The 230,833-nt window shown below is 52.4% G+C and overlaps 3 protein-coding genes and 2 long non-coding RNA genes across 7 annotated transcripts; 3 read left to right on the top strand and 2 right to left on the bottom strand.

Annotated features, from left to right (window-relative positions):
- Positions 1–5,781: 5,781 nt before the first annotated feature.
- Positions 5,782–10,599, bottom strand: LOC125150534 (uncharacterized). Its single transcript, XR_007146369.1, has 2 exons — positions 10,469–10,599; positions 5,782–7,994 (listed from the first exon to the last, which is right to left on the bottom strand). It is a non-coding gene; the product is annotated as an uncharacterized LOC125150534 (long non-coding RNA).
- Positions 10,600–39,892: 29,293 nt separating this feature from the next.
- FIBCD1 (fibrinogen C domain containing 1) lies at positions 39,893–70,688 on the top strand. Of its 2 annotated transcripts, XM_047830529.1 has the most exons (8): positions 39,893–39,965; positions 46,957–47,031; positions 47,603–48,082; positions 52,206–52,365; positions 52,739–52,875; positions 64,604–64,700; positions 69,707–69,886; positions 70,429–70,688. In XM_047830529.1, exons 1-8 carry the CDS (start codon positions 39,894–39,896, stop codon positions 70,686–70,688), a joined length of 1,461 nt encoding a protein of 486 aa, XP_047686485.1. In that variant the 5' UTR covers position 39,893. The 2 variants fall into 2 exon arrangements, with proteins under 2 accessions (XP_047686485.1, XP_047686486.1); XM_047830530.1 differs by lacking the exon at positions 46,957–47,031 and having other exon boundaries at positions 39,894–39,965.
- A 9,235-nt stretch (positions 70,689–79,923) lies between these two features.
- QRFP (pyroglutamylated RFamide peptide) lies at positions 79,924–80,522 on the top strand. The gene has a single exon (XM_047829836.1). It carries the CDS (start codon positions 79,924–79,926, stop codon positions 80,317–80,319), a length of 396 nt encoding a protein of 131 aa, XP_047685792.1. The 3' UTR covers positions 80,320–80,522.
- A 5,242-nt stretch (positions 80,523–85,764) lies between these two features.
- Positions 85,765–228,955, bottom strand: ABL1 (ABL proto-oncogene 1, non-receptor tyrosine kinase). Of its 2 annotated transcripts, none has more exons than XM_047829834.1 (11): positions 227,370–228,955; positions 115,478–115,651; positions 114,618–114,913; positions 106,396–106,668; positions 98,888–98,972; positions 97,889–98,066; positions 95,959–96,143; positions 93,464–93,616; positions 92,162–92,251; positions 91,640–91,804; positions 85,765–89,336 (listed from the first exon to the last, which is right to left on the bottom strand). In XM_047829834.1, exons 1-11 carry the CDS (start codon positions 227,503–227,505, stop codon positions 87,619–87,621), a joined length of 3,453 nt encoding a protein of 1,150 aa, XP_047685790.1. In that variant the 5' UTR covers positions 227,506–228,955; the 3' UTR covers positions 85,765–87,618. The 2 variants fall into 2 exon arrangements, with proteins under 2 accessions (XP_047685790.1, XP_047685791.1); XM_047829835.1 differs by lacking the exon at positions 227,370–228,955 and adding an exon at positions 130,826–130,976.
- LOC125150240 (uncharacterized) lies at positions 104,127–108,356 on the top strand. The gene is made up of 3 exons (XR_007146285.1): positions 104,127–104,298; positions 105,408–105,501; positions 107,903–108,356. It is a non-coding gene; the product is annotated as an uncharacterized LOC125150240 (long non-coding RNA).
- Positions 228,956–230,833: the final 1,878 nt, after the last annotated feature.

Here is a 230,833-nt window from a genome sequence, read left to right as displayed (position 1 = left end):
AAGTAGGGAGACTCTACCTGCTCAGCGGATAGGCAGACAAGGCGTGACATCAGGCTTGGGGATCTGCTCGGGGAATTTAGTGACTGGCTACAGCTGGCCCCCGGGCCCGTGCTGCCAGGCCCAAGCCCGTCTGTCTGCACCGCGACCACCCTCCTGGGGCACCATCCCGTATCTCTCAGCAAGGACAAGGTGGCCACCACAGAGGCTTCCTGGGGGTCGGGCCTGGGCTGAGTGCATCACATGCCCAGGTAAGCGTAAACAGGGAAACTGAGGCTCAGCCAGAGGCAGTCCCTTGCCCAAGTCAGTGACAGAGCCTGGATTCGAACCCCGATGTCCCAGGCTCCAGAACCTATGTTCTTTTCTCCTTGACTCTTGTTTCATTCATTAATTCATTCCTTCAGGGAGCAGCTGTGCTGGGCGCTGGGGTTGCCACGGTGCAGGCAGTGGGTGCTCCATGAACTCAGGGGGCTTCCTGCGGGATTAGGGGGGGAGACAGTGACCCAGGAAACAAACTGATGAATCAGGTGGTGACAGGTCACGGTAAGAGCCACAGAGGAAATAGAAGAGGGGATGGGATGAACTCCAAAAGGGGATGAGTTTTAGTTTGGGCAATCAGGGGAGGCTTCTCGAAGGAGGCGACAGATCGGCAGAGACCTGCAAGATGGGATGGGGGCAGGGTGGCAAGGGAGGGCTCCCACTGATGGGAGCTGACAGGGGGCCCCTCAGCTGTCAACCTCATGGAGCATCCTTTCCCTGGAGTTAACAAGTTCAGACAGGCCGAGGGACATGGCTGGCCTCGGGTATGGCACCACTGAGTCCCCCCACTGCTGCTGTGCCCAGCCGGAGCAGGCCTGAACCCAGAATGAGTCAGCCCTGGGAAGCCCTTCAAAGGGAGGGGGCCCAGAAGGACAAAGAATGCCCCTCTTCTGGGTTGTTTGGGGACCAGAGTCTGGGCTACAGGGGAGGCTCCCTGGACAGACATTTACTGTGTCCATGTGCCAAGCCCTGGGGACGGAATGATGGCAAAACTGTCCTTGCACTTGGGGGACCCAGATGATAAACCGGTAATTATAACCCAGAGCAGTCAGGTAAGCCCTGGGGCGGTGAGCACCCAGTCTAGAAAGGCCAGGGAAGTCTTTCTGGAGGAGGTGGGGTCAGCGGAGAGCTGGAGAGGAGATGGTCAGGAAAAAGGGACAGGGATGGGCATTCCGGGAGAGGGAACAGAAGGTGAAAGGCTCAGAGGCAGAACTGTGCAGGACTTAAGGAAGCTGTGTGGCCGGAGGTGTGAGTTTGAGAAGAGGCAAGGTGGCGTGACAGAGGTGGGAGCCGGGGGGTGGGGGTGGGGGGCGCAGCATGACACGTCGTGCTGAAGAGCCCACACTTCACCTGGGGGCAGCCGGCGACTGTGGGAAGGTTTCAACAGAGATGAGACGGAGCAGGTTTTGTCCTGGAAAGCCCTCCCTGACGGCTGCAGGGAGAAGAGAGTGGGCTGCAAGGGTGGGCGCCAGCTGTCTGGAAGCTTCTGTAGGAGCCAGGGAGAGAGGGTGGTGGCCCGGATAGGAGCAGGGGCTGGGCAAGCTCTGGAGGTCCCGGAGAGGAAAACCACCAGTTGGACCGGAAGGAGGTCTCTGTCTGGGCCACCTGGGGAGGGGTGCTGTCCTGAACTGGGGCACAGGCTGAGAAGCAGGTCCGGGGAGATGGGGAGGTCACTTTTAAGTACTGACAGCATCTGTCCTGGAGATCATCCAAGAGAGGTCTCCAAGAGGCCAGACTCTTCTCCCTGCTTGGCCCCTCCCTTGCTGTGTGTCCTTGGGCAAGTCCCTTCCCCTCTCTGGGCCTCAGAATTCCCACCTGTACGCCAGAAGGTGGCACAGAATGGCCACTGAGGCCTGTCTGGAGTGGCTTCCCCTCCCTAAACCTCTCCCGGGGGTCCAGGCTGCCCCCTCGCCGGCAAGAGCCTCCTCCGCTAGACCCAGCCTCTGGCCCCTGCTAGTCTGGCTCCTACTTCCTCTGGGCACACAGGGTCTAGGACAGCAACCCGTGGCCCTGGGACTCCTTGAGGAAATGCCCGTGGCCAGGTCCACGCAGGCTGGCCCTGCCACGCCCAGACCTTGCCCACACACAGCTAAAGTGTGTGAGTTGCTGTTCATGGATGGGCCCAGCCAGGGCTCCCGGGGCCGTGGAACCCACCCCGTGGGTAAACATCCAAGCTGCCCCCAGTGTCTAATCCCAGCCCGGACTAGGGATCCCTTGAGGGTATCCCTGACTCACCCCCTGGGCAGGTGGCAGACTGGGTGCTCACGCGGTGTGAATGAACGGATGAGGAATGAATGGTGAATACATAAATAGTACGTGAAGAAAGGGCCCACACGCCCGCCGTCCTCTCCCGCTGGCCACGCTTCCCGGCCACGCCGGCCTCCTCCCCCAAACAGAGCGCATTCCTACCACGGGGCTTTTGCACATGCTGTGCTTACGCCTGGAGCCCTGTTCCCGGAGATCTCGGCAGCCCTCCCTGCCCCAAGGTCCCTGTATGAAGAGGCCGTCGTCCCAGAGCTCCTGACCGTCCCCTGTGCGTCCTACCGAGGCACGCTGCGTTGTTTTGCTCCCTAACCTTCGCCACGCCGGGGGCGCCAAATCTGCACTCGCTAGTTTTCCTCTGGTCTGTCTCCTCCATCAGACTGTGAGCTCCCTGAGGGGGTGGGCTGTGCTGCCCTCCCCACCCCTGCTCAGGGCCCAGCAGGTGCCCGTGTGGGATGAACCAATGGAGACGTAGTATCCATCGGGCGCAAAGCAGCAGGAGCAGGGGTGCAGAGTGACCGGCTCCTTGCAGACGCTGGTCCTCACCAGGGGTTCCCCCTGCAGGGAAAACCCGGCCGTCAGACATAATTTCATTTCAGAGTTTTTTGTGCTGAGGACAAGGAAACAGCAATTATAAGTCAGCAGCAGAACCCAGCAAGGAAGGGGAGGGCATGGGAAAGCAATACTGCCCTCCAGCTGCCCTTGGGATTCTGAATCGGTGCTGTGAACACCTCTGGGACCATGTTGGGACCCCCAGGCCTGAGTTGGACCCCGGCTGTCCCTAGGGCCTGGCACCACCCTGCAGGGGCTCCCATGGCCTTTGGGTAAAGGCAGCCCCTCAGACTTTACCTCCTCAAATCCCAGAACTCCTGCCTCATTTGGCCAGCCTCTTCCAGACACTCAGACATACTAGGTCCCCTCCTACCCCAGGACCCTTGCACCTACCAGTCTCTCCATCTGAAATGCTCTCTCCCTGATTCTTGTTCCTCCTCTTGGCCTCAGGCTCAGGATAATGTCGCTTCCTGAGGAAGCCCTCCCCGGTAACCTGCTCCTGATTTCACGTCGCCTCTAATGGTCATTATCAGTCCCATGTTCTTTGTTCCCACTAGACTGCCACGCCCGGAGGGCAAGAATCGTGCAGTCTCCTGCTCTGTTCCTGACACACACCCCAGGCAGGATTCACACGAGGTGGTCAAACGCAGGTGAGCGAGCGAGCGAGCGAGGGAAGGAAATCGGGTGCAAGGAAGGAGGGAGGATGGACAGAAAGCGGGCAGGAAGTAAGGAGAAAGCCGTCTGGCTGTGAGGCCCAGGCCGTGGTTGGGCTCCTCTCCCAGCGTGCGGGCCCTTTAAGGGGGTGAAGGCCAAGGGCAGGGAAGAAGCTGGCAGGCCCAGGACGGGGAAGTGATCTACTCCTGCGCCTCTGCCTTCACGTGGCTTTATTTTGAAAACGTGAACTTTACAAATGTCAGGGAAAGGTGGGATTCTCAGCCGGGGACCGGGAGAAGCCGATTAGCATTCCCCGTGCCAGCGCTAATGGGGCCGTGCATAGGCTGCGGGAAATTTATGCCGCCTGCTGGGGCCGATGCTGAGGCCAAGGCAGGAGAGTCTAACACATAAAACGGCAAGGCTGTCAAATCTATGCGTCCCCCAGGAGGACACGGGGCCACCGTGGGGACGCCCGGAGGACGGGAGGCGGGCGGAGTAACCCCCGCAGGTGGTGGAGGCCACGGGGGGGGGGGGCCGGCGGGGTGAGGGGACCCCCCTGTTTGCTGCACCCCGGGAGGGGTGACCCCTCATCCTCCCTCCATCAGGCCGGGCCCTATCCCTGCCCACCGGGCGACCAAATCGTGCTGATTCCTCCTCATGGGGCCCTGCTGGGGAGGGGCATGCTTCCGATGAAGAGACAGACGGTCAGGGAAGCAAAGTCACTCAGCTGGGCGGGTCAGGCTGGCGGCCTCCTTGCCCTGCCCTCCCCCACCTTCCCCAGTTTCCAAGACAAACCTCGTTTAGGACGGTCCCCACCATCAGCGCCCAATTAGAGTCCCCTCCGAGCGCGTGTAGGGAGTTCTGCATGCACCTCGGAGCGCTAAACATACCCTTCCCTCTGCTGGAACACCCTTCCCCACCACACCTGCTCTACGGTTTACTGCTGTCTGTGCCCACCCCGCGGCAGGGGAATTTGGGTCTTCAGCGAAGAGAATTCTTTGCAAATCACCTTTCGGGCACTGTGGGGTCTTGGGGATGTGTTGGGAGCTGTCAGGGTTCCATCTGGATCTCTGTGTGTGTGTGTGTGTGTGTGTGTGTGTGTGTGTGTGTGTAGGAGGAGGGACAGTGCCCGGATCTGATAGGGGAGGGAGGCCCCGGGAGCCCCGGGCCACGGCAGGGCTGTCACAGGCCCCACAGCCTGGCTGGGCTGGGGCCAAGCAGGCCTCAGAGCCCACTCTGGGACCGGGAGACACAGATGGTGAGGGCAATTGAGGGGTTGGCAGGTTCGGGGCCTCTGGCCCCTCGGGGACAGTCCCTGAGGGGCTCAGGAAGATGCTTTACAGATCACTCCAATCATGGGTGCAGGAGTCCGTATGAGACGAAGGCCCCAGAGCAGCCAGGGAGGGGAGACTTGAGGCTGGTCCCCAAGGCTGTCCAGCTGTGTCCTCCCACGGGCCGCGTCCTGTCCCTCAGAAGAGGCGGGGGCCTGGGACAGTGCCGGGGACCAGTGATGACCCCGGGCCCCAGCCACTGAGTCCTTCTGTCACCCCCAGAACGGGGCCTTGCTGAGGGCAGGGACGCGGTCTGCCAGTTCCCGAGACTCGTCACACCCTAAGTGCCGGGTCACTGCTGCGTATGGAGTGCATGCCCAGCCCTGTGCCCTGAGCCGTGCGCAGGGTCTCCTCCATGTTCGAAGCCACCCCTGCTCTCAGATGAGGCGGCCAGGCTCGGGGACAGGGGACCTGCCCGGGCTCCCAGGGCTCAGAGGTGTGAGCGCTTCGTTCTGAAGACGTGGTTGGACTCCAGAGCGGAAGCACGGCTCGGCCGCTGGCTTGGGGTTCCCGTGGGAGGGCCAGGCAGGGGCACATGTCACGAGTCGGCCGTGTTCTCCACACTCAGAAGAGCTAGCGGGGACCGGGCCTCTGGAGTCCCTGCAAGCCAGCGGCCAGAGGCTCGGGCTTGGGTCCTGAGTGGGGACTCCATGGCCTGGTGACAGACAGAGGCCAGGCAGGGAAGCCTGCCAGCGGAGGCCCCTAAATAACAGGGAGTGACCAGCATGTCTGTTCCCTGTCCCAGTCGGGGGACAGGCTCTGCCTTCATAACGCGTGATCGATGGGCCTAATATGGGACTGGAGACGGCGGGCTGGCAGCCCCGGCCCGGCCCGCCGGCTGCCATTTGCCCATATATTTATTTATTTATGCATTCTCCTCCGTGGCAAAAGCCCAAAGACAATAAAAGAAATTGAATTGCATATCAGATGGGACATCAGAGGGAGATACGGCCATAAATCGCGTCATATTTATTCCATAAATATCAGCGCCTCCCGAATAGCCAGTGCCCGTTATGAAGTTATAATCAGGAATCTGGTCCCACGACGCTCACCACGGGCTCCTCCCCCACTAGACAAACAGGCTGGGTCCCCAAAATAAATAACGGCTTCCTCCGGCCACCTGCCCCCCACCGAGGCAGGCATCTGTGTGCCCGGACGCTGCCTCCGCCCCAGGCAAGGAGCAGAGTCTACAGGAAAGGGCAGGAGGAGCCTGGCTCTGCAGTGTGCCCAGGCCCCGGGGGGTGGGAGGGGGAGAGTTAGCTTCTCCAGGCCCTCTCCCCCCCCTCCCCCTGCCCACCTGCCCCGCTAACCCCTGGTCGGAGCCATCACTCCCTCCTCTCTCTCTCTATGCCGGTTTTCTGCCAAGGTATCCTTTCCATTCAGTAAAATGCACACGGTAAGCGTGCGGCTTGATGAATCCACGCACGCCTTCCTTAGTGCTACGTCCCCGTCGCGGGCACCCCTGCAACGGAAGCTGCACTTCTGTCCCCTCGGGTCATCTCGCAGGTTCTAGAATTTCGGCAACCTGCAGTCACGTCGCTTGTGTTCTCCCGTGTGTGTTTTCTCGTGGGTCCTGTGTCAACTCCACCTCCATCCTGGGACCTAGATCGGTGCCTGGCATAGGACAGAGGCTCAGCCAGCGTGGGTGGGACAACGGAAAGGAGTCAGCGGCGGGTAACGTGGCATTTTGACCTGATTCTTTTTAAAGTGGAGGTGAAATTGACACAGCACAAAATGAACCATTTTAAAGTGCGCAACCTGGCGGGGTGTGGAGCATCCACGCTGCTGAGCTCCCCGGCTCGTTCCAAACGACAGCCTTTCGGACGTGGCCTCATCAGCCTGTGACGCGGCCTCACTTTCTCTCTTTAGCAACCGATGTGTCTCTGAGGTCCTTTCCGGCTCCCTCCCAGCCCCGGGTCTTCGTGTGCCCTTGAACTTCTCTTCTCCGGTGTTTACGGATGGTGAAATGTCCCACCTTGAAGGTTGGCAGATGTGCCCGGCACCCTTCCCGGGGAGGGAAGCGTCTGGTGGGGCTCCCCCTCCCCGCCCCCTGCTGGCCGCTCTGCCTGGGTCCTCAGGTCCCCTGGGCAAACTTTGGCTCCGCCCCGTCTCCCCCGTGCCCCTGGCCTCCCTCATCAGCCTGCAAGAATCTTTCCTTTCCTTCCCTTTGGCTAATAACTGGGGCAGGGGAGGAGGACCCAATTTATTCGGCAGCAAATAAAGAACTGCCATGATAAAGTTGGGGGGAGAAAGTTTAAAGGAGGAAAAATACCTTGGGTAATGCCATCTCCTGCGTCTTTATATTCGGAAACGGATCGTTCTGGACGCGGGCAGAAGGCCTGATTTAATATCCTCATGGAAAATACTGCACCTGATCCAATTACCACGGGAATTTTGATACAGTCAGCAGTCAAGATGAAACGTTCAGAGGCGCTCGCGGCAGGAGTAAACACAGAGACCGAATTACCCCGACTCCTCTGGGGGCATATAAGCGGTTCGGGTCACGGTAAGGGCACCTCGGGCCAGGCTGGGGGGCTCGACTGAGGCCAGCGTGCTGCCGTCGGCCCCCGTGGCCACGCTGGTCAGTCCCTTGGCAATCCGTCACGTTGCCTTCTAGCCAGTGGGAGCCCTCGGGTTGGAATCCCGGCGTGGCAGGCGAGGGTCCACGCGGAGAGGTGTCCCCACGCACCCTTGCCAAACCCTGACCAGGCTGCTGCCTGAAAAACCCTCCGTGTGTCCTCCTGGCCCAGTCTCCAGGCCACCAGGCTGGCTCTGGCTCAGCCACCAGTCAGTTCTCCCTATTACGTGCACTCCGAGCCCTTGCCCTGTGCCGCACAACATTGGCCGTGACTACAATCCAGAAACATCCGAGCTCTGCCTACTGAACATCCGTCTCCCCCGCTGGATTTGGGCTGCGCAAACGTACAGGTGCCAGAGGCTGCTGTGTCTGTCCTGTGCTGGCCACGCAGCCTTGGGGAAGGTTCTAGACTCCCTGAGCCTCAGTGGACTGACCTGCACACATCCCGGAGGGGGCAGGAGGATCCGGCAAGATGCTGACGAGGAGGAATGTGATAAGGAGCGAAGGTTCTGCAGCCAGGTTCTTCGGGGGGCCATGACCCTGCTGTGGCACTCACCAGCTCCACGACTCGGTTGCCTCATCTGTGAAATGGGTCATCATGGCAATTACACCAGTTAATATCTATCTAATGAGCTCCGTAGCAGGGTTACCATGTTGAGCTCCCCACCCCTTCCTGGAGTTTGGTGGAGCTCCATGTATCTTTCGCCCCCTTGAAGGGGGCGGCAACTAAAAGCCTCGGGGTGTCCCCACCATCGCAGAGCTGTGGGGCAAGGCTTGGATCAAGGCACCAAGTGTTTCCCACCAGAGTCAGACATCAGCCCATTCACCACTAACCCGTGATTACAGCCAGGTCTGTTACCTCTGGAACCCACCTCTTAGGAAGGGACACGGCAGACCAGGTACACAGGAGGACGTGCTTGTTTGTTTATTTATTTAAAGCTTAGTTATCTTGAGAGAGAGAAAGAGAGAGCACGCACAAGCTGGGGAGGGGCAGAGAAGAGAGAGAATCCCAAGCAGGCTCCACACCGTCAGTGCAGAGCCCGATGTGGGGCTCGAACCCACAAACTGTGAGATGATGACCTGAGCCGAGATCAAGAGTCGGACGCCTAAGTGACTGTGCCACCCAGGCGCCCCTATTTTTTTTTTAATGTTTATTTATTTTGGGGGGGGGGCTGTGGAGGAACAGAGAGAGACAGTTTACGTACTGAACTGTGAGACGCTGACCTGAATCTACGTAGGATGCTTAACCGACTGAGCCACCCAGGCGCCCGAGGAGGAACGTAACCTCCTGAGTGAATCAACAACCTGGGTGGGCTTTTGTGCACCGAAAAGATTACCCAGACAATGACTTTGATTTTAAACATTAACATGTGGTTCATGAACGTTACACATTCAAAAATGCACCTCTTTCTTGAGCTTTTAAGCTCACTTTCCATACTTACTATTCTATTTCTATTTACATATTTATAAACTTAGCACATTTGAACAATCCTTTGTAAGGGCCCTTTGATTACTGTTTGGTCCCATTTATAAAACTAGTTAATCAAGCGCCTTTAAACATTTTAAGCTGCATGAAGAAATTGAACGTGTTCCATTTCTTTTCTGGTATATTCAGTGGTCTGAGAACCCAGCCTCTCTGCAGACGGAAGCATATGGTTCATACACTGCATTTATAAACGCTGTTAACATCGAGCACTGTTTCTGAACTTCCCCAGAGCGCAACGTAAAACCCCAATTCGATTTATCTTTTATCTTTTTTAATGTTTGTTTTTGAAGGAGAGAGAGAGAGAGAGAGAGACAGAGTGTGAGCGGGGGAGGGGCAGAAAAGAGAGGGAGACACAGAATCCGAAGCAGGCTCCAGGCTCTGAGCGGTCAGCACAGAGCCCAACGTGGGGCTCGAACTCACGAGCCGCGAGATCACGACCTGAGCCGAAGTCAGACGCTTAACTGAGCCACCCAGGTGCCCCTAAGACCCCACTTCTAAATCAAGCGCTCACTTCCATATTTTAAATTTAAATCACAAGGCTGGGCTGGTATCTTAATCAGCAAGATAGTCTTGAACCTTAGAAACGCTCACACCTGTGCACCCTCAAGATGAAGATATTATCGTTATCGTTTTGATTCTCTTAAATGTGTCTATTCTTTTTTTTTTTTAACCTTATTTACTTATTTTGAGAGAGAGAGAGAGAGAGAGAGAGAGAGAGCATGAGCAGGGGAGGGGCAGAGACAGGGAGAGAGAGAATCCCAAGCAGGCTTCATGCTTTCAGCGCGGAACCCAACGCGGGGCTTGAACCCACAAACCGCAAGATCACGACCCAAGCCGAAATCAAGAGTCGGACGCTTAACCGGCTGAGCCACCCAGGCGCCCCTTAAATGTGTCTATTCTTGATTCTAAGCCTTCTTGAGGTTGAACGATGCTAGCCTGGCACGGGCACGATTTTGCTGCACCTAGAGATTTGAGGATTGCGTTCTCGGCTGGCTGAGTGTTTTACGGACCCGCCGGGCTGGCTGGGGCGCCCACCCGCCCAGCCTCCACCCCCCGGGGCCTGGGCCCAGTGCTGGCCTCCCGGGGGCCCCTGGCTGGCCAGGATGAGCCCCTCAGCCCTCATTCTTCTCTCTGCTCACGGCCCCCACGCCCCAGTTGATTGGATTCCGCTAATCGGTTTACTGATTCATTCTCCCCTGAACACTTCATATTCCTCCTCTCAGTTAGGACCTCCGCCATGGAGGACACTTAATGACAGATGATTGGATTCTGTGTGCCTCCCAGGGCTTTTGTCACACTTCTGAGGTCACCGCAAGGACGGGGGTGGGGTGGGGGGTGGGGGGGGAGGCTTGGCCGCTCCCCAGGAGGAAGTGGCCGCGAGGAGCTTGGCTGCAGGACCACGCGGCCACCCCAGTCTCTCCACCTTTGCCAGTCGATGCCCGCGTGTCCTGGGCCGCCAGAAGCCACAGAACACTGGGACAGCTGGAAGGAGGCTGGGGAAGGCCTGGGGCTTCGAATCACCCCAGCCTGGACTGCGGGGCAGTTGGCTGCTGGCTCTCTGCACCTCACCTGTGAAGCAAACCGCAGGCAAGTGGGTCTTAGAGCTTCCTCCTGGGCAGGGTGGCTGTGAGCACTGAGAAGGGCCTGGTAGCCAGTGAGCCCCAACTAAATGCCAGTCCCTTCCGGGCGGCAGCTGTATCCGGAGCTCCACCCAGGAGAGGCTGGGACGCGGCAGGAAACACCTGCTGGTGGGAGGGGCTGCCCGCAAGAGTGCGCTCTCCTCCTTCTCAACAACCTGGTCAGCACTGGGGCTCAGAGAGGTTAAGTAACTTGCCCACAGTCACACAGCTTAGAAAAGGTGGAGCTGGGGGTTGCCCTCAGGCCAGTCTGAACCCTCCGTCCCTTCGTCTTGGCCCCGGTGCTGTCCCCCTCCCTGTGGCTGTGGGCCCCCAAATCCCGGCTTGGGCCGGGCGAGACGGAAGCAGCAGGAGGAGGCGGCCGTGACTGAGCTGTTTACACAGCGGAGAGGATTCCCTTCCATCTCCCATCACTCCCCCTTCAATGATCTCACCACCAGGAACCCGAGAGAATCGGAGCCTCTGTGAAGGCGGCATCTCTCAGATGAAAGCTGCAGCCGGCATCCCGGCGATGGGGGCACCTGCTGGCCCCTCGGCCCCTCTCGGGGCGGCTCCCTGGGGAGGCTGGGGGCCGCGGGAAGGGCAAGGTGGATAGGGGTCTCCTTCTAGCCTCCCCTCCCTCCCCGCCAGCGCCAGCCATGGCCTGGGAAGGTTGTCTTGGTAACTCGGGCTGAATTGCTGCTTACCATCTTGCTGGGATTTCTCTCCCTGTGATGAAAGGCTCGTGGAGGGGAGGAGAGGCAGAGCCAGCCCAGCACCCTCCTTCCGGGGCGCTGCTGACTTCATAAGAGATGCCACTTTTCTGCAGGAAGCCTCAACCGCAGGCTCATGATGTGCGGGGCGGGGTGGGGGGCAGGGGCGAGGGCCTTCCTGAAGCCCGGACCCCCACGGGGAAAGTCCTCAGGTCCCAAACACCCTCCCGGGCTGGAAAACCCCAGGGCGAGCCTGTGGCTCTGGGGACAGTGGAGGCGGGAGGCTCTTAAGAGGGGGCACAGCAGCCCAGTGGTTTGCGCAGCGCTGGATGGCCTGGGGCCCCTCTGCTCACGGGCTGGATGGCCTTTCCTGCCGGGTGCCAGGGACGTGATGGCTCCCTGGGGCAGCCCCATCCACATGGGCCGGTGACACCATTGCCAGGATGCTGTGGGATGACCGTAAGCCAGCCTGACTGAGATGTCCACCCCAAGAACCATGGGAGGCAGGAAGCTGACCAGCTTCCTTCGTCTCTCTCTCTCTCTCTCTCTCTCTCTCTTTTTAACTAGCTTGCAGCATTGCAAAATCATCCGCCTTGGACTCAGAAGGAGCTCCAGACAGGGGGTGCCTGGGTGGCTCCGTTGGTCGAGCGTCCGACTTCGGCTCAGGTCATGATCTCGCGGTTCACGAGTTCGAGCCCCGCGTCGGGCTCTGCGCTGACAGCTCGGAGCCTGGAGCCTGCTTCGGACTGACGTGCCCTGCTATCAAGGAAGAGCATGCGCCACCCCCACCCCCGCCCCGATCTTTACATATGTGGCCATGCGAGCCCAGGGAGGTGACACGACTTGTCCTTGGCTGCCCAGCCACTTGGGTCTTCTCTAGCAGAGGTGGTGGCTCAGCACGGGGGTGAGAGTCTAGGTTGTCCCCACCCGTGGCTCTTTCCTCTGCCAGCTCATCAGCTCCGGCCTCTGTTCGAAGAGACCCTCACATCCCCCCATAGTGAAGACAGGCAAACATCCACACTCTAACCAGAGCCCACGTGGCCTCAGCTGCGCCTCCGGGAAGTGACCGTGTCAGAGGCCAAACACCGTCTTGTAACTGACCATCCCCTGAGACACGAACCCATGACCCGAGTGTCAAGGCGGCTGTATTATAAGCACAGAGCTGAGGATGAGAATTTCTCTGATGGGAAGGGGATGGGGGGATGGGGTCGGGGAGGGGTGGGCACTGTAGACATTTTCTAAAGCTGCTTCCTCCTTACCACGGTGCAGGAGACCGGGGATGTCCCCCAGGGCCGGGGAGGGGGGCACGGGCAATGCTTCATTCCTCAGTAACGTTGCTGACCACATTGCTATGTGTTCCCCGCTAATCAGAAGAGACTTTATCTAGTGAGCGCTTGCTGTGTACCAGGCCGTCCCTATGCTAGCTGCACGTTGTGGGGAAAGTTATGTCCATTTTACAGATGAGATAAGCGAGGCTCAGACAGGCAGAGTCACTTGCTATCTTCGGTGGTTCTTCCAAGGGCGGGCCCGTGTCGAGGATGTCAGGGCAAGTGATTTTATGAAGGAAGTGCTCCCAGGAGAAGCCAGTCAGGAATGGAGAAAGAGGACAGAGGAAGGATTAGAAGGCCAACATAGAGCTCAGCTGAGGTCCCAGGCTCAGCCTGATCCCGTGAAGCATAGATGATACCCTGGTGCTGGTCCCATCCCAAGACCGGGAGAGGAGCTTTCATACCTGCCCGCCAGCCAATGGCTGTAGATGGACAACGGGGTCCAGGAAAGGGGACTCAGGGACACCGAAGTCTCTACCCTATTTGCTCTAAGTCATGTATCTGGCAGGTGACAGAGCCAGGATTCAAACCAAGCCCTGTCCCCACCTGGGGTTCTTTTCCACCCCCCCCCTTAAGTTTATTTATTTTGAGGAGGAGAGGGGCAGAGAGAGAGCAAGACAGAATCCCAAGCAGGCTCCGTGCTGTCCGTGGGGCCGGATGCACGGCTCAATCGCGCGAACCATGAGATCATGACCCGAGCTGAAATCAAGAGCCAGATGCTTAACCAACGGGGCCATCCAGGCGCCCCCAGGTCCTGGGTTCTTAACTACTGCCCCACAGGCCTCACCTCTCCCTAAGCTGATGCTTTGGCCTCACTGGGAGGCCGGCTTCCCCTCTGCTTCCTGCTGTCTCCAGGAAGCCAAGAGGCCATGGTGCGGAAGTGACACAAGCATATAATCGCACGCTTTTATTACACCGCGTATCTACCGTCTTTATCACATGGCCTCACCACAGAAAATACGGCACAGGGTCTCGTGTATTATTTACACAAGGAGACTCTTGGTGGGAGTGCAGGGGGGGCAGCCTTGGATAATACGCAGACGGCTGGGCGCACTCGGAAAATCCCCCGTGCGCAGAGGAACAATTAGAAACTCCTGACTTAGGGCCCCTCTCCTCGCCTGGCAAAGCAAACAAGCAGACAAATGAGTTGATTTAAAGAAAATGACTCTGTAAATGAGGTTACGGTTGGTGCAGGGATATGGCAGGAGGAGGGAGGTGTGGGATAAGGTGTGTGAGCCGGGAGCACAGGGGGCGGAGCTGGGCACCGGCTCCACCCATCAGCCTCGCCATCCCCTCCCAACCCCTCCCCCCCGCCCCGGCAACGCCCACAGTGCTCTAGGGCGTGAGATCTCCGCCCCCTCCAGTGAGACATGGGCACGTGACCCTTTCTGGCCAATGAAATCCAGAGGGGCCGAATGTGGGCCCCTCCCAGGCCAGGACATTTAAGTGCGGGTGTGGGACCCTCGGGGCGGTCCCTCCAGCAGACATCGTCTGTCGGGGTGTGAGTGGTGTGAGTGAGGAACAAAGCTTGGCACTGGGGACCCACTGAGAGTCTGGGCTTGTCGCCGGCCTGTTGTGCTCATAGAGCAATTTTACAGCTAATCAAACAGCTCAAGGTCATGAGGGAACTTGCCCAAGGTCACACTGCCTGGGAGTGGGACAGCTAGGGCTGAGATCCAGTCTGCCTCCACCAGCCCTCAGTGGTTCCCTTCTGTCTCCAGGGACAACTGATTTTTTTCAAAAGACCGTTCTGTCAGTAGGTCCTGTCCAGCCACATTCCAAGCGTTTCTCAAGCCTCCATCCACTCTGCCTAGACCTCTGGGCTTTGGGGTGGCCGCCCTGGTCTTTCCCTGGGCTCCTCCTCCCCCTCCCGCCCCTTGCAAATCCGCTCTCCACTCAGGAACCAGGTCACCTCTCCAGACACGCGTCTCCTTGCGCCACGCACCGTTCAAAGCCCATCCCAGGCTCCCCGGTGCCCCAAAGACAAGGCCTGCGTGCCACAGGCCTCTGGTGACTTCCGTACCTCACTACACCACTCTCCATTTGGGCTATGCCCCAGCCACACCTGCTTCTTTCAGTCTCTCTGAACACCACACTCCTACTGCATGGGCTTCACACAGGCTGTTCCCACCACTTACAATGCTTGTCCCTGCAATCTTAGCCTGGCTCACTTCCACGAGGGAGGCTCTGGAGCCCAGGGGTGGAACCCAGAAACTGTGTGCACGCGTGTGCATGCCTATGTGTGTGTGTGTGTGTGTGTGTGCACGTGTGCCTGTGTAAGCTCCACCTTCCCTCACACCTCTGCCCAGATGCCCTCCCGCATCAGCCACGCTGTATTTGCTTGTCCACTGTCCTCCCCTACGGGGACATAGGCTCCCTACTGCTGGAGGTTTTGCCTTGTTACCGTGTCCTTTGAGTCTAGCCCAGTGCCCAGCACAAAGAAGGTGTTCAGTAAATAGTCACTGGTTGAATGAAGGAATGAATGAATGCTTTGCATTGGTGGACACCATGAGCGGCCACAAGTCTATGAAGATATATTTGATTTCTCTACCCGTCCCAGTTGGGACACAGACCCAGCCGCCCCCTGTCCTGGGGTCCGCACCCACACCCAGGCCAAGACCCACCCTCTGTGGACAAGCCACCGCCCTTGAGAGTCTAACACCGTTGTGAGCCCCTCCTTCCCACCTCCAGGCCTGGCTGCACCTGTTGTCTTGTGCTCCGGGTCTGCGCTCTTTGAGGGTCGTGTGCAGAATCCCTTGCCCCCTTCCAGGAGTCAGGCCTAGAGCCCGTGAGCCCGTGCCCCACGCTGGTTGTGGGTGGTAAAGACCTTGGGCTTCGGGGCCAGAGAGACCTGCCTGCCAGTTACTTTCTCCGGCTGTGGACCTTGGACAAGTCCCTGCACGGCTTGCTGGAGGCCCCAGCCATCCGCCCTGTAAATGGGTGTAAACAGCACCTTCTTCCAAGGCCTGTCATGGAGGTTTGGGGAGCTGACGTCCAGTTATGACCTCAGCCACCCAGTCCTGCCCTTTGGACCTGCAACCCCCCGGCAGGGGGCTGCCGACAACAAGAGATCTCACAGGGTGTGAGAGACGGGTTAGCTCTCCACAGACACCTTCTCTCCCACAGAATCAGCCAGAACCGGAGGAGCCTTGCTAATGGAGAGTTTCCTGTCTGGAAGAGACGACTCACCTGTCAGCATTCTGGAGGAGGATGTACCTGTCAAAGGTGTATCACCAGCATCACTTGAGAATGCTGTCACCCGAGGTGGCCCCACCTCGGGAGAAGTGGCTGACGTCTCACCGGGCCAGCAGCTGTCTGGAGCAGGGCTGTGGGGTATGAACGATGGCATTTGGGGTGATTACCTGAGGGGACACGGGACGAGCCTTTTCCCCGAGCCCAGGGAGCGTTTCCGGACCCTCACCGCCACTTTTTTTTTTTTTTTAACATTTATTCATTCTTGAGAGACAGAGAGCGACAGCATGAACACAGGAGGGTCAGAGAGAGGGAGGCACAGAATCTGAAACAGGCTCCAGGCTCCGAGCTGTCAGCACAGAGCCCGACACGGGGCTCGAACCCACGAACCGTGAGATCATGACCTGCGCCGAAGTCGGACGCTCCACCGACTGAGCCCCCCAGGCGCCCCTCACTGCCACTTTTTATATTAAAGTCCTTGCCACACTTCCGAACCTCTGGTTCTCTTGCCATCATCAGCTATGGATGAGCAGAAGTGCCTGGAGGTGGGACAGGAGTGAACGTGGCCATGTTTAAATGGCGCCTGAGCCTGGGGGGCTCAACCGGTTGAGTGTCTGACTCTTGGTTTTGGCTCAGGTCACGATCCCAGGTGTGTGAGTTCAAGCCCCGAGTCGGGCTCTGCGCTGACATCATGGAGCCTGCTTGGGATTCTCTCTCCCTCTCTCTCTGCCCCTCCCACTCTCTCTCTCTCTCTCAAAATAAATAAATGTAAAAAAAAAGAAAATAGGGGGCGCCGGGGTGGCGCAGTCGGTTAAGCGTCCGACTTCAGCCAGGTCACGATCTCGCGGTCTGTGAGTTCGAGCCCCACGTCGGGCTCTGGGCTGATGGCTCAGAGCCTGGAGCCTGTTTCCGATTCTGTGTCTCCCTCTCTCTCTGCCCCTCCCCCGTTCATGCTCTGTCTCTCTCTGTCCCAAAAATAAATAAACGTTGAAAAAAAATTAAAAAAAAAAAAAAAAGAAAATAGGCTACTTGGGAAATGGAGGCTGGTGGGACAGGGAGCTTGCTTGGGGGTGGGTAACTATGCTTTTGCCCACTGCCCCCATCCTGCCTTGGACCTGATGCTCTGATGCCTCAGTTTACCCCTGGGTGCCCACACGACTAGATTAGTCTTCTTCCCAGGCATGCCGTGAGGGGGTTCGGACCTGGGCGAACGGCACAGGCCCCCGGCCGTGGTTGGTGGGACCGTCCAGTCACCCTGCACACCACTTCCTCCATCAGTGACACTTCCCAGCTGGAGGGTTGGAATCGCTTTGCCCGATGCTGGCTGTCGCCGGCACAGGCGATGGCCGCCCGCAGCCTGGGAGCGGCCGGGGCTGACAGAGACCTCGGGGAGGCAGGTCTGGCATCTGCACAAATGGGGAGGGGGGGGGCAGTGGACCCGGCTGCCCCTCTGGTTGGGCCCCCAGCGGGCTGTGTGGCCTGGGCAGCCCGAGGCGCTGGCTGCCACCCCGGTCCATCTGCCGAAATTTCAAAGGCAAATGTTCTGAGAAATAATGGGGCTTAATAAGCCAGGCTGATCGATATTCCATTGAAGGGAAAGGAGAAGGAGAGGGAGAGAGGGGGAGGGGGAATGACCCAGAGAGACCTAGAGAGACCTAGAGAAACACAGAGTGTAACAGAGAGAGAGAGAGAGGGAGGGAGACTCATGCACAGAGACACAGGCAGAAATACAGAGAAAGAAGGAGGGAGAGAGGCAGGTACAGGTAGTAACTATACACACTGAACAACGCAGGGGTTCAACAGAGAGAGAGATGTGGGGCCCCCCGCACCCCCACGACGTGCACAGAAACAGAGTCACAGAGGGACCCCCGGAGGATGGCGGAGGGATGCAAGGGGTCAGGAGGAGGGCTGTGGGGGTCTGAGTTGCCTCAGGACCTCGGAGGAAGCTGGGCCCAAGGTCAGCCTGGCCGCAGGGGTCTTGTCCTTGGTCCTCAGGCCCTCGGGCAGCAAAGTGTGTGGCCACCCCCTGTCCCAGTGCTCAGGACACAGAATGACGGGCCGGCCGACAACAGTGCCTGAGGTCATGGTGACAGGGAGGGGTCCCGAGTGACAGGGCTTCCATCGGCAGCTGTGCGACCTCCCGCCCTGGGCAAGACCCCGCGTCTGGAGTTTCCTCCCCTACGTCTGCAAAATGGCAGGGGTGGGCACCAGAGTGGCTGTGAGGGTTTAAATGAGCAGCCTCTAGTCCAGCAGCAGCTACCCTTTCTGGAAACTTCCGATGTGGCAGGCCCATCGGAGGACCCAACAAGCATCCGTGAGTTAGGCACAGCAATGCCCGGTTGCAAGGGAGAGAGTGAGTTACCCGAGGTCCTGCACGGGCAGGCGATGTGAACACAACCTCTGAATGTGTTTCTACGTGGGGTCGGTGCCCCGGCAGAGGTGGGAGTAAGGCAGACCCAGCAGCCTTGTCCTTCGTTAAGGTTGGGCTAAGGGCTGGGGACGGGCAGACGTCCACCTCTGGGGGCAGAGAGCCATTCACTCACCCACCCGCTCCCTCCCTCCTCCACTCACTTCCGGCCTTACTAGATTATTGATAAATAAAAATTAAAAAAAAATTATTTTTAACACTTATTTATTTTTGAGACAGAGAGAGAGAGACAGAGCATGAACACGGGAGGGGCAGAGAGAGAGGGAGACACAGAATCTGAAACAGGCTCCAGGCTCTGAGCGGTCAGCACAGAGCCCGACGCGGGGCTCGAACTCACGGACCATGAGATCATGACCTGAGCCGAAGTCGGCCGCTTAACCGACTGAGCCACCCAGGTGCCCCGATAAATAAAAATTTTAAAACGAGCTGACTCTTGTCCTTCCCCGTGTTCTTCAGAGGCCTGTACTGAGTGTTCTCGGCCGCCTATAGAATGCGCCTTCTCCAAGCCCAGAGACCATTTGGCAACCTGTCTGTCTGTCCCACGCACACGCTCCCTGCACCGAGGTGCCCACGAGAAGTGCCCGAGGTGGGTCCGATCTGAGGTCACACAGCTTGTTCTAGGATCCCAACCCGTGCTCTCGGCTACCTTCCCATCAGTCCGGGACACCTCACCGAGCTCCACCCCGCACCCCTCGGTCCTCACTCATGGCCCTGCAGGTGCGTCTCTGGAGTTCCGTCCCGGGACCCTTCCTCTGCGTGGGGCCAAAGATCTCTACCCCTTGCGTCTATGAATCGTCCCCATACTTCAGTCGAAGCCGGGGCTCTACTCACCTGCCCTTTCTCTGCAGGGCCCTGGACTCTTAACAGCACCACCCTCCTGTCCCAGGGGACGGATTTCATACAGCCAGGGGCCACTCGGCCGACTTTCAAGCTGCCCACCGTGTCCAGTAGCCTCCAGTCTTTTCCTGCATGGCCCTGGGGCTCAAGAGAACAGAGCGTTTGAGAGAAACCGTCCCCCGTTCCACCTGCCTCTTCAAATGTATGCTCCCCGAAGTCCCCTTCCTTAAGTAGACTGTCACTTGCCCCTGGGTGTATGTCAGGGGAGTTTTCAAAAGCTGGATTCCTGCGTCTCACACAGCAGATTCCATTCCTTCCAGTCTGGAACTATGATATTTTTTTTTTTTACAGTGGTAAAATGCATATTACATAAAATTTACCATTTTAACTATTTTAAATATCAGTGGAAACAAATACAACCACGATGTTGCACAACTGTTCCTACTACCTTGGTTCCAGAACTTTTCAGCACCCCAAATGGAAACCCCATACCAATTAAGCAGTCAGCCCCCATTCCCTCCTCGCCTCCCCCCTCCTCGTCAGCCCCTGGAAACCACTAATCTGCTTTCTGCCTCCCTGGATTGGCCTGCTCTGAATATCTCGTAGATGAGGAATCATACAATACGTGGGCTGCTGGGGCTGGCTTCTTCAAGGTTCATCCTTGTGGGAGCAGGTGTCAGAACCTCATTCCTCTTTGTGGCTCACTGTTTCTCCGTCACGTGGCTCTACCAAATTTTGGTTATCCATTCATCCTTTGATGGACACTTGAGTCGCTTCCGCCTTTGGCTGTCGTGAATAACACTGCTACAGACCCGGGTGTACAAGTATCTCTTTGAGACCCTGCTCGCAATCCTTCTGGGTGTATCTCAGAAGTGGACTTGCCTGCCAGGCGATAATTCCACTTTTGATTTTTTGAGGAGCCCCCACGCCGTTCCCCACAGGGGCCGCACCATTTTGCATTCCCACCAGCAGGGCCCAAGGGCTGTAATCTCTCCACATCCTCTTCAACACCTGTTGTTTCTGTTCTGTTTTGGTTTTCACAGCGTAAGAGCCGCCCTAATGGTATGAGGCAGGATCTGGTGGTTTCGATTTTCTTTTCCCTAATGGACGCCTCTTGTTTCCTTTTCTTGCCTAACTGCTCCGGGGCAGAATTGCGGTTTTGCCGGTAGTGTTTTCTCATTCTCGGGAGCCGTTGGGGCGATTCTGCTGAGCAGCCTATGGGCGTGAGCCCCTGGCTCCCTCAGGTCTGTGTTTCCCCATCTCACGTCAGAATTCTCAAAACGGAGGCCTCAGGCCCTGTTTACATGTCACACACAGAGAAGACAGATGCCCAAAGAGGGGAGGTTCTCCAAGGCACAGGGAGGTGGGTAGCAGAGCCAGAAGGGCCCAGGCAGGGTAACGGGACCTCAGGCACTGCTTACAGTGGCACCTGTCCTGACCGGAACGGACGCCCGCAGGTTGGTGAGTGTTTTCAAGGTCTCCTGGCCCGGGTCTACCTGACTCCAAAGCCCTTCACCCCCGCCTTCCAGGCACAACCTTGTAGCCAGGGGTTGGCGAACTATGGCCCACAGGCCGAATCCAAAGTTAAGAACGGTGTTCACGTTTTTAAGGGATTGGAAAAAGAAATCCAAGTTGAATAGGCAAACCCTAAAATATTCACTGTCCGGCCCTTTGCAGGAAGAGATCGCTGACCCCAGCTTTGCTCGGACTTTAACGCTGGATCCCTCTGGCCGCCAGAGGCTTGGGGAAGATCCTCACAAGGGCAGTGCCTTCCGGCTGTGCCTTGTCAAAACCCAAGTGCTAGCCGAGGAATGAGGGACGGGCAGGCCAGGCTCCCCTCCGCTGCTGCCGCAGCCCCTGTCTGGGTCCCTGGCACCAGACTTCAGCTCTGGGCAGGCCAACCCTCCCCCGTCCCAGGAGGAGGTAAAAAATGTGACACCTCAAAGTGGGACATTAAAATTTAACGGGGCGATGCATATTTAATGGGGCTTAACAAAGCATCCTTAAAGACATCCCAGACAGCCCCCCCGGGGGCGGGCGGGGGTAGGCTGCTGAGAGCGGTCCTGCCCAAGCAGGCTTGCTCCCTCATCTGTCTGTGGTGGCATCGTTGGGACAACTTGGCATTCTACGCTCCTGCCAGAGCCAAGTGCGGGCCTGCGGGCTCCCAGGGAGCTGCCCTTTCATTATTCATACTATGAGGGTGTCTGAGGAACAGCGTGAGCAGGGACACAACTCAGGCTGCCTGGCCCCATTCCAGGAAGCACCCCCTACCTGCCCCCACGGGCAGGGTGACCCCTTCTCCCTCCGCCCTCTGATCCCGCCCTCTGATCTCTCACTCGTGGCAGGGGTCACTGCTGCGGCTGGAAGGTCAGCTGGAGACATCCCTAGGAAGGGGCGCTGGGATGGCCCCCCCCAGGGGCTTTGGCATAAGATGGGCCCCAGTCACAGACTCCGAGGCCACTGTCTGAGAATCAGAGGTCACCGAGTCTTAGAATCATGGCATCTTGGAAGGCTCTCCTGAATCTGAACGGCTCTAGCAGCCCTGACCTCGGACCAAATCCCATGAGCACTGGGCTCACTTGCTTCCACCTCACTCCCCCGCCATCCGCACCATTTGGGGGCTGCAGCCTCCTCTCAGAGCCACCTGGACATCCCCGGGGGCCCCTGGGGGCTTCTCACAAGGAGCCCGCCGGCCCTCGCCGATGTCTCACGCGGGAAGCTCCTGTCGGCCACTCTGCAGGCTCCCTGCCCAGGATGGTGACCTGGAATTCTCAGGCTGTCGCCGAAACTCACCCCTGCGTCCAGCCTCGACTCATCCTGGGACCTCTCACCCTGGGGACCGGCCACCCAGGGCCGCCGCAGCCCACACCTGGGCCCCCAACGCTGCCTTGATTTCCTCCGTGGCGTGTTTCAAGGGCCGCCCCTGGCCCAATATGTTCGGAACAGAGTTTCCGATCTTGCCCCCCAAGACTGGTCCTTGCCCGAGGTTCCTGTTGATGTGATGGGACCCCCGTCATGGAAGTGTCTGGACCGGATACCAGCATGGGGCGGGGGTGGGGGTCACTCTCGACACCCCCGTCACCGGCACCGTCTCTCCTAAGCCCCTGCTGACTGTCCTCAGTCTCTCTCCTCCTCCCCAGCCTGGTTGTAGTGTCACCTCTCTTGGCCTCTGTGCATCCCCTGGTCGCCCCCTCCATCCGTCTCCTGTCACCATCACAGTCAACTTCTCTCTGATCGCGTGGAGCCCCTGTTTAAAACTATGAGAGTCCCTGGTTCTCCACCAGGGCGTGCAGGGGACACACAGTCTCATCTCCAGCACCTCCCACCCCCCCCCCCACATCCCTTCCGTCCCCTTCCCGCCCCGCCCCTCCCTCATAGCTGCCTGTCTTCTGGTGCCCCTTGTCCCTGCTCCCCCATCTCGGGACCCCGGCTCCCTGCCTCCTCACCTGTGACCCCTGTTAGCCTTCCCACCTCAACTGCTCCTGGTCACCTCCTCGGGGGGACCCTTCCTGACCAAGTCAGACCCTTGAGAGGGTTCCTGCCCAGCCTGAGGTTTCTGTCCCTTAGGACACACATCACAGAGGCCACTTGACAGCTTTCGGGTGACCCCTCCCCAGACAGAAGCCCGGCTGACCCACTGGGCGCCCAAGGGTGCTGGCTCTGCTGTCAGTCTCCCCACACGTCTCCCTGACCCTGGGTTCAGGTGGAGGTGCCCCACTCTGCCATTTAGTCAACTTTATTGAGCACCTGCTTTGGGACAGGTGTGGTCCCCGGGCCCTAAAGCAGCACTCTGGAGGTGGTAGCCCCAAGTGTCCCAAGTCGCCCACCCTCAGAGCAGACACGCCAGCCCTCACCTCCTCTGGTCGCCTCTGCCGGCTGGCATCGGGGTCCCACTCACAGACATGAGCAGGCCGGCGGCGGGGTGGGGGGAGGGGGGCCCAGCCTCACCAGGAATCCGAGGAGCTCAGCTCATGGCCTCAGAATCCGTGACTCTCCACGTGCTGGAGTTTGGGTGTTGTGTCTACAGAGTCCCCACCCGGGCCAGGGTTAAAGACGTGCTCCCAGTCTCAGGGTCTGCGGGTGACTTTGAGGGGGACCAAAGGCTGGAGGGGCCACGGGAGGCTGCCGGGGGTGCCAGGAGGGAGCCAGGGGCCCTTAAGCACCCCATCCCCCCCACCCCCCACCCAGAACGGCTCTGATGTGACACCCAGGGGCTTCTATAAAAGATCTCGTTCAGCGTCGCGGCTGAAACCCAAGGCACCGGTCGCAGCTGAGGGCAAGGTCAGCGGGGGCCCAGCTGCAGGGACAGGAGTTCGCAGGAGAAGGGGGAGGGGGGCCTTGGCAACATCTGGAGTGTGGCCTGTCACGTCTCTGCGTTCTCGCTCGAGAGGAAGCAGGTGTCCTGGCAGCCTCTCCATGTCTCTCCAGCCCCCTCAGTGTTCCAGCCCCTACCAGACGCCCCACACCCACCCTCCAAGATGGCACAGAGGCATCAGCCGTCCTCGCATTTGGGAAGTATTTTCAAATTCCTTTGCCGTTACTTATCTCTTTAGAAAAAAAAAAAAATTCTCCCCAACATCCCGGGATGTCTCACGATTCTTAGACTCCCTGGTCTTGAGACGCCGGTCGGAAAAGTCTAGGAGTCGGAGGTTCGGCATCTGGGGGACAAGCAGCTGACCGGTCCGGGGCTCCCCAGCCACATGGGCAGCACAGCCCGCACGCAGGCCACCCGCCCTCCTCACTCCGACCTCAGCCCTTCCAGCCAGTCACATGAGCCGAGGGCGGATATTCCACGGCAAGTTCCCAGCTGTTGGCTTCTGGGAGAGGTGTTCCCTCCCCATCGACGGCACGGGGGAAGCCTGTCCACACGGGCCACCCTGCTGAGGGCAGGGTCACTCTGAGCAGTCAGAGCACAAGGCCACAGCTCCCTCCTCTCTTTTTTCTGGGGGTCTGAGGGCCCGCTATTCCCCTGAAGGCCAGGGGGGATGGCCCCTGTGCTGGCTGCAGGAGGGGACCCCAGGTCCCCACCCCGCCCAGTTGAACCCTCCGTGGGCCACCTCACCACCTCCACCTGTCCTCTAGCGTCCGGCCCTGCGACCCCTTTGCAAAGCGACCCCATCACCCTTGTCATCTTTGATCCGCACAATGCCCCGAGAGGCAGACTTGAGTAGCAGACGGGGAAACTGAGGCCAGAGAAGGGGTGTGACCTAACAAAGTTCATGGAGCCCAATTGAGGAGGTGACTGGCTAAGAAGACGGGGCGCCCGGGTACCTCACTCAGTTCAGGTTCCCCCCACTTCTCTCTCTGGGTCCATCAGACTGGTCACAGTGGGTACCCTAATGGTGATGAGGGCACTTCCCGGCTGTGCAACCTTAGGTGAGCGTCTTAACCTCTCTGAGCCTTAGTCGGGACTGGGTGCAGGCACTGGCATGTGAGGAAATTTCGGTACAAACGAGTGTAGGAGAGAGAGAGAGAGAGCCCATGCTAGACATGAGTTGTGGGGGCCCAGAGAACCTTGGGATCCAGGCAGGGGACCACCCCGGCCACCCCCTGCCCAGGACGGATGTCCCTCACTCTAGAGGAGAGGGTCCAGTGCATCCCATTGGGTTGGAATCCAAAGCCCCCATCCTGCCGGCCTCAGATGAGGACCCCCCCAGAGGTGAAGCACCTTCCTGACCATCGAATAGCTGAACCGTGGTTGTCTCGTCTCCCCGGGACCTGCCGCCACAGGGCTTTGCCTGGCTGCTCGGAGGAGGCCACACCCTGTCCCCCTCCTCGCTGTCACCATGGTGGCAAGGCCTCTCGGCAGAGGGGACCCCCCCCCCCAGGCTGGGCTGCAGCCCCCACCACAGCACCCAAGCTGTTGGAAATGGGGAAAAATTTTAAAAAACAAAACAAAACCAGATGCTCCTTTGAACATTTCTGGCATTCATAAGGCTAGGAGTTTCATCCCAAATGCCACTAACTTCCTCTCCCGTGTTGTCTCCTGCGTTCTGCTGTAAGCGTCCCCACCCTCCTGGCCAGCATCAGGATGACAGGAGGGCCGGCACCTGCCTCTCCCTTCCTCCCTCTCCCCTCCTCACCTCCTCCCGTCTCTCCAGCCACAGAGCCTTCAGTCTGACTTGGTTTCAGCCACCCCCCCCCCCCACCGTCTCCCCCCCGGGAACCACATTCTTGGCCACTCCATCTGGCCCTGTGCCCAGGATCATATCTGATGGCCCCCTCACCTGCCCCCTCCTCCCCTCCTGAGAGGCCTTGGCCTTTGCCAGCCCCCAGGGGCCTCCTACCGAGGAAATAAGGCCCCAGCTCTGCACCGGAGAAAGGTGATTCATGACAGGGGCTCGGCTGCCTCCCTCCCGCCCTCCCTCCCTGGCTCAGCAGCAGGGAAGGGGCTGGGCCTCTCAGGGGGGGGCGTCAGGTGGCTGGCAGGTTGACTGGGAGGGGAGCGCATCATCTGCCAACCGGCAGGACGAACGGACACAGACCCAGGCTCCAGGCTTCCCTGACACCGGCCCTGGGGTCTGGTCAGGGAAGGAACCCAGGGAGGTGTCTCTTCGGGGCCTCGGTTTTCTACGCGGACACTGAGGGGATGTAGGCCGGATGGCCTCTAATAGCCCCTCTGACTCTGATATTGTAGGATTCTAGAACAACCGCCCCATTTCCACTACCCTGTCTCCATCGCTAAAGGAAAATAAAAGGGAAAAAAAAAAAAATAACACCCACCCCATCTAATCCTTTCCCGGCTTATACCACGCAGCTCAGCTCTCTTGCCGGCTCCTCTGGGGGATGATGGAAATGTGAATTTAAATAGAGTTATGTCAAAAGAACATTACCCGGCACAGTCCCAGCAGGGAGAAGCCCCGCCGAGTCGCAGAGGCAGGCTGGTGGTGCACACGTTCACAGGGGAGGCCAGCACCTTCGGACAATTACAATCAGGACAGCTTGATTAGCCTTCCCCCGCCTTACCCCCTTCCCATGAATCTCCTTAATAGCTAGCTGCCTTCTTTTAGGGCGCTGGGGCCGGCCGCCGGGGACCGGCCGGGTGTGGATAATCTCCTGGTAGCACCATGATGCCATCCACAACTAATGGGGACTCCAAACCAGCTTTCCGGGTGGCTCGCTTTCCCCTCCTGGCTGGGGGCAGCCACCAGCCCGGGAGAGGATTAGCATGGTTGTCTGCTCTGAGCTGAGGGCTCAGGCGTGGGGCTCCAGGCAGAGCGGAGGCAGGAGCTGGGGCCGTCCGGGAGGCTCCGGGCTCCCCTGCACAGCCCTGAGCTGACCCTGCACAGCAACCCCCCCCCCCCCCCCCCCCCCGCCTTCCTTGCTCTCTCCCATCGCCTGGGCGCCCTGGAGGGAAGGGACAGTCTGCCTTGCTGACTGCCGGGCACAGAGTAGGGACTCAGGACAGGGCCAGCCTTCCCCTGTCCAGGGCTAGGGTCAGCTAGGAGACATGGGCAGGGCTGGCAGCATGGGCTTGTCTTAGAGGGGCCCTTGCTGGCCCTCAGACACACTCTTGTGCCCAGAGTCTCACGGTCTTGCCTGGGAATCGCTGCTGGTTCCGGGTGAGCCCAAACCATCCCATCCCACGTGGCTGCGTGCTGACTCTTCCGCGGCCCCAGGATCCCATCTGGTGCCTTTGAGTAAATTAGAAAAAGGTGCCCTTCTCAGACCCACCACCTTTCTCAGCCTTGTGCGGGGCACAGCCTGGACGACTGTTCCAGGCGACCCGACTCATTTCTCCTCCTGAACTCTTAGAGTGAAAACTCCTCCCGTGTTATCTCCAAGCAGCTGCACATCCCAGGTGGGCCCGTCCCATCGGGCTGCGAACAAAGCCACTCGGGATCTCGGTTTGGGCTCAGCTGGCCCACCTTGCGTGCACACCGTGCATAAAATGTTTATGACACTCCTTGGAGGTAGACTCAAGGGCTCCAGATGGGCCAAGATTCTCGGTGGGTGACGGCCTGGCTAAGGGGGCCACGGTGGGGAGGAAGGGGCGGGAGCAGAGGAGGCACCAAGTGGAGAAAGGAGAGATCCGTGTGGCCCGGGAACGCCCGACTGCTAAGCAGGACTTCGGGTTTTATCCTGTTGAAAATGGGGAGCCCTGACTGCCTGGGGGGGGGGGCAAGGGGGGGAAACGAGAGAGGCAGCATTTGGGGAGCCCATGCTGACGGTGCCGTTTGGGGTAGATGGGTGCTGGGGGCTGGGTAACTGTAGCAAGGCTGGGTGCTGGGTTTGGGGAATGGTGATACAACCACAGTCGCCACAGACCGAGTCTTGGCAGGTTGAGTTGGTGCCCGGGCCCGGTGCCCGTCGGACCGTCTCCATGAGCTTCAGCACCCCGTCAGGCGCCTGTGGCAGCTTTTACAAACATCGGCTCCTCTCTCGGGGCGACCTAATTCCCCGGCCCTTGCGTGTGGACGGCACGGAGGGGCTCACTTCTAACGAACGGAGTGTGTGCGAGATGGTGAGTGGGGCTTCCCAAGAGTAGGCCGTAGAAGGTATCCTGGCTTCCCTTGCTCTCTTGGGTCCCCGCCTTGGAGGGAGCCAGTGGCCATATTGTAAGGACGCTCAAGCCACCCTAGAGAGGGGGCCGAGGAACAGAGGCCTCCCGCCCAACGGCCCTGGGAGGGCGCCATCTTGGAAGTGGGCCTCCAGCCCCAATGGAACCTTCAGTTGATGCAGCCCCAGGCCCCTGTCTTGACTGCCCCCCTCTGAGGGACCCACCAGCTGAGCTGCTCCTGCAGTCCTGCCCCTCATAAACTGTGTGAGACGATAAATGTTTGTTTCGTTTGGGGGTGATTTGTAATGCAGCAATCGATAACTGCTGCAGTATTTTTGTTCCCTTTTTTGTTCAGGCTAGAAAATCGAGTTGTGAGGCATCCCGGGCAGGGGGCCTGGTTTCAGCCAAGGTGCCCGGCTGGACCACCTGTCCCAGTACAAAAAGCACCTGTCAGGGAAGGTGTGTCCGAGGGGATGGGCCCAGGGCTAGCTGTAGAGCGTTGGTTGCAGATTGAGGGGGTCGTGTCTACACGATCCCTTCCTTTCTGCCCCCAGCAAGTGGGGAGCTGCCTGGAGGCACGCGGAGCCCCTGTGGACGCCGGTGTCCAGGGGGGGGCTGCTTTACGAGGGCTCCGCACCTGGAAATCTATCCAGGTGGGCCAGGGGACTTGTTTGCTCGTTCACTCATTCATTCATTCACTCACTCATTCATTCATTCACTCACTCATTCATTCATTCACTCACTCATTCATTCATCATAGCCAAGTCCCTACTCTGTGGCAGGAGCAACCCCATTTCCTCCAGTAAGATCCCCCTCCCCCGTCCTTTCTGGAAGGAAGCTCAGACGTCCTCTGCAGGCACACAGGACAGGACCCGGGAGGTCAGGTGCAGACTCGGGCAGGTGGGGGCTGGGCAGAGAGAGGCCAAGGTGGATGTTTCCCACTGACTCCTGGCCCAAGACAGTGTGGGAAAGAGGCGAGAGAGTCCGAAAGCAAGGCCAGAGCAGGGCCCCGGGGGATGAGGAGTCTTAAAGACAGTTCTGCCCTCTGACCCCATAATTCTCTTCCTGGGAATCCACCCTAAGGAAGTAATTAGTGAGGCCCAATGGTGATGGAGGGCGAGGCTGTTTGCTGTGTGTGGTTTACAGCAACTAGAAAATAGAAATACACGTCCAAAACTAAGTGGGGGGGGGGGCTTACAAACACCATGACCCCCAACCCCGACTCTGGAGTCCGACGACCCGGGCCTAAATCTCCAGTCTATAGTTGTGTTACCACACTGTGCCTCAGTTTCCTCCTCTGTAAGCGGGGAGAGTGATAGGACACAGCTGCCAGTCCCTGTATGGGTCAGACGGTTAGCACACGCAGCATGCCAAGGTCAGCGCCTGGCACGTAGATTGCCTTCTGTACATATCACCTAAGATCATCGTTAAATACGCCTAACCGTAAAGGTGAGTTTTGAATCTTTAGGAAACGGGAAATCTTCACAGTCAGGTTGTAAAATATGCATACAGGGGCGCCCGGGGGGCCCAGTCGGGTGGGCGTCCGACTGCGGCTCAGGTCATGCGCTGGCGGAGTTCGAGCCCCACCTCGGGCCCTGTGCTGACCGCTCAGAGCCTGGAGCTTGCCTCGTATTCTGTGTCTCCCCCTCTCTCTGCCCCACCCCTGCTTGTACTCTCTCTTTCTCCCCAGAATAAATAAACATTTAAAAACAGAGAAAGAAGCGTGTACATGAAACCTCCGTCTGGTAAAACCTGACTTTAGCCCGAGGCCCTTCTCTAGGTCGAGGGCAAGCCCTGGTCACCGGGGCTCAGACGCTCCTGTCACCTCCGTCGGCGCACTTACCGTGGCCAGCGTGTGGCACGTCATAGCAGAGCTGCTACGAAACCACAGGTCACCCGAGAACCTGCCGCATGGTCGTGAGAAGAAATGGGGGACGCGTACACAGCACCTGGCCACTAACGGTGGCTCCCCAAGGAGCAGGGACGTAAACACAAGCGGCTTATCTGGCGGCGATCACCCCAGGGTGAGCTACAAGGGGCGTGAGAAGGTGACACAGGGAGGGAAGCCAGCCATCACAGAGACATTTCATCCTCTACCCTCCCAACCCCATCCTCGCTGGCCGAAGGCCGTGGGTCTGGCACCTTCTGGAACTGTGGGCGCTGAGTGCCCCTGTGGGCAGAGATCCGACGGCGCCCACGACGCGGGTTTGTGGCAAATGTTGGATACTTGCTTCTGATAGTTTCCCATTTCAACCCCCAGGGCCTGCCCACAAAAAACACCACCGGGACCCTCTCCCCACCCATGTTGCGTATCTGTACATATAAGCGGATCCCCCCCCCACCCCCGCCCCCGCAAACGTCCCTGGTCCCTCTGGCTCAATAGCGACTCAGTCTCTGGCGGCGACGTAAGATAAAGATTGGAAGGAGGCACCCCGAAGTCGTGACCAGGATTATCTCTGGGTTCGGCGGTAATAAGCGATTTTTATAATTGGGGGAAAACTATGGAAAGGGAGAAAGAAATATGAGACAGAAGCAGATGGTCGCATGAGTGGCCCTGAGGAGCCCAGAGTCGAGAAAACGCTCAGGGAGGGTCTCTGTTTTAGATGCACAATTAACAGTAGGCTAGGTAGAGTTTGCCGAGCGCCTACCCTGCACCAAGCCCTCAAGTATGCCCCCATCCTCCTTCCCACAGGGCCTGTGTATCAGGGCTCTGTGTATCAGTCAGCTACGGCTGAAATACTGCTGCGTAATACCCACTCCCGGCACTCAGGGACTTACCACGGCGGCGTGTATTTTCTGGCTCGTGGCTCTGCCAGGTTCAGGCCTCTGAACACGTCTCCCAACCTTCTGGTACCTGTCTTCTCATGGTCCCAAGAGAAGGAAGTGCAGGAAGGTGTCTCTTAAGCTCTGGGCTCAGAACGCTGGCTGTTCTGTACGTTTGCACATAGTCCAGTAGCTGAAGCAAGTCACATGGCCAAGGCCAACATCAGCGGGGTGGGAGGCACAGGAGAGTCACCAGGCAGAGGGTGTAGATATGGGTAATTCTCTAACAGGGAGGGAGGAATTGGAAGCAATAATCCCAGGTCCCCAGATCCCACCGGCCACCGGGGATTGTCTGGTCTCATGGCTCAGAGTGGACAGCTCCAGCCTGGTGAGTTCGAGCCACCTCTCCCTGGCACTCCAGACTCGGGTGTTCGATGCCCACGCCATGCCCTTCTGGGAGGCCCGGCAGGTGTCTGAAACTTAACGCGTTCAGAACAGAACTCCTGATCCCAGCCCGCACCTGCGTGCTTCTTCCCCCCGATTCCCATATCTCGGGTATTCATGCCACCCTGCTTGTGCCTCGGACCCCTGACCTTGGCATCACCCTTGCTCTCTCTTCATCTTGCTGGGCACGTCCACTCTGTCAGCCGGCCCGCGACCGTACCTCCACCACTTGTCCCGTATCTGTCCCTTCTTTCTGCCGCCAACGCCCCAGTCCGAGCTGCCTCCGGCCCTCACCAGAGGGGAGAGCAAGCAACCTTCTCACTGGCCCCTGCCGTCCCACCAGACCCTCCTGGAGCCCAACCTCGACATGGCAGCCAAAAATGAACTTGCAGAAACACCGCGCCCCCACCTACCCCCCTCTGACGGTCTCCTGTTGTGACCAGTATAAAACCCAAACCCATTCCTGGCCCCGTATCGTCCAGCCCTCCTTCCCTCTCTGACCTCATCGCTGCCCTGGGCTCCAACCACAAGGCCTGCTGTCAGGGTTTAACATGACAGTCTCATTCCTGCCTCAGGGCCTTTGCACTTGCTGTTCCCGCTCCCCAGAGAGCTCTCCCTCAGACCTTGCACGATAGGCTCCTTCAAACACCAGCTCCTCCCCAGCCACCCCAGCCACTCTATATGGCACCACCCTGTCTTATTTTCTTAGAGCACGTATCTCCATTTGAATGTATCTGGTTCGTTTGCTGGAATTAAGCTCCACGCGGCAGGTGCTCCATAAATATTTGCTGAAAGAACTCGCCTGCGGATTGGACGTGGGAGGTGAGAGCGGGAGCTCTCTCTGGTCAGGGAAGCTTTCGGGTAGGGCTCCGGAAGGGGGCACAGATTCCACAGGAACCGCAGCTCTCGAGCGTTGGGCCCACCGCGGGCGGTCAGCAACCTTCCGGGGCTTGGGGTGTGTTTTCCCAGGCAGAGTGCAGGTGGAGAGCGACCCGAGGCCTGTCTGCCTGCTGGACTGTCCCCTGCCTCCCCTGCCCCTCCAGACGAGACCTGGAGCGTGAGATGGGGCACCCGGGTCCTCACACCCCCAAGGCCTTGGGCTCCGGGGGAGCTGGAACCCAGCACAGAGCCAGCTGCACCCCCAGTGAGCCGGCAGCCTGGGCAGAAACCCACCTGCGCGTGAGGCCGATGATGAGGAGGGTGCGAGGGTGACAAGGAGACGCTTCCCCACAGGCGAATGACTCGCACCGCTAGCGGGAGCATCCGGTGACACGGCCTCGTTGGGAGCCATTTGGCTGTGTTTTCTAAGGCACCAGCCCTCCGGTCCTCGGTGCCGGGCGGCGCGGCCGGGCGGGCGGGGAGGGTGGCTGGGGAGACGGAACGGTGATCGACGCGCCCCGGCGCACGCTGACATCCTGACAAGGACACACGAGGTTTGGCCGAGACGCCAGCTTCCTCGGAGGCGCGGGTGACAGCCCAGCGGCTCTCCGGCCACAGCCTTAGGACGGGCCCTCTGGCAGGCCCGAGGGGGAAGGAGGACACCCGCCAGGCCACCGTGTGCGTCCCCAGAGCCCATGAACGACGGCGGGGGCGGGACGCACGTGCAAATGGGCACAGCAGCCCCGTGCGCAGCAGCCCGAACGTCCATCAACAGGAAGGTGGCTAAACACACCGTGGATGCCTTCGAGGCATCCCATCGAGGAAAGGCAAAACGTAGTTCCTATAGAAATCACGACTGGGGGCACCTCCGGGCGGCCGCGTGTGACCGGGAAAGGGGCCCACGGGAACTTTCTAGGGAGGTGGAAATGGTCATTTAACCCTACCTCTAAGATCTGTGCCTTTCATCACACGTATGTTAGACTTCGTCTTTTAAAAAAAAATTTTTTTTTTTAACGTTTATTTATTTCTGAGACAGAGAGAGACAGAGCATGAACGGGGGAGGGGCAGAGAGAGAGGGAGACGCAGAATCTGAAACAGGCTCCAGGCTCTGAGCGGTCAGCACAGAGCCCGACGCGGGGCTCGAACTCACGGACCGCGAGATCGTGACCTGAGCCGAAGTCGGCCGCTTAACCGACTGCGCCACCCAGGCGCCCCAGACTTTGTCTTTTTTTAAAGCTGAGAAAAGAGGGGCGCCTGGGTGGCGCTCAGTCGGTTAAGCCTCTGACTACAGCTCAGGGCATGATCTCACGGTTTGCGGGTTCGAGCCCCCCGTTGGGCTCTGTGCTGACCAGCTGGGAGCCTGGAGCCTGCAGCCTGCTTTGGATTCTGTGTCTCCCTGTCTCTCTCTCTCCCATGCTCACGCTCTGTTTCTCTCTCTCTGTCTCTCAAAAATGAATAAACATTAAAAAAACGAAAATAATAAAGTTAAGACGAGAAAAATAGGCGTGAGAGGAGAGACTTCTGTTGTCAGTGATACTAGACTAGACTCCTACCACCAAAAGCCTGCAAGTGTTGCATATGACCTAACAAACGTCCTTTTAGACGTATAGCTAAAGCAAAAAAAAAGGAAATGAACAGAGGTCAGAAGCAAAACGGGGGAGCGGGGAAGGGGCGCCCGGCTGGCTCCGTCTGGAGAACGTGCGACTCTTGATCTCGGGGTTGTGAGTTTGAGCCCCACATTGGGTGTAGAGATTACTTAAAATCTTAAAAAAAAAATTTTTTTTTTTAAAGCCAGGGCAGGGAATCTGGGTGGAGATGGGCAGACAAGGAAAAACTCCATCTGTAGCGGAAAGGGAAGTGGACAGGAAAGTTTCTGCTATAAACGAACACCCGCAGGCCCGTTCTCATGAAGACGTGGTTCGAATTTATTCTACGTGCAAGATGAGGGCTTAACGTGGCCCTGGGTTCGAAGTGGCTTCGGATGCCTCCCGGGAAGAAAAGCCAATCTGGGGAAGGACAAACTCGCGGCCCAGGACACCCCGGATTCCCACCGATAAAGCTCTGACAAAGAGGACGCACACAATCCAAAATTACAAAACACGCCGGGAAACACGGCACCGTGACTAAGCTGGCAGCAGGGACGACTATTATTACCCTGGGGTTAGCGCTCCGGGGACATCGAGGTACACGGTACCTTATAGTCACCGGCACAGGAAAGAGATAGTAAGATAAGGCACGCCATTTTCAATTTTTTTTTTTCAACGTTTATTCATTTTTGGGACAGACAGAGACAAAGCATGAACGGGCGAGGGGCAGAGACAGAGGGAGACACAGAATCAGAAACAGGCTCCAGGCTCTGAGCCATCAGCCCAGAGCCCGACGCGGGGCTCGAACTCACAGACCGCGAGATCGTGACCTGGCTGAAGTCGGACACTTAACCGACTGCGCCACCCAGGCGCCCCAAGGCACGCCATTTTCAAAAGTGAGGCCACTTGTAGCTGGGACGGGGCCACTGCTGCATCCAGACTTACAAGATCTTTGCTTTCCACACCCAGTTCCCTTCATTCGGTATAAACATTTGCCACCCGAGCGTGAGGTGCGCAGGGGTCCCCGCATTCCGCCGCCGAGGGTTCTGGAGAAGCGGGGTCAGGCGGCACAGCTCAAATTCAAGACGTGGGGTTCACGAGATGTAGAACCTTGAGCAAGGCACGCGACCTGCACGTACTCCCGTTGTTTCTGTATCTGTCCAATGCGGGCAAGAAGCAGCAGCTGCCTCTTAGGCTCTTGCGAGGAAACCCAATGAGGAAGGGTGAGCGGCCCGCACGGTGCCTGGCACGAGGTAGGCCTTCCGGAAAATGGTGGCTACTGTGAGTGCTCGAAAATGAAAACCGAAATGGCTCAAGCTCGGGTCACCTGCTGGTCGGATTTCCTCCTCGGGCTGCATTCTGGACCTCTACGGCATCCCCGCCCTCCCCTCCGACAGCCGGACCCTTCGCTCTGCCTCGCGCTGACCTTGGCACGGGATGGCAGCCATTCCTTCCGTTTCCCCCGGAACGCCCCGGACACAAGGCGGTTGAGCAGAGCCCTGAGGGTAACAGATGGGAAAGCTACTCTCAGCAAGAGCATACGCACCCCTGCGCCAGGGCTGTGCTTCCCAGGCCCCCATGTGGCCTCTCTTCCCTCTCCCCCCCTACCCCTCCCCGGCCCTTCCCTGTCCAGGTGCTTTTGCAAAACCGTGCTTCTCCTGGGTTTCTTGCTTCCCTCCTGTGTCCTGCCCTCCCCTCCCCGGCCAGCCTTGAGCCTCAGGTTTTCGCACCCAAAGAGTCTACTAGGATGTTCCCCTGCAGAAAAAAACCAGACCTCTGCTTCTGGCTTTTAAAATGACATCGTCCTTGACTGCTCTGTATTTATTGAACACTGACTGTGTGTCAGAGGACCTATGGGAAGGGCTGGGGCCACAGAGATAAATGGGCAGGTGCCGTCCTGCCCGGAATGACCAAGTTATCCTGTTCCTGGGCTCCGGTCCTAGCCCCGAGGACCTGGCTTCGGCTCGTCTTTCTCTGGTGACACCTGACGGACGCGCTGCGGGCTACCGCACGCGGCACCCCAGCGGACTCGGGGCACAGCCCCACACCGCCCCCTCCCAGCACACCACGGCAAAAACGCACACATACACACACACACACGCACACGCACACACGTCCGCTCCATGCTAATTGTCGCCTTTGATGGCAGCCTCTAGACTGTCATCACCACTCCGTGTTGACAAAGCATAAAAAATAAAAAGAAAGAAAGAAATCCACCCTGTCACTTGGACTCCCCTCCCACCCCCGCCCCCCCCCCACCCCCGCCGGGCTTGGCAGCCCCCACCCCCGCCCCCGCCTTTGTATTATAGGTTTATGTCAAGGTATGTTGGATTCTAAATTAAATGTCAGCCCACTGTACCTTTCTGGCTCCAGCCGCAGAAAATGAGGAGCCAGTGTTGGAGACCATCCAGTTGTTCAGCTCCCCGTGCCTAACCGAGAGGGGTGACAAGCCCATTGAATCACTGCACAGTAGCTTTCCATGCCACGGGAAGCCAAGATAAATTTATTTTTAATGATAAATGTGACTGTCAGAGTTAAGTTGAAACAGCTTTACGGCAAGATCCCGGTGCCCTCGGCAAGTGAGGGGCAGAGGCTGGGCAGATGAGGGCCAGGGGTCCCGACCTCCTGGCCAGGCAAGCCCCCAGGCCCCACGGAGCCAAGCCCATTTGACATTCCGCCCACGTCTGCAGAGCCGCTGCTGAGACTTCGCTGGATGTCTCAGGCCAGCTCCAGATGACGAAGAGGGCGGAAGCTAGTGACAGAGCAGGGCGGAGATCTGGGTTCCAGTTCTGGCCCCATCGGTTGCTGGGTGACCTTGACCAAGTTACTTAACCTCTCTGAGCTCCAGATGCCTCATCTGTAAAATGGGGGTGTTGGTTTTTGGTGAGGATTACATGAAATAAGGTATGCTGTTAATGACTGGGACTCATTCATTAAGCACAGGCGACACGCTTACTGAATGGCAGTTATTCATTATATCATCTTATGTAACTTCCCTGACTCGGTTTTCTCATCCATGAAATGGGGATTGCAAAAGCTCCCGTGTCTGAGAGTGGCGGTGGGTCCAGCACAGAGCCCAGTGTGGGGATGATGTTCAACGCGTTGCACCCAGTCTGAAGGCCAACACCCTGAATGCTGTCACCCAACGGTCCTGGTCACTTTCTTATCTCCTTCCTCGGTTCTCTTCCTGTCCATTCCTCCAAAGCCGGCATCATGACTCACCGCCCTGTCCCCACTCCCTGCTAAGGGAGGTGCCCTGCATCAGGTCCCCTATGCTCAATGCCCTCCATCAGATTATGGTGGGCACCTGACAGAGGGCAGCTGTTATTGGCCAGCTGGTAATCCACAGTTGACATGTCCTGGCTCCAAATGAGGAACAGGATGGATCACAGCCTTTCTCTCTGGAATTTAAACTAAAAATCCCAGGCAGGAGCTTTCTGTTCGTGGGGCCATCACATCCAGGTGGCCACGGGCAAAAAAAAAAAAAGAAGAAAAAAGTAGGACCGTGTAGAATTGGTGAGCCAGAGGGAGGAGGAGGGTAAGTGGATGCCCAAGGAGGGGGCAGGGATGCCGGGGAAGCCTTGGGTGTAAGCCAAGCACCCTGGGTTCCCAGGTTCCCGCTCTCCCGAGGTCCTGGCTGGTCCCCAGATAGCCTTGATCCCACGCCGGCCAGTTGGGAACACCTGCGATCTTCCCTGGGGCTGTGAGGACACCAGCCTTGTCAAAAGGGAAGGGTGGGGGCACTCTCCCCTCTGTGGGGCCGGCTTCGATTTTTCTTACGCGGATCTCGGGGTCAATGAACTGAGTGAGGGTGGCCCTCCCCTCTCCCCGAGACACCAAGTGTGTGAGGTGAATACAGCGTGTAAAGCACTGAGCAAATGGCTGCAGGCTCATGCCAGAGCTGCAGCAGGCCTGATTCTTCTCCTGGGGTGCCCAGGGGGTGGGTAGGCGAAGATCGACCTTGACACACGTCCTCACTGCACCCTCTCAAGGGCAGGAAAGCGAGGAGCCTGCTGTCCAGCAGGTGAGACCACCGGCAGCCAGCAGTGCCAGGAGGCGCCGCTAGGTGGCGCCCACTCACCTGTCCAACTGTCCTCCCGCGGGCCTGGGAGCGGATCTCCAGCCAGCATCCTCTGGCTTGCACCTGCCCACAGCCTATTGTCACTCTCCATTCTCTGTCTTTGCTGTAATGCCTTCTTCCCCAGCCTCCAGACATCCCGGCCTGCCAGGCCTGGCTCACGCCTCTCCTTCTTCAGGATGCATTCCCTGCCCCCTCAGAGCACGCGTTCCCAACCTCGGTTGACCCTCCGCACCGCCCTGGTCTCAGAGTCTCAGTTCAGGGTTCCCCCCTCCCCAGCAGGGTGCTCTTTTGTCTGCACGTAGACACATCTGGAGTTTACATCCTCTCCCCAAATCAGTGCCACAGACTTGCAGTCCCAGCCGTGTGCCTGCAAACTTCACAATTCCCCCACCAAGAAGGGGGAGGTCCTGATTTCTTTCCACGAGGAAACCAAGGCTACAGACGACAGGAAATCTGCCCAAGGTCGTAGCAGGAAAGTTTGAAATCTGCTCCGGTGATTCAAGGAGCCCTCTCTTAGAATTTCGCAATGAGCCCTTCCAAAGAGGGTGCTGTTAATCTTTCGGTACACATGGGGAAACTGAGGCTCAGAGAGGCGCAGTAGCTTGCCCCAGGCCACACAGCCAGGGTTCTGTGCTTTCCGCCACACCCCTCTGAGCAAGCCAGATGGCCCCCTCGTTCACCTGCCAATTCCTTTAACCCACAGGGAAGGGGGCGGAGGGGAAGAAGGGTGCAATCCGGAAAGAGCCTGGACTCCACACAGGTCCCGCGCCCCCCAGCCAGTGCTGTGGGATCCTCCCCAGCCACCCAGGCGGCCTCCCCGTGGGGGCGCAAACTGGGTGGGGCTGCAGGTGGGGCAGCCGGCAGCCCTGGGAGGCAGAGGAGGCTGCGCCAAACAGCTGGCGTGTTGCGAACCCAGCTGCTGGTGGGTGAGTGACAGTCGCTCAGACGGCATGGGGGGCACGGGGTCCCGGGGCTTCCGGGCTCAGGACGCGGCCACCGCGCGGGCTGGGCGCGGCCCCCACCCCCAGGCAGCTCGCGTTGCCTGTGCGGGGCTTGGAGAGGGGCCGGGAGAGGGACGAAGATGGGGCGACAGACTGGCAGCCGGTGGGGAAGAGACGAAGACGGTGCCAGGGAACAGCGTGGCGGGCCAAGGCTCCCCGGGAGCCGGAAAACAGCTCTGGGGAGAAGCGGGGGGCGGAAAATAGGGGTGTCTACTCTGAAGCTGGGGGAGCTGAAGGGATGGAAGAAAGGGGCGGGGGAGGGGCAGCCGGCGGGGCTCCCGCGGCGGCCTGGGGAGGGGGCGGCCCGCCGAGAACGCGGCGTCGGGCCGTGTGGGCGCCTCCCGGTCAGAAGCCACAATAGCATCTCGTTAACGGCGCAGATTAAGGACTTTGTCAATTACCTCCGAAGGCTGCGCCGGGCGGATTAAATGCTTTTAAAAGTGCTGCTGGTGGGAGGGGGCGACTGAGAAGCCCCCTCCCTGCACAAATCCCCACTCTCCGGAGCAGAGGAGGAGGCGGGGGCTGAGGCGGTGCGGGGCGCGCCTGGGAGACGCGGGCGATCCAGCGCGCTGAGCGGTTCCTACTGGGGACCGCGGCGCCGGCGGCTGTGGCGGCGCGGGGAGGCAGGATCCAGGGTCGCGGACTCTGGCCGGGGGCGCCCCCAGGCCGGCCTCTCTGGTGGGGACCCGGAGGGGAAGGTCCCAACGGCTTGTGACTCCAGGACGGGGCGCGCTTGCCGGATCGGAGTCCTCGGAGACCCGCAGGGGGCGCACTCCGGCCGGCCCCACCCCCTGCCCCGCCGGGGTCCCCGGGTGAGGCCTGCGCCCCGAGGGAGCGGGAGCAACGCGGCGCCGCGCCCGGGAGACGCCCGACGGCCCGGCGGGGACGCCCACTGGGCCCTCCCGGCGCCGCGCCCCCGGCGCACGGTGAGTTGGCGCGGGTCCCGCCGGGAGGAAGTTTGCGAGGAGGTGCCGTCGGGGTTTCCCAGGCCCCTCCCGGAGCCGGCTGGAGGCGGGCTGGAGGCGGGCTGCCCGCTGCGGTTTGCCGCCCTCCCGGCTGGCCCCAGGGGCCTGGGGCCGGTTCTGCCCCTTTATCTGGGCCTTTTCGGAGGTGGAGTTAACTATCGCAGGCCTCCGGGGTGTGTGTGTGTGTGTGTGTGTGTGTGTGTGTGTGTGTGCGCGCGCGCGTGTGTGTGTGTGTGTGTGTGTGTGTGTGACACAGAGAGGGAGGGAGGCCGGGGGAGCAATAAAAGGCAAAGAGAGTCCGAGACAAAAAAGACACGGAGATTGAGAAGGAAGGAGGGAGGAGGGAGAGGAGCGCGCAGGGGGAGGCGCGGGAGCGGAGAACGGGGACGGCGCGCAGCGCGAGCGGCGGGCGGGCGGGCTGGCGGGCGGGCTGCTCTCGCGCTCCCGCTCCCGCTGTCACCCGCGCATCCCCGCGCACCCCGTCCTCACCCGCGCACCCCCGCACACGCACCCCCGTTGGCCCGGGCCGCTTGGCGCGGGGCCCCGAGGCGGGGATCTGGCGGGCAGAACGCGCCCCGCGCCCGAGCCCGCGCCCACCTCGGCGTCTTTGCGCTCCGCAGCGGCGCGCCTCGCCGGGCGCCCCCGCCAGTCCTGCCGGAAGATGGTCAACGACCGGTGGAAGACCATGGGCGGCGCTTCCCAACTTGAGGACCGGCCGCGTGACAAGCCGCAGGTACACGCGGGCCCGGGGCGTGGGGACTTGGGGCCCGCGCGGTGGGCGAGGTGGTGGCCGCTCCGGCCGGCGGGGTGGGCGCCCAGCTCGAGGCTGGAGTTTGGGGTGCACCCCGCCGGGGTCGGGAGGCCTGGGGTGAGGCGGGCGCCCTCCTCTCCTCCTCCTCCAGAAGAGGCTTGAACTTGGGGTGCGGGGTGCGGACGGGGGCAGCACCCCCGCAGGAGCCGCGCGCTGTGGGAGAGGGCCCTCTTGCGCCGCCAACAGCCTCCCTGTGCGCGTGTGCAGAGGGGGTGAGAGACCTATAGTTCGCAGGGTGACCAGCCTTTTAGTTAACTGTGCGACCACAGACATCACACCCTCGCTGAGTGTGTTTCCACCCCTCGGCAATGGGCATCTTAATCACTTGCTAAATCTCCACCCTGGGCACCACCCTGTGCCAGGTGCCTGGCAGGGTGCCGATCCCCTGGATCTCCCCTGGACCCTTACACTTTAAACAGCTCTGTCCCCCCCCCTCCCCCATACAGTAAAGGATCGATAAATATTTGTCTTATGTGAGAAGCCTGGATATCATGATTCTCCAGTTTTAAGACAAGGAAAGCGAGGCTCAGAGAGGGTTGCTCCTGCCAGAGGCCGTGAGGCTCTGCTGAGATTTGAACCTGGGTCCGAGGTTCCACGTCTGTTCATTTGATCCTTCCTGCTGCGTCTCCAGGGGCAGTGGAGGGGGCAGGCTTGGAGGGTGCCCAGGGCTGTGCACTGGAAGGGGGTGGGGGTGAGGGCAGAGCTCCGGGGCTGGCCAGAGACGGGGCTGGAGATTCGGAGCTGAGCAGAGGGACAGCCCTGGGGCTGCCCCAGGTCGGGTTGCCAAGGGACTGGGGCAGGCAGGCAAGATGAGGGGGCCCCCCGCTCGCCAAGGAAAGGAAATAATAGGGCTGCCCATTTTAAATTTCAAATTTCTCCCAGACAGATGTCATTGGGGAAAGAGCTGTTTGTGTTCGCGATGGCAAGAAGGCGGTGGCAGGGGCGGGCCTTGCAGCCCCTCACTCTCCAGGGTTGCAGCCTGCTTGTTCTGTCCGGACTGACGGGGCCGTGGTGTGGGGGCCCAGCCCTCCACAGTTTGCAGAGCTCTTTCCCGACCAGCTGGCCAACCTCACTTCGTGCCGTAGCCTGGGGGTTAGGCAGAGATGCATATTCCCACGTCACAGGGTAACGTGGCTCAGAGAGGTCGAGGCACGGCCCAGATCACACAGCATGTTAGCAGGAGAACGAGGATTCGAACCTGGGCCTGGGTCTGACCCCAGCGCCTCCCGATGCCTTCCAGGTAGTCTGTTTCTTTGTGTCGGGCAGGTGCACCCCCGAGCCACTCTCAGGTGTCACTCTTCTGCTGAGATCTGACTTTTCACCCTCTTAGCAAGAGCAGTCTCATCTCCTAGACTCGCTCAAGGCCATCCCCAGCCTGACCCGTTCTCCTTTCCCGTTACCCCCTTACCAGGACTGACTGCTTGTCGTTGCCAAACTCCAGCCCCACACTAGGCTGAACATTTCCAAACCTTTGCAGGTCCCAGTAGCATTTAGCTTGGGGCGCTCAGCTGCCTTTGTCTCGCTGCCTTGCCCCGCCCCCCCCACCCCAGCCCCGGGTCCCTCCTCTATCAGGAGCTCCCCTTGGACGCGTGCTCCTTCCGGACCCCCGTCTCTACGTCTTCCCCTGGGCCCAGGCTCCTGCCCCTCCATGTAGCTCAGACTGGGAGCTTAGGGGTGTTGGCTGAACTGAAGTGCGTGAAGCCCTCAGCCAGGCGCTCTGGGTGAGGAGTCAGCAGGTGCCGCTGTGTCTCAAGGGGAAGGGGGGACTCCTGGGGGATCTGTTTGAAATGTGCCTTCAAGGCCTCCTCCCTCTGCTGCTGCCTGGGGGCACATATTCCAGCTGCCCCAGCCAGAGCCCCCGCCGCCGTCTGCCCCTTGGCATCAGAGGCCGCTGAGAGCTTGTGGCCCCAGGGGCCTGGGCCAACATCAAACACCGCCTCCTTTCCCCCCTCCCTTGGTGACCTGGCATGTAGACCTAAGCACAGTGACCGAGCCTGTGCGAGCCCCAGCCTCATTTGAAGCTTCAGGTAAGAGGCAAGCCCGCTTCGTTAGAGTTGTCCCTTCTCCCCCCGGAGCACGAAGGGGCTTTCCCACCCTTGGGGCGGGAGGTGACGGTGGAACATTTGCCAGAGTTTGGAGTCTGTCAGATGAAAGGATCTAGGAATAGACACGGTTCTCCTCTCCTGGAGCGTGGGGCAGGAAGTCCCCCTGTGACCTGCTCCTCCTGGGCGGGGTTGGGGCGGGGCGGTGGGGGGTGGGGGGAGCCTTGTTTCTCAGCAGCCCTGGGGTCACGCCACCCCAAACTTCTCGCAACATTGCAGAAAGAAAAAGAACTTCTCATCGGGAAGTTCTTCCCGATGTCTAACCTAAACCCTGCGGCATTTAATTCACTCCGTGGCTATTTCTGGAGTCTCCGCCTCGGCTGGGATGCACGGCTGCGAGCCGGTGCCCCCAGGAAGCTTACTTAGGGTCTCACGAGGGAAGCAAAAAAAAAAAACACACCCCAAAAAACAAACCCTCACCAGTCAGGGACTGTCACAAGGCACCATAAAGAAAAGCAACTGTCTTCTTGTTCCCTGGGGCTTGGGTAGAGGTCATGTGTTAGGCAGGGGCTGGGAGACAAGGAGGGTGACGTAAGGGAAGAAGGGGCCCACGGGGGTGACAAGCCAAGGACTCCCTTCTGTCACTTTCCGTGCCCTCCTCCGGGCCGCCCCCCGCCCCAGCCCCACAGAGCTCACCATCTAGCCCAGCGGGGTGGCTGTGACCCGAAGGCAGGGTGGGAGTGAAGAACCACCTCCCAGAGGAGGGGACAGTTAAGCTGAACGGTATTTGCCACATCCGTCCTGGAGGGAGACCAAGGTGTGTTGGGAGCCAGGAAAGGAACCAGCAGGTGCAGAGCTGGGCAGGGCAGGATGGGGGAGGGGAGCCTGCAGGTGCCCTAGGCCGGAGGGCCCAGCGGGACCTGCCCTGGGGGCCTCTATAGCTCTAGGGGGGTTCTAAGCAGGACCTTCGGGAAGGGTCCTTTGCGGCCTCGTGGGGAACGGGTTGGCAGCGCCTGGAGGCCAGCGGGGAGACCGTCACAGTGATTTCGAGGCGGATGACGGGCTTAGACCGGGGCAGGGCTGGGGGCGCAGGGACAGAGCCGGGTGGCTGCCTGGGTGGCGGTGGGGCGGAAGGGGTCCGGTGAGGCACCGGCTTTGGAGGGGTGGAGGCCGAGTTGGTGCAGGGGATCTCCAGAGGGCTCAGGTTAGGGGTGGGGACAGAACCTGGTTTGGTGTCAGTGGGCCAGGTGGGCCATCAGGAGGCCAGGGGCTGTGGGGGGTGGGGAACAGACCCTCACGGGAAGCGTATGGAGACCCCCCTCTGCCCCCCCCTCAGATGGACCCAGAGTCGAGCTCCTCTGAGGAGTAGCAAAGGTTGGGGAGCTTGGAGCCCCCAGGAGGGGTGGACTTGGGCCGCTCTCCAGGCCCTGCCCCTCTGTCCCCTTCGGCCACTCCCCCAGGACCTTGCAAATGGCCAGAGGCTTCCGATGGTCCTCAGCATGGGGTGCCTTAAAGCCGAAGAACCGGCCCCTCGTTCTAGGGGGTCTCTGGGACACCCCAACCCCATCCTGCCTTTGGCTGGGGTGCTCGTAGGAGACGGGGGGGGCTGTGCATTTGGATCCCACCTCGCCTGTCCTCCCCTGGAGGGACATTTTTCTTCTTCCCACTTTGATACTGGGAGCCCAGTCTCTGTCTACCGCGGGGGCACCGGCTCCCTGAGCAAACGAGGAAGAAGACCGGGGGGTGGGGAACGGGGAGCCGGGGGGGGGGCGGGCTGGGCACGTTGGGCTAGCAGGGCATCGAGCCAGCGCATCCCTTCCTCTTGAGCCCTCTTTTCCTCCGCCAGACCCCATGGCCGCCTCTGGAGGCTGGGGACACAGAGGAGGCAGCGGGGAAAGACGCCAGCCCTCAACTGAGGCACCTCTGGGGTTTCTTACCTCCTGCCTCCCCTCGGCCACGGGGAGCCAGCCCTGGGGGCCACGCAGGGGACGAAGCCACGTCCCTCCAGCTGGGGGCTCACGTAAGCGGTTAGTGGCAGAGTGGACCTCGAACCCGGGGCTCCTGGCACCTCTCACGCCCACCGCCTGGGATACCTTCCCAGCGTCCGCCCTCCTTGCCAGGGGAGGCGGGGGCCTGTGTGCCCGGACCCCGGGGTGTGCACCCGGCTCTGCCACGGCCGAAGGCTGATAAAGCAGCCCCGGCCCCGTGGCCTGCTCTTTGCGCCCGGAGCCCCCCTTCTTATCTCGAGCAGATTTCTTTTCGAGACACGTAAACAGCAGCCTATAAAAACGAAAAGTACTTCGTGTTTAAGGTGATCTCAGAAGACTAATTCTCCTCTGCTGAGTGGCCTGTTTCATCTCCAACTCCGTCATCCCCCTGCCCCTGGGGGGACCCCATGTGGCTTTCTCGAGCCTCTTCCTCCTCTGCACCCTCCGTCTTCCCTCCAGGGACTGGGGGCTTGGGTGGAAGCAGGTGCGAGAGACGGCGAGGGTCCCGGAGACACCGGGGTGGGTGGGGGCGGATGCGGCTGGCCACTTTGCCTTGCCGGCCGGGGACCTTAATGCCATTCAGTTGGAGGACGTCGTTCAGAGCTGCTTGGGGCAAGGTGTCTCCCGGTGGACTCCGGGAGGGACCTGATTGCTGACACAGAGCTTTGTCTCACAAACCCCACACTCCAGACTCTGGCAAGAACGTTGTGGGAAGACGTAGCCTCGGCCCGGAGGGTGTGATTCCAGTCACCGGCCCTGGGCTCAAATGCTGGCCCTCCCGCTCGCCTCCCGTGTGTCCTCAGCTCGGGCTCTTCTGCCCTCTGAGCTCTTCCCCGTGAATCCAGCCAGAGAAGGGGGCGTTAGGACGTTTCTGGGGTGGGAACACGGCTGGTGCTCGAGGCCTGGAGGTGCTAACTTGGTGCCCGCCCATCTGCAAGGCCCTGACCTACAGGTGACCGGGGGATTGGAGCAGCCTGGAGGTCGCCTTCGTTCCGTGCCCAGCCAGGAGAGGGGGCACACGGGGTCAGAGGGGGCCTTGCCCCGGGGTCTGGGGCTCAGCGTGAAGGTCATGAGCCCCGAAGCACAGTGGATCCCGGGGCCTTCACATCCTCCCCCTTTCGAGCACGGTCACCGAGAAATGGCCTGGCCCATCTGTTTTTCCTCCCATCCATGTGACAAGCGGCCGCTCTGTGCCGGGTGGGGGGAGGCGAGAGCAGGCCCGGCCCCGGGGGGGCTCTGGTGGTCCAGCCCAAGTCTCCAGGCTCCTGGGGACACCCAGTGAGTGGATGTTTGCATGAGTACACGAATGAATTCAAAGGTGATGACTGTGGGTCTTGATAAGCACCCCCCTCCCCCGGGGGGGGTGGGGGGAAGGAAGGGGCGTGGGAACACGGAGGAAGAGCATCTCCAAAACTAGATTGGGGGTGGTGGAGGGCTGGGGAAACAGTCAAGGAAGGCTTCCCGGAAGAGGTGGCCATCTAGCTGAGCCCTGAAGGAAGAGAGGGAGTTGGGTCGGCGGAAGAGGAGCAGGGGCCGTGGGCGCCTCGGGCTGAGGGACCAGCCTATGCAAAGCTGATGTAGCGGGGGTGGGAGGGGTGGGGGGGGGCTAAGGTGTTCAGGTCCGGCTGGAGCAAGCGGTCGAGATGTGTGGAGCCCAGCACGGAGGTGCCGTCCTGGGGCCCCGGGCAGATGTGGGGAGAGGAGTCCTGGGGGTGTCACCCCCGCAGGGACGGGCTAAGGAATTCTCTCCCTCACCTCGACCACAACACGGCACCCTTCCTTGGGCGGGGGGGGGGGGTCTGCCCGTCCGCCTGTGCCGCACCCCTGACCCCACCCTCCTCTGGTGCCAAGCAGCAGATCCAGGAGTCACCCGTGGCATTTGAGTGCGTGCAAAAGAAGCTCTTTGCTGGATAGTACTTTCCAGTAAAGAGCAAAGTATAAGAGGAATTGCTGCTTTAGGCGCCACCGTGGGGAGCCTTCAATTACACCTACAGGAACCCCCCCCCCGCCCCGCCCCGCCCCGCGTCGGAGGTGTGAAAATGTGCAAAAACTAGAAGGTGCACCCTAGCATCAGTGACAGAGAGAAGTAACACTTTGGGAGGAAAATAAACAACCCAACACCCCCAGATGCTCCGCGCACACCGATCGCCAGGCAATAAAAGCTGCTAATATTTATTGGACGCGCGCAACGCGCCGGGCATGGTGCCAGGGGGTTCACATACTAACTCGCTTAAAGATGCATCGCGAATACAGAAAGTTGAACGCGCGGCGGGCGGGAAACTCAGGGGTCGAAGGTGCCTGGCCCTGAGAGGAGGCAGGAGGCCGGGGGACGGGGAGGGGGGGCGGGGGGGGCGGTTCTAGCCTGAGCTTGCCTCTGAGGTGCTGTGTGACCCTCTGGGCCTCGCTTTCCCCACGTGTCACGCTCCCCGGCCGCCCCCTTTGGGGAAGTGAGGGATCTGGCCCGTGCGTCTGGGTGCGCGGTGCCTGCTTTACTGATGAGCGGCCCCTGTGTTCTAGCTTCCTTTGTCCCCAGCCCCCACGGGGTCCCGAGCCCACTTTGTACCTCCTCCGCCTTTTCCCGCTTTGGGGCACAACTGCCCCAACCCTCGCCTCCTTCAAGGGGGGGAGACGATCCCCCTCTCCAGGGTCCCCAGGGCTGTTCTGCCTGTTGGCCCGCTCTGCGGAGACTGGGGGGGGGGGGGGAGGGAGGGGAGGTGCTGGGCCGGTCACCCTGCGCCCCCGGGACTCGTGCACGGCGGCCTCGGAGGCTGGCCTGCACGGGGGACTCGGGATGTGGGTGCTCCAGGTCGAAAGGGACCTTTAGTGACGGGCACTCATTCCGCTGTGACAGTGTGACAATTCTCGTTGCTGTCACCGTTACAGCTGTCTCTTCCTGAGTCTGCACGGCAGACACCCACGTGTGGGGCAGGGCGTGTCATTATTGCCTCCACTTTACAGGTGAGGACGCGCAGACTCGGCGAGGTGAGGTCCCTCAGCCAAGGTTCCCCCCTCCCCACCCCCCACCGGAAATGGCAGCCCCGGGGGCCTGAGGCCGTGGGAGCCTTTGGCCGCAGCCCTTACCGACCCAGGAGGGCTCCAGGGGGGAGGTGGGCCTGCCCCGTGCAGGCCACGCGGAGCAGGGCAGGGGCAGCGAGGGGAAGGGTGCCTCTGTCTCCATCGGTCTCTGTGCCTCTCTGCCTCAGTTTCTCTTTTCGTCCTCTCCATCTCTGGCTCCCTGCATCTCTCACTCACTCGCTCTTGCTGTATTGTTGGTCCCTGTCTGTCTGTCTCCCCTCCGGGCTTCTGTCTGTCATCTCTGCCTTTCTCTCCCCCGTCCCCGAGAAGAAGGGGAATCCTGAGTCTCGTCCAGGCCTCGCAAAGGCCAGAGGCCCCGTCCTGAGGCTGCCCGCCCCCCCCCCCCTCACTGGGCAGAGCTGGAAGCCCAGCTCTGCCCCTGATGCCACCCCTTCTCTCTCCTGTCCGTCTGTCTGTCCGTCTCTGTGTCTGTGTGCGCGGGGCCGGCCCGCAGTGGCCAAGCTGCGGCTACGTGCTGTGCACGGTGCTGCTCTCGCTGGCGGTGCTGCTGGCCGTGGCCGTCACGGGCGCCGTGCTCTTCCTGAACCACACCCACGTGCCAGGCACGGCGCCCCCGCCCGTCGTCAGCACCGGGCCCGCAGGTGCCAACAGCGCCCTGGTCACCGTGGAGAGGGCCGACAGCTCGCGCCTCAGCATTCTCATCGACCCGCGCTGCCCCGACCTCGCCGACGGCTTCGCCCGCCTGGAGGGCGCCCAGGCCTCCCTGCTGCAGGCCCTGGCGGAGCTTCAGGCCCAGCCGAGGCTGGCGGGCGAGCGGGAGCGGGAGCTTCTGGACACGCTGGTGGACCAGCTGCCCCGGCTGCTGGCCCGGGCCTCCGAGCTGCAGGCGGAGTGTGTGGGGCTGAGGAAGGGCCTCGGCGTGCTGGGCCAGGGGCTCGGCGCCCTGCAGAGCGAGCAGGGCCGCCTCATCCAGGTAAGGGGCCGGGTCTGCACCCGGGGTCCTGGGAGGGGGCTGGGGTGGCTGCCGCTGTGTCCCCCCCCCCCCCCAGTGCCGCCGCCTGACGTCCGCGGCCTCGCTTCATCCCCAAGGGCCCCGGGAGCTGGTCCCACCTGCCGTCCAGCAAATGAGCCTCAGGGAAGGGGCTCCTTCGTCCGAGGCCACACAGCTAGAGGCACCAGGGTTCAACCCATTTCCTACGCGCTGTCCAGGTGGCCCTGGGCGTTTGTGTAGCACCCTGTGGCATGTGAGAGTCCGGTCAAGTCCAGGGCTCGGGGGGCTTCCCAGGTGCGCCGGTGCAGGTGGGGCAGGCCCTTCCCCCCAATGGGTAGTGAATGGAGGTTCAAGGTCACGTGGCTGGTCAGTGGCAAGCCCTCTGCCCAGCTGGGCCTCGTGGCCGGAGAGAGCTGTACCCCCTGCCCAGCGCCCTGTCCCCCATTCATTGCCATCTGATGCTCCCAGCTTTCCAGGGAAGGAGGGACCAGCTGCTGGAGTTCCCACCGGACCCTTAGCCTGTCCCCACCGCCCCTGCCCCTCCCCCACGTCCCCTCCACACCCGAGTCAGGTCCCAGCAAACACCCGGTAGCTCTGGGGGCAGAGTTTCCAACACTGACCGCACCTGAAGCACCGGCAAGAACTTCCCCTCCTAGATCCCCTCATAGGATCAGGGCTTAGGGCCATCTCATTGGTTTTCCACCATTTTCCAGAAAAGAAAACTAAGACCCGGAAAGGGACAGTGATTTGTCCAGGGTACAGTGGCCAAGTCAGGCCCGGCCTCTGGCCTCCTGATGCCCCGCCCACCCTCCGGCTTTGTACCCCGTCACCCCTGTGACTCAGGTCCTTAGGGACTAGGAGGCAAGCCCCACCCTGCCACGGATCCCAGCCCCTTCCCGACCCCCGGGATGCCCAGGCATTTGCTCGCCCTGCAGCTCATGAGCAATAGGTCTTTTCCCTCCTCTGAAGGCCGCAGCTGGAGGAATTATAGCCCTTGTCGTCCTGTTTGGGTGACTGATGGGAAGGCACTTCCCCCTCCCAGGGTGGGGTGGGAGGTAGGGTGTTCAGCCGCCCCCTCTATCAATCTGGGTCTCCTCAATCTGGAGAGACCTCCAGATTTTCTGGGTGATCTGCCCCCCCGCCACCTTGCTCTCCACATGATGGAGCCCCTGGCCAGCCAGGCCCTTAGGGCAGGGGGGCGGATTGGGGGGGGGGGGGAAGGGGCCTTGGGGTGTCCCACCCACCCACCTATGCAGAGGCCTAGAGCTGTTCCTGCAAGACTGATAGCTTTAGGGGGGCCCGGGAGTGTCTTGGCTCACCTGACAGATTCACTTTTCCAAAGAATGTTTAATTTGACTCATTTCCTACAGACTCAGGGTAGCTTCAGAGACCCCATGTCGCTGGGGCTCCTGGCTCCCCTCCTCCAAGCGTCCCAGACCCCTCAGGGGATTGGCCCAGACCTGGGTTTCCCCAAGCACTGCCCTCGGGCACCCTCTGTCGCAAGTGTCAAAGCAGCTTGCTAAAAGGCAGCCCTCCGGGGCGCCTGGGTGGCTCGGTGGGTTGAGCCTCCCATTCTTGATTTCAGCTCAGGCCGCCATCTCAAGGTCACGGGATGGAACCCTGGGTCGGGCTCCCTGCTAAGCATGAGAGCATTCTCTCTCTCTCCCCCTCTGCCCCACCTTCTCCCCTACTGGCCCTCTCGCTCTCAAATTAAAATAATAACAATAATAATAATAAACATATAAAAGGCACCTCTCTGAACCTCATCACAAACCCTGGGGTCCCAACAGTTAAGCATCAGGGTGGCTCTCGTGTGCACAAGCGTCTGAAACCCGCTGGCCTGGGAGCAGCAGGGCCGAGTGGTGCTGCCTGCAGGGGTGAGGCCGCGGCCCGTGCTGGGATCCAGTCCAGGCTCCACCAAGCAGCGGCTGTGGGACTTGGGCTGGTCAGTGGCCCTCCCCGGGGTGAGTCTCCTCACCTATGACACAGGGGCGAAGGTAGCCTGTTCCCAGGAGGATTGTGGGAGCTCCCGACTGGGCCAGGCTCAGCTGGCATCTGGCGCATGAGAGAGCAGCGTTTCTTTTATTATTACGGTGGAAATTATTTGTAAACTAAAGCCGCGGTCAGCGGGGGGCCACCGTTGCAAATCCCTTTTTGTGATGATCGATCGTAGTGGCAGGAACCACGGAGTGCTGGTTACTATAAGCACTTGGTTGCACATTGGCCCCAGGAGGTGGAGATCGCGGACCCATTCCACGGAGGGGCAGACTGAGGCTCAGAGAAGCAGAGGGCCTTGTTTCGGCTCAGTCACACGACAAAGTGCCCGAAGCAGCGACTCTGACTTCACCGCCCCTAAAAGCTGCCGCGTCCCCTTTAACGCATCCGTGCAGCTCAGCGAGCAGGGACGACTGACTTTCCCTATTAATTCGGAGCATGTTTATATGTACATTTTCAACTTTAATCATTTGCTGCTTTAAACTGAGGTCTTCCCTGCCCGCCAGCAAGAGCGGGCTGCGCCTGAGTTTCTCGAGCGTGTCCGCTGGTCCCAGAAGGGTGGGCAGTACCCTGGAGACTTCACCGATGAGCCTGGTGATCTCTGGTGCCCACACCCTGTCCCCTGCGCCCTGGGGGCCGTCTGCATCGTCTGGGCCGCGGGGCTCCCCTCCACCCCCCCACCCCCACCTGCCGAACCTGTCTACAGGACACTACAGTAAAAGCCCAGGGTGGGATCGGCCACCTTGCCCCAGGGTCCCCCCCCTGCCCGGCTCCGCGCCTCTCCCCCAGGCCTCAGCCCTCACTGCAGAGGAGAAGCTGGCAAGGAACGGAAAAGCTTTGTGGGAGCCCTTGCTTCTGGACGAAACGAGAGTCCTATTTTGTAAACTGCTGGCAGTGTGTGTTTCTATTTTCCTTCCTCCAACGAGCTATTATCTGGCAAGTGACAGGTTCGGGCAGGCTCCACGTGCACTTGCTGGCCGGCTGTGCCCGTGACCCCGCCTCCCCCCTCCCTGTGGTCCTGCAGCCTCCTAGAGCCAAGCCAGGGTGGGGAGGTGACAGACCGCAGACCCTTCAGCCAGCAGGCACAGCCCAGAGGTCCCCGGGGCGGGCAGGGGGAGGGGGCCTGTGCTGCGCTGACCGAGCTACGGGCCTCCAGACCCGGATCTCGGGGAGGGTGGCTGTTAGCCAGCGGTGGGAGTGACACAAGACCGGGGACTGAGCACTCGGGCCCCAAACACGTGCCCTGGCGAGCCATCCCACACACCCACCCCGGAAAACCGGGTCCCGTCACTCTGGCTCACAAAGGGGGGTTGGTTACTCTTCCAGGGTCACTTGCCCAGCGAATGGAGGAAGGTCAGAGTCAAAACCCAGGGCTCACGCCAGAGCCTGGGTCCCAACCACTGCCCCCACCGTCCTGCCCCCATCCCGGGCACCCTATGTGCCTTTCCTGCCCGTCAACCCCGGGGAAGCGGCCTGAGGTCGTTCTCCGTCAGGGACCGCTCCTCCCGGGCCTCAGTTTCCCCATTTGTAACCAGGGGACAGCAACTCGAGTCCTCCCTCCTGGCAAGGCTGTGGGGGGTGAGGTGAGGCGGTGGACATGGGAGCTGTGACCCAAGAAAGTGGAGTTTGCGTGGGGGCTGGGCGGGGCGGGTGGGGTATCCCAGGGCCCCCTCCTGTTTGCAGAACCATCACCCCTGCCTCCAGGGCCTTGCTGGGGGGACCGGGAGAGACCGGGTGAGGGTGTCTCGTAGCCTGAAAGGTGCCTTAGGAATTCGTGGAACGAGGTGGGCCAGGTCCTGCGTGCCCTGCTGTCGGCCCCGCTTCGGGGCTTCGTTAAGTCGCCCACCCACGTGTACCTGGTAAATGGGTGGGCTGGGATTTGAACCTGGTGCCAGGTGCCCACCTGGGCTTTTGCCTCCAGTCACCTCACCGGGGCTGAGGCCCAGAAATGGATGAGGACAGGGCCTGGGGCGCAGCAGGGGCACGGGTCTCTGTTGAAGCCCCTCTGTCGCTTCCCACCTGAGCCCCCAACCTGAGACCTCCTCGAATGGGGGCCAGGGCAGGGTGGGGACCTGGCGTCATACGAGGAGGGGCCCCCCGTGCTCCACAGCTTTTCTCCGAGAGTCAAGGCCACATGGCTCACCTGCTGAACTCGGTCAGTGACGTACTAGACGCCCTGCAGAGGGACCGGGGGCTGGGCCGGCCCCGCGTCAAGGCTGACCTTCAGAGGGCGCCTGCAAGGGGACTGCGGCCCCGGGGCTGCGCCAGCGGTGAGTGGGGTGCCCAGCTTTGTACCCCCGTGGTCCCTCCCCCACCCCTCTGATAAGGAAACGCCGTTCCTGTTCGCTCAGGACTTTCTGCAGCCAGGCAGCACGGAGCACCCGACCTGCACCCTTCTGTTGAGCCCTCTCCCGGCCCACTGTGCCCATTTTCCAGATGAGGAAGGCAAGGCTCAGAGAGGGAGCTCACTCACCCAAAGGCACGCAGGGAGTAGCAGAGCCAAGGTCTGCCCCCAAGGCTGGTGCCCTGGGGCCCACATGACCCCGCAGGGTAGACTGACAAATCAGGGAGACCCGGGGACGGAGGGGGGTGGGGAGGGACACGGGTGCCAGGGCACCGCCTTGACTGCATTCCCTGTCGCAGGCTCTCCGCCACGCGACTGCCTGGACGTGCTCCTGAGCGGACAGCAGGAGGATGGCATTTACTCAGTCTTCCCCACACACTACCCTGCCGGCTTCCAGGTCTACTGTGACATGCGCACGGATGGCGGCGGCTGGACGGTGAGTCTCCCGCGCTGCGCGGCCGGCTTCCTCTCGGCCCCGCAGGCGCCCAGGCAGGCCGGGGTGACCCAGGGGACTGTGCCCACGAACCTGGCTACTCTGAGTGGCCTCTCACCCAGCCTTCTGCCCTTGGCCCAGGCCTGCCTGTGTGCCCTCTGGCCCCCACAAACCTGCGTCGAATCTCACCCGGGAACGCCACACCCCCAGAAACCTGCACAGGGCAAGTGGAGGCCATGAACTGAGGCCCCGTCACCTGTCCGTGGAGCCACCTTCTGCTCCCCGATCCTCGAGGCTCTGGGAACACAGTGCTTGCCCCGGGAGTGTGGGGCAAATGGGGGATGGGCTCTGTGATGAAACGGGGCGCCTGTCGCCGATGTGAGTTCAAGGGCGTGTGTAGATGCTGTCTTCTGAGTTACCCGATACGTGATGTGTGTGCCCCCTTTTGGGGGGGGGGGCACACGGCAGAGAGCAGAGACCCCGATGACTTCCTGCCAAGGAGCTGTCGTGAGTTCCGTGACTTTCCTGCACCTTCTGGTTCCTGCCTGGGTGGGAAGTAGGAGCCATGAAAGGTCCCCACGGCCAAGGGAGGGCGGGGAGGGGTGGCCACGGGTGGCCCTGAAATCTCCCCGGAGCTGGGAGAAGGGGGCGGAGTGGCGGGAAGAGGCCCCTGGCTGGATTCTCTCAGTAACCCTTGTGGACACGGAAATGTGAACTTCATACATTTTTCGCGTACTCTCCAACTATTATTCACAAGATATTTTAAGATATTCTTCTTATGCTTTTTAAAAGCCATTTAAACATGTTCCAACCATTCTTGGCTCACGAGTCAGGTAAAAACAGGCAGCAGGCAGGTGTTGTCCTGGGGGGCCGTGGTTTGCTGACCCCCCCCCCCCCCCATTCTAGAGCTGGGATAGGAAGCGAGCTTGCTGTCTCTCTCCCACTCCGATCAGTGGCCTTCCAACCCTCTCCTGCAGCTCCGTCTTGGGGGCTGGGCTTCAACAGGGCTGCCACTGGCCATTGGGTGACTTTGTATAAATTAAAAATGCATGTCGTTTCCTTTTGGCACACTGGCACCTGGGCTTGGCAAGATGAGTAGATGTGAGCCTTGCTTCTTGGCCAGACGCCCTAGAGCAGTGAACAACCTATACCACTGTCCCTGGACATCTGCATCCACCCCGAAAGCTGCTCAGCGCCCCCGAAGTCGGCCGTGGTTGGGAGGCCCAGGGACAATGAAAGCAGGGCCAGTAAAGCCGACTTTTTAAGGATTCTCGGCCTCACATTTAATTTCAAAAATGGGCAGGTTTTGAGCACCAACTGCGTGCTGGGGGCTGGGGAAGCACAGAGATGGGGAAGGCCCTGCCGCAGCCGTCCCAGACAACTTGGCAACTGCGAGGATTTGGGGGCAAGAAGTGACGGTAAGCAGAGGTAGGGGAGGCTCTGTGCGAGCTTCCTGGCGAAGGGGGCTTTGCTGATAAGCCTTAAGAGGCCGGCGAGAACAGGAAGTGGGAAGGAAAGAGAAGGCATTCCAGGCAGAGGAAGCAACCTGACAAGGGTCTGGGACTCAGGAGGCACGCAGCCTCTCCAGGAAACAGAGTCAACTGGGGGCCGGGGCATGTGATGAGGTGAGACTGGGGCCAATAACCCAGACTGTGGGGTTTGGGCCGGGCACTGGGGAGCTATTGAGGGTGCTGGAGAGAGGAAAGATGGCATAAGAACTGTGCCTCCGGAGCAATAACCCGACTGTGCATCCTTGAGCGGGGCAGGGAGAGTGTAGAGCAGGGGGCGGTTCCCTCGTGCCCCGACAAGCCTGTAGCTGAGCCTCTGCCGGAGAGGTCGGGAGCTTGGCGGTTACGCACTTGGACTCCGGCATCCACAGACGGAGCCGGGTGTGGCTCTCGGTCCTGCTGTGTGATCTTGGGGAAGGTACTTAAGTTCTCTGAGCCTCGGCATCCTTAGCTGTAAAATGGGGATACGCACTAGCCTTACTTAGAGGTCTTAACGGCAAGCAACAGAAAATGGTTGATTTAAGCAGGAAAGGAATGTACCGGAGGGAGGCTGGGAGGCCAGAGAAACCAGCTCAGGGCCAGGCAGCCAGGAACGGAGTCCCCCAGAGCTAGCCAGGCATGAGCTGGTAGAAAACCCCCTACCCCAGTGCCGCTGGCACGGAGCCCTGGGCACAGCTACACCTGGGCACGGGCACCCCCACCAGGACGGGTCCGGGCCTGGGGTGCAGTCTGCGGTTCCTTTCAAGGAGATCCCCTGTGTCCCTGCCTCGTTGCTTCCCCAGCCGTCGAGCCAGCGGCTGCTCTGACTGGTGGGGCCGGGGCCGCGTGCCTACGACCCTCACCGCAAGGGAGGCTGAGAAAGCCAGCGGCTGGAGCCTTTAGCTGCCATGGTGGGAGTCATCCCTGCCTCCCCCCAAATCTCAGAAGATGGGGAAGGACGCAGGTTGACCGTGTGCAAGGCACTGGCGACCCAATGATGACCGAGCTATGTATGACCCCGCCTCTTACCGAGCTCTTTGCCAAGAGGGCGTCACCATAGTCCAGGGGACAGTCGTGGGGACCTGAAGCAGGGCACGGGGTCAGCCGTTTTCCAGGGGTCCCCAGATGGGCTCCCAGGTCTCTGCCTTTGGCACCTGGGGCCTCAGGGAGAAGCTGGCAGGACGCCTCCGTTTCTCACCAAGAGGCTTGGTGCCATCTCTGCTGTGCTGATGTCCAGGCAGAGGGGAGCGGGAAGCTTCTCCAGGAAATGCGTGGAGGGACCTGAAGGCGCGGCAGGCCGGACGGGGTCAGTTTTGAAAGGGGTCGGCTCTCCTGAGCTGGTGGCAACAGGGGAGGCCCGAGTGAGGCAGGTGGGCACGGGGGCCTGGCGAGTGCGTTCAAGAGGGCAGAGCCGGTGTGAGAGCAGCTGAGGGTCCCCCAAAGACCCGGGGACAGACAGACCCACAAACCCCTCTTCAAGCTCCGGAGGAGAGCACTTACGCCTCCCGGATCCGCGTCTGGGGGCTAAAAGCTCTCTTGTTTTCCTAACTCAGAACATCTGAGTTACGGCGCGTGCCTCTGGGAACCCCCTCGGCAGGCAGAGCAGCATCAATGCGACAGCCAGTGCCCAGAAATCAGAGTTAAGGGTTAGGACGGGCTTAATGAAAGACCAAGGAGGCAGCACAGGCGCTTCCTCTCGGGTGGATGTGACGCCAGTGTCCCGGAAAGTCCATCAGGATTTGGGCCGGGAGGAGGGCGACATCCAGGGCCCGGGCTGCAGGGGCCGTTACAGGGGAGTCGATGAGCAACGCCAGCCACCCGCCCCAGCCCTCCTGCTCAGACACCTGGATGAGGGGCCCCGCAAGAAAGGCCGCTCTCAGCTGAGAAGTGCTCGTGAGCCCGATAAACGTTAATATCCATTTGGACTTCCGTCAAAAGCAATCTTTGCCCAGATACCTCTGGGCATCTTTCAGGATCACCTCCCTGCCACACGGAATCTCTCGGAAACTCAATTGTTGTTTGGGAAGGAGCCGGCGGCCGTCTCTCCGAACCCGGTACAATCCATCGTCATTAGGCTCCGTGTCTAAGCTGCCAGGCCTCAAGTGCGGACACCCGAGAGCTCTCCCTTGGCGGACGGGGCACCCAGGGCCGCAGCCACAGCCTGCTTCCTGGAGAGACCAGACCTGGAAAGCGTGGGGCAAGCGTGGGGCTCGGCAGCCCCGTCCGGATTATACACTGCTGCCCTGCCTGGTACCCCGCCCACCCAGCCTCATGCGGGTCCGTGGAGCTCACTGTCACACGGTGACTGTCATTTATTCAACCACTGAGCACCAAGCACAGGCCAGAGGATTCAACGGCGAGCTCCTGGCCCGGTGGGGGGCTGGGCACAGCAGCTGACTTGTGTGAGGGCCATAGGAGTGGGGGCCGGGGGCGTGGGGGAGAGCCCCTGACCCAGCCAGGGGCAGCCAAGAGAGGCTTCTGGACGGGGAGGTCCACGTGCTGGGGGATGAGGTGAGAACGGTGTTCCAGGCAGAGCGAAGGTGCACCCGGTGTTGTGCACGGAGGTGGCAGGGCTCGGTCTGGGTCCGGGGGCGCTCTGCTCTGCTGGCCTCTGGGGCCGGAGGGGCCGGGGATAGAGGAGGGAGGTTTTGTCCCGAGGGTAGATTGGGCTCCTGTCGCCCTCAGGATTTCCCCAGGTGGGGAGTGGCCCAGAGACCTGGGGCCCCGGGCATGGCGAGGGGGGACGCGAGTTCTGTGCGCCCTGAATCGTTACTGCAGAAAGCAGGAACTGCCAGGTGGGAAAGAGGCCACATGTGGCTCCTGGGGGCGAGGAGGCCACAGAGGCAGGTGGACACATGCCACAAGGCCACCTTTGGGCTGATGCGGCCACTGGCACTGACTGATGAGCCCAAGCCTTCCCCCCACGCTCATCAAAGCCCATAGTGGCCGGGGGCACATGAGGGCATGCTGATTGTCACGGCTGCTCTTGAACTTGACGTGTGCACCCAGCCCCGCCCCCGCCCCTGCCCCTGAGAAGCAGGAGGGAAGGCGGGAGGGAGGGGCCACTTCCTGCTGACCCGTGACTCTGGGCAGGGGGCCCAGCCTGGCTGCCCACCATCCGTGTTCCCTCCCCACCGGTCACACGAGTGACCGCTCGCACCTGTGGCGGTGACGCGTCACCTCACTGAGCCTTACTTTCACGTCTGCTAGACGAGGCTAATAGAGCGCCGTTCACGGGGGGAGAGCGGCGGAGTCCTTCGCAGGCCGTGTCCCCGCGAGGGAGGAGCGGGGCGAGCAGGGGTCCGTGCCGAGCCTCGAGGATTCGTTCCCTGCGAACAGAGGAGCCGTGCTCCCTCCTGTAGGATCTTACGGTCCGCGGTGTTTACAGGGGAGGAAGAGTCACCAAAACCGGGGCCGGATGTCCCCATTTGGAAGCTGATGCATGGGACCAGGCTGGCTGTTTCCAGCTCACCTCCCCCCTGGCCGTGCGAGACTGGGAGGGTCACATCCCCTCTTGGGGCACGCCCCCTTTCTGGTCCGGCCACCAGCATAGCCCTTGTGTCTTGTGTGGCTGCTTTGCAGGGCCTGGGGAATGGGGTGGCCATGCCCAGGACGCGGGGTGGGCTTGGGGTGTCCCTGCCTCTCTGCCCTGAGGCACAGCCTTGCCCCACCGGGATCTGCCCGTGGCCGTGCTGTCCCTGGGCCTGATCGCCAGACCCTCCCTCGCCTTTGCATAGTTACCAACCGGGGGTCACCGAAATCGGGGCCAGTTAAGCCTCTCCTACCGCAGGAACCCGCAATGGGATCGATCCTGCTCTGCGTTCCCACTGGGATTCACCGCGCGGCCGGCTGCTCCCACCGCCGCGAGCTGAGTGGCCCAAACCCCGTTCTGCACGGTGACCACGCTCTCTGCCAGGCGCTTTCCCGTCGTGCGAGGTCAGCGGCTCAGATATGCCGCTAATTGGCTTTGCTGTGCGAGAAAACTCTCCCCTCCCCACCTGAGCTCCCCAGGCAGGGAGGAAAATCCTTCCCTCACTCGGAAGACATCAAAGGAGCCACCACGGACGCAGAGCCCAGCCCGGCAGTGGGATCAGGCTCAGGGAGAGATGAAAAGCTTCCAGCGTTGCTCGAGCCAGGATGCGAGGCGCGGCGCCCAGCCCGGGACCCCCGGCCGGGGCGGGGAGGGGGCTGGACAGCAGGTGTGTGGGACCCTCCGGGGGGGCACTGGCTCCTCCCCACTTGGGCTGAGGCTTCGCTAGTCCTCGTGACAGGCCGACAGGCCGTGGCGGCTGGGGGACGCCGCGTCCCCAGGCCGCAGCCAGGCTCGGCCGCGGCTCCCCGCTGCCCTGCGGGGTCCTTAGGGCCGCACACGCTAGTAAACGAGCGTGGTGGCTGGCCCCGCGTCCCCTCGAGCCATCTGCCGGGAGAAAGCCTGCCTCCCTCCAGAGCGGTTTGGGTTTGTGAAACTTTTGACGTAAAACGGGGTGCTACACGGGAAGGCTCAGTCTGGTACCTTTCTTTGCGTTTGATAAACAGCAGCTCCCGGCAGCGTTTGCCAGAAGCCGGCAGGCACCGACTGCCAAGCCCGGGAAGCATGGCAGGGCGCCGAGCCCGGGGATACCACTTGCAGTCGAAAACAAGGAGTGGGCCCGCTTCCTTCTGGGCTCGGCAGCCGGTTCGGAAGGAGAGGGAGGCGACGTCGGGCAGACCCAGCACGGGCGCCCAGTTTACGCGGTCGCTCCACGGCGTCTTCGCTGCAAGCCTGCAGGGGCCGCTGGTGGGGCCTGGTTGCAGAGGGGGAAACCGAGGCGCGGAAAAGGTCCGTGACTTGTCCGAGGTCACACGGCCGAGATTCGAACTCCGCCCAGCCCCCTGTACCTGTGTCCTTGCCAGCAAGCCCAGGGAGCACGCTGGGGGCACTGCCCAGAGGTGCCCCCCCCCCCCCCCCCCCGTGGCCGCCTCTGAAGGGCTGCGTTGCGCGTTCGAGGTCTTTGTTCTTAGAAACAAGAATCCACCTCTGCCACAGCCCCTCCCCGAATCACCTGCTCAGCAGGTCAGGGAGGCTGGAGGACCCCGAAGCCGCCCAACCCACAAGATCCTGCCTGCCACTGATTGGTTTTTTCTTTTTAAAAAAATTTGTAACGTTTATTTTCCTTTTGAGAGAGAGGGAGGGGCAGAGAGAGAGAGGGGGACAGGGGATCTGAAGCGGGCTCTGTGCTGACAGCAGAGAGCCTGATGCGGGGCTCGAACTCGAGAACCGTGGGATCATGACCCGAGCTGAAGTCGATGCTTAACCCGACCGAGCCACCCGGGCGCCCCTATAAAATGATTTCTGCGGCAGCTTCGTCAGAGTCTAGGGAAAATCCCAGGTGCTGCCTCCTGGGGACCCTTCTAAAGTGGCAGGGACAGCCCCGCCCCATCTCATAGGGTTTGGACCCACCCAGCTCCCGTCCCTGGGTCTCTCTGACCACCTGCCAAGACCCTGCTCAGTGTGCGGTTCGGCTGAGCATCTCCTACTCCGGGAAGCCCTCCTGGAACCCACCCCAGCACACGGCTCAGCCCCCTCTGAGCTCCCAGCAAGTGTAACAACTGTTACCATTATGGACTGATGTGTCTCAACCAGCACATGCAACCATCACCAAATCTTTGTGGGTAGGGGCTGCAATGACCCCCCCCGTTTTACAGATGGGGAAACTGAGGCACAGAGATGGAAGGAGCGTGCCAGGTGAGGGGCTGCCGTGCCCCGGGACTGCTGACTTACGCATCCACCTTTCCCGGGGCCGCCCGTGAGCCCAGCCACAGCACGCGGGGCCCGGGACGGCGAGGCTTTCGTTCCGCAGCACAGAGACGCCAAGACTTAGGTGGGCACACGGCTGGAGCCCCGGCGGAACTTGGTCTTCTGGATGCCAGCCCAGGGCGCTTCCTGGGGCTGGCCCAGCTTAGCCACGCCGGGTGGGCTCCCGGGCCTGGGGCACCCCCTCCGCTTTGAGGAGCCCCCACTCTGCACAGCTCACCACCTTCACCTTCTCCCCTGCCATACGGGAGCGCAAAGCCCCCCCTCCCCGGCTGAGGTGGGGACGGCTGTGGCCGTCCGTGAGGGCAGGGCTGGTGCTGGGGGGACCACGGAGCCAGGCTCGGGCGCCCAGGACAAAGGAGCCCATCTGTCTCCCGGCGGAGACAAACGCGGGACGGTCGGCCACTCCGCTCGGCCTCCACCGCCCCAAGGGCAGCGGCTCCTTCCTTTGGAACCGCCCGGTACCATCTGCGGGACCGTGTGGGCCCAGCTCTCCCTTGGCAAAGCCCCCCAAGCGGCACTTGGAAGACATGCCGGGCGGCAGGCACTGGCTTCTGAGAATCCGCTTCGAGAAAACACGCTCTGTCTGTCTGCCTCCGTGTCACCTGCTGGAGGGGCCGAGCGACGGCGAGCGTCCAGCATCGGTCACTTTGCGGCTGCAACTCAAGGGAGACGCGCCCGGGAGCCGGGCCACCGAAGATTTTAGCCTTGAGGTTACTCTGTTTCCCTACCTTTTTCCCCTTTGGTGGGGGAGCGGGTGGCAATTCACGTCCTACCGGCGGGACAGACAGGCCGGAAGCGGATACGTCCATCTTTTACGTGCTCCCTCTTTGCGTCTTCCCGTCTGGCTGATCCTTGCTCTGTACTCGAAGGCCTCCTGCCTGGTGACAGCCGTCCACCCAGCATCCCTGAAGTCCAGCTTGCGGCTCAGCCTGGGACCCCGAGTCCGAGAAAGCGTACTCCTGGGAAGTCTGGAGAGCCAGTGGTCTGGCCTGGCGCGCGCCTGGAACTCGCCGGCCCCGTGGCACTGTAGTTGGCTTGAGGGCGAGGCCGGGGGGCCGAGTCTGAGATCCTGGCCGGTGCCGTCGCTCAGTGTTTTGAGCCAAGGAGTAAGGACAGCCCGTGGCAGAGGCCGGCAACGTCCAGAGCCGTGCTTCTCAGACTGCGGGCCGTGATCTCTCGGCCGGTGGCGAGATCAATTGAACGGTTTGTGATCGATACTACTTTTTAAATCAAACAGAGTGTAATAGATTGGGACAGGATAGAAAATATTAGCGCCCATCCGTCTTACTAAGGGCAAGTATCATTCCGGGAAGGTTTGGTTTCTGATACAAACGCCTGTGGGTGTGCGCGTCATCACGTAAACCGCGCCTCCCGGGGTTGTGGCCGTGAAGTCTTTTTTTTTTTTTTTGTAATTTTTTTTTTAACGTTTATTTATTTTTGGGACAGAGAGAGACAGAGCATGAACGGGGGAGGGGCAGAGAGAGAGGGAGACACAGAATCGGAAACAGGCTCCAGGCTCTGAGCCATCAGCCCAGAGCCCGACGCGGGGCTTGAACTCCCGGACCGCGAGATCGTGACCTGGCTGAAGTCGGACGCTTAACCGACTGCGCCACCCAGGCGCCCCTACTTTGTGCTTTCAATTTCATAGGTCTCAAAAGTGTTTAACTTCCTTTCTGACTTCTCCACTGACCAATTGATTGTGTTTATTTATATTTGGGAGACAGAGCATGAGCAGGGGAGCGGCAGAGAGAGAGGGAGACACAGAGTCTGAAACAGGCTCCGGGCTCTGAGCTGTCAGCACGGAGCCCGATGCGGGGCTCGAACTCACGGACCGCGAGATCATGACCTGAGCCGAAGTCGGCCGCTTAACCGACCGAGCCACCCAGGCGCCCCAATCGTGGTCATGAAGTCTTAACCGCAGACCCTCCTCGCGGATGTGTCTGGGCCCTTCGAGGATCATGATCCATTACGCCTGCGGTTAAAGTGTTCTCATTGGCACACAATTGCTGTGGCTTCTGAGCTGGTGCAGACCCAAACCGTCCGTCGGGGACGTCTGCCACCCTTGTTTGACGGCAGTGTGGTTTCCCCGGGGGCAGGGCGGCCCGTGCTCACCCACCGATGGTGCAGCCGGGCCGAGCCCAGCAGCGCTCCGGCCTGTTACTGGCACCCGGAAAGAGAGGCTGAGAACAGGGTTTGGAGGTCCGCTCTCTAGAGGGAGACAGTTCTGGCCAGTGGCAAATAAGAGTGACGTGGGTGGGTAGGACATTGGCCCCTGGGTGTCCAGCCTGGCCTTGGGCTGGGGTGTGAGGTGTGGGTCAGACTGCCCACTCCATGCTCACGGCCGCCTGGCTCCTGTCTGCTGTAGGGACGAGGGGGTCGGGGGACAGGATTCGGTCAACAAGCATGTCCTCAGTGAGGACTCAACCCCGGCACCTGCTGTGGCGGGCGCTCGACACCAGCTCATCTTGGGCGCCCTGCCCCCCCCTCTTCGATCAGTCCTGCTTCAGGGGAGGGTGGGTGAGGGGCATGGAGGAGGGCACCTGTTGGGATGAGCACCGGGTGTTGTGTGGAAACCAATTTGACGATACATTTCATATTTAAAAGATCGGTCCTGCTTCCCACGTGGGAGGGGGTCCCCTGTGTCCCGCGGCCCTCAGGGAGATGCTCAGTGGAACATCTGAATGGATGAGGGAGGCGTGGGGGTGGGCTGCTGGACGGCCCAGGACAGACATGCGTAGGGGGCAAGTCTGGAAGGAAGAGCAGGGCATTCCTGGGGCAGGGGCTGCGGAAGAGGGGCAGAGGGAGGCCCGACAGCCAGGCCTGGGTCTCCATGCGGCCATTCTCCTGAAGCGGGCAGGCACCGAGCCCCGACCGTGTGCCAGGCCCCGAGCGTCTTCTCCGTGGACCGCCACGGTCCATGGGGGAGGTGCTGCTGTGACCCCCACTTATAGAGAAGGAAACTGAGGCTCAGAGAGGTGCAGTAATGGCCAGCACTCTAGGTGGCGGGGCCCAGGTCCCCACCATCCCGCCCCCCGCCCCCGGCCCCCCGTCTCCCCGGCCCCCGACTCCCTCCTCCCACAGAAATGGGCTCCCCCCTGCCTTCTGCCTTCTGGAGGCTTCTCAGGGGAGCGTCTGAGCTTCTGCCAGGATTAAGCCTTCAAAGGGCGCGTGCTCAGGGTCCCAATCCGGCCCGTCAATACCCGCTGCCCACCACCTCTCAGATCTCTCCGAGCCTGATCGAATTTCCTTCCCCAGCCAGTCCCTTCTGAGCATTTCCACCTGTCGGGGCCGGGCCAGGTTTGAGGTAGCGAAGCCACTCCCTGACGTCACGGCTGCCCAAACACCGTGACTGACGGGTCCCCATGGGCAGGGGCAAAGCAGGAGGCCAAGCTCACGGCAGATGATGCGCCCGGGCGGTTCCGGGCGACCGAAATCAGGCTGCTTAGTAATGAATCCGGCAGGCTGCTGGTGCCGCAGCCAAATCTCTAACACCTCGCACGCGGTACAGATGGAGGCGGGGGGGGGGGGGGCAGAGGGGGAGCGGGTGCTGCCTCGGCAAACAAGCAAGAAAAAGGCTTGTTACACAGAACGAGTTGGAAGGGGGAGGGCGGGAGGGGGCAGCCAGGAACGGGATCGTCAGCGGATCCTGGAAATACTCAAGGCAGCTCTCTGGCCTGGACCAGCGTGGTACTTATTTGAAAGCAATTTAACCGATGGGATTCCTGACTCCCAAATCAAGAAGGTTATTAAAATGGAGAACAGAGGCAGCTCGGCTGCTCATCGGTACCCTAGTCACACTCCCGTGGGCTGTGGACTGCTGTCCCCCCCCCCTCCCTAGTCACACCCCTGTGGGCTGCGGACTGCTGGCCCCAGCCCCCACCCCCCAGGAGCGGCTGGGGCTCTGGTTCCCCAAGCCCCCACGGACCCCCGGGCCCCGGGCTTCTTATTCCGGGGGGAGGGCATGCGTGGCTCTGGCAGAATCATTTTGTGACACGGAGCTCTGGAGGCTTCGGGGCATGTGTGTGGGTGTTCTCGGTTTTTACCAACTCAAGAATAGATTTTTTGCTGTTTCCTCTTGACCCCGGGGAAAGATACTAGGGCCCTTGCCCATGCCTCTTATTTGACCAGTGGGGAAACTGAGGCCCAGGCCCGGGTGAGGCCAGTCCAGGGTCGTCCAGCAAGGCAGCAGGGGTGGGCCTGGAAGCCAGGGTTTCAGCACCCGGGTCTAGCAGGATTCCTTCCTGAGGGGCCATTTTGGGGGTCTGGGGGCATTTAGTCTGTCCCTGCTCTGCTCTGGGTCCCGTGCCGGGGGCGGGGAGGGACTGGGGAGCCCGGCCCCTGCCTTCCGCAAGCAGGCAGGTGGAGGGAGTGCCTGGGGCCGGGGACACGTCGGGGTGGGCGTGGGGGGGCCCGGGGGCTGTTGGACCCAGCTCTCCATCCTTTGTAGGTGTTTCAGCGCCGGGAGGACGGCTCCGTGAACTTCTTCCGAGGCTGGGAAGCGTACCGGGACGGCTTCGGCAAGCTCACGGGGGAGCACTGGCTAGGTGAGGGCCGGGACACCTGCCTGCCGAGGGGACGCGCCCTCCCCGGGTGGCGGGAGGTCGGGGTCTCCGGGGGCCTCCACACACCCGAGCCAGCTCCCAGGTGTTGCCCGGAAAGGCGTTCCGTGCGTTCAGCGTGTCTGCGGTCGGTGACCAGGAGGCCAAAGGAAGAAGGGGCGCGGCGAGACGGGGGGTCCCTTGGAGGGGTGTGTGCGTTTCCAGGCGGGACGGCCGGTGGCCATCCTGGATCCAGAGAGCTGGGGGCAGGGGCAGGGCTCGGTTTCGGGTACGGGGAGGGCCAGACCAACCCCCAAACTGCCCTGCCCTCGGGGGTCAGCAAACGCCCGGGGTGTGCTTGGGGCATCAAGGCCATGACTCCCAAAAGAGAGGCCACAGTTCCTGGGGCCCCAGGGCACGGTGCTGGTTTCCCATCTTTGTCACACAGTCTGTGCGGAGCAGAGTAAGGGCTCAAAAAGCTCGTGTCCATATTGTGTTTAGATACTATTTATCTTTAAATTCACGCAGCATTTAAACATTGGGGTATCTTACATAATGTCATTCGGAAGCGTAACATCCATAAAAATCACAGGTCTGAGGTCTTATATATATTTGGGAGGGAGTTGGGACTCGAGGTGAGGTTTTCTTTATTATTATCTGAGAAAGAGAGAGAGAGAGAGAGAGAGAGAGAACTTGAGTGGGGAGAGAGACAATCCCAAGCAGGTTCCATGCTCAGTGGGGAGCCCGATGTGGGGCTCGATCCCACAGCCCCTGGGATCGTGACCTGAGCTGAAATCGAGTTGGATGCTCAAGTGACTGAGCCACCCAGGTGCCCCTGCTTTATGTACATATAATTCACTGTTTTAAAGTGCACAGTTCAGGGTTTGTTGTTGTTGCTGTTTTTTGAGAGAGAGAGAGAGAGAATGCAAGTGAGAGAAGGGCAGAGAGAGAGGGAGACACAGAATCGGAAGCGGGCTCCAGGCTCCGAGCTGTCAGCACAGATCCTGACGTGGGGCTCGAACTCGCGAACTGCGAGATCATGACCTGAGCCGAAGTCAGATGCTTAACCAACCGACTGAGCCAGCCAGGCACCCCCAGGGGGGTTTAATATATTCAGAGTTGTGCGACTCTCCTAATTCCAGAACGTCTTCTCCACCCCAGAAAGCTCAGAGCCCTGTGCCCCCGTTAGCAGTCACCCCCATTTATATTTTCAATATATATTAAAACCGAGGTGCCTGGCTGGCTTAGTCGGAGGAGCGTGTGACTCTTGATCGCGGGGTCATGAGTTTGAGCCCCACGTTGGGTGTAGAGGTGGCTTAAAGACATAAACTTTAAAAACAAAAACTTTAAAAAACACACAGCACGGGAAAGACACGCCATGTTTGAACGGCCTCACACACCCCAGGGCACACCGGCCCCACTCTGGCCTCCCCAGGCACGGACATCTGGGAACGTCCAGGGCTGGGGCAGCTGGGCAGGAGGGAGAGGAGGCGAGAACAAAGGCACGGGGCGTGTGGCTGGGCTCCGGGTGGGCGTCAGGAAGGTCCCAGGCCTGTAGGGCTTGCTTTCAGGGGGCCTTCTGGGGGGAAGGAGAGGGCCAGTCCCAGAGGTGGGACCGGGCACGTGCCCGCTCGCTGTGTGCGCAGAGGCACCCGGCTGGTGATCTACGCTGTCATTTGCCTTATGTCCGTCTCCCGCCTCCATGACCCTGTGATGCATGAGGCCAGGACCCTCTCTGTCCTGACCTGCCCTGTGTCCCTGTTACCAGGAAGGGGCTGGCTGCAGGAGAGGCCAGTGTGGACTTCATCACCACGGTCTCTACTTAGTGCCCAGCCCACCTTATACACTTCAGCCTTGACCCCTCACACCCACCCTCACAGCTGCACTGCTGTCCTCCCCTTTTATGGGTGAGGAACCCGAGGTCCAGAAAGAGTGGGGTGTGTGTGTGTGTGTGTGTGTGTGTGTTGGGGCGGAGGACGCCTGGGCAGGATTCACGAGCTTTAAAGTATACCCTGAACTGAGTGAATGAGAGCAGGGGCGGGATAGGGGCCGGGGGAGAGAAGCTTCTAGGTGGGAGACCCTTTCCCGGTCCCTCGGCCCCGCCCCGCCCCCAGGTGGTTGCGTAAAGACAGGGAGTAGCTGGGGGGGGGGGGGGCTGTTTCCATATCACCACCCACCCCCTTAGAGCAGCGTTGGTGACCCTGCCCTCACGGCATCTTAATTGAAATCTATCAGCAGCCACCGAAGCTTCGGGAGGAAGCATTTAAGCAGGGCCTTGATTAGCTCCTGGCAGACAGGGAGCCCTGAGGAGAATGTCAACGTAGCCCTCTACCGCCCTGGCTGTTCCCTCCCTCTGCTTTGCCACACTCCCCTGTCCCCTTTCATCCAGGGTTTTGTCTTCTCCTATTGAGTTATGGGAGCTCTTTATATATTAAGGTTATTGATTCTTTGTCAGATGCACATGATACGTATTTACTTCCAGTCATTTGTCTTTTGGCTGCTTTTTTGTTGCTGTTGTTAAATTATTGCTGATTTCCTAGATGTTTTAAATTTTTATGTAGCCAATTCTTGCCAGTTTTTTCCTTCCTATCCTCTGGGCTTGAGGCCCTGCTTTCCCCTCCCGGTTTTCTAAAAATGTCTCCTATCTTAACAAAAAAAATTTTTTTTCTTTAGTGTTTGTATTAGGTGCGGATCCGTAACCCATCTGGGAGTTTGTTCGGGGTGACGATATGAGGGTTGGAGGTCTGAGTATTTTTCCTCTCTCTTTTTTTTGTTTTTAATTTTTTTTTAACGTTTATTTATTTTTGAGACAGAGAGAGACAGAGCACGAACGGGGGAGGGTCAGAGAGGGAGACACAGAATCCGAAACAGGCTCCAGGCTCTGAGCCGTCAGCACAGAGCCCGACTCGAGGCTCGAACTCACACACCGTGAGATCGTGACCTGAGCCGAAGTCGGTCAACCGGCTGGGCCCCCCCAGGCGCCCCTTCCTCTCTCTTTTAACCCCCCAGCCGCCTCTTCCTCCAGCTTTGATGGCGATGGGGGCCCCGATCTCAGCTCACCATCCAGGGGCCCAGCGAGGCGGCCGGGGGCGGGACAGGGGGGCGGGAGTGTCCCGGCAGGTCAGGATTTCTGCAGGGGCTGCAGAAACACAGAAAGAGAGAGGGAGAGCAAGGGGGTGGAGACGGCAGAGGAACCCCGCAGCCCCCACCCGGCCCCTCCTCCAGGGCACCCTGCCCAGGGGCCCCTCACGGGCGCTGGGATGGCCCGTCCAGCTTAGCCCAGAGGAATGATGGGCCAAATGTGGGCCTTTGGGCACCAGCCACCACTCAGTGATGGGGAAAAGGGGTTCCCCAGCGTCCCTGCCAGGCTGGTCTCCCTCTTGCCCTGTCCCTGGAGCCGATGATCCGTCTCGGACAAGAACTGGGTAAGGGCAGGGCGTCTGGGCCAGTCTGCCTGGGTTCAACTCCTAGCTCTGCCACTTACCAGCTGGGTGACCTGGGCCCGCACCTTAACCTCTCTGTGCCTCATTTTTCTCACCTGTAAAATAGGGATAATGAAGCCCCTGCCTCGTTGATCATGACAGCAGGAGCAGCAGACACCCGGGTAACGTGTGCAGCGGGCCAGGCGCTGTTCTAAGAGCTGTACAGGGATTCTTTAATTAAATTGGGCTCATTCTAATTCTGCTGGATTCATTAACCCCCGAGAAGTGCTCGGAACGGTGCCCGGCATTCGTAAGTGCCGTCCAGCTGGTGGCTGTTGTCGCCCCTGCCCTTACAGCTTGCGGAACCCTCCCGGCCCTTCATCTCAGCCCCGTGAGGCCCACTCCGCAGATGTACAAGCCGGGGCCCCGAGAGAGGGACAGCGGCTTGCTCTGAAACTCCAGCCCGGGGGTGGGGGGAGCAGAGCAGAGCAGAGAGAGGCAGGGAGACGAGACCCTTCTGTTCTCAGAGCCCGGTCCTGGGCAGGTCCCGGGAGAGTAGGGCGGGCGGGGTCTGCCGTGGCTCGTGGCGACGTCACGGCGGCTTCTCCTGTGCCCCCGACCTAGACCGTGGGACCCAGGCTTCCCTCCGGCCTCGCTGGGGGAGGGTCCGCCCAGCCTTCTCGCCCCGTTAGCTTGCACACCCCGGCCCCACCGATGGGTTTGGAGCTCAGGAGGGAGAGGCTGATGAAGTGTCACTCGATGCTGATAAGTTGTAATTTTAATTAAACGCCCTGGTAATCAAGAGGTAATCAAAGTGTCAGGGAAGCACCTTGAATGTGAGTGTGTGGGAGGGAGGGAGGGCGCAGGACGATGGGGGTGTGGGGGCAGGTACAGGGCCAGGCCCTGGAGACAGCAGGAGACTCAGCCCTCCCACTTCTCCGCTCAGCCGCTAAGGCAGCATTTATTGAGCACCTATGGTGGACGGAGCCCCGCTCACATGCCGGGATTCAGCGTGAACGGGACAGTCCGTTGCTCTCCTGGAGCTTCCACGGTGGGGGGCAGGCCTCGGGGGCACAGAATGATACACACCAACGGGGGGAGCAGCTGGGTTGGCAGAGGTCCTCGACCCAGACAGGAGGCCAGGCAGCCTTCCCCGGGTGCGGCCTGAAAACGAGCAGAGCATAACGTGGGGGAGTAGGGACGAGTGTCCCAGGCAGAGGGAACAGCATGTGCAAAGTCTCAGAGGCCAGGTTCAGGGAGATACATACGAGTCCCAGATCCTTTCCCGCCGGAGCCCTGAGTGGGAGAGAGGATGAGGGGGGTCGCCACCCCCAACCCAGATTTTCCGGGTTCCTTCTGAAACCTACAGTCTTTCTACTGACCTTCCACTCAAACGTTTGGAAAGCAGAGCCCGACTTAAAGCCCGACAGAGAAAACCAAACACGAGAAATGGTCGGTCCTCGGTTTGTTGCCAAACACAGGCTGGCCCGAGCCGCGTGCCCTCGGCTCTCGGGTCGCCCCAGTTCCCTCCCGCGGGGGTCACCTTGTGAGCCCCTCCCCCCACGTCTGCCCTTCCCTCCCCGACTCCAGGGCTCAGGAGGATCCACGCTCTGACCACGCAGGCCGCCTACGAGCTCCACGTGGACCTCGAGGACTTCGAGAACGGCACGGCCTACGCCCGCTACGGGAGCTTTGGCGTGGGCTTGTTCTCCGTGGACCCGGAGGAAGACGGCTACCCGCTCACCGTGGCCGACTACTCGGGCACTGCAGGTGGGACCCCGGGGCGGCAGCAGGGAAAAGGGAGGGCAGGTGTGGGGGGACGCCCACCAGTCTCCCCACTCAGGCGGTCAAAGAAGCCCCAGGCCCAGTGCTTCTGACCTCCACCTTCAAGTCCCGCCTGGCCCCCATCCCGGCAACACAGAGCACCGGGGCCCGAACCGTTCACCCATTTGGCAGACGGGCAAAGGGAGCCTCGAGCCAGGCAGCAGGACACCCGGGGCTTGTGTTCTGCTGGGCCTCTAAAGTGTGGTGGCTGCACCTCTCTGGGCTGGGTTTCTCTTCTGAGGCGGAGGCAGGAGGGCAAGGAGAGGGAGCGCGTGAAGAAGCTGGGAGAAGGGACAGAGACGGCCAGGACCCAGGGACAGCCCGGGGACCCCCAGGGCGGCACCGTGGGCGCACGCGAGCCGCACAGGCTCCCGGGTGTGGTGGGACAGACGTGCGCGCACAGCGGGGGCACACGTGCGCCACCGCGCACGTCCAGGGGAGGCGCCCTGAGGACGCAGCGGCGTGCGTCTGTGTCTGCGCCTGCGCAGGGGACTCCCTCCTGAAGCACAGCGGCATGAGGTTCACCACCAAGGACCGCGACAGTGACCACTCGGAGAACAACTGCGCCGCCTTCTACCGCGGCGCCTGGTGGTACCGCAACTGCCACACGTCCAACCTGAACGGGCAGTACCTGCGGGGCGCGCACGCCTCCTACGCCGACGGCATCGAGTGGTCCTCCTGGACCGGCTGGCAGTACTCGCTCAAGTTCTCCGAGATGAAGATCCGGCCGGTCCGCGAGGACCGCTAGCTGGGCGCTCCCCACCCCGGCCCCCCGCCCCCACCCATCCCCGCGCCCCCCGTGGTCCCCGAGCCCAGCCCCACCCTGCATCTCCCCCCGACGCCCACCTGCCCGCACGTGGCCGGCCTGCTCACGTGTTGGGGGGGGGGGGTTGTACGTCCCCTTCACGCTGTCCTCACCCCTCAGTTCACCTCTGCTGATGTTGGGGGGGGTGACTCGACACCCCCAAATTCTGCCCGCCCGGACTTCGGCTCCTGGGCTAAGCGTCTTGACTTCCCGTGCTCAGCAGTCGGCCCGGCACCCCGGCAGACCCTCCGTTTCGCCGGTCCAGACACCCGGCGTTATGGGGGCACAGGGCAGGGGCCGGCGGCACCCCAGCAGCCTTTTCAGGAGACGGAGGGAGTGTCTGGTCTTTCTGAGTCAGGTCTGAGGCCAGCCGCCTCTGGCCTCGAAATTTCACTTCCCTGGTGCCTGAGGATCCGGCCTCTCCCCCAAGGACCAGACAAAGGCTGGACAGCCATATGCCAACCCTTCCCCCAGGCCAGGCCGGGGTGCGGCTGCCCGTGGGGACTCCTACCCCGAGGCCAGTTTCCTGGAGCTCCCCCACCCCCACCCCTGTGTTCCTGCAGGCCTGGGAGGTCCTCAGTCCCTTCGGCTGCTGCGCCCAGCCTCCTGCCTTCCTGGGGCGGCGGAGCCCCACCCCACCCTATCCTCTTTCCCGCGGGAGGCTGGGGCAGGTCCTGAATCCTCTGGGCCTGGCCGGTGAGGATCTCTCTTTTCTGGGCTGCCGTGGGGCGTGTCCCACCATTCCCAGGGACTCCGGGATCCTAGGGGCCCCCTGGCATCAGGCCTGCAGGGGGGAGGGTGGACCAGGAGGGGTTGGGTGGCCGTTAGCCCTTCAGCCCCGAGACCGCTGTCTCAAGTGGGGGCGGCTGCCCCCTGCTGGTGACTCTGGGCACTGCCAAGACTCGCTGGGCAAATGGGGGAGACTGAGGCACCACCAGACGCTCGAAACCATCTTTCATTGAATCCTCCCAATGCCCAACATACTATCACTCTACCCCTCCCCCTCCCCCTAAGAACTGGCCAAGATGAGCAGCCCTCAACCTGATATCAACCCGCTGGGACCCCAATGCCTTTGCCCTCAGAACCAAGCACCAGGCTGTTTTTCTATGTTCCTACCTGTGGGGATTTGATGGGGGCGGGGACGCTTCGAGAGGGCTGGAAGGTCACCCTGGGGGGCTGCCCGGAGGGTGGGCGGGAGGGAGGGAGGGGGGTGTTTCCTTCCTTCACTGGAAGGCAGATGAAGACAGGCACATAGGGGAGCGTGGGCTTTAGCTCTCCCTTCCCCACCCACCCAAGTTTACGGTTCAGTAATCACGTGCCACGGACCCGTGTGCAACCTGGCCGGTCCCCTGGAGCTCCACCTGGTCGCAGCCTTCAGCAGAGTTTCGCAGGACATCTGCTGTGGGCCGGGGCCTGCCTGGGCGCTGGGCAACACCGCATCCCTGCCCTGTCGGCCCCGCGGCTTGAAGCGAACATGGCCGTGAAACAGACGGCTGCAGCCCAGGGTGAGCAGGTGCTGGGGAGCAGCCCGGCTGCTGGAGGGGCCGGGGAGCCGTGTGGGGTGGGGGAGATGGGGGGAGGAGGGCTCTCCCCTGCCAGTCCCCTTTCCCGTCCTCTAGAAGAGAGCCAGCCCCCCACCCCACCCCGAGCTGCCAGGACCCGCGGCCACAGTGCAGACTCTGGCTGGGTGGGACCCCAAGTCCTCATCCCAGGGAGCCCCCTTCTCCCCCACCAGCCCCAGGCGAGAGCCGGCTTCTGCCGCCAGACTTGCAGTGCCAGCCGCCGTTTGGAAAGTGTCGAGCGCTTTCTGATCTGTCATCACACAAACTCCTGGTGAGTGTGATGTTAACGGATTCACAGATGTGCGTGCGTGTCAGGAAGCTCAGGGGCACTCCTGCCAGGGCTTGGCTGCAGAACAGACGTGTGCCGCGGCTCCGGCCTGGTGTGGGGACAGGTGCGGGTGGCCTTCAGGAGCATCCGGCCGACCTGAAGACACCCGTTCCTGCCGACCCGAGAGCGCCAGCCCCGCTCCCGGCCCAGGACTGGCACAGAGGGCTGTGGCCGGCTCAAGCACTGGCTGAATGGGCACTAAAGCCGTCACAGTGGGCCAGCGCACCCCCCTTCCTAAAGGGCACCCTTCGAAGGCTGGTGCGGAGCACAGAGGGTCCCTGAACATCCCCTCTGGGCCAGGAGGCTGTGCTGAGCAAAGCAGGCTCTGGCCCCCGGCCTCCAGGAGCCCACGGTGTGAGGTCAGCGTGGATGGCCATCGAGTGAGTGATCCCAGGAAGAAGAGGGTGTCAGGAGAGCAAGTCGCAAGACGCAGCTCCACTGAGGACGGAGGGATGTGTGCAAAAGGTCAACAGGGACCCAGGCTCATTGCACCTGAACTCCGTCTCGAGGGGCCTAAGCTGATGGTTTGACAGTGGGGGTCTGTGACCTGACCAACCCTCCCTCCCTTTCCTTCTTCCACTGATGAGGGGAACGACGAGTCAAGCAGAGGAGGGGTCTCGACACGGGGATCTCGGGGGGCAGTGCACGTGGCTCCAGAAGCTGCCGAAGGTTCCCTTCCCCCAGCACGGGTAGGTTCTGTGCAATCAGCCAGTGGCCTCACTCATTCTGCACCCCCCGCCCCAAACTTTGAGAGAGTTCAACCAGAGGCCGCCTGATGGGCCACCTGAGCTCGCTGCGTCCAGAGGGTGGATGGTTCCTGCACTTCCGCCCTCGGTGGCCTCAGCACCACCCACCAGGGGATCAGGACAGCGCCGGGAGTAGTGCCCAGATTGCATCGTCCCCCTGTGGCTGTGTGCAATTCGGCTTGAGAATGTTCGTCTTGGGGGCAGAAACGGTATCACAGGCCTGCCTCTTCCTGCCCCCCTGCTCGCCCCACCAGCCACCCTCGGTCACACGGGCCTCTGGCTGGCCGGTCTGGGGCCCGAGCCCCATCACCCAGGATTCGGAAGGTCGGTCAACAGGATCTGCCCCACGTCATGGCGACAGGGGGGGCTTCGGCTAGGCCCGTGGTCACACCTCTGTCCCGTGCAGTCTGAGGAGCAACGTGCCTGCGGGAGACGTGCTAAACCTAGAACAAAGGGCGCTAGGCTCTGGTCCATGCGGCCGGGGGCCTCCCCAGGGCCTCTGTCCTCACCTGCCTGCAGGGAGAGAGCTATCCCCAGACCCCCAAGGGGGCCAAGCGGCTGGCAGGACTCAGTAGACCCAGAGGTTTGGGGCTGGACACGGGGGGGACTGCCCGACTGTCCACACGCGGCTGGCAGGGTGTGTGTGGAGGTGCTGGAGGGCCAGCACGGCTGCCGATGGGCAGAGCGCGGTGCGGGACAGAAGCTGGTCTGGGCTGCGAACACTTGGCGTCGTGTGTCCCTGTCTCTAATAAAGTCTTGTGCTGACCCGGCTGCCTCTAACCTTGCTCGGTGCCCCACGTCAAGGCCGCCTCCTGCCCGATTTCCCCAGACTTCCTCACTGTCTTTATTTCTATTGAAGAAACGGTGTTTCCCAGGTAGCCCTGCGTCCCCAGAGGCCGCCCCAGACCCTTGAGCAGAACCAGCCGCACACCGGCCAGCAGCTGGGCCACCTCCCGGCGGGGGAGATCCTCCTGGGGCCAGGCGTCTGGGGACAGGCCCGTGCATCCCACGGGGGTCCCCAGGGTCTCTCTTGTGGCCGAGACTGGAGTCCTGAGGAGCTGAGACTTTATTAAAAACAACAGTCCCTAGTGGCTATTCATAAAAGCAGTGTGAAGCTTGAGGACAAAATCACCCCCTGAGCTGATTTAATGAAGTCCAACATCTATCGAGTGCCCGTATCAGAGACCTGGTGCGGGGCCAGAGCCGGGATGTGCTGGAGCCCTGCCTGAGGCCCCCTGTGGGGGCAGCTGGAGGGTGTTTGCCCACCGGGCCACACGGGGGACAGAGGTCTCTGTCCCGGTGGCTGGAGGCTTCTAGAACGTTCACAGAACGCCATCCCCCTTCATAACGTGTCCCCGGCCAACGGCGTGCGGTCTCGCCTTCTCAGTATCAGACCCACAGGGACCCCCTGGCTATGTGGCTCCTGGGCCAGGCCGCAGGAAGTCACTGAGCTGATCACGGCCACCTGCCTCCCCACAGGCTCACGGGGCCAACTGCCAGGCTGTCACCCCAATACAGCCCACTCTTGCAAGGTCACAGGCCTATGCAGAGAAGCAAGGCCCGGGGTGTCTTAAGGAACTGAGGCTGCTGTGAGCTTGGCCATCCTGGGACTTGGCCCTGATGTTCTAGGGAGGTTTCCCGGGGAACCTCAGTCCTGGTGGAAGAAAGCAGGACCCCCTGAAACCTCTCTCCCATTTTACCCTGACCCCGTGAAAAGCCTCTGTTCCAGGAAGCTGAACGGAGCCTACTGCTCTCTGGCTGTCAGCCTGAGCCGTCCTTGACCTTCTCACAGCCCAGAGCCTGTCCAGCTGCTGCTCTGGAGGCCCAGAGGTCATCACCTCTCCCATTGCCCATCCCCTGGAGGGAGTCCAGGAAGAGTACTTGAAAGCAATCTTTCGGGCCGGCTGTTCTCAGGGGGACACCTGGGGACCTCCTCCTACTCACCCCCAACCTCACCCCCACCCCGAGCCCCAACACTCGGGACTTCCTGTGGCCTCTTTTCAGAGCTGCGGGCACCAGCCCTGAAGGGACCTGGGTCATGGCGGGCCTCACAGCAGAACCTCTTCTTGGGAGTTCGGCCTGTCAGAGAGCCAAGTGGAGATTTTCTCCGGGCGGGAATGGGGTGGCCCTGGGGTTTGACCCCACCCCTGCCCTCCCTACACCCCCCAGCTGAGAAATTTCACAGAGCGCAGATTGGGAACCCAATCCTGTCTCTTTACACCCACGAGAACTGAGGCACAGAGGAGGCAAGCATCTGGCCCAGGCCTCACAGCATGGTAGGGACCCACCGCGGGCCGCACCCCATCACTAAGCAGCACCCAAGGTCACAACCAACCAGCACTAAGTAGGGAGATCAAATGACACCGCTCCTCTGGTCTCCCACGCACACACCAGCCCCTCAGGGGACGGAAGCCAGCTCTGCACCTGCTCCCGTCGGCGCATGAATGCACCTGCCCATGGAGAAGCCCAAAGTCAATCCACACGGCTCTTTCTTGACCCTGTTCTCTCCAGACAAGACCGGGGGGAACCAAGACTTCCCGCTGCAGATGGGGCTGCAGACAGCGGAGGATGGGGGTTGGGCCTGCTCCCTCAAGGCCAAGTGCCCTGACCCTCTGAGCCTCAGACTCCCCTCTCCCCCTGCAGAGGGGCAGTATTCCAGCCCCTTCCTCAGGTTGATGGGGGACAGGAAGTGTCCATGAGGCCGTCTCTGTTCCCCCTGTGAATGGCGGGGTGGTTCTCCACACCCCCCAGCACCCACAGGCAAAGGTGACGGAGGTCAGCGGGGGTGAGGGCCCCGGAGACTGGGGGAACGCCTCTGTGCTTGGTCCCCAGCCTCGCCGGAGCAGCCGGCTTGGGTCAACGTCAGGGCGGCCTAGCCTCACCCGGCACCTCATCGCCCTGCTCACTCTCAGTGAAGGGGAAATCTAGGCCGAGAGAGGAGTAGAGGCTGGGGGCCTGGCTGGGCCCTTCACGCCCCCTGCTGGTCTCCCCACAGGTGCTCCGAAGATACGGTGCTGGGTCACCAGGCGTGGGGACGTGGGCTCCTGGGGCTGCAGGATGCTGGACCAGAGTGCTGGCGCCCACAGGCAGGTGCTCCCCCTGTGGCGGGCGCCTGCCTCCCACCTTGGCCAATGCCCGGAGAACACTGTAGCGCTCTCTGCCCGACCGGGAACCGCATCTCGGCTTAGCCGAGCCGACCCTCGCTCCTGAAGCAGACCCCGGGGTCGCTCTGTGATCAGACGCAGCGCAGGCAGAGCGAACAGCCGTGGGGCGAGCACCCCAAGTCGTGAGCGAGGTGTCCAGTCAGTGGCCATGCCCGGACCAGAGGGATCCCGCAGAAACACGTGGCCCGCAACGCAGCCCCCCCACCCCCCGACCCCACGCTCCGCCGTGGGGACGTGCGGGTGACGACGTGGGATGCTCCCCGCACTGATCTGTGAGCCCACCTGGGGAGGAACCGCCCGGGAACCAGCGCCCGGGGAGTGACGGACGCCGTGTCCCCCACTGTGGGTGCCGGTGGTGCAGAGAGCCACTGCCATGACCTTGACGACCCTCCCCAGCCCTTGCCGAGCCCTACACTGGGCTAAGGGCCTCATCACCGAGCCCCGTCACCATGGCCATTCTCCGCTGAGGCTCAGAAAGCGAGGCCCTGCTAGCCACCCAGCGGACAGCCAGCGCGTTTTGAAAACCTTTGCCGGTGGGTCCGTCCTTCCCCGAATGGGAGTCGGGCACTGAGCTGGGCGCTGGGGTTGTGGGAAACACCGAGCTTCCTTTTTTTTTCCCTTAAGCGGGCTCCACACCAGCATGGGACCCCACGGGACCGAGATCGAGAGTCAGACGCTGAACCGGGCGGCCCCACTCAGCTTCCCTTCTCAGGAACAAATGGACTGTGGTACAGGGGACACGGGCCAGGGGGCTCCGAACCCCTTCCGCATTCCCCCTCGTAGGAAGCAGCCCTCCCTCGTGAGGCCCACGGCCACGCCACCCAACACAGCTGCCCGCCTGACCGCCCACGGGAGCGGCTGTGCGGGTCGGGCGTGGGTGGGCGAGGGGTGGACACCGCCTCCCCCGACCCTGCTTCTCCGAAGAGTGAGGCGGACGCGACAAACGCAGGACCGTGAAGGGTAAGTGTGGGTGTGCCATTCACACCTCTCCCGAGGGACTCGAGAGTCTGTGCCCGCGATGGCTGGCTAACGATGCTGGCTGCTCCGCTGGAGACCAGGCCTGGGCAAAGGGCAGCCCCCTCGGCTCCCGTCATCAGACCACATCCTGTTTGTGTTGGGTCTTTTATGGAGGCCGGCAGCACTGCCCTCTCCTTCGCCACCAGCGTCCCCAATGGAATCCCAGGGTCAGGAATGTGCGGCAATCAGACCACAGGGCGGCAAATCTACCCGGGGGCCTATATAAAGCAGGAGAAGCCCGGAGCCGCACCTCCCAGACAGGAGCCCGGAGGCGCCCTGCCCAGCAGCCCTCCTGGGGAGCAGGCCCGCAGCACGGTGAGTACAGCCACGCCATCCCTAGAGGGAACCCTGCTCGCTGGACCCCTCCTCCAGGTCAGGGAGGTGGCGACCAAACACCTACTCTCGCGGCCCAGAGATTGGCACGGCTGCCCTCCGGGTTCAGCCTCCGTCTCCCCCGGGTGCTTTTTCTGTCTCGTCCTCAACGTCGGGGACTGAAGTCCCGGCTCGAGCTGGGGCCCATTTTCGGTGGCGGATGTCCCAACTTCCACCACTCCTGTTCTCGAAGGGGTCCATGACCCCCCCCCGCCCCGACGAGGGGAGAGAAGCCACTTCCTTCTAGGCATCGATGCACCCTTTCTCGAGACCCAGAGGCCATCTCCCGGCAGAGTCGTCCCCCAGATGGGATCCTGCCCGGCCCACAGGGCTGCCGGCTGCCTTGTGGAAAGCCCCCCGCTCCGCCCAGGCCCTGATGGAGAGGCTTTCCCGAAGCAGGCGAGACTTGACTTCAGCTCTGGGGGAGGAGATGATAGAAGTTAGGAGGGCTGGATTTGGGTAGAGAGGAGGCTGCTTTTATGACTTTTTCAAAGCTTTCTGGCTGAGTTCCCTTTGAAATGTCTTCAAGGGAGCCATTTCTGGAAAGAGCTCTGGGGAGCCCGTGCCTCCTCTCCAGAACCGGCTCTTTTTACCAGCCTCAGCTCTCCTCAGAGGACCAGCCAGCTCCGACTCACCATGGTCATTACCAGAAAGGCTTCCTTTAGGAGGGAATGAGCAATTGCTGTCGAAGCAGGGGCATTTTGGGAAGCTCTATTTCTGTTTCAAATCCCCCCATGGACTGCCATCCATGGGGTAGAGTAGTGGCTCTGAGTCACTTAGACCTGGGCTTGAATCCCGGCTCTGTCACTCATAAAGCCGTGACGTCTTGGGCACGTCACCTGCTTGGGCACGGCCCCCTCTGTCAAAGGGAGTGAGACCCTCCTGCGGGAGGGACGTGAGGGCGGCACCGGATGGACAGGGCCACAAAGCACTGCCCGCACACCCGGTGCGCCAAGCTGTCCGGCCATTAGAATCATGAATCTCAGGGCCTCCGCTTTCTAGTTGTGGTCCAGTCTCTTAGCCTTCTTGACAGTCTTCTCGGCTGAAAACATGCTTACTGTGAGGACAGTCTGCCGAGGTCACACGGACGGGGCTCACAGGTTTTAGCTCAGGGCCTGGCACGTGGGTGGTGCTCTGTAGGGATCACTGACAGCCCGGCCACGTCCACATGCTTCTCCCCAGGTGGGCGCGTTAGGCCAGGAACATCAAATCCATTCCAGCTTCCGGGAGCAATTCGTTTCCGTGGTAAAGAGAGAGACATTAGGTGTCCCAGCTACGCGGCTTAGCTACGCCCGTTTAACATCGAGTTGAAGACTAAGACCGATCGATGCTATTCATTCCCTACCTCGTGGCTCTGAGATGATGTGGCCCAAGAGTCAGCAATTATTCGGGGCTCCTGGGTGGCTCAGTCGGTTGAGCGTCCGACTTCAGCTCAGGTCATGATCTTGCAGCTTGTGAGTTCGAGCCCCGTGTCGGGCTAAGCGCTGACAGCTCAGAGCCTGGAGCCTGTTTCAGATTCCGTGTCCCCCTTTCTCTCTCTGCCCCTTCCCCGCTCACACTCTGTCTCTCAAAAATGAACAAATGTTAAAAAAAAAAATTTTTTTTTTTTAAATTGTGATAAAAGGAGACCGAGCCCAAGTCTGTGCAGCACTCGGGGGCTACGGGCACCCCCGCCTCCGCCCGGCTGTATGCCGTCCCAGCAGTGGGGGGGGGGGGTTATCCGAATGCTAAGCTGCCAAGGCCGTCAGATCCAGGGGGCCACGGGAGAGGAGACTCAGCCTAATTGGTACAATCAGCTCCTGAGCCTGCTAAGAAAATAAAGACCTGCTCCCCCAGCATAGTGACACTTCCTCAAGCTGCCTGCAAGTCGGGCTCAGCTGATCTCCCAGCCTTTGATGGCTGCCCGGGCCCTGGGAAGCACTTGACAGGTTGTCATGCAAGGCCCACGCGTGCAGCCTGTAACTCGTTCCTCTCTTTCCTCCGGGCCAGATGATAAGCCCTTACTGCCTGCTCCTCCTGCCGCTGGGCGCCTGCTTTCCTCTGCTGGGCACAGAAGAGGCCGCCGCGGGTGGCGTCAGAGGCGAAATGGGCTGGGCCCACCTGCCCGGGGGACACCGAGTCTCCCTCCCACGGGGCTCCCCCCGGCGGCCGAGAGCTCCGCACCCACTGGGCCCGCTTGTCACGGCCAAGGAGCTGCAGACGTCCGGCAGGCAGCGTGCTGGCTTCAGGGTCCGGTTTGGGAGGCGGGATGACGGCAGCGAGGCGACCGGCTTCCTCCTGGCGGATGGCGACAAGGCTAGCGGCCCGCTGGGGACCCTGGCTGAGGAGCTCAGCGGTTACAGCAGGAAGAAAGGCGGCTTCAGCTTCCGCTTTGGCCGGCGGTGAAGGGGCCAGGGCATCCTGGAAGGGGCTTCTCCGTGGACCCTCCCCGCTGCTGCTTCCAACCCCCCTGCCCTGTCTTCTCCTCGAGCCCGAAAGACCAGAATACTAAGAAGGCATGAGGAATATTCTAATGAGTTCTTAGCAGTAGGATGGCTTAGGTGGGTGCTTCCTTTTGATTTCCAACTTGGCTGAGGCCAAAACCTGGACGGGATCCAAAAAAGGAAGCAAGCCGCATCCCAGCAAGCACCGCCCTGATGTAGCTCACAGACCACCGTCTGTTCCAGCCCCCTTCCCGGGGGGTCGGGTCTCAGCAGTCCCCTGGCCCGGCGGCCCAGAGGCTGGGCGGTGTCAGCTGTGCAGCGGACGCGGCTGGGCCATGAATATGAATAAGCAAAGCTGGCTAAGCCGAAGGCAGGTGGGCTGATGCTGACAGCGGGGTAGTCAAAGTTTTGACAGTCTCCACAGGGACGTCTGGAGCTGACATCCATCCATAGTGGGCCGTGACAGCGTGTTCCATCGGGTGTAGCGTGCGGTTCTGGAAGTTAAAAAACAGAAACAGAAACAATCTTGCTCTCCGTCCCATTAACACACGGGCCCCTCTGGCAAGAAAACCCTGCTTGTGGTGTCGAGATGTCGTTCGGACCCGGCTGCCTGTTCCCTTCTGATACCTGTGCTCGGCGGTGTACCCGTCTGGTGGGAGATGAACAGGGCAAGAATACATTTTTGCTCTGGCGAGGCTGCCCCTCGAGTGTTCAGGATATGAATGTGCCGTGTGTGTCTTTTGAAATAAAACTTGTAACTGCAAAACCGTAATGGGAAGCTAGCTCACCCGATTCTTGCCTACAGGTCCTCTGTGCCCCCAGGAATCTGGGTTTTTCCTGAGCTGCAAGTGCCTGAACTCTGGGGAGATGGAAATCGTGTTGCCGGCACCCGCACCTGTCCCAGCATCCCCTTAATTGGCAGCTGGTAATACCAGTGGTCAAAGGCGGAGGGAAACGCGGCACAAGGTGTATTTTCCTGCTGCACTCGACTGCTCCTTCCGAGGCTTTCTCAAAGCAAAGAGCATTCTGAGAACAACTTCTCTACCCCAGGGGAAGCCAGAGCTCAGCCTGGAGTGGCCACAGGCCCGGGGCAAGGCAGAGCAGCTCTTTCAAACGCTGCTCTGCCGTGTCCTGCAACCCCATCCCCTGTCAGATACGGCCGCGTGATCCTGCTCCCTCCCAGGCTGGCTTCGACCGCCGAGATGAGAGCCTGGATTGATGTTACTATGGCAACATCTCCCCTCCTCCTTTCGAGCTGCAGCTTGGCCCTGTTCACAATTGAATAATTTTCCATTGAGCTGTCACAATTAATTGGTGGATTTTTATTAGCCTTTTAGAACCACACTGGGTTGGGCCCAGCTTGGCACCTCGGAGCATTTCACAGTGTTTTCCATTCTATTAGTGACTTAGATTCCCCAGCAGCAGCTCTCAATCCTCGGCAGCCAGAAAGCCACTTCATTAGGGGGTGACAGATCTGAGCCACAAAGGAGCCAAGCTGACTGGGGCGCGGAAATTGGGTGGCAGGGTGGGACAGGAACACAGGAATCCAAACATCACCTTGGGTTAAAGGGAGCTGCCTTCCCCTGGAGCTCCTCGCGGCTTCTCCCCTCCGCGTGCCCCGCCGGGACAGGCGCCAGATAGCGACACGGAGTCTGGGAGGCACATCGTACTCCCTTTGGCTTCTACCGCTGTCCAGGGAAGGGATGATCCGGGATGCGTCCTGCTAATGTGACAGACTGGTGGGGATGGAACACATCCCGGGGTCTTCGTCTGTTGGTAAAGAGAGGCAAACACTCAGCCCTCAAGCCACAGAGGGTAAACCTCAAGAAAATGAGTCCCAGCGTGTCCAACAAGGACAGTTCCGGAGCTGAGAATAGACATCGCAGGGTGGCCACGTGAAGGAAGTGAAATCCCAGCCCAGGCTCTCGCCCCAGTCTTGGCTCACTTCCACTTCGTTGGGGCGGGGGCGGGCAGTAAGCTGGATCCCTCCTCCCTTCACTCACTGACACATGCAGGGAAGCCAGAGGACATGCTTGTGAGAAGACCAGGTGAGACAGGACAGATCGAAGGCCAAGGGCAGAGGACCACCCTGCAGCCAGGTGCCCTGGTGACCCTCGCTTGGCCAATTTCTCCTCTTAGAATGAAAGGAGCCACCTCCACGGTCACTAACTGCGGGAACCTGGAGGTCACCGAGGCTGAGCTACTCCCGCATGTGTTTACCACGCAGCTTGGGAACATACTGGCTGGTTTCTAATTTAGTAGGATGAGATTAACCTCAGAGAAATCGGAGATAAAGAGGGGGAAGGGGAGGGCCTTCAGAGGGGTGGATATCCCGTCATCACTTTCACCCTTCAACAACCATCAGCAACAAAGGTATTCTTTCCAGTTGCTTGTACATTCGAGCGCAATAACCCCGAACATCTAAACGATCAAACCGTTAAGGGCATTGGTGTGTTCAGTCCACTCCTGTGCTGTATCTGGCGATATCACCTCTTCAGTTCCCCGCCCCTCGCTCTACCCCCTGGGGCTTGGTCGAGGTTTGGGGGCCTTTCACGCCACCCCCCGCGCCCTCCTTGGCGGGGACGATCACTCTCCAGATTAGTGACGGTGAGGTTCTGTGGAAAACATTGACTTTGCAAGCAGAGATTAAGCTCCCTGTCTGGGTTTGCTCTAGCTGGTGTGATGGGATGGTCTCCTCCAGCCCAGGCACCTGTCTGCATCCTTTCGGCGTGTTGGTGCAAGACGCACACACAAGAGCCTTCATCTTGGGCGTCTAGCTAAACACTGGATGGGGAGTATTTTTGTATTTTCCCCTATGTTTCAAACATTAATAAACACATTTTAAGAAAAAAGGAGGCTCACGGGGCAGGCAGCGGGCCATCCAGCAGCTGCTGAAGTAAATAAGGAGCCACCTTGTCCTTAACTTTGCCCCAGGACCAGAGACGCTGCAGGACAGAGTCCCTTGAAGACCCCAAGTCAGGAAAGGTGTTTTACCCTCTGAGCAGGGAGCTGGGGCCCTGCCCACGATGTTGGGTCGCCATCAGGGAGGTGGGTAGGCATGACAGGGACACCGTGGCCGGTCAGTCTTGTCCCACCTGACGCCTTCCGTGCCAAGGCAACATTTACAAACTGATTCCCCAGGACACTCCATTTGGGAATGCCTCCCGTAAAACATCCTGACACCTGAGAAGCTGGGTTGGCTGCAATCCTGGACTTCTTTTCTTCCATGACAGAGGGAGGAGCCCGACTGGAGCCCAGACCTCTTCTGCTGGCCACGCTGGGGCCACCTACCACCATCAACGAGTTAGTCCAGCACAGTATGGCAGCACATGCTGTGTGACCCGGGGCAAGCTGCTCCACGTCTCTGAGTCTCAACTTCCTCACACATCAAATGCCGAACAGCAACAGAACCTCCCTCGTTAGAAAAAAAAAAGGGAGAGGCTGTCACGTGGTAACGCGCGGCGCATCTGTAGTGGCTGAGAACGCCCACGTGTGGGCTGTGATTTTAAGAAAACTCCCACTGGAATATGACACACATGGAGAACGGGCTCCCACTCTGCGCACAGTTCCATTTTCGCCAATTGACAGACCCGCTGGCCGGCACGACCCAGACTGAGAAACACGGTGTCACCTGCCCCCCAAGAGCTCCCCTGCACCCCAACCAGGCGCGGCCTTCCGTCCTGACTTCTAACACGACGCCACAGGCTAGCCGTGTTGCCGTTAAATAAACAGAAGTTTCTGGCATCGCTACTGCGTGTCTGGCTGCTTCTGTTCAACGTTACGTTCGCATGACTCGTGTCCACGCGGGGTTGCGGCCAAGTGTGTTCGTCTCCGCTGCTCCGTAACATCCCACTATGTGAACACATCGCAACGTTCTGCTCCTCTGTGCTCACGGCATCTGGACGGTTTTCAGTCTGAGGGTTTTTCCCTGCGATCCTCACTCTGACGTTTGGGCTTGGATTTTGTGAAAACAGCATCAACGGCAGCTGCTGGCCCTTCTGGCAGGCTTGACCCTCGGGCACTCCTTGGTTCCGGACCTGGAGGGCAGGCCTCGAAATTACCCGAAAACCGTGTGTGCACGTACGTGGGTTTTCGGGGGCTCGATCCAGGTGCGCGAAGTCCTCAAGGGGCTCTGTGACCTGACCAAGGGCAGGAGCCATGGTCCTGGAACGGCTAGACCCGAGTGAGTTTCTGAAGCTCGGGTGACACACGGAACGTTCTTATTTGAGAGAAGACCTGTATTTCCCCCTGGCACAGCCACCGCGGTGACAGGCACGGGACACCAGGCGAGGGCCGTGCCCGGCTGCAGCCTCACTGCTGGGTGTCAAGAAAATGGGACAATGTGCTCTAAGAGGGCTCCGTGAAGACTCTGGGCCGGGCCCACGTCTGGCACGGAGGAAGCAGCCCGTCGGTTGCGGCCGTCACTCCAAGTCACTGTGCGTCTTCTTTCCGACGCCAGAGCTGTCCCTCGAGGAAGGCCCCCTGACTTGGGAGAGCTGGGGCCTGGACAGGGCGTGGCCCGGGCCTCCGTGAAACGAGAGAGGGGCTCCTGCAGCCCCCGGGTGCGGGCACACACACCCCCCGGTCCCACCAGCCCTCGCCGCAGGCCGGCGGCCTCACCTCCGGCCCGAGACAGGCAGCACGGCGGCCGCGGAGGGTCCACTCAACCCTGGTCCTGCACACGCTCTGGTGAGCAGGACCCGTGTCCCCTGACAAGGCTGCTGGCTTAATAAGTATCATTATCAGACAGCACCACTCACTTCCCCGACTGCCACTTTCCAAGCTGTCAGCTGGCGTTAAATGCAGGCCCAGACGAGGAAACGGCCGCACACGCCCCCTCAGTCCCCTCGGTCCCCTCGGTGGGGGGCTGGGAGAGGCCACGGCGCTGCAGGTGGCATTTCCAGGCCCCCTGCCCCTCCTCGTGCGCACAGAGAAAGGAGACACGGGGCGGGTGGGCCACAGCGCGCTTCGGGGCGCTTCGGGGGCCGGCGGGGAGCCGAGGCGGGGTCACAGGCAGAGGAAAAAGGCGCACCCGTGGAGGGACTATCGCTTCCAGGCCAGTGGAGCCCAGGACGTACTTCCTCCCGATTCAGTGACGCTGTGACGGCCTGACAGCTGGAACAGCCCTTGGACTCCTCTTCCTCCCGATTCGGAGGCAGGGCCCACGCCCAGTGCTGCTGGCAGATCCGTGTCAAGGGCGCAAGAAGGGCCGGAGGCCAGGGCAGGGAGGGAAACCGCATTTGGCAGGCCGAGGAAGATGCCCGGATGCAGGATTCCCACAGCACTCCCGTAAAACCCACCCCGGAGCCTCCAGCCCCTTAAGGGCAACGAGGACCCCCTCCCTCCCGTCTGCACACCACAGCCCGGAGGGACAGGGAAAATGACAGACCAGACCCATCTGCCCGAGTTCTAACGTTGTAAACATTTATTTAAAAAAGACTACGGAGAGATGTGGATTCAAAAAACAGAGTCATATACAGAAACAAAATGTACTGGACCAAAAAAAAAAAAAAAAAAAAAAGAAAGACACCATAGGCATTTGAGAAGGGAAAATAGTGGAAAACTATTTACATGTCATTTATAAAAGACCAAGTCTATAAAAGAGTGTAATACCAAGATATAAATGCAAAATATAGTGGCACGTCATGTGAACAACAAAAAAAAATCAGTACCTTATAGAAAGAGGCGGTCGAGGGGACCTGGGTGGGGTCGGTTTTGCTTTGTCTGCAAGGCCGCTGGTGGTGTTCTAGCACCTCCCTCAGTCTGTGTGACACAGAAGTCTGGGGGGGGGGGTAGGGGGCAAAGAGGTGATGAGCTGTGAGGACAGCACAAATCGATGCAGAGGGAACCATCTCTACCAGAGAAATAAAGAACAAGTTCAGGTGATGAGGCCGGTGTGAGGTCACGGGGGTATGGGGGTGGAAGGTGGTCGCGCCTGGGCCCGGCAGGAGGCCCAGGCAGGTGCCTGCCCCCCTCCTTCAGCAGCTGCTCTAGGTCAAGGTCAAGGCGGCCTGGGCCCCTGGCTGGAGAGCCTGGTCCTGGGCAGCCTGGGGAGAGGAGACCGAGGCCTGCTCTTGGAGACACTTTCTGGGCTTCATCTGTTTGTGGTTTTCTCCATCCCTGAAAACCCCAGCAGAAACAGTGGGCTGCGTGTTGTTGCTCGTGGCGATTCAACAGGACACTGGCCTCTTAGCGCACAGCCAGCAACGGCTGGGGCTTTGGTGCCACAGTCCTTCTCCCGTGCGCCGGCGGCCGGTCCTTCTGTGCCGGAGGCGACTGGGCTGAGCTCAGAGCCATGAAATGCTCCGGAAAACTAAAGGTTGGCTTGTCACACAGGAAAGAGCTCTGCATGAATCTACTTGGTCTCAGAGGAGTACAAGGGAGGAGAAGGAGATCGGTCAGAAATCAAGACCAAGTGCCTTTTCTGGGCACCTGGAAGCCTGAAAAGAAGGGAGGCTGGGCCCGGCCCCGGGCCATCTGGGCACCAGCTGTTCCCCCAGCCAGCCACCCTGCCTGCCTCCCCTGACCCTGCACGCCGGACTGCGACCCTCCTACCCTTCAGACTCCGGCTTTCCGTCCAGGCCGAGCAGTGCCACAAGACAGCAAGGACCCAAGGGCCGGCTGGTTTTAGCACCCCGTTTCACCCCCCAAATCAAGAGCTGTCCTTCACACGAGGCAATGTGAGGGCACCAGCCCCCGGCAGCAACGGAGGGCAGAGTGACCAGCTGGCAAGCGCTTCCCAGGATGTAGTTCTGGAGACGGGTCTTCTGCGCCGGCTCCCTCCATGGGGTAGGTGGGGAGGGCGGTTCCTCGGGCCTCAGTGACAAGGCTCCTGTTCAGGGTGCTCGTTTCCTGCGGGAAGCGGAGGAGAAGGCATCCCCAGAGGAGGGCCTCCAGAAAGACCAGCGGAAAGGAAATATGCTCATCTGCTTTCACCCCTGGCCGGAAGAGCTCAGTTCTGGAGCACTACGTGGGGAGGAGGCCGGCGGGCCGACCGGAGTCCACAGAGCAGGAACTCCACAGATAGAACTCGGGACAGAGGCGACTCAGGGAGCCCGGGCTGGGGGAGGGGGAAGTGCGGGACAGTTGGCACAAAACACAGGTCGTCGGGCTGTGTTCCACAGTGGCCCTCGGCTCCGTGTGGCGCAGCGCTCCCGGGCCAAGGTCCCAACTCACTGGTCTGGTGTGGGCCACTGTCGCAGGCATGGGGAAGCCTTCACGCACTGCAGGCGGCTCCGGCCGGCCTCACGCCCGGCTTCTGCTACCTCTGTACGATGTCGCTGATCTCCTTCACGGAGCTGAGGAGTTTGCTGAAGTCCTGAGTGGCCGCCGGGCCACTCCCTGCTGTCGCCGGGCAGATCTGAAGCTCCCGGAGATTGTTCTCCAGTTTGTTGATGGCCTCGCGGAAGGCGAATTTGTTCCTCATCTGCTGGATGGAATCCACATAGCTCACGCAGAACGTGTACAGGTTTTTGCCGGCTTCCAGCACGGCGCTATGGCTGGCCATCTGCTCGGAGTTCTTGGAGATGGCCAGGCACAGGGCCTCGGTGCCGTCCAGGACCACGCTCTTGGTGATGGTGCCGCTGGCGATCCGCTCCGGAGGCTGGCGGGTTTTCCGAAGAGACACGCGGGTCGATATGAGAGGGATGAAGGCAGTAGACGCGGGCTGGTCCCCGGCCAGGGCAGAGGCTGCTGATGGCAACGTGGAGGGGGCGGGCGCCGCCCCGGCCGGGGCCCCCGCTGGCTTGCTGGACGCCTGCGGCTTTGGCACGGATGGGAGTGTGGGCTTTTTGACGCCCTCTCCCAGCGGACTGGGCTTGATGGCGTCACTGTTCACAGCATCCGCGACCACAGCCGCGGCTTTCGTTTTCCCGCCAGTGCTGGCCTCCCCGGCCGCTTCCTGGGTCGGGTTCTGAGCGGGCTTCCCGGCTTTCCCCACGGAGGCCGGCGGCGGGGGCGGTGGGGCAGGTTTGAGCTTGGACAGTTTCCCCTTGTCTCTCCCTGGGGACTCGGAGGAAGGCTTGTGCCTCCTCGCTCTGGGCTCCTCGGCGGGGGCCTTGCCGGTCCCTCCGGACGCACCTGGCCCTGCTCTGCTGGCGGGGGGCACCGGCTCAGCTGCGACAGGTGTCCCCAAGGCACCGGACTTGGCGGTCTCGTCCTTGTGGGGAAGGCCAGAGGAAGGAGCCCCCGTGACCTGCCTGCGGAGGAGTTTTGGAGTCAGACTTGGGGGGCTGGAGCCCGGGCTGGACTCCCCCGCGTCTCGAAAGACCTCATCGGCTGCTTCCTCGGTCTTTTTCACCAGCCTGGGTGGGGGAGTCACCGTGCCTCTGGTCGCCTGGTCGGACCTGTTCTCACTCGCCCGCTTCCGAGGCAGAGCCGGCTTCTCACTTTTGTGCCCTCCAAACGTGGACGAGTCGAACTGCCTGCCCGTGGACTGCAGGTCCCGAGGCAGTGTGACGGACCTCCACTCGGTGTCCCGGGCTCCGTGGGGCACGCAGGAGGCCGAGCAGGACCGCAGGAAGCGCTTGCTGGAGCTGCCGCCACTCTCCTCCTCGCTGGCTGCTAGGCGGCTGCTGGTCAGCGTACTGGACTTTTTCCACAGGTGGGGAGACCGGAAGCCTGCGCCCCCGGACTCCCGGAAGGCTCCATTGGGGACGCCAGCCCCGCTGCCGGGCTTTGGGGACTTGGCTGGCTCGGCTGCGTCCGAGGGGGTGAGAGCCGGTGCCCCGTTGCTGGTTTCTCGGCCCTCTTCCTCGCCGGCCCCCTTGCGCTCGGGCTGGCCGTCCATCTCCCGGAAGGAGCTGCTGCGTTTCGGGGGCGTTGGGGCCGTTTTCTTCTTCTTCTTGATCAAGGCACTGAACAAGTTGGTCTTTTTGTCTTTGGGAAGAAGGCGCTCATCCTCATTCAGGCCGCCATCCTGGGGACCTCGTTCTTTTCGAGGGAGCAGTGGAGACACAGGGGGCTCGTGGTCCAGAGGATCTGAAACACAGTGGGAAGAGTTTACCAGCTTCAGACTAGAGGCTCCTTTGTGAGGGGGAACCTGGGGCTGGCCACCGGCTCCCCAGAGGACCAGCCACGGGTCTGGGCCCGGACAGGCCTGCGCGTGAGCACCAGCTCCGCCCCCCTCAGCGGAGACGGGGCGCCTGGGTGGCTCGGTCGGGTAAGCGTCCGACGCTTGACCTGGGCTCAGGTCACGGTCTCGTGGTTTGTGAGATCAAGCCCCGTGTCGGGCTCTGTGCGGACGGCACGAAGCCTGCTCGGGATTCTCTCTCTCTCTCTCTCTCTCTCTCTCTCTCTCTCTCTCTCCCCTCTCCCTCTCTCTCTCCCTCTCCCTCTCTGCCTGTTCCCCCTGCTCACGCTCTCTCAAAATAAATAAGGGAACACTAAAAGCAAGAAGAAAGACCCACCCGCAGCGTGGCTGTGTGAATACAGTGTCAATATAAGGAGGATCTGTCCCAGCTTCTGGCACGTAGTGGCTCACCGCTGCCCCTGTCGCTACTGGTGTTATTCGGAAGAGCACGGGTCTCTCTCCTTGAGGACGGCAGCACAGAAACCACGGCACTCGTCCTCACCCCTGCACTGGGGCTTCCTTTACAGCACAGAGCCCCCTCCGTGCCACTGTCTGGTGCGTGAAACCCACGACGAGGCCGAGCAAAGGGTCAGGCCCCGCGCCCCACGGACCTGCCAATCATGGTTCCTCGGAGGTGGGGCCTGAAGGGAAGGGGACGCTCACCACAGCGACAATGGGCTATTATGCTTGGCAAACAAGGACTGACCTTTACAGATGTTTAAATGGGCATTCTTTACACACGAATAATAGCTCCTAAGAAATCTTTCTGGTGTTGCCAAGCTCGGGGCCAGTGAATGACAGAAGTCGCCCTCAGGGGGCGGCTGTGAGGACAGCGGTTTTCTGTCAGCACCCGAGCAGCACAGAGGGGCGTCCTTAACCGCAGCAGAGGTACAAGGGGGCGTCCCTCAGGACACCGGGTGGCACACAGGACACCCGGCTCGGGGAAAGCTGAGGACCTCCCCAAACCTCAATCCAGCAGGAGGAGGCAGAGAAAGTGAGATTCTAACGACCCGTGCGCAGCCCCATGGCAGGACCCAAAAGCCGACACTCTCGGCTCACCAGGAGACGACACGCGAATCCCGACGGCCGTAAATGAACAGGGCTACGTATCACTGGGCTTCTAATAAGCCTGAAGTTTCCACGGTGGCCTCTCCCCATTCCCACCACTGAACTGCCGAAATCATGATACCCGACAGAAGGACAAAGGTCCAAGGTTCTGGATGGTCTCTACGCCACGGCCTCCAGGGTGGGTGAGCAGGGCGACCCAGGGGGTATGGAGGGAAAACATCGTAATTTGGATTTCTTGTCTTATATAAACCTTCTAAGTGTACGTTTTTGGTATATTTTAAGTTACACGTATTTGCACAGTCGTACACATCTACACCCAGGCTTCCCATCTTTTTTTGTTTGTTTTTTTAACTGACATGGGCACACAATATAAAAAAAAAAAAGGGGGGGGGGGAATCCTGGGACTACAGATCCTGCTATGGCTAAACATCCCATGATTCGGGCTTTGCCGTGCCCCTTCCCACTCGCTCGGTCTGTGGTCCATCAGAGCATCCCCTAGGAGCCTCTACGAACCCAGATTTCTGGGGTTTGGGGGGGACGGGGGGGCAAGCGCTCCACAAGCAAGTCCTAACTCAAAGGAGAGCACGGCGCACGGGGGCCACCAGGTCCCCATCTGCGAGCAGCATTCCTGCGAGCATCCTGAGACCCCCGCACCACCCCCACCTCGCTGGCTTGTCTAGGGCACGGTGGCCGACAGGTTTTTGAGTCAGAGACCAGGCGCGGACGCCGGCTCTGTGCCACGGGCGTCTCTTGGCTCCGTCCATCCCGGGGAGCTTTTCGCACCAGTGTTTTTGCCACAAGCTGCTCTCTACCTGGTTCGATGTTTATTATTGCTGTGTCTGCCCTGCAAGAGCAACCACAAATGCCATGAATAATCCACGAGAAGGCGGGTTTGTCTTCCCCATCGGTTTCATCAGCACCTGTGCCTACCTGACTGAGCTAACTACCGAAGCCAATGGTTCCTGATGATTCCCAGGAGGAGGGTGGGCCGCTGTGGGGAACCTTCTTCTTTTCGAGCTGGACCACTGACAAGGAATTAGAGTTAGCCCGCCCGCCGTGCAGGCGAACTCACTGCTTCCCATCCGCCTACACTGGCCCTGACGGCGTGGACCCCTCCGGGCCTGGTGGGGGTGGGGGGACGTACCGGTCTCTCCTGGGCCCTTGGAGTGGGGCGTCTCGGGCACCTCAGTGGGGTCTTTGTGCTCCGCGGCTCTCCTGGACGTTCTCGTCTTGGTGGGCAGCTCTGGGGCCTGCAGCAAAGTACTCGCAACCCCTCGCACACCTTTTTTCCCCAGTTCCTTTTCCACTTCTAAGAACCACCGAGAACAAAAACAAAAATCAGCGGCCGTTAGTAATGGCGTCGGTCTGGCGTTCTTTCTGTTTCTCAGGCAGGCACGAGGAGTGGTCATCCACGCGCAGTTACAGAAAAAGAGACGCAGATGCTGAGAAAACCACACTCGGCACTTTCCAGACAGGTGCGTGGCCACAAGACAGAGATCTCCACGCTCCACGCCTCTGCCCGGCCTTCTGGTCTCAGATAACTTGCTGGCCGGGGGCTCTTCTAGCCGGAAGTGAAGAGCTCCACCGGGCTGGAGCCCCGCCCTGCCGTCCCTTCCATCCCAACCTCTCGCCCCACTGCAGGCACCCCCAGGAATGGGCACTTTACCATCTGATATGCTGGACTCTTGGAACATGGTCTCGAAGGCTTGGTGGATTTCAGCAAAGGAGGGCCGGTCGGAGGGATTCCACTGCCAACCTGGACGGACGAGACCCAGGCAGACCACGCATGAGGCCCTGCTAACAAGGGTGGGGCTAGTAATTCTCAAGGAAGATCTGGTGATGAAAGAAGCACCCCAAATCTTGCTAACCATCTTGTGCTGGGACAAGTGACAAATGTCACCGTGTCCTGCCACAGACATTAAGAATGAGAAAAGACCTTAGATACCGGCAGGAATATGGACTGTAGAGCCCCAGAGAGTTGTGACAGCAAGAAGTGCATTTATAAATCTTTTCCCCGGCCCCACTCAATCAAGTGCAGAGAATCACGGAGTCACATGGCTTCCATTTGACCCTCACTTCTGGGTTATCAAAGTCTAAAGTCCTCACCAGCACAGAAAGGCTAATTAAAACAAGGTTAACATGAGGATTACGGACTGACGGAGGCTCGTGTGGGTAAGGATACAGAACTAACTCTCCTACGCTTCTGGTGGGAATATAAATTGGTAGACCTTTCCTGGAAAACAATTCGGTAAAATCTTTCAGAATTTAAAAGGCAAATAGCTCTTCGGACCAACACGTCAACTTCCACAACTACCGGCACGATGTACGGACGTCTACGTAGGAGGGTGTTCATCCTGGCTTTGCTCACGATGGCAAAAGCCAAACACAGGTGTAAAACAAGCAAATGTCCACCGAAAGGGGAAGAGATGGATGAATACATCATTTAACGGCAAGTTAAACAGCTGTATAAAAGTAAGGGGATGGAGAGAGGACGGGATCTTTGAAATATGGACATGAAACTGACGTGAGCCTTACGGCTGTGTGCAAAAGAAGTTGAGGGAGTTGTTTTACACACACACACACACACACACACACACACACACACACACACACACGAAATAAAACCAACCCAGGTAAATGTCACCGGGAGTATTTACCTATTACAGCAGAATGTTTGGAGGCAGGGCCCAGGAATTTGCATTTTTAAATAAGAAATCTAAGTTTGGTATCCATCCGTCCCATTTTTGCATGAAAAACAGAAAGAGCCTCACACATAAATACTATGTATACATAACGTGTATAGAGACACGGAATCTGAGTAAGTATGCATCTGTTATATTAGTTGCTTCTGAAGAATGTGAATAGAGACAGGAAGGGAAATACTTTTTTACTTTAGGAAAACACTCCTGTACCAGAATTTCTTACAAAGCCCACACAGAAGTTTTACAACCAGCTGGGGTAGACTCACATGCTCGCATGAGTTCGTAGACCTTCTCTGGGCAGCCTTCCGGGCGTTCCATGCGATAGTCTTTCTCTAGCAGCTCATATACCTGGGACAGGTCAATTCCTGGGTAAGGTGACATACCGTAGGTAGCAATTTCCCAAAGCAGTACTCCAAACGCTGCAAGGAAAAAGAAAGAGGAAGGTTGTTCAAGATATGGCAAATTTAACTATCTTGCATTTGAAATTGGTTACCCGTGTAGTGGACATTATAAGCACCTACGCCCTCAGGGGGCGCCTGGGTGGCTCAGTCGGTTAAGGATCCGACTTCGGCTCAGGCCATGATCTCACGGTTCGTGGGTTCGAGCCCTGCGTCGGGCTCTGTGATGACAGCTCAGAGCCTGGAGCCAGCTTCGGATTCTGTGTCTCCCCTCTTCTCTCTGCCCCTCCCCCACTTGGGCTCTGTCTCTCTCAAAAATAAACATAAAAAAAAAAAAAAAAAAAAAAGCAGCAGCCACCACATCCTCAGAAGCAGGCCAGACACCAACATTTTACCAGGCCCTTAACGACCAACAGCCCAGGACAGAACCAGACTAAAACGCACCGCAGGGGAGAAGAGACTGTACTGATCGGCCTCTCCAGGGTCTTTGAGGTAAGGTGACCATCTTTACTGGGATTTGTGATGCAGGGAACCTAGGGCTGGAGATCAGGACGCCATTTCTACTCCTAGTTTTGAGATCACCTGGCTAAGTGTCTCAGACGGGCCACGTCTCCTTTCGGGGCATATGAGATTATCTCCAGGGCCCCTACCAACTCTAAACATTTCATAAAAATCTTACAAAATCTTTGAAAGCCCAGATTGTAGCCTTGAAATCCCAGATCCCACTGAAGAGATCCAAGGACCCCTTGGAGAATGGATGATTCAGGTTCAGGGCCGGAACGAACCTGGAATATCTTAATCGCTCTAGACGGCACAGACGCCATCAAAGACTACAAGGGGTCTTGTCAAAAGGGAGCAATCTGGCCAAACAAGAGACACTCTGCTTATCAATAAGGAGAAGAACTACCGTGGATTAAAACACATCAGATACATCTAAACACGTCATACACATATATACGTATATATCATCACAAAAGGAAAAAACCCAAAAAAACCCAAAAATGTCCTTGGTCACCATTTGAGGGTATTAAAAAACTAGCTCGTTTGCGTGACCCCTGGTAAGCCCGGGCAAGGAGACAAACAACTATGCGGCCTCTCCTGTGTGAACCGTACCCCGAAGTAACCCCACAGCAGATGAGGGTTTCGTCTGACAGACGTACTGAGCTAAGCCGGGAACGAGGAGTGACGGCATTCGAGAATTACCGTCTGGCAACCCCTAATAAATCGGTGGATCTCGGCACTGGGGATTAGAAACTGCTAAAATCACAAAAAAGAGAGCAAATCGAGCACTGTGCAGCTACTGACGACAAAGCACGGCACGGCGCACCCAGTGCTCCTGCTAAAAGAAAACAGTCAAACCCGAATGTGACCAAACTGTCCAGATCCCACTGCCCATTTATAGTAGGGGTACCGAAGACAGAGGAACACATTAAATCACAGCACGGGGTACATACAGCGTGGGAGACTTGCAAGGACACGGGAGGTTTCTTCCACAAATAGCGAGCGAGCGAAAGGAAAATACGGAGAGGGAGCCTGCGGACCAGAGGGCACTGAGGGGGCATCCACCTTCCACCTTGTGTGGACAGTATCCGGATCTCAACTCAAACAGACCACAACAGCGGGGGACTACGAACACCCAACTGGAAATGTGAACACTGACTGGATCGTTAATATTCAAAATGACGATCAATTCGGGGAGGAAGGGCGATGTGGTTACAAGGGTAAAAAAGAGACACCTTTAAGAGACTCATACTGAAGTATTTATGGACAAAATCAAATGCTATCGGGGGTCTGCTTCAAGATAGTAAGGGTTGGGGCAGGGGGCGGGGTACAGGGTTCGGGAGCGCCATGAGGCGACGGCCGGTAAAGCTGGGTGACGCGTACCTCGGGCTCACCGTGCAGTGAGCATATGGTTCTTCCTATGCTTACTACCTGCTGTTAACAAGTTCTTTAACAAAAGACACAAATAGAATACTGGCACATGAAGCTTCAGGGGGCAACAGCCTATGTAAAGCCCAAACCAAACTACAGAAAATCGTGGGTGCCTGCAGGCTTGGCTAAGTGCCCCCACAAACCCAAGCAGTAAGCTCGGGCTGGAGATGGGAAGTTAGGGGGCGGGGGGAAGGTAACCTGAATTATTCTGGAAGAAAACCCCGCTTTTACTTCATTTTGGAGAAAACAGGGGAGCAGAGATCGTAAGGTGAGAAAGGGAAAAAACGGTAAGAAAGAGAATTAAGGAATGAAGGAAAACAAATGAAGGAGTGAGAGGGAGGCAGCGAAAGGCAAGGAGACAAAGAAAACCGGGACAAGGAGCCCACGCTTGCAGGTGAGGGCCGACCGGGAGCCGCAGCGGCAGCCCTTACCCCAGACGTCGGACTTGATGGAGAACTTGTTGTAGGCCAGGCTTTCTGGCGCTGTCCACTTGATGGGGAACTTGGCCCCGGCGTGGGCTGTGTACGTATCCCCTGTCATTAACCTGCTCAGGCCGAAATCAGCCACCTTCACCAAGTGGTTCTCCCCTACCAGGCAGTTTCGGGCAGCAAGATCTCTGGGGAAAGAGAGAGAGTTCAGCCGTGAGAGTTGTGGCTATCGCGTTCCCGGCTCCGCAAATCCACCGCCACTGAGGGAAGGCGCCCTCCCGACGACCGCGTCCAGTCCCCCGGGAACCTGTGCCCGTGCCTCAGCATCCGCCCGGGCTCCCACCGCGGGGAGAGGTAGCAGAGGGTGGGCGGGAGCAAGCTCATTACCCTGGGCCTCAGTTACCGCACCCGTAACACGAAGATGATGGCAGTGCCTACTTCGTAGGCTTGTCGTGAGTGGTCGTGGCTTAATACGTGAAGCGCTTTAACTCACACCTGCCTATCTGCGATCACCTAAGGGTCTGCTGGGTTAGGACGGCTCTACGGCAGGCACGGGGAACGAAGGCACCAGCCAGTCCTCAACTGGGAGAAACTTCCATCGGAGGGAGTCTCCATGTGGCCTATCCAGACTTGACAGAGGACAAAATAAAATAAAGCCCATGGCACTCCGCCCCCCCCTCCTCCCCAAACTGTGTTTCCTACTTTCCTACTTCCTCCTGATGCGTATCCGAACGTATCCTAAAAATTCTCTCCCGTATAATCGGCTTCCCCTCGCCTCCGGATTCTCCCAGGGAGGTGGGAGTCTAATCTCTGGTTCACGGATGTTAACCATGAAATCACAAGGCAAAACAGAACAGGGGGATGCGACGAGGCAGCACCTTTAGGCGATGGCTGAAGGTAAGATCGCCTGATCGTCAGCAATCAGAGAGCAATTAAATACAGAAGACTTGTGCCTAATAGGATTTTGGTAAAGCGTTTTAAGTCTGTGAAATGAAGGGGGGACAGACGTAGCCATGCAAAGCGAACCACAAGTCAAGAAATCTCAATTTGCAGCCTCAGAGGGTTCGCCCTTTGAGTGACAGGCGCATCGGAATCAGGCTCTCGTGCAGCACAGGAAATCTGTCTTACAAGGAAGCGCCAACGTCTCACACATTCTACTCTCGTCCCTCGCTGTGAAATCTCATGTACGGGTCTCATACTTGAGCTAATTGGGGAGGAAAGTTCAGGGCGGTGGCGTGGAGAACATCTTGTACAAAAGTCACCGGCAGAGCCCATCGGGTTCTGTCCTGCCTGGGCCACCACTTTGCCAGGAAGCCATTTCCACCAGCAAAGAATGCGAACAGCAAGATAATTGCGGCCCGCTTGAAGGTCAAAGCCCTCCGGGCTTTAGAACAGCAAAGGCGCTTAATTCAGGACCGCACTGACGCCGTCCTGACAATCGTGGACGCGTCCCCGGACCGGAGGACGGCAAGCTAAGTGGAGAATGAAATAAAGGGAAGGGGGGGCGGGCGCAGAAAACGCGCCGCTCGGAAACAAAAGCCACGCGCCGGCTGTACCCGCGGGGCGGTGTGGGCGCGACGCCAGCCTCCCCGCGGGGGAGGTCACTCCTGGTGACACCGAGCGCTCTGCCTCCCCGGGGAGCACGGACGCCTCTGAGGGGCGTCGCTGGATATTCCACTTAGTCCAAGATGCTTCCGAGGGAAGTGTTTCTTACCGCGGGGATCCACTGCCCCGTGGGCCCAGACGCGCACCTGGAGCTGGCAAAGTCAGGAGCCCGGCGTCTGCCTCTGTTCCAGCGTCCAACGTGCCGCCAGCGCCGAGGCGGGAGGCTGAGCCCTCACGCCCTGTGGGCTGGAGCTTCGTGGAGGAGGCTGCCCGGGCCCCACGCTCGCTCCGCGGCGCTGCGAGGAGGGCTGCTCCGCCAGGCCCCTACCTGTGGATGAAGTTCTTCTTCTCCAGGTACTCCATGGCTGACGAGATCTGCGTGGCCATGTACAGCAGCACCACAGCATTCACCTCCTGCCGGTTACACTCCCGCAGGTAATCCAGCAGGTTCCCATAGGTCATGAACTCAGTGATTATATAGAACGGGGGCTCCCGGGTGCAGACCCCTGCCAACAAGACAGACATTGAGGGCTTCGGGGGGCCGCTCTGCTCCCGACTGCACAAGCACCAGAAAAGGACCCCCGGGGGGCGCCTGGGGGGGTTCAGTCGGTTAAGCGTCCGATTTCGGCTCAGGTCACGACCTCGTCATTCACGAGTTCGAGCCCCGCGTCGGGCTCCGTGCTGACGGCTCGGGAGCCCGGAGCCTCTGCTTCGGATGCTGTGTGTCTCCTTCTCGCTCTGCCCCTCCCCCGCTCACACTCCATGCCCCTCGCTCAAAAATAAACGTAAAAAAAAAAAAAATTAAAAAACAGAAAAGAAAATGAAAGAAAAGAGCCCCCGAAACACGTTCTGTGTCTGCCCCAAAGTCTGGGGCCCAACGTCTAATACGGTCCCAAGCACTCGTGGCTTGTGATGTGTTCCTGTGGGAGGGAGGTGGCCACACTCTTTTCTTCCTCTCGAGCCCCTGAACTCGAACAGAAGAAGACGCCACCGAGTTCAGAAGCAAAGGTCAGGTGCACACCCCACAGCCCACGTCACCCCTACACGGCGATGTCTGCTCACGGCAGAACTGCAGCGAAGGGACTCTCGAAACCTCTGGTCTCAGAGGCCGGCTGAGATTTGCACCGGACTACTCTAGGGTCTCCACTTAAAGCAACAGCCTATTCCGTCCATGCACACACCATCCCGCATCGGCCTCCTTGCCACCACGGGCTGAGTGTCGCCAGAGGACAGACGTCCACATCAGACACGTTCACCTCCTCTGTCATAGCGCCCGCATCACCCCAGGGGGCGTAAGAGAGAGGCCGTCTCTTCAGAACTCACTCACCCAGCAACTGCACGAGGTTGGGGTGCTTGATCTCCTTCATCACTGCGGCTTCTTTCAAGAACTCTTCCACCTCCATGGTGTCCTCCTGGGGGAGAAAAGGGGAGGAAGTTGTCTCAGCAAAGAAAGTGTTCGAACAGGAAAGTATGGCTTGAACGGTTAGTACCAACTGGAGCCTCGACCGACAACCACCCCGGTTCGCCAGGGCCGACCTGCAAGATGCCTGCAGTGGATCGATTACTGCCCCCCGTGGCGTAAAGAATTTTCCCCTTTGATGGGGCGCCGGGGTGGCTCCGTCGGGCGAGCGTCCGACTTCGGCTCGGGTCATGATCTCACGGTTCGTGGGTTCGAGCCCCGCGTCAGGCTCCGTGCTGACGGCTCGGGGCCTGGAGCCTGCTTCGGATTCTGGGTCTCCCTCTCTCTCTGCCCCTCCCCTGCTCACACTCTGTCTCTCAAAAATAAATAAACATTGAAAAAAAAAAAAAAGAAGAATTTTCCCCAACAGTAAATATATGTTGGCAACTTGCTTCTGGGGGCTGCTATGCAGAGGATAGTTCTATTTCCCTAAAGAAGAGCTGGTTTCCAAGGAGTCCTAAAACACTTAACATTACAAAAATATATATGTATATCACCTGAAGAATCAGAAATGTACCCACTTTAATGGAAGAGACGCTGACACAAAACGATACTATCCTAAAGAAGAACACCACCTCAAAACACTCCGTACCACAGAGGATGCCCGAAATGCAGCGCTATGGGGGTCTCAACGAAGCAACCACCGCTATCCACCGGGTCGATTTACGGGTTCTACGATAATCCTCCCTAGCAGCCCCCCTAACGACGGATTCACGAGTATCGTCAGAGATGTCATATTCTAGCAAGTTCACCGTATCTAAATGCCACGCGGAAACAAAGAATATTAGCAAACGCCCAGAGCAAACGTGGTGCCATCTCCCCATCTCCTCACGCGCTCTGGGTGGGGGCTCAACTCGAGGGGGCCTTGCCCCTGGCCCCGCACACCACAGTTGGCCCCGTTACACGGGAGGCTTGCTGTGGCCTGCCTCAGGCAAACCTCTTCATGACTTAAAGAACCCACTGTCCTCTGACTGCCACGACCAGAAGCCAGCGGGTGGCAAATGGCGTGGCCCGTGTGTGTGCGAGAGCCTGGCCACGAAGGCCAACACCACCCTCCAAGTTTCAACACGGAGTCCACGTCTGCCCGGAGAGAAAGACTGCGTGGCAGATGGGGAGTGAACGCCTGGAAAACTAGACTCGCCCAAGAGGAAAGCTTCCTCGGGCTTATTTTCAAGGTGGAAGCTTCCAGGTCGTGCCTGCTGCCCCTTCAGGAGGCAAAGCACTCAAAGGGTCCTGACTGCAGCCTCCCGGTGGCCGCGCCATTCTTGCCCCTGCACGTGGAGATTTCCAGAGGACAGGTCAACCTCTACTCAGCACGTTCCCGCTGCGGCCAATCATGTCTACAAGCGGAGCGTGACCGCTGAGGATACGTGTCAGCCCATTATCACTTAGTCTAGGGCTCTCTGAGGCTGAAACTCAGCTGCAATTTGCCGCTCTTTAAAAATCGTGGGCTGCTCTGATGTCAATGAGACATCGTTGGTAGTCTCCGTGTCAAGCCGTACGGGGGGCGGGGGGAGGGCAAGAACTCATCCCTGCCACCGCTCCGCTGGCCGTTCGATTCTTGGGAGTCCTCTCTGCTCCTCAACACGCTCCGCAGAGCATAGCCGTTGGCGCGTCTGGTCCACCGGGTGACGCGCTGCCGTCGAAGGCCGGGAAGCCTGCTGGAATCCGCCGAGACGACGCTGCTCACGCAAGGACCGGGGGCCTCAAGAGCCTCACCTGGCCCACAGGAGGTTCACGACGCAGCTCTCAAATACAGCTCTCTGGGCAAGTGGAGCTTTCCTTCTTCTCAAGCACCACAATAACCAACTCCGCACAGGGAAACCATTTCACAGAGATCGTGGGCTCCGACAGCTCCCGCCGCTTCTCTAGAAGAACCACGTTCTAGATCCTGAGAGGCGTGGACATGCGAGAACAACGATACGGCTTTCGGAGCCATCCCTCTCCTCTTCTTGCCCGTCTTTTTGTCTTCCCCCTCATTCCTACACACTCACACACACACACACACACACACACACAAACACACACGTGTGGATGGTATAGATAATTCCCTGTTTTTTTCTTTCAGGGCAATCGGCATGGATTTGTCTCCCCCTGGTGGAATCCGGCCGGGTTCAACCCACAGCTGCCACTACCAGCAGCACTCTCTTCTAGTAGCTGTGTTAACGGGGAAACTATCCTGTTATGCTCCTTCCCTTTCCTTTAAACACTTTCTTTCTTTTTTTTTTTTTTTAACATTTATTCATTTTTGAGAGAGAGAGACAGAGCATGAACAGGGGAGGGGCAGAGAGAGAGGGAGACACAGAATCCGAAACAGGCTCCAGGCTCTGAGCTGTCAGCACAGAGCCCGACGCGGGGCTCGAACTCACGGACGGCGAGATCATGACCTGAGCCGAAGCCAGACGCTCAACCGACCGAGCCACCCACGCGCCCCTCTGTCATCTTTTCAAAGAGACATCTCCCATGTACGGAGTAAAATTAACACAGATAATTAGGGTGAAAGCACCACTGAGTGAACGCGGAGTTTCGGCCTTGTCCGTTGGAAGTCAGGTGGGTCGGCCGGCTCTCCTCATGGGGACTGACTGGCCTGGCCCAGATGCACATGAAGGCCTGGTTAAAAGGATGGCTTCAGAGCTACGTGCACCAAGCCCTGCCGCTGTGTGACCACGTACAGAGCTCAGTTATTCACACGCCAGAGAAGAGAGGTCTCTGAACAAGGTCCCGTCTACACACCGGGAAAACAGCAGCATCTGCCTCGTGCGCAGAGTCCCGAGCACCGCACCCAGACGCGGGCAGCACTCAGCCGGCTGGACCCACTTTTACTGTAACGAACACGGCTGAGAAGCCGGCTAAACACAGTGCTTGTAGGAAAGACGGGCTGGGTCTTTAGTTAATATCGCCCCATGTTTTCGTTTTTGTCTTTCTCAGATAGGCACTCTCCGGACCCAACATCTGTTTTTCTGGTTTTCTAACCAGCTTCATTCACCCTTTTTGCTCCCTGGCCTCGCCCCCAAGTGAAGGTATTCTCCGGCATAACGGAGACATCGGCGGCTCAGTGTCCCACGGGTGCCTCCCTGAGTCTCAGCAGGGACCAAGTCCCCGGGGGGAGGGGCTAAGATGGGAGACGTCTAAGAACCTCGCTTCCTGGTTCTCAACCAAGTGTCAGGGGAGCAAGGTTACGACCCCAGGGAAGCAGCATCCCGCACCCGCCAGAGACGGGGCTGCAGAGATGGGGCCGGGCTTCGGAGCCGGACCGAGGAAGGCGGTTCACCCGCCAGATCCGCGGAAACAACCACACACCGAGCCCCCAGAACTCGGGTCCTCGGGTTCGCAGGCGTATCCAGCCCACGGCCAGAACAGAACCCGCCGCGAGAGCGCGCAACGGTGGGTTCCAGGTCGCGCGGCCTCTCTCCCTGAGGCCCAGCCCCCTCGGAAGTCAGAGAGCCAGCGCGTGCGACTGTCCAGGGCCATCCTGGAGCCCTGGCTTCTCTGCTCACTTCTGCAGCTCTCTAGTAGAACCAACTGCCTGGGGGAAAACACCACAAACAAAACCCCAACCAAAACAGGCTGGCGGAGCAGGGCAACGGAGGCACCCTCTCAGCACGGCTGGCCGCGTGCAAACTGGCACCGGGACAGTCTCCTCACGGCCAACGGGGAGAACCCCTGGGGCACCGTCTGTAACAGCAAAGTACTGGAAAGGACACAAATGCCCGCTGAAGGCTGCTAGACGCTGGAAGACATCCACGCGAAAGCAAGACCCCCGTACGTATACGGATGTGGAACGGGTGCCGAGCTACGTGGGGTGGACACTAGGAGGTGCAGGGCAGTGTCCACAGCATGCTGTGGGTTAGAAGGGACACCCGCACGTGGACTACTTCCGGAAGGGCACAAAAATCCAGGGGGGAGGATACTGTGTGCATAGGTTACCTATTCGAAAAACAGGTAAAGAATTTAAGCCTTAACATTTTTCATCAACGTTATCTTCCACTTTTTTAACGGTAAGTCTGTCAGGAGCTTAGGAGCCAATCCTAATGCCACATGAGATCGAGAGCAGCCTTTCCCCGATTCTAGGACTTCCAGAACGGCTTCATAGGAAAAAAAGGAGGGCTCATAAACAAACTTCTGGAATACAGCTCATTTGAAACGTGGGACTTCCCTGTACTGGACGGTTGTTTCTCTCAGGCACATCCCACCTTTAGCATTGATCACACGCAGGTAAAGTTAAGCCTAGGACCTGGTGAATAATGTCAAAATTCAAACCAGCAAGTCCGGTCGGTGGCCTTTGCTGTAATTCCAGTTTCCCGCCCACAGGGGTCAGCCTAGCACCCTCCTGTCTCCCGTTTTTTGGTCTCCGGCCCTGAAGGTACAGGACCCAACGTTCCCTGGTGGATCAACACAGAGTCCGGGTTAAAGCAGGGTCTTGCCACCCCCTGCTGCTTCAAGAGGGTCTGCCTCTGCCCTCTGAGGGGCCAGCGACACAAAACAGGCAGGATGGGACGGACCAGGGGATGGTGGGGAGCAGACTGAGACTCAGGTGCCCGGCTGGGGTCTGGTGCAAAGAGCTGCCAGGGCTTTCCAAGGCGTCCTGAGGAGCGAGGGAGATCTAGCTGCCACCCGAGGGGAAGTGGATGGGGGGAGGGGATGGGGATGGGAGACGTCTAAGACGCATGACTGTGGTTGACGTATTTTGCATGGTGTGCGAGGGGTGAGGACTGGAATGACAATTAAGGAAAGGAGGAGAAGAAAGAAGCCGGGCTTTGGGGCAGGATGTCTGGGCCGGAACCCCGGGTCTGCGGCTCCCCGGCGGGTAACACCAGGCCAGTTGCCTGGCCCGCCCGCACTGCGCGTTCCTCAAGCCTGAGATGGCAGCGACAGGCGGGCCCTTCCCTTACAAGGTGCCTGTGAGGATTAAGTGAGATGCTACACACGGAGCGGGGCGCTCAGACTGCAGGCCCGTAGTAAGAGCTCAATGAACAGTAACCGTAACTGTCATTTAGAACCCACTCAAGGTTCTCAACCTCTCCAGGGGCGATAAATGCCCCAAAGGGTGCTATCAATCTTACTGGACAAGCGGGAACCCTATTGTGGAGATGTGCCTTATGCGGAGGAGGAGGAAGAAGGGATAATTTACTCAGCACTTGCCCAGTACTGTATTTCGGGTTGACATACATCTCTAGAATCTGACGCCTTCACTTTTCCCTAATTAGCTATCACCTGGGGTGACGACTCCGAGAAATCCACACAACTAGATTCTGTACCTTTTTACCGGCTGTGGGACTGTAAGTTAATAAGGCTCTTGGGGAAAACCGTTAAAAGTATAAAAAAAAAAAAAAGTTTAGTAGCGTATCATTAGAGAAATAGACTCCAAAAGGCACCCAACTTCCCGATAAGTCTGATTTGCGGGTACAAGAAAGCCACCACTGCCAGACAAGTCCCTCCGGGAGGCGCCCTGCCCTGACTCCCTGGTGGCGGCTCAGGAACCAATGTCACAGCGTCAGCTGCTGGACTGTGTCCTCCCCACGCTTCGAGTAGTGCAAACTCTCCCTCTTTCTAACGTTTTCAAACAAGCCTTGCTGGGTGGAAACCAGGAATTTTGTGCTTTTGTTCCTCTTTGTTTCACGTGTGCAAATACTGGCGAGCGTGTGGGTGATGCCCGGGCCTTTAACGGTTTCTCAAGCTGGTCGAGGCCCGGAGGCCGGCCTGGTGTTCAGCCCTGTGCCAGATCGGGACACTGAGCACAAGCGCACGCCTCTCCCTGGACTTGCCTGGTCTGGGGGTGGGGGGACGGGGCAGCGGCCGGGGCAGCGCATATCCAATCACCTTATTCCTGCGGATCAGACCCTTCACTGCGCCCCACTGCCGCCAGGAGAATGTCCCCGGCTCCGTAGCCTCCGTGACTTACCGTGGGCTCTATGCCCTCCGCCTCTGTCCAGGCCTCCGCTCCTCCACTCCGGCACCAACCCACCCTGTACTTTCTCCCCACCACGGGGAGCTCACCAGTCCCCCCCCCCCCCCACCTCGTCCCTGTGCGGTGTGAGGGCGCCTCGCTCCTGCCTCGGGCCCCGGTCACCCCACGCTGCAGGTTCTGTCATTGCCCGTCTCTCCTCCCAACTGCGCTGTTCTACCTACCTAGGCTGGCCTGAGGTGAAGAACTCTACTCTTAAAACCCTAGGGCTAAGCCCAGGGTCTGGCAAGCAGAAGCGAGGGTCTCGCTAAGTGTTTATTGAGTTTTTAAAAAATCACGTCTGGAAAGTATCCGGGAGTCCTCAAGTGACCCCAAACCATGCTACCCACCCCCCCCCCAACACACAAGCGTCAGTCCTGCTCCAAGGGCTGACCTAACGGGGTACGTTCAATATGAGCGCCACGAGCCACCCTTGTTTTCTAGAACTGCAGACTGCGAGTCTTTCTCTGAAGCATCACTTTACACGAGCCAGAAACTGTGATTTCCACTTTGCTGCACCTCTGAGTACAGGCGGCAGGTAAGTAACAGAGTCCCTGAAAGGCAAGCGATCTGGCTGCCCGGGTCTCCAAGCACGTGCCCCACGGGCCTCCTGAGAAGCGTGCGCGCGCCGGGGTCCCTTCCTCCAGCCGGGTGGAGGTTTCCCTTCCTCTTGTCCAACGGCTACAGGAGGGCCTCCCCTCAGCCTCCGCGTGGTTGTCAGGGTAATCGGTTCGCTTACAGCAAGTGCAAATGGCACAGGTCAACGCTAGGGGGCGCTCTGGCCACAGGTAAAAAGCTCAGATCACATCCTGAAGGCCGAGGGCCCCAGATGAAACCCGCTGCTTGGCCTCAAGGTTTCAAAGAACTTCAAACCCCGCCCAGAAACTGCGAACACCACGCGTTAGTGCAGACGAGAGAACGATGGCGCGGAACCCGAGTGAGAAGCCCTGACGTCCCCTTCATGCCTTCGTCCGCTCCCGTTTCCAGCAGTCGGGGCTCACACTACACAGAACTGGATGGAACCTGCCAGGAACGCCCAACGCGCCTGCCTTTCAGATCTGCCAACAAACATCCACTGGAGAGTCCAACGCATTTTGGTTAAATCCCCTTCTTTCAAAACTCACAGCTCTTCCCCTCCTTCTCCTGCGTCTCAATAGGAAGTGATTCAAAGGCCACACGGACAGAACGGAAACCCACGGCTTTAAAAGATTCTTGCCACGGAATGAAAAAACTTCTCCGAATGACTAATCTTTTTACACCAAAAACCACAGCGTGCCTCAGCACTCACCCTCCGTGGAGGCACGGAGTCCGGGAGGGGGACTGAACCCGTCGGAAGAGGTCGGCCGAGGCCTGCAGAGGCCCTTCCTGGGCTGCCCACCGGCAGCAACGAACCGTGTTCAGCCGCGAGCCGCGGCGGCAGCCCCAGACCTACCTTCAAGGTCTTCACGGCCACCGTCAGGCTGTATTTCTTCCACACGCCCTCGTACACCTCTCCGTACTGGCCGCCTCCCAGCTTGTGCTTCATGGTGATGTCCGTGCGTTCCATCTCCCACTTGTCGTAGTTGGGGGACACGCCGTAGACGGTGGGCTTGTTGCGCTTGGGGGCCGGGTAATGGAGAGTGGTGATGAGCCCGTCCGCCACAGTCGAGTGATGATGAACCAACTCCGCCAAAGTGTTGAAGCGGCTCTCTGAGGAGACGTAGAGCTGAGGGAAACAGAGACAGCACAGCCTTCAGCCCACGGGCACACACACATCTAGACAACTCTGCTGAGCCTAAGTGAGTGTGCAGAAAATCACTTAGACTGTGCTCCTCGACACTTGCCGGAATTTACTTGCCGAAGCAGAAAGATACAATAAAATGCCTCAGGGCCTTTGCACCTGCTGCTCCCTCTGCCTGAAATCCTTCGGCCACTTAATCATCATACGCCTGGGTCTCCCTTACCATTCCGAGCCCAGGGTAAATGTCATTGTCACTGTGCCACTGGACCTAGTCATCACCCAGCACTAGTCATCGAATCACCTTCCTTCCTTCTCTGCATTGTACTTACCGCTGGCTGATCGGTCCCTGTTTATCTGCTGGATTACTTCCTGTCTGTCAACACCTTCTAGAATGTCAGCTTCTTGAGAGCAAAGCCCTAAGTGGTCTGTTTTTATCCTGGATCCCCAGTGTGGAGAACAAGAAATGAGCACATAATAGGCACTAAATAAATGCCTGTTGATTACATTAACGAAGAGCAGAACTTAGTATTTGCAGACTAAAAAAGAAAGGTTTTTTTTTTGTTTTTAGTTTTTTTTTAACGTTTATTTATTTTTGACAGACAAAACCTGAGCGGGAGACGGGCAGAGAGAGAGACAGAGAGAGGCAGACACAGAATCCAAAGCAGGGTCCAGGCTCTGAGCTGTCAGCACAGAGCCAGATGTGGGGCTCGAACCCATGAACTGTGAGATCATGACCTAGGCTGAAGTTGGACGCTTAACCGACTGAGCCACCCAGGTACCCCAACAAAGTAATTGTTTAAAATTACGCTTATTACCTGAAACCTAGAATGATTACTTATAGTTATATAATTATCCAGATCTAAACGGTGACCCGAGATGGAAATCACTAAACAAAACAAAAATCTCTTTCTCATTCTTACTCCCTCGATCTGGGCTAAGGAGCACCAGAGGCCAAGGCTTGCAAACCCCAGCTGGATGCCACCATGGGTGCCCCTGGTCAGCTCAAGCCAGGAATGGATCGGGGGTGCACAAGGGCCACACAGCCTCCTCCGCCGTGGGGAAGGGAGGACAGAGGATTATAGACACGAGTGCACACAACCCGTCCACGTGTGGTTCTCGTCTGAACACACAGGAAAGGAAAGGAAAAGAGCAGCCGACAGACAGCAAGCAGTGGATGGTGACAGCTATCTTTCTTCTTCTTTTTTTTTGTTCGTTTCAGGGAGGCGGTGAGGGAGTGCTTCCACATTAAACAATTCCACGTTGTAATCCACACAGGACATCTGGGCTCCAGGCAGACAAGGGATCAGTGAACCTACCAGCTCATGAAGGGCAGCCAGCGAGTGTGGGAAGGGGGAAAGGACACTAAAAATCATGACTAGGCGTTCGTAAGACTTGCCCTGACTACAGAGACAGAGGAGGAACGCGGGTTTGAAAGAGCGGTGATGCCTGGGGCAGGAAGACAAAAAGGGAACAGGAGTCACCTATAGCTGTAGTATCTTGATTACCTAAAAACAGAAGAGGGGGGTGGGGTGGAAACAGAAAAAGGAAGAAACAGCCTGAAGCACACAGCAGCCCAAGGCCTTGGCTGTCGGTTATGGGAGGCTCCCCACCGCTTTCTGTAAGTTTGTAATAGGAAAGAATTAAAGTATTTTCAAAGAAGAAAATATTAACGAATGCATGAGTCGATGCCATTTGCAACCCTCGAGAGGGTAAATAGGATTCTTTCTCGCTTGGGGAGATGACAGAGTTTTAAAACTCAGGCGAGCCAGTGGCCAACTCTGACTTAGGGGTTTGTAATTTACAATCTTTTGGTTGCAATCCTAGCGAAACAAAATTCTTGAGCAACCCAAGAACTGTCGAGAAAGAGCCTCTAGCTCTGGGGGACTCGTCCCTCTGCAAGACGGTGCCCCTCAATGGCAGGACCTTTCAGGGTGAGGAGAAGGCCCACCAGGAGGCCCCACCGAGAACCTGACTCTGAGTGTGCTCAGGGTGCACGAAGGTGTTGGGAGGAGGCAGGGAGCACAGGCACCGCCAGCCTGGGAGCTTGCCCCGAGCCGAACGTCCACACGGTGACGTCCTTGGCACACTTGTCAGTGGGCAGGGCCGGGTGGGATGTGGGGACAGCCCCACATCCCACCCCTCTCTGGAAAACTCTGTCAGTTGTCCAACTACCTCACTGCAGGTGCCAAGTGTTCCAAGCCGTCCTGTTTCAGGGCAGCTGTTTTCGCTACCGTGGAGTGTAGACAAGAGGGAAGAAGTGCTCCCTGGAATCCAAGCCCCCCCCCCCCCCCAACACTGGCACAGTAAGAGCCTGTCCACCTGCTGGGCTCCCCAGGGCGGGGGGGGGGGGGGGGGGGGGGCGGTGCAGGTCACCTGGGAGCAAGGCTCATTACCTACTTCTCCCCTTCTCCCCGGGGAACTTGCAAGGAATGCTCTCCAACCCGAGAATCGAGAATCGAGGATCGGATGGAGGATCGAGTTCCCTCAACCACCCAGAATGCTAATGGCTCCCCAAGCCCTCGTTTATGCAGAATTCGTGCTGGGTCCCCTTTGATTCCCTCACAGGCTCTTCCTGCTAGAGATTTCAGAGTTACGGGAGGTTTCGCTGCTCACACCCACTTTATCCTTTTCTGTAATTAAATGTACAGACCCTGTGACTTTCTGTCAGCATAAAATTTACATACCGACGCTTATTAAATATTAAAGCTACTCTCCCTTTCCAGCGCAGTGCACGACCATCTTCTAACAGTCAAGTCTGGAGGCTTCCTTCCGGTTAGTTCTGAGCTCTGCGCATTCTGCTAGTGAGCTGGGTGGTCTGCATCAGGAATTCATGGCCCGATCAAAGAAAGTGAAATCAGCATCAAGACGTTCAGAGAAGAAAGTGAAATTAGCATCATGAATGGCATGTCATTATCCTGCGCACCTGATCACATAAACACTCTGGCTGCTCAGCCGGGACTGGGCCTCTTCCTGATCGCACAGGAACCCCAAAGACAGGACCCGTCAAAGCAGCTCGCCAGAAACAGCTTTTCCTCCTGAGAGCCACACGGCCAGGCTTATCAGCGCTTAGTCCTGTGCCCCCTTTAGGGGCCTCAGACCCCGGAGTCCCACCCGGGAGGTACTGGTTACAGGTTACAGGCAGCCTGGCCTGAGAGCTTCCAGAGTCCAGCAGGAAGGCAGGACTTACTAATTAAGCAGGACTTAATAATGCTCCGAGTCTCCCGGACAAGGGGAAAGTCAGCCACGTGTTAGCAGGCTTTTCCCCGGAATGCCTGCACCTGCCAAGCCACCGTCAGGGTGGGTAAATCTGAAAAACTCAAGAGGTTGTGCGGTTGGCCCGTCCTGCCACCTCTGCTAAAGCTTAAGCCCAGATTCCATTCCTGTCAACCTGAACCTGTCACTTCGGCAGACCGTGACAATAAGCGTCACCTGGGAACTTCTTTGAAGAAAAGGACAAGGGCTTCAAGGGCTACAAGGAATTGTGGAACCTGACAGTGGCATCCCACAGAAGTAAATAAAGTGCAGACACAAATAGCCAGAACTAAAAATGATCCAGGCGGGGAGCTGGTGGAGAGGAATGCGCCTTTGACTCCACTGAGCTGGCAGGGAGCTTGGAGAAAGCACAGAGCGCGACACTCTGACCCCGGGGTACGTGGGGGTCTCCAGACCGTCAAGAGTCCTAGGAGCGGCGATGGCTCAGTTTGGTGCGGCCCGTGCAAGACTCCAGCTCGAAGCTCCCCGAGCCCCGGGGGCCGACTGGCCGGCCACAACTGCTGTCGAGGCTTAGGAACATGACAACAGCAGCGGTCCAGAGCCAAGAGGGCGGAGGCACCAAAGAAATCTTTTGGGGCCTTGGAGAAGAGTCTGCCATATTCAGCCGCTGTGTGAAGATTAGCTGTTTGAAAATAAGAATTAAACTTATGCAACCCCAGCCCGTCCCTCCTACCGACCTTAAATTTTCCCCTCAGAAATCCAAAAAGGATTGCATCAAGGCTCTGCTATGTGAGTTTTTTTTTTTTTTCAGGGCCGAGCCACACGGTCTCATGCGTGGCTGTGATACCGCCCCCACTACCTCTGACGCTGTTCCCCTCATTCCAGGAACATGATCCCACCCCACACAGCCCCTCAAGTGCAGGCCTCACAGAGAGGCGCCTCCGCAGATGGCCGGCCCGATAACCCCGGGGGCCGAGCCGTCTCCAGGTGCTCGGACAGCTGAAGGGAGGGGTCTCTGCCAGGGAGGGAAGACGGCAGGAGGCCCAGCACGCTTGGGTGAGGCGCCCAGTGACGGACACCGCCCGGTCGAATGAGTTCCCTGTGCTCCAACCCGGAATGAAAGGAGCCCCTGGCACACCCCTGGCCGGCTTTTCGACCGACGGGTTGGCATCCTCATCGGACGCCTCTCAAATTCCCTGAATCATGTATCCCACACGCAGGCCTTACTCTCCCCCTCTGAACAGTATTTTGGACCAACCGGCGGCTAATGAGTCGTCAAACTAGATCATGCCTGCCCGAATCTGTTCCTAGGATGCCTGATTAAACAACTCCAGGGAGGAGAAACCGGGGCCCCTCGCAGCACAGACCTCAACTGACTACCGCTGGATAAACAGCACCGATGGGAAGCAAGCTGTCGGCTCCGGGAGATCACCTCCCTCACGGGCGGGGTGCTCTGCTCTTCTAATTCACTACAGAGGAACCCTTGTGGTCTCAAGGCACGGTTTCACAGGGCCCGCCACCCTGGAATGCACCCTTGCAGAATGGAAGGACCCAGCTCCACATCCGGGGTAGGGCGAGGCCCCAAAACACAAGCTGATAGGGCCGGTCTGTGGTCACGCATCAGCAAGCCCCTGTGCTCCTGTACAAACCTCTGCCGTCACAGAAAGCACCAGGTAGCAGCAATAAGGACTTCGGCCAGAAGACTTTGGGATGTGCGCGAAAGACAACAGAGAAGAATGTGAAAAAGAGAAACACACATGCATTCGTTTTGGGTGAGGAGAGCCATAAAAATGCTAAGAGGGTTAGGAGGAGGGGCCCAGCCCTACCCCACGCTGAAACATATTTTAATTCTGGTATGGGAAGAGAACAGAGAGCAGATCGACAGACCCAAAATGCATAAGCTAATCTGGTATATTTCAAACATGTAGGAAAAGAGAAATTTAGTAAATGGTACAGGGATCCCTCAAAACACGATGCGCATACGTTACACGTTAACGAGAGACCGTCGTGGCCCATCCGGGACAGAGGTTTCCACGAGCCTGCTAAACACAGTGTTGTTAATGAGGCGGAGGGACACAATTTCTCATACAGGGTGCAGGTCTCACCAGAAGCAAGGGGAGGAAACGCATTTGTCCAATTTCTACGGGAGGTAATCTGACAACATCCACATAATTTTTTTTTTTTAATGTTCATTTATTTTTGAGACACAGACAGATTGTGAGTGGGGTAGAGGCAGAAAGAGAGGGAGACATAGAATCTGAAGCAGGCTCCGGGCTCCGAGCTGTCAGCAGAGAGCCCGACGCGGGGCTCGAACTCGTCAACCGCGAGATCGTGACCCGAGCCGAAGTCAGACACTCAACCGACTGAGCCACCCAGGCGCCCCAACATCTACACAAGTACTGAATGCACAGAACCTTCAATCAGTTCCAGCAACTTACTTTGCATACACTTATACCCAAAACAAAGTATGTGCGATATGTTCAAACCGCAGGATGTGACCCACTAGGGGGTCTATGAAATAAATTGAGGGGATTCTGGCCAGAACTTTTAAAGAAAATGAAACCGAACTGAATGGAATACAAAATACCAAGAGTGCATCACCTCTAGCGAGGGTAAGCAGGGTTTCAAGAATCTTGTTACCAGTGAGGACTGGGTGCTACTGTAAATGTTTTCATACAGTGTGCCGTTATTTTTTTTTTAAAGATGTGAAAGCCACCTCGTGTTATTTATAACAGCCAAAGATTGGAAACCACCTAAAACTCAACCCCCAGGAGACTGCTTCAGTGAATGACGGTCCATCCGCACGAGGCAGTCATTAGTAAGAATGAGGTGGCTCTAAATGCGCTGTGGGAAAGCAATCTTCAAAAAATATTACTAGGTGGGAAAAGCAAGATGCAGACCAGTGTGGAGTTTGCATCACTTGTGCTTTTTAAAAAAATATAAACGTAAACCTGTACTGGGGAACTCTGAAAGAAACTGGTCACTGGGGGGGTGGGGGGGTGGGAGGGGCCTCTTCCACTCTAATTCATTTTGTTCTTTTTTTTTTTAAAACATGTACACACATTACATGCCATTTAAAAAACACACCCAGGGGCACCTGGGTGGCGCAGTCGGTTAAGCGTCCGACTTCAGCCAGGTCACAATCTCGTGGTCCGTGAGTTCGAGGCCCGCGTCAGGCTCTGGGCTGATGGCTCAGAGCCTGGAACCTGTTTCTAATTCTGTGTCTCCCTCTCTCTCTGCCCCTCCCCCGTTCATGCTCTGTCTCTCTCTGTCCCAAAAATAAATAAACGTTGAAAAAAAAAATTAAAAAACAAAACAAAACACATCCAGCATCTAGACCCAGCCCGATAATCTGCTATCTCCGCCCTCCACACTGGCAGAGTGTAGCAGCAGGGTCTATAGCAGGGCCCGAGCCTGGTTCCATCGATCACGTAGGATGTGATTCTGGGCAAGAAATGTTCTCCCTCTTAAGTTCCCATCTCCTTAACGCAAAAATGCCGTAGTCCACAGCAACCTCTGCCCCGAGGACTGAGGTGAAGTCTAAATGAGACTGAAAAATGCAGCGGCCAACAGCAGGACCCCAGAAAATGTTAATCCCCCCCCATCCCTTCGTGGACTCTTAAGCAGTGTTCATATAAAGATCACAAAATCACATATATCAACTCTTCTACAAAACTACAAGTGAGGGGGTGCCCAGGTGGCTCAGTCAGTTAGGTGTCCGACTCTTGGTTTCGGCGCAGGTCACACGATCTCACGGTTCGTGGGTTCGAGCCCCGTGTCAGGCTCTGCGCTGGCAGCACAGAGCCTGCTGGTGATTCTCTTTCTCCCTCTCTGCCCCACCCCTACTGTCTCTGTCTCTCTCAAAATAGATAAACTTAGAAAAACAAAAACAAAAACAACACAGGGGCCCTTGGGTGGCTCAGTCGGTTAAGCGTCTGACTTCGGCTCAGGTCATGATCTCACAGTTCACAAGCTTGAGCCCCACATGGGGCTCTGTGCTGAGAGCTCAGAGCCTGGAGCCTGCTTGGGCTTCTGTGTCTCCCTCTCTCTCTGCCCCTCTCCTGCTTACATAGTCTCTCCCTCAAAAACAAACATTAAAAAACAAACAAAAAACCCAAAAACTACAATCTGGGTTTGGAAATCTCTTGATATGATGACGCGATCTCATTTTTGTTTAAAAACTGTGTGTGTGTATGTATGTATCCGCATGTAGACACACACACACGCGATCTTATCTGTAGGAAGCATGTCATGTACTCATTTGGCGGAAGTGCTCTTAAGGGGCCTTTTACCCTAAAAGTACCTATCTGTCACTGCAACTTCACCCACTGGAGATGAATTGCTATCACAATAGATTTTTTAAAAAGGAAGAGACTTAATATCTTACAAGAAGTGCGTCCAAGAACCAACAGGTAATTCCCCGTCTTATGAAACAGCTAACAACAAAACCCCAGCAGGACAGGCACAGGGCCACCCCAGGCCCATGGACTTGTCATGTCACGTGATCAGTCCTCGACAGAAGGTCTTTCACAGGCCACCGGAACGCCGCCTGCGGTCACTTGAAGATGTCGTCTTCGAGCGCCTTCCCGGTTGAGTTTCGCCGCGGTAATTTCTCAACCCCAGTGGCAGGAGCTCTGGGTCCTCCTGGCCAAAGACTAGCTGCCCATCCATCCCCGCGCCCCACCCCCAGCCGGTCAGCTCCCCCGTCTGGGGTCCCCTACCTTGCCATCAGAAGCAGTGTTGATCCTGTAGTGGTACACTCTCCCTTCGTATCTCAGCGAGATGGACCTCTGGCCGGGGCTGCTCTCGCTCTCCCGCACCAAGAAGCTGCCGTTGATCCCGCTGCTCAGCAGGTACTCGGCGGCGTTGCGGGACACGGGCCCGTGGTACCAGGAATGTTTCTCCAGACTGTTGACCGGCGTGATGTAGTTGCTTGGGACCCACCCTTGGCCATTTTTGGTTTGGGCCTCACACCATTCCCCATTGTGGTTGTAGCCTAAAACCCGGAGCTTTTCACCTTGGAAGAGAATCAAACCAGACGTCAGCTTCCAACGCTGGCTTTGCTCATTCCCATGTATTCTTATAGGATTACTAAAAAATCTCCAAATTCCTAACTACCTGCTTCGCTGGAACAAATCCGCGTAAATATACGCACTTGTGGGTCTGTAGAAGAATACAGAACATGCAGAGAAATACACAGCCTCGGTTTTCGTAAATAATATATATGCTGCGTTACCCAAGTGTTCTGTTCCCAACATAAGGAAGTTTCTTAGGGAAAAGATACTTTTTCTTAGAACAAGATAAAATAAGACAAAAATAAAAGGTGTTTTCTGTGCCTGGCCCATGTGTCCCTTTAACTATGAAATAGGGGATGTGCGTTTTCTAAGGACTTATCATATAGGAACTCTTCTCCTTTAGGAAAAGTGGCTATCTTATAAAGATGCTGGGCTTTTTGGGGGGACCTCCCTGCATTCCGACTTTAAAGCTGCTCTTCCAGTCAGTGAAGGGGCATTCAGTCAAGCCCCAGTTTCCCCTGATTTCTGTCTCTTGCAACCCCCCATTTGCTCTGTGGCCCTTTTACCTTTAGTGATGCTTAGGGTGTTATCCCCACTGGCCACAAAATCATACAGTGCAACAAAAAGGTTGGGGTCATTTTCACTGGGACCAGCAAGAAGGTTTTCCTTGGAGTTCCAACGAGCTGCTTCGCTCAGACCTTGGGGCTCAAAGTCAGACGCTACTGGCCTCTGAAGGGCTTCTGGAAGAGAAAAGAAGAAAGGAACAGGAAGAGGTGGGGGAAAAAAATTAGTTTCATTCTCAGGAGCAAAAACAGTCTGCTTCCATCATTATACTTTTCTAATTTATTTCGTAACATCGACACGCATTTTGTATTAATAAGAAAGGCCATAGAATGAAAACAGACCCTTCCTTCCCCAAACCCTGTGAAAAGCACCAAGCATTTTCCTTCCAAGGTGGCAATTACTGTTCCTAAATAGCTTCAGCTTTTTAAGCTCATTCATTCAAAATGAACTCAGTTAAAAACGGAAATACTCCAGGGTGCCTGGGGGGCTGGGCTGCTTAAGCATCTGACTTGCTCTTGGCTCAGGTCATGATCTCCCGGTTCGTGGGTTTGGGCCCCACATCGAGCTCTGTGCTGACAGTGCAGAGCCTGCTTGGGACTCTCTCTCTCTGCCCCTCTACCCTGCATCTCTCTCATTCTCAAAATAAATAAAACTTAAAAAAAAAAAAAAAAAAAGAAGACTTAAAAAAAAGAAAAAAAAAACAGAGGACGCCTGGGAGTGGGGGGGCAGTGGGGAGCTCAGTTGGTTAAACGTCTGACTTTGGCTCAGATCATGATCTCATGGTTTGTGGGTTTGAGCCCCGCATCAGGCTCTGTGCTGACAGCTCGGAGCCTGCTTCAGATTCTGTGTCTCCCTTTCTCTCTGCTCCTCCCCCACTCAAGCTCTCTCTTGCTCTCGCTCTCAAAAATAAATAAACATAAAAAAAAATTTTTTTTTTATATCTCGTTGTAATGAACCGCTACAACATGAAAATCGAGGGTCTTTCGATGCTAGCTTTTTGTACTCCTGACTGAAGTAAACCTTTAGGAATTGTATTTGCTGAAAGAGTAAATCCCAAATTCTGTCATTACGGTTTGGTCATCTCATTTTATGAATCATGAGGGCAAAGATCATTTCAAGGAAGAGGGTCTTGTAACACTGCCATTTCCTAGAAGCCTTAGTGATGGGCTGGGCCCCCATTCTCTTGAGTGTTCATATGGGCTCTAAAGGCACACCTAGCACAATCGTGATGGGGACTGATCAATTAACCAAAAAAAGCTAGATAAAAGCAGAAAATTATCTTTTTCAAAGATGTGGGATCTCCCACCCCCACCTGAGTGCATGTTGGTTCACTGGCCTCGACTCTGCGGGGACAAGGCCTGTCCTTTCGAGGGTGGGCACGTGCGAAGCACATTCCCAGCTTCAGCTTGCTGCAGGCTGGGGGGAAAATGGGAGCCATATGCCATCTATTGGCTTACGACGGGCTCGCTCTCACCCGGTCGGGTAGCAACGTTTAAAACCACCCGTCCTTTCTGACTATGTCTGAGGCGTCCATCTGAAGTTCACAGGTACAGTTCTCTTCTTACAACTGCATTTCACTGGTTTCATATTGAACAAGTAATTAAAACAACAAGCGTATCTGAAATAAAGAGATGTGGAAAGAAACACAAGGGGCTCTCGGTGTGGCCAAGAGCAGTAAGCAGCAGCGGAGTGGCGGGGTTGGCTGCCCTATCCCGTGGGTCCCGGGCACTGGGGAGGCAGGTGTTACAGGAAGCAAGAGCACGATGGTCAACCCAACAAGTCGGTCACGTGGAAGCGAGTCCAAAGAGCTTCCATTTCAAGCCTTACACTGGGTCCCGTGCTGGGCTTTTTGGGGGGACCTCCCTGCATTCCGACTTTAAAGCTGCTCTTCCAGTCAGTGAAGGGGCATTCAGTCAAGCCCCAGTTTCCCCTGAAACAGTTTCCCCAGTTTCAGTCAAGCCCCAGTCCCGTGGGTCCCGGGCACTGGGGAGGCAGGTGTTACAGGAAGCAAGAGCACGATGGTCAACCCAACAAGTCGGTCACGTGGAAGCGAGTCCAAAGAGCTTCCATTGTGCTTATATTAAGTAACACCATTAGCCTTAGGATTCTTAACGTGAAAGAACTCTTACATATCGACAGAACAAGATAAATCCTCCACTGGGGGCGGGGGGGGGGGGGGGGGTGGGAGGGAGGGAGGGAGGGAGGAGGAGGAGGGAGGAATGGACCAAAGCATGAATAAGCAATTCACAGGAAATTTAAATTACCATTAAACTTGGGAAGCACGTTAGGCCTGGCTAATAATCAAAGAAATGCAAAGTCTTCGTCAAATGGGCAGACCCATTTTCTTGAGGCAAAGTCAGTGTAAGGCTTGAAATGGAACTCTCATGCAAAGCTAGCGGCTGCTGTAGAAAGTGCTACACACGTTAGGAGGGCAACTGGAAATACAAATCGAATCTCTAAATAATTCCATAACCTTTGATCAACCTCCAGCAATTATCCCGAGACCCACATGATTATTTCTAGATACTGACTGTTTTTAACATTTTTCAAGTGTTTCTGTTTGAGAGAGAGAGAGAAAGCGAGCGTGTGCACGGACCTGAGCCGAAGTCAAGTCGGAAGCCTAACCGACTGAACCACTCAGGCGCCCCTCTATATACTAACTTTGAAATGACAGCACAGAAAACGAGAAGTACAAGGTATCTATCAACAAAAGATAAGTTAGTTTGTGGTCCATCCGTAATACAGAATACATTCAGAACATCATTCAAGATATTTTTACACAAAAACTACTACTGGCTTGGGAACATACTCACAATAATGCATTAAGTGCTCATACTATAACCTGTCATTTGCAGCGTGATCCCAATTTTGTAAAAACTGAACGAAGCACAGAAGGGACCGCGCCAAACTGTGAACCGTAGTTGACAAGGCGTGGGGAGGGGTAGGATTACAAACATCTAACATTTTCTCTTTTCTTTTCTGTATTTTGGCTCATTTCTCACAATGGATGTGGGTGGTTTTTGCAATTCAGAAAACAGTGACAAAAATAGAGACACTGCCATCGTAAGTAGAAGCCAGCTGACACTTCCACAATTGGTCATCTAACCTGAAAAAGAACCCTGGGGGAGGAGGAATCTCCTCGTGCTATCCTGAAAAAACATTTGTGCACCTCCCTCTGGAGTCCCAACCTCGTGGCCATGAGCACACAACTCTGGCAGACCAGGCCCACACAGGAAATTAAACCAAAGTCATGAATACAGAAACGCTTTTCTTCTCAAATGCCATTTGACCTCTTCTATCAAACATTCTGCAGCATCTGGATTTGATCGAAGTTACATAATCAGGGGGAAGTGGCCTGGAAAACACCTGGAAGAGGCAGAAGGCCGATACTCGCCCAGGGCTGCCTGTGGATTTCAAGTCAGGGTTCAAGGGACTGTCCCCGACAGGGAGACCGATGCTGGGAATTTCTCGCGAGGGGATGAGCCCTTTGTCAGGAAGGAAAGGGCCTCCCACCGCTTTTTGATTCAACAGGACGTCAGGAAATCCAAGGCAGTCTCTCCGTCTTCCTCTCCAGTTCTTGCTCCATTCCACAAATTTATGGCCGAAGCCCAAAGGGAAGTAATGCCCACGCATGCCTCTGGATGGAGACACTGAAGTGTAGCCACAGTCCGACACCAAAACCTTCCAGTCAATTCCCCATCCAGGCTGATGTCAAAATTGACTCACGGTGCATAAATGCCAAGTTCCTTGCTTCATCTCATAGTGAACTGTGCTCGTCAACCTTAAAAATGATCACAGCTCACAAGGCCAACACTGCAGAATGTACTTCAACCTTCCTGGCTTAACGCGGGGACTTTCTGCCAGGCCCACTGTCAGGAAGTCGGACCCTTAAAGAAGCCCCGAAGCTTCATTCAAGAAAGATGTCCAAAATAGCTCCCCTTTTCCGTTCTTCCAATGGATCTTTTGGCTATTGTTAAGTCTTGGGAAAGAAATTTCAGCGTCTGTCGGGGCGCCTGGGTGGCTCAGTCGGCTAAGCATCCAACTCCGGCTCCAGTCACATGATCTCATGGTTCGTGAGTTTGAACCCCACATACGCTCTATGCTGACAGCTCAGAGCCTGGAGCCTGCTTCGCATTCTGTGTGTCCCCCCCGCCCCAACTCTCTGCCCCTCCCCTGCGCTCATGCTCCGGCCCATGCCTGCTTAACTTATTTCTAAGTAAATATTCTAAGTATTCTAAGAAAATGGCTTGGGTCTTTAAAGTACAAGTTAAAGATCTTCTTATACAAAAATAATCCTTTCTTAAAGTTGTGAGTCAGTGATCAAAAATGTTTACGAAAGATTCTCAGATAAGGCGTATCTGGTCTAGACGGCCAGGGGCTGCCCCTGCACCCACCAAGGGCAAACAGGAAGAGAAGTAAAATGTTGGTGACCTTCAGGGGCCGTGAGGCTACTTCACAGACCCGAGGGGAGGGATTTCACCTCCAGGGAAAACATCCCTGGGAAGCTTCCCACCTTCCTGTAGGTGCTGGTGCCCAAGGCCTCGGTTTGCTCTGTGAGTACAGAGCAGAGTGGGCTCTCCTTCAGTGGGGAGGGGAGGGGAGGGGAGGGGAGGGGAGGGGGGGTCGGAAGGGGGCAGGGTGTGTCAGGCGTGATAAACACTCCCTCTCCTTTTGCTCACATGCAATTCTTTAAACCCTTGTTGTTTATTCTTATTTCCTCTGTGGGCCTTTCACTATTACCCTCCAGTTCAAGGAATCTCTGTAATTCAGAAATCTATAAAACAGATCCCTCAAAAAGGAGGGAAGGCTTCGTGTTTTATTTCATACTCGGTTCCAACTGATGAGATCATGCTCAGACTATTCTCAAGTCAGTATACAACAGTCTCCTACAACTTTTTAGAATATGAGCTTAGAGGAAAAGTATTATTTCCCACAATCTGAACTTGATGAAAGTCCTTTTACCCACTTTCTACACGGTCCTTTATTTTGTAATTTACACCCTCACCCAGAGCGGCTAAAATTATTTAAAAAACGGGCTTAGTTGAATACAGCCTTGGCCTTAACATCACACTTCACAACATCTTCCCAGCACCCCCAAACACTGTGTTAGCTGCTGGGGAGCAGGGGCAGGGCGAGGTGGCAGTGATGCGAAGAATCCCCACACGGCCTCTGCCCCTTGGGGGAAGAGAACACAGCTGGGGAAAATGTACGCAGCCTCGATAGCAAAAGTCAAATAGAAGACCAGGTGAATTTCTAAGAACACAGACATTGGGGCGAGGAGGTGTGAAGGGGCCCCGCTCACCAGCATTACACAGAAGGGGCTCCTGAGTAAGACCTCGCCTGGCAAGGGAAGCAGGATTAACACAGGGATCCAAGGCGAGCCTGACACACTGAGGCTACTCAGGGAGGGATCTTCATCCGTGCTGTGGACCCTCTGGCGATGTCTGCGGATGCCTCCAAAAAAAAGTCAGGGACGCCTGGGTGGCTCAGTCGGTTGAGAGTCCGGCTTCGGCTCAGGTCATGATCTCGCGGTCTACGAGTTCGAGCCCCTCGTCGGGCTCTGTGCTGACGGCTCGGAGCCTGGGGCCTGTTTCGGATTCTGTGTCTCCCTCGCTCTCTGCCCCTCCCCCCGCTCATGCTCTGTCTCCCTCTGTCTCAGAAATAAACACTAAAAAAAAAATTAAAAAAAAAAAAAGTCGGGGCGCCTGGGTGGCGCAGTCGGTTAAGCATCCGACTTCAGCCAGGTCACGATCTCGCGGTCCGTGAGTTCGAGCCCCGCGTCAGGCTCTGGGCTGATGGCTCGGAGCCTGGAGCCTGTTTCCGATTCTGTGTCTCCCTCTCTCTCTGCCCCTCCCCCGTTCATGCTCTGTCTCTCTCTGTCCCAAAAGTAAATAAACGTTGAAAAAAAAAATTTTTTTAATAAAAAAAAAAAAAAAAAGTCTGCAAATGCAGAGAATATGGAGGGCTGTAAGGGAAAACAGCTGTATGGAAACAGTCCTCAAATCTTAAACAGAAATTTATTTGTGATACAGGGCTTCCTCATTAATGCATTAAGTATCTACTTATTAATGGATTAAAGAAACAAGATCTAGTAGTAACTACTATCATTTCAAAGTTCTGATATGTGTAAGTAATAATCACAACTGTTACAGGACACGAAAACATCGGATTTCTACTGGTGACAAAGTCACCAATATTGCTAACCTGACTGCGGTTTGTTACCTACATTCTTTAAAAAATGATATACTAATTTTCAGTTAGAGGTTAGTGAAATAAAGTTCTAAAATTTTCCCATCCAAGGAAATGGAGCCCCTGAATTCTATCCCAGACCCCAAGGGCTTTCCAGGCTAACAACTCCTACACTATAGATTTGGTTCAGTAGAACCCCTGTAATCTGACGGGGGGGGGGGGCCTAAAAAGAAGGCTGCTATAAATTAGTGAGAAGTCCAAATTATGCAGTTTTCTCTTTAAATAAATGCAGTTTGGGGGCACCTGGGTGGCTCAGTTGGCTAAGCATCTGACTCTTGATTTTGGCTCAGGTCACGATCTCACAGTTCATGAGTTCAAGCCCCATGTTGGGCTCCATATGGACAAGACAAGAGCCTGGTTGGGGTTCTCCACCCCTCCCCTGCTTGCTCCCTTTACTCTCTCTCTCTCAAAGTAAATAAACTTTAAAAATAAACAAATAAGTAAATAAATGCACTTTTAGCACTTCCCACTTACAGGCATTATAAGCATTAAGCTAAATGGGTTTCTGGAGAAAACTCCTTTTAAAAATAAGAAGTAAAAAAAAATAATAATAATAATGATAACAAACAAAAAATAAAGTTACTTAAAATTAGACCAAGGTGGGGCCCCTGGGTGGCTCAGTTGGTTGAGCTCCCAACTTTGGCTCAGGTCATGATCTCACGGTTCATGAGTTTGAGCCCCACGTCAGGTTCTGTGCAGACAGCTCAGAGCCTGGATCCCACTCCGGATTCTGTGTCTCCCTCTCTCTCTGCCCTCCCCTGTTCACACTCTGTCTCTCAAAAATAAACAAACATTTAAAAACTTAAATAAATAAAATTAGACCAAGGTTTAAGTATTTCCCCAGGAATCTTTACATTATAATGTTCCTAGCAAATCAAGTTTAGAAAACAGAATTCTCCGCGTCATCTCTATCAGCAGTCCAAGTATTAACTTTCTGAAAGATACACAGGGCCGGTCCCCTCCATCAAAAAGCAAAAACAAAAAGAATTCTGTATCGCTTTCTAGGACTCTGTTGTCAAAGGCTACGGTTACTGGAGACGGAGCATAAAGACGGAACTCCTCACCATCTTCAAACCACTCTGAATACGACACCCCCACACCTCCCCCCTGCCTCATCCCAGCTAAGTTTACACCCACATCGTGGCCACTTTTCCTCCTCAATCTCCCTGATGGGTCCTGTCCTGTCCGTGTGCCCCACCGTGCCCTTGACTGGTTTCCCTGACTCTGCCCACTGCGTTGTGCCTCCACACTGCCACCAGAGGGGTCTTTCTAAAACGCAGCTCCGACCGAGCGGCTCTCCTATTAAAATCCCACGGAGAAGGCTGCTGGCAGAGGCAGAAGAGATCCTGCCTGTCACTGGCCAGCCACTACGTACTAGCAGGGTCACCTGTGGCAACGCAAAGAACAGGACGGTCAAGTGCCCTGCAGGGTAGACTGCGGTTTGCAGATTCACAGGCAAGACGCAGTTCCTAGCGTGTAACAGGCCCTCTCAGCATGGCTGGGGTCATCATCAAGTCCGAGCTCCTGAAGCGGGTACACGAGGCCCTGCAGGGTCTGGTCTGCGACCAGCTTCTCCCACGACCCCTGGTCCCCCATTCCAGCCTCCCCAAACCTCTGGAAGCTTCCCCCACCCGAAGCTTGTTGCTGCCCCGGCTTGTGAGCACTGTGACAAGTGCCATTTTCTCTCTCCGGAATGCCTCCCCAGCCTTTCCATCCTCCTTGGCCTCACCCCTTCTAGTGAGCCTGACTGGTCCTCCCTCCTCTCTGCACCTCACCCCTAACTGATTATCTCCCCTTCACCTCAAAGGTGAAGAATCTGTAAGCCTGGGCTCCAGGGTGGACAAGCCTTGTTGAAATTCACTCTACCATGTCTTGAAGACATTAATTTCCCAGCCTCAGTTTCTCGATTGCACAATAGGGCAACAACAGTATCTACCCAGCTGGGCTGTCAGGAGGGCTCCACGCACACCGCAGGTGGAGAATTTCTGCACAAACGCCACGTGTGGTACCTGGCCCTAGGACCCTGCCCTACAGGTCAAGTACTTCTTCATTTATTATTGTTCCCACAATAATGTGAACTCTGGGGCAGAGACCAGCATTTTTTTTTTTAAATTTTCTTTAATGTTTATTTTTGAGAGAGAGAGAACGAATGGGGGAGACACCGAGAGAGAGGGAGACACAGATTCCGAAGCAGGCTCCAGACTCAGAGCGCTCAGCCCAGAGCCCGACGCGGGGCTCGAACTCAGGAGCCGCGAGATCATGACCTGAGCCAAAGTCAGATGCTTAACCGACTGAGCCACCCAGGCGCCCTGAGACCAGCATTCTCATCACAGCCTTCACCCTCTGCCCGGGGCTAGCCAGGACATACAGCACCACCAGGTGTTTATTTAAATGAACAGCTAGGCAGAACCCCTTGCACTTGACTGGCTTTAGCAACAAAGTAAAATATTAAGTCCGGAGTGAAGAGTGTACCTTAATTATCTGTGAACCTGCAGAAACAGCAGACAGCAGGATGGAGAGCAAATGGCACTTTACCAGGAATGCTTTTATAAAGATCTAGGAAACGCAATCATTTTTTAAAAAATGGAATGTAAACCACGGTCAAGATCTCGAAACACAGTGCAACGTGAAAGAACGTTTCTCTGTGCTTTCACGAGAAACAGGACGCGTGACAGGCCGGTACGGGCAGACGGCCCCTCCACACACTTTTTTTTTTTGTGTGTGTCTGTGGGGGAGGAAAGGTTCCCCAGATCCTGGCACTGGACCCGATTCAAACTGTGGGCAGTGAGCCCGTTAACCAGAGAAGCATTTACTCTGTCACAGGTCCTTTGCGGCAGACTGAAAGCCTCCCCTTCCGCCTTGCCAGGCCGGGGATGGTTTGCGAGTACTCACTTCGTGTGTCCTGATCTCCCTGGAAAGGTCATCGAGGATGCCTGCGTCAGGTTAGACCCGACTCACCGAAGGGGCTACCCAAGGGCAGATGAATCCCCGAGAATGTCTTGTTTGCCATTATTCCTCCTACTGCTAAGCTGAGTAACTGAACAGGACCATAAAAAGCTATCTGGGTTCCAAAAAGCAATGGCTGATTCTATTCACGGCCCAGCTTTTCAATTCAGTTTTAAGGCATTCCGTGTAGGGTACTACACTACCCTGCCCCCCCACCTCCTCACCCCCCCCCCCCCCCACAAGTCTATTAAGCAGACTCTCTCATGACGGGCATTTTGAGAGGCCAGGCGACAGAGGCAGAGGTGAAGGTTACTCACGTGCCTCTCCCACGGCTTCCCATCCATCAGTCTGCATGGCTCACACTCAGTCCCTTGCACTGCTTTCAATCTCTCTCTCTCTCTCTCTCTCTCTCTCTCTCTCTCTCTCTCTCTCTGGATCTTGCTCTCTCCCTTCCTCTCCTCTGGATCTCTTCCTCTGCCCACCTCTGCCATCCTCCCCCGTCCCGTGTCCCCTGGGTTCTCCCTTTCTGGTCTCAGCCTTTCTCCTCTTGGGTCTCTGCCTCCCTCTCCTCCTTAATTCCCACCTCTTTCTCCTTCTCCCTCGTCTGTCTTCTGTGTCACCCAACACAGACAGTGTAACAAAGTACAAGAGAGAAGGATCTGAACGCCAATTTCGGGGACTGACAACTCTCGTCATCGGGAGGACAAAGTTAGACTCTCAAATGTCAGTAATTAGCAAGCTGTTTTTCCAAACGGCTTTGGAAGTAGAACTTCAACGAGGCAAGAAAACAAGATTGACCATAATTTGCTCTGGGTTCTTTTTTTAACCAAGGTAATCTTGGGCCCAGCCGACTATGAAAAATGACTTAATCCGCCCTCTCTGAGGCTCAAATTCGGGACCTTCCGATTAGGAGACGGACGCTCTGCCAGCTGCACTAAAAAGGACAGTTTAAAATTGACCATACGTTGGGAATTATTAAAGCTGGTGATGAGTACAAGGAATTCAATGGGCTGTGTGCTTTTCCTTTAAAAAGTAAAAAAACAAACAAAAAAACCCCCCACAAACCCCCCTTTTCAAAACTAAGAATTTATTTTATGAATCTTTCTGGGTGTTTAATTATGATCCGCTATTACAGATGGAAAGTTAAATTCTTCCCATATCCCACTTGATCTTATGGTCTTGTATTTACCTTTTCCAGTTTTATTGATATGATTTACATATCACATTGTGTAGGAGTTTCAGGCGTACAACCTAACAACTTGCTGCATGTAGACTGTGAAAAGGTTAGTTACCACAGTAAGTTTCGTTAACCTCCGTATCACCACACAGTTGCACATTTTTTCCTTATGATGAGAACCCTTAAGATCTACTTCTCTTAGCAACTTTTATTTATTTTAAAAAAAAATTTTTTTTAATGTTTATTTATTTTTGAGACAGAGAGAGACAGAGCATGAATGGGGGAGGGGCAGAGAGAGAGGGAGACACAGAATCGGAAGCAGGCTCCAAGCCATCAGCCCAGAGCCTGACGCGGGGCTCGAACTCACGAACCGTGAGATCGTGACCCGAGCTGAAGTCGGACGCTCAACCGACTGAGCCACCCAGGCGCCCCTCTTATACAGCACAGTGCTGTTAACTATACTATCTATAGTATAACTATATAGTTATATCTATAGTCTAACTAACTATACAGTGCTGTTAACTAACTATCGTGTTGTACAACGGTGTTATGTATTTTTTTTTTTTAATTTCTCCGTCGACCATTTTTCCTGTTTCTATTTCGGATCGGCAATTACACTGTCAAAATTATGACAATTTTAGAACAAGGTAATGAGAGGTAGATGTTCAGTCTTCACATCCTTGGAGCTGTGGAAAGAGTGAGATGCCAATCATGAATCAACGGGATTCCTTTTCCACAATTAAAACATTCAGCATGGGCGTAAGAAAGGATCTGGGGCGGGGGGGGGGGGGGGGGACGACGACGCCTGGCTGGCTCAGTGAGGCGAGCGCAGGGTTCTTGATCTTGGGGTTGTGAGTTCGAGCTCCACGTTGGGTGTAGAGAATACTTAAATAATTAAAACTTACAAAAAAAAAAAAAAGGATCAGGAAAAGGGAAGGTACTTTTCCTTAAAACTGATGACAGAAGTATTAATTTTATGCGTCAGAGCAAACATGGAAACAAACTGTCTTGTTAACAAGAAAACCTATGGGTAGGTTCAGCTCGATTCTGTCATGACTTCAGCCATTGGAGAAACTGGCAATGCCAACCTTTTAGACTGCTCAGTATTTGTTTAAAGTAACAGCTGATATGTGCTAACATCCTGCTCTGTGCCAGGCTCCGTGCTGAACAATTTAAATGAAATCTCTCCCGCAAATCTCACAACTCAACGAAGGAGGGCCTACCACGAGTTGTATTTGGAAATGAGAACGCCGCTGAGGCTCAGACAGCACGATGCCCAGGACCAGCGGGCAGCAGGGTTGGCATCCAGGCCCCGGCCGGCTGGCTCTGGAGCTGCGGGTGTCACACGAGAAGAGGACTCTGCAATGCCCTAGCCACGAAACTGTCTGCATTTAGGGACCTCTCAAAGGAACCTCATGTAGGTATAAATGCAAACAGTCAGCACTTTATTGATTTCAAAAGCTTCACGTGAATCATCTCCTAGATCCCCAAAACGATCCTCTCAAGGTTGGCTGGACAGAGGATGTTGGTTCTTTCTGTCTTAGAGGCAAAGAAACAGAGAGGCTGAGAGAGGTTAGACAAAAATGGATCTCCGGACTCCAAATTCAGAAGTATTTCCAAAGGGCACAGGGGCCTTTCTCCTCCTCCTCTCTAGAAACCTCACAGCGGTGGTATGCAAATAAGGTAAGGGTGTCTACAAAGCGCTTGGTGCCAGCGCCTGTCACATCATAAATGCTCACCAGTTTTAATGTCACCTCAAGCGAGGAGAACTGGCTGGCTTTCCATTAGGTTCCTGGAAGAGACTGGCATTTTCTTTGTTACTAAACAAGGGAAGCACGTGATGAGCCCAGGAGAGAGTATTTAGAAAGAGAGCCTGAGCTGCTCTACAGAAGTTCTAACACTGTACATATCTGTGCAGCTGGCACCACATAAAGAATTTGCCAGAAAGTTAACTGCTGAAAAGCAGCATTTTAAAGCGGCCCTTAAAATAAATTTTGAAAGTTCAAGAAGAGTTCACATTACTTTTGATTCCACACTACAGAGCTAGCATATACATGTACAATATTCATGAACGATGTATGCAAATACACACATAAACAAAGAAGAGTGAACTGGGGGAAAAAAAAAAAAAAAAAAGAATTCAAATGGCCAGTGTTCGGGGCGCCCGGGTGGCTCAGTCGGTTAAGCGCCTGACTTCGGCTCAGGCATGATCTCATGGTTCGGGGGTTCGAGCCCCAGGTCAGGCTCTGTGCTGACAGCTCAGAGCCTGGAGCCTGCTGCGGAATCTGTCTCCTTCTCTCTCTGCCCCTCCCCTGCCCGTGCTGTCTCTCTCTGTCTCTGTGTATGTGTCTCTCTCTCTCTCTCTCTCAAAAATAAACATTAAAAAAAATTTTTTTACATGGCCAGTGTTCATGTTTTCTTCCACATCTCTAGGGGGAAGCAATAATCAGAAAGCTGGGTGTTTGAAGTCAACCTAAGATTGTAAAGCTAAATGTGGTCATGGTGAATACATACTGCCTATAAACACACATTTTCACAAAGTTGGAACGCAAAACTCAAATGTTTTAAACGCTTATTATATGCATACAATATCTCCAGAAGGACACGCAAGAAAACTCCTGAGTGATTGCCTCTGGGTAGGGAAACTGGGTAGGAGACACAATTACTTTTCACTAAATACCCTTTTAGAATGTTCTTTTTTTTTAAATCATGTACAGCTATTTTAATATACATTTAAATTTTCTTCTGCGAAAGATGATCATTTTTATCAGTATTAGTTTTCTAGAAAAGAAAGAAAGAATAGCCTTATTTCAGACGTTCTTGAAGCTGCCATTTCCACATCCACAGAGCGTGCCAAAGGTCACAGTCACAGTTGGTAAAGCACCGAATGGCTGAAACTCGGCTCTCTGGAGCCAGACGGTATGGGTTCAAATCCCAGCACCACCACTTGCTAGCTCTGGGACCTTAGACAAGTTTCCTAACCTTCTGGGGCCTTAGGTTCCTCATCTGTAAAGTGGAAATAGCCACAGGGCCATCATGAGAGACACGCACACCGAATCATATAGAAATACTGAAACACTGCTTGGCATACAGTAAGCGTTTAATTGTTGCTTTGACAGCGAGGCCTGGGGAGCGCATAGATGCATGATCAGGTCGCATTCACGGTGGGAACCATCTTTGACAGAATGCAAAAGCTGACTATATTCGACTCTCTGTGCCCTGAGCGGACTGCGCCGAGAGGGTGTCAATCAACACTGATTGATTGACTTGGGATGTCAGTAAAAAACGGAAAGGCTGGACAGGAAGCAGTAAGACGCTTTCGATGAGATCCACCCCCTAAAATAAAAACCAATAATTCAACTATGCACTAAATCTCCGGTTTACCCCAAGAAAACAGTCTGCCCTAAATCTCCGGTTTACCCCAAGAAAACAAAAACAATGTCACAGCTCTGCAGCTACAAAAGTCCAGTTCATCTACTCCGCCCGTGGGCGTCCATCTGCAAATGGAGATAATGCCTAACACTAACTCGATACAGATGTAAATGAGAATGTGCTCAGAATTTTGAGCAACTTGGAAAATAAGCGACGCATGAACTGAAGATGATTTTGGCCGCTTCAAATGCCAACTTTCAGGGACAAATAAACCATCTCCTCCCTCCAAATGGTGGATTTTGTGAGCCGGCTCGAAGGCCCAAAATCGCAGGCAGGGAAGAGGGATGGATGTCCACATCCTGTGAAAGCAAGAGCAAACAGGTTTCACCTGCATCACTGGTGTTTATGGTTTAAGCTGCTTATGTGACTCCAGGCAGGCCCTCAAATCAGAAAGGAAAAAAAAAAAAAAAAGGTGGCTGGTGAGGGCCACGGGGGTATTAAAAAAAAAGTTGGAAGGAAAAGAGGTTAGACCATTTACGAGGCCTTCGTTTATTTCTCCTTCCTTTTAAAAAGAAGTACGTTACAACTTCATGGCACACTAGCAGCAATCCAACTTGTTCTCAGATGAGCTTTACATTTCTATTCCTATTTTAAGTCCTCAGTGAAAATGACAGAGAAATACCAGCAGGATTTCGTCTGGGATGTCCGGTCCCTAAGTCAGATCGATTTCAAGTCCAAAATGACGACCCCCACGCACCCTCCCCGGTTCACTTTCTTTCAGTTGTTACTAGCAAAGGAAAGGAAAGGCAACAGGAAAGAAGGACACAGGGGATGAGAGAAGGAAAGGAAAGCAGAACGGAAAAAAGGCAAAAAGAAAGATGCTCCTGGCTCTGCACTTTATGGAGCGAACCCAACATGAGGTCCCCCCCTCCCCCGCCAAGTACGCTGGACTCATTCACAACGCCTTCCTCAAATGTGTAACTTCGCTTCCCCCATCCCCGCGAAAAGGGAGAATTCCTAAGACCTCTTCGTGGTCTGCAGATAAGAGTGGGTTGGGGGTTGGGGGTTGGGGGCGCGTGGGGCGTGGGGTAGAAAGATCACTTGAAATTCCGTACCCATAAATGGTAGAGCGGTGTTCCTTTGTACACGACACTTAATGAGAATCACATGTTTCACAAACACGGGTCGACCTTTTTGACACATAATTCCCAATTCACGGTGGAAATTCCACAACGTGGGCTCACAGGGCCGTTCGGGCCTGTAGAGTTCGCTTTCTCAAACTTTCTCGGGGAGAGCCCCCCCCCCCCCGCCCTCCGGCTGGGGGCCCGGAGACACCGCCATCCCGGCGTGGGCTCCCAGGGTAGGGCGCGGGGACCGGAGCCCCGCACCCTCCCGCTCGGCCCGCAGCGCCCAGGCGGGGTCGCGGGAAAGACCAGGAGAGAGCAAGAAAGCGGGGGGAGGGGGGGGGCAGAGAAAGGGAAAGGGAAGGGAGGGGCAGGGAGGGCGCGGAGGGAGCGCGCGCGGGCGGGAGAGCGGGCGCGGCCCGGGAAGGCCCGGCCCGCGGCCCCGCCGCCGCCTCGAGCGCTCGGCGCCAGCCGGCGCTTACCTTCCAGGTAGCAGCTGGAGGACGAAGAGAGCCCCTTCTTGGATTTGCAGCCCACCAGCTTCAAGCAGATCTCCAACATTTTCGCGGGCCGGCGGCGTGGGGGCCGGCGCCCCCCGGCTCGCTGCGCCGCGCGCTCAGGCCCGGCGCGCCCCGCTGGCCCCGCGCGCCCTCCCGCGCCCCGGCGGCCCCGCCACGCCGCCTCGCCGCCGCCCCGCGCGCCCGCCCATGGCCGCGGCCGCGTCTCCGTCTCCGCTCCGGACGCGCCTGTTAACAAAGGGCCCCGAGCCCGGCCCGCGAGGCCCGCCCCCGCCGCCGCCTTAACCCCCTCGGCGCCGCGCCGGTCGGCCGGCCCCGCTCGTCGCGGGCGATCGGCAGGCCCGACCCGGCCCGGCCCCCTTGCCGAGATCCAAAATCAACCCGGGGCCGGTTTCTAGGTCCACACGGGTGCTGATTTCAGGTGCAGCACTGAGTGGTTCTCAACGTTGCCAAGTCCTAACGGCCCAAGAAAGACACACGGGCTACTCTGGCTGCCGCCAGCGCAGGCCTGCTCGGCCACCACTTTTGCAACCTCCAGCATCTCTGTGGCGAGACGCCAACCTGCACCGCTTACAGCCCAGCTCGGCGGGTGCGCGGGGCTCTGGCAAACGCTGTGTCCCCAAAATGTTGGTGAATAATGCGGATTCCTCTGCAGCTACCAGTGCGGGTCTCATTTCATGTTCACGGAGTTTACAGTGATTAAGGCTAACTCAGTGGGTGTATAAAGAATGAATAATCAGAGCTAGAACCCACATGACAACCTCACAGGTATGCAACACGTTTGTCAAATCCTACATTCAGACTAGGAGACGGTTGGAAACGGGAGGAGAGGTGTGAGTTCAAGTTCAAACATGATTTCTGATTATATGGAAAGGGAATTGAGCTTTCACAAGGAGAAATCCTCAGGGGCAGGGCCTGGGTCCCTTCTTTGCCTTACTTTCTTCCACAGGGATTTTTTTCCCCCTGGTTTTGTGAGTGCCACGGGGTACCGTTATTTGAAACCCATGTCATTGTCGTTCAGGGCTCAAATCTTTATAGCTCTGGTTAGGACTGATCATATACAATATTATAACAAAATAACAATAATCACAATGGTGTATTATGTGACACAAAATCAGAAATCTAGATCAGCGGGAAGTAACAGGGAACCCAATCATACCAACGAATTTAATAAAAATCATATATATTTCAGTGACAATAAGAAAAGGAATTTAATAAGTAGTACGAAGTAACTGCACTGCAACGGAGAAAAAAAATCAATGTAGCTCACATCTTAGAACACATGAGTAGTAATAAGAAAGGATGCGTGGAAGATCTTAGGAGTAGATCTGATGTGCGTCAGACTCTTAGGAGAAACATGGTCCATTCGTTACAACGCTGTGTTTGCACAACGATCCTGTGAGGACTGGGGTTGTTATTATCCCAAATCTTCAGGGTAAGACCTGGTAGTCAGGAAAGTCAAGCACCCTGCCCAAGGTCCCGTGGTTGGAAACCGACGCTGGTCTGCCTGGTTCCAAGGATCAGGCTCCTGACCGGGGGATTACACTGTACCCTCTCATCAACAATAAATTCCAAATGGATTAAAGCCTTGGAGATCTGTATCTTTGGTTAAATAGCTAACATATCGGGGCGCCCGGGTGGCTCAGTCGGTTAAGCGTCCGACTTCGGCTCAGGTCACGATCTCACTGCTCATGGGTTTAAGCCCCGTGTCGGGCTCTGGGCTGACAGCTCAGAGCCCGGAGCCTGCTTCAGATTCCGTGTCTCCCTCTCTCTCTGCCCCTCCCCTCTCCATATAAACAAACATTTAAAAAAAGATAGCTAACATAGATTTCAGAGCCAGTGTTGGTTAAGAGACCCTGGCTACGAACGGTCAACCCCAGAAGGCAAAGCTGGACTCATTTGTTATACTTTCCAGCCTATCCTGTAACAACAGAAACCTGGGTATCTTGGAATGGCTAAGGAACAAGATCTTCACGTAGGTCTGCCAAATATAGCACATAAAAATTCACAAGTGGACTGGACGTGACTAGTGCGTATCACCGGGGTTCTCAGCCAGGGCATTAATAACTTTTCGGAAGTGTCCTACCGAATTGTGATCAGTGTACAAAATGTGTTTTTCCTGCAACTGAGTGGTTAGTGCTGTGGTACCAGCTCAGGCCTCATGAGCACCTAAGAAGGCACGGGCAGGAAAGTAAGCACGCAGTTCCCACCACCTGCAGACACAAGAGACGAGCACGGTGACTGTGGGTGCCATCTAGACTCTGGGAGGCACGCTCATTCTGCTAGAGGGCCTGCAGGTAGTGCCAGCTGACCGGCTTAGTGTTGTCTTGAATCTTTCAAAGTCCCAAACGTAGCACCAAAAATAGAATTGAAAGGGTGCCACCAGGACAAACTGAAAAATACAGTATCTGTTTTGGTGCCCTTCCGGAAAGTTCTTTATTACTGGACCAAACAATAATAAAGTGTGTCATTGATACAGCATTTCAGGTTTAAAGAGCCAGACTCAAATCGGCAGCTTAGTGCCAACAATCATACGTTGGCAGGCATTTTTGTGGCTCTGACCGCATCCTTGAATACTACCAGTTAATACAGGTCCGAATACTTGTTTGCATGTGAGGCACTTTATGTTGGGATGTAAGTTTATTTTAAAAGGCTAATGGCTATTACTAATATTCTCTTCTTGAATCTAAAATGACCTTATCCTCTTAAATCCTCTTAAAAGGAGGAATGCTTATAAACTGCATCCAAACCTTTTAAATTATAGTTATAAAAGCATGCATCAACAGGTCTGGCGAAACACTCTGAATCAGCAGCAACAAATATTGAAAGTTTTGCCAACCTGTACACTACCAGACCAAACTGGACTGCTCTTTCCAGATCCAGCTTTTGATGCGTTTGAAACTCATTTGCAAGGTAAAAAAGGCGCTGTTACAAGCAAATAAAGGTGAGCCCCGATCTTCTTACAAGAATGAAAAAAAAGACCCCAGAAAGGTTTCCCTTGAGCAACCTCAAACCCAAAGGCCTGAACTTACACAAGCAAAGAAACGAAAAAGATGTGACCTAACGTGTTGGTTTGGCTGCATCCAGTTTGGGAAAGAAACAGACTTTTAATGTGCACCTGATACGTGCCAGGCACCAGTGTTACAACGATCCCATGAACTTTGGGTAGTTTAATTCCATTTCACAGATAAGGAAACTTGGGGGGATGGGGAGAGGGCTCTGTCCAAGTTCACACAGCTCTGGAAGCGGTATGGTCCAGAGCCCCTGACCTTTCCAAAATGGCACATGGTTTTCAATTTAAGTGAAAGGGTAAGATAAGCAAAGCTAGAGGTTGAAATAAAGATCATTAACCGTTAGGGAAAACGTCTTAAAAGAAAACAGTTCAGAAAACTAGAACTATTCAAGAATATTTTAAAGCGTATTAAGTATATATCGTTTTTTTTATTTTCTAGGTTTATTGATTTAGAGAGAGAGTGCACATGTGAGCATGAGAGGGGCAGAGAGAGAGAGAATCCCCAGACTCCTCCAGGATGTCAGAGCAGAGCCCAATGCGGGGCTCAATCTCATGAACTGTGAGATCATGACCTGAGCCAAAACCAAGAGTCAGCTTAACTATCTGAGCCACCCAGACACCCCTTATATATATACTTTTAAAATGTTTATTTATTTATTTTGAGAGAGAGAGAGTGTGTGTTGGAGGGGCAGAGAAGGAGGGAGAGAGAGAATCCCAAGCAGGCCTCAGCACAGAGCCTGACATGGGGCTCAAAGTCAAGAACCTTGAAATCACGACCTGAGCCGAAATCAAGAGCTGGACGCTTAATGGATTGAGCCAGCCCCGTGCTCCAAAAACCACTGTTTTAGAAGAGAGAAGAGAGAAGAGGTGCTTGTTTTCACTGGAAATAGGACAAACGTGAATGGATTTTTCTAAAATTTTCTCATTTGAAACCAATTTTTTCCTCAATCTAGGAAACATACAACTCTAGAACAAGTCACCAAAAGAGGACGCTTCTCTTAAAGATTTTAGGCTAAAGACAATTTTTTTTTAAGTTTGGACTTCAGTCCTATTTAAATGTGGGGGTGGGGGGTGGGGCAAAAGTGGGTCAAGGGAAGGAGACAGGAGCTGCAGGATGGGGGGTCAGGTGGAAGGGAGACAGGTGAATCTGACATGGGGCCTGGTGTGGAACCCCCCCGGACCAGATGATCCCAAATGTGACAGGCCCCTTCACTGTTTCTGGCCCAGCCAGTAACTTTGGGGGGTGGGGGGCGCGAGAGCAAAGATCTCGAAGTAAGTGCATGCTATTTTATATGCACCTGCCAACAAAGCCCACTTCCTCTGACTCTGCAAACACTCTCCCGCGAGAGCCTGCTGGGTCCAGTGTGGGTCCAACAAAAGGAAAATGCGGCTCAGAAGACCACATCAGTCAGTCACATCCATTTTGGCCACTGTACAAGGACACACGTGCATCTCTTACAAGTTTTCCCATGAGATAGCACTACCTGGGGGTCAAGTGTCACAAAGGCCTGCTGACTCTGGACTGGTAAGACGGGGAGGCAACACGGCAGAGGCTGAATGAGCTATTCACGCAGCCTAGCTCCGAACGGCACGTGTACATCATCCACTGTGGTGGCCTGGGCAACGGACTTCACCTCTCAGAGCCCTCATTTCTTCAACCGTTAACACTGGGGGTGAGGGGCTATCTCACAGGGTTACGAAGATTAAAAATAATGTATGGAAGGTGCTCCATACACAGGAGCTATTGTTATTTCCAAAAGAGCCCCCTTACCAGATCAGATGATGGTCTGTGTTCCTGCGTAAGTCTTACTGGGACTAACTCAAGAGCTAAAATTAACAAATGTGATATGTGAAAATGATTCCAGAAAGCACAGTCTGAGGGAGTGAAAGTAGTCTGGAGGTTTTCCAAGGGACAAGGAATCCATTTATTTTATTAAGGGAAAGAAACACTAGCTATGGAGTAGGGGTAGCAACTGAGATTGAAATGTCAGAGTCCTACCTTTCAGCCAAAAGCCAGGGATTGCAACCACAGCTTTGTGGCAAATCACAAACTCCACACCCCACATCTTTAATGGGGGCCGATTTCAGGACCAGGACTTGATGAGCTAGCCGCACACAGTTAATACTGATTGTTTGGTTAGTTCCCCTGGTATTTCCAGAGCTACAATTCTTAGCTGGGGGCCAAATTCGAACTGCCTTAGAGTAAATCTACTTTCTAGAAAATCTCATTACATCAAGACTCTACATTTTTATAATTAACAAGTCAAACATAACTATTAAATTTTTTTTTTCAACTTTTATTTATTTTTGGGACAGAGAGAGAGAGAGCACGAACGGGGGAGGGGCAGAGAGAGAGGGAGACACAGAATCGGAAGCAGGCTCCAGGCTCCGAGCCACCAGCCCAGAGCCTGACGCGGGGCTCGAACTCACGGAGCGCGAGATCGTGACCTGGCTGAAGTCGGACGCTTAACCGACTGTGCCACCCAGGCGCCCCCAAACATAACTATTAAACAATAATTTTTCTCTAGGTGGAAGCAATTTATTATGGGTATGCCCATTTTTAAATTAATGTTAATTTTTAATCAAAGTAATAACACAAGCAAGGTTAAAAATCAAACGGTACTGAAGTTTTATAATAAAAACAGCAATCCCCTAGCTCCATCCCCCAGTTTGCTGCCCCAGAGGCAGGCAGCCTCCTTCAGATTTCTAACTAATATCCTCATATTGTTTCTGGAGTCATCAGCTTTCCACATTGTATTTGGTAGTATCCCAACCTCCCTAAACAGTAAAATCACAATTTTTGGTTAAATCAATAGTGTTTACATTACTGTGATGATATAAATATTGTTCACTGTTCTGCCAATAATATACTATGAATATTTCCTTTATTCATTTAACCTAGAGATATTAATTACCTTGATTTTTTTCATTTGACTAATCTTCTATAGATCTATTACTGTTTCCCCCCAAATATTTCGAAGATCTGTTAAACACCTGGTAGTATTTTTTCCAAACACTAAAACACTTAAAATATCCTCAATTCTAGTCATTGACTTCTGTTCTTCTTTTGCTGGAATTCACTGTCCAGTGCCTTCCTGAAAAGAAAAAAAGGTGGGGGTGGGGTGGGAGGGTGGGTGCTGCAGGTCCAAAAAATGCCTTCTTCTATGCTACTCTGACAGTTTGGCTGGGTATAGAATTCTAGGTTAAAAATAACTTTTCCCTATAGGAATGACCCAACACTAATATCATCCTCAATGGGGAAAAACTGAGAGCTTTTCCCCCTAAGGTCAGGAACAAGAGAGGGATGTCCACTCTTGCCACTGTTATTCAACATAGTATTGGAAGTCTTAGCCTCTGCAATCATCACAAAGAAATAAAAGGCATCCAAGTCGGCCAGGAGGAGGTCAAACTTTCACTCTTTGCAGATGACATGATACTCTATACGGAAAACCCAAAAGATTCCACCAAAAAACTGCTAGAATTGATTCATGAATTCAGCAAAGTTGCAGGGTATAAAATCAACACACAGAAATCGGTTGCACTCCTATACACCAACAGTGAAGCGACAGAAAGAGAAATCAAGGAACCGATCCCATTTACAGTTGCACCAAAAACCATAAAACACCTAGGAAGAAATCTAACCAAAGAGGTGAAAAATCTATACCCTGAAAACTATAGAAAGCTTATGAAAGAAATTGAAGAAAACACACACAAAAAAAATGGAAAAGATTCCATGCTCCTGGATAAGAAGAACAAATTTTGTTAAAATGCCGATACTACCCAAAGCAATCTACATGTTCAATGCAATCCCTATCAAAGTAACACCAGCATTCTTCACAGAGCTAGAACAAATAACCCTAAAATTTGTATGGAACCAGAAAAGACCCCAAATAGCCAAAGCAATCTTGAAAAAGGAAACCAAAGCTGGAGGCCTCACAATCCCGACCAAGCTATACTACAAAGCTGTAATCATCAAGACAGTATGGTACTGGCACAAAAACAGACACTCAGATCAATGGAACAGAATACAGAACCCAGAAATGGACCCACAATCGTATGGGCAACTAATCTGTGACAGAGCAGGAAAGAATAGCCAACGGAATAAAGACGGTCTCTTCGGCAAGTGGTGCTGGGAAAACTGGACGGCGACATGCAGAAGAATGAACCTGGACCACTTTCTTACACCAGACACAAAAATAAACTCAAAATGGATGAAAGACCTAAATGTAAGACAGGAAGCCATCAAAATCCTAGAGGAGAAAGCAGGCAAAAACCTCTTTCATCTTGTCCGTAGCAACTTCTTACTCAACACGTCTCCGGAGGCAAGGGAAACAAAAGCAAAAATGAACCACTGGGACCTCATCAAGATAAAAAGCTTCTGCACAGTGAAGGAAACAAGCAGCAAAACTACAAGGCAACCGACAGAATGGGAGAAGATATTTGCAAATGACATATCAGATAAAGGGTTAGTATCCAAAATCTATAAAGAACTTCTCAAACTCAACACCCAAAAAACAACTAATCCAGTGAAGAAATGGGCAAAAGACATGAATAGACCCTTCTCCAAAGAAGACATCCAGATGGCCAACCGGCACATGAAAAAAATGCTCCACATCACTCATCATCAGGGAAATGCAAATCAAAACCACAATGACATGCCACCTCACCCCTGTCAGAATGGCTCACATTAACAGCTCAGCCAACAACAGATGTTGGTGAGGATGCGGAGAAAGAGGGTCTCTTTCACATTGTTGGTGGCAATGCAAGCTGGGGCGGCCACTCTAGAGAACAGTATGGAGGTTCCTCAAAAAACTAAAAATAGAACTACCCTCCGACCCAGCAATTGCACCACTAGGCATTTCTCCACGGGATACAGGTGTGCTGTTTCGAAGGGATGCATGCACCCCCATGTTTATAGCAGGACTCTCGACAATAGCCAAAGTACGGAAAGAGCCCAAATGTCCATCGATGGATGAACGGATAAAGAAGATGTGGTATGTATAGACAGTGGAGTATTACTCGGCAATCAAAAAGAATGAAATCTTGCCATTTGCAACTGTGTGGATGAAACAGGAGGGTATTCTGCTAAGTGAAATTAGTCAGAGAAAGACAAAAATCATATGACTTCACTCATATGAGGACTTTAAGAGATAAAACATATGAACATAAGGGAAGGGAAACAAAAATAATATAGAAACAGGGAGGGGGACAAAGCAGAAGAGACTCATAAATACGGAGAACAGACCGAGGGTGGCTGGAAGGGTTGTGGGGGGGGTGGGGGGATGGGCGAAATGGGGAAGGGGCACTAAGGAATCTACTCCTGAAATCATTGTTGCACTAGATGCTAACTAATTTGGATGTAAATTTTAAAAAAGAAAAAAGAAAATTTAAAAAAAAATAACTTTTCCCATTTAATTTTGAAGACATTTCTGCACTAGCTTCTAGCTTCCAGTATTGTTTAGAAATGCAATTCCGCTCTGATTCTTGATCCTGCACATATGACCCTGTTTTGTCTTTGGAAGCTCTGGAATATCTTCTAATACCCTTAGTGTTCTGAAATTTCACAATGAGACAGCTCGAAGTGAGTCTTTTATCAGCTCCTTGGCTTATTTGTACCAATGGTGGGGGCAATGCCCCTGAGTCCAGAATCCTTAGGGCAATCTGTCAATATAATACTTCTAGGTGGGAAGGAGAGCTGGCCATCTGCTGTAGAGTTGGGGAGGAGCGTAAAGAATCTAAACCAACTTTCAACCAATCCCTTCAATTCCAGTTATAGGCCTCACCACCCCCTGCTTTCTGTACTAATGCATCTAATGTTAATGCTTTTTCTCAGGATCTTACAAGCACACTGGCTCACTTCTAATCAATACCTCTCTCAGAAGAAGTTAGGTTTCAATTTGCTTTTGACTATCTTCCATTTTGAAAACTGTTCACCTTTCTTGTCCAATTATCCTTTTTGGTTCTTTTGCCCTCACGCATTTTCATTTAGAAAAAAACCATCTTCATATTATCATTTCAGTTGGGCTTGGGAACAGATAGAGATAAAAACAAGTCTTCAATCTTTAATCATTTTTAATCCGAATCTCTATTGCCCATTTTATAGATGAGGTAACTGAGGCACAGACAGGTTAAACAACTTGCATGAGGTCTCACAGCAAAGTATGGCAGAGCCAGGGAAAGAACCCAGACCCTCGTTAGATTTTTTTCCCATTATGTCACACCCGCTAGGTAGGTACCCTATCCATCATCAAGAGCGGACAGACCAGTTTAGGACACCAGGCTGCAAAACTATGTACAGTCTGTTGCACACCACAGGTTTCAAATCATAATATTGCCGGTGATGAAGAAGCAAGCAAAGCCTGAATTCTTACATCCATTTACAAGTCAAGTTATAAACAGATACATGATTATTTTTTTTAGTGTTTTTATTTATTTTTGAGACAGAGAGAGACAGAGCATGAGCAGGGGAGGGGCAGAGAGGGAGCGACACAGAATCCGAAGCAGGCTCCAGGCTCCGAGCTGTCAGCACAGAGCCTCATGCAGGGCTCGAACTCACAAACCGCAAGATCATGACCTGAGCCGAAGTCGGACGCTCAACCGACTGAGCCATCCAGGTGCCCCTAAACAGATATATTATTACACAAAATATAGTCTGGGATAATTGGTATTAAACTCTAAGTGCATGAATTCAACTCAGAGAGGTTCCACGCATTTTCATGAGTTGTCTTTGTCCCTTTACTTTAGTTAACTTTTATAATAAATGCCAAAGAATTTTATTTTAAATCCCTAAATCTCGTTTGCTTGCCTCTAATCTGAATATTGACTAAAGAGTAGGCTAACTCCAAACCAAATCAAAAATAGCAATGTTGCAAAAGTCAAAACGCTTCAGACTATTATCTTTAGAATAAGGTAAAGCTTAAGCACAAACTTTACGCAGAAAGACTGATAAAGGAAAAGCCCGAATGGGCCAGACCCGTTTTCTTTTCAAACGCTGCTTTTGGCGGTTATAGTTTTGTTCACTTTGACCTGGGACACCAGTGGTTAACTTTTCCTTCTCTTTCTCTAAGACTGAAAGAATCTGGCCAGCAGAGAGCAGGCCAGGGAGATCACGTTACTTGGGGGTGGGGGAGGCAGGCAGCTGGAGGGAGGGTAGAGAGAAGGGCCAGTAGGGAAGGAAAACACGTCCTCGGAACCTCCCCCCACAGTGCAAGGCCCAGCAGGGATCAGGAAGTTCGCAGAGGGGCTGGTGTTTATCCGGGTTATCTCTGGGGCAGCTGAAGGGGGCTGTGCGAGCATGGGCTCCCCGGGCACGAAGGTCCTCTGAGCAGCCCAGAGCTGCGCCCGGGGAAGGCAAGTTTCTCGACAATTGCTAGTGAGGCCTAAAATCCTAGAAAGGAAACACTCAAGTTGTTTTTATGTTTGCTTCTTCAAAACAGTCAGCACCGAAGTGTCCTGTTGTCGAGGTTCTTAAACGCACCCAAAGGACAAATGGATCCGCAAGATTTCATCCCTGCACTTGTGAGGAGTGGCTGTGGTCTGCAGAGGAGCAGAGGCGTGGCGAAATAAACGGGACTGCTTTTCTCCTCCAGAAGCGACAGATATGGCATATTAATCCAAAGCCACATAATAACCAGAGAAGTATGGCTGCAGAGAACACTGGAGAAACTGCTCGTTAAGGGACACTGCGGTGATGTCAGGAGGAAAGAGTCACTTGAAGAGAAAACGGCGTCTAGAGTTCTGCTTCCAAAGTCAACCGGCAGAAGCTGTCGGCCTGTCCGCCACCCCAGCCACCAGCTGGTGTGTCTAAGCTCGAGATTCAGTAAAGCAGCGACTCCCGAATCGGATTTAACCACTAAGTGAATTTTCAAATTTTCGAACCAATAATAATTCCTATTTACGGCTGTTTCAGCATAAGAACATTCTGATTGCAATTCTAAAAAACAGCATTAAAGTTAACTCCTCAGTAAGGCTTGGGCCAATAACTGCAGATCAACTAGACTCTCTTTTTTTTTATTTAAAAAAAAATTTTTTTTTTCAACGTTTATTTATTTTTGGGACAGAGAGAGACAGAGCATGAACGGGGGAGGGGCAGAGAGAGAGGGAGACACAGAATCAGAAACAGGCTCCAGGCTCTGAGCCGTCAGCCCAGAGCCCGATGCGGGGCTCGAACTCACGAACCGCGAGATCGTGACCTGGCTGAAGTCGGACGCTTAACCGACTGCGCCACCCAGGCGCCCCTAGACTCTCTTTGAGGACAAACGAATGGGCATCCCACGCACACTAGTTACAGGAACCCCCAAGCAAATAATGGCCCCCAACATCTGTTCTCCTCTCTTGCCCTCAACCCCTAAGTTTTAGACCTTAACCGTAAGTTTTAGATGGATATGCACCACCACCCCCGCCATGCCCAGAATAAAGACGACATTTCCCAGTCTCTGCAGCTCAACATCACCATGTAACTAAGTTTTAGCCAATGGCATGTGAGCAGAAATGACACAAGCCCCTTTCTTAGAAGGAAAGGGAGGCAGTCTCTCTTCTACTTTCCACTGCCCGTACAAGGACAGGGCAGCCAGAGTGGCCATTTGGATCTTGAGGCAGAATCCACATCTCACTTTTTCATGTTTATTTATTTTTGAGAGAGAGACAGAGAGAAACAGAGCATGAGCAGGGGAGGGGCAGACAGAGAGAGAGAGAGAATCGCAAGAAGGCTCCGTGCTGTCAGCACACAGCCCGACGTGGGGCTTGATCTCATGAACCATGAGATCATGACCCGAGTTGAAATCAAGAGTGGGACACTTAACCGGCTGAGCCACCCAGGCGCCCCGAGAATCCACATTTCAAAGAGTAACAAGATGACAGTGTCTCCTTATATAGCCAGGACTGCTAATGTCAGCCTGTTGCAGAAGAAACAAACATCTAGTTTGTTTAAAACTGCTGTGTTCTGGGGCGCCTGGGTGGCTCAGTCCGTTGGGCGTCCGATTTCAGCTCAGGTTGTGATCTCATGGTTTGTGAGTTCGAGCCCCGCGTCAGGCTCTGTGCGGTCAGCACGGAGCCTGCTTCGGATCCTCCGTCCCCCTCTTTCTCTCTGCCCCTCCCCTAATCAAGGGAATGAACACTGAAACAGCGAGCCACTCTTTTCTTCCCCCACAAAATCAGCAATCATCCAGAAAAGCAGCAAGACTCAGTGCTGGCAAGAATGCAAGCGAACCGGCACCCTCTCGTCCATGTTTCCTGCAGATGTAAATGGGAACGTACTCTCCGGAGAGTGATTTAACAATTTTTCCATCAGAAGCCTTGTAAGATGTCCCCAGGCTTTAATGCCACAGCTTCATTCTGGGGCATTAACTTCAGGAAAAGTTGGTGCAAAATTTATTGCAAAGCTGTTCTTACAAAGATTTAGTACAAGAATGTTCATCACAGCACTGTTGATATTGGCAAAAGGAAGGAAGGAAGGGAAGAAGGGAGGGAGGGAGGGAGGGAGCAAGGGAGGAAGGAAGGAAGGGAGGGAGGGAGGAAGGAAGGGAGGGAGGAAGAAAGGGAGGGAAGAAAGAGGAAGGAAGGAAGGGAGGGAGGGAGGAAGGAAGGAAGGAAGCAACCTAACTGTCCAATGGCCAGGGATCAAATGAAATGTTGCATTCACATGGTACACCACTAAAAAATAATGTTTTCAGGGGGGCGCCTGGGTGGCTCAGTCGGTTAAGCGTCTGACCTCAGCTCAGGTCACGATCTCACGGTTCATGAGTTCGAGCCCCGCGTCAGGCTCTGGGCTGATGATGGCTCAGAGCCTGGAGCCTGTTTCCGATTCTGTGTCTCCCTCTCTCTCTGCCCCTCCCCCGTTCATGCTCTGTCTCTCTCTGTCCCCAAAATAAATAAACGTTGAAAAAAAAAATTTTAAAAAAAAACTGTAAATTGGAGAGCAAGCATCTGAAACAGTCTCAGAACCTTTAGAAAATGAGGAAGTGTCCTAGATAATCAGGATAAGACACACAGCCCCGTGTCCCCTCACAAAGAACACTCAAATATCACACGTTAATTATTATTACCTTTAACCATCCCCTCCCCTTTCCACAATCTCTGGTCCTGGTGTAAGGAAAAAAAAAAAACAAAAAAACAAAACAAAAACAAAAACCTCATGTGTTCTATCGTATACCTGATAAAGACCCTGTATCCAGAATAACAGTGAAATCTTATCCCTCAGTAATAAGACAGCATGCAAACCAATTTAAAAAACAGGTGAAAGACTGTCATTGACGTCACCAAAGAAGAAATACGAATGGCTAATCGCACAAAAAGATGCTCGGCATCATCGGTCATGCAAGAAACGGAAACTACAACCACAAGGAGATTCTCTTTCACACCCACTCGCTTAGCTAGAATCGACAAGATAGACAAAACCAAGTGTTGGCGAGGATGGGGAGAAAACTGGGACTCTCATACACTGCAGGTGGGGAGGCAAAATGGTAGGACCACTCTAGAAAACAGCTTGGCAATTTCTTAAAAAGTTCAACGCATACTTTTTTTTTTTTTTATAAGAACCAGCAACTCTGCTCCTAGGAATCTACCCCAGAGAAATGAAAACACACAGTCACACAAAGACTTGTCCGTGAGTGCTCAGAGCAGCATTATTCATCACGGCCGAGAACCGGAACCAATCCAAATGTCCGTCAGTTGGTGAACAGAGAAACAAAACGTATATCCAAAGAATGGAGTAACACTCAGCAATGAAAAGGAAAGATGTGCCGATCTGTGCTGCAACATAGATAAACCTCCAAGATCTGCTGCAGGTGGAAAAAGCCAGTCACAAAAGACCACATATTATTGCACGATTCCATTTATATGACATGTGCAGAAAAGGCAGATCTATAGAGGCGGGGAGCAGATTAGCGGTTGCCCGGGTGTAGGGGTGGGATCGACCATGAAGGGGCACAAGGGATGTTTTTGGCACGATGAACATGTTCTAAAACTGGATTGTGGGGATGGTTGCACGCTCTGTAAATTTGTTGGAAATCAATGAATTGTACACTAAAACAGTGAATTTGATGGCATATAAAGGATACCTCAAAAAACCTAAACAAGATGGGTGCCTGAGTGGCTCAGTCGGTTGAGCGTCCGACTTCAGCTCAGGTCATGATCTCGTGGTCTGTGAGTTCGAGCCCCGTGTCGGGCTCTGTGCTGACGGCTCAGAGCCTGGAGCCTGTTTCGGATTCTGGGTCTCCCTCTCTCTCTGCCCCTCCCCCGTTCATGCTCTGTCTCTGTCTCAAAAATAAATAAACGTTAAAAAAAAACAAAAACAAAAAAAAAAAAACCCTAAACCAGAAAGGAAAAAAGAAGGTGTCCTATGATTTTGACCCTTTTCCCTAATTGGATGTCATACATTTGCAAATATCTTCTCCCATTCCATCGGTTGCCTTTTAGTTTTGCTGCTTGTTTCCTTCACTGTGTAGAAGCTTTTTATCTTGATGAGGTCCCAGTGGTTCATTTTTGCTTTTGTTTCCCTTGCCTCCGGAGACGTGTTGAGTAAGAAGTTGCTGCGACCAAAGTCAAAGAGGTTTTTGCCTGCTTTCTCCTCTAGGATTTTGATGGCTTCCTGTCTTACATTTAGGTCTTTCATCCATTTTGAGTTTATTTTTGTGTCTGGTGTAAGAAAGTGGTCCAGGTTCATTCTTCTGCATGTCGCTGTCCAGTTTTCCCAGCACCACTTGCCGAAGAGACCGTCTTTATTCCGTTGGCTATTCTTTCCTGCTTTGTCACAGATTAGTTGCCCATACGATTGTGGGTCCATTTCTGGGTTCTCTATTCTGTTCCATTGATCTGAGTGTCTGTTTTTGTGCCAGTACCATACTGTCTTGATGATTACAGCTTTGTAAAACGTCTTGAAGTCCAGCATTGTGACACCTCCAGCTTTGGTTTTCTTTTTCAAGATTGCTCTGGCTATTCGGGGTCTTTTCTGGTCCCAGGCCAACTTTAGGATTGTTTGTGCTAGCTCTGTGAAGAATGCTGGGGTTATTTTGATAGGGACTGCCCTAACTGGATGTCATACAAAGGATGAGACAAAGGATTAGAAGTGCTTCAGTCCTGGCTGCTGGGTTCCATGCAGCGAACCCACCCAGACCATGCCCTACGTGTTGCTGGTAGGTGGCATTTTATGTAGAGACGCTTCCAACGAGAGCCACGTTCCCGGAGAGCAAACATGAAGCTATCCCACCCAGCTCTGACACCTCTCCTGACTCCCGATAGAGTTCCTGGCTCAGGAGTGTGTGTCAGGGGGAGGATTGAACAGATACAACTAAGGTGATCAACACCTGGGAAGGAGTGGGGAGTTGATTAAAACAGAGACGGGAGGAAGCCAGCAATCTGAAGCATCAGAGACTGGAACCTACAGCAACACATCTCCCATTCATGGAAGCACTTAGATTCTCTCCTAAGCAGCAGGAGCTTTCCAAATGTAGCCTTCATAGAGGCCTGCAGGGCTGCGACTTTGAGAGTTCTCAAACATATACGTCAGCCCCACCCGTGTTGCCGGACGATACAGTGCCGACTGTTAAACCTCTCCCAGAGACCAAGTGTCGTGGTAAATTACCTGAGATCACAATGTTAAGAAGAATATTTAAGATCTAACGCAGGAAAATTTCCAGGTAGTAAATAATATGGTCCGAAAGTGCTGGGGGAGGGAAGCAATCAATTAAATTAATTCACCATAAATATTTCATGAGTCTTAAGCTTCTGATAAAGGAATTCCAAAAGTTAATCGGTCAATAATTCTCAATACTCTCTGGTCTTCTCCCATATCTTTCTTCATTTGGTCTCCAAAACAACCCATGGAAGGAAGTAGGGAAGAAAGACTCCAGATCCCCAATGACGCCGCTGTGACTGAAGTCCAGCAGAAGGAATCCCACAAGAAGGGGGACTCGAGAAGCCAGACATCCTCTGAAGCGGAGAACCCACCTATGACCCAACTGTGCCTGGTGTCACAGCCCCACCCCACACACCCCTGGTAAAACAGCGGTCACCGGAAAGGAGAATGACAGACAGTTCCTGCTTGAGAGAGAACTGGTTCTTAATCTTTGCTTCCTGGCCTCATCTGATTGGTAGAGCAATCATGAAGTTCCTGAGTGCTCACCACTTGTCAATCCAAGATCTGACTTGTCATCAGAGATTTGAGAATGTTCCATTCATTCAACAAACATTATAGAGCCAGCTGGGATGGAGATGATAGAAAGGAAGGAGACATACTTGCGGGCCTCCAAGGATGCATGGTCTTGGGGGAGAGGGTGGGGAGTCTTGGGGGAGAGGGTGGGGAGTCTTGCGGGAGAGGGTCGGGAGTCTTGGGGGAGAGGGTAGGGAGGGAGGGAGGAGCAGACACCTAAACAAAGAATTACAAGAGGGAGAAAAATTTGATAAGGGTGTGCACAATAGCTACAACAGCACAGGAAAAGAGGCTAATTCTGCCTAGAGATGTCAGGAAAGTCTTCCCGGTGGAGAAACCAGTAGTGCGAAAATAGTGGAATGAGCCTTCCTAAAACTGTTTTCCTTTCAGAGCTTAGAAATTAACTAACAGCAGACAAGTAGCCCACGCATGTGAACGGTGCTGAACTGACTCTCCACAAAGGTGCAATGGCAACGCAGTGACGAATTCTTTTGAATAAATGGCACCGGAATGTTGGGCATCCATACGCAAGGCAGCCTTGCACCCTATTCAAAATTTAATGCAAAACGGGTTCTAGTTCTAAATGTTAAATAAAAACTTCTAGAAGAAAGTCTTTGTGATTCTGGGTTAGCCAAAGATTTCTTAGGTGCAATACCAAAAGTACGAACCTTAAGAGACATAACGGATTGGACTTCATCAAAATTAAAAATGTCTGCTCTTCAGGGTGCCTGCGTGGCTCAGTCGGTTAAGCATCCAACTCTTGATTTCGGCTGAGGTCGTGATCTCACCGTTCGTGAGATCGAGCCCCACATCAGGCTCTGCGCTGACGGCATGGGGCCTGCTTGGGATTCTCTCTCTTCCTTGCTCTCTGCCCACTCCTCACACCCCACTCACACACGTGTGTGTGTGAGCAAGCGCTCTCTCAAAATAAATAAATAAATTAGCATTCTAATTTTTTTTTTCTGCTCTTCTAAAGATACTATTAAGAGAATGAAAAGCCTAGTCAAAGGCCAGGAGAAAATACCAAGTGCTGACAAGCATATACTTAACATAAGACCTAGCAATTCTAGGGGTGCCTGGGCGGCTCAGTCCCTTAAATATCTGATTCTCGGTTTTCGCTTGGGTCAGGATCTCATGGTTCGTGAGTTCCAGCCTCAAGTCAGGCTCTGTCTCTCCCCTATCCCTCCAAAATAAATAAGTAAACTTAAAAAAATTTTTTTTGTAAAGACCCAGCAATTCTATTCCTGATTAGTTATCCAAGAGAAATGAAAACACGTCCCCACAAAAACCTGTGTGAATGTTTACAGTGGCTTTATCCTCAATCAGCAAAACTCAAAGAAAACTCAAATGAAAATCAGCAGCTGAATGGATAAACACACTGTGGTGCCTTCACACAATGGAACGCTACTCAGCACAGAAAGGAAGGAACCATGTTGCTTTCACACAACAACATGAACGAATCCTACATGCGTCACGACTCAAAAGGTTATATGCTTCGTAATTCTATTTATGCTATTCTGTAACGGGCAAAATTCTAAGAACAGAAACTGAAAAGTGGTTGCTGGGGCTGGGAGGCTGGCTTGACCACCAAAGGAAGAAGGGAACTGTAGGCGTGATGTTCTACATCCGACGTGCGGTGGCGGGGACCTGGCTCCGTGCATTGTCAAAACTCATACACTAAGAGGGTAAATTCTACCGTATGTGAATTCTACCTCAAAAACAGCACTCTCTTCCTCCCTCGAGGCCCCATTCCCCCGGGGAGTCCGCTGCTAGGACCCAGGCTTGGTGCTTCCCTGCGAATGTGCCCCTGTGGGACCGTGAGAGGGCTCCACTACTGGGCTTGGAGTGACCTGGCCGGTGGGGATTCTCTTAATGGTGCTCCATGAGCACTATCGTCTATGTCATCTGTTTTTCAGTCTCTCTGTTCCTCCCGCTCTACGGGACCCAAAGTGGGACACCGATCAGAAGTGCAAACAGCAATAATAAGTAGTTTTACGCACCGTCACCTCAAGGTGGGAGAAATCCGCACGCTGAAGGGCTGTCTTTCTCTAACACAAACCTCCCTGCGCCTGGAGGGGGAGAGCATTGGTGGTCACGGAGCAGAGGCAGCTGTGGGTGATGGAGAGAAGCCGTGCAGGAGAGCAGGGCCCTGGGTTCCGGGAGGTTCTGTGAGGCCCGGGGAGGTACTCGCCCCACTCCCAGCTTCACTCACCTGCAAAACGGAGGCTGAACCCCATAGCCGTTACGATCTCGGCAGGCTCTCAGTCTGTGAGCTGAGTCAAAGTCCGAGGTAAATTTTTCTCAGTTTCTCCTTGTCGAGGGCTTCTAAACAATGACCAGACATTTTCTTCACTGGGAAGAGCAGTCTGCTACCTTATAAATGCCAGCACTGTACCCTAACCTAAGACTGGCTTCCCCTTATGAGGTCTTTGCCCCAATCAATCTTCACAAATGGACTTAGGAACCCTTCGGCCCCAGGAGGATGAGGGGCAGGTCTCGGGCAAACCATATCGACGATGTGGACAATCAGGGGCACCTGGGTGGCTCAGTCGGTTAAGCATCTGACTTTGACTCAGGTCATGAACTCGCGGTTCATGAGTTTGAGCCCCTCGTCAGGCTCTGTGCTCACAGCTCAGAGCCTGGAGCCTGCTTTGGATTCTGGGTCTCCCTTTCTCTCTCTGTTCCTCCCTCGGCTTGCTCTCTCTCTCTCTCTCTCTCTCTCTCTCTCAAAAATAAATAAAGATTCTACAAAATTTAAAAAAGAAGAATATGGAGAATCAGCCCTGGCTGGCTGCGATCAATCCCCATCTCAACACTTCCAGAGCAAGTGTTGAGCAAGCAAGCCAGAAAGCCTTATAAAAACAGTGTCCAGAGACCTGGGTGTTCAACTTCCTGCCAGTGAGTTGTACAAAGACAAGGGGTGTGGGGCTTATCACTCTTGTACACAGTCTCCTAAGGACTGAGAGTTCCACTTAATTCCTCAGTTTTTCACTATGTAGGTGACAAAACTGTCTGTGACTCTGTCCTGTAGTTGCAGATCGTGAAGGGAATGCGAGCTCTTGACTCTGCGTAGGGTTTGCATATCTGATCCCCAGTTCTCAAAAAGCCCAGAGAAGGAATTTGACAAGATTCAGTATCTATCAAAATTACAAATATATTTACCCTTTGACCCGGCAATTCTGTTTTGGGGGATTTGCTCTACAAACTTACCTACACATACACACACAACTGAGTATGAACACACACACACACACACACACACTCTCTCTCTCTCTCTCTCTCTCATTGCAGCACTGTTTAAATAGTAAAGCATCTATCACTAAGTTAAATAAACTCTGGTCTTAGCCTTCAAAACGGGGTACAATTATGTCTGCATGGGGGTTCATGAAGCTTTCCAAGAAATTTGCAAGTATATATTTAGGAACCAAACTTCAGATCCTCAATTTCATACATACTCTGTTCTTTTTTTTTTTTTTTTCAACGTTTATTTATTTTTGGGACAGAGAGAGACAGAGCATGAACGGGGGAGGGGCAGAGAGAGAGGGAGACACAGAATCGGAAACAGGCTCCAGGCTCCGAGCCATCAGCCCAGAGCCCGACGCGGGGCTCGAACTCACGGACCGCGAGATCGTGACCTGGCTGAAGTCGGACGCTTAACCGACTGCGCCACCCAGGCGCCCCCATACATACTCTGTTCTAAAACTGATCTGCCTGAGAACACCCCCACCAGTTCTCCTTCCTACCGCTGCTTTCACAATCGCCACTTCCTTCCTCTCAAAGGAGAACACCTCTCGTAAGTCCCCATAGGCTTAAAACTTCCTGGTCACCAAACTATAGGACAATCTGAGAATACATGGCTTCAGGGTGGAAGTTTTCTTTCAGAGCAAAGCAAAGGGAGTATCATTAAGGGATAAACATTAAGTATTCGGCAAATGTTTACGGAGTACCTACTAAGAGCTACGTACTGTCCTAAGCTCTAGGGTTACAACACGTAGAACATAGGGGGAAAAAATCCTTCCCTCCAACAGTTCACATTCTAGTAGGGCGAGAGAGACAACAAAATAAACTAGTAAATCACAAAATATGTAAGAAAGTAAAAATTGCTAGGGAGAAAAAGCAAGTAAGAGGGATTGGGGATGCTGAGGTCAGGGAGTGAGGATTGGATTGTAATTTTAATAATTTTTTTATTTTTTTTAATTTTATTTTTATTTTTGAGAGAGAGAGAGAGAGAGAGAGAGAGTGCGCGCGCACGTATGAGCAAGGGAGGGGCAGAGAGAGAGGGAGACCAGAGGATCCAAAGCAGGCTCTGCACTGAGAGCAGAGAGCCCCACATGGGGCTTGACCTCACGAGCTGAGTTGAAGTCTGAAGTCCAACCGACTGAGCCACCCAGGTGCCCCAGATTGTAATTTCATTTAATTCTTCTTAAATGTTTTTTAATGTTTATTATTTTTGAGAGAGAGAGAGAGAGAGACAGAGAGCAAGCAGGGAAGGGGCAGAGAGAGAGGGAGACACAGAATCGGAAGCAGGCTCCAGGCTCTGAGCTGTCAGCACAGAGCCTGATGTGGGGCTCGAACTCACAGACCGCGAGATCATGACCTGAGCCGAAGCTGGCCGCCCAACTGACTGAGCCACCCAGGCGTGCCCCGCCCCCCCCACTTCCAGATTGTAATTTTAAAGAAAGTGATCAGAAAAACCACTGCTGAAGATAAACAACTGAGCAAAGACCCAAAGGAGAGAGAATGAACTATGGGGAAAGCACTTTCCTGGCACAGGGAACAGCAAGTACAAAGGCACTGGGGCAGGGAGGATGAATAGGAAAGGTTCAAGGAAGAGCAAACAGGCCAATGTGGATAGAACAGGGTCAGCAAGAAGGAGAGTAATAGGTAGTTAGAGGTTGCAGAGGCATGGGAAGATCCCGCCTGCCTAAGGTGACTGTTGGGGCTTTGGTTTTTACTCTGAAGGAACTGGGAAGGCACAGGAGGCGTGGGGCAGAGACAGGAATCTGATTACATTTGAAGGGATTACTCTGGCTGCACCAGGAGAAGACGGATAGGATATCAGGGTATCAGTGAGCAACGCTGACCTGCTGACCTTGGAGAATGACCTGGGAAGTGTCTGTTCCCTCGTTTCCTATTTTCTGGGAAGGCTGCACTGAATTCATATTATTTGCTCTTTAAATGGCTGGTAGAATTCACCAAGTGAAGCCATCTGGGCCTGGAGTTTTCTTTGCGGGAAGATTTTTAACTGCAAATAAAATTTCCTTAATAAGTTTGGCGCTCTCTGGGTTGCCTGTTCCTTCTTGAGTTGGCTTTGGCTGTTTGTGTCTTTCAAGGAATTTGTCTGTTTTTCCCAGGTTGATGATTCATTCACTTGTTACACTTTTGAGATCTGTAGAATCTGTGTGATGTTACCTCTTTTCTTTCCTAATATTACAATTTTTGTGTTCTCTTTTTTTCCCGGTCGGTCTGCCTAGAGGTTTATCCGTTTGATTGCTCTTCTCAAAGAACTGGCTTTTGGTTTCATAGATTTCTTTACGGTTTTTGTTTTCTATTTCACTGATTTCTACATTGGTCTTTTTTTCTACTGAATTTGGGTTTATTTTTCTACTTTCTTAAGGTGGAAACCCAAGGCCATTTATTTGAGACCTTTTTTTCTTTTCTCACGTAAGGGTTGAGTGTTATATGAATTTCCCTTTTGTTCTAGCCTGCAAATTTTATGTCACGTTTTCACCTGCATTCGGTTCCGAATACTTGCTAATTTCACTTCTGGTTTTTATTCTTTGACTCAGGGTTTACTTGAAAATGCTATCTAGTTTCCAAACAGTTGGAAGTTCTTCCTGACATCTTTCTGTCACTGATCCTTCATTGAATTCCACTGTGGTCAGAGATCATACCTTCTATAAATTGAACCAGCTTATATATACTGAGACTTTTTTAATGGCCCAGAAAATAGTTTATCTTGGTAACAGTTCTGTGTGCACTGGAAAAGAATGTGTATTCTACTGTTCTGGGGTAGAGTGTTCCATAAACATAAATTAAGTCACGTTAGTTGATTATAATGTTCAAATCTCGTATACCCTTATTAATTTTCTGTCTAGTTCTACTTGCTATTGAGAAGTGTTAACAACTCCGGTTGTAATTGTCAATTTCTTGCAGTTCTATCATTTTTTGATTCATGTATTTTGAATCTCTGTTAATACATAGATAAACATTTAGGATTATATCTTCTTAATGAATTAACCTCTTATCATTATGAAATCATTATGAAATGACTCTCTTTATCCTTGACGGTATGTTTTGTTTTAAAATCCACTTTGTCTGGGGCGTCTGGGTGGCTCAGTCAGTTAAACGTCTGACTTCAGCTCAGGTCATGATCTCACTGCTCGTGAGTTCAAGCCCCATGTCAAGCTTTGTGCTGACAGCTCAGAGCCTGGAGCCCACTTCCTATTCTGTGTCTCCCTCTCTCTCTCCCCTCCCCTGCTCATACACTCTCTCTCCTTCAAAATAAGTATTTAAAAAAAATACAAAATAAATAAAATCCACTTTGTCTGATATAGCTACTCAGGTTTTCTTTTGATTACTGTTAACATGGTACAGCTTTCTCCACCCTTTTGTTTTTAACCTATTTGTATCTTAAAAATTTTTTTTTAATTTATTGAGAGAGAGAGACAGAGAGAGACAGAGAGAGACAGAGAGTGAGCGCAGGAGAGGCAGAGAGAGGGAGACACAGAATCTAAATAGGCTCCAAGCTCTAAGCTGTCAGCACAGCCTCAATGCAGAGCTCAAACCCACAGACTGTCAGATCATGACCTGAGCCGAAGTCAGACACCCAACCTACGGAGCCACCCAGGCACCCTCCAATTTGTATCTTTATATTCAAAGCAGTTTTTCATTGTAGGCAGCCTATGAATGGGTCTTATTTTCTTAAGGTTTTTTTTTTTTTTTTTTTTTTTTTTTTTTTTTGAGAGAGACAAAGAGATAGAAAGAAAGTGAGAACAGGGGAGGGGCAGAAGGAGAGAGAGAATCCCAAGTAGGCTCTCCACTGTCAGCACAGAGCCTGACACGGGACTTGATCACATGAACCATGAGATCACGACCTGACCCCAAATCAAGAGTCAGCTACTTAACCGACTGTGCCATCCAGGCGCCCCTGAATGAGTCTTACTTTTTTATGCAATCCGACAACCCCTGCTTTTTGTTGGGATGTTTTGACTTTTACATTTGACATAACATCAATATGGAATTTAACCCAACATCTCGCTATTTGCTTTACAGTTATCAAATCTGTTCTTTGTTCATTTCTCCAAGTTTTTCTGCTTTCGTTTGGATGAATTAATTATTTTTAGGATTGTATTTGATCTCTGTTGGCTTATTAGCATAACTCTGATGCTGTGGAGGTGACCATACACGTCTTATCTGACCACAATCCACCTTCAAATGATACACTACTTAATACGTAGCGTAAGAACCGTGTAAGAGTACACTGCTGCTCCTCCTTCCAGTTGTGCTACTGCTGTCACAAATTTTACTTCCACCTAAGCTATGCATGCCACAGCGTGTCATTCCTGTTTTTGTTTAAAACACATTTAGGGGCACCTGGGTAGCTCAGTTGGTTGAGCGTCTGACTTCGGCTCAGGTCATGATCTCACGGCTCGTGAGTTCAAGCGCCACGTCAGGCCGGGGTCTGTGCGGACAGCTCAGAGCCTGGAGCCTGTTTCAAGTTCTGTGTCTCCCTCTCTCGCTGCCCTTCCCCCACTCGTTTGCCCACGCGTGTGTCCCCCACCCCCCCACCCCCGCCTCTCAAAATAAATGTTTTCAAAAAAATTATTTAACGGCCGTATTTACCGGTTCTATCATTTGCATCACTTCCGGCCAGTTGTTGCTTGTATTTTCCACTTCTTCACATACCTAGTGATTTTTTATTGGATGGCGGACATGAATTTTACCATGCTGGGTTACCTAGATATCTTTATATTGTTAAAAAATATTCTTCAGTGTGTTCTGAGATACAGTTTGGAAAAGTTTGATCCTTTTAAATCTTGCTCTCAAATGTTGTTAGACGAGACCAGAGTAACATTTACTCCACAATTAATTGAGGCAAGATGCTTGTGATGGCTAATTTTATGTGTCAACTTGACTGGGCCACAGGGCACCCAGATATTTGGTCAAGCATTATTCTGACCAAATCTACTAATTCTATTCTGCCCTCAACCTACTAGTTTTTATATACATTAATTTTTAAACTAGTGAATGAATTATTTTATTTTTTAGAAAGTCATCATAGAGGTTAAGCGACCGACTTCGGCTCAGGTCATGATCTCCCAGTTCATGGGTTCGAGCCCCACGTCGGGCTCTGTGTTGACAGCTCAGAGTCTGGAGCCTGCTTCGGATTCTGTGTCTCCCTCTCTCTTTCTGCCCCTCCCCCACTCGTGCTCTGTCTCTCTCTCTCTCTCAAAAATAAAACATTAAAAAAAAAGTCATCATAGAAAATAGGTCTGGCCTGGCTTAGCCTAAGAATGGGAACCTCATATTCTGCAAAATGCTGGAATCTAAAATGGGGTTCTCTAGAATTCAGGCCGTATTAGTGTAACTATTTATGGTAATTAGGTCCCTTTGGATTGATGCCAAGGCAGATTTATCCTACCATGAAGACAACAACTTATGCAATATTTTGCTCAAAAAAAGAGTTAAGCTGTGAGCCTCGTCGGGGCTGAAATGATGTCTTATATCTGACCCGTCTTCGTACACCTAGGGTCAAGTACAGCACACAGCCACTCATTATTGATTGGCTGGGTTGGCTGAATTAAGGACCTAATTCTCCTGTTAAGCAAATGGTATTATAGGGAAGTTCCATGAGCCTTGCTCTCCAAGGATAGTGACAGACCTCTACTGTTGGAGGGGTCACTGGGACTCCACTTGGTGATGCGTGGTCTTTGACAAGATTCTGGAGATACTAGATTTATGTAAGTACTGGTCTTACTGAACCCACTCTCATGGGGTCTTTGTAGTCTGGTCCAGAGGACCAAACACCTGCTCTCTTCATCTTTTCACTCAAATGCACTTATAACTGATATAATTCCACCAATCTGAAACTGCAGTTGCCACTTCGAAAATTTTGTAATGAAAAAGATTGTTCAGGGGCGGCCGGGTGGCTCGGTCGGTTAAGCGTCTGACTTCGGCTCGGGTCGTGATCTTGCGGTTTGTGAGTTCGAGCCCCGCGTCGGGCTCTGTGTGGACAGCTCGGAGCCTGGAGCCTGCTTCCGATTCTGTGTCTCCCTCTCTCTCTGTTCCTCCCCTGCTCATGCTCTGTCTCCCTCTGTCCCCAAAATAAATAAAAACATTTTTTAAAATGTAAAAAAAAAAAAAAAATTAAAAAAAAGAAAAGAAAAAGATGGTTCATCTAAGAGACATCATAAATTCAAAACAAAAAGGGAAGAAACCTCATGAGGGGATTCTCTGTCTTGCCTGTGTAAAAGACAGATCATCTTGTTTAACCGGGACACCTCCCTCTCTTTCCCTTATTAATAAATGCTGGCTTTTTAAGGACATGGCTTAACAGGATGGTCAGGGACCTGAATTCCTATGTAAGTCGGATGTGTTGACTTCAGTTCTTGTGGGTTTGAGTGGAGTTCCCTGCATCTAAGTCTCCCCTCTGTACAGGGAGAAGATATGCCATTTACGCCAGCGTGAAGCCAGCTTCCTCTCGCTTCTTCCTTCCTTCCTTTCCCACTTTCTCTCTTTTCTTGGGAGACTCTGGAGATTAATTAATCATAAGTAATTGTTCTGTCACTGTGTGCGTACCCAAGAAATATCTAGTACAGATAAATAGTCCAGAATTTCCATAAGAAAGAGAAAAAAAATGTACTTCTACTTTTCTCTTGCTAAAATTGTAACTCAAAAGAAAAAGTCTAAGTGTGGGTTTGGGTAGCAGTCTGTAAAAAAAAGAAAAAAAAAGTTTATGTATTCATTTTGAGGAGGGGGCAGAGGGAGAGAGAATCCCAAGCAGGCTCCACACTCACCACAGAGCCCAACTCGGGGCTCGATCCCACGACCATGAGATCATAACCTGAGCCTAAGTAAAAAATGAGACACGTAACTGACTGAGCAACCCAGGCGCCCCATTTTGGGGGGATAAAAGTCTTGGTTCGTATACTTAGCTTGGTATACCCAAGAGACTTAAAAGTCTTTTTGGATATATGACTATAATAGGTCTATTTATATTAAAATTGTGTTATATTCCTGATAATTAGATGATTCTTTGGAATATAAATAAGAGTAAGTTTAAATTAGCTTAAAAATAACTCTACGCTTCCTCCTGATTTTATTATGATATAAAAATAATGTCACTGCAGTAATTAATCAGTGTACGACTTGGGCTTAATTTCTCATTATTTAAACCTTCCAAATTAATAACAGTAGTTCTAAGGGTTCGGTAAGATCTGTCTCTACGAATTGTTTAAAGCTACAAAAATACGTAACTGTATTTAATGAAAAGAACGTATGATAAAATCTTTTAAAAATTATTTAATCGCACAAATTCTTATGTTTCAATTCATAAATATTTGATGTGTTGACCTAATTTTCTTTTCCAGATGTTCAGTCAAACTAAAGATCTCTCAAACTAATAACAAATGGAGTTAGTTAATAATCTTTGGAACTATGGACAATTTCTAATTAAAGGAAAAGATCCAAAGATTTGGCACTACATTCAGTTTTAAATTACGCTTCCTCCTTATTCTTTTTAACTTTATTTTCAAGTAATCATTACACCCAACGTGGGGCTCAAACTCAGAACCCTGAGATCAAGAGTCGTTTATTCTGCGACTGAAACAGCCAGGCGGCTCTCCTTAATTTTTTTTCATTTATTTTTTTAACTTGCATTTATTTATCTATTTGTTTTTAGAGAGATAGGGGCGCCTGGGTGGCGCAGTCGGTGAAGCGTCCGACTTCAGCCAGGTCGCAATCTCGCGGTCCGGGGGTTCAAGCCCCGCGTCGGGCTCTGGGCTGACGGCTCGGAGCCTGGAGCCTGCTTCCGATTCTGTGTCTCCCTCTCTCTCTGCCCCTCCCCCGTTCGTGCTCTGTCTCTCTCTGTCCCAGAAATAAATAAAAACGTTGGAAAAAAAAAAAAACATTTAGAGAGAGAGAATGCACATAAATAGGGAAGAGGGGTGGGGGAGGGAGGGAGAGGGAGAGAGGGAGGGAAAGAGAGAGGGAGAGTCTCAAGTAAGCAGGCTCCATGCACGGCATAGAGCCCAATACAGGGCTTGATCCCATGACCCTGGGATCATGATCTGAGCTGAAATCAAGAGTCAGACACTCAACCAACTGAGCCACCCAGGCGCCCCTCTCTTCCTTAACTTTATATGTAAAATACCTATGAATTAACTGGACACGTAAATTTCTCTAAATGATGTAGATCCATGCCTTTTTGTCATCTTAAAATTTGTTAAAGTGACATAAAATGTATACTCAAGGGGAAAAAAACTGCTAGACAATTCCCAATTTCCTGTCTTCTAATACTTTGTTAAGTTTATTTACATATTTTGAGAGAGAGAGAGTGCACACGCACAAACAGGGGAGGGGCAGACAGAGAAGGGGAGAGAGAGAATCCCAAGCAGGCTCCACACTGCCAGCGTGGAGCCCGACGTGGGGCTCAAACTCACAAACCATGAGATCATGACCTGAACTGAAATCAAGAGTTGGGCACTAGGGGCGCCTGAGTGGTTCAGTCAGCGAAGGCTCAGGTCATGAATTCACGGTTCGTGGGTTCCAGCCCCATGTCGGGCTCTGTGCCGACAGCTCAGAGCCTGGAGCCTGCTTCGGATTCTGTGTCTCCTTCTCTCTCTGCCCCTCCCCTGCTTGTGCTCTGTCTCTCTCGGTCTCTGAAAAATAAACAAATGTAAGAAAAAAGAAGAGCTGGGCACTTAACCGACTGGGCCACCCAGGCACCCCGCTAATTTTCTCTTATGTCTAGAAACTTTTAACTTTAAAGTTGGTGAAATAGGTATGAAAAAACAGGAATATGTGTATAATAAATGTGGTTTGATTTTTTTTTTCATTAAGGAAATTGTTGGTTTTTTTTTAATTTTTTTTTTAACGTTTATTTATTTTTGAGACAGAGAGAGACAGAGCATGAACGGGGGAGGGGCAGAGAGAGAGGGAGACAGAGAATCGGAAGCAGGCTCCAGGCTCTGAGCTGTCAGCACAGAGCCCGACGCGGGGCTCGAACTCACAAACCGCGAGATCATGACCTGAGCCGAAGTCGGACGCTTAACCGACCGAGCCACCCAGGCACCCCTCATTAAGGAAATTGTTAATTAAGATGGTAAATCAATATAATCTATATGGTATTTAATGTCCTGATATAATTAATTATATTTTACAACTAGTTAGAAACTTTACTCTCATCATCATTTACAGAATTATGTTTCTATGTATCTAAACACATACCTAAGGAAGTGTATTGATTAATGCAAAATTTCATATTTGATCAGAGATAACAAAAGACAAATTTGAGGGTAAATTATTAATGGCAAATATAAAGGGCCTGAAGAAAACAAACTGCCTACAGATGGTGAATCTGAAGTAAATAATGAATTCTATTCAAAAATCATGGCAATGTTGGCTCAATGTTAATAAATTTATTCATGAAGGAAATGCCTTATAAATCTTTTATTGCCAACAGTTAAATGGATAATAGGCAAAAAATAAAATTCAAATCTGGGTTATCTTTCTGTAAAGTGACCAAGTTATGCCACTGCCAGATAATAGATTCCTTTCCTTTTTGTCATCAAAATATGATGTTAACTGTCTGAATTTTCTGGCATAGGCAGAATCATTTTGAAAAAAAGTCTTTTTTTAAAGTTCCTGTAATCATTTTATTTACTGTTGTGTGTTTCCAAATTATTTCCTTTAGCATTTTCTTGGTTTTGGATACTATGACTTATGTCACATATACAGAGGGAGTAGGGACGTGCAATAAAAAAAGTATTTCTGACTTGATAAATCAGAAAAGTGAAGCCAGGAATGAATGCCAAAGAGAGTGGGTAATCCTAGAAGAGAGAGAGATGGGGTGATATCCAAGCTCTCTACACTCATTCTCTGATTGACCTTTGAACTGCTCACACTCATGCAGAGGACAGACCCAAAACAGCTGGCTAAAGACAAAAACTCCGAGAGACAGGAGCTGCCCCTTGAGAAGCAAGTTTGCAGTTTAAACCCAATGGAGAAAATGACCTGATAAAAGAAATAAAGCAAAGCTTACTGGAGAAACATAACAGAATCTGGAATTTCTACAAGTTGACACTGATAATGTCCAGGATACAATTCAAAACTAGTCAATATGCCAAGAATCAAGAAAATGGAACACGTTTTAGTTCAACCCCAAGCCTGTTGATGAAACGAGATGAACAAGACATTGGTATTTTAAAAAAAAAAATTAAGTTTATTTATTTATTTTGAAAGAGTCAGAGAAAGCACAAGTAGGGGCTGGGGCAGAGACAGGGGGAGAGAGAATCCCGACCAGGCTCTGAGCTATCAGCATGGAGCCAACATGGGGCTCAAACCCACGAACTGTGAGATTATGACCTGAGCTGAAAGCAAGACTCGGATGTCCAACCAACTGAGACATCCAGGCACCCCCAAGAGATGAACTTTAATGTAAAGACACAGGTAAGCTGAAAGAAAATGAACAGAAAAAGATACAACATGCAACATAATCATAAAAGACTGGAATAGTCATATTAATATCAAATAAAATAGACTTCAAAACAAAATGTATTACCAGAAATGAGAAAAGGATAAGTTTATCCAGAAGACAGAGCTACCATAAATAGGTATGCCCCTAATAACAGATTCAAAATACCTGAAGCAAAACTGATACTATTAAAGGGAAAGACAGTTCTACAATAGCAACTGGAGATTTTAACACCATCAACTGACTGAACTAGACAATAAAAAAAAAAAAAATCAGCAAACACACTGAAGATATGAATCACCTTGACTTAATAACATTTATAAAACTCTACTCAAGAAACAAGAATGCCCATTCTTTTCAAGGTGCATTTTATATGGTACTTCTATTAAGACAGATCTATCTAGATAAATAAAGTAAGATCAATATATTTAAGTAGATTAAAATTGTATAGGGTATGTTCTTTGATTACAATGGAATCAAACTAGAAATCAATACCAATAAGATAACCAAAAAACTCCTAGTGTTTCAAAATTAAACAACATGCTTCTATTTTTTTATTTTTATTATTTTGAGAGACAGAACACATGAGATGGGGAGAGGGACAGAGGAAGAGAGAGTCTCAAGCAGGCCCCACGCTCAGTGCAGAGCCTGACTACTCGGGGCTTGATCCCATGACCCTGGGATCGTGACCTGAGCCAAAATCAAGAGTCGGACGCTCAACCAACTGAGCCACCCAGGCACCCTAAACAACATGCTTCTAAATAATCATTCAAAGAAGGAATCACAAGAGAAATTAGAAAACATTTTGAACTGAACAATGAAAATATAACAACAAAATTTGTAAAATATAGGAAAAGTAGTGTCTAGAGGAAATTTTACAGATTTAAATAGCTATATATAACTTATGTAAATTTCTACATATGTGACAATCTATATGAAATGAACAAATCCCTTGGAAGATGCAAATTACCAAAACTATGCAATAACCAGAAAACTCAATATCCATGAAAGAAAGAGAATATATAATTAAAAACCTTCTGACAAAGAAATCTCCAGGCCCAGGTAGTTTCACGGGTAATTGAAACATTTAAGAAAGAAATAATATCAATCTTTCAGAAAACTGCAGAAGAAATGCTTCCAAACTCATTTCAGGAAAACAAGTGTTACCCTGATGCCAAAACTAGACAAAGATGTCACAAGAAAAAAAGAACTACAGGCCAATATCCCTCATAAACAAAGGTATGAAGATTCTTAACAAAGCGTTATCATATAGCAAATCCAATAATACACAACATATATCAAGTGGAGTTTACCTTGAGAATGCAAGGTTGGTTTAACATGTGAAACTCAATGTGATTCACCACCATAGAAGAATAAAGGGGAAAAATCATATGATCATTTAAGCAGATGCAGAAAAAGCCTCTGACCAAATTTGATATCACTTTCATGGCAAAAATTCTCAGTAAACTAGGAAGAGAAGAGAACTTCTTCATCCTCGTTTAGGGTGTATACGAAAGCCCTACCACTAACATTATACTTAATAGTGAAAGGCTCAATGCTTTCTAGCTAAAATCAAGACCAAGGCAGGGATGTCCACTTTTATGGCTTCTATTTAACATTGTACTAGAAGTCCTAGGTAGTGCAATAAGGTAAGAAAAAGAAATAAAAGGCATGACTATTTTTATTTGTGGATGACACAGTCTTCTGTTGAAGAACAGAAAAATATACATTCCTTCAAGGGCATGGTGTATTTACTTAAACATATCCTAAGAAATAAAACAAGATCAATACATTTAAAAAGATTGAAATAATACAGGGTATATTCCTTAACTACAATGGAATCAAGTTAGAAATCAACACCAAAAAGATAGCAACAACAACAACAACAAAATTTCAAGTATTTGAAGTATTTGGAGAAAACTCTAAGCAACCAACACAAAAAAGCGACTAGAACTAATAAGTGAATTTAGCAAATTGCAGGATACAATATCAGTATACAAAAGTCATTTTTATTTCTAAATGTTAGCAGTAAAAAGTTAGAAAGATATGGGGTGCCTGGATGGCTCGACTGGTTAAGCATCCAGCTTCGGCTCAGGTCATGATCTCGCGGTTTGTGAGTCTGAGCCCCACATCGTGCTCTGTGCTGACAGCACAGAGCCTGGAGCTTGCTTGAGTTCTGTTGTCTCCCTCTCTCTCTCTGCCCCTCCCCTGCCCCTGCTCTCTCTCTCTCTCTCTCGCTCTCTCTCTCTCTCTCTCTCAAAAAAAAAAAAATAAACATAAACATTAAAAAAAATTTTTAAGTTAGAAAGATAAATTTAAAATCAACTCTATTTACAGTATCATTAAAAATACTGAGTTATACATTTAATGAAAGATATGAAAGTCCTGAACACTGAAAATTATAAGACATCACAAAGGAAAATTATAAAAGACCTAAATACATGGGGAGACATACTATACTCGTGGACTATCAAATACTGACTGGTTTCCCATGAAGCCAATATTAAGATGGCAATACCCTCAGACTGACAATAGACCTAAGGCAATCCCAATAAAAATCTTAATAGGTTTTTCTGAAGAAATTGACAAGCTAATCTTAAAATTTATATGAACAGGCAAAGACCTAGAACAGCCAAACAATTTTGAAAAGAACAATAAAACTGTAAGATGTGCCTGAACTCAAGCCACATTATAAAGCTACAGCAACCAAGACAGTATGACATTGGTGGAAGAACAGACATGTATCAACAGAACAGAAGAGCCCATATATAGGTCTATATTTACATCAGCAAACCCCAGAAAAGATAAACTCAAATAAATTGACACCAACCCATATGCTAGTTAAACTTCAAAAAACTAAAAGCAAAGAAAAAAAATCTTAAAGGCAAAGAGAGAGAAATGGTATCTCACCTACAGGGGGGAAACAATTTGAATGACAGTAAATTTCTCATCAGAAACTACAGAGGCCAGAGGGAGCGGAACAAATTTTCATGTGCTGAAAGAAGAAAACGGGCAACCCAGAATCCTATATCCACCAAATATATCCTTAGGGAATAAAGAGAAGACCAAAACATTATCAGATAGAGGAAACTAAGAGAATTGGTGGACAACAGATCTACACTAAAAGAACAGCTAAAGGAAGTTCTCTAAACATAAAGGAAACAATAAAAGAGATTTGGGAACATCAGGAAGAAAACACAACACAAAAACATGGATAAATACAACAGACTTTCCCTTTCATCTTAAGTTTTTTAAACTGTGCATGACTGCTATAGCAAAAAATTGTAACACTAATGTGGTTTAAAACGCAGAAGAAATATTTAAGACGATTATATTATAAAAGGGGGAGAGTAAATGGATGTTAAAAGAGGTAATGTTTCTGTGCTCCACTCAAACTGGCAAAATAATGGCACTGGTAGACTGTGATAAGTTTTATAGATAGATAAAAATATAGATAGATAAGGCAACCACTAAAAAAGCTATACAAAGATAGATCTTCAAAAATACTACAGTTATATCAAAATGGAGTTCCAAAAAATGTTCAAGTAACTCAAAGGAAGGCAGAAAAAGGAAAACAGAGAAATGTAAAACAGAGAGAAAGAGGGGAAAAAACAGAACCAAAAATCAAATGGCAGACTCAAGCCCTAACATGTCAATAGTTACATTAGTTGTAGATGGTCTAAACACACCAATTAAAAGAAAAAGATTGACAGAATGGACTAAGATGTTGCCTTTATATAAGAAACTCACTTCAAATATAATGACATATGTAGGTTGAAAGTAAAAGGTTGTAAAAAGATATTTCATGTAAACATTGATTGAAAGAAAGTCGAAGTAACTATAGTAATATCAGACTTCAGGGCAAATGAAATTATCAGAGGTAAAGAGGGACTTTACAGATGATATACGGTCAAGTCATCAAGACTGCATAGTAATCCTAAGTATGTAAGCACCAAACAACAAAGCTCCAATATATAAAAAGAAAAAACTGACAGAACTCAAAGGAGAAACAGACAAACCCACCATTCTACTTGGAGACTTCAACACTCCTCTCTCAACGATCGCTAGAACGCTTATTGTTAGAACTCAAAGACCATCCACCAACAGTGTCTATTGCCATTTATAGAACAGTACACTCAATAACAATAGAATACACAGTCTTTCCAAGCGTCCAAGACAGATCATATCCTGGGGCAGAAAACAAACCTCAAGGTTTTTAAATAACTGAAATCTGTATATCCTTGGGCCAGAATGGACTCAAAACTAAGTATCAGTAACAGAAAGATAAATAATAACCTCCAAATACTTGGGACCCAAACCGTGTACTTTTTTTTTTTTTTAATTTTTTTTTTCAACGTTTATTTATTTTTGGGACAGAGAGAGACAGAGCATGAACGGGCGAGGGGCAGAGAGAGAGGGAGACACAGAATCGGAAACAGGCTCCAGGCTCCGAGCCGTCAGCCCAGAGCCCGACACGGGGCTCGAACTCACGGACCGCGAGATCGTGACCTGGCTGAAGTCGGACGCTTAACCGACTGCGCCACCCAGGCGCCCCCAAACCGTGTACTTTTAAATAATTCATGGATCAAAAAAAGTCTCGAGGAAATTAAAAAAAAAAAAATACACTGAGCGAAATAAAAGTGAAAACACCACCTATCGAAATCCAGTCATTTTAGGAAACAATATGTCATTTCTCTCTTACAAGCATACACTTGTCCTATGACCCAGAAATGCCACTCCTAGGTATTTCTCCAACAGAAATAAAAGTATACGTGCACGCGGTGATGAGTACAAAAATGTTCACAGCGGTAGCATTCATAATGGCCGCCCAAAAGGAAGCAACTCCTGTGTTAATCACTGGTAAACTGGTAAGCAAGTTGTGCTGTACCCACATAATGGAAAGCTACTTGGCAAGGAAAGGAAAAGGAAAGGAAAGATTAGTACACCGACAACATGTATGAATCTCAAAAAGATTATGCTACGTGGAAGAAGTCAAACACAAAAGTCTCTGGTTTCTGTATGATTCCACTTGTATGAATTTCTTGAAAAGCCAAAACTACAGACACAGAACGCATATGGGTGGTTGAAGGAAGGGAATCAAAGGGAAAAGGACACAGGAAAACTTAAATGGTGAGGAAACTTCTATAATCTCAGCCGTGATGGAGGCTACGTGATACACCAAAATTCATCCAAATACACACTTAAAAATAGGTGGATTTTCTCATATGTAAATAATACCTTTATTTTTTAATAATTACTCTAAAAAATCACCCAACCCAAGGCCCCAGTATTCTATAAACATCCTTCCCTGACTCTGTCAAGCGAGCGTTCGAATTTCTCTACTACAAGCTTTTCTCTCTCGACAGGTTGTTGGGCACAGACCACTTTAAGGAAATACAATTCGCAAACCTCCACCTCCCTGGGTACGCTTCCCTACGCCCACCTGCCTGAGAGGATGCACCTGACCTGCAGCCTTCCCAGTAATTCTCTCCCACGCCCCTGCTCGGCCACCCTCCCTGCACTTGGCAAAAGCAAAGCTTCCGCTCACTTGCCCTAAACCTCACTACAGAGCACTACTTACGGGTATGAACACCCCCCGGAGGACAAACAGAGCTACAGACACTGGCGACAGTGGAGCCTTCTTTCCTCATGGCACCTTAAACCCACAGTCTTGTGACTCTCCAGTTTTACCCATATTTCTATTGATGGTAAAGCATGGGGTCCAAAGAGGGATCCTCGGGGTCACTCTGAATTCACGTGTGTCACAGAGGGGGGTGTAAAGACAATTTGCATAACCACCTTGCTTCTTCCACCCACCCCCCCCCCCTCATGTTCTAAAGAATTCACTGCCCCTGTGGGAAGAAGCCTGGAGAACAAAGTCAATCAAGAAAGAGTTATTAGTAGGAATACTGAAGGCACAGGTGCTTTATTTCATCCAGATAACAAACCACGGCAGAGTGCTGTGGAATTTTCAAGAAATAGAAAATGCATGCTGGAAAATACCAATCAATCTCATAGTATGCCTCCTCTGTATTTTCACTGTTCTCAGTAGTGAGGGGCTTGGCGATTTCCATTTGCCAAAAGACTCTTAAACACTGTAAATCCACATTTATTTTTTACTTGGGCCTAAGTCTCCTGCTCCTTGTCACTTAACTACTTTTGCTGATGATTGGAATAATATACTTAGCAGCTTTAGATGAACTTAATAGAAAAATGTTACAGATTCCACTGCAAGCAATGATTTAGTAACAATCATCTCACCTTTCATAAGCCCCACGCTTAATTTTGGGTTCAATGTCTTCTCTGCCTTTTATTCCTGGTGTCTACAAAGCAAATCAAATTGTAATCTCAGAAGCAGAACATCCACTATGATATACAGATGTAGAATAACATGTTTTCAAAATACAACCTAGAAAGAAATTCCTTAAATATTCAAGAAGCCAGAAGGACAGGGTCTGGTGGATGGATATTCAATGTTACCCACGAAGGGATGATAAGAGAAAGAGACAGTTACGTATGAGCAAATCTTACCTTTGTAATAAAACCTACTACACAACCAACAAAGTATTCATCAGCGTAAGAATTAAAAGCTAATCTTTGTTCACTGGAAGCTATATCAATTCTGACCTGCCAAAGAAATGAAAATCAAAGAAGGGGGAAAAGGAACAGGCACCTGGTCTAATAATCTCTTGATGTAGCGTCTGGGCTTGAGAACAGGCCCCTGGTTTCTGGCAACAGAGATCTGCACCTGGAGTCACAAACACATCAGTCCTGGAAGCGGAAGAATATCCTGTGTTCTTTTATTGCCAAGATATTCCTATATGGAAAATGCCTGGAATAACTGTCACACACAAACAATAAAGAACTTGGCAACAAAGATTTAAATGTTAACCAGCACGTTGTTGAACATTTTGTATGTAGTCACCCAATACTTACTAAATACGGAGTTAACGTGTGTAAAGCACGGATGTGAGTGCGTGACACAGGAGGTAGTAAGTTTGCTATTATTATCATTATATCGCACTCTCGGTGGAAAGTGTCTCACTGTTTCATTCATTAAGTTTCTACTAAACACCTACTATATGCAAGGTAATCTGATGTGTGCTAAGATCTGATAAAGGACAACATGGGCATGGTCTCTGCACTAAGGCAGCTGTCCAGTCCAGGAGGGGAGGGGCACTGAACAAAGTATCACAATAATTAATGCGTGATTATAAACTGAGATACATTCCCCAAAGACAAGAATAAATCTTATGGTAGAATGTAACAAAAGGAAAGTGCTTATAAAAAAAATTCTCAGTGGGCCGCCTGGGTGGCTCAGTCAGTTGACCGTCCGACTTCGGCTCAGGTCATGATTTCATGGTCTGGGGGTTCGAGCCCCATGTCGGGCTCTGTGCTGACAGTTCAGAGCCAGGAGCCTGTTTTGGATTCTGGGTGTCTCCCTCTCTCTCTGCCCCTCCCCTGCTCACACTCTGTTTCTCTCTCTCTCTCTCTCTCTCTAAGATGAATAAACATTAAAAAAGAAATTAAAAACAAAAACAAAGAGGGGCACCTGGGTGGCTCAGTCAGTTAAGTGTCTGACTTCCGCTCAGGTCATGGTCTCGCGGTTCATGAGTTCAAGCCCCACATTGGGCTCTGTGCTGACAGCGTGGAGCCTGGAGCCTGCTTGGGATTCTGGGTCCCCCTCTCTCTCTGCCCCTCCCCCACTCATGCTCTGTCTCGCTCTCTCAAAAGTAAACCTTAAAAAAAAAAGAATTTTTCATGTTTATAAAGTGAAAAACACTCCCTAATTTATCTGGTTTTGTCAATTGACATTTTTTATTTAAAAAAATTATTTTATTTTTGACAGAGAGAGACAGAGCATGAGTGAGGAAGGGGCAGAGAGAGGGGGAGACACAGAATCCAAAACAGCTCCAGGCTCTGAGCTGTCAGCACAGAGCCCGATGTGGGGCTCGAACTCACACAGACCGAGAGATAATAACCTGAGCTGAAGTCGGACATTCAACCAAGTGAGCCACCCAGGCGCCCCTGTCAACTGAGATTTCTAAACAGAGTCCTTTAAAGGGAAATATACCTAAACAACAAAGGATTTTGGTCAGTTTTATAAAATGACCGGTCCCAAATTAAATCTTTAAACTACTGAACACAGTAATCAATGTATCACATCTGAACACAACTCTATTCGTAAGTGCAATAACTTCAAGCAGAATTTTCTAATCTGTCATGCTTGGGCACTTATGATATCGTTGGGAAAACATTTTTAAAAATAAGTGCAAAGAACAGCTACAAGGAACAGACTATTCTGAAACCATTTCCAGGAACAGGGTTTGTTTAAACAAAACGTATTAAGTGAAACCAGCTGCATTAAGGGTCGATGCCATCTGAAATGGAATTCTAAAACCACCCACTTCATGGGATCAGGGTAATTATTCCTTCCGGTTGCTAGAAATGAAAGAGCGGCCAATATAGGACAGCCTGGCAAGGAGGAGGTCGCTGCTGAACAAAAGGCCCAGATGAACAAAAAGCTGAACAAAAGGCAGGTAGGGACTCAACAGAAACCCAGGGTCTCGCTGGCCAGTGCACACCACATGCTTCCACACCCCCTTCAGACGAAGTGCTGTGGGAATGGGAAGGGAGCCCCTCTTTTGGGGGTGCCAGCAGAGAGGGGCCTAGAGTGAGGAATAATCAGCATATTCCACCAGGGAGTCAGTTGATGCTTTCACACAAACTGACAGTTTAAAAAAAAAAAAAAAAACCACTCCACTAATTAAATATATGCTCTAGGGAGCTCTGAAATGCATGTTTTCCTATCTGAAAACGAAAACAGATCTCGAGGAAAACGGAGCCTGAATCATAGCTAAGGTTTCGTTACTTAAAATCACCTTCCTCGGCTTCTAACAAAAAGCCTAAGAACAAGGTTGCTCCTTTGAAGACTCACTATCAGAGAACCTGCCGAGAAGTCATGTGACCCGGCCAGCAAGGATCACCAGTTCTGAGTGTTTCCCAATGTACCACCCGGCATAGCCAGTAGGACCGTAACCAAAACAATGCAGTTGAGAAACGTGGCCGTTAATCATTTTATTTTGGAAACCAATTAGGGGATGATGAAGGAAGAAAAAACAGTGATTCATTTGTTTTGATGAAATCTGGCCTTCAAAAGACAGAACAGACCAGGAAATAGGCCTATCTGGATAGTCTAAGGTATCTTAAATGTGGCCTTTAAAAAAAGATTCTTCCCAAGCTCACTAAATGAACAAAATAAATCAGCTAGTTTATGAACTCGACTATGACCTATTCTGGTAACTTTATGGATGGAAGCTCACAGGTTAAAAAAAAAAAAGTGTGTGTGTGTGTGTGTGTGTGTGCACGCGCCCTAAGGGCAGTCACAAACTTGGCAGTTTGAAGCACTTAAAGCAACAAGATACAGAGTGCCATGACCTCCCAGGTCACCTGGAGGATAATGGTGGTGTAGGTTTGAAACTGCCCTCATTAGCTGAGTTTATCTGCCTCTAAAAAGCAGGCAGAGCTTAGGACTAAAATTCAAGCCAAAGTGTGCAGTTTACAACACAGCTTGTATGGACTCGAGCTGTTTCTCAGAATAGTCTGAAACTTCTTAAGTGAATGGAGAGAGTAATCCCAACAATGTCTTGAAAGGCATAAGGAACATTTCAATGATAGAAATCCTGATTGGCATGTGGACACCACTAGTAAACAAAATTCATGATAATCTGGGCCCAGGCTAGACTTCCAAATCTTTATGGAGAATAAAGGGGGGTGGGGGGCAGATGCTGAGTTACTGGAGGAGTTAAAGGACACATGGAACAAAACAAATCTGTGGAAACCACTTTTGAAGAAACTCATCAGTATGGAAGGAATGCTAAAAATAAGCAAATTCCGTGTGATTCCTGGTGGCTGATTAAAAGGTGTTGCTCCCTGTTGCACTATATGCTACCTTGGATGTAAATTAAAAAATAGATTAATTAATTAAAAATAAATAAAATGCTAGAAACTTCAAAACAAAATAGGAAGCCAATATGCTAAAATAAACTTGTTAGAAAACAATTAAAAGTGAAAAACAAAACAAACAAACAAACGAAAGGTGTTGTTCCCTATGTCAGTTACAACGGAAAAAAACAGTGCTGTTCCTTAGCACACCTTGTAAACCATTACCACGGAGAGGAAAGACGGTATTCGCGGCAGGCATAAACGAGAAAGCAGAGAGAAGCCTCGAGGTCTAATCCCGGGACTCCGCCACTTCCTACCTTCACATCACACTCAAGTCACCCAGCCTGTCTACACCCGGTAGACTATCCATACAACTGGACGGTATCCGCCAACTCATATGATATCACATGAGATCATGTACTACCACCATGTTGCCAAGTACAACTATGTAAATAGAAGGTACAATATGATTTGAGCTATCTCCTAACATCTCCCACTCAACATTCTTCACGCCTCTTACACCCTCCCCCAACTGAGTACACAGCCCCTTGTGCCAGCCAGGGCCGCCATATTGGAAATCATATTTGACATGGCTGCTGTTTGTTAACAGAGAAAGGGATAAAACTGGAGGACTGGGGGACGAAGAAACTCTTAAGATAACCAACAGGGGCAGGAAGGAGCTGATGGAAACTGGAAATGAAAAAAAAAAAGGAGAGAGAGAGAGAGAGAGAGAATTAAGATAATAAGCAGAGTGGGGTGCCTGGGTGGCTTGGTCGGTTGGGCCTCCAACTTTGGCCCACATCATGATCTCACAGTTCATGAGTTTGAGCCCTGCACCAGGCTTTGTGCTGACAGCATGGAGCCTGGAGCTCACTGCCAGTTCTGTCTGTCTCTCTCTCTCTCTCTCTCTCTCTCTCTCTCTCTCTCTCTCTCTCCCCTTTCCCTGCTCACACTGTGTTTCTCTCTCTCTCAAAAGTAAGTAAACATTAAAAAAAAAAAAGATAATTAGCAGAGAAATGCAAGTTGTCATGTCCCTGGCAACCTGGTAGGCTTCCACTTACTTGTGGCCTTAGGCTACCATGTGGCCTCCGGAAAGTCAGAAAGTCGAGTCCTCAGTTGTGACCAACTCAGTGTCCAGAGAAGGGAAAGACGAGCCTTCAGCAGTGGGGAACTTAGAACAAGTTCCCCGACGCTGTCAGGACTCAGCTTAAGTGACGGTGTATTCTGGCAAAAAGGGAGGGCTTACCCCAGAGGGGAACCCCAAGGCATCCTCCATCCACTTCCCAAATGGAAATGCTATTCTGCTCTCAACTTTATTTCTTGCTCCCATTCTGTCTGGCTCGAAGAAACCTGATCTGGGCTAAAGTCCAAGCTCGATCCTAAACCAACGGGGATCCTTAGGCAAGTTCATTCACCTCTCTGGGTCTATTTAACATCTTCCTAAATTTTAAACCTTCTTTCTTGGGGTGACTGCCCTTCTCGAAATATGTACTTGAGAAATTCCTTTAGTGATGGGTTCTCAGGGGCAAATTCCTCGTTTTTATTTATCTGAAAATGTCTGTATTTCATTCTCCTTGTTGAAAGACAGTTTCATAAATATGATTCTAGGTTAACAGCTATTTTCACTGCCTACTCCGGAAATACTATTTTCCTGTTTCAGGGCTTTTACTCTTGCTATAGAAAAGCCAGCTGTCACTTGGTTGTTTCTTTGTAGGTAATCTGTCTTTTCTCTCTGGCCATCGGAAGAATCTTTTTCTGTCTTTGATGTTCTATAGGTTCATAATATCTTTCCTTTCCCTTTTGATTGTTTTAGAATTTGATGGGCTTCCTGAACCTGAGAATTTCTGTCTCTCTACCACCCTTAGAACCTGGGTCAAGGGGCCCCCGTCCTAGATTCCACAGTGTAAAAGACTCCAGCTCTCTGCACAGAGTAAGAGGTCCAAAGGCTCGGGGATGTGTCCACCCAGAGCCTGACTACCATATTCTAGGTATCCTAATCAGCTCCAAGCCCACATTCAGGGTTTGCCTGAGTCTCTTCCCCATTCTACTCTGAAAGTGGAATGTACCAGCAGTGTGGGCATAGGCCAGAGGGGTCCTCTAGTGGCATTTCTGTGAGGAGTGTGAACAGAGGTTAGATATGCAGGCTGAAATATCTAGGCATGAGTGCATGAGACCCCTCACAATACGGAATAAACCTGGGGGAAGAAAGGAAGAGGGCTGGGCTATATGCCAGGGCCTAGCTCAGTCTATGCTGTTACATGACTGTAGAGTTCAAGGACTATAAATTTAAACCTGGCTTTCTAGGTTATTACGAAGGCATATTTGTCAAGGTCGAAGTATAGAATACATTTTATTCGGGGTGCCTGCCTGGCTCAGTCAGTAGAGCATGGTACTCTTAATCTCAGGGTTGTAAATTCAAGCCCCATGTTGGACGTAGAGATTAAATACAATCTTTAGAAAAAAAACAAAGAAAAGAGAAAAGAACATATTTTATTTAACAGTTCGTTACGTTGGTAACTTTTTTAAATATTTAGATATATGGTTTGTGCACCTCCAATTATACTCTTGCACCGGCCTCTACAAATGAAAGGGGGAGACTGGATACTTATCAATTGTGAAAATTCTCACCCATTACCTTTCAACACTGCTCTTTGCCATTTCCCATACTTCATTTCCAATCTTCTTCTGGAACTCCAATTAAACACAAGTTGGAACTTCTTGTTATCCACTCTGTCTCGTAACTGCTTGTATTTCCCATTTCTTTGTCTCTCTATGCTACAGCTTGTATTACTTCTTTCAGATTTGCCATCCAGTTCACTAATTCTCTCTTTGGCTCTATCTATTCTGGTATTCAACCCCTCCTTGAATTTTTCATTTCAATAATTATGCTTTTTATTTCTGGATATTATGTTTGGTTTTCAAAATAAATTTGCTTAGCTGTTTCTAACAGTATCTTTTTCTTTACTCCTATTTTCAATTTCTTCTTTAGTTTACTCTAAGTATTAAATGAATTTACTTTATATTCTATATCCAGTATTTCTAATATCTGAAGTCTCAGAAGTCAGAACTTACTATTATTTCTACTGACTCTTGCTCATGATATCTTGTTTTTGGTGTGCGTGTGTGTGTGTCTGTCTGTCTCCTTTTTTGGTGTGTTCATATTGATTAAAATGATTTATAGGAACTCTCTGAGTCCAGAGAAGACTTCAATTTTCTTTTGTCAAGTACTCAGGGTGATTAAAAACCCACTCCACTTTATTTTTTTTTAATGTTTTTTTTATTTTTGAGAGTGAGTGAGTGAGCAAGCAGGGGAGGGCAGAGAGAGAGGGAAACACAGAATCCATAGTAGGTTCCAGGCTCTGAGATGCCAGCACAGAGCCTGACGCAGGGCTTGAACTCATGAACCGTGAGAGCATGACCTGAGCTGAAGTCAGGCCAGATGCTCAACCAACTGAGCCACCCAGGTGCCCCCACTTTATTTATTTTTAAGTAATCTCTACACCCAACATGGGGCTCAAACTCACAACCTCAAGATCAAGAGTCACATGCTCCACTGACTGAGCCAGCCAGGTGCTCCTGCTCTACTTTAAATCAAGATTTCCAACGTGTAGCTATTGGAGGTCACACAAGTCAGTGTGGAGGACAAATCCGTGTGGAGGATAAAATCAGTTTCCAAACCCATGTGGGAGCTGGTCAGTGGCCACAAGTTTTCACGTGACTTGTTTTTTCTTTGCTTTCAACACAAACCTAAGTATGAAATGATTTTCCTTGCTATTAGTCCCCGAGTCTACCTCTTCTCTGGGAATGTAGCCCCTCTGAAGTCTTGGCTTTTCAAGGAATGGTCTTGGATTACTGACCCCGTTCTCTACCCTAAGAGGAAATGAAGGCTTGTCACAGGTACACTACTGCCCTCCCTCACCTCCAATAAAGTTCTAGGTCATTAGGATCTATACATCCAGGTTATCATCGATGGAAGGTTTTATGAGGAGCAGATTATTTACATGGCCACAGAATGTTTTCCCCATAGATTGCTTTTTTGTTGCAGGAGGGAAACTCGCAACTATCCAATGAAGGAACCAGACCATACCTTGGCCATCACCAAAACTAATATCACTAATTTCAGACAGAAGGATACTGTGTGCACCCAGATGTGATACCGTGAGAAAGACACATCACCCCTGTAGTTTCCTAACAAGGAATGGGTAATTTGAGTCTAATAATAAGGAAACATCAAACAAACCCAAACTGAAAAACATAAAATAACTGGCCTATGTTCTTCAAAAATATCAGTGCTGGGGCGCCTGGGTGGCTCAGTCGGTTAAACGTCTGACTCGATTTCGGCTCAGGTCATGATCTCACCGCTCATAAGTTCGAGCCCCACACTGGGCTCCGTGCTGACAGCTCAGAGTCTGGAGCCTGCTTCCGATTCTGTGTCTCCCTCTCTCTCTGCCCTTCCCCCGCTCACACTCTCTCTCTCCCAAATAAATAAACGTTAAAAAAAAATTTTTTTTTAAGTATCAGTGTTATACAAGACAGAGATACTGAGGAACTGTTCCAGATTATAGGAGATTACGGAACGTTAACAAATTAATGCAATCCATGATCCTGGACTGGATCCTACACTTGTAGGAGAGGAAGGGCGCTACAAAGGGCATGACAACCAAGAAAACTGGAACATGGACCACAGATTAAATAAGAACATTATTATCAAACTTGAATTTCCTAAAATTGATAATTGTACTGTAGCTAAATAGGAGAATATCCTTGTTCTAAGAAAACACACTTGAAACACTAAGGAATAAAGGGATAAATGTTATAACCTAATCTCAACTGGCTCAGAAAAATGAATTTTATATCCATACACAATTCAGAGGAAAGACAGAGAAAAAGACACGGGGTGAGGGAGGGAGAGGGGGAGAGTGATAAAGCAAGTGTAATCTGGCAAAATGTTAAAAACTGATACACCTAAGTAAAGGGCATGGGGGAATTCTCTGTGCTATTCTTGTAAGTTTCTGTAAGTTTTGGGGCGCCTGGGTGGCTCAGTCGGTTAAGCATCTGACTTCGGCTCAGGTCATGATCTCACAGTCTGTGAGTTCGAGCCCCGCGCTGGGCTCTGTGCTGATGGCTCAGAGCCTGGAGCCCGCTTCGGATTCTGTGTCTCCCTCTCTCTCTGCCCCTCCCCTGCTCATGCTCTGTCTCTGTCTCTCAAAAAGTGAATAAACGTTAAAAAAAATGTTAAGTTTCTGTAAGTTTCGAAATTATTTAAAAATATAAAGTGAAAAAAAGGGTGTGGTCAAGCTTTAGCCAACTAGAGACACAGTAAACAATAAATATACACAGAGTACTGTATTGATCTGTGAGGAACCTAAAACTCTATTTTACCTATCCAATTCCACTGAAGAAATAATGTAAGAGTTCTACTCCTGCTTAAGTTACAGAAAGCCAGGAGTGTCTGGGTGGCTCAGCTGGTTGAGCATCCAACTTTTGGTTTCAGCTCAGATCATGATCTCACAGTTGTGAGATTGAGCCCACGACGAGCCCCCATGCTCAGCATGGAGCCTGCTTAAGATTCTCTCCCTCCCTCTCCCTCTGCCCCTCCCCTGCTTGTGCATGCTCTGTCTCTCTCTCTCTCTCTCTCTCAAAAAAAGAAAAGAAAAGAAAAGAAAAGAAAAGGAAAGAAAAGAAAAGATCTAGAAAGCCATAAGAGAACATCACTCCCATCCCAACAAAACAAAACTAGACACTCTATATAATGGTGACTTTTCTTGAGCTCATCAGAAAGCTGAGGTCACAAGGTAACCAAGTGAACTGAATTCTAAAGAGTGACAAGTCCCTCCAAGGAGAAGCAGATATGCAAACTGTATGACCTTTCACAAGCACGAGAGGAAGAGGTGGCTGCCACAACATTAGGGAAGAGGAAAACACTTTAAATGATAATGAATTCTTACAAAGCCAAATGTGGCCCTAATAGAACATATCAAATCCCTGGGAGTTCCAGATACAAGGGCTGTCTGAACTCATCTACAAGCCCTTTTCCACGGGACCTCTACCAAATGGTCTTGCGAAAGACTGGGAGCAGAGCAGGAGACTGGAAAAAGCCCCCTTAATACAGAACTGGTATAAAATCTTGCCCACTTCTTGGACCCTTCTCTCACACAGTGTAAAAGCCTTAATCCATAGAGGGGAAGGGCAGGAAATCCTCCCTAGCCCTGGGATCTAGGCAAAGATCTACCTTTTCTAGGGGTAGGGGAAAGGCAAAGTCATCGCAGGTCCTGCACTGATACAAAGCAGAAGTCGACTACCACTGGGGATGAGGGGCACATGGAAAATTCTATCCCACCAAGGTCCTCCCCACCTGCCACATACACAGAGACACTCCTAGAGAAGAAGGTAGAGTTTAGGTGCCACAGAGGGTGGAAGGGCTGAAATGCTCCGAAAGCCCCACCTGCAAAGTCCAGGCACCCATGACATGCCTAAGACCAAGGACCAAGAGAACCAAGAAACTCCCTGCCCCCGACCGGGAGCCTGGACATTATCGCTAGGATAGTAAGAATAGGGTAATGATAATATAGATAGATCAAAAGTAAAAGGATGGAGAAAGATATTCTAAGCATTATCAAAAGAAAACTGGAGTGGCTATCAGACAAAGCAGACTTCAGAACACGGAATATTACCAGGGACGAGGAGGCACATTACATAATCGGAAAAGGTCCATTCAACCAAAAGGTGTAACAATCCTAAATGTGTACGCGCCCGATAACAGAGCTTCAAAATATAAAAATAAACAGGGTGCCTGGGTGGCTCAGTCGAGCACCTGACTCTTGGTTTCACCTGAGGCCATCATCTCACGGTTTGAGGGACTGAGACCCGTGTTGGTTTCCTCGTTGACAGCACAGAGCCTGCATGGGATTCTCTGTCTCTCTCTGCCCCCCTCCCCTTCTCTCTCTCTCTCTCTCTCTCTCCTCCCACAAAATAAACTTAAAAACAAAATATATATATATATATATATATATATGTGTATGTACATGTACACACACACACACACACACACACACACAGAGTAAAAATAAAAGTAGTAATTTAGTCTTTCCTTTAACTCTGATAGACATTTCTTCACTTTTCCTCCATCCTTATGGGTCCAAATTAGCCTTTTCACTTAGTAAGTTACTATGTGGTTGGCTTTTAAGGCCAAGGGCCAGCTTCAAAATATGCTGTATTTTATTGTAGCACTGTTTGTGTTGGCAAAAGAACTTAAATGCCCTTCTATGACAAGCTGGAAGAGCTTCCACCGCACTAAGAGGGAGGAAACGACAGAAGAGGAGCTCCGTCCCAACAGAAAGAAGAAGGTCCAGTCCTTCCATCGGATCGGAGTGTGAAGAGAAGGGAGGAAGACGCAAAGCCACACAAACGTGTCATTGCTTCCCTGGTGTACCAGTCAGGGTCCAGTCAAGAGAAATTTGAACAGGGAAAACTTAATATAAAAACTTAACAGAAAGACGTCCGCTGCTAAGAGGGCTTCCCAACTGTGGGTTCTTTAGAGTCTCTATTTGTTTATTTGGCACCCAGTAACTATAGGGCCAAACTGACTGGCAAATTTAAATCTCCCCTCCCATCCAGAGTCCTTCCCCCGAAACCCCTCCCTATCTAGCTCACACACCAAACCAGCATTTCCCTGGTCCTAAATCCCCCCGGGGCCAAGCACCAGAGAGCTAGGACCAGCAAGGAAAGGACTTAAGAGTATAGAAGAGCCTCCCCTTGACCCCAAAGATGGGGTTCGGACCGCTGCAGAGAGGGTGCAGCTCACAGAAATGCACAGCCCGCCGGTGACAAAGATGCTTGCCGGAGGGAGTAATCCAGAGATGGTCTACAGAAGTGGCCCATCACGTGGTGGAGACGCTCAGTGTGTGTGAATGGGGCGGAGCTGAGCCAACAACCTGCTGGGTGGTCTGTGACGGGGCTGAAGTGTTCTGGGCATCCTCACAGCAGCCCACTGAAAACCACACGGGAAGTAGGACAGGATGCCCCTCCTGCCACCTTTCGGCGTCGCTGCAACATCCTCTATCGGCAAAGCCTAACACTAAGCCAGCTAGCAAAGGAGAAACGTTTAGATCCCGCATCACAAAGCAGGGCAAAGAATGGATCTGGACACGAGAGGCAATAAACTGGTAACAGGCACTTACGTAATGAGGGAAAGGTGGGGACAGAAGGGTAGTTAGATTGAGAGAGGAAATAATGGCCTCTTGCCTCCCTTTCTAACTGAAACTCTCGGAGAAGATCACCTTGTAGGACGTAACCTCCCATTGATGCCCATGTGGATGGCCACGGACTAAAAATGGTGGCACAGCATGGCGGACTAAGGCAGAGAAAGGATCTGGGCTGTGGCACTTGGTGCCTCCTTAGTTTGTGTGTGGCTAGAAAGGAACTCAAGTTCTTTCCTCCCTACGGAAAGAAACCAAGTCGAGAGCCACGACATCTGCCATCAGGTGAATGTACTGAAGGCAGACAAGGACAGCCCCTGGACCCGACGGAGACAAAAGGATAAAACACAACGTCACCGATCACACCTCAGGGACAAAGGTTCCGGGCACCAGACAGACTCAGATCAACAAACCACGGACAAGGAGCTCTCTCCCCACCACAGAGGTCTTTGTCCCCCAAGGCACCCAGATGTTCATTTTTTTAATGGGGACGAGCAGGGGAGGGTAGGAAATGGGAAAGACTAAGAATTTACCCAAAAGATGTTTAAACCAAAATAATAGGAGACCTTGTCAGCTGGCTAATTAAAACATCTTCCTTAACTTCTCCCCCACCACAAGATGGCAATTTATGAGGAAGACAGATAATGTCTCTGCACAACTGGGTCGTAGGATATAAGTCTATGACCCTGTTGCATTACCACGTCTTCAAAAAGGGAGGAAAAAAAAAAACACAAAGAACACATCAACTTGTACATATAAGGAATATTATACTTCTTCAAATCTAATTATTAAACCATGGCATTCTATCCGTTATAGGCTCCATCCTGATTTTAGAGATGGTTTTAAAATGTGAAATAATGTCCCCTTTAATTCATTAAAGCAGCTCTGAAAAAATACAGAAGGAACTAGCAAGGTAAGACCTTTTAAAATGCCTTCTCTCACTCTTAAAAACTGAGAATAAACTGAGGGTGGATGGGGGGTGGGGGGGAGGGGGAAGTGGGGTGATGGGCATTGAGGGGGCACCTGTTGGGACGAGCACTGGGTGTTGTATGGAAACCAATTTGACAATAAATTTCATATTAAAAAATTAAAAATAAAAAAAATTAAATGCCTTCTCTCGTTGCTTTAATTTTCTACTGTGTCTATGTGTACTTAAAAACCACACGTGTCCAAACATCCATACAGTTCATTTTATTTTTTTATTTTTTTAATTTTTTTTTTCCCAACATTTATTTATTTTTGGGACAGAGAGAGACAGAGCATGAACGGGGACGGGGCAGAGAGAGAGGGAGACACAGAATCGGAAACAGGCTCCAGGCTCTGAGCCATCAGCCCAGAGCCCGACGCGGGGCTCGAACTCACGGACCGCGAGATCGTGACCTGGCTGAAGTCGGACGCTTAACCGACTGCGCCACCCAGGCGCCCCCATACAGTTCATTTTAAATTCTCTCCTTACAAGACAACCTGATCATTCTCGATTTAAGGGAAGAATGTAAATTCCTACCTGGACACATACTAATTCCAACAAGCATTTCCAATTCACAGCCATTTAAGTTCAAATGTAACTTAGTGCTCTACCCTTTGCATTCCGGGGTGTTATCTTTTTGGTCCCCTCTCCCCGTTTTATTACCAGAGAGCACACTGTGTGAATCGGTAAAGGAAGGGACGCAATCTCGAAAGCAGGTGTGAGGACTGCCAGGCTCCGGGTCCTACCCAGGGTATGTTATCACCACCTCCACCAGCTCGGGTGTTCACACAAAGGAGGCCAGAGAGATGCAGGGTCCATTTAATATTCCACGTGACGGTGCCCCTCGGGCGGTTATTTTCAACTTCAAAGGAGTCTTCACCTCCACCAGACCTTCCTTAGGCCATCTAGTTCATCCTAAATTCTTTGAGCGGTTCCCATTTAAAATGCTGCCAAGATGTTGGGGCACCTGGGGGGCTCAGTCGGTTAAGCGTCCGACTTCGGCTCAGGCCATGATCTCACCGTTCTGTGCTGACGGCTCAGAGCCTGAGCCTCCTTCGGATTCTGTGTCTCCCTCTCTCTCTTCCCCTCCCCTGCTCGAGCTTTGTCTGTCTCTCAGTAATAAATAAACATTAGAAAATAATTAAAAATAAATAAATAAACATTAAAAGGAACTTTTTTTTTTTAAATGTTACCGAGATGTGCGGGATTTTTAATACGGAGTGCGTGTTGCGTAACGTTATTGGACTCGTGCTGATTTTCTTTCTGCAGCAATGGTGCTGTGGCGGCGTAGGACCATGTCCTCGTTCTTGCCCATCATGAGACTACAGCCAATTTCCAGGTGGTTTGGTTAAAAACAACAACAAAAAAGGGGTGTTCGTATGTAGAGATGTGGAGAGGGTGGCGCAAGTGTTCACAGATGAACCTACACGAGGACAATATTGCTGGTCCTTTGCACTGTTCTTTCAACTTTTTGGAGGCTTGAAAGTTTTTGTAATAAGAAAATAAAATAGTAACAAATGCTCTTGACAAGCACAATCTATCCCTCTCAACACCCTCAGGGAAGGAAATGCCACAACTTCCCACGAAGCCGGTGCCGCTGCAGCATCTTAACAAGGACGGTCACGACCGCGGGCGGAGCAGTGACGCCACGGAGGCCCGTGTGCAGGCGCTGCACCCAGAGATTCTGCGCCTCTCCGCGCATCCTCTCGGTGACCCTGGGAGGTGGGGGTGTGACCACCACTGGCACCTCACGGGAGTTAGAGCCAAAGCTTTAGAGGGGTAACCCAGTAGCCGGCTGATCCCGCTCGAGTTAGGGTAGATCCAGAATTTATACCCGGATAGACAAACTCTGGAGGCCACCTTCTTTATACGGCCAATCTCTTCAAACTTGGGTCAGGATTCATTCTTGCTCGTGAAAACTGTTAGCAAGTCACAGCCAGCATGTTTTTCAAAAATTACATAAAATAAAAAGTATCACTATGATCCACAGTGAAGATATTTATCCACAGACTTTCTTCTCTCTCTCTCTCTCTCTCTCTCTCTCTCTCTCTCTCACACACACACAGACACACACACGGTCGCAGCAGAGTACGTATCCTCAAGGAGGTCACATATTTGAAAGCCACTGCGTTATTCTATGTTGCCTCCTCCTTCTCTTTCATTTCCTGCCCAGAAGCCTCACTGTTCAGGAGACTAGGGAGAAAAAGCAATACAGATTTAAATTGTTAAGGGAAACGTTCCATTGGGAATTCTCTAATCTCAAAATAAGCCAAAATAATATACTTTTAGTACACACTAATAGATAATAGAGCGGCTGGCAAATTTGCCAATATAAAAGACATTTTCAAGTAGGAATCTGGATAATCCCCTTGATGTTTGTTATAGTAAGATGTTATCTGCAATTCTATTAAGAGCTATCAATTTAAAATTCAGGCTGAAATAGTATCTGTAAATATGGTCAATGCTTACAATGAAATGAAAAGATTCTTCTCTGGTGATTCTTCCCCACTGAGAATCCCAATGCATGTCGACACAACTGCAGGTCAAGAGTAACCAGGAAAGGGGCGCCTGGGTGGCTCAGTCGGTGAAGCGTCCGACTTCAGCTCAGGTCACGATCTCACGGTCCGGGAGTTCGAGCCCCGCGTCGGGCTCTGTGCTGACAGCTCAGAGCCTGGAGCCTGCTTCGGATTCTGTGTCTCCCTCTCTCTCTGCCCCCCTCCCTGCTCATGCTCTGTCTCTGTCTCAAACATAAATAAAAACATTAAAAAAAAAAAAAAAAAAAGAGAGTGACCAGGAAAACTCCACTGAAATTCCCCAAGAAATCCAAAAGCAGCCGGGGCGGGAGGAGAAGGGGGCGTGTGGATGCCAAGTGAACGGCAGAGAAATTCTTTCAACAGAGCACCCCCCCCAAGCCAAGTACCTAACCGTATGTCCTGCTTTCAAAGGTCAAATGGGAAAAGTAAAGGAATACACTCATTCCCCATGTGTTTATGATCCACCATTAAAGGAGGGTTTCCTGTGAATTAATCTTACCATTAGCAAATGAAATCATAGGAAGAAAGTACTCTGTCTTTAAATCCAGAGCTATTTTTCATTCCGAGTTTCTGTTTGAGGCCATTACGGCTCCCTTGGGACCACGCTGACTCACTCCATCTCGGGATGACGCAAGCAAGCTTCTCTGCACAACTTCAAAACAGTCTGTGAATGTACCCAGGCGAAGGGTGCCTTTGGGGCCAACGGATCCGTCAGGCGCCCGTCCACACAACGGCCAGCACCAGGCAGGTGATGGGAGTGTTCGTCTCATCTTCAATTTCGTCGTGGTCTGATCACTTTTTTCAACTGGCAAAACACCTTGACCATTTACTTCCAAATCTTCTCTTAATGCGTCCATCCCGTTTGCGACCTCGTCTCTACCTTCGCTGCCCACTCTGAGTCCAATGCGCTTCCTTGGACTTACTTGGTCACATGGTAAGAAAAGAATGGACACGTCTGGAGTTGCCTCCTCTGATCTTTTTATCTAACAGAAAAAACCCAAAAACACCTCCTCAGAGGGAGTGGGAAGCGACTTCAATCATCCATGCTCCCCTTCCCATTTCTGGAAATAACGCACACTAACCATCACTCAGTATTTCTTCCGGTCCTAATACAGGTGACACTCAAAGGCTCGCCTAGGCTCCTACATCAGTCCCCATGTGTGCCCACCGAAGCTGGTGAGCGTAAGTAGATACGTGACCAGAGTGGCAAAGGCAGACCAACCACCCAGCCATCAGGGCGAATAGCATCAGCCCAGGGCATGTGCCAGGCTCAGTGCGGGCACTGGACACAGAGCAGAGTGACCGGGACAGTCACAGCCCTTCCCTGCCACACTAATGGGACTCATTGTAAACATGGGAAGTGCCAACGAGGACTCACACAGGTCCTAGAGAACCTGCCTGAGACCGGAAGGGTCTCAGGAAGTGACCTGGAAGAGAAGAGTGTGAGCTATGGGACTGGGGGGGGGGGGGGGGGGGGGATTCACTTGCAAAGACTGGATCCACATATCGCTAGGAGGTGAGGAGAATCCGAAACTGAAGCTGCGAGAGGTTTCATCCGGGGACTGGTCAGATGCGGACACCCCCAAGGTCACGACCAATACGACAAACAGACAAGACGACATCCACACGGCCTATCACCAGGTAACTTCACTGTCACCTGGTTCACCACATTTCCAGAAGGCCCTACAACTTCCTTCCTAATAAAACAGACAACCAAAAACCAGAGGACGAGCCAATGTAAAATGTGTTTGCTTGTATTAAAAGTGGTTTACATTCGGGGCTGATCGTTTTCACACAATGTTCCTTTTGAGAACACTCAAATTATAAAAGGCCTCTGCGGTGCCAGAAAGCAGAGAGGGCTCTATTAATACAATAGCTGAGCAGCTGTAAATCATAAAACCTCTAGTAATCGAACTAAAATGCCAGGCTTGGCCAGTAGTATCTCAAATACAACTGCACCGTATTTCTATTCTCTCCGTCCCAAGACATCGGCCACCTAGGAGCATCCAGACGATGACATTGTTTTAAACCCAAAATAATTCCCCACGTAACAGATCACTCATATGCTAAATACATCGTTGTTTGCCTTGTGGTGGCCACGTTGGCTAGAGGCATTCCGCCATCTCACGCACCCATTTCTCTCTATACGTTTATAAGCCCCGCCCCCCCTTCCTAAGCATAAAGGGCTAAACAGTATAAGGTCCTCCTGTGACATACTCTTGGGCACTAAGGTCTTTGATGTATCCTGAGACTTTACAGACTTCATTTCAGAGGTGAATCTGAACTATACTATGCCATAAATCAGCAAGTTCTAACCTAAAGTAAAAAAAAAAAAAAAATGGCAGAGGACAGCAAAGAGGCAAAGGATAGAATTTTTAAAGCGAATGACTTTGCCACTGTGAATGATGCCTTTCTAAAATGTCCTGCTGCTTTTCCAGTATCTCTCTCCTTCTCCCTCTGTTGATCTACGTTGCCATAACTACCACTTGAATCATCTTAACAAACTGCACACACATCCCCAGTGCTGTTATGGCCACTCTGTCACTCTAGATCGGCTTTCATTCACCTGGCAGCTGCTTAGGCCATTGTCAGGTCACATGGGGACTGACTTGTGACCAAGTAATTAGAAATCAGTTCTTAGATTTCTTTTTTTTTTCTTTTTTTTTTTAATGTTTATTTATTTTTGAGAGAGACAGAGACAGAATGCGAGTGGGTTAGGGGCAGAGAGAGAGGGAGACACAGAATCTGAAACAGGCTCCAGACTCTGAGCTGTCAGCACAGAGCCCGACGTGGGGCTCAAACACACGAGCTATGAGATCATGACCTGAGCCAAAGTTGGACGCTCCACCGACTGAGCCACCCGGGTGCCCCAGTTTTTAAGATTTCTTAAAAAAAAAAAAAAGTCATAGTTCCCACCAATATGTGATAATATTTAAATCTCACTCATAATTCCTTTTTTAAAAATGTTTATTTGTGTGTGTGTGTGTGTGTGTGTGTGTGAGAGAGAGAGAGAGAGAGAGAGAGAGAGAGAGAGAGAAGGGGTGGGGGAACAGGATCCAAAGAAGGCTCTGTGCTGACAGCAGAGAGCCCAATGCAGAGCTCGAACCCATGAACCGTGAGATCATGACCTGAGCTGAAGGTGGACGCTTAACCAACTGAGCCACATAATTCTTAATTAACCAGAGAGTTTCTTCCCTATTTACCACAATTTTTTTTTCAAGGAGAAAATGACAAGTTTTCAAAATACAGGGAACTTTTTAAAAGAAGTCTAAATAATTTGCTCTTGATAATACCCTAGAGGTTAATATACATTTGGCTTAATGGCCTGTGTTTTCCCTCTCTGCAGTAATCCATAACCATCAAAGGTATTAAAATGATGACTCCAGGTTTCTGGGGCAAGATCGTGGACTGAGCACATGAACTTACCCTCTCTCCTGCCTGTGACTCCTTTAAATTACAATAAAGGTGTTTTGTTTGTTTGTCTAAGTATTTTACACTTATTTATTTCTGAGAGACAGAGAGAGATAGGGCGTGAGTGGGGGAGGGGCAGAGAGAGAGGGAGACACAGAATCCGAAGCAGGCTCCGGACTCTGAGCTGTCAGCGCAGAGCCCGACTCGGGGCTCGAACTCACAGACCACGAGATCACGACCTAAGCTGCAGTCAGCCGCCCAACCGACTGAGAGACCCAGGTGCCCCTATTTGTTTTTTTAAGTCTAAACCCTTTCTAAGTCTGTCTGTGAAATGGCAGACAGCCAAAAACCCACACCTGACCCACCTCTCCACACCCAGACAGCTACCTCCAGGTAAGGACGGGTCCCCTCTAAAGAAATCCAAGTAGTCTCAAAAGTACTAATGCAGTGTCCATGCCCCAACATAACGTAAGCCCTCTGAGAGGGAGTTTCTTAATTCCCCTCCCCGTTAATCCAGAAAGGCAATTAGCCAACCTACAATCCCTCCTTGTACTAGTTGTACAATTCCTCGTCTCACTTTATCTACTTTTTTTCAGTTTATTTAAGTAAACTCTAGACCCAACGTGGAGCTCAAACTCATGACCCTGAGGTCAAGAGCCTCAGGTTCTGCTGAGCCAGTAAGGCGCCCCTCTGCCCAGTCCCACTTCAAATCTAAACGGACAACTGGGATCACGAGAGTTTGGGGGAAGCCCTGGAACATCACAGAGAAAGACCAAGACAAACAGACAAACCCTGAAGGAAACACAACTGGCAAAACTGGAGACATTTTTTTAAAACACCAGCACCAACCAATATCTCATTCTTGTTCCCTCATTATAAAAGTATATTCTGAGTTTAATATTCTAGGGTGGCAATAACTTTCTCTCAGTACTTTTAAGACGCTATTCCACTGGCCTTCCGGTTTCCATGACTGCTGTAGAGAAGTCTCCCTTCAGTCTAACAGCGTTCCTTAGAAGGTCATGCGTTTCCCTCCGATTGCCTTTAAGGCCCTCTTTTTGTCTTTGGTGTTCCAGTACATTCCAATTTGCCTGGATAAGGTTTTTGGTGGGGTTTTTGTTGTTATTCTACTTGGGGTTTGCTCTGATTCCTACATCTAAAGATTCATGGTTTTGAATATTTTTAGAAATTTTTAGTGTTACGACCTCAAATACTGCCTCTCCCTGGTTATCTGTATTATCTTCTTCTGCCTCCCCATATAAGCCTACATTTGATATCCTCAAATTCTGTTCTCTCTTTCTCTAGACTTGACTTTCCTATTTTTCATCTGTGTCTTTCTGTACAGCAATCTGTGAATTTCTCCATCTGTGTCCTCCAACAGTCTCTTCATCTGTGTCTACCTTGTTTAACCCATCCACTGAGGTTCGAGTTTCACCGACGATATAGTTCGGCTCTTTTTCAATCCTTCCTGATTCTTTCTTCATAAGATTTTTAGTCCTGTTTTCTGTTTCACATTTTACTTTCTCAAGTATTTTAAACCATTATTTTATATTCCAAAACTGATCACTTTAGTATCTAAAACTCTACCCTGGCTCCGCTGTTCTTTTTTCCTGCTCTCTTCTTATTCACGGTTGTTTCCTCCTGTTTTTAAATTTTGGACTCTCAGATCATGCTTGGAGAGGTTTTATGATATGTGGGAATCCTGAGCTGAGGCTGGGATAAAAGTAGGTATATTCCAAGACATGTACTGACGTCTGCCAAGCACCTGGGAACTCTACCAACTTAGGCTCTCTTTAAGATAATTTCTCTTCTTCCGATTTCCCAGACTACACAGATCAAGTAAATTCAAGCAAAGTTCAAGAGAAGGCAGGCCTAGGGTAAAAATTATCCGAGGAGATTTTTTTTTTCCTCTCAAAGTATGGACCAACTCAGACAAGTTTCTTTTTTAATACTCTACCAGTAGGCTTACTTTTTCACTCTATCATTTTGCTAGAGATCTAGGCTTGCAATGACAGCCTTATATGGGGGCCTCAGTTCAACTTCCCTGTTTACCACGGGTCCAAGGCTTTGTCTCCTGTACCGCAAACAGCCTTTGAAACCCAAGTCTCACAGACGCCCACCATGTGACCCAGACATTCTGTCCCTAGTTACCCAAAATCATTAAAAGCATATGCTCATACAAGGACTTGTTCACAAATGTTCCCAGGCTTTATTTGTAATAGCCCCCAAATGGAAACAACCCAAATGCCCATCAACAGGTGAACATATAAACAAATTGTGGTATATCCAGACAATGGAATAGTACTTAGCAATAAAAAATAAAACACTGATATACACAAAAACACGGATGACTCTCAAAATAACGTCAAAGAATATACAGCATATGAATTATATTTTCTAGAATTTTAAATAAATAAAAATTAATTTACACTAACAAAAAACAGGTAAATGGTTGGGGATGGGGGTGGGGGTGTGGGGGGAGACCAGGAAAGGATTTTAGAGGGTCTTCAGAAACTTCTGAGGATGACTGATATTTTCATTATCTTAATTGCGGTGATGATTTATTTCATGGGTGTACATATATGTCACAATTTATCAAATTATATAACTTTAAATGCACACAGCTTATTATATATCAATAAAACAGTCTGGGGGAGAAAATAACCCCTTGGTTACTGAAACCAGCAGACTCAAAGACAGCTGGAGTGTAAACCTGCCCATCTTATTTTCAGCTTATCCTTTTATTTTTTAGGCCTTCCCTCCTCTCTTGCAAGTTTAGCTATTTTGTCAATAAGACGTCTGTTATGTCTTAGGTATCGTGTCCAGGTGGATTTTCAGAATAGCTCATCTGTCGTTTCACTAGCAGAAGTCTCCCCCTCATCTGTTTTTGAAGGTGATGCTAAATGTCCCTAAGGGTCTATCATGCTGTCCTCTTCCTCCCCCAAGCTCCCCAGCAGAGAAAACCTTCAGGCAAACATACAGTTGGATCACAATCTAATGCCTGTGGACCGTATATTTTCCTTTCCTCGGGGTCTTGCTCACAATACGCCCTCTGCCCACAATCTGTGTCTCCCTCCTGTGCCCTTGGGTGGGGGCGGGGTACACACTTGGGGCAGGGTCCTAGCTGGGGAAGGGTGAAATTCTACCTCATTCTCGCAGACCTCTCCATACACCCACGTACTCTCTCCTCTCACCTTCACCCCCCCAACACCACTCCCACACTTGTCCCTGACCAGGCAGCCTAGTGGGGAGCAGCTCTCCTCTCGGCCACTGTAATTCTTCTTACCTAAATTATTAATGTGAACAAAATAATGCCCAGCATTTGAATTAAATGTTTGAGTGTCATCTTGTCTATTTGGTTCCTGAAAAGCAGGACTATCTGAATCTCCCACAGAGCTAGCACAATGCCTGTGCCTGTGCGGACAACATAAATACCTGGCAAATGAATCAATGGACAGGAGGGAAAATTCTTCAGGGAAACTACTGTGATGGGAGCCATCTCCTTTCCCTCCCCAAGAAGCACAAGTGCCAACCAGCCCGAGATTCTGGTGCAAATAACCTAAATCCAGCCGGTGACAGCAGTGACTCCTTAGAAGTATCTAGTTCAAGGGACGCCTGGGTGGCTCAGTCGGTGACTCTTGGTATCGGCTCAGGTCATGACCTCATAGTCGTGAGATCGCGTCCTGCGTCAGGCTCCGTGCTGAGCATAGAGAATGCTTGGGATTCTCTCTTTCCCTCCCTCCCTCTCTCTCCCCTCCCCTCAAAATAAATAAATAAACATTTAAAAAAAAAAAGAAGTATCCAATTTAAATCTGTAAGGCAGACACACTTTGCCTCTCAACTAAAATGTTAAAACTGTTCTGCCTGCAGTAATTGTTAGGCAAACATTTTAAAAATACCAATTAAAAACATTTTTTTATGTTTATTTTTTTGAGAGAGAGAATAAGCAGGGAGGGGCAGAGAGAGAGGGAGACAGAAATCCCAAGCAGGCTCCGCACTGTCAGCACAGAGCCCAGTGAGGGGCTCGAACCCACGAACTGTGAGATCATGACCTGAGCCGAAACCAAGAGTCGGACGCTTAACTGACTGAGCTACACAGGCGTCCCAATGCCAATTTCTGAAGGAGAAATATTTATGATGTTTTATTTATAGATGTATCTTTTTTTCCTGTTAAGCACACAAGCTTTTCAGTGAAGATATCTAGAAAATATTAAAGTATAGCATCAGTTAATGTATAATAAATTTCACAACGCTTAAGAAAGGACAAGTGATCCCATGTTCTAACATCTTCATAATGTATTGGGCCAATAAAAGGACAGGACTCCATTGCCCTATTTGTCCCCGAAAACTCAAAGCACAAATGTGCAGAACAAAAATTGGCACTCCAGCTGCAAATCCCTGCCTAAAATTCAATGCCGACCCCTAACTTTTTGTTTCGTTTCGTTCTGCTTCATTTTGTTTTTCTAAGGGAGCGCCACCATGTGGTGAATGATTTTAGTACACTTTTAACACAGCTACCGATAGGATGTGTCACACTCAATTCATCACCCAAGGTACCAAAGCCTGTAATCGGGGGCGGGGGTGATGTGGAGAAGTTGTATCACTAGGGTCTACAGCCCTATCCCACAGCACCTCTCTTCTACAAGAAGTACAATTTGCCAACTTTAAAGCTGTTATTTATTTAACAAACACATATACAGCACTTCCTATGCGCCTGCAACTGTTCTAAGCACTTTATGAATATTTAGAAGGCAGTGTGTGTGTGCCAGACACACAGTAAGCACTTTACGTGTCCAATAAAATTTAAAATTACCGAATGATTTATATTCAATACAGCTCTTCCCATGTAAGGATTCTGAAAAAACGGCCCATATTATAAGTCTCAGTAATCTTCTGAAAAAAGAAAAGGAGGCAAAACTGGTAGAAATAAAGAGGAGAGAAGCCAGAAGTCTGTCTGCTCTAAAAGCCTGGTGAATGGATAAACAAACTGTGGTATATCCATACAAGGGGATACTGCTCAGAGACAGGCGGGTAACTGCTGATCATGGGTGGCAACTGGCTGACTCTCAATGTGTTACATTAAGTGAAAGAAGCCAGACGGCGGCGGGGGGGGGGGGGGGGGGGGGGGAGAGGAGGGGAACCACCATATATACTGTCCGATTCCACTTATACGACATTCTGGAAAAAGCAAAACTATAAGGACCGAAAACAGCTCAGTGGTTGCCAGGAGCTGGGGGCGGGGGAGGGGATGACTGCAAAGGGGGCAGCGCTGGGGAATTCTGGAGGTGATGACGCTGTTGTCTGTCTCGAATGTGATGGTCATTTCACAACTATACGCGTTTGTCAGAGTTCACAGAACTGTAGGCTAAAGAGAGTCTTATGCTCTTTAGAAACTGTACCTCAATGAACTTGACTAAAAACATAATAATATGAAATACAATAAAGGGCCAGGGCCACTGTTTGGCTTTCCAAATTAAATACTGGTTATGTTTTCAGAAGCTAAAAGTTGCAATCGATAAAAGTTAAAAACCGACTCGACTTTTTGTCTATAACCGACCTACTCTACTTGGATCTCTGGCCTTTATCAGAACTGCCCTTTATACTATTTACAATTTACTCAGTGCTGTGTAACAAGCACTATTCTGTTACTTTACATTTACTGTCCAATTCTCTGTCTCAATTACAGGAATATATGAAATAAAGAGTGAAACACGCCCCTTCCCCTCTCCATACCATACTCCCCCATCCATTCCACTCCCAGAGACCGCCACTACCAACAAACCTTTTCCTACTCGCCTACCGACCCACAATTTTCTCTGCATGAATAGGACTTACTACACTTGCTTTTCTCTTAAACGTGTTCAACAGGCTCCATGTCAAGCCACATAAAGCTACCCCAACCTCAACAGCTAGACATGTGGCACAGGACGATGGCCACAACTTATTTTGCCATTCCATTAATGAATATGAAGCTATCGCCAACTGTTCTGTTAGGTTCTTTACAGAGGTTCCCATTTAATTCTCCCGATGACCCTACAGAGTGGACCTATTATAGGTTAAGTCCCCCAAGACTTGAAAAGACGCACTCGCTCGTTCCTTCCTTCCACAAACACTACCCTGGGCCAGGAACACGACACGCACAGTCAGACAGTCTCGGCCACCATATAACTCACTGTCTTTCTTCTCTGCTCTCCGTTACAAGCAACGATCCCCTTGACGAGCGCAAGACAGGGTTGACATAAGGAAGGTTCTAGGGACTGAAGAGAGGTCCTCGGCCCAGGTGGGGCAGGGCGGTCACTGGGTGAACGCTCCCCGTGTCTGTTCTTGGCGTTGCTCTCCTCCATCCCCATCGGACTGAGGACACACAGCGAGAGTCACCACTGGCGCCATCGTAAGGGGGCTCTGCTCTTGCCAACAAATGTCTTCTGTCACTCCACGATGCCGCTAAATGCCACCTCACACCGCGCTTCCCACGAAGTTGTGTACCTACTTTGCACAGCGTAGACTATTTTACATGCTCACAAATGTAGCAGCCAGGGGCATTTGGGTGGCTCCGTGGGTTGAGCGTCCAACTCTTTTGGTTTCGCCTCCGCTCAGGATCTCACGGTTCGTGGGTTCGAGCCCCACGTCGAGGCTGTCAGCGCACTGTCAATGGGGAGCCTGCTTGGGATTCTCTCTCTCTCCCCCTCTCTCTCTCTGTCCCTCCCCTGCTAGTGTTCTCTCTCTCAAAATAAATAAACTTTAAAAACAAACAAATGTAGCAACCAAGTAAATCCCGCCACCAATCAATGCTTCCAGCAAGGACAACAAACGGGGCAGCTGGGTGGCTCAGTCAGTTAAGCGTCTGACTTCGGCTCAGGTCATGATCTCACGGTTCGTGAGTTCGAGCCCTGCGTCAGGCTCTGTGCTGATAGCTCGGAGCCTGGGGCCTGCTTCGGATTCTATGTTTCCCTCCCTCCCTGCTCCTCCCCTGCTCACACGCTGTCTCTGTCTCAAAAATAAAGAAAAATTGGAAAAAAAAAAAAAAAAAAGGAAGAAGAAGGACCACGAACAAGACAAGGCCACAAGCTCTAAGGCTTCCAGGGGCCGGCAGCTGAGCTCAAGAATGAAGTGCTCAGACAGGCTCCCCCATTCTAAGGGATGTTGCTTGAAAGACAGCAGGCAGTCAAGCTCCAACAGAGGGGCCATGGGAGAGGTCAGGGTTTGTGGGAGTAAAATCTCCTGGTTAAAAAAATCATTATGGAAATTTAAAACTAGATCTCCAAGTAGAGAGAACAGTGTGAGAATCCCCGTGTACCCCCATCTACCCACGTACCACCCGCCCTGGCTGCAACAGGTACTGACTCACAGCTGACTGGCTTTCATCGATAGCACCCACTCCTCCAGAACACCCACTCCTCGGCTCACAAATGGATTTCCCCCCAATGTTTTAATGTATTAACCATTATTATTATTTCTTAAGTAAGCTCTACACCCATTGTGGGGCTTGAACTCATGAGCCCGGGGTCAAGAGTCGCATGCTCTACTGACTGAGCCAGCCAGGCACCCTAGATTTCCACCCCCCCAATTAAAAAAAATTTTTAAGTTTATTTGTTTGAGAGAGAGAGAGAGACAGAGACAGAGACATAAAGAGAGGGGGAATCCCAAGCAGGCTCTGCACCGTCCACGCACAACCCGACAAACTGCGAGACTGTGACCTGAGCCGAAATCAAGATTCACTCCACCAACCGAGCCACCCAGATGCTCCCCCCCAATTTTTATACTTTGCTTGAATTCAGTTCTTAATGAGCTCCAGGTATTGCAATCACATCTCTGTTACTCTACAGATGCCACTCAACCTTTTCCTTCCAATTTACCCATCAATTGAAACAGAGAACAGGTCATTTCTATAGAGTTCTTAGTCTAAATTTTGATGACTGAGTTTAACAGGCTAGGAGGTGTTTTTCAACGCGTCTTTCTGTGTGAAAACTTTCTTTGCTCAAATGCAAGTGCCTACGTCCGGTTTCTGTGCGCGTGTGTGCGTGCACGTGTGCACACACACCTTCTCTCAAAGAGCCGTGTCATGGCTGGTTTGAGGAGTCAAATGTGTTTCTTTCTCACACGACCTGCAGCTCTCCCGGAACTAAAACTCGGTATTCCCACATGAGGCCAGGCTCTCCAGGGCATTCCGAGGCCAAGTGAGCCTTTACAAGAAGGAGATCACTGAGGGTATCCCAGGAGGAGGGCAAGCAACTATATCAATAAATACACAAGGGATTGCAGATGGCACGTGCTGTGAGAAACGAAGAGGAAAGGAGTCTGAGTGCTGGCGCGGGAAGCCTGGATCGGGTCGGCAGGGAAGGCCTTTCCTAGCAGGTGCCACATGGGCAGGAACCCCCGCGATCTGAAAGAGCCCGGCCCCGGCAGACGTGGCGTCAGAGAACCCCAGCAGAGGAAAGGGCAGAGCCCGGGGCAGGCACTAACAGGGAAAAGCACCCCAGTAAACAAAGGGGGTGACGGGAGGGGAAGTCCCAGAGGGACACCAGGCCCAGACCACATGGGCCCACGGGCTGTGGAGAGAAGTTGGGAATTCTATTCCAAGAGGCCAACCCGGCAGGAGACGGAAAACTGAGATCTGACGTAAGTGTCTGAGGAAAGGTGTCTGACGGCAGAAGGAGAACAGACACGTACGAGAACAAGACAGGTTGGGAGGCCGGGGAATCTTTCGGGACAGAGTCAGCGGTGGCACAGGGCCAGGGTGCTAGGATTTCTCTGGGATTCATTCTGGAGCATCTGCTGCTTCACTGGATGTGGGGAGGAGGGGTAAGGGAGGAGTCAAGGATGATGGGGGGGGGGGGGCGGGCAGGGCACCTGAGGAGATGAAGTCAGGGCCACAGGCTATATCACCCTTTCCCCAGGTCCTAAGCCACCAAAAAAAAAAGAGACAGGAAGTGATCAAAAGGTACCAACTTCCAGCTATAAAGTAAGTTAAGACTCGGGTTTTGCAATATACAGCCTAGGGAATAATATTGTAATGTTGTAATATTACAATATTACATAATATGAGAATAACACCCTAATGATGTTGTAATATGACAATATTACACAATATGACAATCATAATGTAATGGCATTGTAATAATTTTTGTACGGTGACAGATGGCACCGAGATTGATGTTAGCGATCGTTTCATAATGTAATAAACGCCGAGTCACTGTTGTATGCCCAAACCTAATATAATACTGCAGCTCAACCACATTTTGATTAATGTTTTTTAAAAAGGACGGGAATGTGAAGAGCAGGTTTGGTGAGAACCCATCCCCTTGACAGAAGTCCCTGAAAGCACATGCGCTTTTTCACCGTCACCTCCGTAACCACAGGGCACACTCTCCTCTGTACCCTGACACGCCAAGCCCAACGCCGCCACCCGGGTGGGCGCCCACGCGGCTCTCCAATCTCCTGTCGGATGCCAGCTTTGGAAGGGGCCTCCAAACCCGGGGCCTCTAAGTTTTCCATTCTCTGCTCAGGGTCCCACTCAGAAGTTTGTCTATGACCATCGTTCCTCTCCCTGGACCGACGGTGAGGCATCTGTCCTGCCCAGCCAGACCCACTTGCCACGCTGTGGTCACGTGGCTTGCTCTGGTTATTCAGCGTGGCCGTGAGCCAGCCGGCAGGGGCACCCGGGGAGGCCAAGAGTGCTTGGTATGTGTCTACGGAATGCCCCGGGCCACATTCTTCCGCGCGCACGCCAGGGCCCCGGGGCTCTCACAATCAGAAGCTCCAGGGCAGCAGTTTCTCGGGGACCCTGGGAAACTTGTGGGCGATGACCCACACCCACTTGATCTCCATCTTGCCAAATACAGTCTAATGAATTCACCCGATTCTGGGTTGTATCTTCTCCCTCCTCAGGGAAGCACTCAAAAGGAGCCTAACACCCAGTCCTTGTGACAGTTCCCTTACCTAATTCTGCTGGCAAACCACCCAGCCGACACGAATGACTGGTGGATTCATTTGGTCAGTGCCAGGACTGGGAAAACCTGGAGGGCTATTATGGCCGATTAGATTTACATAACTTTCCAGAATTTTAGCATTTGTTAAAGCACTCAAACTGTGGCGTAAAGAAGAAAGCAAAGGGTTCCTGAGGTGCTTAAGAGAGATCAGAAGGCTGATCAAAAGGTCAAATTATGGCTCTGTGCCACCCAGTGGCTTGGACTCCTCCCTCAGGAACAAAAATAAATATTCATTTGTTATTGGCGGCGGACAGGTAAACTGATCTACCAGACACGCCTTCCAGAGGGGTAGTTCATGATATGTACCAAAGCCTTTAAAAGTACCTATTCTTTTTTTTTTTTTTCCGAGAAAGAGAGAGAGAAAGAGAGAGAGAAAGCACGTGAGTGGGGGAGAGGGGGAAAAGAGGAGGGGGGAGGGGAGACAGAATCCCAACAGGCTCCATGCTAGATGGGGAGCCCTATGCGAAGCCCGATCCCACAACCCTGAGATCATGACCTGAGCTGAAATCAAGACTCGGACACTTAACTGACTGAGCCACCCAGGTGCCCCAAAAAGTATCTATTCTTTAGACGCAGAAATCCCACTTCCAGAAATTTATCCTAAGGAAATAATAAGAAACACAAAAATGAATCGTGAAGATTCTGGAGGAAGAAACCATCAACAACGTTAAGTGCTCAATAACAGAGGATTAGGGGAATAAAGTACGGCATCCCCACATCTGTCGCAGGTATCTGCTGTCCAGCCTGCTGTACCTCAGCACAGTGCCCCTCCTCCCTTAAGAACTGTGCAGGGAAGTAGGTGAGAGGTACCCAGGTGTCCCTGGTTGCTGGCCGCAGCAACATCATAACCACACCAAAGCCTTGCCCTGTGCCTCTAACAACCCCCTTGAGAAGCTGATAAGGACTATGGACTTACACACACACACACACACACACACACCCCAAAAAACAAACTCAGGTGAACACACGTTTGCATATAATTTCAAGAGGCCTAGAAAGTCCAAAGAGAAGCATAGCATTCATATTTAAGAATAAAAAATCTGGGCACCTGGGTGGCTCAGTTACTCTACTTGTCAAAAAAAAAAATTTTTTTTTGAGAGACAGAGTGAGACAGAGCATGAGTGGGGAAAGGGCACAGAGAGGACAAAATGTGAAGCAGGCTCCAGGCTCTGAGCAAGTGTTCAGCACAGAGCCCAATGCGGGGCTCGAACCCACGAACCACGAGATCGTGACCTGAGCCGAAGCCGGACGCTCAACCGACTGAGCCACCCCGGCGCCCCTCAGTTACTCTGCCTGTATCCTCTGAACTAATTAAATCAATCCAAACCCAAGGTGTCAAGGACACAAAACACGATATCCTTGAGCTTACATATAACAAACACAAGGAAATAATGTGCCACGTGCGCCAGGAAATCTGTACAAGCTTTTTGGATCCATTTGTCAGAACAAGAATCTGATCCTGCTAACTACGTTGTTCAAACGAGACAAGCACAGCCCCCTTAAAGGGAGAAGGGAACCTCTGACATGTGAAAAGGTCAGACCCAGAAGACCCAGATGTATGTTTCCCCAGGCCCAGAGGCAATAAAACAAAACAACTTGAAGAGCTCTGGAGACAGGCGGGTACTCCCAAAACCTCCCTGCACAGGATAAACGCTCTCCAGAAAGCTCGGCGCGTATTTTCTAGGTAAACTCAGCTATCTATGTTCCTAGAGAGGAAAAGCTCCCTAAAACGCATGGGGATGGCCACATCCTGGCCTCTGTAGCCGGGCATGACCTGGCCTCTGCCCTCACCTGCCGCCACTCTCCCACGTCCACCCAGCACCTTCGCACACGTGGCTCCTTGGCCTGGAATGTTTCTACGTCTCCAAACCTCCTCCACGGTTCCAGTCTCAGCTTCCATGTCTGCTCCTCAAGGGCAGCCTTTCCTGCCCTCCCCTCACCCCCATTACGCTAGATGCGGTTTCCCTGGTGCTGGCCAAAGAGGTCGTCGTGGTGGCAATGACAACACACAACCACAACTAAGATTTTTTGAGTGCTTACTATGTACCAGGGCTTTTCCTCGTTCGCTTTAAGTGTGTTACTTCATTTACTCACTATTAAAATCAAGGATGTGGGTGCCACCATGATGCTCATTTTATAGCCAGTGTAGGAGCCAGCCTCTACAACGGTCCCCAGTGACTCCCATCTCACTTGTTCCGTCCCCTCCCCCACTGAATAGGGCAGACGTGTTAACCAACAGGATACTGCGGAAATGACAGCGGGACTTCCACGACTAGGTCCCAAAGACATCGTGGCTGGGGCACCTGGCTGGCTCAGTGGGTGGAGCGTGTGACTCTTGATCTCGGGATCATGAGTTCGAGCCCCCTGTCGGGTGTAGAGATTACTTAAAAATAAATAAGTAAATACTTAAAAATAAAAAAAGAAAGGCATCGTGGCCTCTGCCTTGTGGTCTCTTGGACTGCCTAGTCTGGGGACACTCCAGTAGCCTGTGGACAGGTCCCCGTGGTAAGGAACCGAGGCCTCCTACCAGTCGGCACCATCCTGCCAGCTGTGAGAAGCAGTTCCTCCAGCCCCAGTCAAGCTCTCAGATGACGGCATCCCAGCCAACATCTAGAGCATAGTCTCAGCAGAGGCCACAAGCCAGAACCTTCCAGCTAGCTCACTTCTGACTTCCTGGTCCTGAGACACTGTGGGGTAATACATATTTTGTTGTTTTAAGCCACCGCATTTTGAGGTGGTTTGTCATGCAGAAAGAGATGACCAACACTAATGGGAAAACAGGCTTGGAATGTAACCAGCTCACAGTGACACAACTCGGAAGTGGTCCAACCAAATGTCCGACTCTTGCTAGAAGGACTCCCGAGCCTGAGTTCTTAACCGTTACACCACACAGCCTCCTCCACATAAGGATGAACATCTCAACAGATCTCACACAGGCAAGAACCATAACTGTCTTTTCTAATGCTGTAGCCCTACCAGGCATCAGCAAAGTACACGCGGCACATCACAGGTCTTTTGTTAAGACGATGAACAAATAAAGTGACTAAAATGAAAACGATCACAAAAATGTACACAGCAACAGTGAGATTACAGGTGACATGTTCTAGTGCCCATTTTGCTAAATTTGATTCTATTAAAAATTTTTTAATGTTTTTATTTATTTTTGAGACAGAGAGAGACAGAGCATGAGCAGGGGAGGGACAGAGAGGGAACGACACAGAATCTGAAGCAGGCTCCAGGCTCTGAGCTGTCAGCACAGAGCCCGACATGGGGCTCGAACCCATGAACCGTGAGATCATGACCTGAGCTGAAGTCAGATGCTCAACCGACTGAGCCACTTAGGTGCCCCTTAAATTTTTTAATGTTTTTATTTATTTTTGAGACAGAGACAGACCATGAGCAGGCAAGGGGCAGAGAGAGAGGGAGACACAGAATCTGAAGCAGGCTCCAGGCTCTGAGCTGTCAGCACAGGGTCCAACGTGGGGCTCGAACTCACGGACTGTGAGATCATGACCTGAGCTGAAGTCATACGCTTAACCGACTGAGCCACCCAAGCACCCCAACATTTTGCTAAATTTTAAAATATTTCCACAATGTACACGTATTATGCGGTTCGTTTCACTTCAATTCAATTTGAACTGGGGCCTGAAAGAAAATAAAGTCAATCATCCAAGTGTCCCAGGGCAGAGGAACTAGAAATCAGTGCAAAGGCCCTGTGGTTGAAACAGATTTGTCACGCTTAAGCAGAAAGTGGGCCTACGTGGCTGTGGGAGGGATGCCGGGACACAGGCCAGATCTCACTTTGGCTCTTAGTTGGAAGTGAAAGGAGAAGCTACTAGAGGCTTTTAGCAGAGGAGCCACATGATCTCATTTGCATTCCTGAAAGATTATTCAGGTTTATGTATGAAAAATAAGTTGTAACGCAGGGAGCATCCGTAGGAAGGCTACCGCACAACCCCAGACAAAGGGATGGACTGGATGAGCGGGTTCCTGGAGACAGTTCAGCACAGTGCCTGGCACACTGCACGCACCCAGCAACTGGGGTTTCTGTCATAGACGCGCAGTTTGCAAATCACGACACACATAGGCATCACTATAAACTAGAAAGTGCACACACATGCCAACAACAGAGAGTTTTAAATTACCATGTTCTATATTCAATGGCATGAAAAAATGGCTTACAACATACTGGTAAGGTGCTTTGTTTATTGGTTTTGAAACAAATGAACCACGGGGCGCCTGGGTGGCTCAGTCTGTTGAGCGGCCGACCCTAGATTTCGGCTCAAGTCGTGATCTCTCGGTTTGTGGGCTTGGGCCCCTTGTCGGGCTCTGTGCCGGCAGTGCGGAACCTGCTTGGGATTCTCTCTCTCTCTCTGCCCCTCCCCCACTTGTGCATGCACTCTCTCTCCCTTCCTCTCAAAATCAATAAATGAATGACTTAAAAAAATAAATAAAACAAATGAACAACAACAACAACAAAAAACCCAGCATACACAATATGACCCACACAATATGTTGTGGCTATAAGCAGAGAAATGTATCTGAGAAGTTTCCACAAAATCGTGCTCTCAATGCCTGATAATGGCAACTGTCTCCTTCATTACTAATGTCTAGCAATGACTCAAGAAAATAAAAGGGAGAGGCGCCTGGGTGGCTGTGCCTGTTAAGTGCTTGACTCTTGATTTCAGCTCAGGTCATGATCCCGGGGTCATGGATGGAGCCTGCTTGGGATTCTCTCCTTCCCTCTCCCTCTGCCCCTCCCCCACTCCCTCTAAATAAATAAATAAATAGATAGATAAATAAATAAATAAATAAATAAATAAATAAATAAATAAATAAAATGTAAGGAAGAGTTGAAGAAAACAGAATATTCCAGGATTTCTTGCTTTTGTTCTCCTGGTCCTAATAATGCATCAAAACAAAAACCTTTCCTTCCCAAAGAAAAGAGAGAAGGCTAGGAGAGGCTTCAGGGTAGGGAAGGGCTGGCGGTCAGAGAAAAGACAGATGCCACTTTCCCTCCAGAAGTCAGTGATCAGATGCGAATGATAGGTCAAAGACCGAAGAGTCATGAAAAAACGTGTAAGTGCAACTTCCTTCCTTAAAAAGGAGAGAGAGAAGCCGTATAATAGAACTTAGCATCCTATGCTTTAAGCAGAAAAGCCATCCCCTAATATTTTCAGGTCTTTTTGCCAGGATCAGTGATGCAGCCACTTGGAAAAGATCAGAACACTTCCTGCTTTCAAGAAGCCCTGACATTTGTGAGACTTGGAAGGGTCTATGCTAAGAGAACAGAAAGAAAGCCAGGAACAACAGATCTCTTGTTACCAGCCGGTAGCTTCCACTACCAACCCAAGAGGAACAGGAGTCCTAATTGACAACAGTGTTCCAGTCCTTCGTAGGGTAAGTCCCCACACCAAGGACTCGCTTCCAGGAGGGGGGTAAGAGATCAAACACAGCTGCTGTTGTTTACCCTTGGTCCAGCACCAGGATATCTGCAGGCCAGGCAACGGCAGAGTTAACCCCATTCGGTCCACGATCCAAGCAGAAGGTGACAGCATTTCAAGCCAGCTATGCTGACGACACGAAGCAACCACAGCCAGCGGGGCCTGGAGGTGAGCCTTCCGGGGGTGTGACAGGAGCAGGGCTCCCAGCCTGGCTCCACCACAGAGACAAACCCTTGGAGCTGGCTTCAACCAGACACACGGTCTGTGCGCAACCGTCATCCCAACAAACGGCCGGTGTCCTGGGAAGCGCTCACCCCTTGCTCCACAGGAGCCTACGGCCTGCTGCCCCCAGGCCTCCACAGCCCCGGAGAACCTTCGGAAGGCAGGATCAGGCCTCCCTTGACTGTGATGAATGACGTGTCCTCTCTTAGTCAACCTCCCAAACCCAGTGACATAGGGATGATCTGGGCGGAAATAACAAGTTAGAACTGACAGCTAGCGAAGACAGAGGAAGAATCCATCCCAGGTCTGTCTGACTCCTGAGCCCAAACTCTTAGCCACTCTGTGAGCGAGACAGAGATAACGTGTCACGCAGCCAGCACAGCGCCCAGGTCAAGGTCAGCCCTCGAGGTAAGTTAGCCAACCATGTAAGCAATAGTAACCACATCCCTGAAGGAAGGTATGAGTGGGCGCATTTTACAACTAAAGGATCTGAGGTAAAACTCCTGGGGGAGAAGAGACAGTGTTCGGGGTGTCCCAGAGGGGCCACGGCTTCTTGGCTTTCTTAAAATCTCTACCAAACTTCTCTAGTCTGTTTTCCATGAAATTGAGATTCTCAACAGGGAAATGGGGCCTGCACGCTGTTCGCCATCTGGACTTCTCCAGGAGTCATGAAGCCTTCCCAAGTGGGCTGATCTCAGTCTGTCTTAGAACAACCTGTTCTCGCCGAGTTCTGAGCACGTGCTCTGGCTGGCCTGAGTTTCTTCATTTAGAAAGCAAGCTTCTAAAAGGGCCCCAAGCTGCCCAATAAAACAAACTGAGTCCCCCTTTCCATCCAGCTTTCAGCCTTAACTCGCTGGGGTACGGCTGTGGAGTGAGGGAGGCAGGCGGCACCAAGGGGAGCCCAGCGTTGCCCAAGTGTTGCCCAGGCCCGGCGCCTGGGGGCCTCCAAATGCCCAAATTCCACAGCCATGAGCGGCAGGGCAAGACAGGGCTGTGTTTACATTTCGTTTTAAAACACCCCCAGACGCACTCGCCTCGAAACCGCCTTACAGTCAAGGCCAAGGGGATCCAGATCGGCTATCGCACATCAGAGCACAGCCGGCCGCTCTGCCAGCGTGAAGGCCCCGGGTGTGCATGGTGGAAGAGAATTCGGCAAGTCGCAACAGCAGAAACGGCCCCTTCCCCTGGGCTCCCACAAGCCCCAACTTCTCTTTCTGAGCAAAACGCTATCGGGTTGCCTTAGACACTGTCAAGATCATCCCCAAAGGTGAACAGAAAATGAGAGAGCACGATGCACGTCAATGGCTTGAAAGCGAAAAATACTTCCGTTTCCAGCGGTGCCGAAATACGGCTGCCAAAGACACTGAACTGAGTTGTGTTTGAAGATGTCAAACGTTTTAAGTTGTGAGGAAATAAGGGCCCCACTGAATCCTCCGATTTGAAATCTGGAGACCGCTGCACTCGGGTGTGGGAAAGGTCGAATAATTCAAATATCCACCCAAACGCAGAAAGCCTGAGAAGCGGCTCTCTCCAGGAGAACTGAATGGGAAAGCTTCGGTGCCAACCTGGTTTGTCAGAAATCCAGGACACGGGAAGGGGAAAACACACACAACCTCCCAAATTCAGCTGCTTTTCAAAACCAGAATCCACCCGAAGCAGGCGGTGGCAGGGAACCGCACATTTGTTGATCGGTGCTTTTCCGCTCCCACTCCTCTTTATTGGAAAAGTGGGTCCCCCTTTGCTCACGGAGACGTGATTCCTCTGAGAGGCGAACAGGAGACGACAATGCTTTACAAGCTGTTTTTGGATAAACGAGAAGTGAAGTCAAGTCTTTTCTGCGTCGACAACAACTCCTGATACGAAAGAGTGTTCCTTCTGTCCAAGGAAGCTCCTGAAAGACACGGGGCCTGGACAACGTCCTTGTCCTCCTGGGTCACCACCCTCACGGCCGGAGCAGATGTGCACAGGCAGCAGGTCACGGACCAGATCTCTGGAGACCGGGGAGGGCCGCAGTCAAGCCGAGGCCCCTGGCGCTGGTGTTTACACAGACCGCCACGATTCCAGAACCTCCACGACCCCCGTGAGCCCAGGCAAAGGAGCTGCAGGGCCAGGAGCAACATCTCAAGAAAATAGAGCTTTGGTTCTTCCCCAGACAGAAAAAAAAGGGAGAGCTGGTCCAAAGGGTCTCCGAACTGACACACTGTGAGAGCTAACACACCAAACATAACTCACGGGAAGTGAAGTCCTCCCGGGCAGTTGTTCTGACCGTTACAGTTGATTCTCTCCAGAGACCCAGACTTCCCAGTCACGGTGAGAACCACAAACGACCCGTAAAGAAGTGCCGAGTTGAGTGACACACACGGACAAACCGCTGTGGGGAGGCGCGGTGGGAACGGAGGCTGTTAACCCAATCCCGTTACTGAAGCGTGTCCAGAGCCAAAAGCCTTACCTTCTTCTGCTTAAGAAGCCCAAGGAAGGGCCCACTTCTGGGAATGTCGCTCCCATTTCTGACCACCAGACTGAAGTTCATGGGATCATCTTTGTCTCTTCCCCTCTCTGCCCACTTGGCCAGCCGTCAACCCCACAACCAAATGGCTCTTGGTGTCCTCTCCCTTTCATCAGGCTGTCCTTACCTCAAGTGTCCTTCCTTCCAAGCCCAACCTAAACTCGAGTTTCAGATTAATTTTCTACATCACAGCTATGATCTTTTAACAAGTTCCTTCAACAAATATTTATTGAGGGGCATGCCACAGTGGCTCAGTCGGTTGAGCATCGGACTCTTGGTTTCGGTTCAGGTCATGATCTCACAGTTTGTGAGATCAAGCCTGGAGTCGGGCGCTGTGCTGACAGCACGAAGCCTGCCTGGGATTCTCGCTCTCCCTCTCCCTCTCTGCCCCTCCCCAACTTGTGCGCATGCGCGCTCTCTCTCTCTCTCTCAAAATAAATAAAACTTAAAAAACAAACACATATTTCTTGAACATCTACTACGTGCCAAGCATTACTCTAAGTACTGGGAATACTTCTGTGGTGCTAACACCCTACTGGGAACTATCTATAACTCCCACTGCCCACCAAATATTTCCAAAATCTTTGCCTTGGCACTTAAGGTCATCTCTGAAGTAGCCCGAACATGCCCCTCCTGCCTTAATCCACATACTCCCCTGAATATTCCAGCTAAACTATTCCTAATTTGTTTTGCCCTTTCCCACCTGAAGATACCTTCCCTCCCTGACTAGGTAAGTCTCTCTGGGATTATCAGTGTACATTCGATAAAGGTACACAGAGAAGCAAGTGTCCCAAGAGTGTTCCAAGAGCTCGAATTCCACCTTTATCTCCCTATCTTGCGCCTCTTGAATATCCCCAGGGTAGATTAATCGCTGCCTTCCAAGGCACCCATCCTACTGCTGGACTGCTCTCACTGTTCGAAAGCACGTTCCACACCAAGCCCAAACGCCCCTTAGTTTGTGACTCCTACCCACTACTAATTCTGACTGCCAAAGCAGTGCAGGGTGAGACCTGCTTCCTTCCACAGGAACTGTCCTTTAAATATTTTCAGACAGGGCCCCTGGGTGGTGCAGTCCGTTATGCGTCCGACTCTTGATCTCGGCTCAGTTTAAATAAACCAACTTTAAAAAATAAAAAAATAAAAAAAATTTCAGGCAGCTAACATGTCTTCCCATAGTCCTTCCTCCAAGCTAAAAGATTGCCCAGAACACTCATGTGTTCATTTTATAAACATTTACTGAACATCTCCTATGTAAAAAGCACTACAGTATAATCTCTGCCCTAAAGACATTTAAGAGGGAGTGACAGAGAGGCAATAATCAAACAGTATGATAAATATCACAGTGCTAGGCACAGGACGCATTGAGAGTGGACAAAATAATATCTCAGTATACTTCTGTATCACAGATAGAAGGAGTTACCAGGTGGTATTCCTAACAGAGGCAGCAAGACACTATAGTTTTTTCATGTTAGCCACCTCCTTCTGAAGAATGAAATGAAGGAAGGAAGGAAGGAAGGAAGGAAGGAAGGAAGGAAAGCAACTGCTAGTCACTGGTTGTTACTCCGAGGTAGGCAATACAGCAGGCACCCCTACGCATGCATTCTGGACCGCACCCTCATAACAACCCTAGGGGATAGGTTTTATCCCATTTTAAAGAGGAGAAAAATGAAGGCTTAGAGAAATGACGTGTCCAAGGCCTCTGACCAAGAAAGTAGCAGAGACAGGATTCAAACCTAGATCTTCCCGATTTCAGAATCTGGGCGCTTAATCACTCACTATCTGGTCAGTAGGTGCTTGCCCTTTGTTTGGTCATCATCCCCTTTGAGAATCTCAGAAAGCAAAGGCTCCTTGCAAAGAAAAATGTCACTGTGCACATTCACAAAAGTATGCATAAGAGCCCAGGGGTCAGAGGCTCCGTAACTGTATGCATGCATCTTAATAATCAGCGTAAGACCCTGGGGCGAGGGGAGTAGACTGATGCTCAGTACCCACTCCCTCCGCCCCCAACATTCTGCCACGTAGCAGTGCAGAGGCTGGAGAGCTGAAAACGACCCATCAGCGTCACCGACTTCCTCGCAGCGAGGGTTTGAGTATGATTTAGGTTTTCTCAATCGGATGACCCTCGTGTGAGATCTGGAGAGCAGATGCGAGGGAGGCCGAGCACACGCCTGCTGCTTCCGCTGTTGCTGGGGCAGGGCCAGCTGTGGAAGCGCTTGGCTTGGTTTTCCGGGGCAGAACTAGGGGTCCCGCCCCCAGGCATTAGCTTCACAGAGAAGCAGCAGCACGGGGCCGACTGCAGCCAGGGGCGTAATGCCCTTGACTGTAGCGGTGGTTCTAGAGCTGGCAACTCTCCGAGGACAGAAGAGGCTGCAGCTTCCTTGGTGGCCCAGGTCTGGGTGGTGACTTTGGGAATCATTCACAAAGCTCAACCTATAACGCGCTTTTTCAGCTCTCCCAAGAAGTCGGTTAGCTATAAAATACCCTATAATAAAGCCCTCCCGGTTAAAATGAGCTCCCGTGGGTTCTTGTCTCTGTAACTGAACCCAGGCCAGCAGAAAATCTCTGTTCTACATTTTTAAAAATAAGTAACTGTTGTACAGATCCCGAGACATAGGTTCGGTCTCCATCTTCTGCTTTATTAATGTTTCAAAAAAAACAAAGCCTATAACCCACAATCAAGCTGTAATTTTTAAGACTAAGGGGCCCCCCCAATTTGGGGAAGAACCGGTTGCCCCTCTGGGGGCCTGAGGAACAGTTGTACATCGCGTGTTAGGCACACAGTGTTAACAGCATCGGGCTCCTCTTCACACGGATCTATCCTGGGTCCGCATTACCAGTGCTCACAAGTGACTGGTAACCCTTCCCCTTCCTGAACACACAGAAGAGGACATTCCCAGGCCTCTTGCAGTGAGGTGAGACCTTGTGCCTAGTTCTGGATGCGGGTGTAACCGGAAGCGACCATGAGTCCCTTCCTGGCTGGAGAACTCACAGTTCTCGCTACTCACTTGTATTATCTCAGTACCAGGGAGGCAGCACTTTCCAGTCACGCCGGCACAAGATGGTGGGGCCACCATCAGTCCGGGTCCCCGAGAAGCTACGTGGGGCAGAGCACCCCTCAGCCATACCTGCGAGACATAACCCTCCGGGTTAAGCAACTGGGATCTGACGGCTGTTTATTACCACTGCAAAGCCTAGCCTCGCCAGGCTCGTCCACCTCCCTGAGAAACGCTCACACACGGGCACAAGCGCATGTGTAGATGGACGTTCACCGCATCACCGTTTGTCGTTACGGAAAAGGTGGAAGTCACCTGACTGGCCACAAGTGGGAGAAGGGATAAACTATGCCTTAACCATATTACAGAACACCCTACAGCAGTTAAATGAGGTCCCAGATCTGTATGCATTAACACAGACAAATCTTCAATACAACGCTCAATTAAAAAAGCAAGTTTCAAAAGGATGTGTACAGGGTACCACTTACATATCCTTAAATATTATATGATTGTGTTTTGCAGGTTTCTTATTTTTTTCAATTTCTTATTGGGGGGTTTGTTTGGTTTGGTTGTTTTTTTTTTTTCTTTTTGAATGAGAGAGTGCACATGCACTCCCTCGCATGCAAGCAGGGGAAAGGCAGAGGGACAGCAGGAGAGAGAGAATCTCAAGCAGGCTCCATGCCTAGCACAGAGCCCGACGCGGGGCTCGATCTCACAACTGCTGAGATCATAACCCGGACCAAAACCAAGAGTTGGACGCCCAGCCTACTGAGCGCCACCCAGGCGTCTCTTGCCTGTTTCTGAACCTGTTTCAACAAAGGTTGAAGCCTCTTCCCTATTCTAGCAACACTCCCTGCCTCCCCAATCACCCCAGTGCCACCAAAAGAGTAGCTTAAAAGAAAAAGGCACATGTTATGGGTAGGAGTAGTCCCCCTCTTTAAGTTATGCCTACTCTTCAAGTGTCAAGATCTGGAAGAAATAAGTTGAAAAGTCAGTAATGAAACAGCCTTTGCCAGCCAGCCTCTGAGTATTCAAATTTACGTGGCAATATTTTTTTTTTTAAGTAACTGAGAAAATCCTCCACAAGCCCTGGCATTCAAACAGAGATCTGGTCTCTCACATTACAAAGACCAGGGGACGATTTCCTGAAGTCGTAATAATCATCATATACATTCATGAAGCATCTTACGGTTTCCTAAGCTCTTGCACAGACACCAGCTCATCTCGGCCTCCCGCCGCCCCGCGAAGGAGCAGAGGGCTCCCCCAGCGCCGTCTGAGAGCTGGAGACACCGGACTCGGTGGCATCCTATCAGCTAAGTGCCTTCTCCAAGATCACATGCCTTGAAGTACCAGCACCAGAGCTAGAAGCAACTACTTACGAACGGTAAATGTTGGATCAAGTCAACATACTCTAAACTCACACCACTAACAAACAGCCACTTATCACATCAGAAAGGTAAAGCCCCCCAGTCTTTGTGGAGGAGGCGGATCCTCCTAGGCGAGTGAGGAAATGCCATGCAATCCTGTTTTCGAGCCATGACTATTTTAAATATTGGGCTTTTCAATGTCCAGAGACTGAAACTGGGTACTATTTATTTATATTCAAATATTCAACCCCAAATGTTGGTTTTTTTTTTTTTTTTTAATGGGAAAGGGTCATTCTATTTTTAATTGTTTTTAATCCCAGTATAGTTAACATACAGTATTATGTTGGTTCCAGGTGTACAATATAGTGATTCGACACGTCCCTACAGCACCCAGTGCCCAAGTGTCTATTAGAAGCAGCACAATCAGAATAACAAATACTCTAGGGGCTCCTGGGTGGCTCAGTTGGTGAAGCGTCCAACCTCAGCTCAGGTCATGATCTTGCGGTTTGTGAGTTCGAGCCCCGCATGAGGCTCTGTGCTGACAGCTAGGAGCCTGGAGCCTGCTTTGGATTCTGGGTCTCCCCCTCTCTCTGCCCCTCCCCCGCTCACCCTCCGTCTCTCTGTCTCTCAAGAATAAATAAAACATTTAAAAACATTTTTAAAAAAATAACAAATACTCTAAAGATACGTCCTATATTTTGCCTCCGCTCATTTATTCTACTCTGCCCCGCCTTTCTGACCTGAGGGCTTGATCCTCAGATCTACTAACCCCCCTTCACAACTTGGTAAGAGCTCGAGCAGCAGGAGTTCCTGTGCTGGACTGAGTCGAGGACCAAAGAAGAATGTAGCACAATTAATTACTATAAACCACTGCTTCGAGAGAAAGCCAATGGTTACTGCGCAAAATCTAGTTCAAAAGGAGCACCCGGGTGGCTCTGTCGGTGAGGTGTCCAGAAGCTGCTTGGCAAGCTTCTGCTCCGAGACAGTAATGCTCTTCCTTCCTTCAGCTGCTTCGGCCCACTCTTTTCTTCTTCAAACTTACAAAGGCAGTGAAAAAGGAAAATTAAAAAGTATGAAGTCTTCACATGAAAAGATGCTCAACATCAGTAGCCATCAGGGACATGCAAATTAAAACCATGAGAGGGGCGCCTGGGTGGCTCAGTCAGTTGAGCTTCCGACTTCGGCTCAGGACATGATCCCACGGTCTGTGAGTTCGAGCCCCACGTCGGGCTCTGTGCTGACGGCTCAGAGCCTGGAGACTGTTTCGGACTGTGTGTCTCCCTGTCTCTCTCACCCTCCCCCGCTCACGCTCTGTCTCTCTCTGTCTCAAAAATAAACATTAAAAAATAAATAAATAAAACCGTAATGAGATACCCACGAGAATGGCTACAATAAAAAAAATACTGGTAATACCAAGTTCTAGTGAGGATGCCAGGAATTCTAGCACATGAGGATCCTGGTAGGGATGTAAAACAAGGGCCACTCTGCAAAACTGTTTTGCAGTTTCTAATAGAAAGAAATGTACACTTGCCATGTGACCCTATAATGCCCGGGCCTAGTCCTTACCTGCATGTGGTTGGCTGAGAAAAAGGTCCTCTAAGAGATACATACAACATACTCACGGGAACCTGGATTATTTTACGTGGCAAAAAAATGGTGTTTGAAGATGTGACTAAACTAAGGATCTTGAGCTGGGGGGATTCTCCTGAATCATCCCGATGGGCCCTAAATGTAGTCACAAGGGTCCTTATAAAAGGGAGGCTAACGGAGATCTGACGGCATAACGGGAGGAGGAGAGTAACAATGGAAGTGAGGGTTTAGAGGGACATGAGGAGGGGGGTCACAGGCCAAGGAATGCCGGTGGCCTCCAGAAGCCGGAAAAGGCAAAAAAGGGGTTCTTCCCCGGGGCCTCTAGAGCGAGTGAGGCCCTGTTGACAGCATGACTCGGGCCAGGCGATACCAATTTCAGACTTCTGGCTTCCAGAACAGTCGACAAGAAATTTCTGTTGTTTTAAGCCACCCGGTTTGTGGCAATTTGTTACAGCAGTCACAGGAAACTAATATGCTAAGTAAACTGAAAATTTATGTTCCTACAAAAACTGTACACAAAGTTTATAACAGTTCTATTCATAATCATCCATAACAAGAAACAACCCAAATGTCCCTCAACAAATGAATGGATGCACAAATTACGGTATATCCATACAACAGAATACTACTGAGCAATGAAAAGGAATGAACTATTGTTATATACGATGCTTGGATGGACCTCAAAGGTGTCAGACTCAGTGAACATGCCAGTCTGAAAAAGTTATATACTAGATGGTCCCATTTATAGGACAGTCTCAAAAAGACAAAACACTGACAAGAACAGGTCAGTGTTTGCCCGGGGGTGGGCAGGGCAGGGGGAACGGTGAGGGGTGGGGGCACACAGAGCATAAAGATTTACTTTAAATTCCCATGAGTTCCTTTAAGTTGACAGATTCCCAGAAAGTCATGAAGAAAATTATCCATCGTGAATCATCCATCACAACAACATAAAGACAAAATACAAACACTACGGACCCGTACATTTCTTAGGCTTTTGTCTGTACAATAAACCCTTCTGACCAGTGAGAGGGTCTGTTTTACTGTGCAATTCTTGGTTGGGTTGACAGCCACACACGCTTAAAAACCTCGGCGCTCACCCCCAGCAGCCTAACCGCAACGTAATCCAGACCAAATGGGTCTTACCAACCTATCTTCCATCCAGATTCATCGATAAAACCTACGGGGACTCTGAGAAAAGAGCCAAAAGAATGAAGTGGGCTGAACAAGAAGCAGCAGATTTAAGGATTAGGTAACCCTGTCCTGGAGAAACAAGAAATTCCCTGAGGGAGTGGAAGCGCCCTCTCGGCCCCAACAACAAGGAAACCCTCAGAGAAAACCCCAAGTGCTGATTTCACGCGGCAGGGAGGGAAAGGGCTCCACGGCTCACATCCTCCAGCCGCTCTAAGAAGTTCTTTCTCAAAAATGCTTACAGTTCCACAGGGGTTTCCTCTAGAATTTTCTTGAAGCGCTAGCATTCCAGTAGCGTCATATGGTCGGATATAACCCACAGGTTTTATAGATAATCCTCAATTACCAACAATGTACAAGCTTGTCACGGGCAAGCTGCTTATCACAACATTATTACTGCTAGGATTTACTTCTTAATCTTCCTCTGGTTTAGTCCCCTTGGGCCTGCTCCTTGTTACGAACAGATACATGATTTCAGAATTATAAGCAACAATTACTATTTGTTAGGAGCTAACCAAGTGCCAGGCACTATTAGACATTTTAAATTTATTATCCCGTTTCATTCTCTCATTAATAGTAAATCAAGCAAAGGGGCGCCTGGGTGGCTCAGTCTGTTGAGCGTCCGACTTCCCCTCAGGTCATGGATCTCGCCGTTTGTGAGTTCGAGCCCCGCGTCGGGCTCTGTGCAGACAGCTCGGGGTCTGGAGCCTGCTTCGGATTCTGCGTCTCCCTCTCTTTCTGCCCTTCCCCCGCTCGTGTTCTGTCTCTCTCTGCCTCTCAAAAACAAGTAAACGTTGAAAAAAAATTTTTAATAGTAAATCAAGTAAAAACTACGATGCCCATTTTGTGAATGAAGAACCAAAGACTCCAGTTAAAAAGACATGCTGTAGGGGCGCCTGGGTGGCTCAGTCGGTTAAGTGACACGCTTCGGCTCAGGTCATGATCTCACAGTCCGTGAGTTTAAGCCCCCTGTCGGGCTCTATGCTGACAGCTCGGAGCCTGGAGCCTGCCTCGGATTCTGTGTCTCCCTCTCTCTCTGCACGTCCCCCACTCACTCTCTGTCTCTGTCTCTCAAAAATGAATGTTAAAAAAATTAAAAAAATGAAAGAAACCTAAATGTGAAAGTCATTTTCCCCTTACTCTAGGCATCTCCATTTCCTATCAGAAGCCAGAATATGTGGGCAGAAAGGAGGAAGGGAGAAACATGGGGGTCTCAAGGACTTCACTACTGTTTGAGGGTCGGTTGGGTTTTTTTCTTTCTACAGAAAACTACAAATCAAAAGAGCTGGGTGCTCCATCAGGCAGGCCAGCATAAAACTACCTGCACACAGACAATTAAAAGGTCTAACACCCTTCTCGCCACCCTACCTTTACTCTTTGCCTACTTTTGTCTCCAGAGAAGCAAATAGCTGAAAAACATTCAAGTCCGCAACTTCAAACACAACTAGGGCAAATAGATATACGTGAGTGATATGTTTGCTCAAAAAATGATTAGGGATAAGGGTACATGACTGTTTACAAAAACAGACGCTGTTGCTCCACCTGATGGGAACCACCAGAGGGTTTTAAGCTACAGAATCCTAAGCTTCGACTGCAATTTAGCATAAGGGCTCTGGCATTATGTGGCACTTTAGAAAATAACACGCCAAGGGCTCCGCACAGTGCCCGGCCAGAGAAAGCACTCGCATGGCAGCCATAAAAGGTTAAGGAATACGTGACACCACTTGGTGTCGAAGATGGGTTATTTATATGCAGCCCACCATCCGTGAATCAGGTGGCTTCCAGTGTCTCTAAGGCACTTCAGGAGAGATGGAAGCGTTTTGCTGGACACCCCAGCCCGCGGAAACACAGTTTCAAACGCAGTCATCAGTGCTTCTCAGAAATAAGTCAGGAGAACGCACCGCACCGGGGCACCGGGTGAATAACCGAGAAGCCACGTGCACGTCCCAGCTGACTCGCTGCTGAGCACACGTCCCAGAATGACAAGCAGGGCAGTGGGAGCACGTAAGTAAAGTGGTGAAAAGTACCCGTGCTTTTCACAAACGGCCGCCCTGGGAGTTTAGCCAAAACCAGGGACGAGCAGAAAACACACGGGACACATCACCTTGGCAGGCCCGGGAGTGAGCCACGCACTGCAGCAAAGGACTAGGACCACAGGGCAGATGGCCGTGCTCCCCTCTCTTGACAACCGGCCTCGGAGGGGCATGGAGTCCCCTGATCGCCACGGCCTGGGCCACACACAGCACAGCCCCCGCGGCACTGGCGCCAGGCGCCGGCAGGAAGCCGTGGCACTCACCGGTCCCAACCAACCCACTCTGTCCCTTCCCCTGGGCCCTCATCCAGTTTCCTTTCCACTACAGTTTTCTTACTTTGCTCTTGTTTTTCTCCGTCCCGGGTTGTAAACACCTGAGGACAGGCGAGGGCCAGCACTCTGCACTCTTGTGTGCACAGACGCCCCGCGTCTTGGCCAGGGCTCGCACCCCAGCAGGGCCGCCACTATTCCCGCTCCCCTCCTCCCACCAGACCGCCGTGGCCTCTGTGGGCACCAGGCAGCCCCCACGACTAGCTCTCGCACCTAACGGAGCAGTCACCCATGCGGTGTGGGGACCTGTACCTAAGCACAGAGAGGCAGCTAGCCTCCGGGTCCTTTCCAGCCCTGAGATCGGAGGGTATCCCAGGTGCAAGGTCATGGCTCTTAGACCATGCATTTGTGTGCATTCGTTATGTGAGTCAGTACCAAAAACACAGCCCACAAAAAGGTGAAAACCTAAAATTTCTATCGAAATAAACTCTAAACCCCCCTCATTTCAGTGTTGTGAACATTTCCAAAAGGATGAGTTCATCTTCAGAAAGTAATGTCTTGGGTAGAAAAAAATACTCAAGCTATCAAGATGTACTTGATTTCAACCCCGGCTCTGTAACAAATCAGCAATGTAATCCTAAAAAACACTTTGTTACCATCCTGGACCACAGCTTACTCTACCGAAAACCACTCTACCGAAAACCAGGAACGCGGTCTATGCTACCTATACCATAGACCGAAAACGAGTGCTCTAAAAACAGTTAAACCTTTCACATCCACGAGAGACAGACACCCTTTGTAATTTGGGATGCTACAGAATCACCAACTTGATTCATCACCAGCATGAATCAGGATGACACTGCAGAGGTAGAAAGTACAGAGGTTTAGGGTGAATCCGTTCATCACCAGGGAAAATGCTGTTGTTTGTTTCGCCTAAATGCTTGATACTGGATTGGCTGCCTTTCGTTCCTAAAGCTGCAAGGGCCAAAAGTAAAATCCATTAAGTGAAGGTTCCAATTAGTAGTGTAGGTGTGACTGTAAATTCAGCGTTATACTCCTGTACTGCATTTCCAGATCCAGTTAGTGGCCACAAGCAGCCGCAGCCCTGTCATGAGAGAGATGAGAACGAAAGAAAAGACGCTGCTGTGGCCCCAACAGGGGTCTCCTCACCGCTTAACAGCCACGATCAAGTTGAACAAGTGCCCCCTCGCCCTGGCCCATTTGCTGGACCTACCGCTACACTGTTGAGTCAAAGGCGGTAACCATTTTCCCCAGCAGATGGCTGATGGTGGTCCTTAGGATTGTAAACTGGACACGAGGAGCCTTCTGTTGTCCCCTGGTTCCAGGGTAGTCTGCTGTACAGCCCCAGACTGACAGTACATGACACAGAGTGGGCACTGAGAGAACCAATGAGATTCAACTGCATATTTACTGAGCATCTAGTCTGTAAAAAATATTATACTGGGGGTGCCTGAATGGCTCAGTCGGTTAAGTGTCTGACTCTTGATTCGGGCTCGGGTCATGATCTCACAGTTCATGAGTTCGAGCTCCACATGGGGCTCTGTGCTGACAGCATAGAGCCTGCTTGGGATTCTCTGTCTCCCTCTATCTCTCCCCTCCCCTGCTGGCATACCCACACACACACCTCTCTCTCTCTCAAAATAAGTAAATAAACATTTAAAATATATATTAAATATATGTTTGTCAAAGTACTTTATAATACTAAATTTATAAGTTAAAAATATTTTAAGATAGTAATATTTTAATTATATACACACACACACATATATATATATATATATATATATATATATATATATATATATGCTGGACCCATGAAGATGTATAAACATGGTCTCCACCATCAAGGAACCAAGAACTAAGTGTCCAAGAAAAACAGAATTAAAAACACACAGAAAGGTGAATCTGGAATAAGCTGATGTTTTGAAATCTTCAACAATTTATAGAAATCATTCCACATTTATGATTAATAAGGAAAAAAATGTCTCCTGAAGAGGTCTGCTTTTATCAATCAGAATTCTCTGTCTTCCATTATTTATTCCGAGGATCAAAGTAATCTACAGATTTAGTGTAATCCTAGTAGAAAATCCTCACGCGTGTTTTTGTTTGGGCAAGAAACTAATAAAACTGAGTCTAAAATGTATTTGTAAATACAAAGGAGCAGGAAAAGCCAAGACAATCCTGAAGAACAAAACTGGAGGTCTTAAGACTTGTTTTAAAGGGGTAGTATTTCAGATAGGACGGCCCTGGTGCAAGGACAGAAAAACAGAATCAACGAACACAGTAAGGAGTTCCCAAACAGTCCCACACATAGACGGATACCCGATTGATGCAGCAGCAACTGAGCTCTTCAATTAAAGAACTACAGGTCGGTGTGGAAAAAATAAAAATAAACCATCACCCCAACACAGTAAAATCAATTCCGGGGTGCCTGGCTGGCTCAGCGCTTGGAGCGTGCGACTCTTGATCTTGGGGTTGTGAGCTCGAGCCCCACGGTGGGGGTAGGGGTAGAGATTACTTAAAAAACAAAATCTTGGGGCGCCTGGGTGGCGCAGTCGGTTAAGCCTCCGACTTCAGCCAGGTCACCATCTCGCAGCCCGTGAGTTCAAGCCCCGCGTCAGGCTCTGGGCTGATGGCTCAGAGCCTGGAGCCTGTTTCCGATTCTGTGTCTCCCTCTCTCTCTGCCCCTCCCCCGTTCATGCTCTGTCTCTCTCTGTCCCAAAAATAAATAAATGTTGAAAAAAAAAATTAAAAAAAAAAATCTTGGGGTGCCTGGGTGGCTCGGTCGGTTAAGCGTCCAACTCTTGACTTCGGCTCAGGTCGTGATCTCACGGTTCCTGGGTTCTGGCCCCATGTCGGGTACGCAGCCTGCCTGAGATTCTCTCTACCCCTCTCTCTAACCCTTCCCTGCTTGCTCTCTCTCCCTCTCTCAAAACAAATAAATAAATAAAATCTTAAAAGGTAAAGAAAAATCAATTCCAGGTAAACTGTAGATCTGTGTACGAAAGGTAATGGAATAAAACTTCTTCATGAAACCAGACACTAATATAGCACTATATGTTAACTACACTGGAATTAAAATAAAAACTTAACTAAAAAAAACAAAAAACAAAAAGAAAAACTTCCTCATGACCTTGAGGTAGACGGATCTCTTACATAGGACATAAAAAAGCACCAAGAAAAAAAAATTATTAAATTGAACTACATTAAAATTAAAACCTGTCAGTTCATCAAAGATACCATTCAGAGAGTGAAAAGGCAAGCCACAGAGCATGACTCAATATTAGCAGTAAATATATCCAACAAAAGACCTGTATTGAGAATATATAAATAACTCCTACGAATAAGAAACATAACTAGAAAAATGGGCAAAAGAGGTGAACTGACAGGTCACACACACATGCAGACGTTTATACCAATTTACACACGCACATACACAATGATACATATGTATAACATCCAAATGGCCAATAAGCATATGGAAAGGTGCTTCATTTCAGTGAGTCCTCAAAGAAGCTAGTGAATGAAAACCACAATGAGACAGCACTGTACAACCACAAGAAAAGCTAGCATTTTAAACAGGGACAGTATCAGTTTGTCAAGAATGTACAGCAACGGCACTCTCCTATCAGACATCCTTTGCCTTAAGCGAATATTTGAGACGGCTGCTTCCAGGTGTTAAGCAACAGGCAGGCAGGACTGTGATCCCAGAGAGGAGAGAAAAACACAAGGTGAGCAGCCAGTCACCTCTGACTTCCTGCCCTGGGGCAACTTTCCCAGCTGCAGTGCACGGAGCTGGAACCCAAACAGAGAGCCACCGTCTCCTGGAAGGTCTCCTGGAAGTGAGGAAGCCGAGACCAGGATTTGTGGCTGTGGAGGCACCTAGAAAGTGTAGGGCAGGACATATAACAGGAGGGGGTGCATGGGGGGCAGAAGAGGAGGGAAGTGCCCCGTGGGTCCCTGGCAGAGGGCTGGGCAGCACACACGCGCGGTGAGATTCTACAAGGCCTAACAGATAGCAGTGGCTGTGAGGGTGGCACCTGAGCACTGAGAGATGAAGCTTTCATGGTGTCAGCCGATGCCGCATGGAGAGGCCGCGCTGAGCACCTCGGTCCTTTACTTGACATCCCAGAAAGGCCAAGCGTTAAGTCTAAAGGACGCCCTCTAGAGCAAGGGCCATGCCTCTGGACTAAGGATGAATCCAGAGCAGACTCACTCTAACAAAGCACAAAACCAGGCGAGATGGTCAAAAGAACAGGCTAGTCACTGCAGGTTAGAAAAAAACCAAAACCCTGAAGTAAGACAACATGATCCAGAATCGCTGCAGTGTGACATCCACATACCTGACATACAACAAAAAATTATTAAACATGCAAAGAAGCATGAAAATGTTGACTCACAATGTAGAGGAAAAAGCAGTCAATAAAAACAGACCCCAAGATTACCCAGGTACTTAAATTAGCAGGCAAATTCTTTATTATAAATACCTTTAAGAATTTGGAGGCAAAGATGGGCCCAATGACTAAGAGGATGGCGAAACTCAGTGGAAAACGCAAACTATCTAAAAGAACCAGATGGAAATTTTAAAATTGAAAATACCAGAGCTGAAATGAGAATCTTAAAGAGATTAACCATGGAAAACTGCAGAAGCGTTAGTCAACTTGAAGACAGATCAACAGCAATTATTGGAAAACAAGAAAGGCAGGGGGTGGGGAGGAACCTAAGCATTTAACTCAAGAAGCTAGAAAAACAAAGCAACAACGGAGAGAGACAAAGACAAAAAACAAAAAACAAAAAACCATAGTGTTGGGGACCCAACAGAGGTTCGAAATACACGAAACAAACTGCACGTTCACGGTTACATTCCCATCCTGAATACCATGCTCTGGTGCCTCTTTTCTTCTTCTTCATCAATCTTGCTAAAAGATTTGGCTATTTTACTGATTTTTTTTCCACATTAGCTCTCGGTTTTATTGGCATTTCCATTTCTTATATATATGTATGTATGTATGTATGTATGTATGTCTTGGAGAGAGAGAGCACACAAGCAGGGGAGAAGGGCAGAGGGAGACAGAGAATCCTAAGCAGGCTCCACACTGACCATGGAGCCCAACTTGGGGCTTAGCCCCACGACCCCAGAACCAAAATCAAGAGTTGGATGCTCGGGGCGCCTGGGTGGCTCAGTCGGTTAAGCATCCAACTTCAGCTCAGGTCATGATCTCAAGGTTCGTGGGTTCAAGCCCACATTGGGCTCTGTGCTGACAGCGTGGAGCCTGGAGCCTACTTTGGATTCTGCATTTACTTCTCTCTCTGCCCCCTCTCCCACTAGCACTCTCTCTCTCTCTCTCAAAAATAAACATTAAAAAAGGGGGGGGCCACCTAGACACCCCGACATTTCTATCTCTTAATTTCTGTTTTCGTTGGTACTAGTCTCTTACTTCTGTGTACCGTGGATTACTTTGTTTTTCTAGCTTCTTGACTTAAATGCTTAGGTACCCCCCCATCCCAGTCTTTCTTGTTTTCTGATAATTGCTCTTAAGGCCAAAAAAACCTGATAGAATTGAAAGGGGGAGGTAATCTACCACTATAGCTGCTGATTTTTAATACCTGCCTCTCAGTGAAAAAAGAGACCAAAAAGAAACTCAGCAAAGGTACAGATAAAATAGACAAAAAGTAAGTAAGGATGTGGAAGATTTTAAACACTATCAACCAACTTGATCTAATTCACATTTACAGAAAATTACAACTGCAAGATATAGATTCTTTTCAAGTACAAATGGAACATTCAGTAAGATAGGTCATATGTGGGGCCAGAAAATTGGTCCTAGTAAATGTCAAAAGACTGAAATTTACAGAAGATATTCTCTGACCACAATGCACTTAAGTTAGAAATCAATAAGATACCTAGACTCCCCAAATGTTTGGGAATTAAACACCTTGAAATGATACATCAGGGGCACCTGACTGGCTCAGTCAGTAGAACATGCGACTCTCGATCTCAGGGTCATGAGTTCAAGACCCACATCAGGCATTGGAGCTCGCTTTAAAAAAACAATAGTAATAAAATTAAAAAAGCACATCAGAATTTGTGTTCAAGAAGGAGGTGGGACCCAAGCAGAGTTTTGAAAGGCAGGCAGGTTGTGAACACACAAAAGCGTAATGTCAGGGCACAACCACCAAAGAGGCAAAGAGGTAGGGAATGGCTAAATGTGCTCCAAAGAGGCCTTCAGGGAGCCCTTCCCTTTACTGAAGCTCATCTTCTAGATATCGATTTTAACCTTTTCCCCCTAGATCCAGAGAATATGCTTGACATACTCCTATGGGTATAATTCTCAGCTCGAGCATATTAACTCATCTCTATGCCCCCGTTCAAAAAATGCACAATTTGCAACACGCGTCACAACACAGCAGCATATATCACATGGAGATCGGTTTAAATAAGGTAAAAATTCTTCTGGTTAAATCATTTTTGATCATCCTCCTTTATCCCACAACTGAAATTCCTGCTTTCCTCTGTATTACCAACATATTTCTTTTTTTAAGATTTTTTAAAAATAATTTTCACTTACTTTGAGACAGAGAGAGCACGCAAGTGGGAAAGGAGCAGAGAAAGAGGGAGACAGAGAATCCCAAGCAGGCTCTTTGCTGTCAGCGCGGAGCCCGACATGAGGCTCGATCCCAGCAACTGTGAGATCGTGACCTGAGCCAAAGTCGAGAGTCGGATGCTCAACTGCCTGAGCCACCCAGATGCCCCTAAGCATACTTCTTAAAATGGGAGATAAGGTTTCATGAGTAGTAAGAAGGCCATACAGAATGTATTCACCGACAGGAAATCACACGGTGCCTTAAAAAAAGGTACATGTACACTGGTCCGCATTTTCACAGCTCACAACTCAGTCCCCAACGTAAGTAGGTAAATGTCATCTTTCCAAATGACTTCTTTTTAAGAATCTGACTCATTCAACTTCAATACTTGTAGACTCCACACTTGCACGGTCTCCCACCTGCTGACATGGATACTAGTACAATTTACCAGTGATGGGAATTAGTGTTGATTTATCATACTCCAATTACCTTCAACAAAGTTTTACTCGAGAACCGTAAAATAGTTTTCTTTAATGTCTATTTATTTTGAGAAAGAGAGAGAGCGTGCATGCATGTATGCATGCTCAAGTAGGGGAGGAGCAGAGAGAGAGAGAGAGAGAGAGAGAGAGAGAGAGAGAATTCCCAGCAGGCCCCACGCTGTCAGCGCAGAGCCCAACGCTCGAACTACCAAACCATGAGATCATGACCTGAGCTGAAATCAAGAGTCAGACACTTAACCAACTGAGCCACCCAGGCACCCCAAGAACTGTAAAATAGCTTTTTGTCTATAAATTTTTTTAATGTTTGTTTATTTTTGAGAGAGAGAAACAGAGCACAAACGGGGGAGGGGCAGGGAGCGAGGGAGACAGACACAGAATCCGAAGCAGGCTCCAGGCTCTGAACTGTCAGCACAGAGCCCGACGCGGGGCTCGAACTCCCGGACCGTGAGATTATGACCTGAGCTGAAGTCAGACGCTTAACTGACTGAGCCCCCCAGGCGCCCCTGTAAAATAGTTTTCAAGTGAGAGTAAACAATTTCTTAAAACCAGTTTCCAGGTAAACTCATAAGTAAAACATGAGGCATTACCAAATTAAATAATACCCCGCAGGACATAGATGTACTAACTTACAATCAGAAAATCCACAAATAATTTATTTTTTTTTAAACTTAAATTTTTTAAAGCATTAACTAGTAAAGTATTACAAAACTTATTTTTTATTTTATTTATTTGTTTTTTTAACTAAACTCTACCCCAAGCACGGGGCTCAAACTCACAACCGTGAGATCAAGAGTTGCATGTTCTACCACCTGACTGAGCCAGCCAGACTCCCCAACCAAACTTTTAAAATTGAAATGGATTTTTTACCTTTTAAAACACTGGGGCCGCTTGGGTGGCTCAGTCGGCTAAGCCTCCAATTCTTGATTTTGGCTCAGGTCATGATCTCACAGTTCGTGAGACTGGGCTCCAAGTTGACAGCCAAGAGCCTGCTTGGGATTCTCTTTCTCCCACCCATGTTCCTCCCCTGCTCACAAGCTTGCTCGCGCACTCTCTCTCTCTCTCTCTCTTAAAATAAATAAACTAAACAAAGCGTTTTTTAATTAAAAAAATTAAACACTTGTTACCAAGAATAGGAAAAATTATGTGCAAATTTTTTTAAATCTGCAACTTTTTGATTTAGGTAAAAAAAACCAGTCCTCAGAGAAACAGGATTTAAAACTTAAAAACGAGGGGAGCCTATGTGGCTCAGTCGGTTAAGCATCCGACTTCAGCTCAGGTCATGATCTCACAGTTTGTGAGTTCGAGCCCTGCATGAGGCTCTGTGCTGACAGCTCAGAGCCTGGAGCCTGCTCCAGATTCTGTGTCTCCCTCTCTCTCTGCCTTTCCCCGGCCTACACTCTCTTTCTCAAAAATAAACCAACAACAACAACAAAGTAAAACTTAAGAATGAGTTAAAATCATTCCCACTCAAAATTCAAATGTCACCACCCCCCAAAAACGAATCAAACTAATCCTATATAAAAACGTGAAGTCCTGATTTCATAAACTACCGAATGTCACCTCACCCTTTTGGAAGGTTCATACTCGGGAGAGTTCTCCCTTGGGCCTGTCATTGTTCTCACAGCTTGACATGCACCCGTAACCTGGTGACCCCGACGTTCCCTCTCCAGCCGGGACTGCTTCCCTGAATTCAAGCTTGTAGACTCAAACGCGTATGTGACCTATCCACCGGGACGCCCAATAAAAGACATCTCAAAGGCAACATGCCCGGATCCTCGTCTCCATTCCCCACAACACACCTCCCCAAACCCCACTTGTCTGTCTTGCAGTAAAAGGCGACTCCATTTTTCCAGTGATTCAGTCCAAACACCTTGGAGTCGCCCTCGACTTCTCTCAACCCTGCACCCCCCATCTCAGGTCGAACTCAACAGCAAATCTGGGCAGCTGTGCCTGGATAGTCACGCCATCTGACCCCTTCACCACTGCCGCCGCTCTGGTCCAAGCCATGACCGTCCTCATCCAGATTAGGGCAACCAACCCCTAAGTGTAATCCATTTCCTCTTTCCCCTCCTTCGGAATACAGCAGCCGGGGACATTTTAATAGAACAGAAATCGGGTCCTGTTAATCCTCTCTCAACATTCTCCAAAGGCTTCCCAAACCACACAAGTGAAAAGTCAAAAGCCTTCCAATGGTCAACAAGGCCACATTCTGCTCCAGCCATCCTCTCCTCACCCCCATTTTATCTCCTACCACTCTCCTTTTGCTCCCATGGTTCCAGTTACTCTGGGCTTCGCCTCAAACAAGCTAAACAAGCTCTGCCTCAGGGCCTTTGCACCGATGATTTCCCCATTATTTCCAAGGCTTGTTCCTCACTTCCCACCTTTGCCTTCGGGTCTTTATTCAACTGTCACCTTCTCATGGAGGCCTCCCTAACTAAAATCGCAGGGCCCAACATTCCTTAGCCCCTTTTCTACGTTATTTTTCTCTCCAGAACCTACTACCATCTAGCAGACTCTATACTGTACTTACCTAGCTTATTTATGGTCTGTCTCCTCCCACTAGAATGTCAATTCCAGGAGGGCAGGGATGTTTTTTGTTTGCTAATGTATCACCAATGACTACAACATTCCCTGATACATAGTGTGCTCAATAAATATTTGTTGGAAAAAGAAGGAAACTACTAAGGAAAAGAGGTTTACTAGTGAATGCTTTTATTCCTCTTTTACCAACTCTCCCGAAAGTGAATTTTCTGTAGTCAAGCCACTGAAATCTGGAAGGGACATATGGTGCGTGAAATAATACCATGGTTTCCTTTTTCTTCTCCCTGTACATATGACTAGCCATTCTGACCCTGAATGATCCTGGCCAAAAAACTGCCATCTGCCCTCTCCTTCCAGATTCACCACTGCCGCTCTCACACTGCAGCATTCTTGGCTTCCAGGTTCGTGTCTGATCCAACAATGTACGTTATGACTGCAAGGTGGGTTTTTTTTTTTTTTAAATTTTTAATGTTTATTTATTTTTGAGACAGAGCGACAGCACGCGAGTGGAAGAAAGGGCAGAGAAAGAGAGAGAGAATCCGAAGCAGGCTCCAGGCTCTGAGCGGTCAGCACAGAACCCCACCCGGGGCTTGAACCCATGAATGACGAGATCATGACCTGAGCCGAAGCTGGACACTTAACCTACTGAGTCGCCCAGGTGACCCATGACTGCAAGTTTTTTAATCCAACCTATATGGATGTTAACCAACTCTAGAAAGATCACCCTACGAAGGATCAAGAACAATCTGTAACACAAAACAAGACCGTGTTGCCCTAGAAAAAGATACCCAAGGTCCAAAGAAATTGATTTGTCTTCAGTAAAACGTGAATTAGGCAAATTCTTTCATAAAAAGAGGGACAGTTTGGTTGGGCGGCCATCAATTCAGTTTTTACATCTTTTTATGTTCTGCATTATAGCAAATTTGTCGCAGAAAGAAATCACAAAGGCAAAGTAAGAAGTCCAAGTTTTTCTCCGATGCCACCTAAATCCCAATTCCCATACCATGCTGACTCCTCTCCAGATTGCTTTTTACCTCTCAGCACTACACAGATGCCCTTCAAGGGTAGTATTTCATGGTGCACCTGCAATACACAGCCTTATGTGCCCTCGTGAGAAAACTTCTAGAGCCGCAGTTCTCAAACTTTCTTATCTCAGGACCTTTTCACACTCTTGAAAATTACTCAGGACCCCAACAAGCTTTTGTTTACATAGATTATCTCACCACAGTTTACCACATTAGAAATTTAAACTGAGGGGCGCCTGGGTGGCTCAGGCGGTTAAGCATCCGACTTCGGCTCAGGTCATGATCTCACAGTCTGTGAGTTCGAGCCCCGTGTCGGGCTCTGTGCTGACAGCTCAGAGCCTGGAGCCTGCTTCCAATTCTGTGTCTCCCTCTCTCTGACCCTCCCCCGTTCATGCTTTGTCTCTCTCTGTCTCAAAAATAAATAAACATTTAAAAAAAAATTTTTTTTAAAGAAATTTAAACTGAAATTCTAAAATTTATTCATTTAAAAACATTTTTAGGGGCGCCTGGGTGGCGCAGTCGGTTAAGCGTCCGACTTCAGCCAGGTCACCATCTCGCGGTCCGTGAGTTCGAGCCCCGCGTCGGGCTCTGGGCTGATGGCTCAGAGCCTGGAGCCTGTTTCCGATTCTGTGTCTCCCTCTCTCTCTGCCCCTCGCCCGTTCATGCTCTGTCTCTCTCTGTCCCAAAAATAAATAAACGTTGAAAAAAAAAATTTTTTTTAATAAAAAAAAACATTTTTATTACTGGAAAATAACTGTTGGCCACCAAAAAAGTAGCCTTTTTAGATCACTGTATTTATTCTTCTTAGAAGCTACACCAAAACGCCATTAAGTGGTAGTTTCTTAAAGGTTAGTTGTGATGTAGAACCTAAAACTGTATCAGGGAACTTTTGTAACATTAAAATCCATTGGCCCACCTTGCACCCTGGATGGATTTTTTACCTGTGTGTGATTTTAGGATCCCACATAGTGATCACTTAGAAAAAATGGGTTCACTGAATTATGTAGATTTGCTGAATAATACATTTCATTATAAGCTATCAAAGCACCGCACCTGTGAATATCACCGCCGATCTCTACACCACAGTAGCAGATACAAGTTTTCCAAAATCCGAATTTTCATTGGAAAGCTGAAGTTTTATCACTGGCAACATACACGGCCAGTTGTTTTCTTGAAAGACTCCTTTAGCCTTTTTTTTTTTTTTTTCTCCAGACTGACTAACCGTTGTTTGTCTGTCGGTGGCAGTAAAATGGAGTAAACATGGCAGTCGGTGAAAAGCGCAGCTAGTTCAGCACGCAGCTCGAAGAACTGCCCATCTGCTTCTCCTGGAGGGAGGACCATCATACCTCAGTGCACAGCAGAGACGTTCACGTGCACCTTCTCATTTCATCCCACAGACTACGGGAAAAACCATCCCCACGAGCGGCAACAGTTAATAAATGTAACCTGTTCTACGACTGCATCGAGAACATTCGGGTGAAAACCAAATGATTTCATTGTATCGTACTCATCGCGAGTGCACGGCACGAACGGTACGATGGCTCCTAGGATAGTTAGGTGCCGCAGCCTTGATTCACGCTAAGGAGCCTGCATGACTTCGGCACCATTAGTGCAAACAGCATCTGAGAATCGTAGTAATATGAACACTGTTTTAACCTCTCGACCCTCTCGGAAAGGGTATCAGGGACACCCAAGGGGATCATACTGTTCCGTACTAGAATAGCTTCCTAGAAGTGAGATTCCTGGGTTATTGGTATATACACACTAAATTCTGCTAAGTGTGACCAAAGCTCTCCAAAAAGCCTGTACCAATTTTCACTATCCAAGGCTGCATGATTGTCACTAGTTAAAAATGTAAATAAATAACTCAGGGGCGCCTGGGTGGCTCAGTCGGTTGAGTGTCCGACTTCGGCTCAAGTCATGATCTCGCAGTTTGTGGGTTCGAGCCCCGCGTCGGGCTCCGTGCTGACGGGCTCAGAGCGTGGAGCCTACTTCCGATTCCGTGTCTCCTTCTCTCTCTCTGCCCCTCCCCTGCTCACGCTCTGTCTCTCTCTCTCTCTGTCTCTCTCTCTCAAAAACAAGTAACGTTAGAAAAAAAACTTTTGAATGTAAATAATTTCACTTTACAAATCCTGAATTGGGGAAGCACCAGAATGCAACAAACTTCCATATCTCCCAGTCTAAAACCAGTGCTAAAATGTAACTAATATTTCAAGGAAAAATACAATTCGAGCGCCCAAATTATACAGATGAGGCAAATATTTTTCTGTCAGAAAGTAAAACCTCAACGGTCACATGCAAGTGCAAGGCACAGAGACCTCTGTTGACCGTGGTCACCCACCGTTAAAAGGCATCTGAGGCTGAATTTCAAAGTAGATGCCTCGTGCGCTCTTCTAACATTCGCTAACAGAGCGGGTGGGGTCGAAATTCCTATATGAAGCTCACGGTTGGAAAAACGTCAGGCTACAGCACTACGGCCAGGGCCCTAATTAAGTGGTTCACGGCCGGCCCCTGTAGCAGGCAGGAGTCTAAGCCGACCCTTCGCTTTAAAACTTCACACGGAATTACTGGAAAGGTGCAGTGGAATACAGACAGTCTGCAATCAAATGCCAACTACGTTCACGCAAACGTCGAAGGCACCCTTTCTGGCCCCAAATGTCATCCGAAACAGGGAGGCAGGGGAGGCTACAAGCCCCACCGCCGGGGAAACCATCACTCCTGGGTAAGGCAAAGCAACTAGAAGCAGCCGGGTTTCCTCGATCCGCAAAGGACACTGCTTCCCCACTCCACTTTTCCCACGTAGCTCCAAAGGGGGCATTTTCAAGTCCTACTCGGGACTGAAAAGGTCAAGGATATTAGCGTCCACCAGGATCTGTGGTTCTTAACCTTTTGGGGAGCACGGGCCACTCTGAGGATACGATAAAAGCCCCTCCATGGCCAAAGCGGTGAAGGATCTTCGGGGAGAGCCCATGCCTTAGGTCGGAGCAGGATCGTGGACTCTGATCCGAGAAACGGCTTAAGTGCACTCTCCTCGGCAAACTGGAAGAGTAAAATGGCTTATCTAAGGTCAACAGTGAGTGAGAAGGGGAATCAGGCGAGAAATAAACGACTCGGAGAGATTCTGGGTAAAGCCACACAGAGTCCCCAAGTAACTTCTTCTGCTACGACGACAGTCCCTCCACAAACTAAGAGAACACGACAGCAACGCGAGTCTCAAGTACAGCTGGAAGGAACGGACACAAGCGCTGTGGTTCAAAAGTGCCTTACGCATTCCTAGGCTGAACACACCAGGCAAAAACAGGATCCGAAAGCTTGAAAAGCACTCACCGTGTTCCACAAAGACATTGCAGTGTGGACCCCCGTGCCTCGATGACTCCTTCTTCCCTGCTCCTTTGATAAAGTGCAGGGCAGGCAAGCTTGGCCTCCTCTGGTCCCCAAGAACTTTTCCAGGCTGCTGCCCCATAAAGTAATGATAGGCACCCCTTTCCAGAAGAGGGTTCGAGATCCTCCAGAATGGTCAGCGGGCTTAGAAGGAAACAGTACATACGTGGGATTTCACAGTCACCGAATCGCCGCAAGTCAGTACGTTGAGGTCAAACACAAGTGAACACATGCGAACAGCAGTTCCGATTATGCCCGCGGTCGATCAACTCCAAGTCCTGCAACTGCGGGGCGACCCCACAGCTCCTTGAGTTTGAGTGCCTTTCACGGGCTGAGTAAGTTTCTTTCTCTCCAAGAAGAAAAACAAATATTCACAGGGATGCTGTAAAAGGGTCAGTAACACTAAAGTCATCTCGATTCCCGCACATAAAGGAAATGGTGATCACCTCTGGATGCTTCTCCAGAACTTTTCCTGGGGAAGTTGCCCACCCTACCTCCTATCTCGGTTTCTTCATCTTCCGACAGATTTCCTGCCAAACTAGCTGCCGCTCCTGCTGCTCTACCCTGCGCTCCGGAAAACGACACGGGTCACCCAGACTTCAGCGAGGGCTTGCCCTCGCCTCGGATGACAAGGAATGCATTGCCAGCAACTTTTAAGTCCGCTTTTTAAAAGGCCTGTGAAACCAGTCCAGGCTTTTCCTCTGCATTAAAGTTTTTGTTTGGGCTGAGACTAAAGGGACCGTAGGTGACATTGGAAGAGGTCAAGGCATTGGAGGCTCCCGGGACCAACCTGGGGGGGGGGGGGGGGGGAGGGGGGAAGGGGAGGCCACTTGACAGCAGGGAGGGGATATGAATGGGGGGCGGGGGGGGGCTCCGAGGCCAAACTCGGGGCCGGGAGTGGGCGCGAGGGGCGGCTCGGGGGTAAAGGGGGGCTGCCGGGGCGGGGCACGGGCGGCTTACTCCGGGGCGTCGCTCCTCCACGCCTCAGGAAACGGGGTGTCCCAGGTCTGGGGGGAAACAGAGACCACCCCCAGTGCCCCAGAGCCAGGGCAGGGCTGTACGGGACAGAGCACGCTCGCGGCCCCGAAGGCGGGAGGCGGGCGGAGGGGGGAGGAGGCCCGGCCGCCTCAGCTGCCCCGAGCCCGGGGGTCTCTGCCCGAGACACCCCCTCCCCCGGCTCCGGACGTTGTTACAGCCGCCGCCGCCGCCGCCGCCAGGCAGTCACATCCCCGGAACTCCGCCGCGGGACCCAGCCTCCCCCCGCAGGTGGGAGCCGTGGACAACCGAGGGGCTCCTCAGCCGCAGGACCCGGGGACCGGCTCCGGCTCCGGCGCTGCTCAGGGACGGACACCGACCCCCGCGGCCGCCATGATGGATTAGGAGCCGCTCCACAACGAGGCCAGGCCCCGCCCCTGACCCCGCCCCCGCCGACGTCCGGAGCGCGCCTCGCGGGGACCCGGGCCTTCCCGGCGCCGCTCTCGGGGACGCCGCCGCGCCCTTCGCCTCTGGTCTCCCGACCCACCAGAATTCGGCCCCACACGACCTTTTAAATGTGGTTTTTCCGAGCGCAAGGTGAGCGGCAAGGAAGCCCCGCCTCCTCTGTACCGCCATTGGTCCCTGAAAATCCGGGTCAGGTCTCTCTCCTGCGTCCCATTGGCCGGTGAGGGCAGTAGGCTAGAGTTCCCGGCCAACCCCAGTCGGCGCAGGCCGCAGGGCATGCCGGGGGTCGTAGTCCCGAGGCGCCCGCTCCTGTCCGCGCGCCCCCGAGACTTCTTGCCCTCTGCTCCCGGCTCCTGAGCTTCGGTCCCGCCCTCCAGGGAGCCGGTGGACTCTCGCCTGCCTCGCGTTGGGCTGGCCAATGTCTCTCCTGCGCGGGTAGTAGGACCGGCGAGGAGCCAAAGCAAGGGGAAAACTGCGGATTGGATTATCTCAGAACCGGAGTTGGATTACTTCCTTAAACCTCTTTAGGGAAGAGGGAAATTTGGCCCGCTCCTGGAAACCAAGGTATTTAGTGCCTTACCTTACCCTCCCTCCCCAAATTCTCACCTTTTCCGCAAGAAGTATAAATATTAGAACTGGCGAAATATAAATGACTGAAGAGCATCCGACCTATTGCGAACGAATTTTCTTTGGGTATCCAGAGGCTCCCTCCTCAAAGGAACAGCTTGTTAAGCACCTCTCAGAGGCTAAACCAGGCGTAATCGTAGCTGTCTGAGCTAGAAAGAGCCTTTAAGATGAAACGACCTCATTTTGTGTACATACATGTATTTGCATGAGAACACCCTGTTAGCTGAGAAAATACTGATTGTTGGGCTAGCAGGCCCACAGAGACAATGACCCAAACACACCAAACCCACACTTGTCATAACCCATCTCCTGCACCTGAAAAGCACCCACCAGGTCCCTTAGTCTTCACCCTCTGTGTCCCCATATATGGGATATGTGCCCATTTATAAGGAGATCCACTCATTCTAGTGCCTACTCTATATCGTAATGCTTTTCACAAACCACATTATCTAATTTAATCCTCACTGTAGTCCAGTGAAGCATGTAGTATTATTCCCCATTATGCACTTGAGGAAAAAGATTCAGAGACGTGACTTACTCAAGGTCACTTGCCTAGTTAGCATGTGACAATGTCACCATTTGAGCCCGGATGAATCTTGCTGCAAAGCCCATGATCTTTCCACTGTACCATTCAGTATCAAATAACTTGACCAAATGTTAGACAATTGACTTTTCAGAAGTTGCTGGCATTAGGGAAGAAGCTACATTATGGATGTTGTACGTCCAGTTAGTATATTGAGTTACGGATTTTAGAAATATTTCTGCTGGATGGGGAAATGGTAGTGACTTAACAGTGGCATCGAGAATAGTCGTGTAGAGGTACCGAATGTGAGCATATGAAAACTTGTACCCAAAGTTGGAACTGAAATGTATTAATTGATGTTAGTAGGTTTAGCTTTGCTCTCACAAAATAATCTGGCTGACACTTAGTCCTGACTCATAGTATCATTCTTCAAACATTCAGCACCCTTGTTCTCCTTTATTTACCTACGATCTTACCCTGATCAGCACCCTCCTCTTTATTTTTAACAATTTTGCTTTCTTCCTATTCATGCTTTAATCGCATCCTGTGCATCATCATTCTCTGGTTCAGCTTAAAACTGAGCGACTGGATCAAATTCTTTTTTTTAAGGTTTATTTAGTTTTGAGAGAGAGAGAGAGACACAGAGTGTGAGTGGGGGAGGGGCAGAGAGAGAGAGAGAGGGAGCCACAGAATCCCAAGCAGGCTCCAGGCTCTGAGCCGTCAGCGCAGAGCCCCACACGGGGCTCAAACTCATGAACCATGAGATCATGACCTGAGCTGAAATAAGAGTCTGATGCCTAACAAAATGAGCCACCCAAGC

Source organism: Prionailurus viverrinus, chromosome D4, assembly GCF_022837055.1.
Source record: "Prionailurus viverrinus isolate Anna chromosome D4, UM_Priviv_1.0, whole genome shotgun sequence".
NCBI classification, from domain to species: Eukaryota; Metazoa; Chordata; class Mammalia; order Carnivora; family Felidae; genus Prionailurus; species Prionailurus viverrinus.
Note: the sequence above shows the minus strand (reverse complement) of the source record. Positions and strands in the feature narration are given on the sequence as shown.

Coding starts and splice junctions, on each gene's coding strand:
- FIBCD1 (XM_047830529.1), top strand. CDS start 39,894: ATGGTCAACGACCGGTGGAAGACCATGGGCGGCGCTTCCCAACTTGAG. Junction 39,966..46,956: donor GGCCGCGTGACAAGCCGCAG/GTACACGCGGGC, acceptor TCACCGTTACAG/CTGTCTCTTCCTGAGTCTGC. Junction 47,032..47,602: donor TTATTGCCTCCACTTTACAG/GTGAGGACGCGC, acceptor GCCGGCCCGCAG/TGGCCAAGCTGCGGCTACGT.
- QRFP (XM_047829836.1), top strand. CDS start 79,924: ATGATAAGCCCTTACTGCCTGCTCCTCCTGCCGCTGGGCGCCTGCTTT.
- ABL1 (XM_047829834.1), bottom strand. CDS start 227,505: ATGGGGCAGCAGCCTGGAAAAGTTCTTGGGGACCAGAGGAGGCCAAGC. Junction 114,914..115,477: donor CACCCTAAGCATCACTAAAG/GTAAAAGGGCCA, acceptor TTCTCTTCCAAG/GTGAAAAGCTCCGGGTTTTA. Junction 96,144..97,888: donor AAGAAGAACTTCATCCACAG/GTAGGGGCCTGG, acceptor CTCTTTCCCCAG/AGATCTTGCTGCCCGAAACT.